The following is a 254,463-nucleotide window of genomic DNA, read 5'->3' on the forward strand; positions in this document are numbered from 1 at the left end:
ATGGAAGAGTGGCAAGAAGAAAGCAATTTCTTAAAGATATCCAAAAAGTGTTGTTTAAAGTTTGCCACAAGCCACCTGGGAGACACACCAAACATGTGGAAGAAGGTGCTCTGGTCAGATGAAACCAAAATGTAACGTTTTGGCAACAATGCAAAACGTTATGTTTGGCGTAAAAGCAACACAGCTGAACACACCATCCCCACTGTCAAACATGGTGGTGGCAGCATCATGGTTTGGGCCTGCTTTTCTTCAGAAGGGACAGGGAAGATGGTTAAAATTGATGGGAAGATGGATGGAACCAAATACAGGACCATTCTGGAAGAAAACCTGATTGAGTCTGCAAAAGACCTGAGACTGGGATGGAGATTTGTCTTCCAACAAGACAATGATCCAAAACATAAAGCAAAATCTACAATGGAATGGTTCAAAAATAAACATATCCAGGTGTTAGAATGACCAAGTCAAAGTCCAGACCTGAATCCAATCGAGAATCTGTGGAAAGAACTGAAAAGCTTTGGCCACAGATAAAGCTGTTCAAATGCTCTCCATCCAACCTCACTGAGCTCGAGCTGTTTTGCAAGGAGGAATGGGAAAAAATGTCAGTCTCTCGATGTGCAAAACTGATAGAGACATACCCCAAGCAACTTACAGCTGTAATCGCAGCAAAAGGTGGCGCTACAAAGTATTAACTTAAGGGGGCTGAATAATTTTGCACGCCCAATTTTTCAGTTTTTGATTTGTTAAAAAAGTTTGAAATATCCAATAAATGCCGTTCCACTTCATGATTGTGTCCCACTTGTTGTTGATTCTTCACAAAAAAATACAGTTTTATATCTTTATGTTTGAAGCCTGAAATGTGGCAAAAGGTCGCAAAGTTCAAGGGGGCCGAATACTTTCGCAAGGCACTGTATGTAAACTTCCCGACTTCAAATGTATATAATCCATTCAAAAGCAGCTGTTTCCAGCTACAATAATAATTTACAACATTAACAATGTCTACACTGTACTACACTGTATTTCTGATCAATTTTGTTATTTTAATGGACAAAAAAAAAGTGCTTTTCTTTCAAAAACAAGGACATTTCTAAGTGATCCCAAACTTTGACCGTAGTGTGTAATATATATTAAGTACCAGTCAGTTTGGACACAACTACTCATTCAAGGGTTTTTCTTTATTTTTACTATTTTCTACATCGTAGAATAATAGTGAAGACATCAAAACTATGAAATAACACATGGAATCATGTAGTAACCAAAAAAGTGTTACACAAATCAAACTATATTTTATTTTTGAGATTCTTGAAAGTGGCCACCCTTTGCCTTTGACATTCTCTCAACCAATGTGATTTGACATCATTTTATCTGTGGCCAAAGACCTTCAGCCTTCTTAGATGGGCACTTCTAATGTAAATCTATGACAGTACCCAAGGGTCTTTAATTTTCATTTTTCTCCCTGTAGATTTTGCAGTAACGTAGTGTCCCCATTAGTGACGGAACACTGGGCCAATCACAGCACAACTAGAGAATGTTACCAACCCCTACGCGCCGTATTTTCTGCTGGCTGCCCCACCACCACAGAAAGCACTGATCTAGATTCAAACACCTGCATTTTGGAACTGCCTTACTCAAGAAAGCAAGAAAGAGACTATGCGGCTTTATTAACAAAATTATTATTTATTTTTTTAAATTGCAAACTGATATGTGACACGTATTAATGTCAAAATAACATGCAAACATTTGTATTTAAAAAAAATATATGTAATACCACCAATAAAAAATATGTTTTGATACGGTGTGCCCTAATGAACAACACCCTGGATTCAAGCTCAAGGAAAGATCCTGAATAACTGACTTGAAAGAGGGTCAATGAGAGACTGAATGTGTCCCCTAACCTTTGACCCAGAGGTCCTCAGCAAGCTCCTGTGCAAAGGCGGCCGCCCCTTTGTCTCCCACCAGGGTGTTGCAGTTGAGAGTGACCCAGTGGGGGCCTCCCATGCCCTCAAATTCAGGCCTTCAGTACCTCTGAGACACGGCCTAGGCTGCAGTGCAGGGGAGAGGTCAGTCGACGGGAGCTCACACACAACCCCAAATACCACACAATAAGGATGCATGATTCTGCCCATGCAATTGTTGAATGTGTAATCACTTCAATACAGATCTTTGAGTATGTCATACTCACAATCACCATTAGAGGGAAACAGAGCTCTGGTAGATAGCTGAACATTAGAAAACACAAATTAGAGAAAACACAAACAGATAATGTAAACACATTGATGTAGCCTTAACACAATGAGCCAAGTAATATTTTCCATTGGCTAAACCCTGGTGAGTAACAACAAACGAGTGTTAGTGGGGGCACTGCGGAAACTTAGGTTGGTTCAGATGAATGTGCCTCTGCAACTTGCTACCTTGGTGATAGTGAGAAAGTCTATCTCTCTCAATGGAAGACCATGGAGTTGGAGGGTAATTGAGGTTTGGTTAAGCTGTCAGACACTCAGGGTGCCGTACAGTATTCTCCTTGAAGCGGATGGCTAGAATCTTCTTCCTATAGTCCAACCTGTACCTTTCTGAGATGGGTAGAGAGATGAAGGTAGTCATTCATTTTCCAGACAGAGATCGCACAAGGAATTAGGACAGGTTATGAGGCAAGGGGCTCCTAATTAAAGTTTCAAGTGGGTTAGCCTACTTGATGCTTACCTGGCTCTCCGACACCGAGTCTGTTTTGGTAGCTGCTGCTGACTGTGAAATGGTGTAGCTGTTAATTGACAGTCAGAGATTTGTCAGTTTGAGCCGATCCTCGTTGAAGTCAAGCATCCCTTGACTCAGGTTTGCCTTGACTGCTGGCAACGGGGCTGAGTCCTGCATAGCGCACACATCATCATAACAAGCCTTGAAGTCCTGGGCATCTCTGCACTGAATTTGGACAGTGTCTAACGTTTCCAATCTTGTGGCAGGAAAAACAGCATACATTTAAGTATGCAATATGGAGGACGTTGTATGCATCAAATTGTGGCTTAAATGTTTATTTATATGATATCATACAATTAATTCATATTAGCTATATCTCATTAAACTACATAAATCCTTCATTTTAGGCAAACATAATGCTTTTTCTCATGTAATGAGTGTAGGGAGCTCAGATGTGTAGCTTTCTGTCCAATATTTCTGTCCATTGGGGGACACCTTTTGGCTCCAGAGCGCCCAGAGACAAAAGTTTCTTATAGACTCTTTTAGCTGCTAGCTAGCTTCACTTCAAAAGTAGCTAACTAGTCTATGTTGAGTTCTGATTTGGTTAGGTCTGAACTGGCCTTGATTTCAACGTCCACAGACATTCGGTCCAGACTGGCCTATATTTGGCCCAAACATAGACGTATATGATTGGTTCAGATTTGATCCGAAACATAGATGTCTGTGATTGGTTCAAATTTGGTCCAGACCAGACCAAATCTGAACCAATCATAGACATCTATGTTTCACAAGTTTGGACAGTACTGCACAGTACAGTAGAAGCACAGTACAATATGGTAAAGTAAAGAAAAATATAGTTCAGTAGAGTACAGCACAGTATAGTGTACTGTCGCCTACTTTACTCTAATGTACTCTACTGAACTAAAGTGTGGTCTGTTGGTTTATTCTGTAGGTTGGGCTACTTAAAAAAGCATCGCTGCCAGTTTGAAAAAGCTAACATAAGTGCATGTGACAGATGGGAGCAACAATAATTATTCTATGTTGCAATCTTCAAAGGAATTAATATTGTAATATAATGATTACTTAATTGAGAATATACAGTAGGTGAGGTTGAAATTTGACCATAGAATCAATTACAAAAAAAGTACATTTCAAAGTCTGTAAATTAAGTATTTTAAACTTTCATTCAGAACATTTTTTTTTACTGATTTCAACATCCAACTTCAGTTCAGAACCGAAATAAACCTGAAAATTTCCTGAAAATACGTATTTAATGTCTAGAAAATATGTATTTTCAACATTCGTAAAATACGACTTTTCAACGCCCGGAAAATACATATTTTCAATATCCATATAAGATGTATTTATGACATCAAGAAAAAACATTTGACGTCCGGAAAATATGCATTTTCACCTTTCATTCAGCTCCAAAAATGGGAAAGACGTCTAAAATACTTTCAATGTCTAAAATATTTTCAAAGCCATTTTGCTTACTGGGTACAAACCAACTGAACAGCCTGGTCTCATAGACTAGACGTAACATAGTACATGTAAATCCGGGACACTCAAATTAGTATGATATGTTACATTTGATATTGTTAAATAAGACAGCTGATTACGTAAATCAAGGGTGGGCTTATAACACTAATGTCTATTAACCCAAGTTGCGAGTTCGAAACTCATCACAGAAAATGTTAGCTAATTAGCAACTTTTCAACTACTTACTACTTTTTTTGCTCATTTGTAACTACTTAGCATGTTAGCTAACCCATCCCCTAACCCTTTTAGCTAACCATTCCCCTGACCCTAAACTTAACCCTTTTAGCTAACCCTTCCCCTAATCCTATAACCTAATTCCTAAATTTAACCCTAACCCCTAGCCTAGCTAACGTTAGTCACCTAGCTGACATTAGCAACCACTAATTCGAATTCGTAACATATCATACAAATTGTAATTCATAACATATCATATGAAATGGATGATGGCCATCCACAAATTAATACATGCCATTCAAAATGTAATATATGATACTAAATGGTCCATTTTGAGTACAACACACCTAAATTGTTTTACTATCATTTACTGCAGGGCTGCTCAGCAACCCTTTTCCCGTGGGTTCAGTCTAACCCTAATTTAGCACACCTGTCTGGGTGTATTCACTTGGAACCAAACAGAAGCAAACAGTACAACCCACCTGAATCTTCCCAATAGAAACTCATATTTTTATTGCAAAACGTTTTCTATTTGCAACTGTTTGCTATACAGTTTGGACTAATGATTACACCCCAGATTGTATGTATAGGCCTAAACTGCTCACCAAGACCTAGCTGAATCAGGTGTGCTAACTTAATCCAACATTGGACAAAAAAACCTACAGGATGGTAGATCTCCAGGAAGAGGGTTAAGCTGCCCTGTAGGCCTACATTGGAACAGGACTTTACTGGAACCGATTCCTGTCACCTGGGTTTATTTTCAGTGTAACACACCCTTACTACCATAATTTACTGGAACACGGCGGGCTAAAGACCGTAGATACCAAAGTTTTCAGGAAATGAATTAACAATGCCAATCACAATTTATAGCTTAGTTCATAGCTACCATAAAAATTCCCCTTATCATTGCTCTATGTCACGTAACGTTCCTTGGTGAAAGCATAGGGGACGGGACAGTATATAAAGAGCGGAGCAACCTCTACTCCACTCATCACTCCATCACTGGCCAACCTGAGAAAAGACTACCTGTGACTTGCCTACGACTACAGTTAACCAGCAAAATCACCATGAAGGTCCTGAGCATCTCTGTATTACTCTGTGTGGCCTTAACTCTAAGGGAAGCAGCAGGGCAGCAGCAGGCTGTGGCAGTGGAACAACTAAGCATTGTTCCAGTTCTAGAGGAGGCTAAAGAGACTGGGCCACTGAAGCCACTGGGTGACGCTCCAATGGAGACCATAGTAGAACTGGTAGAAAACAAAGTAGAGCTTGCTCTACCTGAAGAAGGGGAAGCTGAGGCTGATGCTCTTGCGCTGGTCCAAGCACCAGCGATAAGGTTTTTGCACTGCCCTGATGGTTGGTACCTACATCAGTCGCGCTGTTTCCTCTTTGTGAACTCATACTTGCCGTGGCACAACGCAGAGGAACACTGCAACACACTGCATGCAAACCTGGCCTCCGTTCAGAACCCCCGACAGTATCGCTTCCTGCAGCAGTTAACGACAATGGCCAACCGGCACAGCGCGTGGATCGGTGGATTCTATCTCCAAGACAGGTGGCTGTGGATCGACCGTGTAGGATTCTACTACGAAAACTGGTACACACACCTTGATGTGGACCGCAACGCTTGCATCCATCTGCGTACCTCCGTGGGCTGGTCAAATGCTCACTGTGGCACAGGTCTCCCATTCATCTGTGTGAAAATGTCCTGTTAGTCAAGATTGTGCTTCCTGCCAGCAGCATGATTTCTGTACGAGAAAGAATTGTTAGTTGGTTGATGTCATTTCTAACTGCTTACAGCATTTTAGCGTAATGAATCCAGGCTGCATCACATCCGGTCGTGATTGGGAGTCCTATAGTGAGGCGCACAATTTGCCCTGTCGTCCGGGTTTGTCCGGGGTAGGCCGTCATTGTAAATTACAATTTGTTCTAAACTGGCTTGCCGAGTTAAAGGTTCAATAAAAATAAAAAAAAACATTGATTTTATTACTGACTTTATTCAGTCACACTGGATGTCTGCCAAAAGGCTAAATGTGACTTAGGCAAGATGCAGTCATAGGATTCCATTGGTCCAGGTTTATTCTACAAAAGCAATGACTCCCAAAACATTATTGCGACATGTGTAATGCAAACGTAATATATATGATACATTTAAGAAAGATCAACAACATTTTTATCTGTTCGACTGGGGTGGATTTTTATTTTATCGAACTTTGTTTATTGCAACAAATAATGGTGTTTTTCTAATTAATGATGATTCCAGAATAATTTTGAAGGTAAACTGGGCACGTGATGTCATCACGTAACTATAACGCTCCACTCCACATTTCATTCTGAATGCCTACTGCTAGCAAAATCAATTTTTTAAGGTATCAATGGAAACACACGGTAGCTACGGATGATAGAAACTGTGCTCTTCGAATAAATATATTTTTTAAGGTATGCTGGCACATTATGTTATCAACTATAAAACTCCACTCCACATGTAATTCTAATGCCTACTGCTCGCAACATCCATTTATTCAACAATAAAAAATAATGTTTCCTTGCGGGACCAGTTTTGTATTGACTTTCAAGAATGCCTGAGTTGCTTCACATTGCAATTTGAAGTTTCACTATCAAATTGTTTCAGATCATCTAGGCCTGCGTGACTGCAAGTTACACCATGGCACGGACAGTGGCGATAAGTTTGACATATGAGAATGATAAGAATATGGCATGTATTAGTCCATGTTTGTATTATATCCATCCTGGATTTTGCGGGCTACCTGAGACATGAAAGATAGGTGGGCTGGGCATACAGACTGTAGCCACTTTATTAATCCGCAATATGCCTAATATAATGATGGATACACATCAACCACATTTCTATTCGACATTTTGGGTTTTGTGACGTCATTACGTCCAGCTGTTTTATCGACACAACAGTTTATGGAAACGCACCGTGGTAGGCAATTGTCGCGTCTGTCTGTGAATTAAATGTCGAGAAAAAAAATCACTGGAAAAGTTAATGGAAACATAGCTATTGCAAGTTTTGAATACCTATGTAATTGCTTTCCTGTTATAAAGATGTGGATTTGTTTTCTTATTTCTTTCTTTCTTCCTAGTGTAGTAGTTAACATACCATAGCAGATTTGGCTAATGTTTACCTGTGAGGGTTGCCCTTCATTTCAGACACAGGTTGACTTTTTATTTTATTTAACCAGGCAAGTCAGTTAAGAACAAATTCTTATTTACAATGATGGCCTACCCCCGGCCAAACCCGGACGACGCTGGGCCATTTGTGCGCGGCCCTATGGGACTCCCAATCACGACCAGATGTGATGCAGCCTGGAATCGAACCAGATACTGCAGTGATGCCTCTTGAACTGAGAAGCACTTGGGAGCCTGAGTGACTGGTGTCCCCTGAAAGCAGATCTGGGACAAGGCACATTTCCCCAAACGCTTCTCACTCTTTTTTTATGACACCATTTCATGGCTCAAATGGGTTGCTTAAGTTACTAACACTCAATTCCTCAGTGAGATAAACTCCATTGTAACTGTTGGCAGTTTTGGATGCTCTGTTTGCTTACTAACAGAGCATCCAAAACTGCCAATGAGAGGAGCCACAGGGCTTAAATAAACATACGTCTATTTCCAGGGCTCATTAATAATACTTTACATAGTATAATACATTTTACATAAATAATGTTTTAAATAAAAAGTTGTACATATCATTATTTGGAGCAGACTTGTCATGGAAAAGGAACATCCTCCAACCCCGTAACAAACATGATGAAAAACAAAGGAAACATCAACCGGCTCATCAAGAACTAGTTCCATTAACTTTCAATCACTGTAGCTATATTCATTCCATGACCAAGGTAATGATCCATCATGCAGAAATCATTTGCCCATGTGTTTTTTCAGTGCTGGTACAGAAACCCAACCTGTACTATATTAAGGAATGGTTGCTAGACCTGAAGCATGTACCAGTGAGTAAGATGACCAATTAAATAGATGTAAAATGTCTTCGCTGCTCATTTAATTCAAATGTGCATTATAGAAGTACTCAAGGACATTTGAGAAGTGCAGTATCCTGTCCATTACCCCATAGACAGGAAGCACAGCAGTGCCCTATGATTTGAGTAAACACAGCGAGTTGAAGAAGCACAATATTGCCTTGTTCAAAAAGGTAGTTCAGGCACATTAGCCTATAGGCCGACAATAGATCTGCAATAGGTCTACTGGCCTTGAACAGGGTTGTGTTCCACTCACTCAGCAACATTTATTTTCCTTTCCTTGCAGTCATGTTTTTAAATCCTGTGAGTTGCAGTGCAGGGGTTCAGGGATTTTAAACCTCAGATTCTATGAGGCTGTGTGGGCTTCAAGTCATAAATTGCACTTCTTCCGTGGCCCAAGCTGTGACATGAAAATAAACAGCAACTCAGATACTTGTAGGGCCCTTTGTTGTTATTGTTGTTGATTAAAGGTCAAGTTGTGCAACACAGACCAATTCACTACTGATAACATATTTGGCAGATAGCATTTCTCGGGATAATGGTATGCTAGACGAGCCTATACCTTGTAGAGATACTGCTTTAGTCTGCTTACCTTGGGTTTTTCTTCTGCTATGCAATAATGCCAGTCTCTTTGCATTACTTTTTTTTTTACATGCAGCTACTACCATAATGCAAATGTAGAAGGTATTATTCTGTACATATTTTAGGTAGAGCAGGTAACATCAACTGCTTGTTATGGGACTAGGCCCACTTTCGAGTCGCTTTTCTTCTGAGGACACTCCCTACCACTGTCCGACGTCACCGACCAGGAGTGAATGGTCTCTGTAAAAATACATGGAATTGATGAAAGGGAAAGGCTCAGGGCTGTACGAAACATGATCGTTTTTTCTATTTGTATTATAGGCAAACGTGTAGCGGAATAATCGACATTTTCCTATTCATGAAGGCACACGGATGTCGAGTTTTTCCGTTTTGTAAAGTAAACATGCTATTGGTGTTGCGTGTTTTTTAGTGTTGTTGTTTTTTTTTTGCGAGTGAGAGATAACTGTATTCATGTCTAGCGGATTGGAATGAAAGTCCGCCATATTCTGCTTTACCACGCCCGAGAGTCAAGCTATTGGAAATAAAGCGGACACGTTGTTTCATGTATTTTTTAATCAAACGGATGATATGATAGGACTATATTGGACGTAGGATATGAAGACATGCATTTTAATAAAATACGTGAAAAGGATGACTGGGCAAGAATGAGAATGCTTATCACAAAGACTACGGACGGATCTGTTGATCATATTTAGAAGAGAATTCACACTACCCATTACCCAATTAGAATTGTACTGACATTTAGTTAACTCCCCGAGCCACTGTTTTCTGACTGACAGGCGATCAGAAAGGACACGAAACGGGGGGCAACACAAACATTTTATTTGAACCACATCTAGGCTATGTCCTATTTATATTAAACGCGTCCGTGTTTTTTCGCCAGCTGTTAGGGCGTGACATGATATTCGTTAACTGTTATAATTTATTGCAACTGGAATCTGCATAAAGAAGCAGGAAAAGTGATTTTAAAAGAATGACCCTTGACTCCATAATGGCGTGTTGCCTCAGCGAGGAGGCGAAAGAAGCCAGGCGGATCAACGACGAGATCGAAAGGCAGCTCCGCCGGGATAAGAGGGATGCTCGGCGGGAATTGAAGCTGTTGCTTCTCGGTAAGCTAGTGGTGATGATGAGATGCAAGTAAAGCCCAAAATTCCATTTGGGTAGTGATACGCGAGCTACGCCTGCGAATCAGCCTGTTTTTAACTTTGTAACCAGCCACACATGTCGAATTTAGTTCCAAAGCCATCTTATTTGAATATATACTGAATCAAAATATGAATGCAACAATTACAAAAATGTTACTGAGTTACAGTTCATGTAAGGAAATCAGTTAATTTAAATGAATACATTTGGCCCAAATCAATGGATTTCACATGACTGGGAATACAAATATGCATATGTTGGTCACAGATACCTTTAAAAAAAGTAGGGGTGTGGATCAGTGAACCAGTCAGTATCTGGTGTGACCACCATTTGCCTCATGCACCAAGACACATCTCCTTTGCATAGAGTTGATCGGGCTGTTGATTGTGGTCTGTGGAATGTTGTCCCATTCCTCTTCAATGGCTGTGTGTAGTTGCTGGATGTTGGCAGGAATTGGAACATGCTGTCGTACACGTCGATCCAGAGCATCCCAAACATGCTCAATGGGTGACATGTCTGGTGATTATGCAGGCCATGGAAGAACTGGGACACGACAATGGGCCTCAGGATCTCGTCACGGTATCTCCATGCATTCAAATTGCCATCTATAAACTGCAATTGTATTCGTTGTCCGTAGCTTATGCCTGCCCATACCATAACCCCACCTACACCATGGAGCACTCTGTTCACAACATTGACATCAGCAAACCACACAACGCCATACACGTGGTCTCCGGTTGTGAGGCCGCTTGGAAGTACTGCCAAATTCTCTAAAACGACTACGTTGTAGGCATCTTATGGTAGATAATTAACATTGAATTATCTGACAACAGCTCTGGTGGACATTCCTGCAGTCAGCATACCAGTTGCACACTCCCTCAAAACTTAAGATATCTGTGGCATTGTGTTGTGTGAAAACTGCACATTTTATTGTCCCCAGCACAAGGTGCACCTGTGTAATGATCAAGCTGTTTAATCAGCTTCTTGATATGCCACACCTGTCAGGTAGATGGATTATCTTGGCAAAGGATATATGTGCACAAAATTTGAGAAAAATCATCCTTTTGTGCATATGTAAAAAAAAAAAAGTGGGATATTTTATTTCAGCTCATGAAACATGGAACCAACACTTTACATGTTGCGTTTATATTTTTGTTCAGTGTATTTAGCTACCATTTTTTTAATCACTCGCACCTTCCAAAAATTGATTTCAGTGATAGTTGAGGATGATAGTTGTGATCCCTAAATCATTCCAAGTGGTTTCCGTCTGTTTACTGATGAGGCCAAAGTCTAGGCGTTTTATTGGTAGCAATTACAGGGTCTAGAACTCCTGAGCTAAAAGCATGTTTACAGTGGTGTTTACCTGTTGGCCTACACTATTAAGCATGTAGACATTCCTGCATGTTTCGAGTCCTAACGTTTGGCCCAACAATCTGTGCACGACATTCGCCCATATCTCTGAAATAGACAGCTGTTTTTGAAATGCTTCAAGTGATGGAAATCTGAACGCACTACCAGCGCTTTGAAAAGTTGTACTAGTTATACTTTCCTGTGGATATATTGTCTCACATTCCTACCTGCAAAAGGACCCACTGCACGGTCAACCAGTGAAGTAAGTTATAATATGATTTTATTCAGCATTCTGCTTGTGAGAGGAAATTTTTCCAAACAAATGTACAGCACAGTCTGATTATCAGGCAAGCCTACCCATTGACTCTTGAAGAAGATTCCTAATGTTAACACAACTGTCCTTTTCTATCATACCCACAAAAAATACGGTTTTATTAGTGTTTACAAACAAGAAGACCGCAAGCAAGAATAATAGCTTTAAAATATGTTTAGAGCTATCATGTGGATGTCATGGATTGTCAGTCCTTGCATCTAGAATGCTGGCTATATGCCTATACCTATACCAAAACAAGTGGCAGGGACCACGTTTAATTGTTTATCTATTCCCAGAATGTAGCTTTAATGGACTATCTATTACAAAAGTACTATTAATGACTAAATGTTGTCTATTTGATCAATGTTTCATATATGTTCTACTGTATGATGAATGTTACTTACGTAAAAAGGCTGGGGGTTTTAGGTCTTTGGCTTGTAAATTAACTGGGTTAAAAAGGGGCAGATGTAATCAAATCAACTCCTAGCTGCCTGAACTGAAAGCCTGCACTCATAGGCCTACGGACATGGGTCAGTAAGCTGGATTTTCCTCACATTTGTTCCACGGCTGCAGCGAATCAACAATTCCTTGAAATGCAGTATGGGTAATTCACAGAAAAACCACTCATGTGGGAGGTCATTACTAACACTCTAACATTGACCGTTCACTTTAGTTTTACGAGTGTATCAAGGAAGTCCAACCATTGTTAGGCAGCTCTGTCGGACGTGTGTCAGTTTGGGGACTCCAGATACATTTGACATTTTAGTCATTTCGAAGATACTCCTATGCAGAGCAACTCACAGGAGCAATTAGGGTTAAGTGCATTGCTCAAGGGCACATTGGCCGATTTTTTTTTTTTCACCTAGTCGGCTTGGTGATTCGAACCAGCGAACTTTCGACTACTGACCCAACACTCTTAACCGCTAGACTACCCGCCGCCCAGATACAGTGAACTTTAGCATCGTTGCCATTGTTTTAACACTGTACTGTAACTATACTAGATCATTGGCCTTGTGTCAACAGTTTCCTGACTCGAATGCAACCCCTCAAACACCACTCAGAACACCACTCAGAATACAGGCTCTCTAGAACCAGGCACACACTAAAGAATATAGAACCAGGCACACACTATAGATTTTTGACTGTCCCCTCTGAATGCAAACAAGTGGGGCCTCTTTCTACTCATTGGCTCTTTGTCATCACGCTGGAAGAAGTTTATTCCACAGCCTCCTTGTGTTCTATGAAAACTGAGGCCGAGTTCCAGCCTGACTACATTGTAGACGCCTGCCATATCTCACAACACCTGGATAGGTGTTTAACATTTCAGCTAACCGCATCATATGACAAAGCAATCTGATGCTCAACTGTGCAGTCAATGGCATGGCGCCCATCCATTGGTTGATGCAATGCAGAGACTGCAATGTAGTTGGCCTGGAAGGTAAGGAGGAAATGGTGGAAATGGTCCTTCCTCCCGACTCTCTTTACTTTGGAAGCGGAAGTGTCACGGGGATGATCTTACACATGCGTTATCCTAATGGGAACAAGATCTTCCCTAGAGCTGTCTGTTTGTGAATTCAGGTGGGATCATCGGTAACATGTATGTATAGTAGACCTCAGATACATAATATAAGAACATCCAACATTAGAATGAAAAGCACAAGCTATATAAATTAAATGTATTATGTGATCGGTCCAGAAAGGTTCCAATCTATAGCAGGGTGTGGTGTATACAGAGGAAGAATCTGCTTTTTATGATGCAAAAATCTAAAATGGTATATTTCATGTTCATATCATGGCACTCGGCAGGTTCAAGAAAAGGGAAATAAAAACCTAGCTCGGTTCAGAGCACTTCACTTATAAACCAAAGAGTATTTCAAAAATCAACAAATTAAACAATCTCTTTTGTGGCTAGGCTTGACTTTTGGCTACGGGATTTCACTCACGCACGTTCTTCGTCTTTTAATCCATTATTTTTCTTTGTCTCAATATCCTCTTCTTTCCTTTTCTTGTTTCTTTGCTCTATATTTCTCCTCGTTTCTTTGTCGATTCATTCCTCGCCTTCTCCATTGTTCTCTTTTGTCAGTGCGTAATTGGCCCTGTGCCTTCCCCTGCGCCGCTAATAAGGGGTGTGCTTGGGGAGTCTTGTGACATCGGCAAGGATTCCCTGCGTTCCCCCGCCCCTCTGACTCCCATTGACCGCCACACCTCTGGATGGCTCACACACCCCCGTCCTCAGAATCTACCCAGGAGGTCGAGTGCCCTCTCGCCGCGGCGGGACAGTAGTTTGCATTTCCGTGATGGACCCTGAATCTGTAGTTACCCTACTGTTATTCTCTTTGTTTCTCGCCATGCAGGTGAGTGGTGCGTGATCAGTCAATCGAGGGAATTTGCTTCCTAACAAATAATATCGCTAGCCCCTCTCTTTCAACCTTGGCATATTTCCTTTTTCTCTCTGAGAGTTTACAGCCGATGTAGGCTATGGGGTGCTTGTCCTCTCCCAACCCCTTGAAGAGCTGCTCCTATGCCGAAATCAGAGGCCTCTGGCTGCACAATGAAGTCCCTGTCCAAGTTTGGTGTGCTTTGTACTGGTTTCACGCACAGGGATTCTTTAAACTTTTGGAAAGCTATTTTGACTGCTTGAGTCCACTTCACCTGGGTGGGAAGGTCTTTCTTTGTCAGGTCGGACAGTGGAGCGACTATAGATGCATAGTTGGGTATAAAGCACTGGTTGTAACTTGTGATCCCTAGGAAGGATCACACATGCTTTTACGCACTGGCCTTGGCCACTCCCAGATAGCCTCCACTTTCTTTGTCTGGGGGCATATGAGACCACTCCCAATCGTGTACCCCAGATATTTAGCCTCATTACTTGCTGTCAATCTAGCTCCACCTAGGCTCCCCAGCACGGCCCGTAGACGTTTTAGGTGCGTCTTTCAGTCTTCTCTGTGGATCACCACATCGTCGATGTAAGCTGCAACGTAAGCTTGGTGGGGTCTAAGTAGCTAGTCCATTAACCGCTGGAACGTCACGCCAACTCCGTGAAGCCCGAAGGGTAATTTCACGTAATGTAAAAGGCTGTCTGGCGTAGAAAACACTTTCTTTCCCTTGTCTTCTGGGGCCAAAGGCACCTGCCAATAGCCTTTATAGTGAGATCTAGGTTAGTTATGTAGCTCGCTTCTCCCAACTGCTCTGTCAGCTCATCTACCCTCGGCATTGGGTATGCGTTCATTTGGAGATGTCATTCCTTCCTCAGAAGTCCTGAACAGAATCTCATCATTCCGTCTGGCTTCGGTATGAGAACTATCGGACTGGATCATGCGCTGTGGAACGACTCAATAACTTAAAATTAAATCAGATTTTATTGGTCGCATACACATTTTTAGCAGATGTTTTTGCGGGTGTAGCGAAGTGCTTGTGCTCCTAGCTCCAGCAGTGCAGTAGTATCTAACAATGCACACCGATCTAAAAGTAAAAGAATGGAATTAAGAAATATATAAATATTAGGACGAGCAATGTCAGAGTCCGGGAGTATAAATATATTTATAAACTGGGTGGTTTGAGCCCTGAATACTGATTGGCTGACAGCCGCGGTATATCAGACCGTATACCACAGGTATGACAAAAAAAATGCTCTAATTATGTTGGTAACTAGTTTATAATAGCAATAAGGCACCTCAGGGTTTGTGATATAGGGCCAATACTCCGTGATGCGCCATGTCTAAAAATAGCCCTTAGCCATGGTATATTGGCCATATACCACTCCCCCTCGTGCCTTATTGCTTAAATATGTGATGGGATGTATAGACATTATAGACATTATGGAAAGTATGAGGATAGAATATTTAGTATTTCTGTAGAATACGTAGGATAGAATAGTATACAGTGCCTTGCAAAAGTATTCGGCCCCCTTGAACTTTGCGACCTTTTGCCACATTTCAGGCTTCAAACATAAAGATATAAAACTGTATTTTTTTGTGAAGAATCAACAACAAGTGGGACACAATCATGAAGTGGAACGACATTTATTGGATATTTCAAACTTTTTTAATAAATAAAAAACTGAAAAATTGGGCGTGCAAAATTATTCAGCCCCCTTAAGTTAATACTTTGTAGCGCCACCTTTTGCTGCGATTACAGCTGTAAGTCGCTTGGGGTATGTCTCTATCAGTTTTGCACATCGAGAGACTGAAATTTTTTCCCATTCCTCCTTGCAAAACAGCTCGAGCTCAGTGAGGTTGGATGGAGAGCATTTGTGAACAGCAGTTTTCAGTTCTTTCCACAGATTCTCGATTGGATTCAGGTCTGGACTTTGACTTGGCCATTCTAACACCTGGATATGTTTATTTTTGAACCATTCCATTGTAGATTTTGCTTTATGTTTTGGATCATTGTCTTGTTGGAAGACAAATCTCCGTCCCAGTCTCAGGTCTTTTGCAGACTCCATCAGGTTTTCTTCCAGAATGGTCCTGTATTTGGTTCCATCCATCTTCCCATCAATTTTAACCATCTTCCCTGTCCCTTCTGAAGAAAAGCAGGCCCAAACCATGATGCTGCCACCACCATGTTTGACAGTGGGGATGGTGTGTTCAGCTGTGTTGCTTTTACGCCAAACATAACGTTTTGCATTGTTGCCAAAAAGTTCCATTTTGGTTTCATCTGACCAGAGCACCTTCTTCCACATGTTTGGTGTGTCTCCCAGGTGGCTTGTGGCAAACTTTAAACGACACTTTTTATGGATATCTTTAAGAAATGGCTTTCTTCTTGCCACTCTTCCATAAAGGCCAGATTTGTGCAATATACGACTGATTGTTGTCCTATGGACAGAGTCTCCCACCTCAGCTGTAGATCTCTGCAGTTCATCCAGAGTGATCATGGGCCTCTTGGCTGCATCTCTGATCAGTCTTCTCCTTGTATGAGCTGAAAGTTTAGAGGGACGGCCAGGTCTTGGTAGATTTTCAGTGGTCGGATACTCCTTCCATTTCAATATTATCGCTTGCACAGTGCTCCTTGGGATGTTTAAAGCTTGGGAAATCTTTTTGTATCCAAATCCGGCTTTAAACTTCTTCACAACAGTATCTCGGACCTGCCTGGTGTGTTCCTTGTTCTTCATGATGCTCTCTGCGCTTTTAACGGACCTCTGAGACTATCACAGTGCAGGTGCATTTATACGGAGACTTGATTACACACAGGTGGATTGTATTTATCATCATTAGTCATTTAGGTCAACATTGGATCATTCAGAGATCCTCACTGAACTTCTGGAGAGAGTTTGCTGCACTGAAAGTAAAGGGGCTGACTAATTTTGCACGCCCAATTTTTCAGTTTTTGATTTGTTAAAAAAGTTTGAAATATCCAATAAATGTCGTTCCACTTCATGATTGTGTCCCACTTGTTGTTGATTCTTCACAAAAAAATACAGTTTTATATCTTTATGTTTGAAGCCTGAAATGTGGCAAAAGGTCGCAAAGTTCAAGGGGGCCGAATACTTTCGCAAGGCACTGTATATGCAGCAATAGTTTAATAGGATGAAATATAAAATGAATTAAACAGTACGTACACTTTATTAAAGTGACCAGTGTTCCATTATAAAAGTGACCAGTTATTCCATGTCTATGTACATAGGACAGCAGCCTCTAAGGTGCAAGGTTGAGTAACCGGGTGGTAGCCGGCTAGTGACAGTGACTAAGTTCAGGGCAGGGTACTGGGTGGAAGCCGGCTAGTGATGGCTATTTAACAGTCTGATGGCCTTGAGATAGAAGCTGTTTTTCAGTCGCTCAGTCCGAGCTTGGATGCAGCTGTACTGACCTCCTGGATGATAGTGGGGTGAACATGCCGTTGCTCGGATGGTAGATGTCCTTGATGATATTTTGCCTTCATGTGACATCAAGTGCTGTAGGTGTTCTGGAGGGCAAGCAGTATGCCCCTGGTGATGCCTTGGGCAGACTGCACCAGCCTCTAGAAAGCCCTGCGGTTGTAGGCAGTGCAGTTTCCATACCAGGGGGAATACAGCCAGACAGGATGCCCTCAATGGTGCATCTGTAAATGAGGGTATTAGGGCCCATACCAAATGTATTCCGCCTCCTGAGGTTGAAGAGGGGCTGTTGCTCCTTCTTCACCACTCTGTCTGTGTGGATAGAGCATTTCAGATTGTCAGTGATGTGTACGCTGAGGAACTTGAAGCTTTTCATCTTCTTCACTGTTGCCCCATCGATGTGAATAGGGGCTAGCTCCCTCTGCTGTCTCCTGAAGTCCATGATCAGCTCCTTCGTTTTGTTTATGTTGAGGGCGAGGTTACTTTCCTGGCACCACTCCGCCAGGGCCCTCACCTCTTCTCCGTAGGCTGTCTCGTTGTTGTTGGTAATCAGGCCGACTACTGTTGTGTTGTCTGCGAACTTGAGTTGGATGATTGAGTTGGGGGGTGCGTGTCATGTAGTCATGGGTGAGCAGGGAATAAGGGAGGGGACTGAGCATTCACCCTTGTGGGGCCCCTGTTGGGGATCAATGTAGCGGAGGTATCGTTTCCTACCTTCACAACCTGGGAGCGGCCCGTCGGGAAGTCCAGGAACCAGTTGCACAGGGCGGGGTTCAGACCCAGGGCCCTGAGCCTAATGATGAGCTTGGATGGTACTATGGTGTTGAATGCTGAGCTGTAGTCAATGAACAGCATTCTTACATAGGTATTCCTCTTATCCAGATGGGATAGGGCAGTGAGCAGTGTGATGGCAATTGCATTGTCTAGGGATCTATTGAGGCGGTATGCAAATTGAGCTGTCAGGTAAGGTGGAGGTGATATGATCCTTAACTAGCCTCTCAAAGCACTTCATGATGACAGAAGTGAGTGCTATGGGGTGATAGTCATTTAGTTCCATTACCTTTGCTTTCTTGGGTACAGGAACAATGGTGAACATCCTGGAAGCAAGTGGGGACAGCAGACTGAGATAGGGAGAGATTGCATATTTCTGTAAACACTCCAGCCAGCTGGTTGGCACATGCTCTGAGGATGCGGCTAGGGATGCCGTCTGGGCCGGCAGCCTTGCGAGGGTTAACACTCTTAAATGTCTTACTCGAGTCGGCTACGGAGAACGAGAGCCCACAGAGCTTAGGAGCGGCCCGTGTCAGTGGCACTGTGTTTTCCTCAAAGCAGGCGAAGACAGTGTTTAGCTTGTCCGGGAGCAAGACATTTGTGCCCACGACGTGGCTGGTTTTCCCTTTGTAATCCTTGATTGTCTGGTGTCCCTGCCACATATGTCTCGTGTCTGTGCCGTTGAATTGTAACTCCACTTTCTCTGTACTGACGTTTTGCCTGTTTGATTGCCTTACGGACGGCATAACTGCACTGTTTGTATTCAACCATATTCCCAGTCACCTTGCCGTGGTTAAATGGGCTGGTTCACGCTTTCAGTTTTGCATGAATGCTGCCATCTATCCACGTTTTTTGGTTTGGGTATGTTTTAATAATCACAGTAGGAACAACATCCCTTATACACATCCTGATGAACTCAGTCACTGTTTCTGTATATACGTCAATGTTATTCTCAGAGGCTACCCGAATGGAGTCGTGAACCTTGTTGCCGTCCCAGAAGATAGAGAACAATGGTTGAGCATTTCGGTTGCTTTTTCCTCATATTTTCTTTATTAAAGTCCCCAGCAACAATAAAGGCTGCCCCAGGATATGTGGTTTCCAGTTTGCACAAAGTCCAGTGTAGTTCCTTGAGTGCCGTCGTGGTATCGGCTGTGGGGGAGGGGGAAAATACACGGCTGTGACTATAATCAAAGAGAATTCTCTTGGAAGGTAATACAATCGGCATATGATTGTGAGGTATTCTAGGTCCGGTGAATAAAGGACATGAGTCCCTGTACGTTATCACCATCACACCATGAGTAGTTAATCATGAAACATACACCACCACCTTTCTTCTTCCAGGAGAGTTCATTCTTCCTGTCTGTATGATGTACTGAGAACCCAGCTGGCTGTATGGACGGGGACAGTATATCCGGAGAGAGCCCTGATTCCTTGAAACAGAGTATGTTACAGTCTCTGCTGTCTCTCTGGAAGGAGATCCTCGCCCTGAGCTCGTCTACTTTATTGTCCAGGGACTGGACATTAGTGAGTAATATACTCCAAAGCGGTTGATGGTATGTATGCCTCCTGAGTCAGACTAGAAGTCCACTCCGAATACCTCTTCTCCGCCAGCAGCATCATGCAGCAGCCTCTGGGATAAGTTCAATTGCCTTGGGGGGTACGAACAAAGGATCCATTTAGGGAAAGTCGTATTTCTGGTTGGAATGCTGGTGAGTTAGTTATTTCCATCTGTATGTAGTAACACAAAAAAATGTATGGTCTAATATTGTAAAAAATAACTAAAATAAAATAAAAAATACTGCCAAGTTCCTTAGGAGCTAGAAGCAGAGCTTCCATGTCTGTCAGCGCCATCTCTCTCACTCCCTCCCTGATTATTTATTGTCACTCAGCAGGGATTCTGTAAGGCCTTAAGTTTACTCTCTTGCCTGGCTCTGTGTATAAATTATGCTGGATGAGGTATGTATTCCCTGGGAGGGAGGAAAATACCTCCCAGTGTCGGTCAACTAGTGCCCGTAGGTTCTGCTCTTGCTCGCACGTCAGCGACCCCAAACTTCGGGGCTGGGAAGTCCGGTTGTAGGCCCTTTGTTGCGCTTGCAGCGCACTCTCCATGTGTTCCTTCACTATTGGCCACACCGTGGACATCAGGTCTCATATTAGAGCGACATGTTCAATCAGTGTTCTGTGGGGACACGGCTGGGCTTCCCATGCCTCCTTGGCGAGGTCCTGGATCCCTCTGCACTGCCTCCCATATAACAGATAGAATGGAGAGAAGCCCGTTGACGACTGGGGTACCTTCCTAAGAGCAAACAAGAGGTATTAACATGTCTCAGTTCCTCCCGTCTCACTCAATCTCCTTCTTCAGCATAGACTTAACAGTTTTAATCAGGCGTTCACATAAATCATTGTTTTGGGGATGATATACACTTGTGAGTATTTGATTCATATTGTACAAGGTGTGCAAGTCTTTCATTATGCGGGACATACATGGACGGGGTCACATGGTCCGACAAAATAGAGGAGGGTAGGCCAACTCTGGAGAAAATCTGAAAAGCTCATTTGAAAACCCTTTAGTGGACATATTAAGCTGGGGAATGGCTTCGGGGTAGTGTGTTACGTAGTCGATTACCATCCGTATATATTCGTGCCCTCTGCTGATTTGGGTAATAGGACCCACCAGATCCATTGCTATCTGCTCAAAGGGTGTTTCAATGCTGGGATGAGCAGGTTTCTGTAATTGACTTCGGGGTCGTCTTTTGGCACTGGTCGCGTGACTTACAGTACTTTTCAACATCATTCGTTACATGGGGCCAGTAGAATCTACTTTGTTGACGGCCAAGTGGCCTCCCAGCACTTGCTAATGCTCCAGGTACAGTAGAGTACAGTGTCTCTATATGATCCAGGCACCATTAAGAGATCTAGAACCTCGTCCCTTCTCTTAACCACCCAGTACAGTAAGACCTTCTTTATGCAGTAATACGGTGATTTACCTCATTGATGCCCTACAAGCCCTTCCCATCCACTACTTTCACTTTGCCCCGTGCCAAAATCAGGTCTGTGTCCTGCAGCTGTGCAGTGCCAAACTGTACTATCAACTTATCAGATAAAGGAAAATCTTGGCTGTCTATTCTCAGTGGGGGGCCTTGGTCTCCTCCGCTCTCTGTTGGGAGACCTGGGCACGTGTCATCCTCTGTCGTTTCTTGAAACAACTGCCTGAGCCTCTGATCTAGAATTTTATTTTTCTTCCTCCCCAGCACTCGATCTGGGTGAAGAAGAGACGTCTCCCTGTAGTGCCAGTAGGGCCCGGCGAGTGCGCGCCTGTTGGGGATGTGTTTTCTCAGAGTGTGCCAGTGACTACTTCACATTGCTTATGTGTATCACGGAGGTTCTGTTTACTCTGCCATAGGCTCTTGAGCAGCTTACAGTATCTCCTAGCAGTACTGGTACAGGTAAATGGTTCACCACCCCCATTTTCATTGTGCACTTGCCTTTGGTAGTTACTAATGTAACCTGCGCCACTGGGTATCTGCGTGTCTCACTATGGATACAGGAGACTGACATCTGTTCCTGACACAAACCTCCCTCCTGTACTGTGACAGAACTAGGTTAATTATACTACCTGAGTCTAGGGCTGTGGCAGTCACAACATTTTGTCAGCCGGTTATTGTCATGCAAAAGTATGCCAGTCTCACGGTAATTGACTGTTAATTAACATAAACAGGTTTAGCATCTCTAGGCCTCCACGCATACAAGCCTCCACGCAAATTTTAAAAAGTTGAATAAATCAATTTAATATACATCATCACAATAAATCCATTATTTTCTTTAATCGGGTCTAAAGAAACATTATGATATGAAGAAAATGTATTTCAGAAGAACATAATATGTTGGCTTACTGTATGTTATCTGGCTATGATCTATGCAATAGGCTGTAGGCTTGCTAGATTTGCTTTTAAGTCAAGTGCCGTTATTTTATATTTATATAAAATCATATATATTTAAATATGATTTTATAGTAAGAAGAATATAATTGAACTTAGCTGTATAAAATAGAAAGGATATTTTTCCCATTCCGGAGCAAGTGCGCATATTAAGTGACTATGTTGAGTGTAAGAGTGATCATTTGAAACAGGTCCTATACACCTGATTTAGAGTTATTTGGCAACTTTAGTTGTGAATGATACAACCCTTAGAATGTCTTAGAAATCAAACATGTACAGACTGCATGATGCGATTTATGGGCTATTGATGATTTGAGAAAGTAAAAAAAAAAATAAGCTTGCGATCAGTTTCTTGCCTCGACTGCACACACTATTCTCTCATCAAGTGATCATATTTTCACCCATCAGACTATTCTCAACTTAATCTTGTCTTTACTAATATGTAAAATTGTTTTCAATTTAGAGTGTCCCATTATCAAATGGGCAGGAACAGGGGCAGGGGATAAAAATACCTGTCATCTGTATGCAGTCAAATAGCAAATGGAGTCCGCACGCTTTCCCATGGTCCGTTTTTCAATGATGCCAGGTAGGCTACTTCGGTTTTATAGCGCAGCATGTGCTTAATATGAGCAGCCAAGAAATAAATATAGGAACACTTATATTGCTCCACGCATCAACCACTGTTTGAGGAGCATACTCACGCTGCACAACAGGTGATATTCCGGCCTAAACTCTGTATGCAATGGGCTCTCCAACTCTGTTCCTGCAGCTACCCAGTGCTTAATCAGGGAAACTAAATGAAATCTGTTCGGGAGCATTGATAGTAACATGTTTTCACAACAAAACATATTCCAGTAAACTGTTGCCAGCCCCTCTGCACGCTCTAGAAAGGAATAAAGGATAGAGAGGAGGAGATGGAACGGATAGTGGTGAGATATTCTGTATCGCTAAAGGTAATGTGTCACCCAATTAATTATGAACATTTAAAAAAAATATATATATATTGCCAGGCTATTCAAAATCAAATACAAATTCAATATAATTGTAGGCTAACTCTCTGTAATCAATGAACCAACAGCATCTCCTGGGGATAAACTTTCTCTCCCAGACTCATGGATAGAAATGTTGGAGTGTAGCATAAAGCGAGATTGTAATCCACGTGAGACGAGCTAGTAGAATGATGGTGGAAGACTCCTGCCTTGATAAAGTCCATCCTTAGAACACATACTAATTAGTATCTATAGTTTCGGCGTGGTTTACCTGCTGCTCTGTTGGTGACAATCACATCCCTGTCATTTAACACACTGTCACCTTACCAAATACATAAATGTACTGCCTCAGTCACCAACTAGTCCAGTTGCTAAAGTTGAAACAACATACATACTCCCCATCCTCTCCCACTCCAAATCGCTAGTACACTACATGACCAAAAGTATGTGGACAACCCTTCAAATGAATGGATTCGGCTATTTCAGCCACGCCCGTTGCTGACAGGTGTATAAAATCGTGCACACAGCCATGCAATATCCATAGGCAAACATTGGCAGTAGAATGGCCCGCACTGAAGAGCTCAATGACTTTCAACATTGAACCGTCATAGGATGCCACCTTTCCAACAAGTCAGTTTGGGGAGTGGTGGGTACACCCATCATATGAGCCAGACCAAACCCTCTTGACTCCCTTGAGGCCTGTATTCCCTGATTGATGGGCATTGCATGTAGGAAATGCAGTGCGAACCACACTGATCTAGTATAGAACTCCCAAAGTTACCTTCATTTACCTTGGTGAAATACACCACATGATCAGAAGTATGTGGACACCTGCTCGTTGAAAATCTCATTACAAAATCATGGGCATTAATATGGAGCTGGTCCCCCTTTGCTGTAATAACAACCTCCACTCTTCTGTGAAGGCTTTCCACTAGATATTATAACATTGCTGCGGGGACTTGCTTCCATTCAGCCACAAGAGCATTAGTGAGGTCAGGAGCAGATGTTGAGCGATTAGGCATGGCTCGCAGTCGGCGTTCCAATTCATCCCAAAGGTGTTCGATGGGGATGAGGTCAGGGCTCTGTGCAGGCCAATCAAGTTCTTCCACACCGGTCTCGACGAACCAATTCTGTATGGACCTCGCTTTGTGCACAGGGGAATTGTCATGCTGAAACAGGAAACGGCCTGCCCCAAGCTGTTGCCACAAAGTTGGTAGCACAGAATCATCTACAATGTCATTGTATGCTGTAACGTTAAGATTTCCCACTGGAACTAAGAGGCCTAGCCCGAACCATGAAAAACAGCCCCAGACCATTATTCCTCTTCCACCAAACTTTACAGTTGGCACTATGCATTGGGGTAGGTAGCATTCTCCTGAAATCCGCCAAACCCAGATACGTCCGTCGGACTGCCAGCTGGCGATGGAAGCGTGATTCATCAGTCCACTGCTCCAGAGTCCAATGGCGGCGAGCTTTACACCACTCCAGCCGATGCTTGGCATTGCGCATGATGATCTTCGGTTTGTGTGCAGATGCTCTGCCATTGAAACGCATTTCATGAAGCTCCTGACGAACAGTTTGTGTGCTGATGTTGCTTCCAGAGGCAGTTTGGAACTCGGCAGTGAGTGTTGCAACTGAGTAGAGCCGATTTTTACTTGCTACACGCTTCAGCACTAGGCGGTCCCATTCTGTGAGCTTGTGTGGCTTACCACTTTACGGCTGAGCCGTTGTTGATCCTAGACGTTTCCACTTCACAATAACATCACTTACAGTTGACCCGGGCAGCTCTAGCAGGACAGAAATTTGACAAACAGACTTTTTGCAATGTGGCATCCTATGGCAGTGCCACGTTGAAAGTCACTGAGCTCTTCAGTAATGCCATTCTACTGCCAATGTTTGTCTATGGAGATTGCATTGTAGTATGCTCGATTTTATACACCTGTCAGCAACGAGTGTGACTGAAATAGCCAAATCCACTAATTTGAAGGGGTGTCCACATATGCAGAAATCGTTCCGCCATTTCCTGGTTGCTAAAATTTGAATTGGTCGCCTAATTTCTGTTTCTGTGACAAAACATGCAAGTATAGTGTAGAGAAACATTGTACCATCTAAACCACTGTGAAATATATTTTACATAACCAAAAATATTGTATTTTCAGCTGTTTGAAGCTGGTGTACAAAACTGAAAGTAAAAGATGCATAAACAAAAATTACGAACGGGATGCATAGAAATAGCGCTTGTAGAACAGATCTAATGCTTCTTATACTTGCTTTCAATAAGAATGATAGATCTATAACTGTTATATGTGCACTATTTCTTTACTTCCATTCTAAAGATTTGCTTTAGCATCTTTTACTTTCAGTTTTGTACACCAGCTTCAAACAGCTGGAAAAATATATATTTTGGGTTATTGAAAAGAGATTTCACAGTGGTTTAGATGGTACAATGATTCTCTACGCTTGTTTTGTCACACAAACTGACATTAGGCTAACTATTATAATTTTAGCAACCAGGAAATGACAGAGGGATTTATGCGTAGTGCACATTTAACACTATGATTTGACTGTTAGAAGTCTCGAAATAACTAGGGCTTTACAATGATGGTGAAAACTTGTGACATTTGGAAGTGTGGGTGCACAGAGGGAAATACATTGTATCACATAGAGCCTTTATTAAGATTCAAAATCAGATTGATTGAATTTTCCATGTGGTCTATATTAAAGAGCACTTCATTTAATATAAAAGGATTTCAGAATGTAATATTGGTGCACAATTTTTACTTCACATATCAAACGGATACAAAAGGTTATCATTTTGTGGAACGACCCGGTACACGTTAAATTCTGTCCATTGGACCTATGTTGCAATGCTCTCGTCAAGTTTGTTTGTTTATTTGTCAAATGCACATTAAAAACATGGAGACACTACTTGACTGATAATATATAATGTTTGTAGTCATTTTTGTAGTAATTTAAATGCATTTTAGTGCCTTTGGTACGTGTCAGGCACAATAAAAATGCATGTTGACAAAATATATAATTTGAACCATTTTTTTCCCCTGCCATACGTTTGAATTAAAATGTATATATTTTTTTACAAATAAATGTAAATGCATGTAGGAATATTTCACAAAACATTACCAAATACATTTTAAAATGAATTGACCTAATATTTTGATAAATACATATTTCAAAATGTATTTTGAAATACATTAAATAAATCTTACGATGCATTTAACATATATTGTGATATACAGTTTACATACATTTATAAATACATTTAAAATACATTCCGTAATATATGTTGGAATGTGTTTAAAATGCATTGATTGCATTTTTTTCTCTCTCACTCTCTCTCTCTCTCTCTATATATACAGTGCCTTGCGAAAGTATTCGGCCCCCTTGAACTTTGCGACCTTTTGCCACATTTCAGGCTTCAAACATAAAGATATAAAACTGTATTTTTTTTGTGAAGAATCAACAACAAGTGGGACACAATCATGAAGTGGAACGACATTTATTGGATATTTCAAACTTTTTTAACAAATCAAAAACTGAAAAATTGGGCGTGCAAAATTATTCAGCCCCCTTAAGTTAATACTTTGTAGCGCCACCTTTTGCTGCGATTACAGCTGTAAGTCGCTTGGGGTATGTCTCTCAGTTTTGCACATCGAGAGACTGACATTTTTTCCCATTCCTCCTTGCAAAACAGCTCGAGCTCAGTGAGGTTGGATGGAGAGCATTTGTGAACAGCAGTTTTCAGTTCTTTCCACAGATTCTCGATTGGATTCAGGTCTGGACTTTGACTTGGCCATTCTAACACCTGGATATGTTTATTTTTGAACCATTCCAATGTAGATTTTGCTTTATATTTTGGATCATTGTCTTGTTGGAAGACAAATCTCTGTCCCAGTCTCAGGTCTTTTGCAGACTCCATCAGGTTTTCTTCCAGAATGGTCCTGTATTTGGCTCCATCCATCTTCCCATCAATTTTAACCATCTTCCCTGTCCCTGCTGAAGAAAAGCAGGCCCAAACCATGATGCTGCCACCACCATGTTTGACAGTGGGGATGGTGTGTTCAGCTGTGTTGCTTTTACGCCAAACATAACGTTTTGCATTGTTGCCAAAAAGTTCAATTTTGGTTTCATCTGACCAGAGCACCTTCTTCCACATGTTTGGTGTGTCTCCCAGGTGGCTTGTGGCAAACTTTAAACGACACTTTTTATGGATATCTTTAAGAAATGGCTTTCTTCTTGCCACTCTTCCATAAAGGCCAGATTTGTGCAATATACGACTGATTGTTGTCCTATGGACAGAGTCTCCCACCTCAGCTGTAGATCTCTGCAGTTCATCCAGAGTGATCATGGGCCTCTTGGCTGCATCTCTGATCAGTCTTCTCCTTGTATGAGCTGAAAGTTTAGAGGGACAGCCAGGTCTTGGTAGATTTGCAGTGGTCTGATACTCCTTCCATTTCAATATTATCGCTTGCACAGTGCTCCTTGGGATGTTTAAAACTTGGGAAATCTTTTTGTATCCAAATCCGGCTTTAAACTTCTTCACAACAGTATCTCGGACCTGCCTGGTGTGTTCCTTGTTCTTCATGATGCTCTCTGCGCTTTTAACGGACCTCTGAGGCTATCACAGTGCAGGTGCATTTATACGGAGACTTGATTACACACAGGTGGATTGTATTTATCATCATTAGTCATTTAGGTCAACATTGGATCATTCAGAGATCCTCACTGAACTTCTGGAGAGAGTTTGCTGCACTGAAAGTAAAGGGGCTGAATAATTTTGCACGCCCAATTTTTCAGTTTTTGATTTGTTAAAAAAGTTTGAAATATCCAATAAATGTCGTTCCACTTCATGATTGTGTCCCACTTGTTGTTGATTCTTCACAAAAAAATACAGTTTTATATCTTTATGTTTGAAGCCTGAAATGTGGCAAAAGGTCGCAAAGTTCAAGGGGGCCGAATACTTTCGCAAGGCACTGTATATATATATATACATTATTTGGCCAATTTTAAATATTTCTCAAATATTTCAATACATGTACATTTTAAAAACCAGTATCGGTACATAATGCCTCACAATTCTTCAAAGACCCATGTATTACTTCCTTCCCCCTCCTCTCACCCATCTCTCCCTTTCCCAGGTACTGGAGAGAGTGGGAAGAGCACCTTCATTAAACAGATGAGAATCATCCATGGCACGGGCTACTCAGAGGAGGACAAGCGCGGCTTCACCAAGCTGGTGTACCAGAACATCTTTACTGCCATGCAGTCCATGATCCGCGCCATGGAGACCCTCATGATCCCTTACAAATATGAGCACAACAAGGTAAGGAGGGTGGGAGAGGGAAAGAAGGGAAGTTGTGGGAAAGAGTGGGAACGAAAGCTGTGTGTGTATGTGAGTGCGTGTGCGAGAGAGAGATGTGTTAGTGAGCATAAGAAGATGACTCTATCTTTCATAGTCATGGAACAGCCTTCCACATTCACATCCTGTCTGTTTTGGTACTTCCTGTGTCTTCCTGTCACTCTCAACCCATTCCATGTCATCCAGCCAAGGGTGTGTGTGTGTGAGAGAGAGAAAAATAGTTATCTGGTGTAGTTATCTGGTGTCATATTTCTCGGTTTCAGTTGTCTGCATAGACTGAAACTGCTCATATGAATTCCTCCTCTTTGATTAACACTGGTACCCTTTATCCTAAGCCGTAGTCTAATTCAGGCTATTATTTTGGTTACAGAGAAAAGAGAGGTATCAAAAATAATGTTTAGAACTGCAGGTAATTCCACATGAAACTGTCCAATTGAGGTACTGAGACCTATCAGTTGTTGACGGACCATGTCTTATATGAATCACTAGGCCTGGTGTGACATCATTATGTTACATTGTATATATGTTATTCTTTAGTGTTCTTATAGTCATCACAAGTTTTAAGTGGCCTGGATTGTATATGAAGCCTGTGGTATTTTCCTGGTGTGTTATGTTGGCTTGAGGATTGGATACATTCAACAGGGGGCAGTAGCATGTCATTCCCCGGTTGTCACCGGGCAAAAACAATCCATACCTTTTGGGGTTTTGGTGTACAAGGTACAGTAGAGATAAGTAATGAGGTGAGGTCAGATAATGAAGTGAAGCCAGTCATGTGACTCGGGGGATTTCAGAATCAATCATTTCACTTTTTCTAAATAAGAGTAGAACGAAACACTGCTGGAGTTGGGTTAGGTGGGCTATGTGGTGGCTTCATATTAGGCCCTTAGAGCCTCTGTGGAACGGCATATAGTGAAACAAATAGGCTGTGTTCTTTTTTTTCCAGTTGCACTCACTGTGCATCTCAGAATATTACTATATCATGTTAAATTGCTTCCTAATGTCACGGATCCCTCCGGAACTGTCATTACGCACACCTGGTCCCTATTCCCATTGATTAGTAATTGTATAAGTGTGCCCTTTGTTTACCGTTGTCCTGTCGATTATTGTTCCAATGTCCGTTGGTCGTGTGAGTACCTGTGCTGTGGCCTGTTACGGGTCTCATCTCGTGTGATAATCATTGTGCGATTGTGTATTTATTCAAGGTACTCCTTGCTCCTTTGTTTGGGTCTCAACCCTGTGTTTTGTATGCTTGTTTGTTTGGTCTTCGTCCCCTTGCCTTTGCACGGCACGCTGTAATTTGCGAAATAAAAACCCCTATTACGCATTCCTGCGCCTGTCTCCCGATCCCTTATACCAGCATGACACCTAACATGCTGACCACGTCGCGATCGCGAGCGTTGCAAAATAAATGTACACATACAGTGGGGAGAACAAGTATTTGATATACTGCCGATTTTGCAGGTTTTCCTACTTACAAAGCATGTAGAGGTCTGTAATTGTTATCATAGGTACACTTCAACTGTGAGAGATGGAATCTAAAACAAAAATCCAGAAAATCACATTGTATGATTTTTAAGTAATTAATTTGCCTTTTGTTTGCTTGACGAGGGTCTGCGTTGCCAAGTGCAAAAATAGAAGTCAGTTCTATTTGTGACGCTGAGCGCGGTGCAAGTCCTGCCTCTCCCATCTCCTCATTGGTTTATAGAAGCATATACCCATGTGCCATATCCTCATTGGTTATACCCACGTGGGTGATTGAAAGATGAACTGAAGTCGGTCGGTCGTGGTAATACACCTATGAAAGTTAGGATGCCAATCGCCATACAGATTGCAAAGACGAAAAAGCCTGGAAGGAGGAGAGATGACTAGAAACGATTCGATTGACTGTTTTATGTATGGAATAATTGTTGGAGTAGAGAACCTTGTGCATTTCAGGTAAAATAACAACTCAATGTTTATATCCCAGGACAAATTAGCTAGCAACAGCAAGCTAGCTAAATAGGACAAATTAGCTAGCAACTGCAAGCTAGCTAGCTAAATTGCCATAGATGTTTAATGCTTTTCGACTGGTCCCCAAATTAATATAATTGGTTCAGAGTTTGTTTTGATATTTCAACCTGCGTGCCGTGATCGCGTTTAGTGTCGGGGGACAAAATCAATTTGCGCACGATGGCGCACGTGCGTTTCCGGTCTGAGCATGGTGTTAGATGTTAATTAAACACCTATTCAAGTGTCGCGAGATCTGATTGTCTCCGCATTACAACTGCAAAATAGTCCACCCGGAACCCGGCCATACTCACCGACAGGATTGTTTGCCTGAGCCTGGGTTATGCTTTAGTACCAATTCAGACTCACAGAACCTTGAATTAATGCCATTTAATTTATATATTTGTTTCTGTCGACTAAAAGTCTGACCTGGACGAGTGTCTCAGTCTGTTTTTACTTCTCTCCCTCAGGGCAACGCTAACGTGGTCCAAGAGGTGGACGTGGAGAAAGTCTACACGTTTGAGAACCCCTACATAAACGCCATCAAGTGTTTATGGAATGACCCAGGCATCCAGGAGGCCTACGATCGGAGACGGGAGTACCAGCTGTCGGACTCTACCAAATAGTGAGTAAATGAGATCTCTAGCTCTACTACTTGATCACATTTCCTCTCCTGCTAGGCAGTGGGCACTCACAATACCCCCCCCACACCTTTTTTGTCTCCATAGTTACATGAATGCGTTGGACCGGATTGCAGAGACCTCTTACCTGCCCACCCAGCAGGATGTGCTGAGGGTTAGGGTCCCCACTACGGGCATCATTGAGTACCCCTTCGACCTCCAGAGTGTCATCTTCAGGTATGCCAACCCTCAATCTCACTGAGCTATTCAATTCTATTCTACTACACTCCATTATATTAATTTCTATTCTATATCTGACACGCTGAGATTGAGGTTTGTCTCTGTTCTCACACTAGGCACTGCTTATATGTAGCCTTCAACTTCCATACTAATGTAGTGGGGAGAACAGACCAGAGGGTGGAGCTCTATCAATTGATGTTATATTCTTAGGGTATCTAGAGTACAGACTTGCAAGTTTACTATTGCTCATTCTTAGATAAACATGTGTAACAATAGTTCCATTGAAACAGTAGCTCATGCCTTGCTTTACTGTGGGTTATACAACAACATTAGGGATGATATTTTATCAGCTGTACAGCGAAAATAGTAATTTTAACTAGAGTTCGACCGATTAGGGTTTTTCAATACCGATACCGATTATTTGGGGACCAAAAAAGCCGATACCGATTAATCGGCCGATTTAATTTAAAAAAAAATGTAATAATGACAATTACAACAATACTGAATTAACACTTATTTTTAATTAATATAAAACATCAATAAAATCAATTTAGCTTCAAATAAATAATGAAACATGTTCAATTTGGTTTAAATAATGCAAAAACAAAGTGTTGGAGAAGAAAGTAATATGTGCCATGTAAAAATGTGTGCCATGTAAAAAAGCTAACGTTTAAGTTCCTTGCTCAGAACATGAGAACATATGAAAGTTGGTGGTTCCTTTTAACATGAGACTTCAATATTCCAAGGTAAGAGGTTTTAGGTTGTAGTTAATATAGTATTTATAGGACCAGGTACACATCGACAACAGCCACACTCGAAGCATCGTTACCCATCACTCCACAAAAGCCGCGTCCCTTGCAGCGCAAGGGGAATAACTACTCCAAATCTAAAAGCGAGTGACGTTTGAAACAGTATTAGCGCACACCCAGCTAAATAGCTAGCCATTTCACATCGGTTACACAAGCCATTAGGCTGATAGGCTTGAAGTCATAAACAACGCTGTGCTTGCGAAGAGCTACTGGCAAAACGCACGAAAGTGCTGTTTGAATGAATGATTACGGGCCTGCTGCTGCTCAGTCAGACTGCTCTATCAAATCAGACTTAATTATAACATAATAACACACAGAAATACGAGCCTTTGGTCATTCATATGATCGAATCCGGAAACTATCATTTCGAAAACAAAATGTTTATTATTTCAGTGAAATACGGAACCGTTCAGTATTTTATCTAATGGGTGGCATCCCTAAGTCTAAATATTCTTGTTACATTGCACAACCTTCAATGTATGTCATAATTACGTAAAATTCTGGCAAATTAGTTCGCAATGAGCCAGGCAGCCCAAACTGTTGCATATACCCTGACTCTGCGTGCAATGAACGCAAGAGAAATGACACAATTTCACCTGGTTAATATTGCCTGTTAAACTGGATTAGTAGTTATAACTAGTGATTATGATTGATTGTTTTTTATAAGATAAGTTTAATGCTAGCTAGCAATTTACCTTGGCTTCTACTGCATTCGCGTAACAGGCCGGCTACTCGTGGAGTGCAATGGTTAGAGCGTTGGACTAGTTAACTGTGCGGTTGCAAGATTGAAACCCCTGAGCTGACAAGGTGAAAATCTGTCGTTCTGCCGCTGGACAAGGCAGTTAACCCACAGTTCCTAGGCAGTCATTGAAAATAAGAATGTGTTCTCAACTGACTTGCCTAGTTAAATAAAAGGTATAAAAAATAAATCAAAAATCGGAAATCGGCGCCCAAAAATACCGATTTCTGATTGTTATGAAAACTTGAAATCGGCCCTAATTAATCGGCCATTCCGATTAATCGGTCGACCTCTAATTTTAACGGTATAGATGAAAATAATAAATTGTGTGAAATTTATCAGGTAACAATCATGTAAATAATATGTATGGTATTTTGCTTTTTGATGACCCCTGTACCATGTTTGACTGTTTGTTTTTTACTATCTAAAAAAGCTATTTGAGTGGTCCACAATATGTTTTTTTTTAAATCGGTATTTTCAATTATTGTATCGTTGTGTAGTGACACTTAAATACACTTTTCGAAACACTTAAACTAAACTTCTACCACAGATTGGTCAAAACAAGCATTGTGATTATGCAGTTTTTTGTTTTTTTACGTGTTATTTCTTACATTGGTACCCCAGGTCATCTTAGGTTTCATTACATACAGTCGAGAAGAACTACTGAACATAAGAGCAGCGTCAACTCACCATCAGTACGACCAAGAATATGACTTTCGCGAAGCAGATCCTGTGTTCTGCCTTTCAACCAGGACAACGGAATGGATCCCAGCCGGCGACCCAAAAAAATGACTTCGTAAAAGGGGGAAACGGAGCGGTCTTCTGGTCAGACTCCGGAGACGGGCACATCGTGCACCACTCCCTAGCATTCTTCTCGCCAATGTCCAGTCTCTTGACAACAAGGTTGATGAAATCCGAGCAAGGGTAGCATTCCAGAGGGACATCAGAGACTGTAACGTTCTTTGCTTCACGGAAACATGGCTCACTGGAGAGACGCTATCGGATTCGGTGCAGCCAGCTGGTTTCTCCACGCATCGCGCAGACAGAAACAAACATCTTTCTGGTAAGAAGAGGGGCGGGGGCGTATGCTTCATGGTTAACGTGACGTGGTGTGATCATAACAACATACAGGTACTCAAGTCCTTCTGTTCACCTGATTTAGAATTCCTCACAATCAAATGTCGACCGCATTATCTACCAAGGGAATTCTCTTCGATTATAATCACAGCCGTATATATTTCCCCCCAAGCAGACACATCGATGGCTCTGAACGAACTTTATTTGACTCTTTGCAAACTGGAATCCATTTATCCGGAGGCTGCATTCATTGTAGCTGGGGATTTTAACAAGGCTAATCTGAAAACAAGACTCCCTAAATTTTATCAGCATATTGATTGCGCAACCAGGGCTGGAAAAACCTTGGATCACTGCTATTCTAACTTCCGCGACGCATATAAGGCCATGCCCCGCCCTCCTTTCGGAAAAGCTGACCACGACTCCATTTTGTTGATCCCTGCCTACAGACAGAAACTAAAACAAGAAGCTCCCGCGCTGAGGTCTGTTCAACGCTGGTCCGACCAATCTGATTCCACACTCAAAGACTGCTTCCATCACGTGGACTGGGATATGTTTCGTATTGCGTCAGACAACAACATTGATGAATACGCTGATTCGGTGAGCGAGTAGAACGTGCGTTGAAGATGTCGTTCCCATAGCAACGATTAAAACATTCCCAAACCAGAAACCGTGGATTGATGGCAGCATTTGCGTGAAACTGAAAGCCCGAACCACTGCTTTTAATCAGGGCAAGGTGACCGGAAACATGACCGAATACAAACAGTGTAACTATTCCCTCCGCAAGGCAATCAAACAAGCTAAGCGTCAGTATAGAGACAAAGTAGAATCTCAATTCAACGGCTCAGACACAAGAGGTATGTGGCAGGGTCTACAGTCAATCACGGATTACAAAAAGAAAACCAGCCCCGTCACGGACCAGGATGTCTTGCTCCCAGGCAGACTAAATAACTTTTTTGCCCGCTTTGAGGACAATACAGTGCCACTGACACGGCCCGCAACTAGAACATGCAGACTCTCCTTCACTGCAGCCGACGTGATAAAAACATTTAAACGTGTCAACCCTCGCAAGGCTGCAGGCCCAGACGGCATCCCCAGCCGCGCCCTCAGAGCATGCGCAGACCAGCTGGCTGATGTGTTTACGGACATATTCAATCAATCCCTATCCCAGTCTGTTGTTCCCACATGCTTCAAGAGGGCCACCATTGTTCCTGTTCCCAAGACAGCTAAGGTAACTGAGCTAAACGACTACCGCCCCGTAGCACTCACTTCCGTCATCATGAAGTGCTTTGAGAGACTAGTCAAGGACCATATCACCTCCACCCTACCTGACACCCTGACACAAGAGGAATACCTATGTGAGAATGCTGTTCATCGACTACAGCTCGGCATTTAACACCATAGTGCCCTCCAAGCTCGTCATCAAGCTCGAGACCCTGGGTCTCGACCCCGCCCTGTGCAACTGGGTACTGGACTTCCTGACGGGCCGCCCCTAGGTGGTGAGGGTAGGCAACAACATTTCCACCCCGCTGATCCTCAACACTGGGGCCCCACAAGGGTGCGTTCTGAGCCCTCTCCTGTACTCCCTGTTCACCCACGACTGCGTGGCCACGCACGCCTCCAACTCAATCATCAAGTTTGCGGACGACACAACAGTGGTAGGCTTGATTACCAACAACGACGAGACGGCCTACAGGGAGGAGGTGAGGGCCCTCGGAGTGTGGTGTCAGGAAAATAACCTCACACTCAACGTCAACAAAACTAAGGAGATGATTGTGGACTTCAGGAAACAGCAGAGGGAACACCCCCCTATCCACATCGATGGAACAGTAGTGGAGAGGGTAGTACGTTTTAAGTTCCTCGGCGTACACATCACAGACAAACTGAATTGGTCCACCCACACAGACAGCGTCGTGAAGAAGGCGCAGCAGCGCCTCTTCAACCTCAGGAGGCTGAAGAAATTTGGCTTGTCACCTAAAGCACTCACAAACTTCTACAGATGCACAATCGAGAGCATCCTGTCGGGCTGTATCACCGCCTGGTACGGCAACTGCTCCGCCCACAACCGTAAGGCTCTCCAGAGGGTAGTGAGGTCTGCACAACGCATCACCAGGGGCAAACTACCTGCCCTCCAGGACACCTACACCACCCGATGTCACAGGAAGGCCATAAAGATCATCAAGGACAACAACCACCCGAGCAACTGCCTGTTCACCCCGCTATCATCCAGAAGGCGAGGTCAGTACAGGTTCATCAAAGCGGGGACCGAGAGACTGAAAAACAGCTTCTATCTCAATGCCATCAGACTGTTAAACAGCCACCACTAACATTGAGTGGCTGCTGCCAACACACTGACTCAACTCCAGCCACTTTAATAATGGGAATTGATGGGAAATTATGTAAAATATATCACTAGCCACTTTAAACAATGCTACCTAATATAATGTTACATACCCTACATTATTCATCTCATATGTATATGTATATACTGTACTCTATATCATCTACTGCATCTTTATGTAATACATGTATCACTAGCCACTTTAAATATGCCACTTTGTTTACATACTCATCTCATATGTATATACTGCACTCAATACCATCTACTGTATCTTGCCTATGCCGCTCTGTACCATCACTCATTCATATATCTTTATGTACATATTCTTTATCCCCTTACACTAAGGTAGTAGTTTTGGAATTGTTAGCTAGATTACTTGTTGGTTATTACTGCATTGTCGGAACTAGAAGCACAAGCATTTCGCTACACTCGCATTAACATCTGCTAACCATGTGTATGTGACAAATAAAATTTGATCGTTCTAAGACGATCTAAAAAAATCCATTAACAACAGGTACATTGCAAAAAACACTTGTGTACTGTTCCATCTGAAATATCCCTGCTGTTCTTGATACCAGGGTATATGACAAGAGAAAAGCTATAAGGCTTTTATTTAATACATTATTGCCCCTTGTTCTAGCTTAACGTTTGGTTTGCAACAACGGGCGGGTTTCTACAAACATTGCTGTCTGCCTCTCCGACCTTTGCAACATTGTACTTTTTTTGTATTGCGATCTCCACCATCGTGTAGACTAGAGAATGAACATGTCTGTCAGGATGAGACAGACAGCTTTTCTGATACTGGAAAAAATTATACATCAACACAATTTTCATGGTTATATGCAAAGAAATGTCAATATAAAGAAACAAGTAAAACGAATCGAAATGCTGCTAGTTTGCCGTCTCCCCAGCTTCAGTTTGAAGTGATTGTGTGTAGCGGTGGAGTGTCAACTCCAAAAGAGTCGATATCTCGACTCCTTGACCACCGAGAGTTGGTCCAAAAATCCTGGAGTAGTCAAAATAAAGGTAACCTAGCCAGGCTGACGTAGGCTACTGATTAGCCTTAAATATTTGGTTGAGGAGAGATTGTCAGACGGCTCTATATGCATTGCTAATCAATCACCCAAATCAAATCAAATTTGATTTGTTACATGCGCAGAATACAACAGGTGTTGTGAAATGCTCACTTACAAGCCCTTAACGAACAATGTAGTTCAAGAAATAGAGTTAAGAAAAAGTTTACTAAATGAACTAAAGTTTTTAAAAATCAAAAAATTAACACAATAAAATAACAATAACAAGGCTATATACAGGGGGTACCGGTACCGAGTCAATGTGCGGGGGTATAGGTTAGGTCATTTGTACATGTATTTAGGGTTAAAGCAACCTAATGAACCCAGAGTGTGCAAAGCTGTCATCAAGGCAAAGGGTGACTATTTGAAGAATCTCAAATATTAAATATATTTTTGATTTGTTTAACACTTGTTTGGTTACTACATGATTCCTTATGTTACTTCATAGTTTTGATATCTTCACTATTATTCTACAATGTAGAAAATAGTAAAAAGAAAGAAAAGAAAAGAGGGAAAAAAAACCTTGAATAAGTAAGTAGGTGTTCTAAAACTTTTGACCGGTAGTGTACATTGTACAACACAGCAGCTTTTTTAGCATGGTTTTGTTTTTTGTTTTTATATAGAAGTTAGCTCTTTTTCAATCGGGAGTCAATGGGGAAGACAGATTGTTTTCCCCCAAAGTGGGCGTGGTCTAGGGGAATTCCTTCATATGACGTGAATATTGACTGGGACCATTGAACAAACGACCAGACGGCCCGGCTAGCAACCCTAGATTTGTGTCGGGACTATCCTTGTGGAAGGATGAAATAGTATGAATACATATATCAAACAAAAAGTTTTGAATGAAAATATGTCACACATTGTTTTAATGTTATGTTGATACTCAGCTCCCCCTCGTACCTACGACCGCAGCACAGCCGTGCTAAAAAAGTAGTTTAACACATCTTCTCGTGTACAGTTGCTTTAACATTAGTCTCAAGCATGTCTTTGCTGTAAAAATGCTAGCTGTTTTTTTTTTTTTTACATCAAAATGCTACCTTTAAATGAAACAATAATCATCTAGCAAACACGAATAGGACCTACATTATTTTCCCATACCAACTGTAGTTGTACTCTACTCATCTGTGCTTGATGTTGTTCCTCTCCTCCTATGACAGGATGGTGGACGTAGGAGGTCAGAGGTCAGAGAGGAGGAAGTGGATCCACTGCTTTGAGAACGTCACATCCATCATGTTTCTGGTGGCACTCAGCGAGTATGACCAGGTGCTCGTAGAATCTGATAACGAGGTGAGCTTTGTTATTAACAACTGTGCAGTATGCAGGGCTTGACTTGATACAAAAATAAAATGTGATAGAGAATCAGACAAAAATGTAGGCTATACTCTGCCTATTGGCTTCTTTGAATATTCAAGCAGTTGAGTTGAGACGGTAGCAGGTTCAAGCTGCAGTGCAGCGCACCTGGATGGAGAGCATGTTGTGGGGTTAAGGGCCTTGCTCAAGGGTCCAACGGTAGGGGGAATGTTTTTGAGGATGTGAAACCATCAGCCCTCCAGTTATCAGATACATTTTGTCCATTTTTTTCCCAACTGGCCACCTTTCGTCCACAGGTAAAACTCCTGCCACTGGTCCAACTCCTTAGCCACTGGGCTATCTACCATCAGTACAGTATGGGTTGTTGCCTGACTGAGGAGCAAAAACATGAGATAATCTTCAGAACTAAGCATGAGTTCATCTGACAAAATGAAGACAAAATGCAATGCAGACATAGAATTACTATGATGTAAAAGAACAACTTACATGCAGTTGTTGTCAGCAGCAGCCAAAAGAGAGATCCTCTGCCTCTGTTAGGTCTGGGTTACTGCCAAACTGAGCAAAACATAAACAGTGTGTTTAAAAGTCATGTAATGATTAACTAGGCTATTATATCACTGAGACGTATTATACATAATTTATTATAAATAATTTATACATACCTCCTCTCAGTCAGCAACAGTCTTCTAATGGCTTCATGACACATTGTCCCCTCAATTGACTCCACATTGAAATAAAGTAACAATTAGCAAATTGCCGATGTCAGGCTGGGTCTGTAGCTCTATTTGGCATATCCCATAATAGAAAAGTTTGTTTATTTGAAAGAGTTAGCTGGCTAACTTTTTAAGTGGCAAATGCAAGTAGCCTAGCTTTTTTTGTTCAGTTAGCTAAGTTAGCTAACGTAGCTAGCTATCTTACAAACACGCTCAAATTCTTTCAACTTTATTTATCTAGCGTATAGTTTATCATATGACTTTGATTTAACTTCATTATTATTGAATTAAATAATCAACTTTGTTTACCTTAATATATTGAAAAATAGTGTGCTTATTGGTAGGCGACATGCAAATTGGTTCAATCACCGTCCTCTTGCGTGGTTATACTGGAATGACAGTTGGTTTCTATATAGAACCCCTTTTTTAATCCAAGACTGTAAGCTTTCATTAAACAAATTATTTCCTCATGCTTCTAGATAGCATTTAGTGTGCAACAGCACTGGTTTGTATCAACCTTGCTGTTTGCCACTCAGAACTCTGCAACAATGTTTCAAAATATGAAATCGATCATCCTCCTGCCATCGAGGGCTACCGGTTTCAGACGTCAGCTAGCCATCTTTCTGACCATGCGGGGAAAAAAATATTTCACCTTTATTTAACCAGGTAGGCCAGTTGAGGACAAGTTCTCATTTACAACTGCAACCTGGCCAAGATAAAGCAAATCATGCAGCAGCCTCATTAATATGGCTATACATGTCAATGCAAAACAGCTGAAACAAATTAAAAGGGAATATTAGCTGGCATTTCAGAGTTTGATGTGACTGGGTTAGCTTTTGTTAGCATTTTCTTTCTAAAATCCCCATTATACTCAAAGTTCTTTGCCTTCACTGGGTTAATTTAGTTCAATGCCTTCAGAAAGTATTCACACCCCTTGACTTTTTCCACATTTTGTTGTTTTACAAAGTGGGATTAATAGGGATTAATTGTCTTTTTTTTTGTCAACGATCTACACAAAGTACTCTATAATGTCAAAATGGAAGGAACATTTTTAACATTTGTAAAACATTTCTGAAAAATAAAACACCAATATATCTTGATTAGATAATTATTCAAGCCCCTGAGTCAATACATAGAATCACTTTCTTTCTGGGTACGTCTCTACGAGCTCCACACACTTGGATTGTGCAACATTTGTCCATTATTCTTTTCAAAATACTTCAAACTCTGTCAAATTGTTTATTGATCATTGCTAGACAACCATTTTCAGGTCTTGCCATAGATTTTGAAGCAAATTTATGTCAAAACTGTAACTCTGCCACTCAGGAACATTCACTGTCTTCTTGGTAAGCAACTCCAGTGTATATTTGGCCTTGTTATTGTCCTGTTGAAAGGTGAATTAATCTCCCAGTGTCTGGTGGAAAGCAGTCTGAACCAGGTTTTCCTCTATGATTTTGACTAGGCTTAGCTCCATTCCGTTTCTTATTTTTCCTGAAAAACTACCCAGTCCTTAACGATTACAAGCATACCCATAACATGACGCAGCCACCACTTTGCTTAAAAATATGGAGAGTGGTACTCAGTAATGTGTTGTATTGGATTTGCCCCTAACATAACACTTTGTAGTCAGAACAAAAAGTGAATTGCTTTGCCATATTTTTTGCAGTATTACTTTGTTGCAAACGGGATGCATGTTTTGGAATATTTTTATTCTGTACAGGGTTCCTTCTTTTCACTCTGTCAATTAGGTTAGTATTGTGTAGTAACTACAATTTTGTTGATCCATCCTCAGTTTTCTCCTATTGAACTCTGTAACTGTTTTAAAGTCACCTTTGGCCTCATGGTGAAATCCCTGAGCCGTTTCCTTCCTCTCTGGCAACTGAGTTGGGAAGGTTGCCTCTATCTTTGTAGTGACTGAGTGTATTGATACACCATCCTAAGTGTAATTAATAACTTCACCTTGTACAAATGAGTATTCAATGTCTGTTTGTTTGTACCCATCTACTAATAGGTGCCCTTACCTTACAGATAATTGTATGTGTGGGGTATAGAGATGAGTAAGTCATTCAAAAGTCATGATAAACACTATTATTGTACAAAGAGTGAGTCCATGCAACGTATTGTGTGACTTGTTAAGCACATTTTTACTCCTCAACTTATTTAGGCTTGCCATAACAAAGTGCTTGAATACTTATTGACTCAAGACATTTCAACTCTTCATTTTTAATTAATTTGTAAAAATGTAGAGAACCCAAATTCCACATTATGGGGTATTGTGTGTAGGCTAGTGACCAAAAACATCTCAATGGAATACATTTTAAATTCAGGCTGTAACACAGAAAAATGTGTAAAAAGTCAAAGGGTACGAATGCTTTCTGGCCTTCTTTAGTAAAGGGTTCTTTAATCTTGTCCAAAGAACCAAAATGTTCTAAATATGACCACAAGTGTGCGTTACTGGTATGACTACGATTATGCCTTTGGCTGCTGGTCAATAAAATAATGTTGATTTGAAAACCAATAGAATATGAGAAAAATGCTGGTTTCAATGGCATATTAATTGTTTATAAAATAATTCGCTCAACATTTATATGGTTGTATTTTGGCTAGCCTAGGCTACTCTGAAAAAACGTCCAGGTTATAAACAATGAGGTTTATGGTTAAATCATTTCAAAATGCTGGCCTCCTCCGCTCAGGTGGGTGATGTGCTGCACTGTTCTTCACTCTCCGGCCTTGTGACCATTTGATCTGAACGGACAGTGCCATGAGTGGGCCTGTGTCGACAGAATCAAACCTTTAGACGCTAATGTTAATTATCTTTCATTATATTTGCCAAACATGACTGGCGCTTAGCCTATATTTACGTCATTTAAAGGGTCATTAAAGTTTGGTTACATTTTCTGGCGCCTCTCTCCTGTCAGCATCTGTTTGGCCAATGTGCATATCACCTAGACTTTGACATATATGCTTTTTTATTTATGGACTTGAAATTTTTATTTGAATATTTTTCAGTGTTGGCCTCACTGATCCAATTTTGATCGGAGTAATTGTTTGATATTGTGATTCTTCTTCTTGTCCGACAATTTTGTTTTCCATGTTCCCGGACAAGAAGACAAGCACTCATGTCGAGCCCTGCAGTTTGTTTAACTAACTCACACACTCAGAAAGTACACCTATTTTACTATTTAGATAACAGCACTTTGCATGAAATTACATAATTTGACAATAGGACCTCAAATAATCTCTAACAAAGTAAGTTAATTACAGGTCTCTGAACCATTATACAATTCAGTCTTTCTACTCGAATGACATTATTCCCATGGGCAAAATAATGTGAATATATCTGTGGCTATGGTCTTCTCTCTCTCAACTATGGTGTATATGGGTGTTTTAGAGGCACACCTCTCTGTGCGTCTGAAAGAGAAAGGCTTGTCCTTATTTAAAATAATGGAAATAAGACACTGCTTTTTCCTGGCTTTTTCCAGCTAGACCTCCCTTTCACTTGGAAAGCAGTTGTAAATTACTCCTACAGCTGTTTTGAATACAGCCTACGGGCGACAGAACTTCTTCAAGAGAATACACACCATCTGTGTGTTCCCAGCATTTCCCAGAATGCTCTTGACTTTTCCACTTTGTCAGTGGAAACCTGTGTCCATAGGATAAAACCAGAGAGAGACCATTTAAACATCTGTAATCAGGCAATTAATGTTTACAGTGACAATACAATACAATATAAATAACATAAGACCAGTTGGTTGAATGTAAAGCTATATTAAAAACATGAGCTGGCGCACACCCAGATAAAATTATTTTATGTAGAGGTGCTGACTAACGGCGAATAAACTAGACGCTATAAAAATAAAGAGAGTCGCACACTCTCTATATAAACTCCCAGTAATTTATTGGGTAAATCCAATCAAATGTTATTTGTCACATGCGCCAAATACAACAGGTGTAGGAAGACCTTACAGTGAAATGCTTACTTACTACAAGCCCTTAACCAACAATGCAGTTTTAGGAAAATACCTATAAAAAAAGAGATAAGAATAACAAATAATTCAAGAGCAGCAGTAAATAACAATAGCGGGGCTGTATGCTGGGAGTACCAGTGCAGAGCCAATGTGCGGGAGCACCGGTGTCGAGGTATTTGAGGTAATATGCACATGCAGGTAGAGTTATTAAAGTGACTATGCATAGATAATAACAGAGAGTAGCAGCAGGGTAGAAGGGGTGGGGGGCAATACAAATAGTCTGGGTAGCCCTTTGATTAGCTGTTCAGGAGTCTTATGGCTTGGGGGTAGAAGCTGTTTTAGAAGCCTCTTGAACCTAGACTTTGGCACTCCAGTACCGCTTGCCTTGCGGTAGCAAAGAGAGAACAGTCTATGACTAGGGTGGCTGGAGTCTTTGACAATTTTTGGGGCCTTCCTCTGACACCGCCTGGTATAGAGGTCCTGGATGGCAGGAAGCTTGGCCCCAGTGATGTACTGGGCCATACGCACTACCCTCTGTCGTTCCTTGCGGTCGGAGGATGAGCAGTTGCCATACCAGGCAGTGATGCAACCCATCAGAATGCTCTCGATTGTGCAGCTGTAAAGCCTTTTGAGGATCTGAGGACCCATGCCAAATCTTTTCAGTTTCCTGAGGGGGAATAGATTTTGTCGTGCCCTCTTCACAACTGTCTTGGTGTGCTTGGACCATGTTCGTTTTTTGGTGATGTGGACGCCAAGGAACTTGAAGCTCTCAACCTGCTCCACTGCAGCCCCGTCGATGAGAATGGGGGTGTGCTCGGCCCTCCTTTTCCTGTAGTCCACAATCATCTCCTTTGTCCTGATCACGTTGAGGGAGAGGTTGTTGTCCTTGCACCACACTGTCGGGTCTCTGACCTCCTCCCTATAGTCTGTCTCATCGTTGTCGGTGATGGGGTTGGAGTCATGCCTGGCCATGCAGTCATGAGTGAACAGAGATTACAGGAGGGGACTGAGCACGCACCCCTGAGATGTCCCCGTGTTGAGGATCAGCGTGGTGGATGTGTTGTTACCTACCCTTACCACCTGGGGGCGGCCTGTCAGGAAGTCCAGGATCCAGTTGCAGAGGGAGGTGTTTAATCCCAGGGTCCTTAGCTTAGTGATGAGCTTTGAGGGTACTATAGTGTTGAACGCTGAGCTGTAGTCAATGAATAGCATTCTCACATAGGTGTTCCTTTTGTCCAGGTGTGAAAGGGCATTGTGGAGTGCAATAGAGATTGCATAGTCTGTGGATCTGTTGGTGCTGTATGCGAATTGGAGTGGGTCTAGAGTTCCTGGGATAAAGTTGTTGATGTTAGCCATGACCAGTCTTTCAATGCATTTCATGGATACAGACGTGAGTGCTACGGGTCAGTAGTCATTTAGGCAGGTTACCTTAGTGTTTTTGGGCACAGGGACTATGGTGGTCTGCTTGAAACATGTTGGTATTACAGACTCAGACAGGGAGAGGTTGAAAACGTCAGTGAAGACACTTGCGAGTTAGTCAGCGCATGCTCGGGGTACACATCCTGGTAATCCGTCTGCTAATCACCAACGTTTCAGCTGCCGACTCTCTTTATTTTGATAGCTTTTGGATGTAAAGCTATGACATTTTACCGTTTTCCCCCTGTACTTCAAACCTGCAGTTTAAACCTTCATGCAAATCAGAGGTTTGGAAGACCTGAAAGGTTGTTTGTACTGCTTGCGAAGAACCACACACAAATGTTTCATTTTTTATTTGTTTTATTTGTCACATGGACAAGTACAGTGAAATGCTTCAATTGTAGCCGCTACCCAACAGTATTCAATATCAAAATAGTATAACTAATAAAAAAAACTAGAGAAACAAGAAAATGAGAGGAAGATATATTCAGGGTCCGTGCCATTACCAAATTTACATTGTGCAGGGATACTGGAGTATTTGAGGTAGATATGTACATGTAGGCAGGGATTAGGAGAAAGTAGCAGGATTAATAATAATAATAATAATAATAATAATAATAATAATAATAATAGTAATAATAGTAGTAAACAGTATGGCAGCAGCATAAGTGGTGGGTGGGAGTGTGTATGGTGGTAAGTGTGTGTATGTAAGTGTAAGCGTGTGGGGGAGTGCAAGAGTATCAGTGTTGGACTGATAGGCGGAAATGTAAACAGGGCTGAAAAGAGACTGGTAACAGGAATATATACCGGTAAATACTTATGATAACATGCTGATGGTAATATATACATGTAAAAAGGAGTAATATTGTCAAGTAGTAGTATAGATATTAATGGTAATTGCAATCAATATTCAATGAACAGCATTGTAGCGGTAGTAATGAATCTAATCAATAATCATTTTAGCAGAAGCGTAGGTTTAAGGGGAGCAGTAGTTGTTAGCTTCCCTGGCTTTTGGCTAAGATCAAGTGTAGTTGTTAGCCATTTTAACAGGGGATGGAAGCTGTTTAGGAGTCTGTTGGTCTGAGCCTTGATGCACCGGTACCGCCTGCCAGACGGGAGCCTGGAGAATAGTCCATGTCACTGGTGGCTGGAATCTTTTGCAGTTTTTCGGCCCTTTCTTAGACATCGCCCGGCATGTACGTCCTGGACGGCTGGGAGCTGACCCCCAGTGATGCGCTTGGACGTCCACACCATCCTATGTAGGGCCTTCCGGTCGAGGTTGGTGCAATTGCCATGCCAGACAGTGATACAACGGTCAGGATGCTCTTGATGGTACAGGTGCAAAAGTTCCTAAGGATCTGAGGGGCCACGCTAAATTGTTTCAAACCTCCCGAGCGAGAAGAGGCACTGCCGTGCTTTCTTCACGACTGTGCTGGTGTGAGAGGGCCATGTTAAGTCCTCCGTGGTGTGGACACAGAGGAAGTTGAAGCTCTTGACCCTCTCCACTGCGGTCCCGTCGATGTGGGTGTGCACCCTCCCCTGTTTCCTGTAGTCCACGATCAGCTCCTTGGTCTTGATGATGTTGAGGGAGAGGTTGTTGTTTTGGTACCACACTTCCAGGCCTCTGACCTCCTCCCGACAGAATCAAACCTTTAGATGTCAATGTTAATTATCCTTCAATAAATTCCTGTAGGTTGTCACATCGCTGTTGGTGATCAGGCCTACTACCGTTGTGTCGTCAGCAAACCTGATGATGGAGTTGGAGTCGTGCGTGGCCACACAGTTGTGGGTGAACAGGGAATACAGGAGGGGGCTAAGCACACACTCGTGGGGGGCCCCCTTGTTGAGGGTCAGCGTGGCAGAGGTGTTGTTACCTACTCTTACCACCTCAGCCCGTCAGGAAGTATAGGATCCAGTTACAGAGGGGGTGTTCAGTCCCAGGGTCCTAAGCTTAGTGATGAGCTTGGACGGGAACTATGGTGTTGAACACTGAGCTGTAGTCGATGAAGAGCATCCTCACATAGGTATTCCTCCTTTCTAAGTGCAACAGGGCAGCGTGGAGAGCAATTGAGATTGCGTAATCTATGGATATGTTGGGGCGGTATGCAAAATGGAGTGGGTCCAGGGTGTCTGGGTCTGGGATGATGGGAGTTGATATGTGCTATGACCAGCCTTTCAAAGCACTTCATTGTTACAGATGTGAGTGCTACAGGGTGGTAGTCATTGTGGCAGGTTGCCTTAGAATTTTTGGGTACATGAATGATGGTAGTCAGCTTGACATATGGGAGATGTGTGACAATACTCTTGTCTAAAAAAAATTGCCAGGTCGCAATTTTAAATGAGAACTTGTTCTCAACTTGCCTACCTGGTTTAAATAAAGGTGCAATAAAATAAAAAATAAATAAAAGATAAATGGTGATGACACCGTAGAACAGACTTTGAATGTGCTTTAGGTGGTGTCTGTGTGTGTGTGTGTGTGTGTTTAGCAGTGAGTGTAAATGTTAAAAGAAAATAAATAACAGCTCAGTGGTGAACTGAAGAAGCATCTGGAGGCCTCTCTCTCTCTTTCTCTCTCTTTCTCTCTCTTTCTCTCTCTCACGTGCTCTCGCGCTCTCTCTCTCTTTCTCTCTCTTTCTCTCTCTTTCTTTCTCTCTCTCTCTTGGGCTGTACAACGTTGATTAAAACCTGTACTTAACGGGATAGTATAGCTGAACTGAACTATCCCTTCAATGATAGCAGCTGGACTTGACAAACTGTTTTCGTCTCTCCTCGTTTCTCCCTCAGAACCGAATGGAGGAGAGCAAAGCCTTGTTTAGGACCATCATCACATATCCCTGGTTCCAGAACTCCTCTGTCATCCTCTTCCTCAACAAGAAGGATCTGCTGGAGGAGAAGATCAATTACTCCCACCTGGTTGACTACTTCCCGGAGTATGACGGTGAGTGGCCGCACCCGTTTGCTATTTGGAGTCAGGGGCCCGACCACAAATTAAATTCCCTCAGGAAAAATAAAGTTCCCTAAAACCTCTATGCTTTATGACTTGTTAAAAGCACAAATGAGCCATTATAAGCCTTTATAATGTGTTATAACAAGGCTTGTAATATGTGTATGTCTCAAACATAGGTCCCCAGAGAGACGCCCAGGCGGGCCGCGAGTTCATCCTGAAGATGTTTGTGGACCTGAACCCGGACAGCGACAAGATCATCTACTCCCACTTCACCTGCGCCACGGACACCGAGAACATCCGCTTTGTGTTCGCCGCCGTCAAAGACACCATCCTGCAGCTCAACCTGAAGGAGTATAACCTGGTGTGAAAGCCATAGAGTTAGAATCCTAGTAGGGACTTCTTCGGCATGAGCGGAGCATGACTGGGGCCGAGGCCCTTCTCCAACATTGACTGACTGAATGTCAAACTGACTGCCAAAACAAACATCTAATGGTTGCGTAAATGCTAATTTATTGCCATTGTTGACCCTTCCTTTCTTTTGTCTATTTAAAAGAAAAACATTATTGAGGGGGTTTTGGGGGGTTTAAATGTCGTTGTTGGATATGTACAGCACCGTTCCTCCAATTGTTTTAGGCTAAGCGTTGTGACGTTTTATTTTTAAGACACTCAAAGTGACAGCTGGGTTTTGTCCGCCTCTGATCTTGATTCCAAGGTGCTCCTGCCTTCTGTGTTTCTGATTTGACCCAGTCGGTCCATTCCACCGCCGGTCTGTGGCGTCCATTCTTCTGCCTCACACTTATTTTCCTCAGAAAGGGTGAAAAGGGTTGATACTGTGATTTAAAAAAAAAAAATTGTAACGATTGTTTTTCGTTATTGCATCAAATGATTTGGTAGCGTTTGACGTGGGAGTCGTTTGAGCCACACAGCAGGGCAGGAGGTTATCTGTGTAACTAGGTTGTGGAGTGAGCACCATGATACTCATTGTCCATCACAGGCCCCGGGGTCAGGAAAAGGTTATTGATGAGACAGTGTTGATGTCGCGCTGTGCCACGCGGACTTTTTTAAGGTCCTGTTTATTTCCGATGCCAAAAGGACGTACAGTAAGGTTAACTCGACGCTCCCCTTTGCACAGTCAACTAGAAAGTGTATTGGAAGCAGGACGGGACACCAGCCTTTTGAAGGCACCAAGAGTTGCCAATGCACACGTGACCATTTTAAAGAGTTTCCCGTTTTTGGTTACGCACTCCTCCCCCATCTCGTATTCATCGTTGAATGCCAAAACCACTCGTTTGAGTCAGTATGCCAAGCCTGACAAAACACACATTCACTGGAGTTCATAGAGTTGTTGTGTGGTTAATGCCAAATTGAGTGGCCAATCGTTTTGTGGTCATTGTATGGAAATTATAATACTATTGGCAGTAGAAGCTGAAGTCCTCTGGTGACCAGTTGTGACCAGTTGTGATTATGTGGTCGGTTGTATTCCATTGGCCCTTTTATTCAAGTCTTTGGTTTGGTTCACCTTGCACAGTATGAAATTATTTTCTTTTGACCAGACGGAGGCGGGGACCAGGGGGATGGAGGACCTTGCTCTATTAGTGATGGGTAACACAGATTCAGTTGTGAGAATCTGCTTTTGTCAAGGGCTCTTCTTTCGTAGAGGGGCCGCTAGTCTTCTCTCACTGCCTGGACTGAGCTGGACCACCGCAAAGGCAGCTGTGGCAGCCAATCACAGTGCCAGTGTTTCACATAGACTGAAAAATCACAATGCAGCTCTGTCCTTTTGATTGTCCAATCACAGCCCAGCTGTCCGACTGTTTTAGTTTGTTAGCAGTGGAGATGATTAGCTGTTTCCCACGTTAAAAGGGGCAGTGGCTCTGACTCCCAGTTATTTCTCTGAGTATGTACATTTTTTGTAACAATTCCCTAAACATAACCCTGTAATTGACATTTTATTGAGGTATAGTGCAATTATGAATGCTATAATCATTTTACATACATCTCTCTCTCATATATATCTATGGCAGCATGCATGTTGTCTTTGTAATCATTATTTTTTGGCAGATTGAATGTGTGGTATTGAAAAAATGTATCTATGTAATTGTATTGTATGTCTAATGTATGGCTAATTCGTTTGGGGGAAAAAATATTTACGTTTGTTTGTTTTTAAAAGGAGAATGTATATGTTTTTGCCAGTTCATTTCTCAACAACAAACGAAGTGCAGTTTCAGAACTGCTTAAGGAGCAATCAATATGATCTAACGAAACGATATGCCACAAACTGCAATCGCTTTTGCTAATTGACTTTCGTGTAAAAAAAAATGCAGACTCAAATTACAGGGCTAATTCCATTGGTTTAAATCTAAATACTGGCTTCAGGAAAAGAGCACTTGTCATGTAGGAATGACCACATCACGCATTATCCGACTCCTTTCTTTATTTGACTACATTTGTTAGCTATTTTATTTATTCAAACAGGGCCTTGGAGACAGCACTCTGCAGTTTCCCCATTTCCCCTTGTCATCCCCACACTGGGACTGCGCGTTCCGTTGGGGCTAATTGTTCACTGGCCATTTAACGTGATGCTGCAACCCCTGAGGTTTCTTATGTTAACATTTAAGACGGGGCTGTGACCAGGAGAACAATCCATACGCCTCTCAAAAACACCTTCCAGTGTCTTTTTGCTGTCGAGGGTCAACGAAAACCACCTCTACATTCGAAGCACCCCCTAGTCCCTACATGCTTGACTTGATTCTGGGTCGTGTTCATTATGTATGCAACAAAAACGTTTTTTTTTAACAACAGAACAAGAAAATTCTAGTTTTTCTTATTGGACAAAGCCAGGTTTCAGTTTGTGTTTTACGTTTGGTGCCTATTCAATGGAGTTAAGAACGTATTGTAAATTCATTCCTCGGCTAATGGAGCTAACCAACTGGTACCTTTTCGTATGGCTCAAATGGTTTGCGCGTTGTCAAGCGGGCGGTCACGTGTGTAGGCAAGGTAAAGGACCATGGTTCAAGAGCAGTCCGAGGCAAGTTCTGGGAGGCAGCGCTATATGCTAAGCTAGTACACTGAATCCGGTTACACATAATAAACACGACCTAGTGCGTTCAGATCTATAATACTGAAGGGGTAGGGGGCTATGGGATGGAACTTGTGGGCACTTGATTACCCGGGGTGGGTGATGGGTTAGAATGCAGGTCGCGGACCAAATGTGGCACTTGCCAAAAAAAGAATGTGCACCACTATCACAATATGCTAGGAACCCAAATTTGTTTGAATGGATATATTAATGGATGGTACATTAATAAAAGCTATTGATGGCCAATCATCAGAATGTACAGATTTGTTTATGAACTACATACAAGTGATAGAAAAAGTTAACTTGTACATGTTGTCTTATTGTGGGAGCTGGGCCTCCTGCTCTCATTGAATTAAGGAACACTTCATCATATGTTACCTCTCTCTGAATGAGACTCCTCTGTGAACATGTTTCAGTATTCACACAGGCCAGAAGGATAGGAAGCCAGCTAGAAAGTTTCCCAGGGAAGACAAATAAAGTGAGTACAGCAAATAAATTTGCAACACACACACACACACACACACACACACACACACACACACACACACACACACACACACACACACACACACACACACACACACACACACACACACACACACATATAGATAAAGAGACCATAAAGAACTCCTATCCTGGAGTCACTTGCCGGATATTTATCTTGTGAGGTGACTGGCTTAGTGCGACAGACAGGTAAACCCTGCAGAGGAGTTCAAGAGGACTCATATTTATGTTACATTTGATTGAAATGTTAGACTTAACATAATTAGCCCAAACAAAGAATTCAACTAATCTTATTTCTAAAGCAGGAAGACTGTAAATTGGGAGTATTGATGTAGTGTTCCTGTTATCCTTTTGTCATGTGGTCCTAGATATCCAATTGGACAGGTCAAATATTGTTCCATTACAGTGCTTCCTGCCAGGGCTGGTTCCAGGCATAAGTGACCCCTGAGGGGCCCCTGGGGCCCCTGAACAATAAAAAAAGATATGCAGTACCAGTCAAAAGTTTAAACACACCTACTCATTCAAGCGTTTTTCATTATTTGTACTATTTTCTACATTGTAGAATAATAGTGAAGACATCAAAACTATGAAATAACACATGGAATCATGTAGTAACCAAAAAGTTATATTTGAGATTCAATCGGGAAAATATCAAGAACTTTGAAAGTTTCTTCAAGTGCAGTCGCAAAAAACATCAAGCGCTATGATGAAACTGGCTCTCATGAGGATCGCCACAGAAATGGAAGACCCAGAGTTACTTCTGTTGCGGAGGATAAGCTCATTGGAGTTACCAGCCTCCGAAATTGGCGATTAACTGTACCTCAAATTGCAGCCCAAATAAATGCTTCACAGAGTTCAAGTAACAGACACATCTCAACTGTTCAGAGGAGACTATGTGAATCAGGCCTTCATGGTCGAATTGCTGCAAATAAACCACTACTAAAGGACAAAAATAATAAGAAAAGACTTGCTTGGCCAAGAAACACGAGAAATGGATTTTAGACCGGTGGAAATCTGTCCTTTTGTCTGATGAGTCCAAATTTGCGATTTTTGGTTCCAACCGCCAGGTCTTTGTCAGACATAGAGTAAGTGAACGGATGATCTCCGCATGTGTGGTTCCCACTGTGAAGCATGTAGGAGGAGGTGTGATTGTGTGGGGTGCTTTGCTGGTGACACTGTCTGTGATTTATTTAGAATTCAAGGCACACTTAACCAGCATGGCTACCACAGCATTCTGCAGCGATACGCCATCCCATCTGGTTTGCATCACATCTGGCTATCATTTAGTTTTCAACAGGACAATGACCCGAAGCACACTTCCAGGCTGTGTAAGGGCAATTTGACCAAGAAGGAGAGTGATGGAGTGCTGCATCAGATGACCTGGCTTCCACAATCACCCGACCTCAACCCAATTGAGATGGTTTGAGATGAGTCGGACCACAGAGTGAAGGAAAAGCAGCCAACAAGTGCTCAGCATATGTGGGAACTCCTTCAAGACTGTTGGAAAAGCATTCCAGGTGAAGCTGGTTGAGAGAATGCCAAAAGTATGCAAAGTTGTCATCAAGGCAAAGGGTGGTTACTTTGAAGAATCTCAAATATAAAATATATTTTGATTTGCTTAACACTTTTTTGGTTACTACATTATTCCATATGTGTTATTTCATAGTTTTGATGTCTTCGCTGTTATTCTACAATGTAGAAAATAGTAAAAATAAAGAAAACTCTTGAATCGGTAGGTGTTCTAAAACTTTTGACCGGTAGTGTATATATTTTAGGAACTGGAGTCGGGGTCTCAACTTACTATTGAGTGATAGAATAGTAGAATACACCAGGTGTCATTTCATCAGCAGTTTTTATTTTGTTATGTCAGTCACTTAATTAGCCATGTCATCTACCAATTTTTACATTGTTAGTTAATCTAGCCAGCTATCTAAATTTATAGTAATCCTGGCCGAATACCTACCAGCTCACAGGGCCTGACCTCCAGGGAGCCCCATTGATTTTGTTAGTCATTCTAACTCAGATACAATATCGACAAGGCATAAGTAATTCCAAAATGGCTAGAATTGCAGGAAATTTGCTGTAAAACTGCTAAATGTTTCCCTCTGACTCATGGCAAATTTGGTAGAAATGCAGAAAATGTGCTTTAAAACTGCCCCATTTTCTCTACGCCCCATGGCAAAATGTGTAGAATTGCAGGAAATGAACTTTCCTCTCCACCATCAACAGGGGAGCTGCTAAAATATTTTGTGCAAGGTGGGGGGCCCCCAACCAAACTTTGCTTAGGGCCCTCAAAGGCTAGAACCGGCCCTGCTTCCTGCAGGCTCCTTGTAAGTAACTATATCATAGTCGGGCATCTACTGTAGGCGCGCCCGTCCCCGCCCCGGTGGAGATGTGTCCTTCTACTGCCTTGGATAAAGTTCAGGATGTGACCAAGCGCCAGGAAACATATGCGCACTGCCAGTCTAACGTTCACCCACAGCTTGTAGCTGTTACCTGTAGAGCAGGAGGTTAGTATTCCTATACCGACAACTGGGAAGGAGACGATTCCGGGAACTTCAGACAGGAAGATCAAACGGGAAAACGAAAATAACAATTTATTTGCTATGCGCATTCCGACCGGGAGGAACTAATTGGACAGACAGGTTGGCCTTTCATTGGGACTCCCGTGTCTACTGCTCCATCTTCTCCAGTGCTGTAAGTGCAAACAGAGGGGACATTGGACAGTGACTGCGTCAATGATGGCTGGATGTTGTATGTCGGCGGAGGAGAAGGAGAATCAGAGAATCAATCAGGAGATTGACAGGCAGCTGCGGCGGGACAAGAAAGACTCGCGCAGGGAACTCAAACTGCTGCTATTAGGTGAGAGCCATCACATCTGTTAATCACACTGCTTAGTGCATAGCCACGGCTGTAGCCAGGGTCCATTACATTTGAAGAAAGTTGAAGCTCATTTACTTAATTTCTATACAATTTAAAAACGTTAAAATGCTATTTGGAGAAGAGCAAAAATGACCCCAGCCATTATCAATCATATTGGTTGCTGCAGCTTCATTCACCTCAGTCGATCTACAAACACATAGCCTATTAGCTATAGCTGCTACACATTAACTCACACTAACTGAGTACCTGGATTAAAAACTATAATTGAATATGTACAGAGGAGAAGGTATTTTATTAGCAAATGGTAAACAAATAAGTTTGCTTGACATAATGTTTTTATAATAATAATTATAATTATAATAATTATAATGTAATTAAGTGACTGTCAGTGAAGGAGATATAACAAGAGGAAAACTGCTGATGTACAACCAAGTTTCGAAATTGGCTACTAGGCAAAACGTGGACCAAACCTGGCCATAGGTGTCAAGTCAGGTGAGGAAAGGATCAGTAGGCTAGGCTATCACAGTGATGTTAGACTATAACACATTTAATATATTAAGTAATAGGCCTATAATGTGTCCATGCTGTGCAGACATGGGAGCACATTCCTTTTTTTTTATCTCCTTTTAATTTCATTTCCTTCACCCAGACTTCACCCTCCCTCACCGGATGTGGTTGTGGTGCGCTCTGGCACTGTTCACTGAGCTTGGCACAGTTGTTCCACATTGTTTTATAATGTCAGCACTGCACAACTTCTCAACATAGCCTAGGCACTCACACTTTTTTTCTAGGCTATTAAGCATAACTTTAAAAAAAAAATATTGCCAAGGCTTACTAAACAGTTGTGCTGCTCAGATAGAAGGCGCCTTTGCAACTAGCCCATTCATAGACAGCAATGTTAAACATATACCGTTGTATTTACGAACCTGTCTGCCATCCGGGGCAAATGCACCGACGCTGCCCAGAAGCTCTGTCTCAATGTCAATACGCCTCACTTGCAATACGGTTTTGGAGACATTTGGTACTGAACTTTCATATCATCGAGAAATCATTTTCAAAAAACAAAAGGTTAAATTACTACACACCTTTATAGAGTTAGAGTTAGGGTTCCTGCTCCTTAACCGTACATTATTGGGCTACTTTGCACCCAGTCGAGGTGAATGAAATTGTATTGGTGAAAAAAATGTGATGGTTTCACTTTCATTGTCAACAAATAGAATAGCTTACTTTGCTAACAACTAATAATAATTAACTGCAAAGCTTTCAATTACGAAATGTTGGTGCCTTGCCTTGGGGCGTTGGCCCACCGATGTGTTTGTAGTCGCAGGTAGCTGGTGTACCACGGTTATTTTCTCATGCAAAGTCATGCAAATACAGCTGAGAGTATCATTTCAGTTTTGCCTGATCAACGCTCCTGGAAAGTGTGCTCTAATCACACACCCGCAAGTCTAGAGTGAAAAAAAGAAGGGCTTGTAAACGCACATTGTCATATAAACAACTTTTATTTAAATGTCATAAACACTGGATATCTTGTGTTTCCGATAGATATTCACCTGTTAAACACCACCAAACCTTTATAAAAGCCATATCTTATGTTAAGAATTACATCAGAATGTATCACAGACATGTCTACAACTTGAATATCTTTGTTTGCCATAAAGCAGACCAACATAGGCCTAGTTGTGTTATAAGGAAACACCTTAGATGGTGCTCTTCTGTCCAGTGTGTGTTTGAGAAGCAGTGAAGTGTGTGAGCCACTACATGTCCCTGAAGGTGTCATTAGACCAGTGACTGCCCACAGTAAAACTCATGGGAGACATTCAGCGCATGATGAAAAGGTTGACACTGCAGGGTGTCTGGGCCAGACCTACATATGATCACCATGTGTATTGTGTAACACTTTGAACTATTGCTTGTTAGCATTGGTGAACAGAGGGCATCAGTCATCACCGCAGGCAAGGGAACTTACTTTTCACGTGAGTGTGGTTCAATGGATCCACCTCTGTTTTTACACCAGAATCTGCCTCCTCACACTTCAGTAAGAGACTATACAGATTCTGCAGCAGGGTTTTGTGTAGGCTACTGTCCTCACACCTTAGCTCCCACAAATGAGGAAGTGGAGGTTTGTGTGTCTGTTTCTGTGGTCAGGGGGGCAAGCTGGGTGGTTATGGTTATAGCTAATGCCAGTAATGCCCACAGCTGAATGCTCCTCTGAGCGGGGGAGGGGCCAGCTGGGCAGACAGATACACAGGGAAGCGGACTGACTGGTGGTGGTAACCACAGTGGTACTACTGGTATGGTAATAACCCTATTTCACTATTACATCACCGTGTAAACCAATGGTGCATAACATATGACCGTGCGCTCCAGATGAGGGCTGAAATCCAATTCAATCCGTCATGGTCGCCGTAGTAAGAAAATAATAAGCTGAATCTCTTTTAGAATGGTTTTGGTTTTGGTTCAAACAAACTACTAAAAGTTTAACTTAAACCAGATAGAAACTGTAGAAATGATCATTTACCTTTGTATATATTTTCAAAAGAATTCATAATTCTTTGAACTATAACCTGACATGTCAACTTCTAAACACGGGATGCTAAAGGGATAGTTAAAATGACATATTTGTTTCCTTACCCTATAAGCAGCCTATGGACAAGGTAGGCCAGAAATCCATGCTTTGGTTTAGTTTCCCTGGTGCGGGTTCCAAATGCTAATGTTTTAGCATTTGTGGCACAAATCCCATTCAAGTCATGGAACCGATATTAGCATGTTCAAATCATCTATAAGTGACTTTGTTGAGCTTCACAATCAAATGTAGATACTTTCGGATGATTTGAACTATCAGGCAAACACACAGGCAACTTTTAAAATTGCACTGTAAAGTTACAGAATAGATGTCCCAAATTCTATACATATCTGAGAGGATTGGACAGGTGTAAGCAATACAACATCATTTCTAGTAACCTATTAGAGGGCAAGTTGGAGCTACTGTCATATCGCTTAAACCTGTCACATCCTCTCAGATCGCGACAATTGTCTAGGGGGTAGGGACTAGGGGTTGTTTCTGGACAGGTACCCTTAAATCTCCTGCCTGCTTCTCCAAACATTGCTATGAAATCTTAACCTTTGACCCTTGTCTCTCTGTTGAGACTGCCTGGCCGACTGAATCAAATTCAGCACCATGCCTTCACATCCTATATTAGAGATTCAGTCAGAGAAAATGTTACAGTGATGTGCTCAAACATACAGTGCATTCGGAAAGTATTCAGACCCCTTGAATTTTTCAACATTTTGTTACGTTACAGCCTTATTCTAAAATGTATTAAATAGTTTGTTTTTCCCATCATAAATCTACACACAATAGCCCAAAATGACAAAGCAAAATCAGGTTTTCCGAAATGTTTGCGGAAAAAACAGAATTATCACGTTTACATAGGTATTCTGACCATTTACTCAGTACTTTGTTGAAGCACCTTTGGCAGCGATTACAGCCTCGAGTCTTCTTGGGTATGACGCTACAAGCTTGGCACACCTGAATTTGGGAAGTTTCTCCCATTCTTCTCTGCAGATCCTCTCAAGCTCTGTCAGGTTGGAAGGGGAATGTCGCTGCACAGCTATTTTCAGGCCTCTCCAGAGATGTTCGATCGGGTTCAAGTCCGGGCTCTGGCTGGGCCACTCAAGGACATTCAGAGACTTGTCCCCAAGCCACTCCTGCATTGTCTTGGCTGTGTGCTTAGGGTCGTTGTCCTGTTGGAAGGTGAACCTTCACCCCAGTCTGAGGTCCTGAGCACTCTGGAGCAGTTTTCATCAAAGATCTCTCTGTACTTTTCTTTCGTACCCTCAATCTCCCAGTCCCTGCCGTTGAAAAACATTCCCACAGCATGATGCTTCCACCTTTATTTAACCAGGTAGGCCAGTTGATAACAAGTTCTCATTTACAACTGTGACCTGGCCATGATAAAGCAAAGCAGTGCGACAAAAACAACAACACAGAGTTACACATAAACAAGCGTACAGTCAATAACACAATAGAAAAATCTATGTACAGTGTGTGCAAATGTAGACGAGTAGGGAGGTAAGGCAATAAATACAGTGGGGCAAAAAAGTATTTAGTCAGCCACCAATTGTGCAAGTTCTCCCACTTGAAAAGATGAGAGAGGCCTGTAATTTTCATCATAGGTACACTTCAACTATGACAGACAAAATGAGAAAAAAAATCCAGAGAATCACATTGTAGGATTTTTAATGAATTTATTTGCAAATTATGGTGGAAAAAAGTATTTGATCAATAACAAAAGTTTATTTCAATACTTTGTTATATACCCTTTGTTGGCAATGACAGAGGTCAAACATTTTCTGTAAGTCTTCACAAGGTTTTCACACACTGTTGCTGGTATTTTGGCCCATTCCTCCATGCAGATCTCCTCTAGAGCAGTGATGTTTTGGGGCAGTTGTTGGGCAACACGGACTTTCAACTCCCTCCAAAGATTTTCTATGGGGTTGAGATCTGGAGACTGGCTAGGCCACTCCAGGACCTTGAAATGCTTCTTACGAAGCCACTCCTTCGTTGCCCGGGCGGTGTGTTTGGGGTCATTGTCATGCTGAAAGACCCAGCCACGTTTCATCTTCAATGCACTTGCTGATGGAAGAAGGTTTTCACTCAAAATCTCACGATACATGGCCCCATTCATTCTTTCCTTTACACGGATCAGTCGTTCTGGTCCCTTTGCAGAAAAACAGCCCCAAAGCAGGATGTTTCCACCCCCATGCTTCACAGTAGGTATGGTGTTCTTTGGATGCAACTCAGCATTCTTTGTCCTCCAAACACGACGAGTTGAGTTTTTACCAAAAAGTTATATTTTGGTTTCATCTGACCATATGACATTCCCAATCCCAATCTTCTTCTGGATCATCCAAATGCTCTCTAGCAAACTTCAGACGGGCCTGGACATGTACTGGCGTAAGCAGGGGGACACGTCTGGCACTGCAGGATTTGAGTCCCTGGCGGCGTAGTGTGTTACTGATGGTAGGCTTTGTTACTTTGGTCCCAGCTCTCTGTAAGTCATTCACTAGGTTCCCCCGTGTGGTTCTGGGATTTTTGCTCACCGTTCTTGTGATCATTTTGACCCCACGGGGTGAGATCTTGCGTGGAGCCCCAGATCGAGGGAGATTATCAGTGGTCTTGTATGTCTTCCATTTCCTAATAATTGCTCCCACAGTTGATTTCTTCAAACCAAGCTGCTTACCTATTACAGATTCAGTCTTCCCAGCCTGGTGCAGGTCTACAATTTTGTTTCTGGTGTCCTTTGACAGCTCTTTGGTCTTGGCCATAGTGGAGTTTGGAGTGTGACTGTTTGAGGTTGTGGATAGGTGTCTTTTATACTGATAACAAGTTAAAACAGGTGCCATTAATACAGGTAATGAGTGGAGGACAGAGGAGCCTCTTAAAGAAGAAGTTACAGGTCTGTGAGAGCCAGAAATCTTGCTTGTTTGTAGGTGACCAAATACTTATTTTCCACGATAATTTGCAAATAAATTCATTAAAAGTCCTACAATGTGATTTTTCTGGACTTGTTTTTTCTCATTTTGTCTGTCATAGTTGAAGTGTACCTATGATCTCATCTTTTTAAGTGGGAGAACATGCACAGTTGGTGGCTGACTAAATACTTTTTTGCCCCACTGTACGCCATAGAGGAAACATAATTACAATTTAGCATTAACACTCTATCTGAGAAGTAGTTGGTGAACCAGGCGAGGCAGTCATTTAAGAAGCCTTGGCCAGGTCGTTGTTAACTTGGCTTTCGAAGATTTTAGAAAGGCAGGGCAGGATGGATATAGGTATATAACAGTTTGTGATTTTGCAGCTCTTTCAGAACATAAGCTGTCTGGATTTTGGTGAAGGAGATGGTGCCAGGTTTGGACACTGCTAACAAACCTCCATTATTGACCATAGGGATTGTGCCAGGTTTCCTCCAGACGTGATGCTTGGCATTCAGGCTAATGAGTTCAATCTTGGATTCATCAGATCAGAGAATCTTGTTTCTTATGGTCAGAGTCCTTTAGGTGCCTTTTGGCAAACTTAAAGTGGGCTGTCATGTGCCTTTTACTGAGGAGTGGCTTCCGTCTGGCCACTCTACCATAAGTGCTGCAGGGAGGGTTGTCCTTCTGGAAGGTTCTGCCATCTCCACAGAGGAACTCTGGAGATGACCAAAGCCCTTCTCCCCCGATTGCTCAGTTTTGCCGGGTGGCCAGCTCTAGGAAGAGTCTTGGTGGTTCCAAATGTCTTTAATTTAAGAATGATGGAGGCCACTGTGTTCTTGGGGACCTTCAATACTGCAGAAATGTTTTGGTCCCCTTCCCCAGATCTGTGCCTCAACACACTCCTGTCTCTGAGCTTTACAGACAATTCCTTGGACCTCATGGCTTGCTTTTGCTCTGACATGCACTGTCAACTATGGGACCTTATACAGACAGGTGTCTACCTTTCCAATTCCTGTCCAATTAAATGAATTTACCACAGGTGGACTCCAATAAAGTTGTAAAAACATCTCAAGGATGATCAATGAAAACGAGATGCACCTGAGCTCAATTTCAAGTCTCATAGCAAAGTCTGTAAATAAGGTTTTTCTGATTTCTTTTAAACCTGTTTTCACTTTGTCATTATGGAGTATGGTGTGTAGATTGTTGAGGAAAACAATGAATTGAATCCATTTTAGAATGAAGCTGTGACGAAACAAAATGTGGAAAAAGGGAAGGGGTCTGAATACTTTCTGAATGCACTGTACATTCATACAACATATTTGTTGAACCAGCTCAGGCTGGTAGTGTGTGAGGACGTGGTGTTCTTGCAGCAGGACTCGGAGAGGAATGCTAGCAGCGAGAGTGTGTGATGGGGTCTGCAGAGAGGAGCTGAGAGAGCCGATAAACATGTCCAAACAACCACAGACAGAACCTCTGACAGTCTACAGAGCATCACCCTCACACCACACACACACTTCTCTTTACCCAACAGATTGGCCATTACAGTAACACACATGCACGCAAGATTGTTCACACGCACAAATGTAGGTTCTTATGCAGCCCATTTTTTTGCCTGACGACTCATTCTGAATTTGATTCCTCTGCTCTAGCAATCACTCCATAAGAAAGGCTAGTGGGTGTGGCGTTTGTGGATGAGTAGTCAGGCTAGCCCTTTTTAACTGCAGGTCCAACATTGTTAGTTTACACACTTTGCCCTTTAGTGATGCTGGGTAGCCAAATAATTACCAACTTTATCTTCCTGGTGTTAATTTTTTTTGACTCAAGATCAGGAATCATTGAGAGTGAACAGTTAGTTACCAGTATAATTCATCATCAACAATCATCTACTATATATTTTTGAAGTCAATGGCCAATAGAAATGGTCAAATCAAGAGTTTTCTGCATGGATGGGATGCTGCATGTATACTGAACAAAAATATAAACGAAACATGCAACAATTTCTAAGATTTACAGTTCATATAAGGAAATCAGTCAATTTAAATAAATAAATTAGGCCCTAATCTAAGTATTTCACATGATTGGGAATACAACCATGCACCTGTTGGTCACAGATACCTTAAAAAAAAAAAAGTAGGTTGCGGATCAGAACACCAGTCAGTATCTGGTGTGACCACCATCTGCCTCATGCAGCTTGACACATCTCCTTTGCATAAAGGTAGATCAGGCTGTTGATTGTGGCCTGTGGAATGTTGTTGCTGGATATTGGCGGGAACTGGAACACACTGTCGTATACATCAATCCAGGGCATCCGAAACATGCTCATGTCTGGTGAGTATACAGGCCATGGAAGAACTGGGACATTTTTAAAACATGATGGTGGCGGATGAATGGCACGACAATGGACCTCAGGATCTCTGTGTCACGGTATCGCTGTCCATTCAAATTGCCATCGCTAAAATGCAATTGTGTTCGTTGTCCGTAGCTTATGCCTGACCTTACCATAACCGCATCGCCACCATGGGACAACCTGTTCACAACGTTGACATCAGCGAACCACTCGCCCACACGACACCATACACCCTGTCTGCCATCTGTCTGGTACAGTTGAAATTCATGAAGAACACACTTCTCCAGCGTCCCAGTGGCCATTGAAGGTGAGCATTTGGCAAGTAAAGTCGGTTATGATGCCAAACTGCAGTCAGGTCAAGACCCTGGTGAGGACGACGAGCACGCAGATGAGCTTCCCTGAGATGGTTTTTGACTTATGGTAGAGAAATTAACATTGAATTGTCTGGCAACAGCTCTGGTGAACATTCCTGCAGCCAGCATGCCAATTGCACACTCCCTCAACTTGAGACATCTGTGGAATTATGTTGTGAGACAAAAACTGTACATTTTTTGTGGTCTTTTATTGTCCCCAGCACAAGGTGCACCTCTGTAATGATCCTGCTGTTTAATCAGCTTCTTGATATGCCACACCTGTCAGGTGGATGGATTGTCTTTACAAAGAATAAATGCTCACTAAAAGGGATGTAAACAAATTTCTGTACAACATTTGACAGAAATATGTTTTTTGTGCAAGTGGAACATTTCTGGGATCTGTTATCTCAGCTCATGAAACATGGGACCAAGACTTTACATGTTGCGTTTATATTTTGCTTGGTATAAGTGTAACTGTCATGAGGGGAACTAGGGGAGTTTTGTGGTAAGGACAGGGAGAGCAATGTACACTAGAATAAAAACGTATTCAACTGGAAATCATAAAGTTCTTCAATGATGGGTGGTGGACTTTGTGTTATATTATATTTTTTAAAGTAGGGGTCTGAAAGAATGCATAATTACTGTAAGCATAAAATAGGTGTATAGGCCTATAGCTAACTCATGTTCTGTTCTCTGTGTGAAGGTCCTAATGGATGGAATTAAGTTGGTATATTAATATCTCATTGTATTGATTTGGAAAACTGACTTTCTAATCTCAATGGCAAAAGGATGGATCAACCCTCTCCAGTACAGTGTTTAAAATATAATTCAATGGAACATTGATATTGTATCTCTATGGTTTAATAGATCATGAGGGTAAGTGCAAATACCAGCTCCCCCTCTGACTGCTTTGGACAGTTGTACATGCTAACTCTCCCTTTTGATTGGTCAACTTAATATTCACAAGTGCCTGTGACCTCTTTGATTGGTCATGGTCAGGCACAAGTCCCTGCCCATTATGTCTGATTGATGGATGGATGGATCTGGCGGCTTATTGAGGACATGTTTTCATGTTGTTCTCATTAGAATATTGACTGGCTAACTTTTGAAAGTCAAATTCATTCAAATTTGTCAAAGCGTATGTACAGATGTCTGCAAATACAGTTTCCTTAGCAACAACTTACTTATTTGTTTTTAGTCTCTTGGAAACCCTCCATCTCAACTCTCACATGTACAAACACTGCAAGAAGCATTTTTGAAGACCACTTCCATTGTCCTCCAAGAGTAGCTTAATGTTTGGCTGGAAGGTGGGTGTGTGTTTGAGTGAGGTGCGTTGGATTCACAAGCGGCTAGAGACAGAGGAGACCCAGCAACAGAGGAACGTTTGTTCTGAATATGTTGGTGTCTGGTGTGTTGTTGGCAGCATTTATTCCTATGCTGACATGTTTAAATCCTGAGGGGCTCCGGGAACTGTGACTAAATGGTGGTCAGGAATGAGCCCGTCTTTGACTTCCTCTCAGAAACGACGCAAAACAGTTTACAGAACGAGAGAAGACTGTTAACCAGCTGGCCCCCTCTTTAAACAGCCCACTTCTCAATAACAAGCTTCTCTCCTCTCCCCATCCCCTTTTCTCGCCTCTCTTTCCTTTTTTTCGTCTCTTTTTCACCTCTGCCTATCCAGGTCAATTCCTCTTCAAGAGAAGCTAACAATCTGTTGGCAACAAGAGTTTAATACATGCTCCGTTACAGCTCTTCAATGTAAGCTCTTCCCTGTTTTGGGTCTATGAGTGTCTTCACATAATATATTTTCGATCAAGGTCACTATTCTATTCATCAATGAATCTGTCAATCATTTATGGCCTCGGAGCAGTTCACTTAATATGTGTTGCTGTTGCCCGACTCATTAGATAATGTGTGTGTGTGTGTATCAGTGCTGTGATTGGGGGATGAGGCTCAACCTAATCCTGCCATAGTGCTGATATAATGTGTCCAGATTAATATTTTCAGAGGCACAGAAACAAAAACACAGCTGGGAGTGAAGGCTGCCGTGCTGCTAGAGCACTGCTGCTGGGATACATACAAAGGACAGAGGCCCTGGCTCTAAGGTCTCCTTGTCAACTAGACACACACACTGCTCATTGTTCTTACAGTAGCAGGGTGGATGGATGGTTTTTTCAGTGTGTGTTTACATCCTGGTGTGGTTGTTTGTGATAGAGTTAACCGCGGGTGATTCATAGAGCAGCAGAGGTGGGGTTACACAGTCACAGGCTCTGCTGCTCTATCTGCTGGACACGCATTGCTCTCCTGGCCCTCTCCTCTTCCCTGGGCCCTGCTCTCCTGGCCCTCTCCTCTTCCCTGGGCCCTACTCTCCTGGCCCTCTCCTCTTCCCTGGGCCCTACTCTCCTGGCCCTCTCCTCTTCCCTGGGCCCTACTCTCCTGGCCCTCTCCTCTTCCCTGGGCCCTACTCATTCCCTCTGCATCAGTAGTAGCATTTACTGGCATCTCATTGAAGACCACGTTGAGTTTTTACCTGTGACTTCAGTGGACCTGGAATTCTTATATGTTTTGTAGACTTTATTGAGACAGTTATGATGAATGAATGAGAAAGGGAAACAGGCCATTGGGAAGGGGGGACAGGGAGATCAAACCCCTGTCTCCGGTGGGGAGAGGTATACACTGTATCTAGAGCCAGGAGCTTTACCACTAGACCACATGCTCTGCACTGCTCTAGTGCAGGTCCTGTTGGATAATGAGATGGAGTACTTTGGCTTTTGATATGTCGCTGTTGATGGACCAGGTGCTGAGTGTATCTTTTTGCTTCTGCATTGTTGATTGTTGCTGTAGCTTGCTTGTTTCAAGTCTATTTATGTCACTGACATATTTACACACAGGGTCTGCAGCCTTTTATGCAGCATCATTGATGAGGGCAAGGAGTAAGACTGGGCCAAATAGAGTGCCTTGGGGAACACCACATGTAAGGGGCTGTATTGTGGTCAACCGTGTCTCTTTCCTCCCTCCTTTCTGTCAGGTACTGGAGAGAGTGGGAAGAGCACCTTCATTAAACAGATGAGAATCATCCATGGGGCGGGCTACTCTGAGGAGGACAAGCGCGGCTTCACCAAGCTGGTGTACCAGAACATCTTCACTGCCATGCAGTCCATGATCCGCGCCATGGAGACCCTCAACATCCCCTACTCTGAGGCCCAGAATAAGGCAAGAATCCCAGCAACATTACACTTCAGCCCTACCTCAGTACTGCCTGATCACGGAGCCAAAGACTTTCGTTTTCCTTCGTGAAGTGTTTTAAAGCATTTTCCATTGCGTGCCCCAAGGAACACACCCCAACCATCTTGTTTGCTCCCTCCCTCCCAGGGCTATGCCAGCATGTTGAGTGAGGTGGAGGTGGACATGGTGAATGATCTGGAGAGAGGCCATGTGGACGCCATCAGGAGCCTGTGGATGGACAGTGGAGTGCAGGAGTGCTACGACCGTCGCAGGGAGTACCAGCTTTCTGACTCCGCCAAATAGTGAGTAGACTTAGGTCATAGGGCCAGGAGTTTTTCTTGAACTGGTCATGATCAGGAAAACCACAGGTCAGGTAACTTGGCCTTAGCCAAAGACAACATAACGTAAGACTGCGAAGCCGTAAAAAATGTTAAGCGGTTGCTTCCAGTCCTGTTGTGTTGAGGGATAATAGGCCTCCACTGAGTTTGTGGATTGGACAGGCTTCAAGGATGTAGTGCATGGTTTACTCCACCCCACAGGCACATAAGGGAGCTTTTATTCCTTATCGGTGGAGGTTTGGCGAGGCATGGGCCGTGGCCAGTCTTTAACCTATTGAGGGTGGACGACTCCTTCCTGGGGAGGTTGAGACCAGGGGGCTGTTGTGTGTGGGTCGTGTTGCGGTGCTTATTTGTCAGGTCCAGTGACTCCCACCCACTCTTGTGTCCAGGTGAAATTTGTGTTGAAGTCATCAGTGGGTGCGTCTTTACAAATTGGAGCGTCAGGTGTGGGTCATTGAAGACTATTTCAATCATTTTGTTGGTAGTTTCGAGTCTTGGATGTATGGGGGGTGACGTTTGTCAGGACAGGGAGTCAGGAAAGCGAGTAGATCGTAGTGTGTCAGTGATGATGCGCGTGGCGGCGTTTAGCTGGGTCAACTCTGTGTGCGTGTGACAACCTTGACCAGACAGGTGCACAGTACTCTGCCATTCAATGACCCTTAAAGATTAAATCTGTGCTGCTGCAATGTTTTCCCTGCATGCCCTAGAAGGAACTAAATCAATATTCATACTGGAATGTGAATATGCTGCCAACAAGCCCTGTTTAATTACATGAACAATATTTGGACTCTAGCTGGGTTTTCTTCAGCGTATACCAATGTAAATTGTGTGGATCATTGGTTGTGGCATCATTGTTCTTTTCTCTTGGCGAGCACACATCATTCCCTTAAACGTTTTCTTCATGTGTTGTTCAGTTATCTGAGTGACATGGACAGGATCGCAGAGCCCTCCTACCTGCCCACCCAGCAGGACATCCTGAGGGTCCGAGTACCTACAACAGGCATCATCGAGTACCCCTTCGACATGGAAAACGTCATCTTCAGGTGAGGGACACTTTGGTTCTCCAATCGCCACTGAGTGTCCTACATACGAGAAACACTACAGACCCATTTCCTGTCTGTGTCATGAAAAGTTGCGCGGGCAGTTCCAAATCAGAAAGGGGTGTGTTTACATGGGAGTGGATAGAGAATGTTTTCATGGTCATCACTCCAAGTTTAGCAAGATCCCGACTTCAGCGTTAGCTATCCTCCTACAGAGCTTTTTTGTTGAGGATGCGCGCGCTTCACTCGAACGAGAAGTTTGCTTGTAAACAACAAATATGTCTGTCTATTGGTATACAATAAGCAGCACTCCAAACATTGGCTTGTTGTGACAGGATGGTGGACGTGGGGGGTCAGAGGTCAGAGAGGAGAAAGTGGATCCACTGCTTTGAGAACGTCACATCCATCATCTTCTTGGTGGCGCTTAGTGAGTACGACCAGGTGCTGGCTGAGTGTGACAATGAGGTGAGCTCCCGTCAGTCAGAGCACGGTCACCGGGCCTTTGCCTGATACACTTGCAGGCCGCATTCGTTGAGCTAACACGCTGTCGTGTAAAATTGATGTGTAAAATAAGCTATTAAGTCAAATGTACCTCACATTAAAATGCATAAGTTAAATGTATCTCACAAATTCGATGAGTATGGGCCATCATATCCACTTACTGTACGTGCATCAACTTCCCCTAGAACCGTATGGAAGAGAGCAAAGCCCTCTTCAAGACCATCATCACATACCCCTGGTTCCAGCGCTCTTCTGTAATCCTTTTCCTCAACAAAACTGACATCCTAGAGGAGAAGATCACACACTCCCACCTTGTCAACTACTTCCCAGAATACACCGGTAAGCTCTAGTAGTGTTTGTGTTGTGTGTGACCACTATTCTTATGTGTATAGTAAGTAAACACATTACTTAACACACACTTGACCCACCTGGTATCAAACCCAGGCTGCCACATGACTCAAAAACACATTTTCAAGTCTCAGGCAAGGTTACGCATCACAAGTGTAGTTCATCTAACAACCTCCTCTAGGTACACACGACATAACTAAAGCTCTTGTTTCCAGGGCCACAGAATGACCCTAAAGCAGCCAGGGAGTTCATCCTGAAGATGTACCAGGAGCAGAACCCAGACCGAGAAAAGACTGTCTACTCTCACTTCACCTGTGCCACCGACACAGAGAACATCCGCTTTGTCTTTGTTGCTGTCAAAGACACCATCCTCAGACACAACCTCAAGGAGTTCAACCTGGTTTAGAGGAGAGCTAGGGCTCCTGCAAGGTTAGGAGACATCTAGACTGGTCCGAGATGATGTGCTTCAGCCAACTTCTCTATCGTTGACATGAGTTGGTTAAAGCACATACAGATCTGGGATCTGGCTAGGAGACCTGAGAGTAGATGTATATGGTTAGGTTGGAAGGTCAGATTGATGTGCTAGAAGAATATGCTCAGACTGCCAGATTTGTAGTGCTGTTTTTCTGTCCAGGGTGCCTTTTAGGTTGAGCATCTATACCAAGAGAAAAGCTCCTGTAGATAACTTTTCAAAAGGATGAAAATTCTACTCATATGTATAGTGACAGGGATGCCAACGTTACGTTTTAAGTAAAATAGATTTTTATTGTATGGTCGTTGTACCAAATGTTTTTTTTTCCTTGAAATGGACGACTTTAATTTATTTGTTGTGGAGTTAGCACAGAGGAAGGAGTTAAAGTATAGCACATTTTGATTGATATAAAAATGAACTGTGTTAAGCTGATGTATCTAGCAATTACGTACAACACTCTTCAGGATGTCTTTCCTTGAGCAGTAGTGTGATAGTGACGACAGTGAGAGTGCAAGTGAAATTGTGGATTCAGTCCTTGTCCAAGTCTTTTACTTGCTTAAATGTGAGCAACACTTGGCCGTAAAAATGCGATGTTTTCATACAGATACTGTATTTATGTATTCCGCCATATATCTAAACAGTGAAGACGTGCATATTTTAGCCAAGTAATCAGTCTAAAGTGCCTTGTTTGTGAGAGGAATAACAGAATAATTCCAGTGAAGTATAGAGACATTTACCAGAGACCTTAATTTAGGCGCAAATCCTTACTTCCACTTGATTCAAATTTTCAGTTGTAAAGATGAATAGGTATTCCTAACAACCGATTTTTGGTCATGAAAGAATTCTCCATTCATAGATTATGACCATTTACTTACTTTAATATGTGCATTAAGTCATTTCTACATTGTTACATTTCAATAAATTGTTAGTCAAATTTACAATTTTTATTGGTGCGTCTCAGATTAAAAAGTGTCAAGCAGAACTTGGAGAGAGAAATATGTGCTGATTGTATGTCTTTGTAGATCCCATAATGACAGGAAGACCAATACCAAACAAATTAAATAGACCCTTTATTTTTCAAAAAAAATGGCAGAACTTTACCTGCACCAGTGATTTTATACCGCCTCACAATGAGAGCACTTGCTGACAAAGGCAAAACATATTAAATAATTTAGTTGCATTAATTAGTGACCCCAAACCAAAACAAACCTTTAAAACATTTGAGTATGAATGTAGCAGCTGACAATTTATTTGAAATATGTCTCTCCATTGCATAACTCTTCGTCGTTAATGGCATTGCATACCTGCTGTATAAAAACATGAAAATCGCCAATGATGAGATTACAACCCCTCAATAGATTATCTTAAATCACAGGAGGCTGCTGAGGGGAGGACGGCTCATAACAATGGCTGGAATGGAGGGAATAGATTGGTATTAAACACATGGTTTCCATGTGTTTGATACCATTGAAATGTATTCCATTCCAGCCATTTACTATGAGCTCGTTCTCCCCAATTAAGGTGCCGTCTGTGTCTTAAATAGAGAGCGATATCTATATCTATACACACAACTTCCAAAATAACGGAAACACTTGAGTAATTATATTGAATTCAGGTGCTTCCAAAGGTGTGGTTCCTGAGTAAATTAACCATATAACATCCCATCATGCTTAGGGTCATAATATAAAAATGCCCAGTTGCCCATGAGGGGTCTCAAAGGAGCATAGAGGGTTTAAAGGAGCGGGTGTCTTTTGTTGTTGTTTTTATTTAACTAGGCAAGTCAGTTAAGAACAAATTCTTATTTTCAATGACGGCCTAGAAACAGTGGGTTAACTGCCTGTTCAGGGGCAGAACGACAGCTCGGGGATTTGAACTTGCAACCTTCCCGTTACTAGTCCAACGCTCTAACCACTAGGCTACCCTGCCACCCCAGGGTGACTCAGTCACCAGATCCCAAGCATTGTCCACCACCATCAACAAAACAAAAATATTACATTTATTGTGGAAGAATGGTTTCGCATCCCTCCAATAGAGTTCCAGACACTTGTATAATCTATTCCAAGGCGCATTGAAGCTGTTTGGGTGGCCCAATGCCCTATTAAAGACACTATGTTGGCGTTTCCTTTATTTTGGAAGTTACCTGTATGTACACACAGGACACTATTGAAATCATTTTACAGCAGATCGACGTGTACTGTATAAAAATAGCATGCTTTTTTCGATCACGTGCAAAGTCATAGCTTGCAGAAATGTATAGAAAAACATAAGTTAGTGATTTAGGAAGATGGGGAGTATTGGTACAGAATAACTATCACAACAAGCAGATGAACAGTTTAACGTTTGTATGTGTGTGTGTCCCATCCTATATAAACCAGTAAAATAACAATGTGTGTAACATATACATATCAAGGCAGTTAAACCCAGTGCTCCGAGTCCCACAATAATACTTCACATTTGGCCACAATCTCTTTTCAAGCACATCACTCAGTAACTGGCAAACGGATTGAAATGTGATGGATAGGGCTACTTCAACAGTGGCAGTTTGAAAAGTCATTCAGGTACCCTACTTTGTCAACGAAAACAACAAAAAAACATTTATTTGGGGAAAAGGAGAAATTTCTAGCACATAGTTGTGTACAATCGGAGCGGTGACAGTGTGTAGGGTTTTGTGTTCGCCGTTCACAACACAAACATCGTTTTACAGACAGACTGCAAGCTGATATAGAGAGGCTGACTCCACACATCAGAACTAAAGCTCATTTCCAGGGCTGCAGAATGACCCTAAAGCAGCCAGGGAGTTCATCCTGAAGATGTACCAGGAGCAGAACCCAGACCGAGAAAAGACTGTCGTCTACTACCACTTCACCTGTGACACCGACAGAACATCCGCGAGAGGTTTGCCGCCATCAAACACTCCCACTGCGGCCTCTTCGGGTACAACCTCATGCAGGCTTACGGTAGTGCAAGGAGTTAGCCGATATTCCTGCCATATTGCTGTGTACAACCGAAACAGTGATGGTGTTTGTGATAGTGGAGTCCATGTGTGTGTGTGTGAGAATGAAAGAGAAAGTCTAACCTGAGAGTTAGTAGTACACTGATGGAGGCACACCCTACTCTCCCTAGCATGCATACACACACACTATAACAGTCAACGTTGTACTTTTTTGTCATGTCTCAGTGCTGGTTGGTGGCCCTATTAGAGTGGCCAATCAGTATTTGTGTAGACTCTCCCTGGCGTCTTCAAGCTTGGTAAGAACCCACTGCAGATAAATAAAACCATACGCATTTAAAAACTACACCATCAAAAGTCACATTACAACTTGGAACCACATCCTAAATAAACTATTGTGTAAGTTTTGTGTTGATCACTGACAAATACTGTTTGCCATGTATAAAGACTGGCAGCAGTTTATATTCATGTTATGCTAACCCACCTTGGCTATTTCTGGACTTCTGAAGTTGATTATCTTCCCAAACTCTTTGGCATGAAACACAGACTTCACTCTCTCCTGAAACACACACAGGAAATTGTTTTTAGTTCAACACGAGTTCTGAGAAATAGGGGGATGTACGATGAGATACTGTCAGCACTAGAACCTCTAAAGCAGTCATTTTGAATGGTTATGAATGTATTGATTTTATTGCTCTGCCATTTTTAAGTCATGTCCACCTCTGTCCTTGACTTTTCCTAAATAAGTCTATAGAACACACTGCCCTTGTTAGAATCTTAACATCACAAACAGAACTGGAGTTTTAACCAGTTTTAGGAAGGCATGTCATTATTTGAATGGTCCCCCCCCCCCCCTCCCGACAGTAGGGCCTGCTCCAATCATTCTCCGACATTGGAATAGAGCTCCATCACGCCGCGCAAAAGAAGGCACACGCACAGCCGTTGTACTCCACAACGGTGCCGAAGAATGACAAGACAGCACTCGCACTTTACCAAAGCAAGTCGAGAAATAACATCCCTGTCATGAGCACCATGCAGCCGACAGTTGCCATCAACGGGGACACGATGAGAAAACCAGATCCTATGACGCGCTACAACCAAGCAAAGGCATGTCAATATTACATGATACGCATCGCCATATATATATATATATAAACTTATGCGACGGCATTATGCCCTTCTGTAGAACACGTGTTGTTTTTCCTATGGGAAAATAATGCTCATGTTTTACTGCTCTATGCTGTGCCATAGGATGGTGTGTATGTTTTGGCTTATAAAGCACGGCTGTACTCTGAAAGGAGGCACCCGCCGGCTGGCCTGTTGCCGTTTTCTATAACAAGCTGGACTTGGCTGCCATCAACGCACAAGTGTTGTTCAAGCAGTGCATCAACAACACCATGCCCAGGAGAGACTTCATCATGAGTCTGACATACGGGCTACGTGACAGAGACATGAGGGCCAAGGCAGCAGCAAAGATTCCACACGAGCCAAATTGCGCACAGCTCCCAGGGGAGGGGACAGCGCCATGTGGCCAGGCGCACAAAGATCGGAACCCAAGACAGCTGTTTGTGGGAAGTGTGTCATGCGAGTGAAAGTGGCGAAGATTCGTGTTGACTGTCAAGACGAGGGATAAGCGCTAAACGATATCCAATTGATGCCATTGCTGAAAATGCACACCATGTAAGCATGAGCTGACAATAATCGACTGCTGTCGTATCAACGCATTCATTATTAAATGCAATTATTGATTTTGTGCGGATTTTTACTAATTATCAAGCACACTTGGAGCTTTTAATGATGTTCAGGTTAATCTTTTAATCATTTGACCGAGCGCATTGCTGACCTGTCTTTGTGCTTGGGGTATTTTGTTAAATAAACAAAAAAAACACATGACTTCTGTTTCATAGTTGTAACAAAAGACCATGACTATAAAATTGATTGAACAGTTCACTTTGTGTTTTTACATATAGCCTACAGTAACAAACTAATGAAAATGCTATTTTATATTTAGAAAATGTTACTTAACGCCTTCATGAACACAACCAAATGATTATTTTACCAATAGCATATATGAAATGTATTAATTACACGGTTAGAAAGAATGACTGCTCATTAGCTGGAAGGGGTGTCCCTCGAGGCCCAGCAGTTCTAGTGTTAAAATAGAGGAACAAACAGTTTGGATGCAAATTAGTGAATGTGTATTTCCTAGGCAGGTGTGAGTATCATGATGGATGGAAACAGGAGTGGTTATTCAGATAGATATGATGAGCAGTTTGATAAAGGAGAGTTTCATGTGGTAGTTAGTCATGTGTGTGTGCCTGTGTATGGATGACAATAAGCAGATGAGGATACCTTGGCCTCGATCCGAAGCCGCCTCCCCTCCACGATCATGGGCTCCTTGGTGAACTCGTCGAACAGATACTGCCACTCGCAGGTCAGCTGCCCAAATGTACCTTTGGTCACGAAAAAGATTCCCCTGGTGAAAGGCAAGAGAGGTAGAGCCTCAGAACATTCACGGACAGACAAGACGGTGACACAGGAAGCGAAACAGCAGCACTCAAGTCACTGCAGTCCACTTTTAGAAACAAACCCCAGCCAGCCTCTTACCTTTTGGTGATCATCAGGAAATCGGACTCGTTCACTTTGGCGTGCGCAAAGTATCTGTACTTGGCGAACCTTCCGTTTTCAATTTTCTAAAAGAGAAATATTAACTTATCAGGTTTGTTCAAGCACATTTGAGAAGATATGCACACATTTATCAAATTGGGTATATAAACACACATATGCTACGCTAAGTCTACTGTTGATATGATACACAAACGAGTCGCTCGGTACCTTTATCCAAAGTTTGATTAAAATGGCTTCAGGATGTTGACCATTCACACAGGCTCTGGCAGATGATCTGATGGTATTGTTGCTGATCTACACCTACTTCACCTCCTGACCTGACAACAACTTGTATACTGGACACATCCTAGGCCCCCGTTTGATTACGTCTTCTTTGAAGAGATTCTGACATGGGTGGATCGAAGAAAGCTCTGCTACAACTGTTGCTTACGCATCAAATTGCATAAGATCAGTGATCACGTCAAGGGAACCAAGGTTGCTTTTAAAAAATATTCAAAAACAGGGCCATGGTCTTTGTATATATAGACTCCCCTTTTTTCTACTGTGTTATTGACTTGTTAATTGTTTACTCCATGTGTAACTCTGTGTTGTCTGTTCACACTGCTATGCCTTATCTTGGCCAGGTCGCAGTTGCAAATGAGAACTTGTTCTCAACTAGCCTACCTGGTTAAATAAAGGTGAAATAAAAAAATAAAAAAATAAATAAAAAACCCGGAGACATGTCATACGACATCTAAAATGTTCCACTGCGGTACACTGATACGTCATTGAGTCCAATGTATACCTGTTATGGACCGTTTATAAACTGCTCATAAAAGCATGTTAATGAGTGTTGATGAAGTGAAGGGAAAAGGTAGGGATGAGAAGACGATATAGAGGTTTCAAAATGCACTTTATTCAGAAGGGAAGTTGTGCTGGCTATGAGTATGTGACTGCGCGCAGAGCAAGGAGTCTTATGAAAGAGGGAGGTGCCAAAATGCCAAGAGGGAGGACTGCTGACTGACTATTGCATGAATCCAGTCCAGACCAATACAACAGATTTCATATTAACTTAAGGATGGAATCTGCATTAGGGGAAACAGCACCACTGTCCACCCCAGCACCTTTGGTATCGTTTCTGTTTTGTGGACAGAGGTGAGCATGTTAGCAGATACCCATAGACTTCCAGTCATTGTGCTAACGCTAGTTAGCATTGGCTTGCAAAACTAGTTCATCTGACTCTGGGGAAGTCTATACAACAATCCAGAAGTGTCCCTTTAAGGATTCCAGATAAAGTGAATAATATAAACTTGCTCTAAAATAGAATATTACGAATTATTCTCAGATCAAAGAGTATGATTGACGAGTCTCTTGGCTTTCTGACTCCTCCCCCTTACATGATAGGGTAGAAGGTTGGATGACAGAAGACGGTTAAATTAAGTAGAATTATGCTTTTACATGACAAGAGGGGTCCTGCAGCAGCAGAATCCTGAGAATACATGGGTGTTTCATAAAAACTATTGAAATACAGTGTACGTCTAGAGTAACCAAAACATACAAACAGCCGAGAATGACAAATTGGCTGGCAGTTGGTTAGTCGTGTTATTCGGGATGCATTGAATGTTAAAATATCCTGCTGGAGCAGGCTACTCCACATTGACTGACAACACATTAAAAGCTATGGAAGACCAAAGCATCAACTAGGACTTAGCAATTCCATTCTAGCTGTCATCATCATCATCATCATCATCATTGCCAGTCCTACTCCATTCAGTGAAGGCCAACCTTTTCTGTGGACATGACAAGAGAGAAGACAAAGCCAATGTCAGAACAGACAGGACAGACACGGCCGTCTCTAATCATCTCTAGCGCTACAAAAACAACATATCACCACTCAAAAACGCCAGTACAGTGCAGCTTCAAGATAAACTAGGAAAGACCAAAGCATTAACTAGTGCTTATCAATTCCATTCTACTTGTTATCATCCACATCAACAATAGTAACAATAACACATTTGATATGTATAGCGCTTGTTCATCATCATCATCATCATCACTGACAGTTCTACTCCCTTCAGTGAAGGCCACCGTTTTCTGTGGACATGACAAGAGAGAAGACAAAGCCAATGTCAGGACAGACAGACAAGCACATAGACAGAGACTGACGCTACTATTAATCTCCAGCGCTACGGATATCTTTTTTTTTTTTTGTTAATGGAATAAAAGGACGACATCACTTCAGCATTCTCAGTGAAACATCAATACAGAAGTACAGTACAGATTCTGGTAGTGCTCAAGCTACAGCTAGAAACCACAAGTATAGTGACCCCACAACTACACAAAACTAAATTACAGCCAACACCTCAATGCCTTGGCTCACTACAGCTTCTGCTCAATACGGTCCCATTCCACTACAGCCCTACAGGCCACTGACAAGGGTTGGGTCCATTCCATTAAAACTCAAGAGTCAAATTGAATTGACTGAATTGAAATTGAATCGGCCCCAACTCCGGTCATGTTCCTGCTCGACTACATGGCAGACGCGTGCCCGATTTTACAACGCCTGGATGGGTTAGTTAACATATCAGCTAACTACGTCATATGATATAGCAATCTGATGCCTGACTGCACAGTCCATGACGTGGAATGCAACCATTGGTTTATGCAACGCATGCGTATCTAGTCGGGCAGGAACTCGACCTCTGCCATTTCCATCACTAAGTGGGACTCACACACAGAGCTACAGCAGCCATGCGGCCATGGGAGAACTTTTGAGCAGGTGGGTGAAAGCACATAATCACAGGATGAGATAATGAAAACCTAATCGGGACTGAGAAGCAATAAGGGGTTGAGAAGTGGAGCGAGAGATGGAGTGAGGGGGTGTTTCTATGTGAGGCCACACTCATTAACATGAACCCTGACCTCAGGGTCGTGTTCATTAGGACACGAGAGGGAAAACCTTTTGAAAAGTTTTGCAACAGAAAAGCGTTTCTTATTGGACAGGTTCATGTAGTTTCCTTTTTTTCTCCATTTGGTGCCTAATGAACACCACCCAAGTCAGGGGAGCCATCTGTTTAGAGGAAATAAGAGTTTGTTTTGTTTTCCCGAGAATTCCTGTTACCTGTAGCATCTGGCTGCCGATGCCCTCTCTTTCCTTGTATGGTCGGATGACCCCGTCCTCATGGATGAAGCGAGGCGGACGCAGACTCTCCACATCCTGGGATGTCTCAGCTGCCCTCTTGATGCCCTGGAAGGTGCTGCTGGCCATGTCGATGATGCCTCCAGTGGGTCTGGCCACAGCACCCACTAGCCCCTTGCCCACACCCTTAAAGAAGCCCGCCGCGCCCTCCTTCTGAGCACCTTTAATGGGCTTGGTGACAATCCCTGTGATCCCACTGACAAAGCCCTGAGACGGAGAAAAGGCGAGTGTTACAGACAGAGTAGCATATTTGAGAGAGAACCGGCCTGAGAGACTGTTTCTACTGCTCAGCTATACTGGTTGTGTTCAATTGACAACAATGCTCATCTTCAATTTTGCTACGTTGGGTCCTACTGAACAGGTCCCCGGTTATGCTGGTGTTGCTGGGTCAGTTAGGCTGTACTGGTGTTAGCATACTATAGTAGGTCAGACTCACAGACACCAGTCCTTTGCCTCCGCGGGTCAGGCCCTCTCTCAGGCCGCTAGGCTGCTTGTTCATAGCCTCCCGTCTCTTCTGCTGGTACTCCTCGTCCATTGTCATGGCAGCCACACCCTTCGCCATGGCGCCTGTGATCCTGGAGGCAGCGCCCGCAATGCCACCTGGGAGAGGGGACAGCGTAAACACAGTGGAGAAGAAGAGAGAGGGGCCAAGTAGATAGGAGAGGGAAGAGATATATATATCAGGGGACACACACAGTTAAGTCGGGAAGTGGAGGGATGGCAATGAAGGAACTAAAGAGAATCAAGGTTAGCAGAAAAGAGATGAGCGAGAGCATAACTTACCTACTGCTCCTCCAACCAGCGCTTTCACCCCCAGCGCCATACCCTCCACAAACTCCTCTGGCCCCTGGATAGCTCCCTGGAGAAGCCCAAAACAGTTACTAAGATACATGCCATCTAAATGGATAACTACCGCACTGTGTCAAGTAGTACACATCCATGCTGGTAGTGTTCGGTGCTACAAGGGATTTAGCGCCTACCTGGTGTGGTTCATATTGGTTGTACTGTGGTCTCACCTGATAGGGCTCGTAGAAGAAAGCCTCCACTCCCTCCGACAGACCTCGGATCAGTCCAAAGGGGTTTCCCAGCACGTCCAAGCCCAACACCAGCACATACATCTGCTTTATCGCCTGGGACACAGATGAGAACACGGCTCAGTCGTGTATCATAATAACGCAATGAGTTGTTAGGATTCCCCTTTCTAACATGAGGAACCTGGATTGAACTAACATTCTTCACATTAATTAATTGAAGTGGGAACATTTGCGTTGGACGTGCACATTTTCAGTTTGGGTTTGGCCATTGGAGCCCATTTGGAGTGGAATGTGTGTGAGACGTTACCTGTTTCGAGTAGTGTCTGATGACCTCCCATTGTAGTTGCTGGCGAGTGCGAAACTGGAAGGTCAGCTCGAAGAAGGCCAATCTAGGGAAGTTACAGAAAATGACTTTGGGTCAGACTCTAGCGTAAATGTATACAAAAAAAAGGACATGGTTGAATAAAGCCTTGCCATAAGCAAATAATTAGCATTAAGTGGTTTTGTAGAGTCTCTGTATGGTGTGAGTGAGTGAGTGAGTGAGTGAGTGAGTGAGTGAGTGAGTGAACCATTGCACATGATGCATTCTACTCTGGTTAAGCCACTATTTTCTATATTCTCAGAGTTGACCTTGAGTTGGCTCTAGAAAATGTCTCCTCCATATTTATTCCCCTGGCAGATGAACACACCCCATTAAACAATTCAGAGTCAAAAGATAGAAAACCAAGGGTTAGCTCTTCGGGGTCATCTGAGCTCATTCAGATGAATCAGGTCTGGGCCAAAAGGAAACCTGCCTTTAGTGCACTGGAAATCTTTCAGACAATTTAGAAAACAGACTTAAGAAAGCCAAATCAAACCCCATCTCTGACTTCTGGTGATTTTTCAAAATTGTGGAAAACAAATGCACAGAAGCCTACAAATTCTTATTTTTCCCTGCCATGCAAGTTGTCTGACTGGCATCACAACTGAGAAGAATGGGATAAGTGATGCTTTTATTCATTATTTTATCATCATCAACAGGCTTTTTGAGAGAAACGGTGGTTTAATTGACCCTATTCGGTCAATCAACTGCTCTTCCCTCTGCCAGCCCTTAACTTCTTGGTGACAGGGGGGCAGTATTGAGTAGCTTGGATAAATAAGGTGCAGAGTAAACTGCCTGCTACTCTGTCCCAGATGCTAATATATGCACATTATTAGTAGCATAGAAAACACTGAAGTTTCTAAAACTGTTTGAATGATGTCTGAGTATAACAGAACTCATATGGCAGGCAAAAACCTGATAAAAATCCAACCAGGAAGTGGGAAATCTGAGGTTAGTAGTTTTTCAACTCTTTTCCATTCCAATACACATTGTAAATGGGGTCATATTACACTTCCTAAGGCTTCCACTAGATGTCAACAGTCTTTAGAACTTTGTTTGAGGCTTCTACTGTGAAGTGGGGGGTGAATGAGAGCTGATTAAGCCAGGTGTCTGGCAGAGTGAGAGAGTTAGCTCTCGTTCCATTGCTTTTCTACAGACATAGGAATTCTCCGGTTGGGAACTGTTACGCATTTTATCTAACGGGCGGCAACCCTAAGTCTAAATATTGCTGTTACATTGCACAACCTTCAATGTTACGTCATAATTATTTAAAATTCTGGCAAATTAGTTCGCAACGAGCCAGGCGGCCCAAACTGTTGCATACACCCTGACTCTGCGTGCAATGAACGCAAGAGAAGTGACACAATTTCCCTAGTTAATATTGCCTGCTAACATGAATTTCTTTTAACAAAATATGCAGGTTTAAAAAAAATACTTCTGTGTATTGATTTTAAGAAAGGCATTGATGTTTATGGTTAGGTACATTCGTGCAACGATTATGCTTTTTTCGCAAATGTTATTTTGTTAAATTATCACCCGTTTGGCGAAGTAGGCTGTGATTTGATGATAAATTAGCAGGCACCGCATTGATTATATTCAACGCAGGACAAGCTAGTTAACCTAGTAATATCATCAACCATGTGTAGTTAACTAGTGATTATGTGAAGATTGATTGTTTTTTATAAGTAAAGTTTAATGCTAGATAGCAACTTACCTTGGCTCCCCTTGCTGCACTCGCGTAACAGGTGGTCAGCCTGCCACGCAGTTTCCTTGTGGAATGCAATGTAATCGGCGTCCAAAAATGGCAATTACCGATTGTTACGAAAACTTGAAATCGGCCCTAATTAAATCAGCCATGCCGATTAATCGGTCGACCTCTAGCTTTTCTATAATCCTAAATTAATTAATAATAATCGCTTTGTTTAAATAACGATATTTTGGAGATGATTTAGTTTTCAAATAACCTAAAGTGAGTGAGAAAAAGGACTTTCTTGAACACGGGGTGAGACATTTACTAATTTGTAAATAAAGCCAGTTTGTTATTTAGAATTATTTATGTTTTTAGAGGGGGAGAAACCAAAAGCCCACCGTCGCCTCACGGGTCTCCCGGTCGCGGCCGGCATGGGTACAAGCATCTGTAGCAACGTAGTTTGCACTGCGATGCAGTGCGCCACTCTGTTTGGAAAATATGGCGCTGTACAATGTGACTGTTTCCACACCCTAATCCCAGTCAGAAGACAGTTGATGAAACTTGAGTGGACTTACAGAAAGGCTCTGTAAGACATATCAGGGTTCGTCAATTAGGTTTGGCCCAATTTTTCTGAGCCAATAGCCGGCAGGCCAGAACATAGTAAGTATATAATATTAGCACAATTAAATTGGACTACACTACAAATTTAACATGTTTAACACATATGCTTAGTACATAATAAATTCAGTGACAATCAGATAATTTTGATCTGATTACTCTCTATTCCTGTTTGTTGATTGGTGGGGAAAAACACGTTTACAGTACGTAGGCTACACTACTTTTTTTGACGTCAACATTTGATCAGAATAATTTGCTTGATGGCAAGATAAAATGTTGCTCTCAAAAAGTATCAAGAAGGGTGATAATGAAAATCAAAGTTTCAGAAGAATGTACAGAGATATGCGTTTATCTTTCCCAATGCCAAGCCAGTGTCTTATTTGCAATGAAAATATTGCTGTTTGCAAATAATTAAATCTCAGACGTAACTATGAATCTAAGCAGAGAACTAACTGTCTGTTGTATTCCCGCCCCATATAGAGGCCCGAAGCAGAAACATTGATTCGTTAACTGCAAGCTGCACACACAGAATTTTCTGTGGACATATTCTGTAACTTAAATGGGTTAAATCTGCAGTTACAAGGAAGAGGGAAACAGTCAAGGACATGGTGGAGAAATTTGAGGCCTTTACTAGGAAGCTTGAGTTGTTTGATTTGGACCAGGCCGCAGCATTGTCACAGAGGTGATGGAAGATTTCATCAAGCAGCTGAGGGACAACTTATTTTTCTGTAGTTTCAACCCGATGATTCGTCTGACAAACAAAGAACTTCGCATCCTGCAGGCCCGGATCAAAGCTAGCGAGACATTCAAAGACATCTTCACAGACAAATCAACCGTGGACCTTGAGCAATTTGCTACAGAAATAAAGGAAGAAGATTATTAAGCAAGCTGAGTCCCAAGCATGTGCTCAAACGCCATGTGAGGGTGGCAATTTCTCGTCAGGGACGAGGCCCATATCGGATTTTTGATGGTAAATTCACCTATTTACAAAGCAAAAGGTACATGCACCTCACGGACTGCTATGTGTTCCACGATAATTCAATGTTGCCTCCTTTTTCAGGTATCATGGCTCGAGATTTCTTTGAGGAAGAAATCATCAAGAGATATGCTGGACCTTATGTCAGAGAGGTGTTTCTGGGACCACATCGTTTCTTTCAAGGTAGGATTATAGCAATATTTTGCTATGTTTATGCCTATTTACATGTATATATCTAGTATTGTACCTAATGTTGGCTTTTAGGCTAAATGTATTTTTTTATTCTCCAAATGCAGACAATGACCCAAAACACACTGCCGCCCGGGTTTGGAAATGAGGGTATAAAATGAGGGTTTGGAAATGAGGGTATAAACTGGGTCAAATACATTGATCATCTCAGCAAGGTTTAACCCGTGGTTATGGAGCTGGGTGGAAGTGCAACTAAAATGTAGTTTAAATAAACATTTGCAATTTGAATGGCTTTTTTTGTTATTTTATTAACGAAAGCATAAAGATGTTGATGAAGAAATACTGTACTGCTGTTTTGAGTGATAAAAAGGCAATAAAGAGTATTGTCCTACTAATAGGGCTACACCTGCTACAGTACACTTGTGAAAAACAAGTGTTTGAAAACCTGTTCTCAAAATGTCTCCAGCTGTCCATCACTACTGTAAATAAACACAGCATCTTGTTTACATTCTTTATTGTAACCATAATGTCACAAATCATTTGTATCTACCTTTCCAATTACTTTTAGAGTTTGGGATTTACAAATGTGCGTTTTTTTCATGTCATTTTTCGTTAAATCCAGTTTGGATTTACGTATAACTTTAGACTGATGCCTTTAGTGAGAGGTCTAATGCTTTAATATTTAATCATTTCTGCCCTCTGAATTCATATCTAAGGGACATTTTTCGAACCATTTTTAGTTACATTGTTTTAGTTTGAACGTGCAGACAGGCACCAAGCGGGAACGTTTCCCTAGTCAGCGCCATTAGTGCAATGCCCCTGTGCTACCCAGTGGGGTGGGGGTCCACCCCCCTTCCGTGAGCTAGGTCTGTCTTCTGTGCGCTGCGGTCCATCCCGTGCCCCCTGCTTTCAACTTCGTGCGCCCACCGCTATCTCAGTGGATAAAACTTGAGAACGTCAAGACAATCCCATTGTGCACCACTCGGGAGCCATAACCAATATATATTGTCCTGCTAATAGCCCAGCCTAGAAACTTTGTTTGCAGAATTGACAGCCTGCTACGCTTATGAATAACAGGGTTACTAATAGATGTGAGAATATTTAAAAGGGGCTTTTATATAATTAATTAATAATTAATTATAAATTAATTAATAACAACTTTGTTTAAAAAAATAGATATATTTTGGAGATTTCGTTTTCAAAGTCTTAGACCGCTGCGCCACTCGGGTGCTGTACAATGTGACTGGTTGGGATTAGGCTACAGTACTACAGTAAGAGCAAAATAATCCTAACATTTCCACACCCTAATTATAGTCCAAGTTTCTCTAAGAATACAAACCTTAGCGTAACAGCAGTTTTAGTAAGTAATACTGAAGTCGTGCAGAATTATTAGTTCCTATTTGGTTTATGTCGCCCATTCATTGTCAGTTAGAGACATAGTAGCGCCTTGGGATTCAAAAGCATAATCAGTGCTCTAACTCCCCCATGCGCTGGTCTGGAGCAATGAAGCAGTGACGCAAGGTACCGTACTAAACCACAAATTACCTCTAAATCCAGCGGCATAATCTCAAAACCTTTAGTGGAGCAACCACTGTAAGTACTTTGGATGATGTCTACAATATTCATGTCCCTTATTACAAATATCTGAGCATCTGGATAGATGAAAAGCGGTCTTTTAAAAATAAAATTGATGAGTTAGTTAAGAAGCTGAGAATAAAAATGGGCTTCTATAGAAATAAACCCTGCCTCTCGCTAAATATTAAAGAGCAGATTATTCAGTCAACGTTCCTATCGGTCCTAGATTATGGCGACATCATCTATATGAACGCACTTCATTAAAGCAGTTAGATGCAGTTTATCATAGCGCACTGCGCTTTATTACGGGCGCCAATTCTGGCTCTCTTATCGTTTTGACGTGACGTACAGTGGGTTGATACATTCCCATGTTATCATTTATAAAGCCCTCTTACAAAAAGTCCCACTGTACCTAACATCTTTACTACTAAACGGGAGTTACCACACCCGGTGTCAGGGACGATTAACTCTGGAAACTCCTTTGGTCTCTACTGAGTTAGGTACATCAGGTACATCATCATTCTTGCTCCTTATCTGTGAAACAATCTTCAAAATGTTCTTAAATGTGATGTTCTGGTGCCTCTAGTGTAATTCAGAAAGCTGATTGAGGACCTTGTTACTGACAAATATGTTTGTTTTTTAAGACCGTGTTGTTCTTTCTGCTTGCGTTTCGTATTTATATTGATGTGTGTATTTCCTGTAATTCAGGGCTCATCTGCTTGGTCTCAGTATGACTCCCTGATAAATTAAAAGGTTAAATAAAATTGTATTTGTACATACTTGAAGACGACATCCTGCACGTCAGTGAGGGTTGCTCCGATGCTTTTCAGCAGCAGATTGAGGGACTGGACAGGGATGATCTCGGTCTCCCTCTTCTCCTTGTTACCATCCTCTCCTCCAGAACTCAGAGAGAAACTGAGGTGCAGCTGCCAAACAAACATGCCTCATAGATAGATCATCCCTAGGGCAGTTTTCTTGACCTGATGATGTGACCAGGAAAAAGTCCAAGCCCATACGTTTCTACTGGTCAGAAGCCCTTACTATGGTACATACCTGGTCAATAACACTTCGTTACAATCACTAGGCCCTTTAGTCATGGTCTGGCCATGGTGTCCTAACGCTGATTGGCTGACAGACGTGGTATATCAGACCGTATACCACGGGTATGACAAAACATTGGTAACCAGTTTTTAATAGCAATAAGGCATCTTGGGGGTTTGCAATATATGGCCAATATACCAGGCACTCCGCGATACGATGTGCATAAAAACAGCCCTTAGCCGTGGTATATTGGCCATCTACCACACCTCCTCGTGCCTTATTGCTTAAATAAAATACACAGTGAACGCACTGTGGTGACACCGAAGCTTACCTTGATAGGAGAGATGTGGAAGTACTCATAGAGACTGATAGGGGATGTGTCAGTGGCCGAGACGTCGTTGAGCTCCGTCTTCAGATACTCTATGTCCTTCTCAAACAACTCCACCTGAACACCACACACAGAGACAGAGGAGAGAGAGAGAGATACAATGGAGTCTTAACCCTGATAGGCTCTTTGCACATGCTAGTTCAATTTAGCCTGGTTCATTACAAACTGCTGCCTTATTTATAGACTTTTCCAAGGCCTTAGACACTGCTGACCATCAACTGTTGACCATCAACTGTTGACCATCAACTGGGCCTGGATCAGGCTTCTTGGAAGTGGTTTGAGAATCATCTGTCAGACAGAACACAATGTGTGATTTCTGATGGTGTTCAGTCTAGTTTCCTGGGTATTGTGAAAGGTGTACCGCAGGGATCAGTATTGGGACCTGTTCTCTTTACAATTTCTATAAATAATATCAGTCTGTAAATATTAAGCTGTGTGCAGACAATACTGATATGTATGCCATCGCCCCAACTGTAGAACAGGTGTTGTTCGAGCTGCAATCTGACTTTGTTGCCTTACAAAAAGTCCTGGTTGGTTTAAAACGTGTACTTAATGTGGGTAAGACTAAATATATATATATTGTTCTCTAATTCTCACAAAAATGTTTCAGATGGACTACATATTTATTAATTGAACAGTTCTCCCATTGATCGGGTTCCCGCCAATAATTATCTGGGCATTTGGATTGACAAGGATTTAACAAAAAAAGCTAAGATTTAATGTGGGCTTCTTTTTTAGAAATAGATCTAGATAATCCCTAAACAGCAAAAAGCAGATAGGAAAGTCGACTTTCCTGACAGTTGTTGACTACGGTGACACCATTTTCCAGAATGCAGCAGCCACCCTTAAACCTTCATATAGCATCTACCATAGTGCCATTACTTTCATCACAGGTAGGGCTGACCCCAATTAGTCGACTGATCGATTGTTTGGTTGTTAGGCTGTTGGTCGACCGAGATTGTTTTAGTCGAGCAGTAACAAATATATTTGCGCCCATCTCAGTGAACTAATCCATTGCAGAGGCCGAGACTAAAAGCCAATTATTGCTTGATTCGAAAATGTGGCCAGAAGCTCCATATGGAGGGTTTGACGCAACTGCAGAGCCTCCAGAGGCCAAATTGAGCTCCGTATCGCATCACCATGCACCTCCCAAATTCTGTAACAATGCGGAGGGCTCTGTGTAGCTCCGCATTGACAGGATTGGTTGACGGTAGGTGGGGGCGGTACGTCCAGTATCAACACAAACTCACTTGACAACAGTTCTGCACTGCTTCGCGAAACACAAGTAGTATGAATGTCCTGATGAAGCCATTCTTGCCCTGACTTCTGCTGAGGCCATATCACCGTAAATGCTGCATGGTCAATGCAGACGTTGGATTGACCATGCGCCCAGTACAATGTACTTCTCGCTCTCTCCAGAATGCATTCTTCCCCCCAATTTGCACAAATTCATTGTTTCATAACTTCATTGTGCAAATTGTTTGCGTCTCTCTTTTTGTACTTTTTACCCCTTCTTCCTCCCCAATTTCGTGATATATCCAATAGGTAGTTACAGTCTTGTCCCATCAAAGCAACTCCCATACGGACTCAAGAGAGGCAAAGGTTGAGAGCCATGCATCCTCCGAAACATGTCAAGAAGCCACACTGCTTCTTGACACACTGCTTGCTTAACCCGGAAGCCAGCCTCAACAATGAACAACTGGCAACCGAGCGCGAGGAGTCGCTAGAGCGCGATGGGACAATGACATCCCGGTCACTGTGCCACTCAGGAGGCCTATTAATTCCTCATTAGATATATAGAGCATTCAGAAAGTATTCAGACCCCTTAACCTTTTTCTACGTTACAGCCTTATTCTAATATGGATGATATTTATTTACATTTTTACACTCATCAATCTACAAACAAGACCCCATAATGTCAAAGCAAAATCAGGTTTAGATAATTATGCAAATGTATATATATTTCTTACTGAAATATCACATTTTACATAAGTACTCAGACCCTTTACTCAGTACTTTGTTGAAGCACATTTTGCAGCGATTACAGCCTCGAGTCTTCTTGGGTATGATGCTACAAGCTTGGCACACCTGTATTTCTCAAATTCTTCTCTGCAAATCCTCTCAAGTGCTGTCAGGTTGGATGGGGAGTGTCGCTGTACAGCTATTTTCAGGGTTCTTCAGAGATGTTTGATCGGGTTCAAGTCTGGGCTCTGGCTAGGCCACTCAAGGACATGTCCCGAGACTTGTCCCGAAGCCACTCCTGCGTTGTCTTGGCTGCGTGCTTAGGGTAGTTGTCCTGTTGGAAGCTAAACCTTCGTCCCAGTCTGAGGTCCGGAGCAGGTTTTCCTCAAGGATCTCTCTGTGCTTTACTCTATCAATCCTAGTCTTCCAGTCCCTGCCTTTGAAAAACACCCCCACAGCATGATGCAGCCACCACATTGATTCACAGTAGGGATGGTGCCAGGTTTCCCCCAGACATGACGCTTGGCATTCAGCCCAAATAGTTCAATCTTGGTTTCATCAGACCAGAGAATCTTTTGTCTCAACTGACTGGCTTTCTTGATGGCTATAGTATTCTCTTGGGTATGCATTCTGGTTTCTGCTCAAGTTATGGATGTGTCACTGCAACCTTAAAGGTCCTCAATGATGTCACCATTGCCCTTGATTCTAAGCAATATTGTGCTGCTATTATATTTACTGGGACAAAGATTTTGATACAGTAGACCATTCCATTCCTGTGGGCCGGCTAAGGAGTATTGATGTCTCTGAGGTGTCTTTGGCCTGGTTTGCTAACTACCTCAAAAAGTGCAGTGTATAAAGTCAGAAAATCTGCTGTCTCAGCCACTGCCTGTCACCAAGGGAGTAACCCAAGGCTCAATCCTAGGCCCCATGCTCTTCTCAATTTACATCAACAATAGCTCAGGTAGTAGGAAGCTCTCTCATCCATTTATATGCAGATAGTCTTATACTCAGCTGGTCCCTCCCCAGATTTTGTGTTAAATGCTCTACAACAAAGTTGTACAACAACAAGCTTTCTTTACCCTTAACCTTGTTTTGAACACCTCCAAAACAAAGGTCATGTGGTTTGGTAAGAAGAATGCCTCCCCCCCACAGGTGTGATTACTACCTCTGAGGGTTAAGAGCTTGAGGTAGACACCTCATACAAGTACTTGGGAGTATGGCTAGATGGTACACTGTCCTTCTCTCAGCACTTGGTTTCCTCTATCGTAATCGCTCATCTTTCACCCCAGCTGCCACCAATGCTCCTTATAGGACACATCACTGCATTCTATACTCCTCTGTAAACTGGTAATCTCTGTATACCCGTTGCAAGACCCACTGGTTCGCTCGTCTTTTCAGTTTGCTGCACCTAGCGACTGGAACGATCTGCAACAAACACTCAAACTGCACAGTTTTATCTCAATCTCTTCGTTCAAAGACTCAATCATGGACACTTACTGACAGTTGTGGCTGCTTTGTGTGATGTATTGTTGTCTCTACCTTCTTGACCTTTGTGCTGTTGACTGTGCCCAATAACGTTTGTACCATGTTTTGTGCTGCTACCATGTTGTGTTGCTACCATGTTGTGCTGCTACCATGCTGTGTTGTCGCTACCATGCTGTATTGTCGCCTTGCTATGCGGTCTTAGGGCTCTCTTTATGTAGTGTTGAGTTCTCTCTTGTTGTGATGTGTGTTTTGTCCTATATTTATATTTTCTTTCTTTATTTTAATCGTCCCCGTCCCCACGGGGGGTCTTTTGCCTTTTGGTAGGCCGTCATTGTAAATAAGAATTTGTTCTTAACTGACTTGCCTAGTTAAATAAAGGTTAAATAAATAAAAAACAACATTTTAAAAAAAGGTCTGAGTCGTTTAGCTGCTTTTTTGGCAAACTTCAAGCGGACTGTCGTGCCTTTTACTGAGGAGTGGCTTCTGTCTGGCCATTCTACCACAAAGGCCTGATTGATGGAGTGCTGCAGAGATGGTTGACCTTCTGGAAGGTTCTCCCATCTTCTCAGAGGAACTCTGGAGCTCTATCAAAGTGACCATCTGGTACTTGGTAATTTCCCTGACCAAGGCCCTTCTCCCCTGATTGCTCAGTTTGGCCGGGCGGTCAGCTCAAGGAAGAGTCTTGGTGGTTCCAATCTTCTTCCATTTAAGAATGATGGAGGCCACTGTGTTCTTGGGGACCTTCAATGCTGCAGAAATGTTTTAGTACTCTTCCCCAGATCTGTGCCTATACACAATCCTGTCTCGTAGCTCTACGGACAATTCCTTTGACCTCATGGCTTGGTCTTTGCTCTGACATGCACTGTCATCTGTGGGACCTTTTATAGACAGGTGTGTGCCTTTCCAAATCATGTCAAAATCAATAGAATAGAAGAGGTGGCCTCAAAGTTATGGAAACATCTAAAGGATGATCAATGTAAAGAGGGATATACCTGAGCTCAATTTTGAGTCTCATAGCAAAAAGGGTCTGAATACTTTAGGATTTTTTAAAATGTGTTTTATAAATTAGCAAACATTTCTAAAAAAAAACAGTTTTTGCTTTGTCATCATGGGGTCTTGTGAGTAGATTGATGATAATGTTTTTTTTTAAAAATCAATTTTAGAATAAGGCAATAACATAACAAAATGTGTAAAAAGTCAAGGGGTCTGAATAGTTTCCGAATGCACTGTATCACCAGTAGTACATTCACCATTTATTCATATAATTTCTAATCTATAATATTTGGTTACGATCCTTTCTTTTAATGCATTCAATGCTATTATTCCAGTCTTCATTGTCAGAGTGGACACATTGTTTGCAGAGAGCACAATCTATGCTACACTTGTGAGAAACAAGTTTAGGATTATTTAATTCCATTTATGAGTTCCGTCAATATAGTCATTGTCTTTTGTTTGGAGCTCTCCTGACAATGTTGAGTAAGGATGAGCACACACAGAAGTGGGCCTATAGGCTACCTGGCCTGCTCGCAAGTATAATCATTTAAAATGTGCCCATTTGGGGATCTGATAGTATTTCTGATTAGCTTAACACACCACCACTAATGACCTGTGGAGCTTCTCAAAGTAATGTTTTCACCTCAAACAGCAGAAAAACGAAGTCTCTTTTTACATGCATTGAGAATTACAATAGTTCCTCAATGCATTTGAAAAATATTTCCAGCGCTCTCCCTTTCGCTAACCACTCAGCGTGAAAGGGAAAAATGTCATGCTCTGACCCCGCATTAACGTCATAAAATAGGCTTCTTAACAGTGTTTGACTTGGACTGAAATAGGTTCCGGTACTCATCTTGGGTGTGGTACTGTTGATATTTAGGTTCAAGAGCTCAACAATACTGTTGAGCTAATATTCTATAAGAGGAACAGGAGCTCAAGCAGTAGAACATTTGAGGTGCCGGTACTCAGCTCAGGTGAGCTCCTGCCCAAGTCAAGCACTGCTTCTTACCCCTTGCACAAATAGCCTACAGCTGTGTCTGTCCCGAGCTCACAGGCACAGGAAACTCTGAGGGCCCAAAATATTTTTATACAATGTTGTAAGTTCCCTAGCACAAGCTTCAGGCTAGACCCAAGTTAATATAATGTTTCAAGTTTGTTGCAGACAGGCCATGTGTAGCCAATGTGATTTATTGGATATTTCTTTTTAAAAACGAGGATATTTTCTACCTGCAGGCTGCAATGTTTTTATTGGTTGGCTTTATGTAGGATATTTTTACATAGTTGGCAATAGAAGTTACTTTTTAGGTTCATATGATTTTCATTTAGACTTGGATAGAATTTGATTAACCACATGACAATGAGATATGAAGATCGGTAGAAGTGGTCAGATAAATTGGCACTCCAGATGAGAAAAGGTTGCCGACGACTCATGCGGCCTATTATCGGGAACTTCAGGGGAGTAATGGCAGAATCTGCGAAAGCCAGCTGGAACGGGAGGAGAATATCTAGTTGGGTCAGGTTAAGGTTTTCCTTCTTCTGGTTATCTAGATCTGGCACCCTCTTCCAGCAAAAAAAAGTAAGCTTAAAGCATCAGACAAGCTCAATGCATATAGTTGATTTTATTAAAACACATTGGTGTCTTTAAATGGAAAAGTTTAAACATTTTACAAGTTTAAACATTTTGAGCAATCGATTAGTAGAAAGAACAGACGACTTTTGATCGACCAAGATTTTTTGGGGTCGGGACAGCCCTAATCACAGATTAGTTATTTACAAAGCTCTACTAAACAAGCTTCCGACTTCCCTAACTTTGCTGTTGAAGTAAAAAAACACGAGTTACCAAACCCGTTCACAGGGTTGGTTAACTCTCAAAGGTTCCTCGGGTCTCCACCAAATTAGGTAATTCCACTTTTAGTTAATGCACCTCACTACTGGAACAATTTACAAAACTGCTCGAGCAATATAAATAATATAAAAAATCTTAATTGAGGACTTAGTAGCTGAGAAATGTAACCATTTTTCTTAAATTGTGTTGTGCTGTTTTATTTGACATTGTATTGGATTGTTGCATTACTGTGATCAGGGCACCCTTGAGAATGAGACCTTTCGCTCAATGGGTTTTTCCTGCATAAATAAAGAATATTACACATAAAAACCTGCTGCTCTGACGTCATCACGCTGGCGTTCTCCGGAGTGAACAGATCCAAGATGGCATAAAGGAAGCCCAAGTCCAACTTCAGATCCATCTCCTGGATTAGCACCTTGAAATACCTAGTCAACATGCCAAGAAAGGGATGTTGGTATGTGTGGTTGAGAGAGAGAGAGAGATAGATATGGAAAGAACATGAACTATAGCGATGGACTCACTTGATGCGTGAGATATCAGAGTGCCCTGCTGCCCTGGTAACAATGCTGATGTCGGTCAGAGGTTTGGGCTCTGCAGGAGAGAGAGGAGCAGAAAAAAGCCATCACGATGTGTTTATCCATAGAACTCCAGTCTAACAATGCCTATGGAGGCGTCCCCAATCGCTCCTTTTGCCTATTTAGCTAGTTACAGTGGGGTCCAAAATTAGACACCCTTAATACAGATGAGCAAAAATGACTAAAATAACTGAAAATGAGCATGTATTGTATGCTCCAACATTTGAACAATTATATTATTTTATGTTAATACAATTGCTCAGAGAAAGAGGTTTTGTTTAACAAATAATACAAAACAAGAAAAACAAAAAAGATAGGGGTCAAAATGATTGACAGCCTGTTTTCAAAACCTCACCTTGCGAGGGTAATAGAACTCGAGCCTTTTTCTAAAATGATTTATGAGATTGGAGAACACATTGGGAGGGATCTTATCTTTATCAAGGGTGTCAATTTTAAAGTGTAAATCCACAACACAGAGAGACTTGGACAGAGCTTGGGACTGACCTGAGTCCATGGTGACAGACTTAGGTAGTTTTATAGGGTAGAAGACATATGGGAAGATTGCTCCAGGTAGCTGATTCTGGATCTGTGGAAAAACAAAAGCACTAAAAAAAATGTTTCCCTCCAACCATGTCTCCAATGGGTCAGCATGAAATCATTTTAATTGAACGGTTGGTAAGATGAACAAACAGTCAATGTAAAAACTCTATCGTATGGTTGGTGGTCGGGTGGGGACCTACTGTAGAGTTGGATAGAATGCACACTCTCCAACTTTCTGGGGACCCACCTGTATGCGGTTGATCTGGACACGGTAGGCACTCTGGCGGGCCGATACGCTGTACTCCACCTTCACCCCTGGCAGGAAGCTCCTCCTGATTGGAGCGTCATATGGCTGCATCATCCTCATGTCTTGCCCATTATGGGTCAAAGACACCTGATAACACAGTTAGTTAGACTTAGGACACACACACAACAGTTCTACTGGAGCTGTGCAAAACTAGGAACAACGTCTACCTCTAGAATTTCTAAAGCTTTCAAGGGGTTGGTTATCAAGGGGGTGGTATGGTATACATGGTACTAGACAGAGGCATAGCCAGTTGCTGCCTGACCTGGAAGTTGTTCTCCAGGTCTAAGATGGCGTTGTCCACTGGTCCACTCTCTGTGTACTCTTTGAAGTGGGTCTCCAGCAGCTCGGCATCTTTTCCACTCAGGGGTTTCCAGCGAGACTTCTTCTTTGGCTTGGACTCCCACACCACGTCTGAACTACACACACACACACACACACAGGAGAAAAGCACACTGAACATGCTGCACTGAATTTGAAAAAGCATGTTCCCACTCAAAGTAGTCAACTGTAGCACAACCATACCATTGAGTGTATATACGGTGTTTGTATGTATGTGTGTGCACACACCTGGTAATACCGATGAAGGACACCTCCTGGCGGCTGCTGTTGTTGACCAGGGAGACGCCCACGTCTTGCAGGGAGAGGATGATCTCTTGTTCGGCCAGCTCGGCCTTCTCACTCTCACACAGCAGCTTGTATATGCGTCTGTCCTCTGTGAACAGCGCCACCCGCTGGAGGCCCTCGTAGAACGAGATGAGGTACAGCTTACCCTCCTCGTTCACGTCCAACCGCAGGTCCTACACACGGATCAAGTGCCCATCAGACGGGAAGTAATGCGCGTTTCACTTTTAAGTTGCTCTTTTGCTTTGTAGCCACAGCCATAACTCACACAACACCAAAATGATATACCATATCAGCTTTTAATTGAGATTTCAGGAAACTAATGAGTCCAGGCAACAACAGTTGCTATCATGACAGTTGATTTGATTTAAACAATATATATACACATCTCTGGTTATACTACGGTTTGCATTTTGTCTAACCACTGTGGCTGACATGCCAAAGCACCCAATCTTCTAATATTTTAACTGGGTATCACCATATGTTGCTTCCCTTGTAAAACTGCTCAGGTCATCAAGCCAGTATAAAAAGGGGGAAGAAAATTCAGTAACACTTAACTTTCTGTCAGACTTCGCTAATCCCTACACTAATCCTATTGAGGATTGGAGCCTTAATGAAAAAAAGTCTGATTAAAGCTTTGTGTGTGTATAATGATGGGCTAAGCCATATTAAGCAGCTGTTAAAAAAAACACTAAGCAGAAGATCCTAATCTGTGGTTAAGTCTGACACCTGTGTGTCATATCGGTCTAAAGTACTTGATACAAGTGTGTGTCAAACTAATAAGAAACACTGGTATAAAAATCAGACTTAAACGTAGTATCAATCTAAATGTTGGAGAATGTAACATTCCACCACCGTTAAGAGCAAAAGGGGAGTAAATAGAACGCTGTGGTACGGTACCTCTTCGCTCCTCAGCTCGCCGCTGTAGCTGCCACACTGCCAGGCCAGAGAGCGCGATCCAGTGGGCTCAGCCCAGGTGTAGTACATTGCCTTCCCGGGGCTTAGCTTGTCCTTCTCCTTCTGACTACTACACACACACACACACACACACACACAGAGAGTTAGAAAGCACACACACAAGACCACGAGAACCCCACCAAGAGGAAGATAGATGGTCAGAAAAAAAAGCTGCGGTCATGAGAACGTAGCCACGTTACACAGCCCAGGCACCATGGAAAGAAACCCAAGAGCCTATTTGCAAATCAACACAATGGAGAGAAGAAATCCCATTAGTGGAGATGTCGAGGCTACTATCCAATTTGATCATGTTGTCGTTCTTCCTCCAGCAAACGAAAACAACCCCCCCCCCTTCCGATCAAAGAGAAAGAATGATTCAAATCATCATTATTGCAGAAGACACAGGGAAAGAGGAGGATGAAGAATGATTGGCAGGACTGTTGGGGTGGGGGGAATGGGGAGGGGGGTGATGAAAATGGGGGCTTGAGGGAAAATGGAAGGCATATGGAAGCAGAGGTCAGATCCCATTGGCAGAGACCCATCCAAACAGCAGCAGCCAAAACTAAGTCCCACTATAAAAGCAAAGACCTGGAATTAAGGGGGAGGTCAAAGAGCAAACGGTCATGACACTGAAGCCGGAGCTCCTCCTTGATCACTCCACTTCCTGTACTTTGGTCACTATCAAATCAGATGACTTGGTCTGTTGAACCATACAGTGATATTAATGTAACGCTATATTTTTCAGCTTTTATAAAATGCACATTATCCATTTCCTTGTGGAGTGGCATGTAAGGAGTAGATCCGGCTCAAACACCAAAATGGAGAAAAAAAAAGCTCTTCCCCTACACCTTCGGTTACCTGGGGGTCCAGCTCTGTCCACACCCTGACCACAGCTCAACTATGAAACGGGAACACAGAGACCACATCCCCCACTGAATGTGTGCATGTTCAAATAGAGATCTACGGACCATGCCTTTTGCATTAGTCATTGTATGTTAGGGAAGGCATTTGAAGTTCCCCAATATGTCCACCCTTTCTGTGTCAGGGTCAGAGTGGGTGAGAGCAAGAACCCTCGTGGGGCTGGGTCCTGCTACCTGGGCTGGGTCTCCTCTACTGAGAAGGAGAGGCCGAGCAGCTCGTCTGCCACCCATTCTGATGAATCTCTCCGAAATCTGCCCGGCCAAGAGGTGTGGGGAGGGGGGAAAAAAATCAGACTTAAACAAAAACAAAACCATCAACACAAAGTCAGACAAAGAAAGTCAGTAACAAAAAAACATGGATTGAAAAACAAATGGAACAAAATCAGTGTCCGTCACAACAAGTCACAAACCAAAGGAAATGGATCCATGCAAACAGACAAACCTACATCAACACAAAAGCCAAGAACACAAATACCTTGTATCAAAACAAATACATGCAGCACATCCTGGGAAGTTTGCTAAATATATTTAACATGCAGGTCTCATTCAGAAACAACATTTGGAATAGTACAGTGAGTAACACTAATTTTGTATTGTTTACTTCTATCCCCATAAATAATTGAAACCATCTCATGGACATTTCTAAAAGGAAAGATTTAAGACACCCCACATTTAAGATGCGACAAATACAGGTTTTATTTTAGGGCATTGCACCCGTTTTGAGAACAGTAAAACCTATATAATGAAACACATTTCTGCTTACTGCCCCATTACCGTTCTCCCTCCCCATCCTTCCCCTCCTTTACCTCTGGTAGAACTCCACCGTCTGCTCCTCGGTGTGGTTGATGATGAGGAAGGGGGCGGCCCCGTCGTGGTAGTCAGAGAAACGGATGATAATCGAGTGGTCCGATAGGTTCACATCCATAATGACCCCGCCCAGCTGGAATAGTAAAGCCAAATGAAAAACAGAAGTATTAGTACTTTATTGAACCCAACGTGGGAAGCGGATTTAAATCGTCACAAAGCATCAACTTATACAGTAGTTACAAACACACCAGTGTGTGTGTGTGTATAAACTACTCACAGTGTTGTCCAGATGCAGCAGCAGGCAGTTTTCCGGTTTGGTGAAGTCCATGGTTTGAGGAGTTGACCGACTGCCTTCTACTTTGACTTTGAGCTTCTTGGAGTCCCTCTCAGGCCAAAATGGGATGGCTGCCTGAGAAGCACAGAAAAAAAGTGAGAGAAAAGCGAGAGAGGAGAGGGAGGGAGAGAGGGAGGGAGAGACGGACAAAGAGGTGTCCATGTAGTGAGGATGTGCTACTGTATGTAGGGTAGGGGTCCATTATTCCCATTTCAAAATTCAGGAGATTAACCGATACTGGCGTTTGTAAGTAGCTCTAGTTGTGGTACCTGTTGTGGTCTGGCCTCGGTCCAGTCGTCCTGGCCCTCCTCTCCCACCCAGATCACATGTTTGGTCCTGTTCACTAACAGGTAGTATGGCACAAAGCTTACGATACGGGTCAGGCTGAAACTGCTGGCGTCGATCTTCACTCCGATCTTCAATCAAACCATAGAAAGCCACAATCAACATGAATCAATCCACCCATCTATCTATCAACGGTTCAGCAAATTACACTCAATGACCAATCTGAAAGGTGAAGCATCAACTGACACTGTTCTTCTGCTGGAGTGTCGTTTCAAATCAAATCTTAGTATGCTTGATCCACCACTCACTCACCACGTAATCTTTCAGCCTCCCTTTGCACTTCACTTCACCATAACTACCCACGGTATCCAGGGAGAAATCATCCGACAGGTCGCTGTCCGAGATCATCAGCCGCACCTGACCCGGAGAGAGAATAGGGTCAGATGTCAGGGAGACAAACAGCAGGGGTTAGGAGTTTTCACTTAAAAGCCCACTCCTTGTTTAACCCCCCCCCCAAAAAAACACAATAGCAGCCCAGCTACTTGGCTTGAGCTTGGACCAAAGCTGATCCCCACTACCTTGTTGTTCTGAAGAAAGTTGTGTGGCTTGAAGGAGAAGAGCAGAGGCATATCGTAGTCCATGGCGTGTTTGCGGTGGATGTCATCGGCCTTGTATTGCAGCAGGCGGCCTGTTTTGTTCACCATCCAGTAGGGAGAATGGATAGCCACCTCAGTCTGGCCTGCGTCGTACTTCACATGCACCGCAATATCGAGCTCCGCCCTCTTCCCTTCTCCCCTCTCTCCTAACCTGACCACCTCCTCTTCATCGCGCAGAGAGCTGAACACAATGAAGGTGATCTCATCCAGGTCGCCACAGAGACCGTAGTGGGCCTGCCAATCCTGACCCAGGTAGTCGAGGAGGCGGAGTTCCAGACTGGACTGGTCCATGATGGCGGTGTGCAGCTGGGCCGAGTGGCCGTCCATCAGGGTGATGGGGGTGGGCTCTTCACTGTCCTGTCAGCCAATCAACACACAATACCAATCAATAATAGGCATGTCATGTGAAGGGGAAGCTCTGAGGAAATATGATAGATGAGCTGTAGGTCAATTTCTCTGCTGGTGAGTAGGGATGGGGTAATGTGTGTGTACCTGTAGGCGATAGGTGATGGGGTAAGGCAGAAGGTTCCGGAGCAGGACGGAGGGCCACAGGTGCAGGATGTAGGGCTCGTCAAAGTGCTCCCCGGCCATTCCTGTGTGTTGTGATGTCACCGTGTCTTTCAGAGGGACGATGTTGACCATGAGGACGCCAGCGCTGTCACCATGGCGATGACAGGTCTGCTGCACACGTGCACCGGGCTGCTGGCTCACCAACTCGTAGCTGAAACCCTCAGAGCAGTCGTACTGATCGTCTCCCTCGGTTACCGGCTGCAGTCTTAGCTCTGACCTACGGGGGGGGGTTCAGCACAGTCAGTGTGTGTGTGTGTGTGTGTATGTATGTATGTATGTATGTATGTATGTATGTATGTATGTATGTATGTATGTATGTATGTATGTATGTATGTGCATGCGCATGTCACCTGTAGGAGTCCAGAGGCACACAGAACTCCTCTGTAGGCAGTGATATCCCCAGACTGGTAGAGCCCTCCATCACTCTGAATGGGATGGAGAAGTGGTTTATGATCTGTAGGGGAGACATGAGAAAGAGACATTCTTCAGGCAGAAAATACATTCTCTGGTCAGATAGTTGAACACATTCTGGGCTCAAGTTAAGTACAGACTAGAGAAAGTAAAGGGAGAGAGAGAGAGAATGGAGAGGGCTAGGGAAGCAAGCAGGGTGGATTGAGATGAATGGTGGGAGAAAATGAGCATTTGGGTGAAATCTGCATTAGTCAGTCTGAGAACAGTGAGCATTCATTGGTGTGAGTTGGAGTTTGAGGTGGGGGGCAGGGGGGACTAACTTGCCTGGAAGGGAGAGCGGATCTTGATGTACTTGCTTCCCTCCACAGAGTAGATTTGACAGACCAGGAAACGGGTGACCCCAGAGTCTTTGTGCATGACACTGTACATGCCACGCCCCACTTTGATCAACGGGATCATGCCTGTTGAAGTGTGGCCCACCGGAGCTGAGGACATGAACATAAAAAAACTACGTGATCAATGACTAGTGACCCGAGCCACGAGTACTGACTTTTGTTAACCAGGGATACAAACTGGTGAGTAGCCCAAAAAGGTGACACTTTTTTTTCTGCACTGAAACATGCCAAAAAAAATCCCTGCTAGGTGGAAATGCAGGTTAACTAATTAAACAACAAAGAATATGATCTACATGATCCGTCTCTGTGTGTAAAATAAAAAGTGTTTCAGTTCAAAATGTCAGTTGTCAAACAATGCATTCAACTGAAATGTGTCTTCCACATTTGACCCAACCCATCTGAATCAGAGGTGCGGGGGGGGCTGCCTTAAATCGACATCCATGTCTTCGGCGCCCGGGGAACAGTGGGTTAACTGCCTTGCTCACTGCAAATGACACTCAAGCCTTGAGAAAAAAACTAATATTGCTGTTAGCCATGACAGCCTTTACAATAGAATGCTTGTGACCACACACATCTAAATACTGCACTTAGGGGGAAAAAAACATCTTAAAGTAGAAATAGAATGAAACAAACAGGCATTCTATTTTTGCTCTATTATAGTGGCCACTATAGTAGACATCGTTCAAGTGCACAAGCCTACATGCGTGTAAAAATAACGTTCACTAAGTAAAAAATGTAATAATCCCCCCCTCACTCACAAAGTGGTACTGTCCAGTTCAACACAACAAAAGCATTATCTTTGGGCTACACTGCACATTATACACTTCCTGCCTGTGGACATCTGTTCTACAATGTGCCAGCAGAGCATGACACCCTTTGTTGGCATAATTGATCTCTTTCAGGCAGAGTACACCTGGCATTCCCCTTTATATCCACTGTATTGAAAAGGTGAGAAAAAGGTGTGTTGTGTGTTGTGTTCCTTTCACCATACTGTCGTCCAGCATAAGCCAGGCCCAGCTCCAGCTACACTTGATCCCTGAATCCACTTGTATAACAAGCAATGCCTCATTTTTCACCTAATTATCTCATTCTGAAAATTAACCACATACTGTAGAGGGAAAACATTACTGTTAGTTCAGTTTGTTAGCTAGTTAACGTTTCACACAGATTGCAAGGGTCCAGTAAGCAACTATAGTATTTGCGTTATAACTTGAGGCACGGCAAGGAGTCGTATACCAGTTAATACTATAGAGAATTGGTTAGGTTACTAATGTTGGCTCATCTGATGTTGTGTGGTCTGACTTTATTAGCCAGCTAATTTTCATACCATGAACTCAATTATCTGATTAGTAAAGTTGGCTAATGTTGCTCAACATTTCTCTGGCTAGCTGTCTTTCCAGAGTGCGTGCTGATGCGGTAACTTCTCGCTTCAGTCGCGTGCTGCATTCTGTTGTTATGTGAATGAGTGGCTGAGCCTTGGATAGAGCCAGTATTGCTCCAAACACGCATCCCTCATTCGCTTACAGCCAGTAGTCATCCAAATCCCCCCCCCACCCAAACCTTTCTCATCGGATCTACACGAATCACGAAGGTCACCTACAGTGCCTTGCGAAAGTATTCGGCCCCCTTTAACTTTGCGACCTTTTGCCACATTTCAGGCTTCAAACATAAAGATATAAAACTGTATTTTTTTGTGAAGAATCAACAACAAGTGGGACACAATCATGAAGTGGAACGACATTTATTGGATATTTCAAACTTTTTTAACAAATCAAAAACTGAAAAATTGGGCGTGCAAAATTATTCAGCCCCTTTACTTTCAGTGCAGCAAACTCTCTCCAGAAGTTCAGTAAGGATCTCTGAATGATCCAATGTTGACCTAAATGACTAATGATGATAAATACAATCCACCTGTGTGTAATCAAGTCTCCGTATAAATGCACCTGAACTGTGATAGTCTCAGAGGTCCGTTAAAAGCGCAGAGAGCATCATGAAGAGCAAGGAACACACCAGGCAGGTCCGAGATACTGTTGTGAAGAAGTTTAAAGCCGGATTTGGATACAAAAAGATTTCCCAAGCTTTAAACATCCCAAGGAGCACTGTGCAAGCGATAATATTGAAATGGAAGGAGTATCAGACCACTGCAAATCTACCAAGACCTGGCTGTCCCTCTAAACTTTCAGCTCATACAAGGAGAAGACTGATCAGAGATGCAGCCAAGAGGCCCATGATCACTCTGGATGAACTGCAGAGATCTACAGCTGAGGTGGGAGACTCTGTCCATAGGACAACAATCAGTCGTATATTGCACAAATCTGGCCTTTATGGAAGAGTGGCAAGAAGAAAGCCATTTCTTAAAGATATCCATAAAAAGTGTCGTTTAAAGTTTGCCACAAGCCACCTGGGAGACACACCAAACATGTGGAAGAAGGTGCTCTGGTCAGATGAAACCAAAATTGAACTTTTTGGCAACAATGCAAAACGTTATGTTTGGCGTAAAAGTAACACAGCTCATCACCCTGAACACACCAACCCCACTGTCAAACATGGTGGTGGCAGCATCATGGTTTGGGCCTGCTTTTCTTCAGCAGGGACAGGGAAGATGGTTAAAATTGATGGGAAGATGGATGGAGCCAAATACAGGACCATTCTGGAAGAAAACCTGATGGAGTCTGCAAAAGACCTGAGACTGGGACGTCTTCCAACAAGACAATGATCCAAAACATAAAGCAAAATCTCCAATGGAATGGTTCAAAAATAAACATATCCAGGTGTTAGAATGGCCAAGTCAAAGTCCAGACCTGAATCCAATCGAGAATCTGTGGAAAGAACTGAAAACTGCTGTTCACAAATGCTCTCCATCCAACCTCACTGAGCTCGAGCTGTTTTGCAAGGAGGAATGGGGAAGAATTTCAGTCTCTCGATGTGCAAAACTGATAGAGACATACCCCAAGTGACTTACAGCTGTAATCGCAGCAAAAGGTGGCGCTACAAAGTATTAACTTAAGGGGGCTGAATAATTTTGCACGCCCAATTTTTCAGTTTTTGATTTGTTAAAAAAGTTTGAAATATCCAATAAATGTCGTTCCACTTCATGATTGTGTCCCACTTGTTGTTGATTCTTCACAAAAAAATACAGTTTTATATCTTTATGTTTGAAGCCTGAAATGTGGCAAAAGGTCGCAAAGTTAAAGGGGGCCGAATACTTTCGCAAGGCACTGTATTTTGGATTCAAAACGGCGAATTTCGCCGAAAAGGTGACTAGTTTGCATCCCAAGGTTAACACCCCCCCCCAAACTAATACCTGGGCATTAGGTCAGAACCCTAACAGGGTTTTGGACCTAGGGTTTGATATCTGATGTATGTATGAAACTCTCCGAGCAGGAGTGCTGATCGAGGATCAGGTTCCTTCTGTCCATTAGGATATTAAAAGCAAAAACTAGACCTGCAGTACAATGAATACAGACGCTGGTCTGCACTTCTGTAGGGTTTGTAACTGTGTTGCTTACTGGGCTGTATGTAGTAGTCCTTGGCCACCAACGAAGTCATGGCAGAGAACTGGTCTGAGTGGGTGGTGGTGCGACGGTAGTCCATGTTGAGGCTCTCTCCGTCCTGCAGCTCTACCCGGCGCGCCGTGGCCTCGCGACCCAGGGGGCTGAACAGCTCACTGTGCACCACCGACACAGTCAGACCTAGACGGTTCTTCACGACGAACGGAGCCTCGTCCTTCTGGAAACTATCCGATGCCTGCTTGGCCGCCTCCGCAAAGGCCTGCCACACACACAAACACACCCAGGCATGCACATGCAAACACGCGCCCCCCCCCCCCAAAAAAAAGGCATTTTATAGAGCGCAATTTAACACAACAAGGCAAGCTATTCCATCACGACTCAAAAACAACCCACTTATAAGCTAGACAATATAGACAAACATATACAGTGCATTCGGAAAGTATCCAGACCTTTTTCTCCACATTTTGTTACGTTACAGCTTCATTCAAAAATGTATTAAATAAAAAAAAAATCCTCATCAATCTACACACAATACCCCATAATGGCAAAGCGAACAGGTTTTTTAGAAATGTTTGCAAATGTAAAAAACAGAAATAGCTTATTTACATACAGTACCAGTCAAAAGTTAAGTTTGGACAGACCTACTCATTCAAGGGTTTTTCTTTATTCTCACTATTTTCTACATTGTAGAATAGTGAAGACATCAAAACTATGAAATAATGTAGTAACCCAAAAAAAAGTTAAATTAATATATATTTTATATTTGAGATTATTCAAAGTTGCCACCCTTTGCCTTGACAGCTCTGCACACATGGCATTCTCTCAACCAGCTTCATGAGGTAGTCACCTGGAAAGCATTTCAAATAACAGGTGTGCCTTGTTAAAAAGTTAATTTGTGGAATTTCTTTCTTAATGCATTTGAACAAATCACTTGTGACAAGGTAGGGGTGGTATACAGAAGATATCCCTATTTGGTAAAAGACCAAGTCCATATAATGGCAAGAACTGCTCAAATAAGCAAAGAGAAATGACAGTCCATCATTACTTTAAGACATGTTTCACAGAGTTCAAGTAACAGACACATCTCAACATCAACTGTTCAGAGAATACTATGTGAATCAGGCCTTCATGGTTGAATTGCTGAAAAGAACCTACTTCTAAAGGACACCAATAAGAAGAGACTTGCTTGGCCAAGGAAACACGAGCAATGGAAATCAGACTGGTGGAAATCTGTCCTATGGTCTGATGAGTGCAAATTTGCGATTTTTGGTTCCAACCGCCGTGCCTTTATGAGACGCAGAGTTGGTGAACGGATGATGTCTGCATGTGTGATTTCCACCGTGAAGCATGGAGGTGGTGGTGTGATGGTGCTTTGCTGGTTACACTGTTAGTGATATATTTAGAATTCAAGGTACACTTGAACTAGCATGGCTACCACAGCATTATTCAGCGATACGCCATCCCATCTGATAAGCACACAGCTAAGACAACGTAGTAGTTTCTTCAGGACAAGTCTCCGAATGTCCTTGAGTGGCCCAGCCAGAGCCTGGACTTGAACCTAATCGAACATCTCTGGAGACCTGAAAATTGCTGTGCAGCGACACACCCCATCCAACCTGACAGAGCTTGAGATGATCTGCAGAGAAGAATGGGAGAAACTCCCCAAATACAGGCATGCCAAGCTTTTGCATCATACCCAAGACTCGAGGCTGTAATCGCTGCCAAAGCTGCTTCAACAAAGTACTGAGTAAAGGGTCTGAAAGATTTCCGTTTTTTTCAAAAAATTTGCAAAAATGTAGAAAAACCTGTTTCTGCTTTGTTATTATGGGGCATTGTGTGTAGATTTAGAATAAGCCTGTAACGTAACAAACTGTGGAAAAAGTCAAAGGATCTGAATACTTTCCGAATGCACTGTACAAGAGTGCTGGTGTGTGACGTCATTGACTTACCGTGCCCAGGTTACTGAGCATGCCCAGTCCACACTTAGAGAGGGTGATGTTAAGTTGGTCCTTGCTGCTGATGCTGATGACAGTCTTGTAGTCAGGGATGCTGTAGTCCACTTCTTCTGAAATACCTGTGTACTTCACTGGCTTCTTCTTCATCTACAGTTCAGGGGGATGCATAGCCGCTATGTGTGTGTGGTGGATATTTCCACTATCCGTATGAAGGATGTGTGTGGAACATGGGACAGTGTGAGTGAGTGAGTGAGTTACTGTATGTATGTATGTATGTATGTATGTATGTATGCATGCATGCAAGGGTCACCTTTAATCCCAGGGTCCAGGGTCTGAATCCATCTCGGGTCTCGTCTTCTAGGGGCTCTAGCAGTGGCTCCCACACCCCCATCACCTCGTTGAAGTAGTGAACCTAAACACACCACACAATGTTACTGTACACTAAATGCAGTCTGACTAAACCCATGTTTTAGTTGAACGGAGGTTGTGTAAAGGTCATGTAGATGTGTAAAGGGTCGTGTAGAGGTGTGTGTAAAGGGATGTGTAAAGGTCATGTAGATGTTGTGTAAAGGGTTGTGTAGAGCTGTGCAGTGTCTGACCTCCAGGTTGAGCTGGCTGTGCAGGTTGATGAGGGTGCTCCAGTTCTTGACGTCACCGTGGAAGGAGGACTTGGCCAGGAGCATGGGGACGGTGCGGTGGCCCACCCCTGCCTCCAGTGTCAGGCAGATGGAGTTGATGGCCAACTGCAGGGACTCGCCCTGGGGAATCAGCGGGACCAGGGACTGGGCATCCTCGTCTTTACCCTCCTCCTCCAGGAACCACAGCTTGAGGTCCCTCCAGGACCGGCGCTCCCACAGGTCTGGGGGCACGGGGCTCTCTAGCTCAGACTGGGGTGTCTCGGCACCGGCCGGGCTCAGCACCGACTGAATGGTAATCACTGTGTTGATAATGATGGGCGACACCTGGGTGGGGCACAGAGGAGAATGGAACGTGAGGCACATCACTCTGGTTTGGCTAGCTGGGCCAGAAATAAAAACACAGGAAAAAGGTGACTAAGGTCTAATGACCAAAATGATATGCTCCTAACAGGTACTAAGACGCTGGTTCCTGTCTTAAAGGGATGGTTTTGTTTTTGGCCGTGGCCTACCTTGAGTGTGAGTGCGTTGATGCAGACCTCCATGGCCTGCGGGGAGGTGGAGGACTGTGTGCTCTTGAAGAACACTTGGCAGGGCTGCAGCACAGTGGTCTCCTTGTTTCTCTTCTCCTTCAGGAAGGGGCAGGCCACCACCTTCAGGTCCTTGACCACCGCAGTCATCAGCTGACCGTCCAGGTCGCTCTTCATCACCAGCTCACACTCCGTGGTCATGACCAGGGCCGGGGCGTCGGCACGTGTCAGGTCGGCCACAAACACAATCTCGGGGTTCTTCACCAGAACATTAATCTCTGACTTTGCCACCACCCCCACTGGACCTGTGTTACGGAACCAGAGAGTAAAGCAGGGGCGTGTACATTGGGCATCCAATCCAAAACTTCACATTGTGCAAACATGACATTTGTGGTGAATAATGTGAAGTGTGAAATTTGAATGTGTCATACCAGATTCCTTGGAGGCTGCGGCTGCAGTGGGTTTAGTGCTACTGCTGTTCTTGGGGGTGGCGGAGGAGAAGCCCTGCTGGCTGGCTTTGAGGAAGATGTCGGCCACAGTGAGCAGGAACTCCATGCTGGCACAGAGGTACACGTCCTGCACCACCGTGTCCAAAGAGGTGCCGTCGCGGCCCTGCTTGTAGTTCACCTCCACCATCACGTTCCTCTCAGCGCCCGGACGCATCGCCATCATCCTGACAGACAGAGGCCAAAGGGACATGATGAACCCTACAGCAAGGGAGCTATCAACAAACCCTACAGCAAGGGAACTATCAACAAACCCTACAGCAAGGGAACTATCAACAAACCCTACAGCAAGGGAACTATCAACAAACCCTACAGCAAGGGAACTATCAACAAACCCTATAGCAGGGGCACTAACAACAAACCCTATAGCAGGGGCACTAACAACAAACCCTATAGCAGGGGCACTAACAACAAACCCTATAGCAGGGGCACTAACAACAAACCCTATAGCAGGGGCACTAACAACAAACCCTATAGCAGGGGCACTAACAACAAACCCTATAGCAGGGGCACTAACAACAAACCCTATAGCAGGGGCACTAACAACAAACCCTATAGCAGGGGCACTCCTGGTCAGGGATCCAAGGCACAAGAAAGGAGAGCGGGGGCTGTGCCGTTTTTAAATGACACTTCACGCCAATTGTAAATATTATGAAGCAGAGAACGCTCTCCTGCTCTTCAGTACCAACCCAAAGGAATGCCTTTGACCTCCAGGAGACATTTGCCGCCAAAGCTATAAATGACCAAGAAAGTAAATACCGGAACAATATTTCTTAGGTAGGTAGGGTAGGAATATTAAGAATAGTCCGTGGGGATATAAATAATAATCATGTCATATCGCTTTTCATTTTGTGACGTTATTAAAAACTGTATGAACCAAATACTGTAACTTAGGAAGGAAACCCCCTTTGGCTGTTAAGTTTCCATACAATATGAAGAATGCTGAAACTCTTTTTGTTAAGATATGAATGTGATTTTAGTTCTCATGTCCCTTGCACATTAACTAAACCACGCCCCGGATGAGGTCAGAAGAACTTGTCAGTGTGATGGAACTGCCCTTTTCGACCAGAGTGCTTAAAAGGACTCCCTAAGAATTAAAATGCAGACCAAAAGATCTGAGACCGTGGTCCACAGGTTGAAATGGCTGCAAACTCAACACAAGGTGAATAAAAACCCACTAGACCAAAACATTGACAGTCTGCAGCTGTGTATTTAAAATGGATTTAGAACTTTGACTAAAGACATGAGGTGGAAGGAAGAAAATCCCATCTCAGAGTCTCTTATGTTTCACTATATTGGATCACTCCAAAATATCGGTATCACTCCACGGCGGAGGGATTAATCCGAGGTGAGGATTTACAGATTCACTCCCGTGTACACCTGTGTCACGGCTGGGGTCCGCCTCTATATATAGACCCCATGGCCGAGACACACGTTCTCTTTCATTTTCTCAGTGGACATCCGTGTGGTTTGAGTTACAAACGTTCTGAAGTTCACTTGTTAAGTCACTGGTAAGTGTAATATCTTGCGTGGAAGTATACTCACTGGCTGTTTGCAACTGGCCACATGGTCAGCCCCTCGAGTGCTCCACTGCCTGTTTTTCTCCCACAGGGGTCTTCCTCTGTGTTTGCAGAGGTACTGGGTAATTTATCCCTCACCGGGTTCCTATACCTCCAAGCGGGTCACGACATAGCTCTCTCAGGGCATTGGACCCCTTCTCTGTAGCCTTGTTGGCTTGGCTGAGCTTATGGCTTTCCCTTTGTGACAGGTGTGATGGTGGCATCCCCCTGGGGATCTTCATACCTCGTGTATGCACTACCTGGGTTTTAACCACGCGGAGAGGGCGGTGGAGCACCCTACTGGATGCCTGTTTTGTGTGGTGTTCTCAGAACGCCTGCTCCTGATGTGATTGGCAGGCATGCGCGAGTGGGTCGGTCAGGCCCGGGCTCAGGCTGGGGACGAGCTCCCTCCCTCAGGAGTGGTGCAGCAGCAAACTGTTAGTCCCTCTATTGGGCCCAGTACCCCTCCCTGGAAACATGGCCGGAGCCACCGCAGGCAGAACCCATCTGCTGCCAGTCCTGGACTGGGGCATGAGTAAGACTGCTGGGACCACCTTGAACAGAGGGCGCATGCCCTGCGTCAGGAGGTTGATAGCTTCGATGGTGACGACAGCTGTTCCCTGTTGGACAGTGATAAGCTGTTTCTGGGGGACAATGCCGGCACTGTATCAGAAGCCGCCAGTGGCTCGAGAGGCTATGAGGAGCCTACTCACTTGGATAGCCACTGCACTGGAACAGACAACACCACAGTGGTGGCTTACATCAACCATCAGGGTGGACTGAGGTCCCACTGCCTCAATCTTATAGCACGGGAGCTCCTTCTCTAGGCTGAGGGACATCTGGTGTCTACGTGCAACGCACGTACCTTGACATCCTGAACGTGGCAGCGGATATGCTCTCGATAGAGTGCCCGCCACCTTGGGACTGGAATCCCAAGTGGTGCAGCACCTGTGGGACAAGTTCAGGAGGGCACAGATGGACCTGTTTGCCTCCCTGAGCAATGCACACTGCCCCATGTGGTACTCCATGTCAGAGCCACCAGGGCATCTGAGCCTGGATACTCTGGCTCATGATTGGCCAGGGCTGGAGCTTTACACATTTCCCCCCCTTTCCCTGATTCAGGCTGTGCTGGACAGGACCAGGATGGAGGAGCATTGTCTGCTGCTGGTGGCCTCATACTAGCCAAGACGACCCTGGTTCAGCCTTCTCCTGTCCCTGTTGTCTGGGACACCTTGACAACTGCCCCTGAGACCCGACCTACTGTTTCAGGCCGGGGGAAACACTGTGGCATTCAAGACGCACCGCCTTAGACTGTGGGCTTGGTCGCTGAACGGCACCAATGGTTCATGTTAGGACTACAGGAGGGAGTAAGGAACACCATGCAGAGAGCAAGGTGACCGGCTACAACCGCGGCATATCAGTTGAGCTGGTGGTTGTTCTGCTCTTGGTGCACTAGTATTGAGGTTGTGCCCGAGTCATGCATGGTGCAGTACGTCCTCCAATACCTGCAGTCTTGCATGGATGAGGGCTTGGCAGCCTCTACACTGAGGGTATTTGGCTGCTATATCTGCCTGCCATGTGGGGTGGATGGACAGGCCAGTGGGGCGTCTCCAAGTTTATGAAGGGGGTTTGTCGCCTGCGTCCAGCTAGGAACCGCTCAATGGCGAGCTGGGATTTGGATGTGGTATTGGCAGCTTTGCCAAAGCCACCTTTCGAACCGCTGGAGTCTGCCTCCCTGAAACACCTCTCTATGAAGGTGCTTTTCTTAGTAACGATTACTTCCATGAAGAGGGTGGGTGGGCTCCATGCTTTTTCAGTAAGTTCTGAATGCTACCAGATGGACCCTGGTGGGAGGAGTATATCTCTCCACCCCAACCCTTCATTCCTCCCGAAGGTTCTGTCAGACAGGCATGTGAACATCCCTTTTATCCTGTCCACTTACGACCCCGCGGCAGTGGCGGGGGAGTCTGGGCCTCCCTCCGGGCACTGGCTGCCTATGTGGAGCGGACACGGTCAGCTTTTTGTCTGCTATGGTGAAAGAGTCCTGGTTGCTGGGCTATCAAGCAGAGGCTCTCTCACTGGATCGAAGACACAACTATGACAGCATACTGCCTGGCTGGCAGGCCAGTACTGCGATCTGTGGTGGCACATTTAACACAAGGTGTGGCTGTGTCCTGGGCTCTACTGAGAGTAGTGCCCTTCGCTGATAACTGTACTACGGCCAGCTAGGCTTCCTCTTGTACCTTTTGCTAGGTACTAATCGGGTAACTTGGCACCTCCCTCTACGGTTTGTTCAGCAGTCCTGGGCATCGCCTCCCGTTCCCGGGGACTGTGCCGGTACCCCGCCCTTTCTACATTGACGGCCCCTGCGTCTCGATCCCGCGCTGGGACTTCGCCACTGGCTGGACAGGTCCCTCTAGCACCGACTAAATCTGGTACGGGTACACTAATATATTGGAGCGATCCAATTTAGTGAAACATAATGAAGGTTACGTATGTAACCACGGTTATGTGAGCTATATGGATCACTCCAATCCTCTACGGTGCTAGAAGCACCTCAGAAATTATGTAGAGAACGTGTCGCGGCCATGGGGTCTATATATAGGGGCGGACCCCAGCCGTGACACAGGTATACACGGGAGTAAATCTGTAAATCCACACATTTGATGTATGCCTCTGTCGCAGAGTGATACCAATATATTGGAGTGATCCATATAGCTCACATAACTGTGGTTATACACATAACCTTCGTTCTATTTGAACACTCCACTACGAGACCAAAACAGGACAGTGTGACCTCTGGTGGACAGCCAGAGGCTTACACCCATCGAGCTATTCCCCTGACAGATAGACATCTACACGTAAATACATTGCATTTCTTAACAAAACGGGCGGCGGCTCGTGTGCAAGGTATATGGTTACTGTGAGAGTAGTTGTCAAATGTACGATAATTGTCCCTGCCCCCTATCGCTCTATTTTCCACACCCCCTTTTCCATATTTGTGTAATAAGCCATCTTATCTGGTCAGTCCACTAGGGACTTTTGTCTCATGTAAGTATGTATGTGTATTCTGTGTTATTATTTAGGTCGACTAATAATAAAATTAAATCAAATGTGTAGAACTGAATAAATCAGAAAAGGCTGGTGTTCTTGTGGATTCAAGAAGTCTGCGACATTCAGAATGAGACTGATACGAGGTAATGATTATTAAGTGACTTATTGCTATATAATATATATTTCGGGAGATGGTAACTAAACAAATTCTCCCTTGGTGCCCCAAACTCCTAATGAATTAATTGTTTCATGATTCATTTAATAGAGTAACAATTAAACATAGTTGATAAGATAAATAACAGTCCAATAACAGTCATCACATTAAATCAAAGTCACGACAGCACTAATAACAAACCCTACCATAAGTGCACTAAATACCTTGTAATCCGTTAGTCCAATTATGTTACATTGAGGAGTGAGACTAACTTTCTGTTCGACAGATACAAAGATACCATTCTCTCAACACAATTGACAGACTTTATCCTTACTCGTGGGTTTTGATGGACTGGGAGTGAGAGATTACCTTAGTTGCTTTGACTATGATGGGGCTGCTAACCAAAGCCATTCATCTTAGCTGTGTGACAGTCCTATGTGAGTAGACAGATGGTGAAGCTGTGATGAACATGATGCCACGCTGAAGAACACACACTGAGCCTCATACATCAACGCCAGCACCAAGTCACACAATCATATGTTCACAGTACACACACACACATCACTCTGTGGCATCTCTCCCAGGTTTTGTGAATGTATAAGTAGGCTCAGTACCAAATCAAATGTATTGGTCACATACACGTGTTTAGCAGATGGTTTCGCTATACCCGCAGTAACAAGGTAACCGTGGGTGTGTCCTCTACCTGGCAGTGATCTTCTTGACCCTGCATCTTTTGTCGTCTAGCAGGCAGTCTGTGAGTTTGACGGAGGCCTTCATAGATCCGTCTGAGAACATGTGGACAGATGTAGAGATAGTCCCCAGGGTAAACTCAGCCAGCTTCAGCTGCTCATCCCTCGAGTCCAACACCTGCACCTTGGAGAGACACACCAAAACGTCTCTGTCTGTGGGCGTAAGAATATCCAAGTGGATGGAGTTTTACATGATCAATGGCAGTGTTTATGAAGGCGTGTAGTGGTGCAGTAGTCACCTCAGTCCCATTGGGGCTGTACAGGACCAGGGTCATGGAGTCAAACTTGAAGTCCAGTTTGAGTGTGCTCTTCAGCTTGGTGCTCTTCTGGGTCTCCACCACTGCAGCAGTTACCACCGTGTTGCCTACAGACAGGGTTCAACACAATTATAATAACAGCACAATCCCAGCAACACACATCCAAATTCAACCCAGACTGACACACTGCTGTCCTCACCGCTGGTGGGGTTAGTACCAGTACCTCCTGACGCCTGTGAGCCTTTGGTAGAGGCCGTGTCGGAGCGGTCCACAGTACGCGGAGGAGGAGGGGGGGAAGCAGAGTCTGACGTCTCTGACAGATTCCCACTCAGAGTCCTCAACACCACCGTCATATCATCCTGACCCAGGATCAGCTAGTAAGACACACACACACACACCGTAACACTGATGCATCAACATTTCATACTAACATTTCATTTCACACACTAACATTTGTTCATTGAGAGTTGGCTTTAACGAACACACACGCATACACTCCGGCACACACACTCACGTTCATTGGTTTGAGGTGAGCAGTGATCTCTATGTCGGGGATGCTGTGGTACCAGGAGGCTGACAGGTTCCTCTGGATGGACAGGTCCAGGTTGACCGGCTTCAGAAGCTGGATTTCCCCCTGAAACCTCCCCTCCTCAAAGGTGGTTCTGGACAATCAAACAAACAAACACACACAGCGTTACAGGTTCTGATTTGCTGCACATCTGGTGATGGACCAAATATGCAAAAGTACGTGAAATAACACATAGACGTGTCAATAGTTAATCAACACTTCACATCCCAGTGCAAAAATGAAGTAGTCCTTTCATTGTAAAACAACTACGCATCTATGACGTTTAACTCCCATCCCTTGTACATCTACAGAATGACTTGACTACCAGTGTGTGTCTCTCTCACCTGTACATCTTGAGGTCGCTGAGGCCCACGGTCATGGTGTCCATGACGGGAGGGATCTTGACGTGCATTTGGGAGGGGACCATGGCGAAGCGGTTCTTGACCGTGACCATCCCGAGGTCGGCCACGATGACGTTGGCGGAGGACGACGACTGCGGCAGGAAGACGACGGGAGCGTTGAAGTCCACGTCCAGGGAGATGCGGGTGCTGCGCTCAGCCAGCTCCATCACCCCTGTGGCCGCCTTCTCCGCTGCCTGCACCGTCACCTCAGCCAGGGCCTCCTTGGCCACCTGGAAGTTGTTGATGAAGGCCTGGGGGAGGAGGAAGAGGAGTCAGGTCATGTGACAAAGTGCTCGTGGATCATCATAGCACTCAGGACAATAGGTTCTGGGGCATTTTTGTACCGGTATTAGTAAAGGTACCGGTTCTCAAAGAACAGGAATCGGTTAGAAGATAGAAAGGTGGAATGAAGAAAGATGGAGGCGGGTCTCTTACCAGGATGGAGGAGACAAACTTGTTGAGGAAGATGACCTGGATGCAGCCCACCGTCAGGGTGACGCTGGTGTCCACTTTACCCATGTCTAGATAGGCGTCGCCCTCCGTGGCTTCAGTGTGGTTCACCATGCGGAAAGCAAACACCTCCTCATCGGCTATGGACACACACTAGGACACAGAATTCGTACCGAAATACTCATTAGAATCACACCAGCAAAAAGCTAAAAATGATTTTTGTTTTGTCTTAAATCGCAACTTCTCGGGAATGTTCCCCCTCGACTGGGAAAATAACATGTTAACAAGCGCCCTGTATCCGAGGCTACCTGCTTGTACAACGCCTCCTTATCACAGTCCAGGATGACTATGTTCTTCAGGTTGGCCAGAACCTCTACCGCTTTTTTCCTCATCAGCACCTCCGACACCAGGCCTGGAACATAGAACAGAGGTAGAGAGAACAGGTAGAACAGAAGGAGGAGGGGTAGGACAATTCTAGAACATAGACAGGTGTTTCAGTACAAGAGCCAATAAGACACGATCATCAGTGGTTTATATATGTCTACCACAAGGTGGCACTAGTATCATTATAATCTGTGTGTGTGTGTGTGTGCGCACGTCCTTCAACACATCACACAAACACACATGTTTTTGATATTTGATGCAGAGGCCATCATAAGTCATGCATGTAGCTGCTGACTTTATGTTGTGGACATGTGTTGTAGGCGGGGACTTGTCTTGTGTCAGGTGGCCTTTACCCTCGATGCGGATCTCCGCTATCCTGTGGCTCTGGCCTCGGATGAAAACCTTCAGACAGTTGAGATCGGCTCTGATGTGCAAATTCACCACATCCTCAAACTTTGACTTCTTAGAAGCTAAGGAGAAAGGGGGCAGAGAGACCTTTATGTCGTCAAAACTTCAAAGGACCATCGATGTGAAGATGACTGTTGGTGCATCAGAATACATCTAATGTCAAGTGGTGCATGAAGATGGTATAGTAATGTACATTTGGTTTAGCTAGCTAATCTACGTATTAGGAGAATACGCATCTACTCAATATCTCCACATGCAAACATATTGGAAGTATATGACCTAACCGATGTCTCTTCCACTTTCGACTACATTGAATCATGAATTTGTAAATCAATATCACAACGCGGAGAAGTCTAAGTTCCAGTAAGCAGAACCTGTTCCATGAAACGGATAGTTACAGGTTTTTTTTGCCACAGCCGATCCCTCTTTCTTCTCGCCTTCCTCCCCCTCTCCCTCATCCTCCTCGGGGATGGTGGGCAGCTCCTCCTGGCTGGGCGCCACCTCCTTGGTCGGTGGGAGGAGACTGATCAGGAAGTTCATGGCATTGAGCAGAGCCTCCGTGTGCAGGTGTATGTCCAGAGACGAGAAGTTCACCTGAGACGTCACACACAGACATACCACCTTCACTATGAACCCACACTTATACAACTAGGCAGAGAAGTGAGATGTTGAAATTCCAACTGCGGGTTAACACAGTTGTACTGTATTGCAAGACATTACCTTAACTGATTGTTCAGTGTTCTTGTACTCAGACTTGAATTCTGGCCCATTCTTATCAGCCTGAAAGAGACACTGATGCTATTAGACCTGCTCTACTGTTAAATCTACATTGGATGAAGAATGCAAGACGACAGTGTTGACTGTTGGAAGTGTTCACCGTGTGTGTCTGTGTGTGTGTGTACCTTAGTGTACTCCAATGTGAGGAGGTCATCCTCTGTGTTGTCTAGAGTGGTGATCAGGTGCACTTTCTTCTCCTCTGAATCTGGAACAGTTTACAAAACCAGGGAAAGCATATCACACATACGCACGTCTGCAGACATGCCACGCACATACAACTACCAACAACATATAACAATGTTTAATCGTGTGATAGGTATATATACACAAAATGTCTTCACAGTCCAAGTGCAGCAAGGTACACAAGGCGGTCCTGCTAGTGTTTAAAAAAAAAAAAGCAATCTCAGGAAAAACACAGTTCTGAGAGCACCAGGTGCCAGAGATGAAAATCTATGTAAAAAGCATAGAAAGAGGGGTGATCTAAAGACGCAACTAGAATGGCTTGCGAACAAACGTTACTAGAACAGCGCCTTTGAATGCTGTGGACAGCGAAATGAAGTTCATTTGAAAACCAATAGAATAGAGCTGGTTTCAAATGGCATTTCAAGAACATCTCCAGAAAACAGACACATTCAAGTTTGAACTACCTTTCGCTCACTTCGACATTTACATATTTACTTCAATGTGTCCAAAATTAGATCACAAATATTTTCCCCCGATTGTGAACTTCTGCCTCAGTTGACAGCTCTACCAGCCAATCCCTCACTGACCCATGTACTCGGGGCACTCCAGGCAGATCTCTCGTAGGAACGTGTAGGATGTCATGTCGAAGGTACGTAGCTTCAGCTCGGTGCCCAGCCCCTCGATGTCCAGGTGCAACACTGTGACCTCCTCGCCTCCAGAGAGACGACACAGCTGAACGGACAGCTAGACAGCAGAAGAAGAAGGGAGAGGAGGTTGAAATTCATGCACGCACACACAGGCGCTCCTATACTAGCAATCAGAGAACGCAACTAAATGAAGTGTTTAGGTACTCTCTGTCTCACACACACACAGATGTAGATGAGTTTTAACCATACTTTGCTGATCTCAAATGTCATGAGGAACTCGGTCATGTTCTTCTTGGGGTCTTTCTTGACCAGACCTCTCCTCTTGACTGAGTCGGAGCGCTGCAAGGGGCTGGGCATGTTGTCAGGGAAGAACGGACGGTCTCCTATAGGAGAGCTGGGAGCATCGTAGAACAGGTCCTCCTCTGAGCCTGCACACACACACACACGCGTAATTGCCACACTGTGTGTATGCGTATTAAAGTACATAATCCATTTGTAATGTGTACACAGGGCTGTGTGTGTGTGTGTGTGTGTGTGTGTGTGTGCACGTGTCTCTCACCTGATTCCCATATTAGGGAGTTGCGCAGTTCAGCCATGGTTGGTTTCCTGGGGGTTAGCTGAGGGGTGTACGACTGCTTTAAAGCCTGCGTCATGAACACAAGCAGAGATTACACGCCGCACATAGATTTCTATCGGCTTGTCTATCTACACACAAACACAACACACAGAGTCGACCTACAGACAGAGTCGACCTACAGACAGAGTCGACCTACAGACAGAGTCGACCTACAGACAGGCAGAGATAGAGAGGCCCAGTAGAGTTAGCACCTTGGATGTTGAGTGAGCGTTGGTGCTGCGCGGGGCCGGCCTGCTCTCTGGCAGCGGGATGCTGTCGATCAGCTCCAGCACGCCCCGTACCTTATCATCAGAGATCCTCAGAGACAGGAGGGGCAGCTCCCCGGAGATTTTAAACCTGACACACACACACACTTTATTCATATCATTCATCTGACCAGCTATTTGACAAACACCATTACACAGTGGCTGACTGTCCATCACACCAACCCGCACCCCCACCTTTCCCTCTTACTTGGGCATGCGGGAATCTGTGACCACCATGGCTCTGCTGAACACCACCTTGACGTCGACAGGCTCCAGGATGTGGAGGGCCGACTGCCTCAGCTTACGGGCTTTCTTCCAGTCCCCATCTAAAACACACAACAACCACTGGCGCCGTTAAGCCTCATTTATAGTCTACCTAATCACCCAACGCAAGGACACAATAAGCTACACAAAAGGTATTCCCTGCGTAGTTGCGTCACATTACAATTTGGGCAGCAAACTTTCCGATAATTGTGTGTGTCTCCATACGCGAGTTTGCGTGTGTGTGCCTGCGTCCGTCGGCGTGCGTACCTGGTTTGCTGTAGAGGAACTGAAGGCTGCTGAGCTGGACGTCGAAGCTGTCGTAGGCCCGGGACATAATGTCCTCTATAGTACTTCTCCCTACAGAGAGCTGTGGCAGCCCCTCTCTGCTCAGACTAGACACCTGATAACACAAGACAATGCCATAACACCTGGGTGAAGAGTCCTGTTCATAAGGCAGGGATTGACATTAACGGTTGCCTGGGGCAAGTCAATTAAAACAGTCAGGCAAGTGGATCCTTCTCTGTGGTCAAATTGTGTTGAAGACAACTGTTAGTGTGTTACCTCTACTGTCCCATTTTCCAGGTGAATTTAGTGACTCACAAGAAGAAGAAAAAAGACAAAGTGTGTTGGATCATAATTCTCAACTTCTCAATACATCGTCTCTCAAATCACTCAAGTCCGAACCAACCACTCGCACTGAGCACGTTGAAGTGACTTACTTTGAAGTGGCCCAGGTCCAATAGCATGAGGTTCTGGGTGGAGTCGTGGAAGCCGGTTTGGGGAACGATTACGTAGGAGGCCATGAGGTTGACGTTCAGATCCAGAACCTTCTGGGTCTCAATCACGTACATCAGTCCTGCAGACAACGACATAGAACGGAGGGCATACTTCAACATGTTCTTACATATGGATACGAAACGGGAGGGAGGCGTGCCAGGAGGAAGTATGGGGTGGAGGTTGAGGTCAAAGGCTTGTATCCTGTCTGATGATTCAGAGTAAAATGTCCATAGAAAGTCAAATTAGAATAGATCTCTGTTTGGGTCTGCGGCACACGTCAAAAAAATCTATCAGTGCCGTGGTTTCTTGTGACAGGCCAGGAGTGCGAGTGTGGCCTGTCAGTCAGAGCTAGAGGCGGGGCTCTGACCTGTGGAGGTGCGGTCTCGGAACTGCTCCAGCTTCATGAGAGTGGCGTTGGTCAGATCGTCCAGCTGGAGGTCATCAGGCGGCGAGAAGAACGCAGACATGCTGTTTACCGTCACCTGCCCGGAGAGGGAGACAGGTATCCATGTTGTTACACACTCACACAAAAACAGGTGGTGCAGACTTTTGTTCTAACATGCCTGATTGAACCGAGGAACGACAGGAATACAATTATGTGCACAGGACACACACACAAAAACGCACAAACAAACACACTCACAGCATCATAGATGATCTCCAGAGGCTGGGACTCGACGCGGAGCCGCTGATCAGCGCTCTCATCCAGAGGGTTGGTCTCAAACAGGATGTCCAACAAGGGCGTCCCCGTTACCGTGGCAGCCTTCCTTGACGACAGCAATGTGGGTGCCGGCCGGTTACTGGCTAGTCCTGTCACCTCAAACAGACTGAGCTGGGCCGACAGCCTGAGAGGAAAAACCGCATCAGAACCAAGGGCAGAAAGAAGTGGGGAGAGAGTTGAGACCGAGGAAGAGCGAGAGAGGGGGGAAGAAAGAAACGCAGAGAGAAAATATAGACAAACTGAGAATCGCAAAATGGTGGCACAAAAAAAATAAAAAATAAAATGCCAACTATAGTGCATCCCATTGATAAAGGCACTAAAACAGAGCAGAGAAGGAAGGGGAAAAGCATTTAAATACAGGGTTTGTTCAGAAGCGTTAAACGTTACCGGTATGTCAAGTAGAATTGGGCATCATGTCAGGTCTATTAATATCTATCTGCAACGTTCTGAATGTTTCAACTTAGGGAACACACCCCAGAGGGCATACTGTACTTACTTAATGGCTTGTGCTCCGGGCCTCTGGGTCAGCATGGATTTCAGATCTTCAACTGTGAGTTTGAGGATTTCATTCTGGTCCTTGTTGTCTTTCATTGAGACAGACATCCTCTCCATGTGGAAATTAATCTTCATATCCTCAAACTGCACAAACAAGACCAGAGAGAAAAGGGAGACTGAATAGTGTCCTGGATTATCTCCCTCTCTTTTGGAGGACGGCAGGGATTGTGATACAGCCCTACAGTGTGTGGGAATATACAGGTCGCAACTCACGTTCTTTGGCAGGTTATGATTGACAGCTATCTCACTGTAGCCGATGGCGGTGTAGAGTTTGGCCTTCTCAGCAGAAGTCATAAGCTCGTCGAAAGCTGAGGGAAAAAAATAATAATTCATTCTCCATGCGATGTGGAAATGTGTCTTATGATTTACAATAGCAGCATTAAAAACATCAGGAGGACCTTATCCAGAATACTTCAAATCAACTTCACAAAAAGGTAGAGTGCAAAATGCGGTTCCAAGTGCACGGTTAAATCAAAGTCAACCACATTCCCATCCACATTTTATATGCGAGTGAAGTCATATCGTACGGAGAAGGAAAAAAAGTATAATCACGACACCTGTGATAGAAACAGGAAGTTCAGAAAATGCCGACAGATCATTTGTTCGCGCTCTCCTTTTGTGTCTGTAAAATAAATGATGCGAGAAATGCCGGTGGAAACGCTACAGACATACATGAACATCTTTGGTCATAAACCATCATCTTGAGAACCTTGTCATCAACGTGATTCAATACTTCATAAGGGTGGCACAGGACAGGTTAAATGTCCAATTGGAATTATTTTTGTCCAGTGTTCTTTCATCCTGGTTCTGGAGACTCACAGGGTCTGCAGGTTTTTACCTCCAGCCCAACATCAACACCATTGACTCAACTAATCCACTAGATTCCGTTTAACGGTTATCTTATTTTCATGACCGTCTTCGTCGATAACGGTCGGTTACACGGTAATCGTGTCAGCCCTAGTTACACACCCAATGGTTCCCCAGGACCAGGGTTGAAGAACACTGTTCATCAAAAATAGTAACTGCAGCGCATTGGCATGCTCATGACACACTGATGACCAGCTGACTGATTGGCCTGGTGGTCTTTGCATTATCATAGGGGGCGGATTCGGAATGTATTTCCGACCCCTTGATTTATTCCAATTTGTTTTGTTACAGCCTGAATTCAAAATGGATTAAATTGATTTGTTTTGTTACAGCCTGAATTCAAGATGGATTAAATGGATTTTTCTTCTCTCACTCATCTACACACAATATCCCATAATGACAAAGTGAAAACATATTTTTATTTTATGAAAATGAAAAACAAAAATATCTAAATTTACATAAGTACTGTGTTCACACCCCTGAGTCAATACTTTGTAGAAGCACCTTTAGCGGTGAATACAGCTGTGAGTCTTTCTGGGTAAGTCTAAGAGCTTTCCACACCTGGATTGTGCAACATTTGCCCGTTATCCTTTTCAGAATTCTTCAAGCTCTGTCCAATTGGTTGTTGATCATAGCTAGTCAACCATTTTCAGGTCTTGCCATAGATTTAAGTAAAAACTAATGCGGCCAATCAGGAACATTCACTGTCTTCTTGGTGAGCAACTCCAGTGTAGATTTGGCCTTGTGTTTAGGTTATTGTCCTGCTGAAAGGTGAATTAATCTCCCAGTGTCTGGTGGAAAGCAGACAACGACATTTTACGTTTCTTTTTTATCCTGAAAAACTCCCATCCTTAATGATTACAAGCATACCTATAACATGATGCAGCCACCACCATGCTTGAAAACATGGGGGAGTGGTACTCAGTAATATGTTGTATTGGATTTGCCCCAAACATAACAATTTGTATTCAGGACAAAAAGCTAATTGTTTGCCACATTATTTGCAGTATTATTTTGGTGCCTTGTTGCAAACAGGATGCATGTTGTGGAATATTTGTATTCTGTAAAGGCTTCCTTATTTTCACTCTGTCAATTAGGGTAGTATTAGGAGTAACAGCAATGTTTTTGATCCATCCTCAGTTTTCTCCTTTCACATCCATTAAACTCTAACTGTTTTAAAGTTACCATTGGCCTCATGATGAAATCCCTGACCGGTTTCCTTGCTCTCTGGCAACTAGGTTAGGAAAGACGCCTGTATCTTTGTAGTGACTGGGTGCATTGATACACCATACAAAGCGTAATTAATAACTTCATCATGCTCAAAGGGATATTCAATGTCTGCTTTTATTTATTTATTTTTTCATCTACCAATAGGTGTGAGGTATTGGAAAACCTCCCTGGTCTTTACGGTAGAATGTGTGTTTGAAATTCACTGCTCGACTGAGGGACCTTACAGATAATTGTATGTGTGGGGTACAGAGATGTGCGGGGTACAGAAATCATGTTCAACACTATTACTGCACACAGAGTGACTACATGCAACTTGTTACGCACATTTTTACTGCTGAACGGCTTGACATAACAACAGGGTTGAATACTTACTGACTCAAGATCTTCCAGCTTTTCATTTTGTAATAATAAAAAAAAAAAACATAATTCCACTCTGACATTATGAGGTATTGTGTGTAGGAAAAAAATAAATATAAAATGTATCAATTTTTAATTCAGGCTGTAAATAATTGTGGAAAAAGTCATGGGGTGTTAATACTTTCTCAAGGCACTGTATGTACAAAATGGAGCATGGCGATTGGCTACGGGGGCGATCTCACCTCCGGTCTTGACCTCCTTGGCCTCGTCGCCACAGTCTCCTGACCAGCCGGACCACATCCAGCCCAACCAGCCCTGAGATTCCTCCTCCTCCACCTTCACCCCCGGACGGAAGATACGCAGCCCCGCTTTGCTTGCCTGGAAAGACCGACCAGCGCCAGTCACAGTTTATACATAACACTTCAGCCTCAACCACTAGCTAGAACCACTTAGTTCCACTGTGACCACGTGTTGCACTGGTGGTTACGCTACAGCAGTGTGACTGAGCAGGGTCATTTCAGTCACGCTTTTCTGCCATTTTGAACAAATTAGTTAGTAGACAGACAAAACTGAGTACAGTACATACAGAGAAGACGGATAGTTCATTAGGGATAATTCAACAGATTGCTCAATCCGTACCTCCATCTCAGCTTGCTGCCTGGCCAGAGTGATGTTAAAAATATCCAGAGTCCGCTCAGGCTCCTGGGCACACGGCAAGAAAGACGGATCGTCTAGTCCATTAAAACAGTTCCCTGACCATTATGGGAATCCATCAATTACTTAAAAAAGTAGACTCAGCAAAATGACGTTGCCACGAGCAGCACCGCAGATACTGAGATGAGCAAGATGCAAGACTTCGCTCTGTGCACACAGTATCTGTGTGCACAGGTTCGCTTCACACTGTTACAGCTTGGTAGCTAGGGGACCAAAACAGTGGAGAAGAGCGTTAGTTGTTGAGGAAATTGACCACTATGCGGTGTACTTTCTGCATCTACGTCATGTCGCTGAGCATACCTTTAATGTCCATCATCAATCAATGCAGCAGAGTAGACTGGGAATGCAACTCAGAGCATGAGGACTAGGCCCTTCTCAATCTCCACCACACCTGGGTTCAAATAGCATTTTGTTTCCTTTCAAATAGTTTGAACACTTGATTGAGCCTGGCTGGTGTGCCAGATGGGCAGGGTTTGCACTTTGAGGACTATGCCATTGGTCCTTTTACAGACAGGCAGGCTCAATCAAGCACTGCTCAAGTTTTTAATAGAAAACAAATACTATTTGAACTCAGGTCTGGGTTGCACTCATTAGGGAACGCAACAGAAAACTTTTCAGGACTGAAAATGTTAATGAGTGTTTCTTAATGCCCAGGTAGTCTCTCCCTGTTTCAGTTCATTGTCTTCCATTTGGTACCTAATGAACATCGCCCTGATCTCTACACACCTCCAGCTCCCTGAGCTGCTTCTCAGTGGGCTTCTTGCTGGTGATCTTGGCCTTGTAGAGCTCTCTGTACTGCTTGACTGTCTGCCGGTGGCAGCGGATGTGCTGCCACGACCACATGTGCAGCCGCGGCTTCACGTCCACCTCCATGATGCCTGTGATCACATACTGCCACCTAGATGACATACACAAGCAGTGACAGTCACAACAGAACCAGCACGTGTACATCACGATAGCTCAAATCGATTGAAGGAAATGTATCTTATACTGGATGGCATGAAACAATCAATCAAATGCATTCACTCATTCACCGTCTAAACAGCAACAATAACCAACATTTTTGTCGGTGTGACAATTTTTTAGTAGAGGAAAGAATTGTAAGAAAAAGTGTGAGAGCTGACCATAGATAGGCGTTGGTGTGCACGTGGACTTGCGGCCGGTATTTCCTGTAGGGCAGGTTGCGTGACATCATATCCACTGATCCCAGGAGCTCCAGAATGCTGATGTACTGGAGAGAAGGAAGGGGTGAGAGTTCAGGGGTCATCGAGAAGCACAGAGGCGGAAAACAAACTGACAGTGACTTTAAAAATGTGTCGAAATTCTAACTCTGGGCAACGCTCATCATGCAAGAGCGCACAGATCTTTGGGAAAAAACAACTAACATTTCAAATAGACGGGATGGTATATAATCCAACGCGAGTTCTGATTGTGTGAATGGCATGCATCAGTTTACTTTACTGTGGTTAAATAATAGTCATCCTCCTTACTATGCACATTGTTGAAGAAATGTTCCAAATTAAATCTGGCTGCAGACTTAAATGATTTTTATGGTACTTTCCTGTTCTCTTTTGCTCGATTAAAATGTTTAATCTTTCTCATATCTCCCTCCATCACCTGTGGTCTGTTGAGCTCCACGGCCACCTCTCTTAGGTTGACCACCAGGTCCACCTTGGGAGAGGAGAAGTCCACATCTGACCGGGGGTTCATGCGCAACTTCGCATCGGCCGTTATCGGACGAAAAACTGCCAGCAATGAACAGGGAAATAAGGTTATTAATATGGTACAGAATTAGTCAACAATTCCACCGTGGGCCATTGTAATGAGAAGATTCAATTACGATAAAAACTCCAATGACTATATTGACTGAGATTTTATTCTCTGTATCAGGTGATGTGACAACATGACTATCAAGACTCTGATCCAGACGTGAATGATGTCACACCCTTATATTGACTGGGTGACACTCACTGAAATCGTGGTTCATGGGAGTGGAACCCCCCGGGATGCTGTCCTGGAGGCATCTCTGTGGAAATGTGACAGACAGGAAGAGATGCCTCGTTAGACGTCATTGATAGACATAATCACTCTCACTTAAGGGACCCGCCGCTCCGCGACGGCACTGAATGATGGCACTGTGACTCACCAGGGCCTCATCTGGCATGTGATTGGAGTACAGCATCGAGTTCACATTCCAGTAAGCAAAGAGATTGTCCAACTGGACAAGCTGAGGAGAGGAAAAAGCAGAACAGAAAACAGCTTAGAATGCTGTAGACAGTAGAACAGTGTCATAATTGAACAGTGTCATAAAACTTGTACAGTATATCAATTGCTGTGGACTGACTACCTTGAAAAACAGCTTGGCTTTCTCATCCAGGAGACAAGGCATCCAATTCTCATCTGCTGTCTGTGGGGGTCACAGTTATGGGGTTGAGACGTGACGTGGTATGGATTCAGGGTCAGACCAGAAACAGATCATAAACCTGACCACAACAAAGATATCATATCCCACATCCAGACCTTAACTAAATTGAACCACTGCAATATCATCTCCAATCTCCAATGAATGACCGATTTCACGAGGTAGGGGCCTCACGCATTACCTGAAGGCTGAGGTTCTGCAGTGACACTCCAAATGAAAAGGGGCAATTGGGGTTGGTGACCTGAGAGAGTGAGAGAAGCGTAGAGTAATGAAATAATACACTCATTTAAAAATATGTAATACAACTGTAGCACACTGGGTCAAATACACACATCATCCTCATAGCGGACGTGGATGTTGGAGATCTTCACTTGAAGGTTCTTGATCACCTGCGTCACAAGTTTCTCCACAAAGGTGTCCTGCTTCTCAAGTGCGGGGTTTTCTGTGGCACCAAATAACACATAACATTGTACATGCATTCAGGTCACAGTCCTGAGTCTGTTTTAGCCCGATGCCAGCCCTGCAACTCAATGACATTATACCATCTATTTAAGAGCGGTTTGAAGATGTAATGAAAGCATGACTCGAAGACAGACACATGAACTCTGACCTTGCTCTGCTGCTTTCTGTTTGGTCTCTTCGATCCTCTGCAGCTCCCTCTGACGAGCCTCCTGGAGCTGTTTCTCCTCCTTCTCTGCATCATACTTTATACCTGAAACACTCAAACATTAAGAAAAATAACACACACACACACACACACACACACACACACTACAGCTAGGTTTCTTACTGGCTGTGGGCACGATGAGTAGGTAGACTCCATCCAGTGTGGCTTCCACTGACTGGGTGTACAGATTCTTCCATGGAATCTTCAACTCCAAGCGTCCTGACAGATCCACACACACACACACACACACACACAGTTAATAGGAAAAAGGTTGAAGAGTGAGAAAGAAAGAGAGGAATTATAATAGTGAATGTATGGTAATGGTAGGTGTTGAGTTGAGAGTCAGACCAATCTTACCTATATGCCCTGCTCTTACTTTAAAAGGAATGTCAAGTTGACTCTGAAACAAGAACAAAAATATGCAGCACAATACAATGTGAATCTACCTACATAATTAGCATTTAACCACTGATACGTTTAGTAGTAGGCCTAGCCATTCATGTCAAACATACCAAGGCATTTTCCTTTATTTCAAGATTTCTGAGCACTGCATCACCTAGAAAAAAAGAAAAAAAATATTTGTTTAAAGGGCGACTGCACTTCCTGATTTGGCCTCGTTTTGAAGATTACTCGCTAATGCTAGCGGCTATGACTGAAGCCTAACGAGAGTTGTCTAATTCTTGGGGGGGTGTGGTTTGATGTAGGTGTGTTATGTTTGCATATCATACCCTGGCAGGTACTGTTGTTTGCCCCTCCTGAGTCACCGTAGCAACAACAGCCACTTCCTCAAAAAATTTGCTTCCTTAAAATTGTCAAGATAAATCGAGAAACATGTCATTCACCAACGTTTTTGCCGAGGAGGTCGTAGTCGCGCAATTTTACATCTAGCTAAGTTACTTGGGACAGTATTTCTCAAGTTAAAACATTTCCATGAAAAACTGCATACAGTCTATTGAGTCGGGAAAGTCTGGCTGTGCGCTCAGGACTGAATTCTTAGAATAATAACATATCTACAACTTAATTATCTGCAAGCTGTCAATCTATCGTAAATAAAGCACAAGCTACACGATTATCAGTGCCCCAAACCACTTGCTAGCTAGGTAAATTCCAACTCTGTGTTTGTCAATGGAGCTAGCAGGTAGTAGCTAGCAGGCACATTGAGCAGTCAGGCCACAGCTTATCAAGTCACTGGCCATGTGTGTACTTCAGTGTTGTTTTGTACAACTTTCTCACTATTACCAGAGTGCGTATCTGTCTGGCAGTGTTTCATAGGGAATCATGTTACAAAACAGGTCGCGAATGTGTTTTGGAAAATTAAAAAGTTGCAGTTGGGACAACTTGTCAATGATCGTCTCAATTCAAAAAAAGTGGCAGACTCAAGTGATTGACACTATCAAACACATAAGTAGCCACTCAAAGGGCTAAGGCCAAGGGTTATTTTAACATAGGCGACTTGTTGTCTTATGTAAACAAGTCTGAGGCGCTGCATAATGGTCATTTCGCCACACTCGCATTAACATCTGCTAACCATGTGTATGTGACAAATAAAATTTGATTTGAGATCTGTCTCACTGTCTGGAGGTTCTGACTTATGATTGGCTAGAGCTCACACAGCTGATAAGCAGCTGTGCTGATTGCACTCTCTCTTTTGTTAGTGTGCGCCATCGTAATCCATACCCAAACCTCCAGTAACTCAGTTTTGGAAGTGACTGACTGACCAAAATGATCCTATTTACACTTTGCAGTCAAAGTTGACACTATAATGAATGTTTGACTTATACTAATGCCACATTGGCTGCTTAAAACCAGATAAGTTTATTCTAAGAGGCAGTTGACCTTCAAAATGACTCAATAAGCACTGATACATGAATATACACAGTGTACAAAACATTATGAACACCTGCTCTTTCCATGACAGGTAAAAGCTATGATCCCTTATTGATGTCACTTGTTAAATCCACTTCAAATCAGTGTACATGAATGGGAGGAGACCGGTTATAGAAGGATTGTTAAGCCTTAAGACAATTGAGACATGGATTGTGCATGTGTGTCATTCAGAGGGCGAACGGGAAAGAAAATATTTAAGTGCCGCTGAACATGATATGGTAGTAGGTGCCAGGCACACCGGTTTGTGTGAAGAAGCGCTACGCTGTTTAAAAATAAATAAAAAATGTAAATGCTCAACAGTTTCATGTGTGTATCAAGAATGGTCCACTACCCAATGAACATCCTGCCAACTTGACACAACTGTGGGAAGCATTGGAATCAACATGGGCCAGCATCCCTGTGGAACGCTTTCGACACCTTGTCGAGTCCATGCTCCGTGCAACTCAATATTAGGAAGGTGTTTAATGTTTTGTACACTCAGCGTACTTCACTAATAAAATGCATAGTAACCTGATGTTGGAAACATATGGCCTAGCCTAAGCTGACAAATAACTTAGCCTAATTCCACTGTACATTTTCCATTAAAAGCAAATATTAGCCAGCTGTGCAGTATGTTATCATGTGCCCAGATCGTCTTCACAGAGGCCGCATCTCAGTAGACAATTTTGTGCTTCGTCTGTTGGCAAGATGTCAGACCTTGGACCTTCAATACATTTTCTCCAAGTATCATATCTTTCTAAAATGAAATATGCCTAGATACTGCTATGGCCAATGGTCACCAACCGGTCATCGTGATTTATTATTGCCACTTTAATAAAATGTTTACATATCTTTCATTACTCATCTCATATGTATATACTGTATTTTATACTATCAGGCCTATGCCGCTCATCCATATATTCTTATTCCATCCCTTATATTTGTGTGTATTAGGTAGGTGTTGTGGAATTGTTAGATTACTTGTTAGATATTACTGCGGTCAGGACTTGAAGCACAAGAATTTCGCTACCCTCGCATTAACATCTGCTAACCATGTGTATGTGACAAATAACATTTGATTGTTGCTCCGAGACATTTACCCTTCACAATTACAGCACTTACAGTTGACTGGGGCAGCTCTAGCAGGGCAAAAATTTGACCAACTGACTTGTTGGTAAGGTGGTATCCTATGACGGTTCCACGTTGAAAGTCACTGAGCTCTTCAGTAAGGCCATTCTACTGCCAACGTATATGTCTATGTAGATTGCATAGTTGTGTGCTCGATTTTATACACCTGTCAAAGGGTGTGGCTAAAATAGCCGAATCCACTCATTTTAAGGGGTGTCCACATACTTTTGTGTAAACAGTGTAGCTATCTAACTAACTTAGGTTAGCTGGCAGATTCCAGCTAACGTTAGCCAATTTAGCTAGCTAGCTGGCGTAACAGCTAGCTAGCAAACTAATATACTGTAGCTAGCCAGTTGACTACAAAACCTTGCTAACAAATAAGTAAGTACTGTAGTAGCTAGTAAACCTGCCATCAGCAAACAAGCACAGCAGCATTGTCTATTGCTAACATCTAAGACAACAATCATGACAGTGACAGCTGCAGGTTTCTGAACTGACGTTTAGCTAACTAGCTAGGGTGGCTAGCAAGGAAGCTAACCGTAACACATAATCGTTACCTCCCCAAATCCCGAGCTTGAGTTGTGAGCTGTCAAGGTTTACAACGTAATCCCCTAAAAACCTGTTTAGGACATCTACCACCACGCTTTCGAAGACCATGTTGCTGTTTCGTTCACCTCTCGGTCACCATGTTTACATTCAGTTTTAACGCTTAACTCGCTCGCCTGTCGCTAATAATGACAGCTGGCTGGTCCTGTTTCTTGAAATATCCAACGACGCTCGGTCACATGGACGGTCTTGACGCCATGTGTTTGCGTCAATAGATTATTCTCTTTGGAGTATCCACAGCAAGGTCCATCTTCCTCTTGCCAAAGAAGATTATCGTTACAGTCCGTGACAGAATAGGAACCATAATTATGGTCCATGATTCACAGGGGGCCCTAATTAGTGGTGAACAGGTAGAAATTTACGATCATGGCTAGAAAGGTTGCAGCTTTCGTAAAATTAACGTCACGCCTAGGTCACACCTACAGTATTTTGTGCAAAATGGTTCTCAGGCGGCATCATTTGGACATGTGTGCATCAACATTTCAACATACACTTTCTGCTACAATTTCTGTCAAGCTGTAGCAGAAGTTGAATGTTGAATTTGTGTTGCACACATCCAGACGATGCTGCATACCTAGCGAGTGTTGTAGGTGGATCGATGAGTCAGAGTTGTCGGTTCGTAGCAGTTTATGAGAATTAACATATCAGGTTAAGATAAGTAAAAATTAAATTAGGGAAAGGTTTAGATCAAATAAAAAACATTTCAACTTTTGAGTTAATTTGACAAAATCTGGATCCATTCTAGCCATGGCCCAAATATGGGTAATTTAAATAGATAGATAGAGGACTCATCCTTACGTCTGTGCCATTATAAGTCTGTGACAGCGTTGTGTGTGATTGATTAAGACTAAAGCCGTGGACTTCAGAGATCAGGTTGCTTTAATGTATCAGAGTTCACTCTCCTGCATCCAAAAGAATAGACAAAACATTTGTAGAGCACAAATGTTCTGCCAAACTTTGCCTCTCTCCAAGTGCATCGATTATTTTAAAATACAAAAGTGAGAACAGCCTCTCCTTATAATGGATCAACACAACGCTCATTTTACATACAGTGAGGGAAAAAATTATTTGATCCTAATCTCAGCTCGTTACCTGTATAAAAGACACTTGGGAGCCAGAAATGTTTCTGATTGAGAAGGGATCAAATACTTATTTCCCTCATTAAAATGCAAATCAATTTATAACATTTTTGACACTAGTTTTTCTGGATTTTTTTGTTATTCTGTCACACCTCACTGTTCAAATAAACCTACCATTAAAACTATAGACGGATCATTTCTTTGTCAGTGGGCAAACATACAAAATCTGCAGGGGATCAAATACTTTTTCCCCTCACTGTAGATAAAACCACATATCTGCATCCAAAAGAAAAGGCAAAACATTTGTAGAGAACAAATATGTTCTGCCAATCGTCGCTTCTCTCTACAACATAGACACACAATACACAATAGCTACAATAACACATACAGTATCTTAGCTAGCTAGTAACCACATGTTGAATTCAGAATGTTAATATCATCCTAACAAGTACAATTACAATAGCATCTTTACAATACCATCCACTTATGAGTAAACTCTAAATATACAACATTATTCATGACTCTGTACTTAAAGGAATCTAACTTTCCTGAACATGACAGAAAAAGTGTGCCTAACTCTCCAAGTTCATTAAAATGATTTGAGCACAAGCACACAGGGCAAAAGGTAAGTATGCGCTCCCCTATTTCCCAGGATGCAGGTGTGGCCGATGTGAAATGGCTAGCTAGTTAGCGGTGGTGCGCGCTAATAGTGTTTCAGTCGGTGACGTCACCTGCTCTGAGACCTCGAAGTAGTTGTTCCCCTTGCTCTGCAAGGGCCGCAGCTTTTGTGGCACGATGGGTAACGATGCTTCGTGAGTGACTGTGGTTGATGTGTGCAGAGGGTCCCTGGTTCGAGCCCAGGTTGGGGCGAGGAGAGGGACGGAAGCTATACTGTTACACAGGCATGCATAATAACAAATCAACATGCTATATTAATATATGAACCTGTTGAAATTCACAAAGTATTTTAACAACTGTTACATATGCACCACACAGAACGCACTGCAACTTCCTCTGCAACTCAATGCTGCAAGGCAAACGCAGCGTTCCATTGGAAATGAATGTACTTCTGGTGAACCACAATGCAATAACGCTGTCGATGTGATCATCGACATTTGAGGTGCTGAGACCAAGCACTCTCCAATACATTCTCCACCGGGCTGCCAGAATCCCAAAGGTACATTCAACAACTAACCTTGCCCTGGACAATCGTTTCTTAAAGATCCTTACAGGCTTTGGCAATGGCAGCTGGCGTCCAGCGTAGGGCCTCATGAGGTTGGGTCTTAAAGGGAAGCCCTCGTCTCCGACGAAGACGTGGGGAACAGGTCCCAGGTCTTCAGCTCCAGGGAGTGATGCAGGTGGTGGAATCTCCAGGGTGCCATCCTGAAGTGCCTGGCCAAAGGCAGAGTCCCGGAGGGTCCCGCTATCACTTCCCTTCCCGTAAGCACCAACATCGACAAAGTGGAAACAGTAGATGGCATCTACTACAGCCAAGAGTACAACTGAATATGTACTCTTGTAGTTGTAGAATTGCGAACCTGAGCACGGTGGAGCCTGGATTACTACATGTTTCCCGTCAATGGAGCCAAGACAGTTGGGGAAATTCCACCTCTCCAGGAACTCGGCAGCGATGGCCCTCCAGTCTTCCTCCTTGGGGACAGGCATGTATTCACCAACCAGACAGTCCCAAATGGCTTGTGCCACAGAGGGGACAATGCCTGCCACCGTGGACCGTCCAACTCGGAAGATGAATCCTATGGTCCTGTAGGAGTCCCCTGTCGCCAAGAATCTAAAATATAATTCAAAAGAATTATCAATATTGTGTGTAACTTGAATTCCACCCACATATTCTATCTACTCATACTCTACCTCATTACTGTTTATTATGCTCTACTAATTAGATTGTAATACTCATCAACCATCATTAACAATGCCTTGAAACAGTACAATTCAGTCTACGACTATATCAATAAACTGTAGCCCAGGCCAACTCTACTCTTAGAAAGAATGGTACTATCTACTTAAAAGGGTTCTCCGGTTGTCCCCATAGGAGATCCCTTTTTGGTTCCAGGTAGTACCCCTTTTGGTTCCAAGTAGAACCCTATTGGGTTCCATGTATAACATTTTCCCCAAAGGGTTATACCTGGAACCAAAAATGGTTATCCTATGGGGAAAGCAGAAGGACACTTTTGGAACCTTTTTCTCTAAGAGTATATGTGAGTCCAATAAGAATGTAATGAATGACTGTAACTGTCTTGAACAACAATGCGTTCTGGAGAAGACTAGCCTACCTTCATCAGGGCAGAAGGCACCTCAACTTTCTTTTCATTTGGTGACATTGTATAATTAAAAAAGGATTATAAACCAACTTTGGGAAAGTTATAATCCTAATGAACATTCTGTAAAAGTACATCTGATATCAAATAGGAACTATTAACTAGAGAGCCCTTTAGCTAGCTAGGTTGCACATAGAAACAATGTATCAATCAATTATGGTATCAAAAGCTTTAAAAATGTACTAGAATGTAGTTTACCGGAGACAAATCGCCAAGAGTTCAACTGGGCTGATGGACTCCGGGTAGTTGGTATCCATCCGGGCGATGCTGGCTCCAATCATCTGGAGCAGGTGATCGAACTGGCTTCGGTCCAGACGAAAGTAACTTCGGAATTCCTCTCCAAACATTCGTAGCTCTTGAATGAGACGGTGGAACTCCCCTGCCTGCTTTCGGGACTTGAATCGTCTCTGGAACCACACAGACCTGCGCTTTCGGCGGGGCTGGTCACGGCTCAACAGCGCGATCAAGACAACTTTCTACAACGTTGGTCTCATTGTTGAAAGAGCCTACTCTGCTATCTTGACTATGTATTATTGCATTTCGCTCCAAAACTGCATTTGAGGGAAATTATATTATAGTCTCTCACAATTAATTTGTGGATGTCATCGAATAAATATCCTTGGCAAATAAATGAATAAAAAAATGTAAAGAAATTCTCCAGTCAAACTGTTTTTATTATGTAATCACCATTTTTTTTTTTTTTACTGGATATGTGTGCAACAAAAATTCAACATTCACATTTTGCTACTTTCTGTCAAGTCTACACATACAATTTGATGCATACGTTCGACCACACAGAACGCACTGCAACTTCCTCTGCAACGCAATGCTGTAAGGCAAACGCAGCGTTCCATTGGAAATGAATGTACTTCTGGAAAATCGAAACACAATATCACAGTCGGTGTGTTCGAAGCGTAGGGGCATGAGGCTACAACCAAGGGCCCAGTGTTCCGGCCCAGAAGCATGGTTTCGACTTCTCCTACAGGTTTGCTTCGGTACTGCAGTTTAACTGATGCCCGGCCCAGAAAGACAATTTCCTTAGACGGCCACATAGAGAAATCAGACTAGAAAATTCATCGTAAGACTTTTTAGTAATCACCATTGTGCACAAAACATCTATTGAATTACTCAAATAATTGTCGCCGAGGACAATTTTGTTTTTCATCACTCACAACGAAGATATAAAATGTTTATATTCATCTAATGTCTACCATGTTTTTGGATGACCTGATGATGTCGCTGATGCTCCCGGTGCACATTGAGTGCTACTGCGCATGTAATGTTGGTTCATATAAATCGGATGCAACTCGGACATTGACGGTCCACGAATCGGCATATGCAAATGTGAGTAGATAAGCTTGAAAACAACTGTTGGACATCTTGGATGCAGTCTCCGGTTATTATACCTCAGTGGCTACAACCCATAGGAATCCCGACCCAGTTGAAAACTTTGACCACTTTAAAATGGTGGAAACATGGTGGCCACTAGAGGTCTCCACCATTCTCTACTATGGGGTAACTGTATATGTGGAGTGTCTGAAAGTGGGCGTTGCGAAACAAGTGGGTGGAGGGTGTGTCAAGTCGAAACCTAACAGCCAATTGGGGAGATCTTGTTGCAACTCAAGACCGTTTTGCGTGGCTACTTCCTGCTTCCTTGTAGCATTTTAGCTGAACCAGTTAGGCAGGTTAAGATAATTAACATGGCAGGTTAGGAGAATAAACGTAGCAGGTTAGTATAATTATCATGATAGGTTAGGATAACTCATTTAGCAGGTCAGGATGATTAACGTGGCAGGTCAGGATAACTAACATAGCAGGTTAGGAGAATTAATGTGGCAGGTTAGGAGAATTAACGTGGTGTCATGCCCTGACCTTAGTTATCGTTGTTTTCTTTATTATTTTGGTTAGGTCAGGGTGTGACGAGGGTGGTATGTGTGTTTTTATCTTGTCTTGGGTTTTTTGTACATCTATGGGGTTTTGGTTTGTCTAGGTATATATAGGTCTATGGTGGCCTGGGTTTTTTGTACATCTATGGGGTTTTGGTTTGTCTAGGTATATATAGGTCTATGGTGGCCTGAATTGGTTCCCAATCTGAGGTAGCTGTTTGTCTTTGTCTCTGATTGGGGATCCTATTTAGGTTGCCATTTTCCATGTTGGTTTTGTTGGTTATTGTCTATGTGTAGTTGCATGTTCGCAGTCGTTGGTATGTAGCGTCACGTTTGTTTAGTGGTTTTTCCCTTCATCAAAAGAAGCATGTATGCTTATCACGCTGAGCCTTGGTCTCATCAATATGACTAACGTGGCAGGTTAAGAGAATTCATGTGGGCTGAAACTGACAGATTTTTATGGCGATTCTCTTATTATGTTACGGGTGCGTTAATATACCCTTAAGGATTTTTAACTGCCCAACACATATATGCACGCATGTGCTCACACCCACAGAAATCATTTGTGGAAAATATCCTTTCTATTTGTATTTATTATGGATCCCCATAATGCATAAGCAGCAGCTATTTTTCCTGGGGTCAGGCAAAATTAAGGCAGTTTATACAATTTTAAAACATTACAATACATTCACAGATCTCACAACACACTGTGGGCCTTCAGGCCCCTACTCCACCACTACCACATATCTACAGTACTAAATCCATGTGTATGTATACTGCGTGTGTTATTGTGTGTGAATGCATGTGTCTGTGTCAATATTTGTATTGCTTCACAGTCCCTGCTGTTCCATAAGGTGTTTTTTTAATCGTTTTTTTTAAATCAAATTTTACTGCTTACGTCAGTTACTTGATGTGGAATAGAGTTCCATGTAGGCATGGCTCTATGTAGTGTTGTGTGTCTCCCATAGTCTGTTCTGGACTTGGGAACTGAAGAGACCTCTTGTGGCATGTCTTGTGGGGTATGCATGGGTGTCCGAGCTGTGTGCCAGTAGTTTAGACAGACAGCTCCGTGCATTCAACATGTCAATACCTCTCATAAATAAAAGTAGGGATGAAGTCGGTCTCTCCTCCACTTTCAGCCAGGAGAGATTGGCATGCATATTATTAATTTTAGCTCTCTGTGTACATCCAAGGGCCTGCCATGCCAGCCGTGAGCCAATTGCAAAGTCCTTTTTTGTGGAACCTGACCACACAACTGTACAGTAGTCAAGGTGCGACAAAACTAGGGCCTGTAGGACCTGCCTTGTTGTTAGTGTTGTTAAGAAGGCAGAGCATCGCTTTATTATAGACAGACTTCTCCCCATCTTAGCAATTACTGCATCAATATGTTTTGACCATGACAGTTTACAATCTAGTGTTACTCCAAGCAGTTTAGTCATCTCAACTTGATCAATTTCCATATTATTTATTACAAGATTTAGTTGAGGTTTATGGTTTAGTGAGTGTTTTGTTCCGAATACAATGCTTTTAGTTTTAGAAATATGTTGGCCTAACTTATTCCTTGTCACACACTCTGAAACTAAATGCATCTCTTTGTTGAGTGTTGCAGTCATTTCAGTTGTGTTGAGTCATCCGCATACATAGAAACTCTGGCTTTACTCAAAGTCAGTGGCATGTCGTTTGTAAAAATTGAAAAAAGCAAGGGGCCTAAACAGCTACCCTGGGGAGTTCCTGATTCTAACTGGATTATATTTGATAGGCTTCCATTAAAGAACACCCTCTGTGTTCTGTTAGACAAGTACGTTTTTTTTAATCCACATTATAGCAGAGGGTGTAAAGCCATAACACATACGTTTTTCCAGCAGCAGACTATGATCAATAATGTCATAAGCTGCACTGAAGTCTAACAAGACAGCCCCCACAATAATTTTTATCGTAAATTTGTTTTTACTATAAAATAATAATAATAAATATTGCCAAGGGAATTATAAGCAAATATTGCCTGCTAAATGAAGTAATGTAACCCACAGCCATATGGCATAGCCAAATCAGGGCCTAAAATAAAGACAACTCAGAATATGCTATTCTGGTCTTCCGAAATAGGCTACATTTTCTTCATAATGTTCCTTTAGACCTAATTAATGGATGTATTGGTGTAAGATGTATTAAATTTATTTATTTTACTTTTTAAAATGTAGATGTAGCACAAGTGTCAGAATCCAAAGGTGAATCAAGTACCATGTTGCTTATACCTTTCCAGTATGTTAAAATATAGTGGGAGCCAACAGTCTACTTAGGAGGGTTTGAGCGCACAGAGTAAACCTCAGAATAAAAATATGGAGAAAATATACATTTAATTTACAGTGCAGCCCAATGATAACAGTGCAAAAGTGATAGTCCAACATGGACACAGGGCAACATACCTAGATAGCCTAAAACATACAAGAGAGACAACACACGTTGTTTCACAACCAGTTATCCGCAACAATTGAGGAAGCCATAAAGGCTACCTGAACTGGACACTCCCAAAACGGGCTAAACCATTCACGATTAATCAAACGGGTAGGTTTTTACATGGCCTGTCAAAATGTGCATATCACACAAAACCCTATAAGACGTTAATGAGAACTGCAGTCACTGACTGTATCAGACATAAAAATACCCAAAATGAAATAAACCAATGCAAGAGAGTACCAGAGAATGAGTCATAATGCCCATAAATGGAAATGGTTCCAATAGTTTTTCCACTATTCCTTTTTTCCATAGTGGGTTTTAGAGCACTTAAAATAAGGGCAAGAAATACAATTTAAAATAAGGACAAATGACTTATCAATACATTCGCCTTGTATTTACCCCCAACAAATTAAATGCTAACTAGCTGCTAAGGAAGATAAATTATTTTAAAGATGCTATTGGAACAACAGATCTGTCTAATTAATCTATATTGGCCAAATAATGATGATCCACACTTTTTTTTCTATATATATAATAATCTATTGAGCTCACAAGCAACAAAAGAATCTATTATTATGGTGGGAGATTATAATACGGCTTTAAGTACCTCAATGGATCGTAAAGGAAATCACTCTACAAACTATCACCCTCAAGCACTTAAGGAGACCACAAAGATCATGGATACATTATAACTAGTGGGTATATGGAAGTTGAAAAACCCTGACCTAGTGAGATATACATGGAGGAGGCTAAATCAAGCTAGCCATCTTGATGACTTCCTAGTCTTGTTCTTGCTGGCATCAAAAGGTTAAAATAAGTATTAACAGGAGACCGAATGTGATCGGACCACCATCTAATTGGCCTCCATGTAACTCTCCCAGAATGTTCACGTGGACAGGGATATTGGACATTTAATCAAAGCATATTGGATGACAAGTTGTTCTTACCTAAGATAAAATAATTCATAATTGACTCTTTTTATTTTTTACAACATAGGTACAGCAGATCCCCTTATTGTATGGGACTCCTCAAAATGTACTTTTAGAGGCTATTCAATACAATACTCATCATTAAAACCAAAGCAGTTTAGGACAAGAGATTAGACAAATAAAGCAAATAGAGGAAGTAACAGTGCAGGAAGATGGTAATGGAAACTGTACTATAGAGGCACAAAATAGATTTCAAATAATTGGAGGTACTTATTTAAGAACTATCAAGTGTAATGTATTGCAAAAAAATAAAGGCGAATTGGATGCAAAATTGTGAAAAATGCACCACATTTTTCGTGAATCTTCAACATAGAAATTCTACCAAAAATAATTTATAGAAACTCATTACAAATGATGGAGTTATCCATGATTCATAATATTATATTTTGAATGAGGAAGCTAAATATTTTAAGCATATGTTTTCTTTTCAGTCTCCTCCATTTCCACTGAATGATGTTAACTGTAAGGATTTCATTCCTAATAATAATATTGTAAAAGTAACACATTTACAGAAATACCTGTGTGAAGGCCAACTTAAAGAGGAGGAACTTTTTTATGCAACAAAATCTTTTCAGTCTGGAATTTTTTTTTTTTATTTCACCTTTATTTAACCAGGTAGGCTAGTTGAGAACAAGTTCTCATTTACAACTGCGACCTGGCCAAGAATAAGGCAAAGCAGTTCGACACACACAACAACACAGAGTTACACATGGAATAAACTGTCAGAGTCTATCTAGAAGATAGCGAAGGAGTCAGGCGTAGGACACAGGTAAGAGTAAAAAACACTGTATTTACTCAATCCAAGAACGTAACAAAAAATCCCGTTACAAAACAAGGACAAAACAGGACTCGAACTCCAACACACGAAAGACAATCACTCACAAAACAGAAAGGGAATCCAGAGGGCTAAATAAGGAACATAATTATGAGATGGGAACCAGGTGTGTAAAACAGACAAAACAAAAGGAAAAATGAAACATGGATCGGTGGCAGCTAGAAAGCCGGTGACGTCGACCGCCGAACGCCGCCCGAACAAGGAGAGGGAACAACTTCGGCAGAAGTCGTGACATACACAAACATACAGTCAATAATACAGTAGAAAAAGTCTATATACAGTGTGTGCAAATGAGGTAAGATAACCCCCTTAACCCCCAAGGCAATAAATAGGCCATGGTGGCGAAGTAATTACAATATACCAATTAAACACTGGAGTGATTGATGTGCAGAAGATGAATGTGTAAGTAGAGATATCAAATCAAAGTTTACTTGCCACATGCTCTGAATACAACCTTACAGTGAAATGCTTACTTACAGGCTTTAACCAAGAGTGCAAAAAAGGTATTAAGTGAACAATAGGTAGGTAAATAAATAAAACAACAATAAAAAGACAGGCTATATACAATAGCGAGGCTATAAAAGTAGCGAGGCTACATACAGACACCGGTTAGTCAGGCTGATTGAGGTAGTATGTACATGTAGATATGGTTAAAGTGACTATGCATATACGATAAACAGAGAGTAGCAGCAGCGTAAAAAGAGGGGTTGGGGGTGGGGCACACAATGCAAATAGTCTGGGTAGCCATTTGATTACCTGTTCAGGAGTCTTATGGCTTGGGGGTAAAAACTGTTGAGAAGCCTTTATGTCCTAGACTTGGCACTCCGGTACCGCTTGCCATGTTGTAGTAGAGAGAACAGTCTATGACTGGGGTGGCTGGGGTCTTTGACAATTTTTAGGGCCTTCCTCTGACACCGCCTGGTGTAGAGGTCCTGGATGGCAGGCAGCTTAGCCCCAGTGATGTACTGGGCCATACGCACTACCCTCTGTAGTGCCTTGCGGTCAGAGGCCGAGCAGTTGCCGTACCAGGCAGTGATGCAACCAGTTAGGATGCTCTTGATGTTGCAGCTGTAGAACCTTTTGAGGATCTCAGGACCCATGCCAAATCTTTTTAGTTTCCTGAGGGGGAATAGGCTTTGTCGTGCCCTCTTCACGTCTGTCTTGGTGTGTTTGGACCATTCTAGTTTGTTGTTGATGTGGACACCAAGGAACTTGAAGCTCTCAACCTGCTCCACTACAGCCCCATCGATGAGAATGGGGGCGTGCTCTCTCCTCCTTTTCCTGTAGTCCACAATAATCTCCTTAGTCTTGGTTATGTTGAGGGATAGGTTGTTATTCTGGCACCACCCGGCCAGGTCTGTGACTTCCTCCCTATAGGCTGTCTCGTCATTGTCGGTGATCAGGCCTACCACTGTTGTGTCGTCTGCAAACTTAATGATGGTGTTGGAGTCGTGCTTGGCCATGCAGTCGTGGGTGAACAGGGAGTATAGGAGGGGACTGAGTGCGCACCCCTGGGGAGCTCCAGTGTTGAGGATCAGCGTGGCAGATGTGTTGCTACCTACCCTCACCACCTGGGGCCGGCCTGTCAGGAAGTCCAGGATCCAGTTTAGTGATGAGCTTTGAGGGTACTATGGTGTTGAACACTGAGCTGTAGTCAATGAATAGCATTCTCACGTAAGTGTTCCTTTTGTCCAGGTGGGAAAGGGCAGTGTGGAGTGCAATAGAGATTGCATCATCTGTGGATATGGTTGGGTGGTATGCAAATTGGAGTGGGTCTAGGGTTTCTGGGATAATGGTGTTGATGTGAACCATTACCAACCTTTCAAAGCACTTCATGGCTACAGCCATGAGTGCTACGAGTCTGTAGTCATTTAGGAAGGTTGCTTTTGTGTTCTTGGGCAAAGGGACTATGGTGGTCTGCTCGAAACATGTTGGTATTACAGACTTAATCAGGGACATGTTGAAAATGTCAGTGAAGACACCTGCCAGTTGGTCAGCACATGCCCAGAGCACACGTCATTGGTAATCCGTCTGGCCCCGCAGGGGTGCAATACAGTATGAGAATGAGAAAGTTGTATGGGATATTTACAGATGGAAAATGTGCAGTGATCTGTGAGCTGCTCTGACAGCTGGTGCTTAAAGCTGGTGAGGGAGATATGAGTCTCCAGCTTCAGTGATTTTTGCAGTTCGTTCCAGTTATTGGCAGCAGAGAACTGGAAGGAAAGGAGGCCAAAGTAGGAATTGGCTTTGTGGGTAACTAGTGAGATATACCTGCTGGAGCGCGTGCTATGGGTGGGTGCTGCTATGGTGACCAGTGAGCTGAGATAAGCTATGTTGACACTGCCATCCATGTTGATCTGAACCTTGCTGTTGGAAAACCAATTCAGTGTACGACTTTCAGCTGTGGCAGATGCACCTCCCCAGACTTTATTCGCTGACTCTGTCTACCGTCGGTTTCGTTAAGCTTCCAGCTCGAACACACTCATTCACTGTCAATGGAAGGAAAGCGAGAGAAGCAGAGTGGGCGGGGGGACCGTTTAGCGACTCGAGCATGGGCGAGGGAGCTGAACGGGACAGGAGAGTGACCAATCAAAGCTCACCATAGCTTCCAACCCTTACTGGACTGGCTGACAATGGCTGTTAATACCATAGAAATAGATAGAGGACTCATCTTTATATCTCTGCCATTACAGCGTCTGTGACATCATGGGCAGCTCCATTGAGGCTAAAACCCATAGGAATCCCCACCCAGTTAACTATTTTGACTACTTAAAATGGCGGAAGCGTGGTGGAAGCCCTCAATGTCGCTGACCATGCTTAATAGGCCTTTTGACCACTAGAGGCCTTTTTCATTCTCTATGGTTGACATGTTGCACTACCTGGCTTGCTTGCTAGCTTGTTAACACCCACACGAGGGCGAGGTTAGCGTGGCTATGCAACTGCTGCTTTTATAGTGTGAACGCTCTGTGACGTTGCATTTCCACAAAACACGATGGGTGTGATGAAATAACGGAGCCCAATTCATTTTCAACGGAGGGGGGCGTCAACAGAGAGGGACCAAAGTTAGGTAAAGCTGAACTTTATGCAAGCGCTATTGACCAATCGAAGCTCACTATAGTTTCCAGCCCGTACTGGATTGGCTGTTGATACCTAGCACTACCTAGCCTACTTGCTAGCTTGCTAGGACTGACATGAGGGCGTAGCTAGAGTGGCTATTCAAATTATCGTGTTATGTGGAAATCCCTTCCGAGCAGGGGAACAAGACCGAACTGTTCTGTGCGTGCACCCTTTATACAGTGCGGCACAACTGGAGATGGCAAACACAGACACTGGTTGTAAATGAATCGTTGCGATGTAATTTGTAGCACAAACTGTGTGCACTCAAAAGCAAGCCCTACAAAGTTCCAGACTGTCAGAATTCTATTTCTGTTTGGCGCAGTAAGGAAGTAGGGATGGATGGTGTGGCAGACTTCCCACCGCCACACAGATCTCTTCAAGTGTATAGGGTGTAGGTAGGGTTTAGAAGTTGATTTGGGATCAGACCCAATGTTTCATTTGAGGTTTTGTCCATGAACACATGAGTCCTAATGGCCACTAGAGGGTGCAAGCAGACTGAATTGAACCTTTCAGACTGAATTTAACCTGCGTGATTTTGCTATTGATGTTTTCATGGACAAAAATCTTGATTTATTCATATAGGACAGATCTTTGGGGTTTTGAACATTTTGCCATAAACTTTTCTTTTTTTCAATGGATAGATATCAAAGCAAAAAATTCACAGTATCTCAAGTGTCTTTCAGTGGATGGTTTTTGATTATTTCCATGGGTCCAGTTAAGCACAACAACAATTTGTTTATTATAAAAATGAAACATTGTGTAAAATTAAAAGTCAGACAATGAATAACAAAGTGACACAAACTTGTGTGAGAGAGAACATGCCTTGACACACACGCATGCTCAAACACACACACACACACACACAAACACACAAACACACACACACTACGCGCCGTGGTCTTTGTCTGTGCGATTAATCCAGTTCCCCTTGTTTGCCTAATTAAAGATAACAGTAATTAAGTGATTGGGAGGAACAACATGCCCGTGTTCCCTCACGCTCCGAGTGAGATGATGAATATGCAGAGGGAGTCAGGGGCCCCACCGCGCTCAGGGGTCAGGTGAGTTAAGATAGACTTTATTGCACCAATAAAAACCCAAGTGCTTCCTCTAATGGAGAGATAAATGATCCGAGAGTCAGTGGAAGACCTTTCCTTTAACCGCTGCCACAGCTGCAATTAACACTAACGAGAGACTAGAACAGTGGGTCGTAGCTAGACCCCGCCGTTCCTGCGTAGCTACCATACCGGTAGCCTCTGCTGCAAGGTCTGGGTCAGTTTACATAAACCATCTCCGAGTAGGAGGGCTGATCTAGGATCAGGTCCCCCCTGTCGATGATTATAGTCTAAAATAAAAAACTTATCCTAGATCAGCAGCACTTCTACTCTGAGAAACTTTATGATTACGGGCCCTGTGGCATAGGAAGTGTGTCTACAGTATATTGTGAAAGCAAGCACCCTAATGTAAACTTCAAAGTCAAACTGCAGAAGACAGATTGTCACGCGTGATGAAGAAACCTACACCTACCTGTAATGTGAGATCATATCGCTCTTGAGTACTTATATCCTCCCCTCACTTTTTCTCTGTCTCTGCTCTTAGACACATTCACTCATACATTACATACGAGCACACACACACAAACACACACACCCTCAGGGCTCATGTGATTGATGTGAGCTTCGGAATTAAACCTGCTCAAGCTTTGCCATAATTATCCATTCCTTTGTCTGTGTGCTTTATCTAAGAGTTCATGCCCAGGTCTAATGGCCCTCTACTGCCATACCATACAAACACACTCATATTCTCCTCTCTCTTTCCCTTTGTGTGTTTCTCTCCTAAACCCATAACTACACAGACATGCACATACTCACGCACTCATATTGCACAGACGCACATAATACGAACATGTAAAACCGACATCATGGAAATACACATACTGGTCCATCTCTCTGTTTCTCTCTTTCCTCCTTCCCTGCATGTTCGGGAACTCCATATCTGTGGCCTTGGGCATGGAGTGTCCTATTGTCTCTACTCTCTTACTGGACAAAGAGGCTGCGGTGCAGTCAGATGGTCAGACATCCACCTATAGATCCTTAACGTCCCCTGAGGTGGGTAAATTTGTATATTTAACTAGGCAAGTCAGTTAAGAACAAATTCTTATTGACAATGACATCCTACCCCGGTCAAACCCTAACCCGGACGATGCCGGGCCAATTGTGCGCTGCCCTATGGGACTCCCAATCACGGCAGGTTGTGATACAGCCTGGAATCAAACCAGGGTCTGTAGTAACGCCTCTAGTACTGAGTTGCAGTGCCTTTGACCGCTGCACCACTCGGGAGCCCCCGACAGGGATGGGAAGGGAAATGGCTGGAATGGGTCTGAGTGTAGAGCCTATTCATTAGGACACACCGTAGCAACATGTTTTACAATGGAAATTGGCTGGACAAGTTCAGGTTATCTTTCCCGGCTTGAATCTGTTTTTTTCCCCCGTTTTTGTCTAATGTATACAAACTGTGTGTGAAAGTCTAGTAGGCTGCAGTAGATTTATTTCTAACTGTTCAAAACTGGAATTGTTCATACTCCGGGTTTCTGAGAAAAGCCAAACGTTTAACTTTCTCTTTTCAGCCCTTTTTGAGTACTTTACCCTCCATTTCTATTGTTGAGGCCATGAAAAAGAACATGAACACTTATCCTTACCCTCCTCAAAAGTTTGGAATGTTTTTGGGAGGTTAAATGAACCTCTTCTCCAAGTAGACTGTGTCCCCATGTAAGAAAGTGAGAGATGAAAGTGAGAGATGAAAGGATTGAAAAAGGAGAAAGCATGGGACGGAGGCCAACAAGAATGCCCCCTGACCCCTTTTTGTAATCCATAATGAAGTGTAATAATCTCTAATCAGGTAGAATAATGTGAACCATTAACACCGACAGCAGAATGGAGATTGGATGAGTTGCGTCAGAGGACCTTGTTCAAAGGACAACCAGAGGGCATCTAGACCCTCACCTCTGAGCACTGAATCACCCTGAATCACAGAGAGAGAGAGAGAGAGAGAGAGAGAGAGAGAGAGAGAGAGAGAGAGAGAGAGAGAGAGAGAGAGAGGAGAGAGAGAGAGAGAGAGAGAGAGAGAGAGAGAGAGAGAGAGAGAGAGAGAGAGAGAGAGAGAGGGGAATCGAGAGAAGAAAGGGGGGGGGGGTCTAAGGGAGAGAGAGAAAGAAAGGGTTGGAGAAAGACAAAGCAAGATAAGAGGCCGTGCAAAAAGTGAACGACAATGAAAAGAGAGAGTTATTGTAATCTGCGGTCCTCTCTGGGTGACCTGCCGTTTAGAGTGCCAGCGCTGACAGCTTCTCTCTGTTGCTGGGGCCGATGGTTAATGCTAGGTGAGTTTTTCATTAGCCGGGCTTTACTGTCTCGACGGGCAGCAGACACGTCATGTGCCAACTATCCCCACCATCAATGGGCTGGCGTGGTACAGACGGTGAGGCAGCTATTACCGAGTGGCAGCAGCTGTGGTCCGTACTCCCAGCGCCCGCTAGCAGTGAATCATACACGTTAGCATGTTAGCATGATGAGGGTAACTCATCCAGGCAATCTGCAGGGCTGGCTTTAAAGGCAGCTGTGTACAGATGTAGGCAATTGGAGTGCAATACTGCCTTATCAACAAAATAGTAGTCTCCTTGTGTGTGGGTGTACTTTAATGGCCTCTGCCAAGAGATGAGTGGACCTTTATGGCACAGGAGGTAGAGTGCTAGCCCTCCAATCGAATTCTTGCAGGAGTTTGTCAGGAGTGAAAACGTCAACATAGGTGACACACAGTAACTATGTTAGCAGGTGACATATACTATAATTACAATGGTTTGAAAGAAGCATTTTAATATATTTTAGTGTTGCAGATCGAGTGTGTAAAGTTTCTCAGTTGCACAGTGGAGTTGCTCTCTCAAGGTCCTGAGTATCCTCTGAGGTCACACTTTCCCTGGCACTGGAAATTCAAGTTGATAAAGAAACCTCTTAAGAATATTATAATTTCATTAGTGCTGCTCTATGGTGAAAGCCCTTGTGCCCTTGTGGGGGTCTTGTTCTCTACTGTCTGCTGTCTTGTAAAGCCACGAGTTTGTGCAGAGACGGAGAAGAATGCATGGTTGAGATCGACTACATTGCAGTTGGCAACTGCAGACTGACTGATGATCTACACTACCGGTCAAATTTTCTAGAACACCTACTCATTCAAGGTTTTTTTATTTGTACTATTTTCTACATTGTAGAATAATAGGGAAGACAGGAAAACTATGAAATAACACATATGGAGTCATGTAGTAACCCAAAAAGTGTTAAACAAATCAAAATATATTTTAGATTCTTCAAATAGCCACCCTTTGCCTTGATGACAGCTTTGGCACTCTTGGCATTCTCTCAACCAGCTTCACCTGGAATGCTTTTCCAACAGTCTTGAAAGAATTCCTACATATGCTGAGCACTTGTTGGCTGCTTTTCCTTCACTCTGTGGTCCGACACATCCCAAACCATCTCAATTAGGTTGAGGACAGGGGATTGTGGGGGCCAGGTCATCTGATGCAGCACTCCATCACTCTCCTTCTTGGTAAAATAGCCCTTACACAGCCTGGAGGTATGTTGGTTCATTGTCCTGTTGACAACAAATGATAGTCCCACTAAGCCCAAACCAGATGGGATGGCGTATCCCTGCAGAATGCTGTGGTAGCCATGCTGGTTAAGTGTGCCTTGAATTCTAAATAAATCACAGACAGTGTCACCAGCAAAGGACCCCCACACCATCACATCTCCTCATCCATGCTTCACAGTGGGATATACACATGTGGAGATCATCCGTTCACCCACAACGCGTGTCACAAAGACACAGCAGTTGGAACCAAAAACCTCCAATTTGGGCTCCAGACCAAAGGACAAATTTCCACCGGTCTGATGTCCATTGCTTGTATTTCTTGGCCCACGCAAGTCTCTTATTTTTATTGGTGTCCTTTAGTGTGCAAAGCTGTCACCAAGGCAAAGGGTGGCTATTTGAAGAATCTCAAATATAAAACATATTTTGATTTGTTTAACACTTATTGGTTATTACATGCTTCCATGTGTGTTATTTCAAAGTTGTGATGTCTTCACTATTATTCAACGATGTAGAACATAGTGCAAATAAAGAAAAACCCTTGAATGAGTAAGTGGTCTAAAACTTTTGTCCAGTAGTGTACAAATCACATCACATCCTAAATGACAGCTCGTTATTATGTGTAGAACAGCTAGTCTGCAGACGCCAACTGTAGTCGATCCCAAACACACACCTTTTCTCTATACCCTGTGCGGATGGATAGACCTTAGTTTACATGCACACTGATGGTTTAACTCAAGTAGATAACTGCAGCGATGTAATTGTAATTGCTCCCCCTAAATGCTGCTGGATTAAACGACGAATCTATCAATGCAATTGATATGTTTTTATCTATTACCACAATTTCTCTCATACAATGGTATCCATATAATAAAATGTACTATCCGTTTCAGAGAATGTTATGTCTCTGCTCTGCTTAATGTGTGTGTGTGTGTGTGTGTGTGTGTGTGTGTGTGTGTGTGTGTGTGTGTGTGTGTGTGTGTGTGCGTGTGTGTGTGTGTGTGTGTGTGTGTGTGGATGAATGAGAGCATTAATGAATTAAGCTGCTCATTATAATGGTCTGCTCTTGTTGGTCATTAAAAAAACTCATGTAGAATTTGTCACCCTGGCCCCGATGGAGTCTGGGTAATTATGGTTAATGTCTCATCTCCTATTCAAGGCTGGAGCGTTATGCTTAGGAGGGTCGTGCAGCAACAACCCCCTGACCTCATATTTTATTCATCTTAACAGTCATATTATTCGTGATTAACAGCTTTTCACAGAACAAAAGTTTGATTCATATTCATGTCATACAGTTTAGTTAATCAGTTTTTCTAAGATATAATGACGTGTTTGCCTTGCGCAAACGAAATATTGTCATCTCACTTTCAGCCCCATTCAAATTCATTTCATCTCTTTGTCTGTGGTCTCTTGATCAGGTACAACTTGATATGATAGGTTTATTACTATGCTATTGTACAGAGTAGCTATATCATGGGACTCACACACACACACACGCACAGGAACCCACTAAGAATAGCCAGGAAAAGTGAATGGGCAAACATAAACATGTCAGATGATCATGTGATATTCTGATTCCAGAAGCTGTGATATTCTGAAGCCAGAGGATCAGCGAGGATAATTGAGACATTATTACGCCTCTTATTAGCTGGTAATTAAGAGGTGTTTAATTATACAGTAACACTGTGAGAATCATTAGAGAGACAACACAGATTAGGGTATTATCTCCTCATAACAATATCCCTCGGTATAACTAATATACTGTAAGTTAACCTAGAGAGCAAAAGAGAGAGAGAGAGAGAGAGAGAGAGAGAGAGAGAGTGGCCTCAAGATGCTTTTTCAGTTCACCACTGGGCTGTTATTTAGAGAAAGTCATGGGGAATTATACAAAAAGAGAAGGATTTGAGAGACGGTGCGTGTGTTTGTGTATGCCTGTGCGTATGTGACAGATACCTCAGTAATTAATTCATTAATGACACAGACTCATTTTAATCCTAACTCCCACGTCTTTCCTCCACTTGTGCGTCTCAATTATTTGTTCAGAGGCCAGTGTGACAATGGAATGGGTTATGGTTGCCTTTGGAATGCTAAACAGGAAGCCTGAAAGTAAGTCACTGTCAGTGGGCAGTACCAAGCCCTTTGTGTTCTGGATGGGGACCTGCTCCCTGGACTTCAAAGGTGAGATTATGTTGGAAAGAGAGAAGCAAAAGAAAACTTCATCTCATGCCCGCTTTTGAAGTTATGGAGGTATATAATACACCCCCCTCAATCCATCTTTTGTGGCACACTCATAGCAGCCAGGTCTTCTAGACAAACACACACACACACACACACATACACACAATCTCAGTAATCTAAGGTGCAGTGCTACATCTGGAGTCCTTGCAAAAACGGAAGTTAATTGACCAATATTTAATGACCTTTTAGCTTCATGTTACAATACTATTGGAAATTGTATATTTGATGTTATTATAGCATAGCCTAACAGTTTAATACCAGATATATCAATATAGTTCAATGTGTGGGACGCTTGTTTTCTGCTTGATTGTATACAAATACTGTGAAATCCCTGGTTAATAAACTGTCTCAATTGGATAACGCGCAACAGGTGCCCCGCGCGTCAGGCCGTTTTTCTCCCAGAGTTTGGCGCTTTACTGCGCTCGTTTTTGTGCGTGATTATGTTAATGTGATTCAAACATAATAATCATAAAGGCATAAACTCATCTGCTCTTTAGCTTGGTGACGAGCTCTGTGAATATCATGATACCCCTTAAAGCAAACATTGGCCTACATTAGGTAATGAGACCATATTTGTATTACAAGATGTTCAAGTGCGTGACTGATTCTCTAATCTTCAATTTGACCACATAAATTGACACCTGAAATATCGTGTATAATAAGTGCAATATAGTGTGACTTCCTCTCATGCCTTTCACACGAGGTGTCACACAATTGAGGAAAACCAGCGAACAAACAACATCAGAAAAAAACGTCTCGATAATTCAAACAAAACAATCCACACACACAAAAAAAATACAAAATAACTCAGACAGATGATGAATTTCGTTTAAAGTTCTTTATAAATCTCTTAAGATAAATCATGTTATTTTACAGTCATAACATTTATCTTACATGTTATATTCATTTAGCGTGCTAATAAGAACAGTCCATAATAAACACATGTGTTATTATTAGACAACACGTTTCATTTTTCAATTAAATCTAATGAACAAAAACTTTGAAATAATTTATATTATCCGCTCATACATTTAAAAACTGAGGCAGCAAGTTTTGATCTTCTTTATTTTGATTGACTAAATTATTATTATTAAATTAAAACTCTCTTTGGGTCAATTCCTCATTGTATTTTAGTGCCACATGTAATGTCATAAATAGCTTCACACAAAAGGTGCTAATAATGGATTCAAGAAAAAATTATGCTGAAATACGTGGTAGCCTACAACTCATCACTATAAAGATACAGTCTGAATTCCTTTACAGCTCTCCATACCTGCTCAACATCTAGGCAACTATACATGATTCACATTTTAGATACTGCTCTCGTTCCCTCGTAGATACAGAATCGAGTTGTTGATGTTTTACCCGGTTAAGACAGCAGAAGAGCCGGGTGTATCGCGTTGCCCTTGCCCTCCAAAGGGTCGGAACCATTCTTCTCCAGCATGGATGAAGAGGAGCAGAGCTGCGCTGGGCCGGACGGAAGGCCCGAAAGACCGGGCATCGGACCCATAGACGGGGTGGGTTTGATGGGCACAGGAACAGCGGGTAGCGTCTGTCCACTGGCGTGATGGTAGAGACCCTTCATGGACACGCCAAAGGGCGCATACTCTGAGGAGACGGGTATGGCGCTCATGGAATCTGACAGCATGCCCACGTGCGGCCACATTGAGTTGACCACACTGCTGAGCTGCGCGGGCACAGGGTAGCCCAGGTGGTGCATTACCGAAGTGATGGGCAGCCCGCTCGTCATCACGCCCTTGTAGTCCCGACCTATGATGTTCTCAATGGCGAACGGGTGCTTGAAGCCGCCGGACTGTCCGCAGTTGATGCTGCCGTAGCTCTGAAAGTGGGGGAGCCTGCCCACTGCGGCCGCGGGGCCTGGATGCTCATGATGCCCTCCACTCAGCTTGCCCTGGTGGTGGAAGTAGTGCATCATCGGGGAGCTCTTGCAGGCCATGTGCTCAGCGCGCAGCAGTTTAAAGCGCTTCCGCCTGCGTAGAAAGCTGCCGTTTTCGAACATGTCCCCACAGTCTGGGTGCAGGGCCCAAAAGCTGCCCTTCCCCGGCTGATCGGGCCGCCGGGGGATTTTGATGAAGCAATCATTGAAGGACAGGTTGTGTCGCAGAGAGTTCTGCCACCGCTGTGTGTTCTCTCGGTAGTAAGGAAAGCGGTCCATAATGAACTTATAGATGTCGCTCAGTGGGAGCATCTTCTCCGTTGAGTTCTGGATGGCCATGGCTGTCAGAGAGATATAGGAGTAAGGCGGCTTCTGGTCACTGTACGAGTTCTTCCCCGGACGAGGCATGATTTTGGTTACTAAGCCTATTTATGATTTAGCTCTGCTGTCTATTTTCTGATGAGGGCGCCTGAATATTGTTGCAAGGCTTTGGTCAGTAGCAGTGACTTTGCGCAAGATTTTCCAAAGTTTGGAGACTCCAAAATCATTTATTTCCTGGCATCGTGTGTTCGTATTTTAGTGGTCTAAAATAATGTGTGAGTCAGACAGGCAAACACAGACACACATTTCGGTCATGCTTTCTCCAGATGAATTCCTCAAAGATGTGGCTCACAAAAAGCCCCAAAAGGTTTCTCATTCCTCCACCGGCGCACACAAATTCAGAAGTTCATCTCGTGCGTAAAATAACACATCAAAGAGCCCGTCTCTTGCTGTTTCTTTTCCCGCTACACAGGAGATACGATACCAGTCTCTGCGACAGCACAGGCGAGGGTTTGGTGATGCTCCTCGTGTGGGGCCGAGCGCTCCTAGTGCGCTCTTCTGGCCACCCCGCGCCGTTTTTGTAAGGCTGGCATCCAAGCACTCAAGGACACGTTGGGGGAAAGGGGAGGGATGGATGGTGAGGAATAAAGAGGAGGGGAAGGCAAAATCTGAACTCATCCGCGTGCCCTTAGCCCGTGCCAATCAGGACCCTCGCGCGCTCCAAGAGGATAAAGGGTGGACATAACAGTAAATATTAGTGATGGGGCATATAAAACCCCATAATAGTAGCCTAGTCTAATAATACTAATGTTTAGGGAAGAATATGATAACTAGAAACGGATCATTTAAACAGAACAAAATGTTCTTAAAGTTTTTTCACCTTTATTCGAATATGTTTGAATGTAATTTATCTTTCACCAATTTTGTTAATTTAAGTCAGATTTTCTTCTCGTAAATCGTCCATGAATATTTGTCACTTGTCTGTGTTTCATGTTAATAAGTTCAAGTTGAAACACTGGAGCATTTTAATGCCTTCTTGGGTAGAGCTGAAGATCTCTGAATTCTTCACGTTGCTTTTCATTTCTTAAATTCTTCAATAGCTTTTTGTGTGATAGCATTGTAAAAAGCCATTTCCTTGGAAACATTTCAAATTCGTTATGGCTACGTTTATCTTCGTTTTCTTAGTGTATTCTTTGTTTATGTGACGAAATATGACCGATTCCAACCTAGTCTAAGCTATTAACCAGTCATTTTGATGCTTGAAAATACAACATTATGCAATTTAACTTTATGCACACTGTTCAGAAGGATATCACATATGGCAATGGTAAGCCTATGAGTGTAAATCGAGAAAGATCTATTTTCATTCCATTCTTTTTCAAATTGTTGAAACTGCAGTTTAAGATAACAATCAATCATGTAGGCTATGAACACACACACACACACACACACACACACGTTGATTAATTGCGGAGAGGGGACTCATTGCAACCAACCAACCTGCCAACACACACACACACACACGCACGCGCGCACACACACTCGCACACACACACACTCATGTTGTTGGAGATTAATTGCGGTGAGGGGACTCCTTGCAGCCAACCTGCTGTCTGTCTGTTTAAACACCCTCCCGCGTATACTACAAGGATGTAAACAAACTTGCTCCCTCCTCTGAGTTCCGATAAACGAAATAACAAAAGCTGCTCCTGATTTTGCACGGCCAGGTGTCACGGCTCGGCCCTCAACGGCGCCCGTCTTCTCGTGCGCCCCAGCGGGACCCGAATACATTACAATAATTAAGCCTTCCGTGATTTACCTTCCTTGGAGAGAGGTCCAACAATGTAATTAAGCGTGAGCTTGCTATTTTATATATGAATATTCAAAACGGCAGGGCCAGCTCTAGCCTTTTGGGGGCCCTGGGCAAGATTTGGTTTAAAGTCAAGTTCCTGCAATTCTAGACATTTTTTCATGGGGATAGAGAAAATGTAGCAGTTTTAAAGCAATATTTCTGCAATTCGACAAATTTTGCCATGGGGCGGAGAGAATTGTTTCAAAATCAATAACTCATTTCATAAAATTCTACTTGTTTTGGTATGGGGCTGAGAGAAAAATGTGAAGTTTTACAGCCTTGTGTCATGTTAACATAGAGTGTATGTCCAATTCCTGGCATAACTCTAATTAGCATAATACAAAATCCCCATCGAAAACTGTCTGTTTAAGATAGAGATATGTTGTTGGGCTGCGTTTCAATCCACCAATGGAGGTCTTCCTCATCTGAGGTGGAAGGAGACCGAGCTACAGCGGTGTTTGTCAGACTGTGAGACGTCCCGAAAATCGGACTTCTCAAGAAAACGTCTCTAGTATCCGAACGGTTTGGCCTACAAACTAATGACCACAAAGATGAGACTCTCGCGATGGTGCTCTCCGTTTTGCTCTGTAACCCCCTCAAGAGTCACGGGACTAGTCTGAAGTCGGCACCGCCGATCTGCCAACTTCTGTTTGTAGTGTCCAAACAGTTTGGGCTATAGATACTAATATGGAAAGGTGAACCTCTCAAGAACACTTAGATATTGTTTTTTTGTTGTTGCTTTAGGACGCCCACCAGCCTCACATGACTCGTCTGAAGGTAGACAGTACCAGTTAAAAACATTTATGGAAGTATATATGGAAGTAGTTTAGTGTTGATTTTTTTGTTGTTAAATGTGGGTAAAACAATATATACAAATCATTTCCTGATCTTTCTTATATTGCTGACACTTTAAAACAAGCTTCCTTTTGATACATTTTTTAACTATCTGTTTTCCATGTATGAATCTGTTGTTTTTCAATGCATTTTAATGGGCTAATAGCAGTAAAGCCAAATTCAACGTTTCATCCCCCAAAAATGTGGATATGCAGTACCAGTCAACACTTGGCATGCTCTCAACCAGCTTCATGAGGAATGCTTTTCCAACATTCTTGAAGGAGTTCCCACATATGCTATGTATTTGTTGGCTGCTTTTCCTTCACTCTGCGGTCCAATTCATCCTAAACCATCTCAATTGGGTTAAGGTCGGGTGATTGTGGAGGCCATGTCATCTGATGCAGCCTCTCCTTCTTGGTCAAATAGCCCTTACACAGCCTGGAGGTCTGTTGGGTCATTGTCCTGTTGAAAAACAAATGATAGTGCTGCAAAATGCTGTGGTAGCCATGCTGGTTAAGAGTGCCTTGAATTGTAAATAAATCACAGACAGTGTCACCAGCAAAGCACCATCACACCTTCACACCTCCTCCTCCATGCTTCACGTGGGAATCACACTTGCGAAGATCATCTGTTCACCTACTCTGCGTCTCACAAAGACACTGCGGTTGGAACCAAATATCTCAAATTTGGACTCCTTAGACCAAAGGACAGATTTCCACCGGTCTAATGTCCATTGCTCGTGTTTGTTGGACCAAGCAAGTGTCTTCTTATTGGTGTCCTTTAGTAGTGGTTTCTTTGCAGCTATTCGACCATGAAGACCAGTGTCCTCTGAACAGTTGATGTCTGTTACTTGAACTCTGTGAAGCATTTATTTGGGCTGCAATTTCTGAGGTGCAGTTAATTCTAATGAACTTATCCTCTGCAGCAGAGGTAACTCTGGGTCTTCCTTTCCTGTGATGGTTCTCATGAGAGCCAGTTTCATCATAGCACTTGATGGTTTTTGTGACTGCACTTGAAGAAACTTTCAAAGTTCTTGAATTGTTCCATATTTTAAAGTAATGATGGACTGTCATTTATTTTTGCTTATTTGAGCTGTTCTTGTCATAATATGGACTTAGCCCTATTTGGTAAAAGACCATCTTACCTTGTCACAACACAACTGATTGACTCAAATGCATTAAGAAGAAAACAAATTCCACAAATGTACTTTTAACAAGGCACACCTGTTAATTGAAATGCATTCCAGGGGACTACCTCATGAAGTTGGTTAATATAATGCCAAGAGTGTGCAAAGCTGTCATCAAGGCAAAGGGTGGCTACTTTGAAGAATCTGGTTCCATATGTGTTATTTAATAGTTTTCATGTCTTCACTATTATTCTACAATGTAGAAAATAGTAAAAATAAAGAAAAACCCTTGAATGAGTAGGTGTGTCCAAGCTTTTGACTGGTACTGTATTTTTAGGGTATCTCAAGGGGTCCTAATATTCAAAATCAAATCTCTAAATGATCCTTGGTATGACCATCTCAAAACAATTCCATATGTTACTTTCACGGGAGGTTGGTGGCACCTTAAGTGGACAGGACGGCTCGTGGTAAGAATCAGTGGAATGGTGCCAATCCGTTTGCTCCGTTCCAGCCATTACTATGAGCCGTCCTCCCCTCAGCAGCCTCCACTAGCTTAGTAGAACTCCCCCTCCTAGACTAATTTACCAATCTAAAAAATGTTACTGAATGCACAACCAAATTTCGAAATGGCACTTTGTGTATTCTAGCATTCAACAGTAGGTTAAGACCCCGACTGAGTAAACCATTTAAAAATGTTAAATAAAAAGGGCCAGTGGCCCGAGGCAAATGCCTATGTAGCTTATGCCCAGGGCTGGCCCTGCAAAACATGTCAATTAATTAGCCAACATATCTCTTCCATTACGTCTGCCACCTTCGAGCACTACAGAGTCACCAGCGCCATATAAGAGCATATTTTATACATAGCCTATGAGTCCTCATATAAGCACCTTTAAAATAAAGCCATTTTTTAAAAGTAATTTAGGCCTATAGGCTTCATGAAAAAAAAACATTGTTTTTCAGCGCCTAAAAATTAGTTGGTGCCCTTCGAGGCCCACAGAGGCTAATGCGGGTGGATACATCCTCTTTAAACGCGCGGGAAAGATAAATATTAAGTCTGTTTTCACATAGGGGCCCGTTAAGTGGGCCTAGACATCGCGCTGATATGCATAACAAAATTAATTAGGTGGTGTTCGCAGCATCCAACTCCTGGACAAATAACTACTTGTAAAGCACACCTTCTGGGCATACTGAACATATGCTGGAATTATCCTTAATTGACTAATTACATAAATTACTCATTAATTTTTACAGCACATCAATTATAAAATATATATCAATTAATTTTGCATAAATTAAGGCGGCACACCGCTGAAGAAGGAGGTAGGGGGATAAAGGCGCAGGGAGGGGGCCCACACAGGGGGTGCGGGGAAAGGGGTCGTCTGTTTGTTTCGAGAATCTAATAATTATTTGTTCAGCTTAGGGCAGGATGTTATTCCTCTGTCTCCCATTTGAAAAGAGATGTGGATAATGGAAATGATGATAATAATCTTTAAAGACCCCTCGTGAAGTCATCAGGGCGCATAGCGGCAGAGATAAACATTTAAATCAATTAACCCTATTGTTCAACGGGAAAATGAGCCGGTTTGGGAGTGGTAAGGTTTAGGCCCAACCGTTGGAGTAATGGGAAATTATTTAGTGGTGACGCATAATGCTCCATGATTGCTCTATTTCCCCATAAAACCGGGGGTGGGGTGGTGGTGATGGCGTCTCCTTGTTCTCGTTAAAAGTTATTGGAAACTCAGTCAAGTTCTGGTGAACCTATATAATATGCCTCATGACAGAAAAGTGGCTTTTTGGTTGGTGCCATCACGACATAAATCTGGTCCTCATTTAGTAATTTAAGTAGGCTAGTTATTAAGGCCGGCCTATATTTTTTTCACTAATTGGTCTTTTGACCAATCAGATCAGCTCTGACATTAAATGATCTGACGTGATCGGCCAAAAGACCAATTATTGGAAAAATACAAAAATTGGTCAGTCAGTTGTGAACAGTGAGTGAATTACACATTCACCTCGGAGACAGTTTTTCAGAGAAATTACAAGAGGAAGATTTGGTACGGGGGATAGTTGTAGCTGGTGAGCTGGCAAGACCGTTGATGCTCTATCGGGCAATGGACACTGGGCGGCAGTGGTCAGCTCTCTCCATCATTTCACTTTCTCTATCTCCCCTCCCCGACTCTCAGCTATAATGTTCTGCACGTGCCCACACCATGGGTTATACACCTGCCCTGGCCATGCAAGACCAGTTTATTTGCAAGAATTTTCGAGTTGTGGAGTTGACTAGCCTGGTTAGAGTCCGAATCACTGAAGAAGTCTATTTCACTTATGTGTTCCCTATTATGTACACTTGTAAAAGTTGAACGTTTGAAATATGGCTGAACAACCACACTGGGAGCTTTCCCTTTCGGGATTATTGTGCAGCCCTCTTCAATTAAATTCTGTTTTCCTTAGAGGCCAGTGAGATTTAGGCTACTGATAGTCCCGCCTACCTAACGGCCGCTGTCCACTGTCAGTGTGGTGCTGAAGGTCAGTTCTCTGGAGTCGGGACGAGACCAATGTTTCGCCGCTGTCCATACTGAAATCTCATATCTCTGGTAAGCTATTTGCTGCTCATACATCGGATGTCCCTCCACAACTTCTGTGTGGTTTCAACAAAGTAGACTTCAGAAAAATGTTAATTTTGGTTTCAAACAAGGAACAACAATGTTGACTATATTAAGGCCGGAGGGGTATGGTGTATGGCCAATAAACCACGGCTAACGGCTGATCTTAAGCATGAAGCAATGCAGAGTGCCTGGACACAGCCCTTAGACATGGTGTATTGGCCATATATGTGCCTTACTGCCATTATAAACTGGTTACCAACGTAATCAGAGCTGTAAAAATGAACGTTTTGTCATACCTGTGGTATATGTCTGATATACCACAGCTGTCAGCCAATCAGCATTCTGGGCTCGAACCACCCAGTTTCTAATAACAATTATAGAATTGCATTTTGTTGAGGAACAAAAATGAATTATTACCAAGTGATAGCCAGTCAGTTACAGTCATGACCTCCCGTTTATAGAGGACAGGAGTGAGCTTGAGGAGGGGTGAGAGGCACCACTTTTAAATAAGACCTACTGGTATTATGAAATGGTTGGGTAGGCCTATGTGACTCGGGGACTACAGTGTGTAACGCCAAACGCCCTTTGAATGCGGTCAATCACAAATTGCAAGTCTGTGAGTAAGAGAGAGAGAGATCTTCCCGAATGTGTGTTTTTTATGTTATCCTATAACATTTTCTCATTGCGTTTTAATTCAATAGGGGTTGATTACTGTTCAATCACAGTTAAAAATAATAATAATAAAATGTATGCCAAGGCAATTGTATGAGCGTTCAACATTTTATTGACGGTTCTTAAAAACAACCTCTGGGTTTTTATTTGTCATGCTGTGCATATTATCAATTTGTGCGCCAACGGGACGCGCACGCGACCACACGCACGAAACACTCACGCGCATAAACACACACACACAGTCCTTGGCCTCCGTGGTCGGACAGTATCATCAGTAGGCTACTACAAACACGTCAAACCGTATCCTCGGCGCTGCAGCATTCTGCATTTCTGAAGCGGCTGGGCGCTCTATCCATGTTTGCTTTCCTGTCTGTTATAAACGGATTTAATCTACCCGGATACATTTTTGCCATTGGCGGTGGTTCCCAAACGTTGGGTGCACGTTGAATTCAGCGAGCGCGCCCCCGCTGGATAGCTTCCCGTCACACCCACTCCATATCTGGCCAGCCTGGAGAGGGAGGACCGCTAGTTGAGCCAATGCTGCAGTGAGCGCAGCGGGGGATTCGGCGGCACAACAGCGCAAAGACAACCAGGGTTGTAAACTTGTATATGGAGACTGCAGCGTCCCCGCAACGACAAAGTCCAACATGGAAGATTATTTACGGCGGGCCAAGACCATGCTGGTGAGTTTTAGCCTAAACAGCCCGGGGTTAATAAGGGTTTTACTGATTGGGATGATGACGACATGCTACAGGCTGTATTCCTGTTGCTGAACTGTACATTCTCTCGTTTCTTTGCCCCACAAGCAGCACCTTTAGTAGGCTACGGCGCCAGGCCTGAATGATGAATAGAAACGAGTGGTCCAAACCATAAGCTTCTCCTCCCACACATTTTTAAAAAATTTAATTTTGATCAGGGAATGCATGGAAACAGCAAGTTCATCAGAGGCACGCACCAGCCCGTACGCACCAGCCCGTACGCACCTATGCTGCAGATAACGCCTAATCTGTCATCAAGCGCACTATTTGCATTTTATTTACGCCTAATATGTCATCAAGCAAACTATTTGCATTTAAGGCCTGCTGTCTCGGCAGAGCTCAGGGAAGTAGTTTCCAGTAAAAAGTTGTTGTAAACACCTCATGATGTCTACTCACTTACTTGACAGGTAGGCGAAAGGATACTAACTGTTTGTTTTAGGTAGGCTTAGGCTACATCACAACAGTATAAATGAGTGTAGGCCTGTAGCTACAATAAACATGCGGGTGAGGTCTAAAGTTGCTTGATTTTGTTTGGTCATTCTCCATAGAGGCATGTTGTCTAAAGCCCCCCGAATAGACAAACCCCAGTGAAGGCTGTTGTTTTCTGTATATGTCCAGAGCCATGCATTACAGCCTAATAGTGTCAGTATGCCTATTGTTGTAGGTAGTTGTGTGTGTTGTAGGTAGAGTGTGCAATGTTGTTGTTTTTTTGATGGTCCATCGATTGAATACACAGTTCCCTTTTGTGTGATGAGATCATGGGATCCTACTAGGATGACATAGAAGGATAAGACAGAGATGATGTCATAACAGAAAGCAGGAAATACACATGGGAGCATGGGATCCACCATGGAGATTGGGATAAATTGGGCCAACTGAAAGAGAAAGAGTAATTGGACGATAAGGCCCAACTCAGTGGCCGCCTTGTGGTTAGTGTCCGCCCTGAGATTGGAAGGTTGGGAATTCAATCGTCGGCCCGAGTCATACCAAAGAAGACTGTAAAAATGGGACCCAATGCGTTTCTGCTTGGCACGCCGCATTAAGGAGACAGATTGAGGTTAAGGCCCTGCAATGGACTATAGTGTCCAGTCCAGCGGGTGTACTTGTACATCAAGCTGTCTCGCGCTACAGAAACAGGCGGCTCGCACAAGCCAAGGCTCGTGCTCGTGCAATTGGACTATAAGGATGCTAGTTGTGTCCTGGTTGGAGATGCCGTGTTGTACAATACATGTTTATCGACATGAGTACTGCTCCCCCCTCTGTCGCTCTCTCATTCTCGCCATCTTTTTTTCACCTTCCCTTTAGCACTGCAGTGTGTGAATGGCCTCTCTTCCTCCTTTTTCATCTTCTCCTGCATGGCAACCATCCAGAACATCCATACCTCTAATTGGCTTTCCTGTATAAGTGCTTACTGGGTCTATCTTCCTTAATCGCTCGCTTTCTCTTTCTGTCTGTGGCTCTTTCTCTTTCACTCTCTCGCTTTCTTGCTCGCTCTCGGGCATGGCACTAAGGCAATGTGCTTAGTGGACACACACACACATCCACATACGCACGCATGCATACACAGTGCACACATGTTTTTGAGGAACACATTGATCTAGGCTTTGGCAAGGGGATTTGGAAAGTGGATCACCTTGACCTTCACCCCATGGCAGAACCCTGCCCAGTGTCTGCACACTTTGTGGAGATTGGAGACATATACAGAGATGTACATATATATACAGAGATGTATTGCCATAGTAGACCTAAAACATTTAGACCTGGACACTCTTTGACTTGGACAGTGAATGTGGTGGACAGAAGCACACAGACTGTTGTTTCTTACACACATGGGGAATGCGCATGTGTGTCTGTGTTTTGATATGTACGTGTGTGTGTGTGTGTGTGTGTATACATTTTTCTAAAAAGCTTTCCTTTTATTCGTGACGACACACTGTAAATCACTGATGCCCAGGCAGCAGTCAGCTGTTAGTCATTTTAGCCTTTAGTACGGAAGGCTTTATGGGCAGGCAGCCCTGCTAAATTAGCCACGTCACTGGAGAAGGAGGCACAATATTACCGCTGAGCTATAGAAGGGAGGAGTAGGAGGGGTTCATAAACAGAATACAGTGGTGGTGAAAGAGAGGAGATGATGGAAGGACAGAGATAATGGAGGGTAAGAGAGAGGGAAAGCATTAAGAGCTAAGCAAGGCAGAGAAAAGCAGCAGCACTGCGTCTGTCCACCCCGAGCCTCCTTGAGATGAATGGGGTGAATTTTAGATGAGGAGCACACAGCGAAATGGAGATGAGAGAGCGGTACCGGCTGTGTGTTTTGTTGTCTGTGTGCTGCTGCTGCTGCTGCTGCTGCAGTGGAACAGACCGTGAGTGGCTTTCCTTTCTCCACTAATGCGTCTCTTCCTCCCGTAGCCATCAGAGTATCGACCAACCCAACCACCCCCCTTTATCCCACCTCCCCCATCCATCCACTTTAAGAAACATGAGACCAGATATTAACATCTCAAACAGATATCCCTGCCCGGTGCACATCCCTCCCTGCTCCCCTCCTCATCCACTCTAATCATGGACATGCACGGTAATATGAGACTGAGATATGGATGGGTATTCATTGCTAATTTCCCTATTGGACCTGTGGTTGCATCCAGGAGAGATTTCAGCAGGCCAGTGTGGCACGGTATACTGCAGTTGGCGTGTATACCCAATACTGCCTTAATATGCTGACTAGCTCAATGTAACAACCACCCCAGATACTTTCTATCCCATCCTATCACAACTGTGTATGACGTAGTACTCTTCATTCTCACTGGTGTAGTACTGGTAGTAGTGACTAGGATACACACATGCAAGTACACACAAACCACTGATCACGCACACCACACATCATATTTTGCATTATGCATGTTTGTCTAAGTACTACATTCCAGCAGTGTTGGGTGGTCCTTTGCATGGGGTGATGTAAGTTTCCTTCAACAATCAGTCTTCCAGATGGATGACACAGGAACCTTGGTATAAAACTCTTTAGTAATAAAATGCAATTGCAGACAGAGATTCACATACAGAATACCTCAGTAGTCTACAGTAAAGATCTGTGTTGCGAAACAGGAGACAACTGTCTTTATGGTAGTTGGTGTGGACAACCTACCGTCAATCATACCTTAACATTGTTGCATTGGATTAGAGACAAAGTATCTAAGATAAGAAAAACATGTCTAGACTGTGGTTTCTCACTCTACTATAAGCCATCGACCACACCTGTGTAGTCTCAGGCCCTTTGCTACTTTCGGAACATCTCGGCCTTGAGGCTGCGTGACTATCAGCAGGTGCAGGCAGTTCTCAGCCTGAGAACTAAAGCAGTACATCTCCATTATCCAGTACTTTTCCATCATTGCAAATTTCAAGCATACAAAGGTTATCACATACAGTAATCATGGCATTGGTGTACCCCCACACCCGACTCCCAGGGTAACCCCCAACAACAGTCATACCTGCTTTAGGGATTAGATGATATCAGCTATTTCTGCTCTGCCTAAAACACTTCTCACAGCTTATCTTTCTTTCATGTCACAGGCTGCAGTGGCATAAGAAGTTAAAGCTTCACTATGTAACTTCTTGGGCCACCTGACCTAATTCACATAGAAATATAAATTATAGGCTAAAAAGTGTAGATATGTTCTATGTGCGCTATTTCTATGCTTCCCGTTCTTCAGTTTAGTTTTTGCGTCTTTTACTGAGAAGGGTGCAACTGCAGTCCGCAATTCGGGGCGTTCCTGCATGTGGGCATTCCTGCATCTGCAGGAACCCCTATTTGTACTTCTATTGGTCCATTTTTAAGCTATGACTCCAGTACATAGGCGGGAGGCCGGGGTGCTCCAGTACATTAGATTGCGGTAATGCGTCATAACATTGGATGCCAACCGCTGATAAATCCCACAGAGAATACATTTTATTTATTTATTTATTTTATTAATATATTTATTTGCACCAAAGAAAGTGATAGACATCAATACAGATAAAAATGTAATAAAATAAAAACGGTGTGGTTGGAAGCCCAAGGCCTTATATGAAAACCACACCACAAAAAAACAACACACAATACAATATACAAGTACACAAATAAAAAAAAGGTTTGTTAAAACAGATAATAAAACCTGCTAATTACAAATGTATAAATGAATTGATCAGTAATCACGAAAAAAACATATATATTTATTTTTTATGTGAGTGTGGGAGAGTTATGCTATATGGAGGAGATAACTGAGTAGTTTGGTTCATAAGGCTGACCCCCAGTCTTCACTTAAAGTTATTGAGGGGTGATGATGTTTTGGCAATGTGAAGATAGGAATTCCAGAGTATAGTACCTTCTATATCTAATAGAGAATTGACGATGTGAGGTGCGGCTGTGGGGAGGGTGAAGGTTATCGCAGTGTCTTGTGTTATATAGATGGATATCTGAATTCATCTGGAAGAATCAATTGAAGGATTTAGGTAAACTGTCTGGCAGGTATGAGTATTTGTAGATGAAAGTGGCATAATTGGCGTACATTATTGTCGTAAATAGGTATTTAAAGGAGGTGGCTAGTCTTACAATTTGTTTATTTTTATGATGAGTAATTTGTGTAGGTAGGAGGCATATGATCTTGTCCAGACAATATCACAGTAAATGAGATATGGATAAATGAAGCTATAGTATAGCTGGAGACAAATGTAATATGATCTTTCCAGGACAACTTTTCATCACTTAGAACTCAGAGGAATCTAGTGGATGTGACCAGTTCCATTTCATTCCCACCAATTGAGATTCTCGCTCTTTTTTAAAATGTATTATTATTATAACAATATGTCTTATTACTAGCGAATACAATACAGTTGGATTGTTTAACATTTAAAGATTAGCAAATGATCTGGAACCATTCAGAAAATGTGGCCATACCTGAATTGTCTTCATTAATTAGTGAATCAGCATTTCTGTGTGATAAAATCAAATTGTTATCATCAACAAAGAGAATGGGAAGTATGGTAGAAGACACAGCAGGAAGGTCACGGATGTAGATTGTGAATAACAAAGGTCCAACTGCAGCCACAGGATATCTTGTCCCTAGTAGATGCACGGCCATTTGCATAAACACTTTGAGCTCTACCACAATCATAACTATAAAGGCAATTATATGTATAATCATGAAAACTGTAATAATGCAATTTAGAAAGTCATATTTTATGATCAACCGTGTCAAACGCCTTGGACAAATCTAAAAAGATGACAAGAGCGGATTCATTGTTGCTAAAGAACCATATCTGTGGAGTAGTTTTTACGGTGCTCACATAGAATACAGTGTTGATTTAAATGTTTCAACATTCTCTATAGAGGAGGATAACATTGGCCATTTTAAACTCTTTAGTAACAATGATTTGGTGAAGATATACGTTAGAGGCTCAGTAATGAGGAAGACACTGATTTCACCAAAGATGCACCGATTTCATCATGGCCTGCTGCTGATATCTTTAAGTTACCAATTACCTCAAACTGAAGCAGAGAAGGGATGTAATCCAAGGGATTTCTGTCAGTTTTCTCTATTTTCTTTGACAAGAGAGGAACCCACATTCACAATGAAATAACATCAGGATCACAGATTTGTGACTTTTTTAATCCCCAATGACAATCTTGTCTCATCACTGCAACTCCCCAACGGACTCGGAAGAGGCAAAGGTCGAGTCATTCGTCCTCCGAAAATTGACCCGCCAAACCACGCTTCTTAACACCTGCCCGCTGCACCAATGTGTTGGAGGAAAGACCATTCCAGCTCGATGAACCAAGTATACCCCCCCCCCCCCCGGCCAAACCCTTCCCTGACCCGGATGGGCCAATTGTGTGCCGCCCTATTGGACTCCCGGTCGGTTGTGACACAGCTTTGGATCGAACCCTTGTCTGTAGTGATGCCTCAAGCACTGCAGTGCCTTAAACCGCTGCGCCACTTGGGAGGCCACAACTAAACCAAGGTTTCCAGAACCCATCTGCTGCTCTCCTGTGTGATTTAACTAAGGGAAAGCAGTGGCGAAATACAGAATTGAAAGATGTGAGAAAAGTCTGGTAAGCAGACTCCACATCGGCCTGATTATTAAAACATTTCATCAATCAACAAGCGCCAACAATTACTTTTTGTTCAATATTCTACCTTTAATGGTACTAATCATTCCCATCTGTTCATTTCCAGCTGCCAAAGAGAAGTGTAGCTAGCTATAGCTAGTACACAGCGGTAGTGTGTCCTTTGCCCCCCCGCCTGTCAGGCATTGTTTTCCCGCAGTTCTGTTAATGACAACGAGGGCAGGTGTTCGGCAAGTGGGAGCGAAGGACACTGTGTGCTACCTTAGCCAGCTAGTCCTAAGGAAGACTCCGGTACACAGCAGGCGGGAGGCAGGAGCAACACTGTGTACTAGCTAGCTAACTAGCAAGCTAGTACACCGTGTCACTAGCTAAACTCAGCAAAAAAAGAAACGTCCTCTCAGTCAACTGCGTTTATTTTCAGCAAACTTAACATGTGTAAATATTTGTATGAACATAAGATTCAACAACTGAGACATAAACTGAATCAGTTCCACAGACACGTGACTAACATAAATGGAATAATGTGTCCCTGAACAAAGGGGGGTCAAAATATGGTATGCCAGGAGCATACCACCCTGCATACCACTGCTGGCTTTCTTCTGAAGCTAAGCAGGGTTGGTCCTGGTCAGTCCCTGGGCGGGAGACGAGATGCTCCTGGAAGTGGTGTTGGAGGGCCAGTAGGAGGCACTCTTTCCTCTGGTCTAAAAAATATCCCAATTCCCCAGGGTAGTGATTGTGTAGGGTGCCGTCTTTCGGATGGGACGTCAAACGGGTGTCCCGACTCTCTGAGGTCATTAAAGATCCCATGGCACTTATCGTAAGAGTAGGGGTGTTAACCCCGGTGTCCTGGCTAAATTCCCAATCTGGCACTCAAACCAGCATGGCTACCAAATCATCCCCAGCTTACAATTGTCTCATTCATCCCCCTCCTCTCCCCTGTAACTATTCCCCAGGTCATTGCTGTAAATGAGAATGTGTTCTCAGTCAACTTACCTGGTAAAATAATGGATTAAAAAAATATATATATACATATATACAGTATATAAAGTAAAAAGTAACAGTCAGTATCTGGTGTGGCCACCAGCTGCTGCATTAAGTACTGCAGTGCATCTCCTCCTCATGGAATGCACCAGATTTGCCAGTTCTTGCTGTGAGATGTTACTCCACTCTTCCACCAAGGCACCTGCAAGTTACTGGACATTTCTGGAGGGAATGGCCCTAGCCCTCACCCTTCGATTCAACACGTCCCAGACGTGCTCAATGGGATTGAGATCCGGGCTCTTCGCTGGTAATGGCAGAACTCTGCATTCCTGTCTTGCAGGAAATCACAGGTTTGAGATTGCCTGCAATGACAACAAGCTCAGTCCGATGGTGCTGTGACACACCGCCCCACCTGCAAATCGATTACGCTCCAGAGTACAGGCCTCGGTGTAATGCTCATTCCTTTGACGATAAACGTGAATCCGACCATTACCCCTGGTGAGACAAAACTGTGACTCGTCAGTGAAGAGCACTTTTTGCCAGTCCTGTCTGGTCCAGCGACGGTGGGTTTGTGCCCATAGGCGACGTTGTTGCCGGTGATGTCTGGTGAGGACCTGCCTTACAACAGGCCTACAAGCCCTCAGTCCAGCCTCTCTCAGCCTATTGCGAACAGTCTGAGCACTGATGGAGGGATTGTGCAGTCCTGGTGTAACTCAGGCTGTTGTTGTTGCCATCCTGTACCTGTCCCGCAGGTGTGATGTTCGGATGTACCGATCCTGTGCAGGTGTTACACATGGTCTGCCACTGCGAGGATGATCAGCTGTCCGTCCTGTTTCCCTGTAGAGCTGTCTTAGGTGTCTCATAGTACGGACATTGCAATTTATTGCCCTGGCCACATCTACAGTCCTCATGCCTCCTTGCAGCATGCCTAAGGCATGTTTGCCCAGGGTCCCTGCATGAGCAGGGACCCTGGGCATCTTTCTTTTGGTGTTTTTCAGAGTCAGTAGAAAGGCCTCTTTAGTGTCCTAAGTTTTCATAACTGTTACCTTAATTGCCTGCCGTCTGTAAGCTGTTAGTGTCTTAACGACCGTTCCACAGGTGCATGTTGATTAATTGTTTATGGTTCATTGAACAAGCACGGAAAGGGTGTTTAAACCCTTTACAATGAGGATCTGTGTAGTTATTTAGATTTTTACAAATTATCTTTGAAAGACAGGGTCCTGAGAAAGGGACGTTCATTTTTGTATTGATTTTAGTTAGCACATGGTGTCGCCCCAACCTCCCGCCTGCTTTACTAGCGGACGTGGGGAGACTGGGAGACGGTGTGCTTCGTCCCCACCTGTTGGACACAGTTTTCTCCAGTACATAGCAGGCAGGAGGTGGGGGAGACAGTGTGTGCTTGCTAGCTAAACAGCAAGCGAGCACACGGTGTCGCTAAAGATTAAGCTAGCTAGTGAGCGCACGGTGTCGCCCCAGCCTCCTTCCTGCTGTGCTAGCAGGAGGTGACCGGTAGACAGTGTCCTGGGCCCCAGCCTGTCGGGAAATATTTTCCCACGGTTCCATTAACGACAGTGAGGGCAGGTGTTTGGCAGGCGTGAGAAAAAAACTCAGATATTGTTTTTATTTCCCTTTAGACCCACATTCAAAAGTGTCACAGCAGCATGAATATTGATTTGAGGGGGGGGGGGGGGGTGTTCCTGCAGATGCAGAAATGCCCACATTCAGGAATGCTCCGAATTCCACACTATCACTTTTACTTTACTGCTTCAAACAAGCTGAAAATACAATATTTTTGGTTATTGAAAAGTTATTTCACAGTGGTTTAGATGGTACAATGATTCTCTACACTACACATTGCTTGTTTTCTCACAGAAAGTGAAATTACACGACTTGGATCCCATTATGCCTGGCAAAAACCAAACACTGCATTCCACAGTACGAACCTTATAGCAAAGGTCAAGCACAGTGGTGGTAGTGTGATGGTTTGGGGATGCTTTGCTGCCTCAGGACCTGGACGACTTGCCTTAACAGAAGAAACCATGAATTCTGCTCTGTATCAGAGAATTCTACAGGAGAATGTCAGGCCATCTGTCTGTGAGCTGATGGTGAAGCGCAGATGGGTCATGCAGCAAGACAATGATCCAAAACACACAATCAAATTTACATGAAAATGTATAAAAAGCAACATATGTGAAGTTTTTGAATGGCCCAGTCAATGTCCAGACCTAATCCCAATTGAGATGTTGTGGCAGGACTTGAAACGAGCAGTTCATGCTTGAAAACTGTGGTGGCCTTTTTCTGCTTTACCAAATGAGGAGAGTTACAAACTACACACCAGTCAGAGTTACACTTAAACTACATATTTTTATTAAGAGCTTCGCAATAGCCCTTTTTGACTTTCAATGATGCGCTATCTCTAATGAACCATTGAAAAGTGAATACAGAAAAGTACAAAGATCTTTTATAGCCAAGATACACCCCTCTCAACTTACATGACAAATCACAGATCTTAGGAACTGTTCACAAAGAAATACTTACTTGAGAGAGAGAGAAGTATCCCATAGCCAAATAGCATTCGCTATAAATTATCGTTCAGTTTGTTCCCTAAGACAGGTTCTAATCTCGTTCCTGGTACTTCATAGTACAAAAACACCAACTCATCCAATGGCATATATCAATTGTCAACTCTAGATACTCCCATCTCAAGTAAACCCCCTCTTCACCCCACTCCTGGACAAGCTCACTGAGGGGAGTGAGCCTCTAGGTCATACACTATCCCAGGATAAGCGCACAGGCATTGTGGAGACAAGTAATTGGTTCCCCATTAATCACTCCATGCCTTCACATGGTTTAAGAATAGGTAAAGACACATTCACATATGAAGACAATGTTCCATTCTGTCCTCTTCCCTTTCTGATATTCTGCATAGCACCAGGGACATGTGAAAGACAAGCCTGACCTCTCCCCTCTCTGGGCCCCAGGTGACTGAGCCCCACCTGAGGGAAAAGTGCAGCTGCCAACCCTATAGTCCAAAAGGACAAGTATCTCACATAAGCATATTATGCAAAATAAACATCTTAATAATCTATGTTACCCAACTAATTCTGAACAATTATGTAATTGTTGTGTTATTTGTTCACTCAGGTTCCCTTTATTTAATATTTGGATTTGGTTGAAGACATTCAGTATCAAAAACATTCAGTATCAAAAATATGCAGAAGTAGAACAAATTTGAATGGGGGCAAATACTTCACACTGTATGCAAACATAATTTGGAAATATGTACTGGTGGCCAGGGAGGCATTTCTTTGTTTGAATGATGGCCCCTATCAACTCTGGTTGACTTCTTTACAATTCAATACAATATACTGTCCTTTGTCCATTAGTTACAGTGAACAACAAAAATGTGTCTTTTGCTCAGTTCTCAACACCCCCAAACATACAGTTGAGACGGTCACAGGTTCAAACTGCATGCAGCAACCCTGGATGGTGAGCACATTGTGGGGTTAAGAGCCTTGTTCAAGGACCCAACTGTAGGGGAATTGTTTGCAGGTGTGAACCCAGCAGCCCTACTGTTGTCAGATCACTTCTACCCATTTTTGTTTTTCAAGCGGCCACCTGGGATTTGAACCGGCCACCCTTCGGCCGCAGGTCCAACTCCCGCCACACGTCCAGCTCCTGCCACACGTCCCTCCTTAGCCGTTGGGCTACGTGTTTGACTGGTTCCAGAGAATGAGAAGGAGCAAAAACATGAGTTAATCTTCAGAAATAAGCATGAGTTAATCTTCAGAAATAAGCATGAGTTAATCTTCAGAAATAAGCATGAGTTAATCTGCCACAATGAAGACAAAATGTGATGCAGACATAGAATTACTATGATGTAGAAGAACAACTGACATGCAGTTGTTGTCAGCAGCAACCGCTAGAGAGATCCTCTGCCTCTGTTAGTTCTGGGTTACTGCCAAACTGAGCAAAACATAGTTTGTTAATGCTTATTATATTTCATTTATAATAAGTAATTTATATATTCCCCCTCTGTCAGCCACAGTCTTCTATGGCTTCATGAAACAGGCTTGTCCCCTAAATTGACTCCACACTGAAATACTGACATAAAACCAACAATTGGCTTATAATGCCAATGTCAGGCTGCGTCTGTAGCTCTATTTGGAATATCCCATAATAAAAAAAGAATGTTTATTTAAAAGAGTTAGCTGGCTTATAAAGTGGTGAATTAAAGTAATCTAACTTTTTATATTTAGCTAGCTGAGTTATCTAGGTAGCTAGCTAACAAATGTGCTCAATTTCTAATAATGTTTCATCGTTATTTATCTAGCCTATAGTTTATATCATATGACTTTGGCTTTATATATTTCAATTAAATAATCAACTTTGCTTACTTTAATACATTGAAAATAACGTGCTTATTGGTAGGCTACTTGTCATGCTGGAATTAATTGGCAGTTGTTTTTTGAGTCAGAATGGCAGTTACATTTTGAATTGACCAAAAAAGTCAATATAGAACCCTTTATCTAAGAGAGTATGCTTTTATTAAACATTATTTTCTCTTGCTTCTTGATAGTATTTAGTTTGCAACAGCACAAGTTTGTTTGAACCTTGTAGTTTGCCATTCAGACCTCGGCACAATGTTTCAAAATATAAATTCGATCTTCCCCTTGCCGTAGTGAGCTAACGGTGTTGGATGTCAGCTAGCCATTTTTGTGTAAAATCATGCCCCTGAATTTAAAATGGATTACATTTATATTTTGTGTCACTGGCCTACACACAATACCCCACAATGTCAAAGTAGAACTATGTTTTTAGAAATGTTTAGACATTTTATTAAAAATTAAAAGCTGAAATGTAATTTGTCATTAAATATTCAACCCCTTTGTTATGGCAATATTAAATAAGTTCAGGAGTAGAAATGTGCTTAACAAGTCACATAATAAGTTGAATGGACTTACTCTGTGTGCAATAATAGTGTTCAACATAATTTTTTAATGACTACCTCATCTCTGTGCCCCACACATACAGTGGGGAGAACAAGTATTTGATACACTGACGATTTTGCATGTTTTCACACTTACAAAGCATGTAGAGGTCTGTAATTTTTTTATCGTAGGTACATTTCAACTGTGAGAGACGGAATCTAAAACAAAAATCCAGAAAATCACATTGTATGATTTTTAAGTAATTAATTAGCATTTTATTGCATGACATAAGTATTTGATCACCTACCAACCAGTAAGAATTCCGGCTCTCACAGACCTGTTAGTTTTTCTTTAAGAATCCCTCCTGTTCTCCACTCATTACCTGTATTAACTATTACATTCGTTACCTGTATAAAAGACACCTGCCCACACACTCAATCAAACAGACTCCAACCTTTCCACAATGGCCAAGACCAGAATGCTGTGTTAGGACATCAGGGATAAAATTGTAGACCTGCACAAGGCTGGGATGGGCTACAGGACAGTAGGCAAGCAGCTTGGTGAGAAGGCAACAACTGTTGGCTCAATTATTAGAAAATGGAAGAAGTTCAAGATGACGGTCAATCACCCTCGTTCTGGGACTCCATGCAAGATCTCACCTCGTGGGGCATCAATGATCATGAGGAAGGTGAGGGATCAGGCCAGAACTACACGGCAGGACCTGGTCAATGACCTGAAGAGAGCTGGGACCACAGTCTCAAAGAAAACCATTAGTAACACACTACGCCGTCATGGATTAAAATCCTGCAGCGCACGCAAGGTCCCCCTGCTCAAGCCAGCGCATGTCCAGGCCCGTCTTACTGGTTGGTAGGTGATCAAATACTTATTTCATGCAATAAAACGCAAATTAATTACTTAAAAATCATACAATGTGATTTTCTGGATTTTTGTTTTAGATTCCGTCTCTCACAGTTGAAATGTACCTATGATAAAAAATTACAGACCTCTACATGCTTTGTAAGTGTGAAAACATGCAAAATCGGCAGTGTATCAAATACTTGTTCTCCCCACTGTAGGTAAGTAACATAACTGTAAGGTCCCTCAGTCGAGCAGTGAATTTCAAACACAGATTTCACCACAATGACCAGAGAGGTTTTCCAGTGCTTCGCAAATAATTGGTAGATGGGTAAACACTTTTTTTTTATAGACATTTAATATAATTTTGAGCATGTTGAAGTTATTAATTACACTTTGGGTGGTGTATCAATACACCCAGTCACTAAAAGACATACAGGCCTCCCCCTAACTCAGTTAACGGAGAGGAAGGAAACTGCTTAGAGATTTCACCATGACGCCAATGGTGACTTTAAAACAGTTACAGAGTTGAATGCCTGTGACATGAGAAAACTGAGGATGGATCAACAACATTGTAGTTACTCCACAACACTAACATAAATGACAGAATGAAAAGAAGGAAGCCTGTACAGAATACAAATATTCCAAAACATGCATCTTGTTTGCAATAAGGCACTAAATTAACATTTGGCAATGAAATAAACATTATGTTCTGAACACAAAGCGTTATATTTGGGGCATATCCAAGACAACACATCACGAAGTCTTCATATTTTCAAGCATGGTGGTGGCTGCATCATGTTATGGGGATGCTTGTCATCGGCAAGGACTCACTTCGTTTTTTGGGGGGGGATAAAAAAAAATAGAATAGAGCTAAGCACAGGCAAAATCCTAGAGGAAAACCTGGTTCAGTCTGCTTTCACCAGACAAATTGGGAGACAAATTCACCTTTCAGCAGGACAATAACCTAAAACACAAGGCCAAATATACACGAGTTGCTTACCAAGACGACAATCCTGAGTGGCCTAGTTACAGTTTTGACTTAAATTGGCTTAAAAATCTATGGCAAGACTTGACAATGGCTGTTATGCAATGATCAACAACCAACTTGACAAATGTTGAAGAATAAAAAAATAAATAATGTGCAAATATTGTACAATCCAGGTGTGCAAAGCTCTTAGAGACTTACCCAGAAAGACTCACAGCTGTAATCGCTGCCAAAGGGGATTATACATGTTTTGGCTCAGGGGTGTGAATACTTATGTAAATTAGATATTTCTGTATTTAATTTTCAATACATTTGCAAAAATGTCCTAAACATGTTTTCACTTTGTCATTATGTGGTATTGTGTGTAGTTGGGTGATTTAAAAAAAATCTATCTAATTAATTTTTTTAATTCAGTCTAACACAACAAAATGTGGAATAAGTCAAGGGGTATGAATACTTTCTGAAAGCACTGTGTATATATACAACTTTTTGGGGTAAAGGGTTATTTAATCTCATCCAAAGAACCAAACGTTTCTATATAGAACCCCAAAGAACCAAACGTTTCTATATAGAACCCCAAAGAACCAAACGTTTCTATATAGAACCACAAAGAACCATTTTTTTCTAGGAGTGTTTATGCCAAAACCATTCCAACTCAGAAATGCTTATTTGTAACATACTTAATTACCACTTTTTGGAAGGAAAACGATTTCACTCATACTGTAATTAATTATAGGTCATATTTCAGGTCATGCTACAGCTACTTTAAAATGCTTGCTAATCCACAGAACAGAAAAACAAACCGAAGTGTAAACGTTGTCAATGCAATAACTCTGATGCTGCGTGATCTTGTCAACCTCTTCTGTATGTGTGCTTGTCTTTTTGTTTGTTCCAGGCATCAGGACCTGACTTTCCTAAAGTCCATGCTGTCCTAGGAGGGGTGGACCCAGATGTAGATTCTGTGGCTTCAACACTTTGTTACGCCTATTTCCTCAACCAGGTAATGTGTGGGGACATGTTCACGTGTGCATGGTATTTATGTATGTGAATTGTGTGTGTGTGTGTGTGTGTGTGTGTTTGCATGTGTCTGTATTGTAGCCTTTGTGTACTTGTTTATGTGTTGGAAGTTGAGTTTACGTTTATTTTTGTGTCTTGTATTTGTACTTTCTGTGTATGTGTGTGTGTCTCTCTCTCAGGAGGAGCGATCAGATTGTGTGTATGTCCCGGTCCTGTGTGGTCAGAAATGTGACGTGGGGTTGCCAGGGGAGACAGTGCGGTACCTTAAGAGGGTTAGGGTGTGTGAGTCTGCTCTGCTGTGGAGAGACGACATCAAACTACTGCAGCTCCACCACAGAGGAAAACTCTCCCTCACTTTGATGAGGGACGATGTGCTCGACAGGTACATGCACACACCCACATATGCGCACACACACAGAATTGATGGGATAAATCATGTGGGTGATATTTTGCGTGTGTTTGTACATTTGGGTGTCTGTATTGTCTGATGTGTGTGTTAGATGGTATATTATGAAAATGTGTGTTTATTGTTTCAGACAGGCCCTGAGGGCTTTGTGCAGATGTAGTGTAATGATCCCCTCCCCCTGTCTGATCCAGCTCCGACTATGAAGCTCTGGAGTCCAGCATCCTCCGAGTGGTCCATCACCACAAGCAACGGGCAGGAGAGGAGGGGGTGTTGTCCATGGCGATGGTGGTCGCCAGGGAGATTCTTCAAGAGGCAGTGGAGCCGATCTGTGCACCGCTGGGGGAGCTCTTAGGAGGTGAGGGCCGATGGCGCCCCCCTGGGGGTAATGGGCCGACGCAGGACACACACAAAGAACCCCGATATGACTCGGTTAACACCCACCAGGAGAGAGGGTATGTGCATGGCCGAGGGAGGGGAATAAAGAGTAACAAGTCATGACATCTAGACAGAAAGAGAATAGAAGAAAGAGTGTCAGAATGTGTACATGTGCGTCTGCCTGTGTGTGTTTCTTTCAACCCCTCTGGGTTGCTGGGTTTGTTGTATTTGACACTTTAAACACACCGTTATGATTCACTACCTCTGACATGGCAGGTGTGTGCGTGTGTGCATGCATGAGTGCATGGTGTGTGTGTGTGTGTGTTCTTCCCCTGCCAATAAATCAGTAAAACAAGCAACCAAGCAAGCAATCTTGTTGTTCTCCATTGCGTATCCCTATGTCTTAGCTGTGATTTACCGGATTATGTGTGTGTGTGTGTGTGTGTGTGTGTATGTGTTCTGTGGAGGAGAGAACAACTGCCCCCTCTCATTGAAGCCATGAATTTCAAGGCAGACCGGGGTACTGCAGGCTGTTGTTTTCAGAAAGCAGGATATCCCAATTATGGTGAAAGGTAAAATGCCAATCTTCTAGGGCAATATTTGTGTAAATAAATAAAACATTAGGAGACAATCATGGTACCAATAATTGCTTCGATTACACCAAATGTATGTCCTTGAACCATTTATTTTGAAATTGCACACAGAAAAAGGTCATTAGGATAATTTCGCTGCTACTGGCAGCCTGCAGTATCCCGGTCAGCCTTCAAGAAGAGGCAGCACTGAGCTAATCTGCAACGTCACTTCCCCCGAGTGGCTCAAACTACGCATGTAATGTCTTGAGGTATCCCCCGCATTTGACGCCATCTTAGCAAGCTGAAACCGACTTCCCGAGCTTCAACTGTGCCGTTGAGTCGTCACATAGGAATGAACGGCGTGTGGTCACCGACGGCTTTGTCCATTCACATACAGTCAAGGGGCCCAACAGCTCCTGAGTGGGATGAGTTGAACTGATGTCACTGACACCACTTTGTGAGAGTACCTCTGTATGATATGATGGTCTTGATGCAGTGTCCCTGAGATATTTGCGGCCTGTACATTTCTCCCCCGGGTGGTTTCAGTGCCATTTACAAACATAATAGGACGACATGGTCTAATATAACGCCAATGACTGACTATCGGTTTGTTTTTGATGCAGCCTGTGTGTGTTTTCTCAGAGGCCCTGCGGCTACAGTCAGAGGTGATGTGGATCCAAGTTGGCCACTGCTCGGTGGACCTGGAGGAGCTGCTGAGGGCATTGGAAGAGAGAAGCAGCATCTCCCCCTATGATGTCACAACCGGTCCTAACGCTGGCGAGGCCCAGTTTCAAGGTGTGTGTTTGCAGCTGGCTGGATTGTGTCTGTCTGCCTGCCTGCCTGCCTGCAGCGATGTAACTCATGAAGTGGACAATTTAATTAGGGCAATGAAATTGGACTTGAATTGGAGTTAAGCTGTTTGGGAAATTGTAAAAGATATAGTTGGAATTCAGAATTGAATAAACTTGAATTCAATGACATGTACTTTGTATACACTGAGTGTACAAAAACCTGCTCTTTCCATGACAGACTGACCAGGTGAATCCAGGTGAAAGCTATGATCCCTTATTGATGTCACTTGTTAAATCCACTTCAATCTGTGTAGATGAAGGGGAGGAGACAGGTTAAAGGATTTTTAAGCCTTGAGTCAACTGTCATGGATTGTGTATGTGTACCGTTCAGAGGGTGAATGGGCAAGACAAAAGATTTAAGTACCTTTGAACGGGGTATGGTAGTAGATGCTAGGCACACCGGTTTGAGTGTGTCAAGAACTGCAATGCTGCTGGGTTTTTCACGCTCAACAGTTTCTCTTGGGTATCAAGAATGGTCCACCACCCAAAGGACATCCAGCCAACTTGACACAACTGTGGGAAGCATTGGAGTCAACATGGGCCAGTATCCCTGTGGAACGCTTTCAACACCTTGTAGAGTCCATGCCCTGGCAAAATTGAGGGCAAAAGGGGGTGCTATTCAATGTTAGGATGTTTTATACACTCAGGTTTTAAAAAATAATTTAACATTTGTATCGATATATTTGTATCTACAGTATAACTGGACTGCCTGTGCTTTAACAGTGACATTACACGTACAGTCTATTTCTAATTAATATTAGGCGGCTTCAATTACTATTTACCTCTTCCAAACGTGTACTCCCATTGGTGAAAAGTGTGTGTCCTCGTTGCAGGAGAATATCGGTAATTGAATTGAATTAGTGGTATTACAGGGAGAAGACATTTGTTGGAATTTGTGGAATTGACCCCAAACCTTGCAATCTATACATTGTGTGTGCGTGCGTGCGTGTGTGTGACAGGTTTGGACATAGAGCAGATGTTTCTGAAGGAGCTGAAGGAGTTCTCTGATGGGGAGCTGACCATGTCTTTCACCACGGTGCCAGTAGATCTGGAGGTAAGATCAAAGGTCATTAGCAAAAAAAAAAACACACTTTACCATTTGGTTAGCCTGATATAGTTATTGTGTGTTTACAGTAAAATTGTGTAATAAAATGTAATGCAAACAATGCTCTAATCCAACTTGACTGGCAAGTCGAAGGAGTCCGAAGCAAAAAGTTGTAGCTATAGTGCTTTTAAAATAGAAGTGATGACACAACAAAGAAGACTAAACTTTCATTTGGTGTCAGGTAGAGCATTTCAGTATTTCTTTCCCCATTTGACTTAATCCTAAACTTTTTATGGCAACTTTTAATGACACAGACTTTTGCGTTTTTATGGGACCCTCTGTGTTCTTTTGCATTGAGATGTTATGGAAATAGGAGCCTAAATACGTGTGTCACAGCCAGGTGCACCACACTGGGCTCTGCATTTTAAACCCCTACCTGTCTAAACCACTTGCACTTCTTACTGTGGAAACTAAAAGCCACAAGAGAGCTTGGCTTGAGACCTTCTCTATCTCTCTCTCTCCCTCCCTCCCTCCCTCCCTCCCTCCCTCCCTCCCTCCCTCCCTCCCTCCCTCCCTCCCTCCCTCCCTCCCTCCCTCCCTCCCTCCCTCCCTCTCTCTCTCTCACTCGATCTCTCTGTTGCTCTGTTTCTCTGTCGATCTCTCTGTCTGTCTCTCTCTCTCTCTCTCTCTCTCTCTCTCTCTCTCTCTGTCTCTCTCTCCCTCCCCCCTCTCTCTCTGTGTCTCTCTCTCCCTCCCCCTCTCTCTCTCTCTCTCTGTCTCTCTCTCTGTCTCTCTCTCTGTCTCTCTCTCTGTCTCTCTCTCTCTCTGTCTCTCTCTCTGTCTCTCTCTCTGTCTCTCTCTCTGTCTCTCTCTCTGTCTCTCTCTCTGTCTCTGTCTCTCTCTCTCTCTCTCTCTCTCTCTCTCTCTCTCACATAGAGGGTGCTTCCAGACACCCGCGTGTTTGTGCTTTTGTATCCCTCCCTGCTCTCTCTCCACTGCAACTTCTAATGTGTCTCTCCAATTCATTTATTATTTCTTTATATCTTTTTCTTTTCCAAAGCCATTTTTCTCCCCTGCTGCCTGGCGTGCGATATTAGGGTATGTGTAAAATAAATGATGTCTATAGCTGTAGGGGTAGCTCTGCCTCCCCCGGAACTACCTACGTCTAAGGAACATTAAACATCATATCCTCGTTTAGCGAATAAATAACCGTTCATTTGAATGGCTTTGTGCGCTGGACTTCTGTGCATATTTTACCAGCCCAAGGAGAGGGCCCATTAGGGACTTAATATAGAATAAATGGCCAGGGGCGGCGGTGGAGCCAGCGGACGCGCGACTCAGCAGCGTCATGGTGGGTTACTAATGACCTGCGAGGGCTCCAAATGAATCCGTTATATGCATGTCATTTGCAGTATGTATATATTTATATATTATTTTTTAATTGTGTTTGAGAAGAACAAAACGCTAAGCACATCATTTAGGTTTGCCTTAAATGCGTTTCAAAAACTAAATAAATTAGATTCAATTAGCCCATAATGGAGTGTGTGTGTGTGTGTGTGTGCCTGTTCTTTAGTGTGTGTGTTTATCTTTGTGCATGTGTGTGGGTGGGTGGGTGGGTAAAGAGAGAGGGATTGGGGATTTTTACCAGTGCTGTGGAAGCGATTTGTAGCGCTGATTGTCTTGTTAGCACAAGAGTAAGCCCCAGAGTGTGTTGGGTATAAGTACTTATGTGGATAGATACATGGACAAATATACATCAGTCTGCCTGTATGTCGTGCGACAGTGTTGAATAGAAGAGAGTGAGGAAGTAGGGCTTAGCGAGACGGATATCAATCCATAAGGAAGACCGTTCCAATCCACTGTCTCTGCCTCTGGTGGGTCTACATCAGCAATACATTATTATCATTCAGACATCTGTACACCTGTCTCTGTGTCTGTGTCCCTGTCTGTAGCACTGCACCAATGGATCCGTGTAGGTCACACTTTATTTGGATAGTCCCCTATAGATGATCTACAGATGCTCAAACTATCAACCAACTATCAACCAACTATCAATGAGGGCGACTCTGTTGACGTGCAGCAGCTGTCTAGGGTTAGGTTAGGAGTTACAGGGGTTAGAGTTAAGGTTGCGGTTAAGGTTGGGGTTAAGGTTGGGGTTAAGGTTGGGGTTAAGGTTAAGTTAGGGTAGAGTTAGGGTAGAGTTAGGGCTAGTGGATAGTTCATTAAGATGTTGTTCAGTTAGTTGACCATCTACTGAACATTTACAAACCATCTATTTGGGACTATCCAAGGAAAGTGGTACCGACTGTGTCTGTGTTTCTAGGTATTGCCGTGACTGTATGTTCGTCTCTGTGAATGTAGTCTCTGTGAATGTAGTCTCTGTGCTTCTCTGACTCAGTGTAAGCAGAGCGAGGCAATCAGCCCTAAGTGCCTCTAACTTTCACAAAAAAACATTTACCAAAATGGGAGCATTTATTTATTATTTAGCAAATTGACTTGTTGCTAATCTTCTTTGGTGGAAAAACAAATAGCGATTTCTCCCACTCTTCAGGGTGATTGAGCCATCTGGATCACTCTCTCTCTCTCTTTTCCACTTTCTCTTCTGTAGTAATGAAGTTACTTGTATAAGTTACATTTCGGTAACTTATACTCGTTTAATCCAGTTCCAAGTTTTGTACAGTAGAATGTTCCGAAACATTCTTTCCTTACGCAAATATCAAAACAAAACCAGCTTCCATTATCCTACAAGTAATACTTAAAGCAGGGGTCTTCAACCTTTTCTTGACCAGAGACTCCTCCCAGGCCAACCCGGCAACCCAGGGACCGCCATCATACATATCAGGTAAATGATAATGGCAAGGAGAAGTAATCAAACATTTTTAAAAATAATAGATTTGGTAGATAGTTTTTCATAATTGTTTACCTCCCCACATTATACTTATAACAACATAGCCTATTAACTATAAAGGTAACTCCAAACACATTTTCGATAAGAGCAGCTGTTTAACTATTTTTAACAGGGGTTAGCCAAGAAATATAAAAAAACGTGTTTAGTTATTATTATTATAATTTTATTTACAATATTTTCACGGACCCCTGGTTTTATACCCCTGACTTAAAGGCACATTTTATGACATTTGAAACCAATCTTAACGTTTTTCTTACTTTGAGAGAAGTTATATAAAAGAAACCAAATATAGAGCTATATTGTATGTAGAGAAATACAATTGATCAGAGAAAGAGATTTCGTTTAACAAGTCATCTTTTTTCTCATAAAGATAGGACGGAGTCAAAAGATTCTTGTAAATAAAGTAAAAGAATCTGCAGTAATATTCTACTTTTTAATCTCAGTTTAAGGAACTGCATAGTGGCCTTCCATGGCTTCCTGTTTCACTGGGGTATAAAAAGGAGGTAACACACCTGTAAAATCCCTTTGTCATCCATCTCCATGGGAAAAGCCAAAGAGCTTGCAAACGAAAATAGACATGGTTGTTGACCTTGATAAGACAATGGGTTAAAAAAAAAGAAGAAGAATATATACCACTTACCACTATTAGGGCAACACCTAAGACGTTTAAAACCGCTAGAACAGTGGTAAACTTGCCTGGTATTGGATGCAAGTGTATCTTGTCCCCATGCACAGTGAGGAAGATAGTTCGGGAGGCAAAGAAAAAGCCAAAGGCCAAAGTTGGAGAATTACAGAACTTGGTTGTATCTTAGGTTCACCAAGTCTCCAGATCTACAAGACATATCCCCATGCACACATCAACATCCACAAAGAAATAGTTAATTGACCACAAAATCAACATTTTGCATTCGCCATCTACACCTGTGGTTTGAATTGAAGAAGGCAAGTCGATAAGCTTAGACCAAAATATGTCTACAATCTGGAAAGAGGCTCAGTGACGGTATCCTCGCAAGGTGAGGGTGCCAGAGGATTGAAAACAGGTTTCATAATTATTGTCACCCCATCTTAAAAAATAAATCATATTATTTATCAACACAATCTCTCTCTCTGAGCAATTTATATTAGTATAAAATAATATAAATTCCCATTTTTTGAGCATACAGTATAGCTCAGTATTTGAATGATTTATTTCATAGTCTTTTTATATCATTTTTATCAAGGGTGGCAATAATTTTGGACCTGACTGTATGTAATCTGCCTTAGAATTTTAATATAAGCTAATACATGCCACATAGTTTTTCATTGTCAACGTGTTTATTTTTCATTGGTTAACATTCTAAAAGAATATGCCTAAACAGAACAAATGGAAGGCTGACAAATATTAGGAGATGCAGGGTCTTGGTGTTTTCTGCTAAGCTAACGGCAAGCCCGGTAATTAGCCGCGGCAGATGAAGCGTTGGTTGGCGTCGGCGTGCTGGGGAGTTGATGAACTGTAGGAGAGATAGAAGCCTGCAGCCACGTGCATAGAGACGTTACCATATTCATGAGAGAGAGAGTGTGTGTGTTTGTGTAGACATGCCAGTTTGTTTGAATGTGAGTTAGACATTTCTTTTGTCGTGGTTTTACCTGCCATTTCAGCTGGGTGCAAAGATTGTGTGCTATGTTTGTAGTTGGGTATTTTATGTCAGTGTTTTGTGTTTGTGTTCCTGTGTATCATCATTGTGTTTGACTGGGTTAGAGGGTATGTTAATGTTGTTTGTCATCCGTCTCCGAACCCTCCTGTTTGTTTATGCCAGGCCAGTTTTACCCAGCACCCCTTGCAAATAATTATCCGTGCTAATTATGGGCCTGCAGTCACGGAGCTCTAAATGCCTTTCTGATGAGATGGGATGAGGGATAGCAGGTGCAGGGCGGCCCTCCCAGGGACTAAGATTGAAGAGTAGGCCTCTCTCTCTTCCTCCCTCTCCTTCTCTCTCCTTCCTTCCTTCTCCCTCTCTCTCTTCTCCCTCCTTCCTCTTCTCTCCTTTAGGTCAAGCAGGTGATGGCGTCAGTTTGGGACCCAGACATCTCTACCCCCCCCCCCCCCCCCCCCCCCAAACAGACAGAGCCTCCAGGGCCCGTTTCCATAAAGCGTCTCAGATTAGGAGTGCTGATCTATGATAAATTGTCTTTTAGATTGTAATGAATGTGACTACATGGACAGGGGGGGGGGGGGGGGGGGGGGGACCGGATCCTAGATCTGCACTACTACTATGAGATGCTTTGTGAAATAGGGCCCAAGTTTCAAGTTTTAATGTCACATGCACAAGTAAAGTACAGCCTTTCTTGCAAACTCAAAGCCCAACAATGCAATGATCAATAACAATGTAATACTAGAAAAACAAACACGAGAAATAAGAAGGAATATGAAGAACACAATAAGTTTGGAAGCGTACTTTATACAGGGTCAGTTAAAATACCATCTTTACAATGTCCAGGGGGTACTGAAGTGATGGAGGTAGATATGTACAGGGGGTAAGGTGACTAGGAATCAGGATGTAAGATAAACAGAGTAGCAGCAGCTTGAATGTGAGTGGGTGTGTGTGTGTAGAGTCAGTATAAATGTATGTGCATATGTGTGAGTGAGCAGATGATGGAGTGAGTGTGAATGTGTAGGGCCCTGTGAGTGTGCATAGAGACAATAAATACACACCACCTGATATAGAAGCCCTGGATGGCAGGGAGCATGGCCCCAGTGATGTACTGGGCTGTCCGCACCACCCTCTGTAGCGCCATGCGATCGAGGTCGGTGCTATTGCCATGCCAGGCAGTGACACAGCCAGCCAAAATGCTTTCAACGGTACAGCTGTAGAACTTGAGGGCCCATGCCAAACTTTTTCAAACCCCTGAGGGGGAAGAATTGTTGTTGCGTCTTCTTCACGACTGTGCATGTTTGTTCGGAACATTTTAAGTCTTTGGTGATTTGGACACCAAGGAACTTGATGTGGATGGGGCGTGCTCGCGATACTTCCACCACACTGGAGTTAGCACACCAGGGCACACCGAGGGAAACCCCTCCCCCCCTCGTTTTTCCCGACTCCACTGTCCTGTCTGCCCAGTGAATGGAGAATCCATTGAGTTGGATAGCCATGGGGGGTATCTTGTTCAAGAGCCATGTTTCAGAAAAGCAAAGAATATTGCAATTTCGAGAGTCCGATTGGGTAGCAAATTTGCGATCAGACGTCATCCATCTTGTTATCGAGTGACTGTACATGAGCCAGTAGAATGGAGGGAAGAGGTGGCCGGTTCTTTGCTTAATCTCACTAGGATCCCCCTCTTGCCTCTGGCGTTTCCTCTTGGCTAGCCCGAGAATTAGAGAGAGAGCCCAGGGCAGATGAGTCGAAGTTGAGTCCGCAATTGAGGTAAGTAACTGCTGATCCGATGTTCAAAAGTGTTTGTCGGTTGTAAGAAAAAAATAACGGATACATTTCGTGAAAATAAAGTAAAAATAAACAACAAACTAATCACAAAATAGCAAAGTTGGGTCGGAACTTGCAAAACGGCAGACATCCAGTACGGTGGCCTGTAAGGTCTGTGGATGATGAATCGGGAAGGAGTGCCATGTCAGATCAGGCCTAATGTCAGAAACCGCAACCAAATCTCGTGCTAGCTAGCTACTGTGTCACGAGAGATTAGATGAAGCCTGACCAGGACACCAGTCACATCGGTCTTTGAAAAGACAAGGAGTGCAGCGTATTTCATAAGCACCCTATGCTTGCTTTAGAGATATGATATGGCCAATGACTATACTTTTAATTTTAGTGTATGCTTCCGTGTTTTAATGTTTGTAAGTATGTGGTCACGGCTTGCTCACTAGACTCATTGTGCCATTGTTTGAGACATAGCCCTCCCTTTGAGTTGCTTTGGATAAAAAGGCCAATGGTGGACGAGTAAACCAAAAAAATGCATCTGTAGATTACAGCCCCAAACTTTTCCCTTGTTGGGTTAATCAAGGACACGGAGCAGAATATGCGGTAGACATTCATGCGTATGTCGTGTGTCAAACTTTTACCCCCCCCCACCTCTACCCCCATCCAGGCTGTCTCCCAAAGTTCCACAGAGTTGTGTGTGTGGAGCGGATGGTGTCAGCTCGCTCCTTGCCACTCCATTTGCTGTAGCTGTACTGCTGTGATCACAGACAGACGTATAAATCAAACCTAGCTTGATGGATTCATCAGGGCAACGAAACGATCGCCTCAGAAGAGTGCCGGAGCTCTCTGAGCATCGTGTTTCTGACAGAAAGGGTATGCAAAGAGCCTAAATGGATGAACGGTTGATTAATTCTTTGCCAGAGATGTTGTCGACAGCAGGAAATGTGTTTTGCTTTGACTGTGTTTGTATGGGAATTTACGCGCGTAGGGCGTGAGTTATGGAGCACAAGTTTATACCTAAGGCTATTCTGCATAATGATGGCAGGTTGGAGAACTTGGAGGAGCCACTAAAGACTTGCTACCTGTGGAGCAAACACAACTAGAGAGTAAGAGGAGGGAGGGAGAGAGGGAGAGAAAGAGGGAGGGAGGGAGGGAGAGAAAGAGGGAGGGAGGGAGAGAAAGAGGAGGGAGGGAGGGAGGGAGAGAAAGAGGAGGGAGGGAGGGAGGGAGAGAAAGAGGGAGGGAGGGAGAGAAAGAGGAGGGAGGGAGAGAAAGAGGAGGGAGGGAGGGAGGGAGGGAGGGAGAGAAAGAGGAGGGAGGGAGAGAGAGAGAGGAGGGAGGGAGGGAGAGAAAGAGAAGGGAGGGAGGGAGGAGGGAGGGAGAGAGGGAGAGAAAGAGGAGGGAGGGAGAGAGAGAAAGAGGAGGGAGGGAGAGAGAGAAAGAGGAGGGAGGGAGAGCGAGAAAGAGGAGGGAGGGAGAGAGAGAGAGAAAGAGGAGGGAGGGAGAGAGAGAGAGAAAGAGGAGGGAGGGAGAGAGAGAAAGAGGAGGGAGGGAGGGAGAGAAAGAGGAGGGAGGGAGGGAGAGAAAGAGGAGGGAGGGAGGGAGGGAGGGAGGAGGGAGGGAGAGAGAGAGAGAGAGAAAGAGGAGGGAGAGAGAGAAAGAGGAGGGAGGGAGGGAGAGAGAAAGAGGAGGGAGGGAGGGAGGGAAAGAGAGAAAGAGGAGGGAGAGAGAGAGAAAGAGGTGGGAGGGAGGGGGAGAGAAAGAGGTGGGAGGGAGGGGGAGAGAATAGACTAGAGAATAAAGGGAAGCTAAGAGGCAGAGAATCTGAGATGAAGAGAGGAAGGGAGTGAGTTGAACACAGAGAGAAGGAACAAATTATCAAGAGAAAGAAGGAAAGGCATTAGCTATGTATGGCTAGACCTCCCATGTTCAACTTGTTAATCTAGTTACATTGACCAAAATATTCATTATTTGTAATGAAATATGAGTAGTATTGAAGTGTTTTTATTGAGACATCTTTGATCCTCTACATTAGTAGGGTGGGAGGAGGGGAGGGGAGGAAAGCAAGAGGCTCATACAGTGGTTTGAATAGGTGGAATGACTGGGGAAGGTGGGGGTGAATCTTCATGGGGAGGGAAGAGCTCTTTAGAAGTAACTCAGACGTAGATGGAAAGTTTAGAAGATGTGGTCTGTGCTTTTAGGCAATGCTATCCTGAGGTTAGTAGGGTCTTTCCACGAATAGAAAATATTTTGGGCAGTGTAACTTGTTCAAAAAAAAAGAAGACAAGATTCATTTCACCTAATTTTAACATTTTGTCATAAAAAAACGTGTTTTCCCATCTCAAGACAGTACCATAGTAAGTGTCAATAAAGTCCCATTACAGTAACAGGGTTGACTGTAACAGGGTTGATTTTAAATCAGCCATAAATCCCTTTTTTGACAGGGGGAATGGAAGTGTGTTATGTGCAACAGGGAGGGGCAATTGAATGCAAGCTTCACAAAAAAAGACTTTATTGTTACCATTTTTAGCCTGTCTGTCTATTGGTAACAAGAGTTGATGTTTTATGCTCAACCTGCTCTGTTTTCCGCCACAAAACACCAGAAAATGGACCAGAAGAGTAGAACCAGCTCACCTGCGTTCACACTGATTTGACGATTATGTGTTCAATGTTTTGAGAGTTCAGTTCACATAACAGGGTTGACCTTAACATGAGGGACAGATGGAAATTGATCACTTATCACATGACATAAATCATCATCTTCAGAAATGACTGTCAAAGCAACAACATAACTAGGGCTTTACAATGATGGTGAAAAGGTTGAGACATTTTGGGGTTAAAAGTGGGTTAACATTCTCCCAGGTCGGAAAAAACATGACGAAGGACATCAAAATTCAGATGTTTTTATTCATATAAGGCTTTTTATTGATAAAACAAATAATTATGTGTTCAGAACACTTTATGTAATATAACAGACTTTAAAATGTCAGTAGTATTGGTGCACAATTTCAACTTAAAATATCAAAGGGACGCAAAATGTACTCTATTCGTGACCCAGTAAGTGAAATTGTAGCTGATTTGGGAATGTTGGGGGGGATGTGGGGGATGTTGGGGCATGGGGGGGATGTTGACTCATGTTACAAACAAATGGTAGACAGACTGTGGCTCTGCGTGTTATCTGGAAGATTTGTGCTTCACTTTCTCTCTATTTTTCATGTGTGTGTGTGTGTGTGTGTGTGCGTGCGTGCGTGCGTGCGTGCGTGTGTGTGTGTGTGCACATATCGGTATCACTGTTTGCGTAATTGTATTCATGAGTAGAGTGTGGACATGTAATATACAGTGTGCGTGCCACTCATTCGCACGTGTGTGTTCATATAAAGTATGTGTTCGCACATTTGTGTGTGTGTGTGTGTGTGTGTTTTTGCCTGTGTGAGTGAGTGAATATGTGTGTTTTTAACAAAGCTGGGGAGGCCTCATTGCACTCATCAGGATATCGCTGGTGAAAAATGACTGTGTCGCTGGGGTGGCAGTTGTGTGTGAGCAGATTGATGGGGCTCTCCCTGACAGCAGCCATATTGTGCAGGGGGAGAGCAAAGAGAGAATCCGTGTGGCCCTCATCCATGCAGGTTAATATTGACTCAGCCTGGGCAACACCATGCCTACAGCAGCCATCCATCACTACTACTGGGCCTTCGCACCCCACACAGGCACAGGCACAGACCACACAACTCATGACACACGTTCGCGTACACACACACTAGCTCAGGTGCGCGCACACACACTTGCACAAACACACACATAGAAAGTACCAGTCAAAAGTTTGGACACACCTACTCATTCAAGGCCTTTTCTTTATTTTGACAATTTTCTACATTGTAGAATAATTGTGAAGACATCAAATCTATGAAATTACATATATGGAATCATGTCATAATGAAAAAAGTGTTGAACAAATCAAAATATATTTTACATTCTTCAAAGTAGCCACGCGTTGCCTTGATGACAGCTTTGCACACTCTTGGCATTCGCTCAACCAGCTTCACCTGGAATGCTTTTCCAACAGGAAGGAGTTCCGACATATGCTGAGCACTTGTTGGCTGCTTTTCCTTCACTCTGCGGTCCAACTCATCCCAAACCATCTCAATTGGGTTGAGGTCGGGTGATTGTGGAGGCCAGGTCATCTGATGCAGCACTCCATCACTCTCCTTCTTGGTCAAATAGCCTTTACACAGCCTGGAGGTGTGTTTGGGTCATTGTCCTGTTGAAAATCAAATGATAGTCCCACTAAGCGCAAACCAGATGGGATGGCATATCGTGGCAGAATACTGTGGTAATCATGCTGGTTAAGTGTGCCTTGAATTCTAAATAAATCACCAACAGTGTCTCAAGCAAAGCACCCCCACACTATCACACCTCCTCCTCCAGGCTTCACAGTGGGAACCACACTCTGCGTCTTTCAAAGACACAGCGGTTGGAAGCAAAAATCTCATATTTGGACTCATCAAACCAAAGGAAAAGATTTCCACTGGTCTAATGTCCATTTGCTTGTGTTTCTTGGCACCAAGCAAGTTGCTTCTTATTATTGGTGTCCTTTAGTAGTGGTTTCTTTGCAGCAATTTGACCATGAAGGCTTGATTCACGCAGTCTCCTCTGAACAGTTGAAGTTGAGATGTGTCTGTTACTTGAACTTTGAAGCATTTATTTGGGCTGCAATTTCTGAGGTGCAGTTAACTCAAATGAACTTATCCTCTACAGCAGAGGTAACTCTGGGTCTTCCTTTCCTGTGGCGGTCCTCACGAGAAAAAGTTTCATCATAGCTCTTGCTGGTTTAAAGTAATGATGAACTGTCATTTCTCTTTGCTTATTTGAGCTGTTCTTGCCATAATATGGACTTTTTTAAAAACCAAATAGGGCTATCTTCTGTGTACCCCCCTTACCTTGTCACAACACAACTGATTGGCTCAAACACATCAAGAAGGAAAGAAATTCCACAAATGAACTTTTTAACAAGGCACACCTGTTAATTGAAATGCATTCAAGGGGACTACCTCATGAAACTCGTTGAGAGAATGCCAAGACTGTGCACATGTGCATTAGCTTGTCACTTCCTATACTGTGTTACAATAGTTACATTTTATAAACTGCTTCCTGTGTCTCAGGACACATTATAACAGTTTCTCTCCAGTCTAAATTGCTATGCCAGACTGAGTTTCTATACACATATCTTTCATGCAATGACAATACTTATTTAAACAATATTTGGTCATTTTCAAAAATCTATTTAAATTCATGTAATCTTTTTATCTTTATATTTGATTTAAAGTAGTGTTTTTTTTAATTGGTTGACAATTCCCCTGTATTATTCAAAGTTATATTGACATATAGTCATTTTTTTTTTTCGCAGGGGTGTTATCTAAAATAATACAAGTGTGTTAACTTGTACGCCATTGTAAAAACAAACAACCATCATACAACAAATGAAGTGATTAATCTCGCTGTTTGTTTTAAACTGTAACACTTTTTTACACTTTTTTTTTTTTTTAATAAACATTGTCTTAGAAATTAGGGATGCCATAGCGTTGTTGTTAATCATTGAAGAGAAAAAAAAACATAGATGGAAAAAAAAACAAGCTCTCTTGACAAACAAAACCATGAATTAATGCAACTTTCTCTCCATCAATCACCGGGGCTGTCAGAGAATTACCATAAGCTGGGAATGTTGGATGTGTTAAGAGCAAACAGTTAATTTTCAAACAATAAATCATCAAATGTCTCTTTACCCCTCTCTGTGCTCTGACTGCTTCGTCTCTCATAAAAACAGACAAAGGCATTATTAAAAGCACTTTTGACTCGATGCACAAAATGAGACTGAACCAAAAAGTTTTTTGTGTCAGTTTAAGTGGAGGTCAGTTTTTTTTAAGTGCTACAAAATGGTGACAAAAGTCAATATCTCAAATAAATGTTATGACAAAGTCAATACCTCGAGTAGACCATAACTATACAACTCTGAATATACTGTATGTGTAAATATATATGAAAATAAGAGTATCAAAATATAGCAGATACGAAACCTAACACATATCTTTGGTATTTTCATATGACAACCTAGGACTGGAATGCTCGCCATGGCCTGGTTGGGGAGTTGAAGTCCTTCTGTCATCACCATGGTTATGAGAGTCTTGTCATAGTCTCATCTCGCCAGAGTGACCCTCGCCATCCACGCCAGCAGGTGGCAGTGTACTCCGAAAACTCTGACATTCTCAACCAGGTACGTGTTCTTTTTACATCAGGCTGCGCGAGATAGATAAAACAGGAGGTTGGTGGCACCTAAATTGGGCAGAACGGGCTCGTGGTAATGGCTGGAGCGGAATTAATGGAACGGTATCAAATACATTCCAGACATTATTACGAGTCATCTAGTACACACATATACACACATCCCATAATAGAGACATACAGTGCCTTCAGAAAGCACTCAAGGGGTATGACTTATTCCACACGTTGTTGTGTTACTGCCTGAATTCAAAATGGATGGAGCAGATCTTTTTTCTCACCCATCTACACACAGTACCCCATAATGACATAGTGAAAACATGTTTTTAGAAATTTTAGCAAATGTATTCAAAATGAAATACAGAAATATCTAATTTACATAATTATTCACGCCCCTTGGCTATGACACTCCAAAATGAGCTCAGGTGCATCCAATTTCTTTTGCTCATCCTTGAGATGTCACTACAACTTGATTGTAGTCCACCTGTGGCCAATTCAATTGTTTGGGCATGATTTAGAAATAAACACACCTGTCTATAGAAAAGGTCCAACAGTTGACAGTGCATGCCAGAGCAGAAACTATACCATGAAATCCAAGGAACTGTCTGTAAATCTCTGAGAGAGAATTGTGATGAGGCATATATCTGGGGAATATATAAAACAATTTCTAAAGTGTTGAAAGTTTCAAAGAGCACAGTGGCCTCCATCATTGGGAAATTGAAAACATATGAGGCTACCCAGACTCCGCCTAGAGCTGGCTGTCCGACCAAACTGAACAACCAGGCAAGAAGGACCTTGGTCAGGGAGGTGGCCAAGAACCTAATGGCTGAGATGGGAGAATTGGCCAGACGGAATCCACTCCTGAGAAAAAGGCATGACAAAACACCTGGAGTTTGCAAAAAAATACTTGAAAGACTCTGAGATCATAAGGCAAAATATTCTGTGGTCTGATGAGAGGGCAATGGCCTGAATGCAAAGCGCTATGTCTGGGGAAAAAACACCTGTCTAACACCATCCCTACCATGAAGCATGGTGATGGCAGCTATGGGGATTCATGCTATGGGTATTCTTTTCAGAGGGAACAATGAATGACGCCAAATACAGGTAAATCCTTGATGAGAACCTGCTTCAGAGTGCAAACAACCTTAGACTGGGATGAGGATTTACGTTCCAACAGGACAATGACCCCAAGCATACAGCCAAAGCAACGTTGTAATGGTTTCTAAACAACAATGTGAATGTCCTTGAGTGGCCCAGCCAAAGCCCAGACTTGAATCCCATTGAAAATCTGTAGATAGACTTGAAGATTGCTGTTCACCGCCGCTCCTCATCTAACTTAACAGAACTTGAGAAAATCTGCAAGGAAGAACGGGAGAGAATCCCCAAATCCAGATGTGCAAAGCTGATAGACATACCCAAGACGGCTCAAAACTGTAATCACCGCCAAAGGTGCTTCCACAAAGTATTGACTCAGACTTATGGAAAGACTTATGTAATTGAGATATATCTGTATTTCATTTTCTAAAATAACAAAACAATGTTTTCACTTTGTCATTTCAGGGTATTGTGTGTAGATGGGTGAGAATGACTTTTTGAATCTGTCTTGAATTCAAGCTGTAACACAACCAAATGTGGAATAAGTCAAGGGGCATGAATACTTTCTGATGGCACTGTACACACACATTACCTACCAGAGAGATTAACGCAAACATAACTTAATAGAGAGAAATGCACACATATCACCTACTATACAGATACACTGCCAATGTGTTTGTGTATATGTTGGAAATAATATAAAACGTTGACATTTGAAAGGGAAAAAGTGAATCACTTGTATTGAAAATTTTTGTTGAAATAACATCAAAATGGAACATATTTAATGTTGTCCTTGGCCCTGCCAAAGCATTTTTTTATACCATGCTGTCATTCCACTTGTTCCGGTTCTGTTCCAGATCTGCTGTGAGCTGGAGGAGTCAGTGAGCTCCTCTCTTAGGCTGGAGCCTGTGGACTGTCCCCAGGGCTCCCAAGGGTCCCTGCAGCTCTACCACCACAAGACCCTGGCAGACTCACCTCGAGGTCTGGGACCCCTGGTCATGGAGCTCCTCAAGGAGTTCATGGAGCGCCGGTGCTGCTTGTTAGCCTGCGCCCCCACTAGCAGGACCTCCTCCACGGAGGGCGTGGCGGGCAGCGCCCCACTGTCCCAGGGCTCCTCAGGTTTCACCGACATGTACGGCTCTGACGTGGAGAGGCCCGAGGGCCCCATTGCCGTGGCGATGCCTGGTGATGTGGGTGCTGACCTGGTGAGCCCGGACAGCGGCCTGGCAACCATCCGCAGCAGCCGCTCCTCCAAGGAGAGCTCCGTGTTCCTAAGTGATGACAGCCCGGTAGCCGAGGCGATGGCTGGGGGTTTCCTCCTCAACCCGGCACTCGGGTTCCCCTCTCTGTCCCCCATCCCGCATGAGAGGAGACACTCAAGCAGGAACAGGAGCGGCGAAAACCTTGAGCTGTTCAGCTTTGACCCACTGCACTGCAGTAACTCGTCTCCACCTGCAGAAGATGCAGTGCTGCACTCCTCTCGAGGTACAGGAGGCCATGGCAGCTCCAGCCTGTCTGAGTTTGATGAGCTGAGCATGGTGGATTTCTACACCCCTGATTCGTCAGCTGGGCATGGAGGATTGGTAGGAAGCGACTTGATTGGGGGAGGAGCTCTGATGGACCAGAGCATGAATAGGGTCCCTCCCACTCCTGTCAACAGCCTTGTGGGTAGCAGCACTCACAGTGGCACAGAGGTCCGCTTCTTTCCAGAGGACGTCGCTGAGAGAATCAACGGGCTGCAGCACAAAGAGAGCGTATCCTCGTCAGAGGCCTGGGATGACTTTGCCTTGGATACGAAAGGCTCCACCTCAGATGACGCCAACACGTGGAGCCTGACAGAGGCTGGGTATGTCTGCACAGATTGTCCTAACCCTGACATTGATCTGGAGGGACTGAGAGAGGACGAGGGCAGCGGAGGAGGAAGAGGAGAAGGAGATGTGAGAAACACTAAGCTGCGAGAAGAGAAGGATGTCTGTTCCAAACCAGTGGAGAGACAGCTCACTCTTGTGAATGAGTACATAGAACCCTACGACACCTGGAACCCTGACTCAGGTTTCACAGAACCATGGCAGCCGGTGACACTGGACGATCTGCAGCTCACTCCTCCGGACGAAGAGAACGGAGAAGGGAAGCTCCTCAAAGTCACATCACGTGCACGCTCTGCTGTGGTAGGAAAAAAGCGATCATCTCTGGCCCCTCTCACGCCAGAGACCTCGAAGGAAGAAGAGGATGGTCTAGTCAGGAAGGCCACAGAGCTGGACTTCTGGACCTACTCAGCCCAGAAGGGATTTCTCAAATCGGACAGTGCGACCAGCGCCACCAGTGTCACGACCCCGTCCTACCCAGAGTCTCTGGACCTATGGAACATGACAATCCACGAAGACAGCCAATCCACACTCACTACCCCAGACATGGCCGATCTATCTGAGCGGTCGGACTCCTGCGGGCTCCCTGCGCTGGGAACATCCTTGGAGAGTCCACTGGGTGTGTCTAGTGAGGGGATGGACATGTGGAACACCACCATACAGGAAGACAGTGCTTCCATGGCAACCAGTCCGGAGGTCGCTGGGACTGGGAGGGAGGAGCTTGCTGGCATGGAGCCCTGGGAGGCAGAGCCTGGGACAGACCTAAGGCAACATGAGGGGGAGGGAAGATATTCTGAAGAAGCCTCACAACTGCAAGAGAATGTAAGGAGGCAGGCCCAGAGAGTTCAGATAGTCATCAATGGAGATGAGGGAAAAATATGTCCCCAATCAGGGCATGATGATCACATGATGACAGAGAATCAAATTACACAGGATCAAATGTCGGGGGACATGCTCATCCCCATCCCAAACATGGTGATGTCTACCTCTGAGTATGATAACGTAGGAGGAGGAGGCATTTGGAGTCAGCCCTCCTCCCCTGATCTCCAGGCCAGCCCTAGAGCAGACACTACTGAGCTGATCCAAGGTCAGTCCAGCCCTTTTATAGCAGTGCTCAAGCCAGAATCAAGTGGCAGCACCACTGAACATCAGGCGTCCATCGTGAAAGGCAACAGTGATTGTAGCGGGTCAACAACGACAGGCATTGAACAGTTGACTTCCACTGGCAGACAGGTGTTCCTGTTCGACGGAACCTCTGGACTGGGCCACGGGACCAGAAATGGGAAGCTTCCAGTTCCAGGGGGGCCCTCTGTGAAGAGCGAGTATGACAACAGAGGGCAGGGATCTGAGGCATCTGACGGCCCCGATTGGACAGAGGACCTGAGTAGCCATTCCCCATTTGTGCTGGTGGATGATGGCTCCTCCCCCACAGAGGATGACACCTTACCTCTGAGTCACGGGGAGGAGCCAGTCACTGAGTTAAACTTTGACCAGACATGGAAAGACCCAGCCACAACCCAGACTCAGCCCTCTGCATCCCCAAAGCTTGACAGTTGGGACCACCTATCAACCCCTGTTTTAAAAGCCGGTGATTCTGAATCACCACCAAATGGCGCATCATCCCTCCAATGGACTACTAAGGTGATCTATCCGGATGGGGGACCTCATCATATGGAAGATAGCATCCATAGTGTTCCTATGTCACTGAGCTCCAGCTCAGGGGAAAAAGACAGGCTCAAGCCCAGCCCAGATAGCTTTCCTCCCGGGAGCAGCGAGGATGTCAGGTCCAACTCAGATGGCGAATCCTCATCAGGCCTGGAGATGGACTACATCATCGTGTCAGGGACTGTCAGAGAGAGTGATAGAGAGAGCAAGGATGATTATAGAGAGAGGAATGTAACCAGAGACACTGATATTGGCAGCAGGAAGGGGTCTAGATCCTTAGAGACATATAGCATGCTCTCTTATGCGGCTACTTTACTCCAATCCGGGACAGCCACTCACAGACATCACCAAGACAAAAATGAGCTAAATAGGCGTGATCGAACAAACATAGATATCCACAGCCCATTCTGCTCAGACGCAGGTGACAATCCTATTTCGCCTATTCCCACAGATGAAGACCACTCTACCCAAGCCAACGCAAATGGGATTGGCTTCTGTCAAAGCTCGCACACAACCAACCAAAGGTACTCCGAAACCGCCGCCTCTTATCTTGTTAGCCCTCAAATCCAAGTAACCACAGAGATAAGCGGCTGCGGCCAATCAGATACCAATCGGCCAAGCCTCCACCAGTCAGAGATGAGAGTAGCGGGCCTCGGTAGTTCGGACTTGGATGACGACAGCTATGATGGCCAGACGAATGCCAGAGTCGTAAAAAGCACCAGCGCCTCCCTGAGATACCCAGCAGAACAACACTTCCTCAAAGCCAGGGAGGAGGTCTACGTCCACTCTCAGATCTCTCTAGAGGACTCGGACGAGGGCGGGCTCTCCCCCTCCGTCCCCCCATCTCCCTCTCAACGGAGCCAGGGCTGGGGCTCTCTGCCGAGGGAACAAGGCGACCAGCAGCGGCATCACGCCATCCCCCAGTCTCCTCTCCCCCTCACAGACAGCTCACAATCCCCATTGGGGGACAGCTCATTGATGGGCACTCCCGAGAACCTATCAGGTGGTCCCTCTCCTGTCCAAGAGGTGGGGCTTCCGTTCTCAGGCGACCTCATGGACAAGGAGGAGGAGTTTGGCATGGACCCTCCCAGTTGGGACACAGGTGAGGAGATGGAGAAAGGAGTATGTGAGGTGATACACAGCCACGCCCATGCACCAAACCCTGGGCCTACCGCTGAGCAACTGGAGAATAGTGAGCACCTGAGTGGAGGTCATTTCTCAGAAGATGGTGATAGACTGACAGCACAGTCAATGGTGGAAAGGTTCTCGCAGAATCAGGTTGACCTTGCAGCTGGGAAACCAATGAGAAATCAACCCCAAAGACCTTCACAGGGCCTTGAAGACCTGTTAGTCGATCATAAAATTGGAGGTGGTGGAGATGATTTTGAAGAAACGGACTCATCCTACCTGGGGTAAGTAATATCTATAAAGTAGCACACCGTACAATTCTTTACATAAATGAGAGTTATGTTTCTTTGTGTATATTATGCTTCCTTGTGTTTGCCCTTAGGCTATCCTGCCTTTTCTATGGGTTTCGGAGTGTGTACGGGTCTCTAAACAGCTGCTGGGTATTTGTAAAGTAGCACAGACCGTGCAAGCAGAGTTAAAAGCTCTCAGGAGAGTGAGACGGTGTGTACTATGTGAGAGAAGAATGGGGTGGGTGGAGGGGGAAAGAGAGTGGATACTGCACCCGTGTTGCCTCACACCCTTCTCCGACATGATCAGAGCTTTTGAAGATGAAACAAGGGATCAGTGTGTGTGTGTGTGTGTGTGTGTGTGTGTGGTGTTGCGCCAGACTTTGATCTCAGCCCTGGGTGTGTTTAGAAATCTGTTTACGCCTCATTAAATATGCATTACCTGCCTCATTACAGCTGTATCCCCACCACAGCCAATGGAGCCAGCTCCCCTCTGTCTCACACAAGGTGTGTGTGAGAATCTGTGATTTCTAACCAGTATTTTTCACTCTTTAGTGGACATGAGAATGACTGATAGTCAGTGATTATTACATGTTTGATATGTTTTTGTCATCTGTTTTGTACCCCCCCCCCCCTTCAGACTTGAAGATTTTGCATCCCAGTCTTGGAACCAGCGAGCCAGCGAGGGGGATCCTCACCAGTGGACAGCGAGCCAGGACCAATCCAACAACAGTTCCACCCAGTATGGATACGGACACACTGACCACCACACTGAACAGACTGAAGACCATGCCTCCTACCAAACCCGTGACTGTGCTGAAGAGGCGAGAGATGATCTCCTCAGCCAACACTATGAGGCTAAAGGACATACTACTAATTCCTACTACTACCATACTGAAGGCAATGGCCAAGGCCGGTCTGATGACTGTAGCCATTGTGACAGTGAAGGCCAGGCCCAGTGGGAGGCTGAAGGTCAAGACCACTCCAGAACTCCTGAAGAGCCATATGACCCCACGGGCAACGCTAAGTATCTTCTTGAAGACCATGCCTGTTATGAGACTGAAGAGCAGACCCATTATGTTCCTGATGACTATTCCCACGTTCTACTCTCCAGGTAAGTTATTTACTAGCCTCCTCCTAGATCTGTTTGTTCCGTCTTGGTTGGCATGAAAATGACCATAGGAGTACGACCATAGGAGTACAAACATATCTAGGACCAGGTTCTTACAATTCCAAAATTTGAACAGATCTGAGTTCAAATATTATGTTGTCTTTTGAGAATCTCTCAAGTATTCAGTATCTAATTCATCATTTTATTGACTAAGATTATTGACTAGATTAGAATAGACTGGAGACATTGAGCTGCGGTATTGTGTATTACCACAGGAGTGCAGTACAGGTCCATAGCGAACTTATAGGACAACAGTGTGATATTGTGTGGTGGGGGTCCTGAGTCAAGGTGTATGTTTGGGACTGTGTTGGCAGTGATGGGGTAAAAAAAATGTATTTGCACACATTTACATATCGGGATATCATTTTTTACGATATATCGCATTGTTTTGAAAATATACCAATATTATTTTTGCGCTAGTTCGCTGTACCTGCACCAATACCAATACAATAGTATTTTTCCTTCAGAGCTTGTTCTCCATTTTCTTTTTAAAAAGGGAGCCAATTTGTTTTCAGTACTTTTATTTCCATGACTGATTTAAAACTGTCTCTCTTGTCCCTTTGCAGCAGACATATGGTGAGCAATATGTTTGGAACATCGAATCGCAATAAAATCACGGTATCAAATTGCAACTCATATAGAATCGTGACAATCACAGTACGTATCGTATCGGCACCTAAGTATCGCGAGGTCCCTGGCAATTCCCCCTACTGTGTTTACATGTATGTGTTTTTGAGACTGTGTCAGCGCCCCAAATTGACATGTTGGTGTTTTATTGGTTTTCCATGATGCAGGATCAGTAATAGATCAGTTTAATCTATTTGATTCCCATTGCATAGTGTGTGTGTGTGTTGTGAGTGATAGAAGCAGCTCACTGTTTAGTGTAGCCCAGGGCATCATATTTGAATATCCAGGCTGGTTATTCCAGAATTATTACTCAAAAAGTATTACTTACTCACAACCTCACAATTGAAATGTAGAATTTCCATTGCTTTTTAGTATAGAATGTGGCTTAATCTGTGTCCAGGAAACCAGCCCTATGTGTGTTTATTCAGATCCGTTTGTCTTGATCCACACATGCTTTTAATTGAATTATATTGCATAAGGACCTCCAAGCATTTCTATTTCCTTAAAACATTTTGGGGGGGTTATTTGCATCTCAAGGTTTCACTGTGGAACCAGCTTGCCAAAGTATTCAACTGCATGTGTGTGTACTTCACTCAAACACTCTCTCTCATTCACTCACTCACACACAAATTCCTCTGTGGGATGGGCCACTTATTAGGAAGTCCTGAACTCTGTTGCTTGGCAACTGTCCCATTAATGTGGATGCGCTCCCAAGCAATGGAGTTGGCTCCATTCCAATCTATGCTCCAGAATGGGCTACATGTCATTTCATACTACAGCGTATTTATTATGTCTACACACTTTGCATCTACACATGCAAATTCCAATATGCTATGTGTAACATGTAGCCTACATTCTATGTTCAGATGTACACTCCCTTGAATAGGCAGTGTTTCCAATGGAGAGCAGTTTCAGTGAGAGGAAATTTAGGTTGCTCTTTATGAAGTGTTTACTCCGTTTTTTGGTGTGTGTGTGTTTTTTTTTTCTCTGCCCCAGTTGCATTCCCACTGGGCACAGATGTAAATTTAACGTGTATTCAACGTTGATTCAACCGGTGTGTGCCCAGTGGGTTGTGGATGTTTGTCTTGCCTTGTCACCCCTCTTTGTAATTGTAATGACTCCTCCCCTCTTTGGTTACCGGGGGATAAATATGACCCCTCCCCCTATTTGTGTGTGAGTTGAATAATTGTGGTTGAGTTCTGTTTGCTGTACTGTTTATGAGAAAGGGGGGAAACTAACTTCTAAATACATCCAATGTATTTTTGACAATTAAGTTTTCGTAGTGACAATCTTGTTTTTTAACTGGGTTTTTTTGGAGGCTGACATGGAGTCTAATTTTAGAACGAGTAGTGGACAAATGTAACTAAACATAGCTTAATATATTTTATACTTAATTTGTGTTGATTTTGACATGCTCTACACTCTGCGATAGCTGATCAGCTCTCATTAAGATTCAGAGGGAGGTCACATGACTCCAATATGGCGAATGAGGGACCGAGCCCCTTATGCTGAAAGAGAAAGAAAATAATCAGAACAGCCAGAAAGAGAAGCAAAGTGTGAAAGATAAAAAAACAAAAACAACAAGAGTTGGGGAAGAGAGAGAAAAGTGTGTGGCATCCCAGTTGACAGGAGAGCAGCACAGAGATCACCTGGTTGTCTGGGAAGAGGTGAGTTTGTAGAGCATCTTTGTTGGAGAGAATGGCACCAACAACAACAACTCTCTTTAGATTAGAAGCAATTGGTTAGTTGTTAGTATATTTTCGTCCCATTGTTGGGAAAGCTGGGTGTGTTGGAAAGTGTGTGCATGCGTGAGTGCGTGTGAGTCTTTGTCTAACTCCCCATTGTTAATGGGAGTTATGCTAATCAGGGTCTGGGGGTGCGGCTTGGAGGCAAATAAAAAAAGGTTGTATTGTCCCTGGTCCACGTGCATTTAGTGATGCTTCGTGGTCAAGTATTCACAAACAAATTATTAGAAGTGTATGTTTCATCTATTGAATTGTGTCAAACTCATTTTCGTGAATGTTTTTTTATTTTTTTTTATTCCTCAATTGAGTAGAGTCCATGGTTGTTTCAGTCATGACTGGATGCTTGTGTGTGTTTGGGGTAGGCCTGCTTCAGACGATCCTGGGATGATGGCCTCAAATAAAGACCACACGGATGGGTTGGAAAACAGACCAGGTGATGCACACGCACGCACGCACACCCTTTTTCGACACACACAAGAAAAAAAAGTGCATCTGTGCAGAGTCATCTGTGGGTCGAAATACTTTCTCTTGACCAATGGAGCGAGTGGGACATGGGTTATCTATGCTACAACCAACGCCACTAGTATCCTGCTACCAATTTGTGGTAGATAGATTTACACTCAAATAAGAAGTCGTATCTCATCTCCTAGTCATTCTAGTGTATCACTGTCTCTAAAGATATTGCTATCTCTTCTCTCCACTAATGCTATTTATTTTAATGATGTCAGTTGGGCTTGTATCACCGTTTACTGATCATGAAGTCAAGAACTTATGAGGAAATATTCATTCACATACAGAGAATCATATCCCTAACACATCGTGAACATTTTCCTTAGATCCCCCTTCCTCTCTGGAGCTGAATGGGGCCAGTATCCCACCCAGGAAGAAGCTGGTGGCCCCGCCCATGAACGTGTCTCTGGACCGCAGCGAGGGATCCCTCCTCTCTGACGACGCCTTGGATACGGGCGACGATCTGGACATCAACGTGGACGAGCTGGACACACCTGACGAGGCCGACTCCCTGGAGTTCAACGGAATAGGTGAGACACACACACACACACACACACACATGCGTATATACACACGCACAAGCTCATTGTACACACACATGATACAGACAGAGAGACTTAAACAACCACGGGCTCTACTCAAAGGAGGAATCAAAACTTGTTCAAGAAAATGTGTTGGACACAATTCAATATATGAAAAGACACTTTCAGTCATTTGTTTGTAAATATGAACAAACAATCGAGAAAAACTCGCATACACTCACCCATACATGTCAAGCAAGGTGTGTTTGCATTTTGTTTTTATGAAGACACTAGCTGTATTCTTATGCTTCATCATGATGTGTGCGAATTAGGCCATTAGCTATAGAATGATTTCACCAACAGGTGACCCCCAGGGGTCCAATCAGGAAGCAGACAGGGAGCCTAGCGAGGCTATCCCAGAATACAGTGCAGAGGAGGAGCGACAGGACGCCAAACTGTGGAGGACAGTCGTCATCGGGGAGCAGGAGCACCGCATCGACATGAAGTGTATTGAGTCTTACCAAAGAGTCATCTCTCATGGAGGTACACACACACACACACTCACTCCAAGTCGTATTGAAGTCAGCCAATTGAGGAAATAAACAGAAATGCCATTGAAAATTGCATCCATGGCCTCCCGATTGGCGCAATGGTCTAAGGCACTGCATCGTAGTGCTAGCTGTGCCACTAGAGATCCTGGGTTGGAGTCCAGGCTCTGTCACAGTCGGCCGCGACCGGGAGACCCACAATTGGCCCAGCGTCGTCCGGGCTAGGGGAGGGTATGGCCGGCAGGGATGTCCTTGTCCCATCACGCACTAGCGACTCCTGTGGCGGGCCGGGTGCAGTGCACGCTGACACGGTAGCCAGGTATACGGTGTTTCCTCCGACACATTGGTGCAGCTGCCTACCGGGTTAAATGGGCATTGTGTCAAGAAGCAGTGCGGCTTGGTTGGGTTGTGATTGGGAGGATGCACGGCTCTCGACCTTCGCCTCTCCCGAGTCTGTACGGGAGTTGCAGCAATGAGACAAGACTGTAAAAGGGGTAAAAAAAAATTGACAAAAATGGCATCCATTTTCAATGATTTCCCAATCATTTGAAAATGAGAAGCTATTAAGTTTTTGAATGTTTGCATTTTTTTTATTCAAATCACTTCCTGAATTGAGTGACTTCAATTTGAATTGACCCCAACCCTGACACACAGACACACTTTTGCATTGAATCCCCTGTGATTATTCAGTAGACACCTACTCTTGATGAGCCCCCCCGTCTCCTCCTCCTCCTCAGGTTACTATGGTGACCTGAATGCCATCATCGTGTTTGCAGCGTGCTTCCTACCGGACAGTAACTGTGATGATTATCATTACGTCATGGAGAACCTCTTCCTGTAAGTGCTACTGCTATTGATTGTGATCAAGTCAGTAGATCCATAAGCATAGCATGTATCATGCATGTATTGTATCATCATGTATCAAAACACGCTCAACAGTATTGTGCTCGTGTGTGTGTGTGTTCAGGTATGTGATCAGCACTCTGGAGCTCATGGTTGCTGAAGACTACATGATTGTGTATCTGAATGGAGCAACACCCCGCAGGAGGATGCCTGGAATAGGTTGGATGAAGAAGTGCTACCATATGATTGACAGGAGGTAACAAGTCACACACACACACACACACACACTATCCTTCTTGGGACAAAAATCCTATTTTCCCTAATCCTAACCTTAAAGAAGTTGACCTAAAATCCAGAAACTCCCAAGTAATTCCATACATTGAAACTACTGCTGCGTTAGCCCTCTCCCACTTCCTGTCCCTTGCAGTGCTGTTCTGAAACAGCTGCAAAAACGGGTCGCGTGACTTGTGACGTTGCTGGATGCAGGCCTCACTATGCTCCGTTCCCAGTGAATTCATGATTCAGAAATCTGGGAAGTTTGGACAAATTCATTGTTTTTATTGAAAGTTTACGGCCGAATCAGTTTGGAGTTAGGAAATGTGTACTTTTCCACCTAAAACATTTGCGATTATTTGATATAAATATTTTATGTAGCCAACTGCCACAGCAGTGGAGATGGGTAGCAACTGTGCGTGTGCGCTCTCGGGGGAATCCCTGCTATGTAAAACTGCACGTTATGCCCTTACTCACAGATGCACGTTTTATTCGGAGGAGAAGTGAAGACAGCATTACACATTAGTTATACAAAGTAAGCAACAACTTACAAATACTGTATGTCTGACGATGAAATACTTGCGATGAAGAAAACTACTGGGGTGCCGATGTCGTCGAACCGTATTTATTTGAGAATTCAGAAGAAGAATTTTGACAAATTAAGCTTCAGATGGTCGCCGCCATCTAGCCACCAAAGCCGCAGCAGTTGTTTCATTGTATGGAATCACTAAGGAGTTTCTGGATTTTGGGTAAATCCCCGAAACCTAACCCGAATCCAGAATTCTAACCTTAAACTTAAACCTAACACCTAAAATAGCCTTTTTTCCTTGTGGGGACCTTCAAAATGTATCCATGTTTTACTATCCTTGTGAGAACTTCTGGTCCCCACAAGGATAGTAAAACCAAAAATACACACACACACATGCATACAGTACATACAGACTCATGCTTCAATTCTCACTAACTCTTGTTTTCTTTTGTTTTCATGTCTCATGTCAGGCTCAGGAAGAATCTGAAATCCTTTATCATTGTCCATCCGTCTTGGTTTATCCGAACAGTGTTGGGAATCATCAGACCCTTCATAAGGTGGAGATACCCAGGCTTTCTCACACATTTATTTGTCTTTTATTTAACCAGGGAGTCATACTAAGACCAATGTCTCTTTTACAGAAGAGCCCTGAATTTATGGAAATTTAGCAAAATACAAAACATTGAATATGAAATGCAAACAGAAACAAAACACATTCATCAGTAATAAGGTCCTCAATTAGGAATCTGAATTGCCATAGAGGCACAGACATCTAATTTAAGAGCATTTTGAAGATTGTTCCACAAATACAGTGCAAAAAAACTAAAAGCTGATTTACATAACTCTGTAGAGACCGAAGGAATTCCCAGAGTTAACCATCCCTGAGACCGGGTGTGGTAACTTATACAGTGGGGAGAACAAGTATTTGATACACTGCCGATTTTGCAGGTTTTCCTACTTACAAAGCATGTAGAGGTCTGTAATTTTTATCATAATTGTAATTTTATAAAAATCCAGAAAATCACATTGTATGATTTGTAAGTAATTAATTTGCATTTTATTGCATGACATAAGTATTTGATCACCTAAGGATCTCTCTGTACTTTGCTCCGTTAATCTTTCCCTCGATCCTGACTAGTCTCCCAGTCCCTGCCTCTGAAAAACATCCCCACAGCATGATGCTGCCACCACCATGCTTCACTATAGGGATGGTGCCAGGTTTTCTCCAGACGTTATGCATGGCATTCAGGCCAAAGAGTTCTATCTTGGTTTCATCAGACCAGAGAATCTTGTTTCTCATAGTCCGAGAGTCCTTTATGTGCCTTTTGGCAAACTCCAAGCAGGCTGTCATGTGCCTTTTACTGAGGAGTGGCTTATATTAGATGTCTTATATTAGAGAGGAAAGCAGACGTTTTACGTGTCCCCAAACTATTGTGATTTCTTTGTTCGTTTATTTGCGATGTTTGTAAGTTGCTGTTTTACTTATTTTGTACATAATGTTGCCTCTACCGTCTCTTACGACCAAAAATAACTTCTAGACATAAGGACTGCGATTACTCACCACAGACTGGCAGTATCCTTTTTTTCCTTTAACGAGTCTGACAAGCCCATCCCGAACGATATACTACTTTCTCGGGAACAGGCCCAGATCCCTTCAATTTGCGTGAAGAGGAGGCGGAGAAAAAGGGGCCAAAGGGTGGGTTGCCTTCTGAGAATTTGTAGGCGATCAAATAAACCCCCACTTCCCTCCATTCTGCTAGCAAACGTGCAATCTTTGGAGAATAAAATCAACGAGCTATGCGGAAGATTAAACTACCAACGGGACATTAAAAACAGTAACATCTTATGTAACATCGTTGACGTCGTCCCCACAGTGACTGTATGTACATACCCCAACCAGAAGCCATGGATTACAGGCAGCATATGCACTGAGCTAAAGGCTTGAGCTGCCGCTTTCAAGGAGCGAGACTCTAACCTGGAAGCTTATAAAAAATCCCGTTATGCCCTGTGATGAATCATCAAACAGGCAAAGCATCAATACTGGACTAAGATCGAATCATACTACACCGGCTCTGACGCTCGTCAGATGTGGCAGAACTTGCAAACCATTACAGACTACAAAGGGAAGCACAGCTGAGAGCTGCCTAGTGATACAAGCCTACCAGACAGGCTAAACTGCTTCTATGCTCGCTTAGAGGCTAATAGCACTGAAACATGCATGAGAGCACCAGCTGTTCCGGACGACTGTGTGATCACGCTCTCCGCAGCCGATGTGAGTAAGACCTTTAATTAAACAGGTCAACATTCACAAGGCCGCAGGGACATACGGATTACCAGAACAGGTACTGCGAGCATGCGCTGACCAACTGGCAAGTGTCTTCACTGACATTTTCAACCTCTCCCTGTCCGAGTCTATAATACCAACATGTTTTAAGCAGACCACCATAGTGCCTGTGCCCAAGAACACTAAAGTAACCTGCCTAAATGACTACCAACTCGTAGCACTCACATCTGTAAACATGAAGTGCTTGGAAAGGCTGGTCATGGCTCAAATCAACACCATTATCCCAGAAACCCTAGACCAGCTCTAATTTGCATACCGCCCCAACAGATCCACAGATGATGCAATCTCTATTGCACTCCACTCTACCCTTTCCCACCTGGATAAAAGGAACACCTATGTGAGAATGTTATTCATTGTCTACAGCTCAGCGTTAAACACCATAGTGCCCTCAATGCTCATCAAAAAGCTAAGGACTCTGGGACTAAACACCTCCTTCTGCAACTGGATCCTGGACTTCCTGACGGGCTGCCCTCAGGTGGTAAGGGTAGGTAACACGCCACGCTGATCCTCAACACAGGGGCCCCTCAGTGGTGCATGGTCAGTCCCGACCTGTACTCCCTGTTCACTCATGACTGCACGGCCAGGCATGACTCCAACACCATCATTAAATTTGTCGATGACACAACAGTGGTAGGCCTGATCACCAACAACAACGTGACAGCCTATAGGGAGGAGGTCAGAGACCTGGCCATGTGGTGCCAGGACAACAACCTCTCCCTCAATGTGATCAAGACAAAGGAGATGTTTGTGGACTACATGAAAAAGAGTATTGAGCACGCCCACATTCTCATTGACGGGGCTGCAGTGGAGCAAGTTGAGAGCTTCAAGTTCCTTGGTGTCCACATCACCAACAAACTAACATGGTCCAAGCACACCAAGACAGTCGTGAAGAGAGCATGACAAAACCTATTCCCCCTCAGAAAACTGAAAATATTTGGCAAGGGTCCTCAGATCCTCAAAAGGTTCTACAGCTGCACCATCGAGAGTGGTTGCATCACTGCTTGGTATGGGAACTGCTCGGCCTACGACCGCAAGGCACTACAGAGGGTAGTGCGAACAGCCCAGTATATCACTGGGGCCAAGCTTCCTGCCATCCAGGACCTCTATACCAGGCGGTGTCAGAGGAAGGCCCTAAAAATTGTCAAAGACTCCAGCCACCATAGTTATAGACTGTTCTCTCTGCTACCGCACTGCAAGCGGTACCGGATCACCAAGTCTAGGTCCAAGAGGCTTCTAAACAGCTTCTACCCCCGAGCCATGAGACTCCTGAACATCTAATCAAATGGCTACCCAGACTATTTTCATTGCCCCCCCCCCCCCCCTTTTTACACCGCTGCTACTCTCTGTTGTTATCATCTATGCATAGTCACTTCAATAATTCTACCTACATGTACATACTACCTCAACTAACTGGTGCCCCCGCACATTGACTCTGTACCCGTTCCCCCCTGTATGTAGTCTTTCTATTGTTGTTTTACTGCTGCTCTTTTAATTACTTGTTACTTTTATCTCTTATGCTTGTCCGTATTTTTTTAAACTGCATTGTTGGCGGGGGTTCATAAGTAAGCATTTCACTGTAAGGTATTGTTGTAAGGTACCTATTGTATTTGGCGCATGTAACTAATAAGATTTGATTTGTCTGGCCACTTTTCCATAAAGGCCTGATTGGTGGAGTGCTGCAGAGATGTTTGTCCTTATGGAAGGTTCTCCCATCTTCTCAGAGGAACTCTGGAGCTCTTTCAGAGTGACCATTGGGTTCTTGGTCACCTCCCTGACCAAGGCCCTTCTGCCCCAATTGCTTAGTTTGGCCTGGCGGCCAGCTCTAGGAAGAGTCTTGATGGTTCCAAACGTCTTCCATTTAAGAATGATGGACGCCACTGTGTTCTTGATGACCTTTAATGATGCAGAAATGTTTTGGTACCCTTCCCCAGATCTCCAATCAAGTTGTAGAAACCTCTCAAGGGTGGTCATTTGGAAACAGGATGCACCTGAGCTCAATTTCCGAGTCCCATAGCAAAGGGTCTGAATTCTTGTAAATAAAGTAATTCTGTTTTTCGTCTAAAAAACTGTTTTCGCTTTGTCATTATGTGTAGATTGACGAGAAAAAAAAACATTTAATCAATTTTAGAATAAGGCTGTAACGTAACAACATGTGGAAGTCAAGGGGTCTAAATACTTTCCAAATGCACTGTATAACAAGTAATAATGCATTTGATCAACCTGTCAGCTTTAAGTTAAGTGTTCTGTCATGCCTTTGTTGTTGCCCCCCCACCCCCCCCCCCCCACCCCCCACACCACCCCCATTCTCTGCCACCTCTCCACCTTTCTCACAACTTCTCTCCATCTCTGTCTCTCTCTGTCTCTGTGCAGTTCTAAGTTCAGCAGTAAGATAAAGTATGTGAACAGCCTGGCGGAGCTACGACAGCTAATTCCAATGGAGTATGTGCACATCCCTGAGAGCATTATCAAGTGAGTGAGTGTGAAGATATTGTGAGCATGAAGATAAAGTAACAACTGACACACACACACACATGGAACGAGAGTGGAATGGAGTTCCACCACTTTAGTTTTGGAAACGGTGTGATCAGGCGACTAGATTTCTGTAAAAAGTATCTTACAAAGTAGCCAATTTTGGGGTTAAACTTTACAGCACTTGACACATTGCATGTGCATAAGATCACACTGACATTCTGTAATACAACATTTAAAAAAGTGACAATGTTTAGATCCACACAGGTACAAAACATTGTCGCTGTTAAAAGGTGGTATGAGGAGCATAATAGTGTGGTGTGGGCCTTTTTGGGGGGAACCATAAAATGACTGTAAAATGTTGCACTACTGGCTGTTATTGAGGGGGATAGACTGAGGGGACATTCATTCCAGATCATGGATAGCCAACTCCGGCCCATGCCAGGGGACAGATGCTGATTTGAAAGGAAAATAACTAAATCCAGCATGACATCGTCTTCCAATTTGCTTATCCCTGTTTTAGATCAACTTGCCATGTTGTCATTGTAACTAAGAATTTGTCCTTAAAGGAATATTTCAGTATTTTGGCAATGAAGCACTTTATCTAATTTCCCAGAGTCATATGGACTGGTGGATACCATTTTTATACTTCTGTGCCCAGTTTGAAGGAAGTTGCTAACTAGTATATACCATAGACCTCCAGTCATTGCGCTAACGCTAGTTAGCACTGGCTCACAAAGCTACCTCTAACTTCCTTCAATGAGAGCAACAAGAGAGCAACAAGAATGCATGTATAGACTACAAAGGTCTTTGGATGATTTCTCATTGACGTGTAGAGAGTCAAAGGAGACCTGCTGTATCCTCTGTAACCTGGACACTGTCATTGGAGACATGTGAAAGACAGAATAGAGCTGAGACATAATAACCCTGTGGATGTTCCTGTGCTGAGTTGAGGGAAACCGAGCCATAGTGATTGGTTGGGAGGGAGGATGAATCCTCTGTGTTGTGTCCACTCACTAACTGTACCCCTCCTGCCTTTCTCTACTCCCGTCTAAGGTACGAAGAGGAGAGGGGTATACAGACATTTGCATGTATGAGGTAAACTCAAAAGGTCTGCCTGTGTTGGTTGAGTTCCCTTACCCCCCGTGTATTTTCAGACTGGCCATACCTCCTGGCACTAACACCCCTCCCCCCCAGGCTGATTTAATCTGATGACCTCACCCACGGTCTGTGTGATATGTAAGAATGTGTCCTGTCTGTCCTGTCCTGTGATTGGTTGTTTCTGATCTCTGCATGAGGTATTTTTTTTTCTCTATTTGATGATCAACTTGTTTGACCTCTTCGGGACTCCTTCACCCATAATCCACCCCAACTGACCGTAGACCCCTGCCTACAGTTCGGTGCGTTGAAAAGTTAGGTAGCAGCAGTGTGTTGTCTCAAAGCGTGGGTAACTGCACCGGTGGTGTTTTCTAAGTGTGGGAACATGTTATGTTTTAATATCCCAATGTGAATTCAATAAATACTCAACAATGTTTTAAGATGAATTCATTTAATGCAACTTTTATCAAACTTACTCGACAAACATGCAATTGTACTTGCCGCCACAAGGAACTCGCCTTCATCCCGGCACAGGTGCCCAAAAACTTTTCAGCGGGCACAACTGTATCTTTTTAGCATTCTCTGTTCCCTTCCTAACCCTCTTAACCCCTTGTAGCCCAGGATGAGCTGAACTAGCTGCATGCGTACTGACAGTGCGCTTTACCCCTTGGTGTGTTTCTCATCCTTTACTAACCCTTAACCCTTAACCTTTGACACTGATCAAGACAGGACAAAGAATGTCTGTTGTATGTATCATACATTTACAGTAAATGTATTTAGGTCTATGCCTTTTTCCATCTAAGGTTAGAGCACTAATATAGTATCCCCTCAGCCAGCTCATGAGACTTGAGCCCTAATGTCAATGTTATCTAACACTAAAGGCTCAACTGGAACAAGGAACAAGCTACAAGCTAAATCATTTGCGTGTGAGGAATTACTTGAAGGCATAGTCTCTGACTCTCTCACGCGGATCCCCTTGAAGCTCCCTCTTATAACCAATGATGACATATCCCGCTTGACATTTCTAAATCTTTCTTCATAGAGTAACATTCTCACACTTTCACAAAACACTATGCCCATACTATAGTCATTTACCAGACACTCTTATCCAGAGCGACTTACAGGAGCAATTATGGTAAAGTGCCTTGCTCAAGGGCCCATCGGCAGATGTTTAACCTTAGTCGGCTCGGGTAACCTCTCTGTAACAACTTGGTTACTGGCACACTACAGTTAACCGCTAGGCTACCTGCCGCCTAGTCTAATGAAGATACTCTCTCTTCTCCCCCCCCCCCCCCTCTCTCTTTCTCACAGAGTGGATAAGAGAGTGAATTCCGGTGTTTGATTATTCCTTGGTGCCTGCTATCCGTTTGGCCCTTGATGTATGACCCTGCGGTTTAGAGTAGACCACATTGTCCTGCCTTCACACACCGGTGGTGAAGAGAAGGGGCTATTCTACCATGTATGATTCATTATTAGTCTGTCCCCACAAGAAAGAGGCACAGAAGCAAGAACCCAGAAGGTCCCCAAGTTATGATTTCTTCGCAGGCAGTGTTCAACACAACATATAACGCATAAACTGTAACTTTTGGCAGCGAGTAAGCATGAGTATTTAAAGGGGAACTGACATATATTTTGGGAAGTAATGGGGATTGAGAGTTTTTGAAAGAAATTGGATTTAATTTAAAGAAACATGCTTTCGAAATGTAATAAATTGTTTAAAACCTGTCAATCTGTCAATCACTAACTTATTTCTAATGACATACAGTTGGGGGCAAAAAAATACATTTTATTTTTCAAAATGATTTTGCTGCAGCAACGATACAACGTTAATTTGACAAACTCTCTCAGGGTGACGCCAAGCAGCACGTTTATTAACTATCATCTGTCAATGAAATATATTTAAGAAAACAATCAATACCAACACCCTATTTACAAATCACATTGTGGTTTTACTTTCATTATTAAATAAACAATCAGAATATGAAGGTAAGACAGGAAATCACCAGGAAATGTAAAAGTTTGATAGAACGTCCTGGGTTATTTATCCAAAAGAAAACATATCTAGGATGACATTAAGAAGGATAAGACAGAGATGGCGCCATAAAAGTTTTGATTTGGTTCCCAATGCAGATGTACTTCCTGATGACTTGAGATTCATGACATCACTGTCGTATCCTTCTTTATCGCATTCTAACTTTGTATCACATTTCAGAGGATACAAATTATTTTATTTTGTGTATTTCTGCCAGTCTAAGATACTCCTCCAGACATCTGATAGCAATGGGGTCTGTGTCTTTGTCCTGCTCTGTTCCTTGAATTTTGCCATCAACAACCTGCCGCAACATCTTCCAGCAGACCTTCTTACCCCTAGCCATGGACTCTGACTGCATGATGTTTCCCCTAGCCAGCGCCTGCAGGCTGCGCACAATCTCCTGGTTGGTCTTGATGGGGAAGTCCTGGCCACAGAGGTTAATTAAATACTTCCAGTGCGGGCTATCCCTGTACAGATCACCAGTACAATGGATGTCAGCGTGGACTCAACTCCAGTTTGGGTACACCACACTTTAACGGATGGCTGGCCAAAGAAACTGTGTCAAAGCAGGACGTGATAGCGCTGACAAAGGCAAGAACGGACGCTTTGGCCTTCTTGTCCACGTGGACGCAGTACATGTTTTGGGGGTCGAGCAGTCTCTCGAAGTTCACCTTGTGGTGGACAACCAGCGAGAAGGCCAAAGGTAAGTGCTCCTCCTCAAGATTTACGGGGATCTCCAGGTACCCCTGGTCAGCTCCAGGTACAGTGGTGTTTGTCCGGGAACTGCGTGCTGTTGAGGAAGCTGCGTGTAATTGACAGGACCTTGGCATGTTCGATGTCCATCATGTCTCCTTGCAGGGTGGCGCTGCAGTCACTGTCCTGCGGAATGTGGTTCTGCATCTGAGTACTGCAACCAGCTCTAGCCATTGTTGTACAGGTTCACCTGAACAGAACCGAGCTGGGTAAGCATCCAGATCCCAATGGATACCAGCATCACACTGAGCAGCAACTTTGAGAGTCTCCTCCATCTCCTTAATGCCATCTAAGAAGGGGCAATGCAATGACGATTTTTACCGGGTGGTTTTTAATATCACTATTGCAGGCTATCTAGTGAAGTTACCTTAATTAACATGTCTTTATTCAGTGTGAGTGTCAAACGACATCAGTTCTCCAAGTTGATATTCCGGGATGTCATTGTGGTTTAAACTGAAAATGTGGCATGCCACTATTCTGCCTGAGTTTATAATCCCAGTCCCGCTGAGTGCCAAAGAACTATGGAAAAATAGAGAAAGAACACTTGAGCACTTCCTAATTTACATTTGTAGTCATGAAGATGTACACAAATTAGTTATAGGCAGGCCAATCATCATAACCCTTTAACTGTCTCTTCTTGAAAAATATGTTTAATCTTAAATTCCTATTACTAACAACTCAAGAATTTACAATATTTTGGAAATTACAGAGCTCTACCAGGCAGTTGAAAAGTCAAGAGGAGGGCCTCCCGGGTGGCACAGTGGTTCAGGGAGCTGTACTGCATCGCCAGCTGTGCCACCAAATCCTTGTCTCATTGCGCACCAGCGACTCCTGTGGCGGGCCGGGCGCAGTGCGCTCCAACCAAGGTTGCCAGGTGCACGGTGTTTCCCCCGACATATTGGTGCGGCTGGCTTCCGGGTTGGATGGCGCTGTGTTAAGAAGCAGTGCGGCTTGGTTGGGTTGTGTATCGGAGGACGCATGACTTTCAACCTTCGTCTCTCCCGAGCCCGTACAGGAGTTGTAGCGATGAGACAAGATACTAAACAATTGGATACCACGAAATTGGGGAGAAAAAGGGGTAAAATTCATAAAAATATATATTTTTTTAAAGAAAAGTCAAGAGGGTCATACCAGCAATGGCATGTTATAATGACAATTTGCATAGCATTTTTACTCATTTCAACAATAGTGCATGAATTAGTTTAGGTCTGCTTCAATGGCTTTTGTAACTCTGACACCCCATCCCCATTTAGCAAGAGTTGAACAAATTATGGTAATTGTTTGTCCAAACATGAATATTTAAATACATTGAAATGAATGTTTCCAGGCGGTGTGTAGTACAACATAACACAAAATAGTTTTCTAAAATTCCGACTACCTTTTGACACAACATATGACAAAATAAAAAAAATAATAACCATTATAGGCATTATTTTATTGACGATCTTTTGTCTGAATACCAATTAATTGATCCCAAGAGGCATTTATGATGCATTGTTGTGTGCTGTCAACAATGCAATCACATTTGTCACCAAAATAAGGATTGTTTATAAAAAAAGAATACTTATATTAACATTAACAATAACTGCCTGGTTGAAGACATTTTTACAAAATGATTGCTTTTTAGCCTTTAAACATTTTACTTTACTACCACTCCCACCTACTCTTCAAGGTCTCTGCTAACAGGAATTGTGCAATATTTATCCATGACCAAGTGAATTCCTGCCTTTTTATCCCATATCTCCTTTGGTGACTGGTTTTGAGTTTTCTTACCACTCTCTGAATGGGCATAAGAGAGCCATAACACTGAACTGCAGCAACCCAAAAGGATACAAATTATGTAAATTGATGCAGGAGGACTGGGGAAGATGAACCAATCAAGTTTAAGTGTATTTCTTTTGTTCATATTCATTTCTAAATTCACTGTCAAAACTTGTTTAAAGGGATAATCTTTATTTTGTTCTGCCGTGAACTAAACACATACAGTACCTAACTACGTCTAAAGGTCTGGTTGCAAGTTCTGTTGTTAACTAGTTGTGCACATAAAGTATTTCACAACATATTCAACAATGAAGCAATTTGTCAAATATAATATACTTTATTTTTTACAATTACACAAATTAGAAATTACAGTTGCGGTCAAATAGATTGGCACCCCTGTATGATTCAGTATTTCTTCTAAAATAACTTGGTGTTCACATACAGAAAACTGTTGAGCGTGAAAAACCCAGAAGCATTAGAGTTCTTGACACAAACCGGTGCGCCTGGCACCTACTACCATACCCCGTTCGAAGGCACTTAAATATTTTGTGTTGTTGCCCATTCACCCTCTGAACGGTACACATACACAAGCCATGACAGTTGACTCAAGGCTTAAAAATCCTTCTTTAACCGGTCTCCTCCCCTTCATCTACACAGATTGAAGTGGATTTAACAAGTGACATCAATAAGGGATCATAGCTTTCACCTGAGCCCTGTTTCAGAAAGCAGGTTTAACAAACTCTGAGTTGAAACCTTAACTCTGGGATGACTAACTCTGAGCTGTCAAACTCAAGAGTTTTCGGGTTTCAGAACAGGTGATAACAATTAGTTCAATCAACTCTGAGTTAAATTAACCCTGAGTAAAGCGTGTGCATGAGATAAAACACCCTCATCAATGGAATGCAGATAGCATGGTTCTTCATGGCAACAGGATAAAAAAAGGGCTCAAACCTCTTACTGCGCCCCAGTGGCGTTAGAAATATTTATGAAAGAGTATGCAGAATATGAGTATATATTTAAGAAAAAAGCAATACAGTACTAGCAGCAAAAGAATGTGAGCTGGAATTGCAGGAAATTCCTGACCTAGTCCATGTGTGAGTATTAACTGAAAATACGTTTTCTGAAGTGTTATACACACATTTTGAGTGTGTGTTTATTTACGCAGGTGCAACCCAACAGGCACAAAATGTATTTGGCAGCAAATGAAGATTAAAATATACTTCAACAGAAGGTATAATTTAATTACAAGCAATTGTGATGTTTAGCCTAGCTTACCTAATTAAACAGCATTCAGTGGCTACATTCAACATGTGATATATATTTAAGTAGTTAGTGAAATTTTCTAAACCAAGAAGTTACTTTTTCAACCATTCCAACGCTGCCAGTATTTAATATTGTCTATTTGAAAGTAACACCTAAATGCCTTTATACATACAAGTATCCAAATTTGTGTTTACTGGACATGTTCAAATTTGACCTCCATGATAGCCAATAGAAAAAAGGCAGAGAGCTGAAAAACAGGTGAGTATATCCACTGAGTGGTATATCCACCACTCAGAGGCTGAAGAGATGGCCCCCAGTGGGCGACCTATTACTGAAGGCATCTCGGGAGGAAGCTCATCTGACCCAATCACCCCCCCAAGACAGAAGGGCTTACATAGCAGTTCAGTTATTCAAATTAATGACGTGTACGTTCTTCCTTTTGCCAGTGTTACCTCGGGTGGGTGGGCATCACTATCTTAGACGACTTGGCACACTGATTTTCTTGTAGTGGTACAATTCTTTATAATTGAATGTTACTTTTTCAGATTATTAGTTGTCCTTCAGACATCACAATCTATTTTAAGGTGACTCAGTCATATATTTGAAGAATTGTGACGTGGCCTGCACACTGTTGTAAAAACAAAATTCTAATTAGGTGGGGCACTTTTCTGGGTAAAGTTCTAATTTAACTGTCTAATCTTCATCAGTTACTGATGGTGTAATCTGTCTGGAGCCTTCTGTCATAACAGACCTCCATGCAGTTGTAAGTACTCTTAATAGTCCACAGATTTTTCATAATGGGTTAGAGTAGAACACAAATTGTTATTTTTCATTATAGGAGGATGATGAAGACAGCTTGTCAGCGGCCACAGAGAGGGAAGATACAGAGGCCTATTGAGGTTCACACCTTAAATAACATCTAACAGTTGATAATAGTGTTGTACCATAATAAAACTTGCACCTTTTTCTCTAACAGAGCAATGCCTGGAAATTACAGTGAGGAAGAGGGTCCATCCACCGACAGCACAACTTACCTAAGATGTTCAGCATTGGCCCATGACTTACAATGATACTAAGTAGACCTGGCACTGTGAAATTCAATGTCATTTGTTTTCCTATATCTCTCTGTGAAAAAGGTGTACTTAAAGAAACAAATTGAAAAATGTAATTTAGAAATTGACCACAAAGCTGCAGATGCTAAAAATACAACTGCTGGGACATCAGTTAAAGGTGGGTGAGGTGCCCACAGGTGGATGACTTTACTTGTTTGAACAACATAAAAAAAATATTAACTACTGCATTTGTACTTGCAGGAAAAAAAGAATATTTCATAATAAGAAAGGCATATTGTCTTTGACACTGCGGAGGTGATGGTTCAATCAGAAATGGTAGCATGTTGTCTCTTCCATCTCGTGCATCAGCAGGGTGGTCAGGCTCATTCACTGGTTGAGTATGACATTGTTCTGCTCCAATTGTGGCAATGTTGTGGAGAATCACACATTCCACGATAATGTCAAATGCTCATTCTGGGGTGGCCCTGAGCCTATGAAGGCACTGGAACCGGGCCTTGAGCATCCCAATGGTCATCTCTACCCTGGCTCGTGTCCTGCAGTGAGCCAAGTTATAAAGTTGTTGTGGGCCGGGCTCAGGGTAAGAGGTCAGCAAATAGGGCTGGCAGGGGTACTCAAAGCTTTATACTAAATTAAGTGTTGCTTTGACTGATATCTGCAATTATGTGGAATTCTTTGAGTCTTGTGGGTCTGTGACTTGGACTCCACAAAAGTGTACAGTGAACGTTTCAGCGCAAGAGACATTTCTGACAGCACGACAGACTGTTGCCTTGGAAATATGCTCAGCGTCACCGACGTTATATAGAAAACTCACGTTGGCAAATAAAAACAAAGTGCAACACAAAGAATTTGTTCCGAACTGGGAGCATGTCCACGACGTTTCATGTGAATGATATGAGGGCTGAGAATATTGTTCAGACGAATGATCGATTGTGCAGAAACAGAATCAGAGAATGATAACACATCCAAGCGGGGTCTGATCATCCTCTCCTGAAAGAGATTTCTGTGAAGTATTTGTGCTTCTATGTCAACTGGCTCTTCAAGAAAAGGACATGCCATGCCTGACACCTCCTTCAGGCTTCAACTAAAGAGGAGAAACTCAGGGTTAGTTGAAAACCTGCTCCCTGGCAGGTTAACTTCATGGAGTATGTTGCCATAGTAACTGACTCCGAGTTAAGCTGAACTGGCTTTGTGAAACCAAAAACCCTGAGTTTCCTTCAACTCTGAGTCAACTGACTTGAGTTTTCACCAAACCCACTTTCTGAAACAGGGCCCTGGTCAGTCTGTCATGGAAAGAGCAGGTGTTCATAATGTTTTGTACACTCAGTGAATAGATGCTCTATATAAATAGAAATAGGCCTATGCCAGTGATAGGAAACCCTGTTCCTGGAGAGCCACAGGGAATGCAGGATTTTGCTTTAATGGACCAAGACCAGGTGTGTTGAGTTTAGTCAATCATTGAACTGACCACCTGAGCTAATTGATCAGTTCAGTGACTAAATTCAACACACCTGGTCTTCCAGGTCGGTTGAAGCAAAATCAGGCATACCCTGCAGCTCTCCGGGAACTGGGTTGCCTACCCCTGGTCTACACAATTTCATTCAGAGGATTAGGTGCATTCATTCGTTTTACAGCGTCATCTAGTGGCATATATGTAGGACCTTGTAGTTTATTACTCTGTGAATAATTGATGTAGAAAATGGACGTAAGATTGCTAATCCTATTGTCCTGAATACGTTTTTTTTTTTTTTTTTTTGTAAACTGAAGGTAACAGAGTCCTCTCCAAGTAGGAGAACTCCTGGACATAAAATAATTTCAACTTAAATTCTGATGTATTATACGCCTTCGTCATTCTGTGCCTCAATAACATTGTCGACCTTTGAGACCAAGCACTTGTGGAGTTGCATAGAGGTAAAGAGGCGGAGGCTACGTAATGGATGAGAGCAGTCATTGGATGAGAGCCTTGGGGTGGGTACGAGGTCAGTTAGCTACTAAGTACAGGTCGTCACTAGTTACCCCAGCCATAAAGTCGTAAATCCCGCCTATATCTACAATTGATCTTCTTAAATTGTGATTTTAAACCTAACCACACTGCTAACCTTAAAGTAAGACCAAAACGCTACCTTTGACTGTGGTAACACGCAGCTCTCCAGCGCAAATGCTAATGGATAGCCTAAATAAATAGCCTGGTCTCATAGACCAGACGTAACATAGTAAATATAATTCCGGACCTCTACATTAGTTTAATATGTTATGTTTGGTATGGTTACATAGCCAGATGGTTACTTAACTCTAACCTTAACCCATAGCCAAAGTTAGCCAACTAACTAATGTTAGTGACTTAGCTATAATTTGTAACATGCTATACGTTTCGCAAATTCATAGCATATTGTATGTTTGGCAAATTAGTAGCATATTGTACATTTTGCGATTTGTAATGTATATTAATTAAGAACTGTAACAAACGAAGTTAGTGGTGGCCATTAATACATACCATATGAAACATAACATAAATGGAGTGTCTCAGATTTACATACAGTAGAATTGACATACTAAGGGCAGACATTTATTTAAGTACAGAGGGGAGGATGGCAGGAAGGGATAGAAGAGAGTAGGCTATTTTACAAGATTAAGGGTGAGACAAAGCCGCTTGAATAAGACTTTAAATGTGATAGGAAAGCATGATTATTGCCAGGAAACAGAGACCATGGAGCATGTATTGCTACAGTGTGGGTAGTATCACAGTGTACGAGAGACTGAAATCTAGTATGAGGGAGAAGGGGCTACAGGAAATGATTTTAACGAATATATTGAGTAGATATTAACACTTTTTTAAATAAAGGTATTTTGTTATGGCAACAGGGCTGGCAGGTAGGTTTTAGTTTCTCCCTGTCTCTGACTCACACTCCAGTACAGTAGGTGGCGGTAATGCACCAACACGTTGGACGCCCATTGCTGATAAATTCCAACGAACAAGAAGTACGTACAGAATAATACTAGATGCTCTGAGACCAGATTGCAGCAAACCACTGAGCATCGTCGACTTCATTCACATAGGTTAATTTAGAAAAACACTGAGCAGCGTCGACCTCAATTACAAATTGAAATAGGCCCACTTAGCTAGGTACTTGACCAAAGCATCTCAAACTAACGTTACCTAGCTAGTTTAGATAAATGAATTGTTCTGTAATTTTCGCCGGTCAATAAGCAATAAAATACGAACTGTGGTCCTTGTGGGAATAATCTCTTCCTGCGGTTGTCAGTGGTTCGCTAGCTAGTTGTCTTTCGTTTCGAGGTCATCCTCACCAGTGTGTGTCGAGTTAGCTAACGTTACAGCACGCTTTTTAGAGACTAGGCTTGATTAGGTAACTAACTACACAGCTCGTTAACAATTTAGCTAACGTTTGTTGAAAGTCGTCTCCAGTTGGAAAAGAGCAGACATGAAAAATCTTCCGTATTTCTGCCGGGGGGAAGTCGTTCGAGGATTCGGACGAGGAAGCAAAGAACTAGGAATTCTCACAGGTAATGTTAAACGTAGCTAACGGTATCATCTAGATATGTTTGTGTTAACGGTATGCTTCACCGGCATGTGGTTTGATAATTATGATTTGACTTCACTGCTTAGATAGCTAACGTTACTGCTGTTGGCAGCTAGTTAGAGATTATATAGGCCTTGTATCGCGCTAACACTTTAGCTAGCTAGTTAATTTAGTATTTTAGCTGGCTATCTTTGTTATGACTGAAAATAATTTAAAGGAAACAGTAAAACAAATCCATGCGCGAAACATAACTACAGCTATACAACGGGTGGATCTAATGCTGATTGGTTAAAAGCGCGTTCCAGCCGGTGTCTGTTCCACAAATGACCACTGGCTAAATCTATGACGTTAAAATGCCTATTTACTCTGTTCCATCTGACTGCGCAATCCACTGTCCTTTTATTTTTTAAATATTTATTTAATATAACATTTTAACTAGGTAAGTGTTTTAAGAACTACTACTTATTAACAATGACGCCTTCACCAGCCAAACCCAGACGACGCTGGGCAAATTGTGCGCCGCCCTGTGGACTCCCAATCACGGCCAGTTGTGATACAGCCTGGATTATCGACCCATGCAGGGAAGTTATAAACTTGGTCTCCACTATAGAAAGCACATCTAGACATTATCACATTTCTTTTAGACTAGCATTTAGTTTTCAACAGCGGCGATTTGTATCAACCTTACTGTCTGTCTGACATTTGCAACATTGTTTCAATATTCAAATTCGGTCTCCAACTGTCCCATTGTAATGAATGTGAATGGGGTCGGGACGAGCGAGTCAGGCTGCGTTTCAGTCAGTCGAAATCACGAATCAGTTCATTTTTATGGATCTATATACAAAATGTCCATTTTTTTTAAACAAAGTGCAGCTAGTTTGTATGATTTCCAGCTTCAGTTAGACGTTTATTGTGTTAGCCATGTTAGTTTAAGGTGGACAGATTTCTGAATTGAAAACCCGCGACATTTCCGGTTTGGTAGTCAATATATAATTAAAATATCCAATGTTATTATCTATGACATAAAAAAGGGGTCAAATTACGGTTTTATGTATTTAGTCTAACAGGCACACTGTGACAGACAGGGAGGACAACTATATTACAGAAACACTACAGACAAGACAGAACTGTCTGATCTGGACAGCCATTCAGTGGTCCTGCTAGAATAAGAGCAGAATAGAACATGAGCAAAATTGAAAAAACACACGAGTATGTGAAATACTTAATAAAGAAATAAGATGCTGATGAGATTGGTAACTACATAATATACTTATACCAACCTGATCTCTATTTCTCAGAAGAATGTATTTTCTTCAGGATTGCTCTGTCTTTGGCCAGCTTCTCCATGAACTCCTGGCAGGGGAGGTTGAAGTTTGTCTTCACAATAAGCATGGCCTTGATGGTAGGAACAGTGAACCTATTTCTTGCTGCTGTCCATATCATTCATTTGGGAGAACTCTCTCGACTGGTGCATTACTTCCAGGTAAGCACATGACAACAGACGCTAATCTAGCTAGGTTAGTGTGTGGGATGTCACTCGCTTTGAAGTGGGTAACCACCGTACTCCCTCTGACTAAGCGGTGTCTCGGATGTTTTCCATTCTTCAAGCGATTCCCCCCTTTAGGAACTCTTGTAGACCAGTAACCTCGTCACACAATGCATCCTCATTGATGGTCACATTGGGATATTTTTCCTGCAGTGTACCTTCTGGATCTCTTAACGCAGAGGTTGACTTTTTAAAAGGAGACAATGTAAATCTTTTAGATTATTTGTGTGCTTTCCCCATGCTTGCAAGTAGTTCACAGCCATAGTGAAGAATGATTGGGATGTTTTGAGAAAGCTCTCTTTAGACATGGCTCCATTTTCCTCTAGCTCTCTCAGAAGTCCTCTGACCAAAACTGTAATGAAGTTGTCGTCACGTCTTGCAGTCAACTTTGCCTCAAAGTTTCTCAGAATTGCAGCGGACTCCACAGCACAGCGGCCCTGGCCTTTAAGCATCTTGATCGTGTCACTGAATACGGTCAGGTTTCCATTGACAAAGGCCAGCCAAAGTTCAGTCAGTGGATCTTCGAACATTGTTCGCAGGACAACAGGGCATTTGTATTCAGAAATAAAAAACGATTTCAATGGCACATACATTTTCAGCACTCTTTCTAGAACAGGGAGTATGGACAGCCAGCGAACATTGCTGTGTCCTAAAATGTCATGGTACTCCTGGCCAAAAAAACTCACAAAAGTCCTTCAGTCTTTCTACTCTGATGATGAAAATATGAACATATCCAAATATCATTGAACAGGTACTCAACATAATATCCAAAGCTGTTCTGACTGTGATATGAATGTGGGCAGGACAACCTAAGCCACCTCCCACTGCAGAGCATTTTTAACTTTGGTATGGACATTGACCCTCCCCAGCCTATTCAGTCCTCCAAAGTTGGTATTTGTTGTCGGCAGAGAATGCCACGACTGTTTTCCGGGTTAAATTTTTGGATGACAGCCAGGACCTCAGCTGCAATCTCCTCTGCTGTTTCTCCTTTCAATTCAACAAAATCAAGCAGTTTTGTTTCCACAGTTGTGCTGCCATCATATCTTACAATATCTGACTACTATAGGCAGCAGCTTAACATGTCCATGATTGGCGCATCAATGGACAGGGACACAAATTCAACCTGGTCTAGGTCCTGTGTCACTGGTGTCACATTTTGTCCTAGCACATGTAAACTTTGGCTCATAAAGCTTTTGTGTCAGTTGTGTTGTGCAGTCCATAGATCTGTAAGTATGATTGTGTCGCATAGTGTGGTATGCAAAGACACCCTACTGCACAGCTAAACCATATTCTTATTGGGAAGGCTCTATCTTCTTGAAGAATGTGGTGACAGAGGGCATACTAGAAGAAAAAGAAACGCACACCTATTAAGACGAGGTGCTGGCTAGCGGAGTAGAAAACTTGAAAATAAAAGAGAGCCGAACACTCTAGGAGCTCAGATACAAAAATTTAATTACCAACGTTTCGACAGCCAAGCTGTCTTCATCAGGGTATAATCACAAACACTGCGGGATGACTCGTTTATATAGTGTCAAAAGACAAAGGTGTCTGTAATCATGGCCAAGAGTGGCCTAATATCATTGGTTAATAATCAAATATTAAAATGTCATACAAAGAACAGCATACAAACAACAAATGGATAGCATACGATCATAGATTAATTTGACTACACAAGTTTACAAACAATTACAATGGCAAAGTCACAATAATCACAAGAATGGCTTCAGATCAAAGTCTACGTTGAGACCGAAGGGCGCAAGGGTCTTTAAATTAAAGATCCAGGCAGCCTCTCGTTTTAACAATAAATTATCAAGGTCACCCCGTCTCCTAGGGAGGGTGACATGTTCGATGCCGATATAACGCAGAGACGAAATCGAGTGGCCTGCCTCCAAGAAGTGGGCCGCAACTGGATAAGTAAAGTTTTTACACTTAATGGCGCTACGATGCTCTGAGATACGTTCTTTTAATTTGCGCTTTGTTTTACCTACATAATTTTTACCACAAGGACAAGTTATAAGATAAATAACTGCCTTAGTGGAGCACGTAATAACACCTTTTATTGGGATCGATTTCCCTGTTTGTGGGTGTTTGAAGGATCTACATGTATAAGTGCCATTGCATTGAGCACAGCCATTACAGTTGTAATTTCCATCCAGTAGGGGCGCAAATAGACGTTGTTCAGGAATATCTTGGGGTGGTAAATCAGAGTTTACCAATTGGTCTCTGAGATTTCTGCCCGGCGAGAATACGACCAAGGGAAGGTCCGAAAACACATTACCGAGACTATCATCGGATTTTAGGATGTGCCAATGTTTGAACAATTCCCTTAATTTGTTCAGAGCACTTTGAATAGCGGGTAGTTAGAACTCAAGAATGTGTCTTTTTGCGAGACTGACCTTGAAAAAGGTAATGTTTTGTTTTGAATTTTCTCAATGGCAATATTAATCTGATCATTCTTGTAGCCCCTCTCCTTGAACTTTCTTTGCGTCTCAGCCAGAGGGAATACTAACACAGGCCCTCAGAGCCTTTATGCTTTTTCGTCTGCTGATGTTCTACCACTGCCGTTCTTCTCCGGCTGCCAATTGAAAGAGAGGAATTACAAAGGGTGCAGTGAACCATTCGATTGTCTTGACCTGAGTTTATAGATGGAAATTCTCTGTTTTTCATAAGAAAGAGTGCATTTCCGTTTCTTGGAAAGAGTCATTGTATCTCCTCTGTCTGCTCTTCACTCTCCTTTTGTCACTCTTCTTACTCAACTTTTTATTCTCCTCTTTTCTTCACTCGTCTACCTTCCTTTCCTTCTCTTCACCTTTCCACCTCACTCTTCTACACTCTCCTTGCTTCACTCTTTTTACTCCATTAATTTTTCCTTCTCCTTCCTCTCTAATCTGTATTAATAAATAGCATACTATTAGATAAAATACTTTGGTTAACAGATTCCCATTGCTTGCCTCATTTTTGTATTTTATCTGAAAAACATTGTTTGGAATGATAAATTGGCAGGCTCTGTAATCATACCTTTCCTCCTGTCTCCTTCACTCTTCTTCGTATATTTTCACATAATGCCAAACCATTAAAATTGTAATCTACAAAAATATTATCATAATTGTGCATTCATTTAATATAATCATATTTTAAAAATAGCCCGTCCACTGCATGTTTACATGTGAACGTTTTTTAACCTAGCTACCATAACAGTAGCTAGCTAACCAACTTAGTCTACATAGCTAACGTTAGCTAGCATAACCTTATAGAGCAGATCATCTATCTAGATAATAAATTGTGACATAACATCACTAGCTAGTATCTCAAACGATTGTAACGTACCTGGCTTGAAAAGACGTTGGTGGTGATGTTGTGGATTCACTTGATACTTGCTAGCTTCTGGCTGAGTTTTCCACAGCAGTTTTCTCTAAAACTATCGCGAGCAAGTAGTTAGTAGAAGAAGAGTGAATGAAGTTGCTATAGCGAGCAGCCCCCTCTGTTGGCCTAAACAAGCACAACGCGATTGAGACATCAACCCGTAGGCTCTGCTGCCCGGTCTTTCTTGCCAAGTAAAATATTTCACTTTGCGGTCTGTTTTTAACGCACAGTTAAAAACGGGGACATTTCCGGGGACAGGCCACCAAAAACGGGGACGTCTGGTCACCCTGTAGTTTGCTAGCTCTTCTAAACAACAGCGTCCTAACGAGAGAGCATTTTTTTTCTATGCCTGGCGAAATCGTGCCTCGTTGGTAAATGTCACTAGAAAACCGTTTTAACAAATGCAGCTACTACTGTAGTGTATAGCTAGCAAGCAAGTGATAAGAACGTTTCCAGACAATATGGCAATGGAAAAACAGACTGGACGACTGGGTCGCGTCTCTCAACCGACAGAACGAACGACCAGCCGGCTTGGGAAGCAACCCTAGATTTGTGTCGGCTATATATTGTGGAAGGATGACATTGTATGAATAAAATAACCAAAATGTAGCTTTTGATTACAATACGTCAATCATATTTGAATATGTTGCTAACCCGTATTATAAAAGGGATAATTCCCGAGAAGCCATCATGGCAAACGTGCCAATATATCCTCAACACCGGCTTCTGGGGCATTCACACTTAATGAACGAACTAGATAAGTTACCTTGCCTAGCCATGTTGTACTATTTTACTAGCTAGCTAGTGGATATGCCTGAAACATTTGACATGATGTTAAAGGTTCACTACATGACCAAGAGGATGAGGACACCTTCAAATTAGGGGATTCTGCTATTTCAGCTGCACCTGTTGTTGACAGGTGTATAAAATCTTGCACACCGCTGTGCAATCTCCATAGACAGACATTGGCAGTAGAATGGTCGTACTGAAGAGCTAAGTGACTTTGAACATGGCATCCTATTGAACGTTGCACCGTCATAGGATGCCACCTTTGCAACAAGTCAGTCAAATTTCTGCTCTGCTAGAGCTGCCTCAGTCAAAGTGCTGACGTAAGTGCTGTTAATGTGAAGTGGAAACGTCTAGGTGAAACAACGGCTAAGCTGCGAAGTGATAGCCACACAAGCTCACAGAACGGGACCGAAAATAATTTCACATCCCTCCTATGTACTTCACCATTTTGGCTCATGGTGTTACTGACTTTGTCTGAAGGACAAGTGGCTGAAAAAATTAATGTCAAGCCCTGTAATGTCATTTGAATGTCTCTTCTGATCAGCCAACTTCACAGACTCTGTGGTGGAGCTCCTGCCTGGCGACATCAGCACAGGAATCTACTATGGCTGGGCGTGCGTGGACAACGGAGACATCCACAAGATGGTGATGAGCATCGGCTGTAACCCTTACTACAACAACGCCAAGAAATCCATGGCAAGTCCAGCTCGCCCACCCATATAGGTTATAAAGGTATATAGGCCAATATAGTTGTGGCAAAATATATTGGCACCCCTGCACTTCTCAAATAATTCCCTATTTCTTCCAAAATAAGTCTGAAAAATGAATAAAAAAATAAATGTTGGTCTCCACACCTTTTTGGACTCTCAAAATTGCAGAACAAATTGTATTTTTTGAACTTAAGTTTAGAATATATATATATATTTGTATTTACAGTACCAGTCATGTTTGGACACAGGTACTCATGCAAGGGGTTTTATTTTACTATTTTCTACATTGTAGAGTAATAGTGAAGACACAAACTATGAAATAACACATATTGAATCATGTAGTAAGCGAACAAGTTTTAAGCAAATCAAAATATATTTGAGATTCTTCAAAGTAGCCACCCTTTACCTTGATAACAGCTTTGCAATCTCTTGGCATTCTCTGCCAACTTCACGAGAAAAGCTTTTCCAACAGTCTTGAAGGAGTTCCCACATGCTGATCACTTGTTAGCTGCTTTTCCTTCACTCTGCGGTCCAACTCATTCCTAACCATCTCATTTGGGTTGAGGTTGGGTGATTGTGGAGGCCAGGTCATCTGATGCAGTACTTTACCGCTCTCCTCCTTTGTCAAAAAGCCCTTACACAGCCTGGAAGTGTGTTTTGGTTCATTGTCCTATTGAAAAACAAATGATAGTCCCACTAAGCACAAACCAGATGGGATGGCGAATGGCTGCAGAATGCTGTGGTAGCCACGTAGGTTTATTGTGCCTTGAATTCGAAGTAAATCAGTATCACCATCAAAGCACCCCCATACCATCACATCCCCTCTTCCAGATAGCGACTCTAGCAATTCTAGAGTTTCCTCTGGGTCCTGTATGAAGATGCGACGCTACTAGCTAATATTGGCTTCTAACTAGTTAACCCAAGCCAGATAACCTTATACTAGCAAGTCAACTCCGTAAGCGGCAGAGACATTTGTATTGTGAGTACCGTGTGTCGAAGTAGTTTGGGGTGAGCTCTAAGTCTATTGGTTGACTTAGTGCCATACTGATAGGATTATGTTTGTCTATTGCTGTGTTCATTTTGTTGTAGTGTGTCTGATAATGGCTGAGGTTATTCTAAAGGTATTTGAATTGGGAATGAGTACACACCTACAGATCTTCATTATAAAGGGTTTAAACACTGTTTCCCAAGCTTGTTCAATGAACCATGAACAATTAATGAACAAGACACTAAATACTTACAGACGGACGGCAGGCAATTAACGTCAGTTATGAAAACTTAGGACACTAAAGAGGCCTTTCTACTGACTGGAAAAACACCAACAGAAAGATGACCAGGGTCCCTGCTCATCTGTGTGGCTGTATGGAGGCATGAGGACTGCAGATGTGGCCAGGGCAATACATTGCAATGTCCATACTATGAGACGCCTAAGACCGCGCTACAGGGAGACAGGACAGACAGCTGATCGTACTCGCAGTGGCAGACCACGTGTAACAACACCTGCACAGGATCGTACATCCGAACATCACACCTGCGAGACAGGTACAGGATGGCAACAACAACTGCCCGAGTTACACCAGGAACGCACAATCCCTCCATCAGTGATCAGACTGTCCACAATAGGCTGAGAGAGGCTGGACTGGGGGCTTGTAGGCCTGTTGTAAGGCAGGTCCTCACCAGACATCACCGGCAACAACGTCGCCTATAGGCACAAACCCACCGTCGCTGGACCAGACAGGACTGGCAAAATGGGCTTTTCACTGATGAATCACGGTTTTGTCTCACCAGGGGTGATGGTTGGATTCGCACTTCGTCAAAGGAATGAGCATTACACCGAGGCCTGTACTCTGGAGCGGGATCGATTTGTAGGTAGACGGTCCGTCAAGGTCTGGGGCGGATGAAAGTTCCCATCACCGTTGGCAGTGATGTGTAGACAGATATTTTTCAGTAGAGTGGCTGAGACTTGGGATCCTCCAGAGAGCATCCCTTCACTATATGCATGTCCCACGACCCTCGCGTGAGGATCTCCAATCCTATGGGGAAAATATCTAAATACTTCTGTTCTCTCCAGCCACTGACTCTCACCCCAGTTCCTCTGAGAAGTTGGAACTCAAGGATGGTCTAGTCTACTAAGTGACACACACCCCAGTCAGAGGTCCACCAACTGGTGCTCCCTCAGAAGTAACACTCCCAGGTCCTGCACCAGCGCCATGATGAGATGGTCGCATGGGTGTAGACAGAACCAATAGGCTGATAAAGGACAGGTTCTATGCATGTCCCGTAATGTAGAGCCCTGTGTCTGAAACTGTGGGAGATCAGTTGCCGAAATGGGTCGATGTCTAGCAACGTTCCATGGGATCTGATCTGAATAGACTTCTGTTCCCTGGCCCCTGACCAACAAGGTATAGGTAACCTGTTAGAGGTGACACTGACCACGTCACCCAGTATGGTCAGGTTTTCTCAAGAACTCTTCATAGACCACTGGTTTTCTGTCCAGGGTGCATTTTGACCAAGGAAGAGACTTTTGAAAGTAAACTCATTAGAGTTGTTGGGAATCAAGACGTCTCGAACCACACCCTATCACCCCTAAGAAGACCCTCAACCTGAGAGGTTCAACCGAACTCCTGAACGTGTTGGACTCTTGAGCGAGACAGACGGTTGGAGTTAGCATATCAAGTCTTTGGTGCACGCCTACAATTGTACAGGAAATGAAGCAAAGCTGCTCATTGACCTCTGCTTCGGTGTCTGCCACCAAGAGAAACCCAGCTGTGGGGTGGGAATAGCTGTTTTCTGTAATGCAAATGTCTTTAGTGTGTAGCATATTAATTGTATACATTTGTTGAGACCAGAGAGCGACTCTAGATACCGGCAATTCTAGTTCTCTAGGTCCTGTCTGAAGATTCAACACTACTAGCTAGCTAACCTTATACTAGCAAGTCGCCTCCGTAAGCGGCAGGTACATTGTGCCAAAGTAGTTTAGAGGGCGACCTTGGATAACTACCCAAAATACAGTGCATTCGGGAAGTATTTAGCCCCCTAGCCTTTTTCCACATTTTGTTACGTTACAGCCTTATTCTAAAGTAGATTTAAATACAATTCCTCATCTACACACAATACCCCATAATGACAGAGAAAAAACAGGTTTTTAGAAACTTTTGCACATTTAAAAATAAAAAAATATATATCTTACTCAGACCCTTTGCTATGAGACTTGAAATTGAGCTCCGGTGCATCCTGTTTCCATTGATCATCCTTGATGTTTCGACAACTTGGTTGGAGTCCACCTGTGGTAAATTCAATTGATTTGACATGATTTGGAAAGGCACACCTGTCTATATAACGGTCCCACAGTTCAGTGCATATCAGAATAAACCAAGCAATGAAGTCAAAGGAAATTTCTGTAGCGCTCTGAGACAGGATTGTGTCAAGGCACAGATCTGGAGATGGGAACCAAAAAATGTCTGCAGCGCCGATGGTCACTCTGACAGCGCTCCAGAGTTCCTCTGTTGAGATTGCAGAACCTTCCAGGAGGACAACCACCTCTGCAACACTCCACCATTCAGGCCTTTATGGTAGAGTAGCCAGGCGGAAGCAAGTCCTCAGTAAAAGGCACAGGACAGCTCGGTTGGAGTTTGCCAAAAGGCACCTAAAAAGGCACTGTCCTTGCGTGGCCCAGCCAGAGCCTTGACTTGAACCCGATCGAACATCGCTGGAGGAACCAGATTCACTGTGCAAAAACGCTACCCATCCAACCTGATAGCTTGAGAGGATCTGCAGAGAAGAATGGGAGAAACTCCTCAAATACAGATGTGCCAAGCTTGTCATACCCAAGAAGACTTGATGCTGTACTTGCTGGCGATGGTGATTCAACAAAGTACTGAGGAAAGAGTCGAAATACTTATGTAAATGTGATATTATTGTATTTTTAAATCAATTGTCATTATGGGGTATAATATTTACTACATTTTAAAATAAGACTAACATAACAAAATGTGGAAAAAGTCAAGGGGTTTGAATACTTTCTGAAGTCACTGTATAAGAAAATTCTAGGGTTTCCTCGGAGTCTCTTGTGAAGAAACGTCATCTGGCAAAGTTTGCTTTCCGTTGCCCACCACTGCACTAAATACCGACCACTCTAGCATTGGAACTCCCTCTCCAAAAGCGCACGCACTCAAGGCAAGCGCAAGGATTGTGCTTGTTCATCTAGTTCCGTTGAGGTAAGAAGCATAGGCCCTGCAATGTAGTAAGACTTAACTACCAGAGGTCTGAACTGTTAAAAAAAAAAAAAAAAAGGGTGTACCCTGTTTTAAAGGTTGCGACTGATTTGTTATTGACTGTGTGGTGAATGACGTCGGTTTTTAATTATATTTGATTGTCTTGGTGCCATACTGATTTTATGTTTAACTGCTATTGAATGTCTATTTATTGAGGTGTTGCTTGTCCATAGAATTGAGAAATTCTCAAATGAGAAATTTTGCTATGTGCATTTTGTTGTAGTGTGTCTAACAGATCATGTTATACTAACAGTATTTGAATACAGCTGCACCATTGAGAGCATCCTGACTGGTTGCATCACTGCCTGGTATGGCAACTGCGTACGGCCCAGTACATCACTGGGGCCAAGCTTCCTGCCATGCAGGAACTCCTTACAAGGCGGTGTCAGAGGAAGGCCCTAAAAATTGTCAAAGACTCCAGCCACCGTAGTCATAGACTGTTCTCTCTGCTACTGCACGGCAAGCGGTACCGGATCGCCAAGTCTAGGTCCAAGAGGCTTCTATCCCCAAGCCGTAAGACTCCTGAACATCTAATCAAATGGCTACCCAGACTATTTGCATTGCCCCCCCTCCCCTCTTTTACACTACTGCTACTCTGTTTATTAAAGTGACTATGCATAGTCACTTTAATAACTCTACCTACATGTACATATAATCTCAACTAACCGGTGTCCCCACACATTGACTCTGTACCGGTACCCCCCCTGTCTATAGTCTCGCTATTGTTTATTTTACTGCTGTTCTTTAATTACTTACTATTTCTTTTTTTTTTAAACAACATTGTTGGTTTACAGGCTTGTAAGTAAGCATTTCACCTATTGTAGTCGGCGCATGTGACTAATCCACTTTGATTTGAAATTTGGGATATTTCATTTTAGACCCTCGACCACTATCAACCAGACTTCACCCTGGTTTGGATAAGGTGTTACCTATGTTTGTGTCTTGTGGTTGATTGTTGACATTTTATTGATTGACGTGTATTACAGGAGACTCATGTGATCCACACGTTTAAAGAAGATTTCTATGGCCAGATCCTCAGTGTAGTCCTGGTGGGATACATCCGTCCAGAGAGGAGCTATGACTCACTTGGTAAGAGTGAGTACTGGTGTACACACACACACACATGCACGCTCCTCCATCCTTGTACACACACAGCCATCCTCAGACTTAAGGCCACACATTCTCACCCCTTCTCTGTGTTTGCAGATGCCCTTATAGCAGCGATCAACCATGACATTGAGGAGGCCAAAAGAAAGCTGGACCTCCCTGAACACCTCAAACTCAAAAAGGACAACTTCTTCATAGCCTCTGCCAGTTCGTCCATGACGTCGTCCAACAAGATCACGAAGGGCCACTGACCTCTAATCACACAACACATTCACTCTCGCATTGCTCATCACTCGGTAAAGTCGCTGTCGCAAGTATCCATCCAAATGTAATTTTTCACTAGGACTAGTGACCTGGCCGGCAGAGGCCTTGCTTGTATTTTAGTGTGGAGCAAACATGAACCACTGACGTTAAGGAGTGCCACGATTACTTCATCAAAAAGAGCCAAGTGATTTTTCCAAACACTGCTTTGGGTGTTTTCCATTGCAGTTTGAATGACTGGGTGGCTCTCCTGTCTGATATATAAAATATACTGCCAATATGTTACTTGACCAATTCTAGAGGTTTGAAAAAGTTTGGTGCCAAATGACATGATCCTGGTAATGTGCAACTCCAGGAATTGAATGTCTGTTGAGAGGAGCCCAGTACCACCAAATCCACTGCTAAAGGTGGCAGGTTGCCTAGTGGTTAGAGCGTTGGTCAAGTAACAAAGGTTGCTGGTTCAAATAACTGAGCACATGAGGTGAAAAATCTCTCGGTGCCCTTAAGCAAGGCACTTAACTCCCACTTGCTCCAGGGACGCAGTACTAATATGGCTGCCCCTGGTCAACACTGTTCCCTGCACCTATCCAGCATATGTGACAAAAAGTCCTTTTGAAATGAATGGTAATTTTGTATTGTTTAGAATTGTGGTTCAGTCTCATGGCTTTGCACTTAGTTTTTCCTCCTTTTAATTTCCAGGTGTATTCAAAATGTCTGCCTTGAAGCAGAGAAGTCCTCTATCTGGCATTTGGCTGAATAGTTGCATTATACACAGCACTGAATTCATCCGCATTATTTTATTTGAGAAACTGATGTTCTTATTTGACACAAACTGCATGGTTGGCTAAAAACATGCTTGAATGCAGCTTCCAGTTCTCTGATTTCCTTAATTTGTATAGTTCCTCATTGGTCAAATCCAGCATTCTCCCACCCCAGCAATGAGGGCCATTTTTATTTAACACTAAAGATTTGTCTGACATTTTTTAAATGGGTCCACATAACTGTATGTTGAAGTTTCCAGAATTTCGTTTTTACTAACTTAACCTTGTTTGGACCCTCATCCCACTGAGATAAGAGAAGAATGAAGCCTTGTTCACACTGCAGGCCTTAGTGCTCAAATCCGTTTTGGGAGTACGGACTGTCCAAACAGCAAGTTACAAGTGACCAATCAGATTTGTGTGTTCAGACCGCAGTCATTTGCTGACATGGCTACGCAAGTTGTTACTATGACAACGGGTGCGTGAGCAGTGGGGTAGGCTGATTTTGTTGGTGGTGCTCCTGCTTCCTGTCACTCAGAAGTTGTGTAGCAAGCTAAGGTGACACCCATGCCTGCCATGAACATTTCCCAGTCGCTTTGAATGTTCAAAATCAGTGCATGAACACTTTTTTTAAAAGCTCAAAGGATAAGATGACCCAACTTTCAAAACGAGTCCTTTTTGGCTAGCCCCAGCAGTCAACTAGCTAGCTCTTTAGCGTTCTAGCACATTTTACTAATTTGTTTGTAAACCAATAAGCTAGTTAGCTACATGTTCTTGTCAAAGTTGGCAAGCAACAAGACATACCAAATAAGTGTTAAAAATAATAATAATAAAAACGAGGGCAAGTACATCAGATTTGACCATTCAGACAAGTCGCATGGCCCGGAATCAGATTGGTAGTTGATTTCAAACCACCTATGAAGGTGGTTTGAAATGTGGCTTCAAATATCTGATTCCCTGTGCTTTTGGGCTGTTCAAACTTTAGAAAAAAAACTTTTCAAATATCTGATTCCCTGTGCTTTTGGGCTGTTCAAACTTTTAGAAAAAAAACTTTTCAAATATCTGATTCCCTGTGCTTTTGGGCTGTTCAAACTTTAGAAAAAAAAACTTTTCAAATCAGATATGCAAAAAACAAAATGGATTTGAGTCACTTCAAACTGCCATTATGAACAAGGCTCAAGTCCAAGGCTCTGATTCTCTGCAGATGGATGTGGTGGGCATGTGTGCGTTTTTCTTTGTCATTTCGTCAGAGGACAAAGTGGACAGTGTTGAGCATGCGTACGTAACGCTTTATAATAAGTTGTTCAAAATGAGTTGAGCTAATGTGATTTGAGATTTTAATGTACTTGAGAGACTGTTCCTCTGCCATACTCTTGGCAGAGGAAACAATATGGCTGGTGTTAATATATTCCCCCCATGTTCCTCTTCAGATTTTGAGCTTTGTTCCTTTAAAAAATACGTCATGACCTTTTTTATTATTGCAGGATACCTTAAATTCCCCTCCACCCATACCCAGAAAATGTACTGGGGTAAGCAATTGATATGCATAAGTAAATGGTATCCAACAATGGCGTATTGAAAGCTATGCAATGTGGGATGGGGATCGGTCTCTACCATTTTAAAAGGCCAGAGGGAAAGTTTTATCTTGGTTAATTTATGGTTGCTGTTTGGTTAGAGCACGGACTTGGCACCAGTTGTCGAGGGATTTCTGTGTTCCCCAGACCTATATGCCTGAGTGGTTAGCAGTACTATACCTTAGTACCACAGAAGGACACAGACCAACATATACATACGGTTTCTCAAACTTATACACAGCAGAATCTGTGTTAATGTAAACCCAGTGTGCTCACTGTCGGTCTTATCTGACTTCCCCTGTCATTAGCCTGTGCAGGGTTTCCCAAACTCGGTCCTGGGCCCCCCCCCTGGTACACTTATCATGCAATGCTAGTTATCTCCTCAGTAGTGTAGTCATGGGTGTCTCCTGGGAGGGGTAAGAAATGTGCTGAAGCCCACTCGAGAGCCTAGCATCCCCAAGAAATATTGTATTATTACAGGCAGCACTACACAATGACCGTGAAAAATTGTTGGTGCCACCACTGACTAGTTAAACCGACAATATACAGTAAGAGAACATGACTCGACAAGGGCCATTCTAATATTTCTCTGTTTACCCTAGCTCCAGTGTTCTGTTTTTTTAATGGTATTACTCTGAAGGCCAGGGTTGTGTTCATCAGGTCAGTAGCTGGTTTATTAATGTTTATCATCTGGTCAGACCCCTATTGAAATGTTTCCCCGTGATTTCAAGTTTTGTTAGGACTACAGCTGTCTGGGTGTGTTTGTCCTCTGTACCTAACTGTCAGATGTTCTATAAATCAGTGCAGCTAGAAGTGCTCATTAAACTGTCAAAACAACATGGCTTATATTTGATCAAGTACTAGGCACTAGTGTTGGATTAGGCAACTGTACTCCGAGGCATCTGTTCGTAATACTAGTAGGCTTGCTCTCCAGTTTGGCACCAAACCACAACCCTGAGCCAACATGTTTCCTTTGTTTAATATGAGATCATCTAGCTCAGTCGAGACCGTGCTCAGTAGAATCAGACCAATGCCATTAACCAGGGTCATCTGCTTCTTCTTTCACTTGTATTCTGCCTTTATAAAGAAACAAAGTGTAGAATGGCAGAATGGCCTGTTCCCAAAATGTGCTTTAGCTGGATAAGCCACATCCTTGTAAATAATTGATATGCTTTCCAAGAGTTTACCCAACCTCCAATACAATGTTATTTTCTAGTCCTTACAGCTGTGATTGCATACGTTTGACTGTTGTAAGAAATCATGGAGTTCTGTAGTTATTGAAGCATCATGTCATAGCTTTGGATTTTTGTTTTCTTTTCCCAGTTAACCATGGGTCTGTGTTCAGGGACCAGTAGTCGTACGTGTTGGGCTCGTTCACAATCCTTCTGTCCTGCTGCTGTATGGTCCTGCCTGACGTTGTACTCTTATTAAACATGTTCGAAGATGCATCTCTCGTAGGCTGCAGTGTAACTGTCAAAGATGATTCAACAATCATTTATTTACTGCTAGTACTCCTTTGCACAGGTGACGCTTTCAGTGGTGTAAAGTACTTACAGTGCCTTGCGAAAGTATTCGGCCCCCTTGAACTTTGCAACCTTTTGCCACATTTCAGGCTTCAAACAAAGATATAAAACTGTATTTTTTTGTGAAGAATCAACAACAAGTAAGACACAATCATGAAGTGGAACGACATTTATTGGATATTTCTAACTTTTTTAACAAATCAAAAACTGAAAAATTGGGCGTGCAAAATTATTCAGCCCCCTTAAGTTAATACTTTGTAGCGCCACCTTTTGCTGCGATTACAGCTGTAAGTCGCTTGGGGTATGTCTATCAGTTTTGCACATCGAGAGACTGACATTTTTTCCCATTCCTCCTTGCAAAACAGCTCGAGCTCAGTGAAGTTGGATGGAGAGCATTTGTGAACAGCAGTTTTCAGTTCTTTCCACAGATTCTCGATTGGATTCAGGTCTGGACTTTGACTTGGCCATTCTAACACCTGGATATGTTTATTTTTGAACCATTCCATTGTAGATGTTGCTTTATGTTTTGGATCATTGTCTTGTTGGAAGACAAATCTCCGTCCCAGTCTCAGGTCTGTTGCAGACTCCATCAGGTTTTCTTCCAGAATGGTCCTGTATTTGGCTCCATCCATCTTCCCATCAATTTTAACCATCTTCCCTGTCCCTGCTGAAGAAAAGCAGGCCCAAACCATGATGCTGCCACCACCATGTTTGACTCTGGGGATGGTGTGTTCAGCTGTGTTGCTTTTACGCCAAACATAACGTTTTGCATTGTTGCCAAAAAGTTCAATTTTGGTTTCATCTGACCAGAGCACCTTCTTCCACATGTTTGGTGTGTCTCCCAGGTGGCTTGTGGCAAACTTTAAACAACACTTTTTATGGATATCTTTAAGAAATGGCTTTCTTCTTGCCACTCTTCCATAAAGGCCAGATTTGTGCAATATACGACTGATTGTTGTCCTATGGACAGAGTCTCCCACCTCAGCTGTAGATCTCTGCAGTTCATCCAGAGTGATCATGGGCCTCTTGGCTGCATCTCTGATCAGTCTTCTCCTTGTATGAGCTGAAAGTTTAGAGGGACGGCCAGGTCTTGGTAGATTTGCAGTGGTCTGATACTCCTTCCATTTCATTATTATCGCTTGCACAGTGCTCCTTGGGATGTTTAAAGCTTGGGAAATCTTTTTGTATCCAAATCCGGCTTTAAACTTCTTCACAACAGTATCTCGGACCTGCCTGGTGTGTTCCTTGTTCTTCATGATGCTCTCTGCGCTTTTAACAGACCTCTGAGACTATCACAGTGCAGGTGCATTTATACGGAGACTTGATTACACACAGGTGGATTGTATTTATCATCATTAGTCATTTAGGTCAACATTGGATCATTCAGAGATCCTCACTGAACTTCTGGAGAGAGTTTGCTGCACTGAAAGTAAAGGGGATGAATCATTTTGCACGCCCAATTTTTCAGTTTTTGATTTGTTAAAAAAGTTAGAAATATCCAATAAATGCCGTTCCACTTCATGATTGTGTCCCACTTGTTGTTGATTCTTCACAAAAAAATACAGTTTTATATCTTTATGTTTGAAGCCTCAAATGTGGCAAAAGGTCGCGAAGTTCAAGGGGGCCGAATACTTTCGCAAGGCACTGTAAGTAAAAATAAAGTACTACTTTTGTTTTTTGGGAAATCTGTGCTTTACTTTATTTTTTTTTTTGACAACTTTTACTTCACTACATTCCTAAAGAAAATTATGTACTTTTACTCCATGCATTTTGCCTGACACCCAAAAGTACTAGTTACATTTTATATGCTTAGCAGGACAGAAAAGTCCAATTCACACATTTATCAAGAGAACATCCCTGGTCATCCCTACTGCCTCACATCTGGTGAACTCACTAAACATAAATGCTTTCTTTGTAAATGATGTGTTGGAGTTGCCCCTAGCTGTCAAAAAAAAGTAATAAAGGAAAATGTGCCATCTGGTTTGCTGAATATAAGGAATTTTATGTATAGCATTTACTTTAACTTTGTACTTTTACTCAAGTATGAAAATGTATTACTTTTTCCACCACTGTACTTGAGTACATTTAACATCGGATACTTTGTACTTTTACTCAAGTATGAAAATGTATTACTTTTTCCACCACTGTACTTGAGTACATTTAACATCGGATACTTTGACTTTTACTCAAGTAGTATTTTACTGGGTTACTTTCACTTTTACTTGAGTCGTTTTTATAATAAGGTATCTTTACTTTTACTCAGGTATGAAATTTGAGGACTTTTTTTCCACCTCTGGACACCTTGCTTGGGGTGTCCATCATTAATCTAAAAGTCACTTTCATTGTTCATCTCGGCAGTTACTGGGTGCATCACAATTCTGCCACGTGGCTTCCTCTAACAGTCTCCTCTTCATCGTCTGCACTGATCCGAAAACACTACGCTAGGTGAAGGCAATATGGTGGATAAGATATTCACTGTGAATTCCCTAAATTGCTCCATCACATCAGTGAATGTGGAGAGGAAGCCACCTTACACTGTTGAGATGCACCCAAGAGCTCTCATTTTGAAGCACTCCCTTTTCATGCCAGCAGGCGGCAGCATAGCATCACACAAAACCAGGCAGTCGCCTCTCCTACACTATCTTCCCACTGTGGGGGATGAATATGATCTATTTGAACATACCAATGCAGCCTAATCCAAACTATCCTCTCCACATGCGAAGTTCAACAAATTCAAACTAATCACAACCAGCTCAGCCCACAGATATCACAAAAACAGAGACCACTGGGTGAGTTCATCTGTCTCAGGACTCTTGCAATTAAAAAGTGTGAATAGGTGTTGCTTACAAGAAGAGGGTGTACATTCATATTTGCTAACCCTAACCCAGACTTTTAATTATAACCTTGAGCATGACTTACAGTAACCAGGCCTGTAAATAACAGTAAGCCGCTAACCAAAACGCTCCGGCCTAATTCCCCTCCCAACCATCAGAGAGTTGCCTGGGATACGCCTTACACTATTCCTGTCATCACGTCAGCTCTCGGCAGCCAAAACATGCCGGGAGGAACAACAGGAGCAACAAAAGCTCATTCTTCAGCCGTGCCCAATAGGGCATTCCTGGGAGACGGGGCTGCTTTCCCCCAACGCAGCACTACACAGCTAAGCGGCTAGCCCTCCCAGCACCCAAAAGCCAACACGGCATTAGACGACACTGCAGGGGGGGAACAAGCCTCTACCTGGGGAACAAGGGAGATGAAGGTTACAAGAGACCCGTCATTAAGTGACTCCTGGTTCAGGTGCTATCACTCGCTACAGAGCGAGCTGGGGATCAGAACACAACTACAGTACTGTGTGCGCTATGCTCTACGAGGTATATGGAGAGTTTATGAAGACATGAAGACAACTGGAGAGAGAGAAATAGAGAGCGAGACATCACATTCAATAGAAATATCTTGTTCATCAAATTACAGGCTCTTTCACTCCCCCTCATCTTACTCATATTTAATTGAACCTTTATTTAACTAGGCAAGTCAGTTAAGAACAAATTCTTATTTACAATGACGGCCTACTCCGGCCAAATCCGGACGATGCTGGGCCAATTGTGCACCGCCCTGTGGGACTCCCAATCACTGATGTGATACAGCCTTCTTAGCATCCTTACAGTTTGGAGAAGTTTCAGTTTAGATACGCACGTAATCAAAAACCTGCATGTGGCAGAGAGGGAGGGGGGCTATAGACACGGGGGTCTGCTATCTCTATGAAAGGGGTCCACACGCACTTGGGTTTTTATCAACACACTGATTGCTCACTTCATCTCTTGACATTTCAGCCGGTGGAATCAAGTCGCCGGAACAATAATCTCTAAGTCTTCATCTGTGGCTTGTCTTTTATTTCAGAGGTTTATAATTACCAAAAGTGGGGAGGAGGGTGAGTGAATAACACCCACTATGAATAACATCTTGCATGTGCCTTTCTTAATTCTGAATGAATAAAACAGAATAATGGCTTTCTAGTATGGTGACGGGCTTCGCCCGAAATGGCAGAAGACGCAGGCCTGGTATTCAGCTAGGGTGCAGGAAACGGAAATGGATCCCACAGGAAGGTTTAGGGGGTCTGAAAGGGGGAGGTTGAGGCAGTCTATTGTGATCTATAGTAGTCTGAAGCGGGGGCCTAAAGTAGAGTTCTGTAGACTCGCAAAGGTGTACTTACCTGTAGGATATTTACATCCAAAAAATATGGATCTATCAACACTGGCACCACCGGAGCCACTCAAATGTCCAATACATTGCTTTATACTAAGTAGTATGCTGGCGTAGATATTGGAGTCATACATACTCATTGAACTATCAGGCGCACAGTAATATACTAAGGCTATCTATGACCAACGCTGAGACTGAGGTGAGATAGGGGTGGCTTTACAGCAAAGCAGAGTGGGAAAGGTGTTAAGTGCAAGTGATGGGGCGTGAGCTGTGGCAGGTTTCAGGGCCCATGCAGGGGATCAGTTTGGACATGTCTGCCACATATGATAAGAATGAGCCGCTTTCCTTGCAGATTTCTCTACCTCTTTCTGCTTTCTCCCTATCTCTCTGTGCTCTCTCTCTCCCTCACGTTCTACCCCTCTGTGCTCTCTCTCTCCCTCACGTTCTACCCCTCTGTGCTCTCTCTCTCCCTCACGTTCTACCCCTCTGTGCTCTCTCTCTCCCTCTCTCTGTGTGTTCTCTCCTTCACGTTCTACCCCTCTGTTCTTTCTGTCTCTCTGTTCTCTCTCTCTCTCTCTCTCTCATTGACTTGTTATAGCTGTTTCTCTGTGGTTTTCAATATGTCTCCCTCTCAAACATTCTCTCTGTCTCAGTCTCACAGAGAGTCAATCTCTCCTGGGAGTAATAAGGCCAACAGACAAATATAAACAGAGTAGAAGATAGAGTGGAGTACAACAGTGGAGTAAAGTTGCTGTGACGTAATCCCCCAAAAATGTAAATACCGAGTCGTAGAACAGAGAAGACGAAAGTAGATTAAAAGTGATAAGGGGAGCGAGAGAGAGACATAAGAGAAGAAATGGTGTGTGCTTGGTGGGGTGTTTCACCTTCGCCACACTCCAGCGGAATACACAGTCCGTCTCTGAGGTAGTGGGGCTACGGAGCAAGCGTCACACTGCCTCCGCCAGGAGTGAAAGATGCCCTCTGGACACGCGTCACAACACTCCCCTCCGTAAAGACACCCGTCTGTCTGGAACTTATCTAAGGCCAGCCCGAAGAGACGCACAGGCAGTTTCATTAACACAAACACACTGACAGACAGTGAGTCAAAGGGTCAGAGAGATAGACAGACTGACAGACAGTTACCTACTAAGGTTGTAATGTTGGTGCATGAACGCTGTCCATTCCATATTCTTCCAATGTTTCAGACAGGAAAAATACAGCGTCATGGCCAATTATCCCATTTGAGGTTATTACAATAGTCATTTGAAGTGTAAAATCCTGTTGTGTGGTCTTATCCAGTGACTGTTCCAATCAACAGTACCAGCAGGAGGTTGAAAACGAAAGATCTTTCTCAGTTACTTTTTTCTGTTTCTCTTTAAGGTTTATCCCCCTTCCTGTTTACACTCTTTCAACACCCTATTCCCCTCTTCTCTCCCCACAGTTTTTTGTTCCATCTCTGGATTAAAAACATTCACATTCAAAAACATTCTTTTTTCCATCAGGAGTGAGTTAGCTGCGTGAGATCTAGCAGTATTCTGAGGTTCTATGAATATGAGAGAACAGCTTTGGAAAGCACATGAAATAGAGGGCATGGTGTTATTGTCTTTCCTCCTCATATTCCAGATAGACAAATGTTAAACAGAACCACATTTCATGTTCCGGGTCGCCTCAGAGAATAATATTGACGTATACACTAATTCTGTGAGTGAGTTTATAAGGAAGTATATAGGAGATGTTGTATCCACTGTGACTTTTAAATCCTACCCTAACCAGAAACTGTGGATAGATGGCAGCATTCGAGCAAAACTGAAAGCGCGTACCACCGCATTTAACCATGGCAAGGCGACTGGGAATATGGCAGAATACAAATACAGTAGTCATTCCCTCCGCAAGGCAATCAAAGAAGCAAAATATCAGTATAGAGACAAAGTGGAGTCACAATTTAACGGCTCAGACACGAGACGTATGTGGCAGGGACTATCAAAGGAAAATAAGCCACGTCACGAACACCTGTGTCTTGCTTCCAAACAAACTAAACACCTTCTTTGCCCGCTTTGAGGATAATACGATGCCACCCTACCAAGGACTGTGGGCTCTCCTTCTCCGTGGCCGACGTGAGTAAGACATTTAAAAGTGTTAACCCTCGCAAGCCTGCCTGCCCAGACAGCATCCCTAGCCTAGCTCCAGAGCATGCGCAGACCAGCTGTCTGGTGTGTTTACTGACATATTCAGTCTCTCCCTATCCCAGTCTGCTGTCCGCACATGCTTCAATAAGGCTACCATTGTTTCTGTACCCTAGAATGCAAAGGTAACTGAACTAAATTACTATCGCCCCGTAGCACTCACTTCTGTCATCCTGAAGTGCTTTGAGAGACTAGTCAAGGATCATATCACCTCCACCTTACCGGTCACCCTAGACCCACTTAAATTTGCTTACTGCCCCAATAGGTCCACAGACGATGCAATCACCATCACACTGCACACTGCCCTGTCCCATCTGGACAAGAAGAATACCTATGTAAGAATGCTGTTCATTGACTACAGCTCAGCCTTCAACACCATAGTACCCTACAAGCTCATCATTAAGCTTGAGGCCCTGGGTCTCAACCCCGCCCGGTGTAATTGGGCCCTGGACGTCCTGATGGGCCGCCCCCACAGGTGGTGAAGGTAGGAAACAACATCTCCACTTCGCTGATCTTAAACACCGGGGCCCCACAAGGTTGCGTGCTCCTGCACTCCCTGTTCACCCATGACTGCGTGGCCATGCACGCATCCAACTCAATCATCAAGTTTGCAGATGACATAGCAGTGGTAGACTTGATTACCAACAATGACGAGACAGCCTACCGAGAGGAGGTGAGGGCCCTCGGAGTGTGGTGTCAGGAAAATAACCTCTCACTCAACATCAACAAAACAAAGGAGATTATCGTGGACTTCAGGAAACAGCAGAGGGAGCACCCCCCTATCCACATCGATGGGATAACAGTGGAAAAGGTGGAACGTTTTAAGTTCCTCGGTGTACATATCACTGACAAACTGAAATGGTCCACCCACACAGACAGTGTGGTGAAGAAAGTGCAACAGCGCCTCTTCAACCTCAGGAGGCTGAAGAAATTTGGCTTGTCACCTAAAACCCTCACAAACTTTTACAGATGAATCCTGTCGGGCTGTATCACCGCCTGGTACGGCAACTGCACTTCCCACAACCGCAGGGCTCTCCAGAGGGTGATGCGGTCTGTACAACGCATCACCCGATGTCACTGGAAGGCCAAAAAGATCATCAAGGAAAACAACCACCCAAGCCACTGCCTGTTCACTCCGCTACCATCCAGAAGGCGAGGTCAGTACAGGTGCATCAAAGCTGGGACCGAGAGACTGAAAAACAGCTTCTTTCTCAAGGCCATCAGACTGATAAACAGTCATCACTAGCACAGAGAGGCTGCTGCCTACATACAAACTAAAAATCATTGGCCACTTTAATAAATGGAACACCAGTCACTTTAATAATGCCACTTTAATAATGTTTACATATCTTGCATTACTCATATCTTGCATTATTGTTAGATATTACTTGTTAGATATTGCTGCACTGTCGGGAACTAGAAGCACAAGCATTTCGCTACACTCGCAATAACATCTGCTAACCATGTGTATGTGACTAATAAAATTTGATTACATTGGATTTGAAAAATTATGAAGCTAGCTTGCTAAAAATATATGTATACATTGATTTTAGCATTGGCAAATTGGCTTAGGCTCACAGCGTATAAAACATTGCTAGATTCACAAACATATCTTTTGCAATTCTGAAATGTATTGGAATTAGCTAGCCAGCTATGGGTAACTGTAGCTAGCTACCGGACAGGAGTGCTAGCTAGATACGTTAGCTTACTAGGTACATTAATAGCTTTAGGTTGGTTGTTTTTAAGCTCAACCTCAAGATTTCCACCAAGGGCGTTGCCTCTACGATCATCACTCTCCCTCGATTGGGCAAGAGACATTTAAGGTACACTCGAATGTGACGGTGTAAAACACCATTCAAGGGCTAAGGGTTTAGAGCAGAGGGCTGTCTACTTTGAGTTTGAAACGCAGCCCATGTCTCAATTGTCTCAAGGCTTCAAAATCCTTCTTTAACCTGTCTCCTCCCATTCATCCACACTGATTGAAGTGTATTTAACAGGTGAAATCAATAAGGGATCCTAGCTTTCACCTGGTCAGTCTATGTCATGGAAAGAGTAGTTTGTACACTCAGTGTATGTGTGTACGTCTGTGTGGTGTGTGCATGAGTAAGTGCAAGTGCGCTAAGGTGTGGAGAATCAGAACAGGGGGTCAGTCCATTTCAAGTGTTCAGCAGTCTGATGGCTTGTAGACAGAAACGGTCTCTGAGCCTGTTGTTATCAAAAAACATGCTCTGATACCATCTGCCCACAGTAAGGGAAAGAACAGCTCATGGCTGGGGTGTGTGGGGTCTTTGATGATGCTGTGTGCCTTCCTCAGGCACCGTTTCGAGTAGATGTCCTAAATGGGTGGGAGATGTACTGGGCCGTCTTCACCACCAGCTGGAGGGCCTTGCGGTCGTGGATAGAACAATTCCCGTACCAGGCCGTGATACAACCGGTCAGAACGCTCTCGATGGTGCAGCAGTAGTGTTTGGAGAGGACCCGGGGTGCCTTCTTCAGCCGCCTTAAGAGGGCACAACAGCGTTCACTTCCTAACAAGAGTGGTGGTGTTGTTGGTCCATGACAAGTCCTCGGTGATGTGGACACCGAGGAACTTAAAACGCGTGGCTCTCTCTACTGCAGTTAGTCGGGCTTGATAAGGCGATTGCATAAAGTCAACACGGGCTTTACATTAAAGTCCAGTTAGCTCTCTAACATCTGCGATCCAATCTGTTCCAACAGTCATAATAAACTTTAATAATACATTTTAATAATGCTCCATGTAGCTTTATACAATGGGTGGATCTAATCCTGGATGCAGATTGGTTAAAACCACGATCCAGCCAGTGTCTATTTAAGCAATAAGTCATGTTGTTGAGTTTGCGTCCCTATTATCTTCCCTTCTCTGTGCACTTTTCTACTTTTTTTGCATGGATTTAGCCACGCAAACTCCCTCCTTCTAATGCTTACACCAATCCTATGCTTTTAAATTCATAACAAGGAGTTTGCAAGCGCTCACTTAGGGCTCAGACACATCAATAGCGTTTGCTGGCCGAGAGTACTTAGCACCTCTGAACGTAATGTGCGAACCGATTGCGCACCGATTTTACATGTCGAATCATGTCAGACATCTACAGCGGGTAGTCCCTTAAACCACAGTGCGCTGAACAATCGCGGACAAACGCTAGGGCCACGTTTTGTGCGATGTGTGCGAGAAGGGTGGAGAATTGGGCATAGCCCTCATGTGCTCTCGCAGCCACCTCTACGCCCTGTACTGCAGGCTACAGCGATATTTCAACGTAAGGGTTACACTACGGCATTGGTTGAAATTGAATTATATTCCTATTGTAGCCCCATCATACCCCATTGAGCTTTTGTTTACATTCCAGTGAATATTGTAAATTGTCCAACAGTGGGGACAATAACCGATACTATGAATGGGGCTGATATATGGTTTGGACTGGAATGTGTGATTCAGTCTCATTTTCCTGTTGTGATTTGAAGGCTACAAAATATTTTTGGGGAAGAGAAGCCTTTCTATATAAGTTAATTTGCTCAAGACCACACAGTGTGCCTTTCAACTAATCTATTTTGTGGTTGTGTGAGTGCTTACTTTGACTTAAAGGTGCTGCATGGTCAGTCCGACGGCTGCATTGGCCGTGCAGCATTTAGTCAGGCCAAGCAGCGCAGATCTGTTGTGAAGGAAGTTGTCAAGGAAGTGAGTTTGTGTTCATACAGGACCTCTCGTCCCCACCTACGGTCAACCAATTATGTCAATGAGGAGCCAAATGGAGCCCTCTGCACTGTTACAACATTTGAGAGGCACAAGGTTATGCGTTCAATTTGGCCTCTGCTTGCCCCTGGAGGCCCCGAAATTGCGTAACACCATCAATGCAGCGCCTCCAACCACATTTTCAGATCAAGCATAAATTGTCTCTTAAGGGTAAAGGGTAAATTTGTGTCCTGATTGTCAACCCTTCTTCCAAAGTGTGCACTGTCATGGATTTTTACAACAATGGAAACTTTATAGTCAATGACTATACCAATCCAGTGTTTGTAACTCTATGGTGGGGAATAATCCGTATATTCGGCTAATAAAACTTGAAACTCATTCACCCTTCATTTGCCCGGAATAGCTGTGGCAATAGTATTTAGTCTAGTTCAGTGTTATTCTTGGTCCTAATGGGCAACAGTGTATTAATTGTCATACCTACCTGCACTATAACTACTCAAGACCATACTTGGGTAAATTTAGTGAATTAATGGTTGGAGCATACAGTTATCGTGAACAATAAAAACGTAGGGCATTTGAATTCTGACTAGTGCAATTGCCATGAATTGTACATTGATGATCTGTTTTAAGTTTCCACACATGCTAACCGTTGCATAATTTGTACTCCTTTTTCACAGGTGGTTCTGGCTGATGACCCGTCTCCAAAGCTGAGAGAAAATGAGGAATATTACTTTGTTTACAATACTACCACTAATGTTTTGAACTGTATTGCTGAGGAAGATGAGTCCGGACTTATTGCTATACTGTGTTCAGTCAAATTTACAGTGCCACTTTGTTACCAGAAACTAGTCACATGTTCAAAAAGGTATTGTGCAAATAAACTCAGGAAATGAAAAGAAACGTCCTCTCGCTGTCAACTGCGTTTATTTTCAGCAGACTTAACACGTGTAAATATTTGTGTGAACATAACAAGATTCAACAACTGAGACATAAACGGAACAAGTTCCACAGACATGTGACTAACAGAAATGGAATAATGTGTCACTGAACAAAGGGGGGTCAAAATCAAAAGTAACAGTCAGTGTCTGGTGTGGCCACCAGCTGCATTAAGTACTGCAGTGCATCTCCTCCACGTGGACTGCACCAGATATACCAGTTCTTGCTGTGAGATGTTACCCCACTCTTCCACCAAGGCACCTGCAAGTTCCCGGACATTTCTGGGGGGGAATGGCCTAGCCCTCACCCTCCGATCCAACAGGTCCGGGCTCTTCCCTGGCCATGGCAGAACACTGACATTACCGTCTTGCAGGAAATCACGCACAGAACGAGCAGTATGGCTGGTGGCATTGTCATGCTGGAGGGTCATGTCAGGATGAGCCTGCAGGAAGGGTACCACATGAGGGAGGAGAATGTATTCCTTGTAACGCACAGCATTGAGATTTCCTGCAATGACAACAAGCTCAGTCCGATGATGCTGTGACACACCGCCCCAGACCATGACGGACCCTCCACCTCCAAATCGATCCTGCACCAGAGTACAGGCCTCGGTGTAATGCTTATTCCTTCAACGATAAACGAAATCCGACCATGACCCCTGGTGAGACAAAACCATGACTCGTCAGTGAAGAGCACTTTTTGTCAGTCCTGTCTGGTCCAGCAACGGTGGGTTTGTGCCCATAGGCAACGTTGTTGCCGGTGATGTCTGGTGAGGACCTGCCTTACAACAGGCCTACAAGCTCTCAATCCAGACTCTCTCAGCCTATTGCGAACAGTCTGAGCACTGATGGAGGGATTGTGTGTTTCTGGTGTAACTCAGGCAGTTGTTGTTGCCATCCTGTACCTGTCCCGCAGGTGTGATGTTCAGATGTACCGATCCTGTGCAGGTGTTGTTACACGTGGTCTGCCACTGCGAGCACGATCAGCTGTCCGTCCTGTCTCTCTGTAGCGCTGTCTTAGGTGTCTCGCAGTACAGACATTGCAATGTATTGCCCTGGCCACATGTGCAGTCCTCATGCCTCCTTGCAGCATGCCTAAGGCACGTTCACACAGATGAGCAGGGACCCTGGGCATCTTTCTTTTGGTGTTTTTCAGAGTCAGTAGAAAGGCCTCTTTAGTGTCCTAAGTTTCCATAACTGTGACCTTAATTGCCTGCCGTCTGTAAGCTGTTAGTGTCTTAACGACCGTTCCACAGGTGCATGTTCATTAATTGTTTATGTTTCATTGAACAAGCATGGGAAACAGTGTTTAAACCCTTTACAATGAAGATCTGTGAAGTTATTTGGATTTTTACGAATTATCTTTGAAAGACGGGGTCCTGAAAAAGGGACGTTTCTTTTTTTTGCTGAGTTTAGGATTACAAAACAGAAATGTTAATGCTCTTCAGTGAAGTTTTGCCCATCATATGTTAGATACCATTATCAAGGAAACCTAGTTAAACACTTTCCGAACTGCAGTCAGGTCAAGACCCCGGTGAGGACGACAAGCACGCAGATGAGCTTCCCTGAGACGGTTTCTGACAGTTTGTGCAGAAATTCTTCAGTTGTGCAAACCCACAGTTTCACCAGCTGTCCAGGTAGCTTGTCTCAGACGATCCCGCAGGTTTAGAAGCCGGATGTGGAGGTCCTGGGCTGGCGTGGTTACACGTGGTCTGCGTTTGTGATTCCATTTGGATGTACTGCCAAATTCTCTAAAAATGAAGTTGGAGGCGGCTTATGGTAGAGATATTAACATTAAATTATCTGGCAACAGCTCTGTGGACAGTCCTGCAGTCAGCATGACAGTTGTACGCTCCCTCAACACTTGAGACATCTGTGTCATTGTGTTGTGTGACAAAACTTCACATTTTAGAGTGGCCTTTTACTGTCCCCAGCACCTGTGTAATGATCATGATGCTTGATATGCCACACCTGTCAGGTGGATGGATTATCTTGGCAAACGAGAAATGCTCACTAACAGGGTTGTAAACAAATTTGTTCTCAAAAGTTGAGTTTATGGAACATTTATTGGATATTTTATTTCTGCTCATGAAACATTGGATCAACACTTTACATGTTGTGCTTATATTTTTGATCAGTGTATATGAACAAGGTGAAATATATTTCAGTCATGGTGTCAGAATTCACTGCTGTATTAAAGCAATTCAGAATGAATTGAATGTCTGATGTATTGTTGTCTCTACCTTCTTGCCCTTTGTGTTGTTGTCTGTGCATAATAATGTTTTGTTCTGCTACCATGTTGTGGTGCTGCCATGTTGTGTTGCTGCCATGTTGTTGTCATGATGTGTTGCTACCATGCTGTATTGTCATGTGTTGCTGCCATGCTGTGTTGTTGTCTTAGGTCTCTCTTGTCGTGATGTGAGTTTTGTCCTATATTTTTAGGAGGCATTTTGTCTTTTGGTAGGCCGTCATTGTAAATAAGAATTTGTTCTTTAACTGACTTGCCTAGTTAAATAAAGGTTAAATAAAAATAAATAAATGAATAACCAGGCCAGCTCTGTGCTGCTCGTTAAAATAAACATGTTCTGTTGCAGATTCAAAGCCAGATGAACTCATTGCTGAATGTATCCATAATCATGAATGAGTAAGCATATTTATTTGACAAGAATCCACCTGGTCACCCATCAAACACCTTAACTCCAACAATTACATTGTTTTAAAGAAATCAAAATAGTAAACAAATTATACTTATGCCTTTTATACATAACATATAAAATACCTGAATTTGAGTCAACATTAAATTATTTATTCACCAATGCCACAAACCTGGGACATCGAAGAGCCCCCTTATGAATGATTATTACTATCCAAGAGTGCACAGATTCTTCTGCTTTTCCATTTTAGGAATTAGACCAGCACTAATAACACAAAATGTAAACCAGCACATTGAGATTTTGGTGGGTGAGTTACAAATGGAAGAACTGGATGCGTAAGGTAGGTTTTATATAAAATACTAGGTCAACTCCAGCAGAATGAGAAACACTTAACAGACTCACAACAAGGATGCCCAGACTAAGTGCAGCTACATCAACAGCCGTCTTGTCAATTTAGGTCCATATTGCTGATGTCAATTGTGAGCACTGCATTTTCAGTCTGTACCGTAAAATATGACAGCATTATACAGGTGAAAAAAAGTTTTAAAAAAACAGTACACCACAACACATTTAAACGTGTTACTGGGTCTAGATGTCATCCAATCTGGAGAAGAACAAGTGAAAGGAAGCAGCGGAGGGGAAATGGGTGAAGGTGGGGTGGGTTTATAGAGATAAGATGGAGAGTTCCAAAATGTCTGAAGTTGAGGGACCATGGGCCAAAAAAGGCATAGTGTGGAATTAGTGGTAGCTAGAGAGATGGTTTGCCATGGAACAAACATAACATTGGTGTTCTTCTGCAACCCTTTTAGGTCATTATCACAAATATCCAAACCCTGGCCAGTCATAGTCGAGGTCTACAGTTGCAGCATTCAACACGGGGTCATAGTGTGTATGTGAATCCCAATATTAAAGGTGCACTGTGCAGAAAACACTCCGCCATTTTCTGGTTGCTAAAATAGTTAGTTTGCCTAATTTCAGTTTATGTGACAAAACAAGCAGGTATAATGTAGAGAATCATTGTACCATCTAAACCGCTGTGAAATATATTTTACATAACCAAAAATATAGTATTTTCAGCTGTTTGAAGCTGGTGTACAAAACCGAAATGAAATGAGCAGAAATGAAACTCAAGAACAGGGAGCATAGAAACAACACGCATAAAACAGATCTACCCGCTTCTTAGACTTGCTTTCAATGATAATGAAATATCTATAACTAACGTTTCTATGTGAATTTGGTTGGGTCGCCCAAAAAGTTACAGATTGGAGCTTTAAAGAGGATGAGTGATCACAGCATTTCCACAAATTGAGCCATAGACAAGATGACGTCAGCATTGAGGACAGAACGTTGTTGACAACCTGGTGTTTTAGACTATGTCTACTGTGTGTGAATGATGGAAGAATCTTAACCCCAGCTGTAGGTCCATTTGAGTGTGTAGGGTCACTTAGGCCTGCACATCAACCAGTACTGGGACCATTGGAGATTCGGGATGCATGCTCAAAGCACTGCTTGAATGTCTTCAGGTCTGCCTCTATAAAAGGTCAAGTACAAAATGGAGGAAGTTCATCTGTGGCTTAGATTGAATTCAAAGTTGACAAATGATAAACTAAGCAATACGATGCAGAAAACTACTGCACGTATGAAAGACTGTACCACACAAGCCAGTACAATAGCCTACACATAGAGAGAAACCTAAAAGGCACATTCAGTATCAACCAATACTACTCACTCCACAGACAGGGCAGGTGTGGACCAGTCCTGTCCCGTCTGCAGGCTTCTGGTTCGCAGCTGCTTCCGTCTTCTTAGCATCCGCCTCCATGGCAACAAGTTCAACTTCAACTTGAGAGTGGAGAATGCGTTATATCAATACTCCCCCCAGTTGTATCCAAAGTACAGAATAATGACTTATATGGGAGGCAGCTCCAGATCTGAATGACAGGAGTGTGTATAAGCTTCTGTTACAGGCCATACCAAATTTCAAATCATAGCCTATCTCCGTGATTCGGTATGTTGATTATTTAAGTCTGGTGTGAGAGCTGCGCTGGGACAAAACGCTTCACACACTCCTGCTCTTCAGGACTTCCTGCAATGACTGAAAAAGACCAAAGCAGGAGAATAGTGTTCCAGGTTGAAACAGCTGACCTAGTTGAGAGATGATAAAACTCAGGCACACCCATTGGTTCTGGAATAGAGAAGGTGCAAATAAGGTTTTCCTTTTGGCATCAATAACATGACAGTAATTCTACCTTAAAAACAAAATGTGTGAATACCAATTAAATTCATGGTTCAACTTTTTTTCTGCCCATTTCTGAAAGCATTTGGAGATTGGCGTTTAGGTTTAGCCTACGCACTAATGACAGATAATGAGATAAAACAAAAAAAAACTCAGTGTAAGCTATAGATATAAATTGCACAAGAATGACACATGTATGGAGGTATTTTAAGGTATTGTTTTCTCTTTATTCAACCCGCCCCGTCACCCACCAGCCTTCCATTCACACAGTATTTCATGACCCTAAACCCGCCCACCCCGCAAATATAACCACGGGGACTTCTGGTTAAAAAGTCAAACCGTGCATCACTAGGATTCTGCCTCTCAGATCTTTGCAACATTTGTTTCAATTTTCAAATGCGATCTCCACTGGCCCACTACAGTATAATCTCGCGGAGGGATGAAATAGTAGCATATGAATACATTTTTCAAAATAACGTTTTCATTCAATTGGTAACTCTGTTGTAGAGAAGCAATTGTGCCACGCCCTCTCATATCAAATTGCTTTAATGTATGCTTCATAATACACAGTTAACGTGAAATCGTTACCTGATATAGAATTCCAATAATAATATCAACATGAAAAGTATGTTTGGTTTTGTGTCTACCAGACATGATCGTCATTCATCAAAACATTCGTTGTTGTTAAGGCTGAACTTCCAAAGTGATGTTTAACGAAATAACATGATGCTCAGTCATCTCACAGACATCCGGTGTATCAAAAGGTGCTCCAAGGTCTAAACTTGTCCAATACAAGACCCTTGTTTTCAGTTTCAGTTGCAATTTTGTGACGTGTGCACCAATGACTTTGACCCATTCTCTAATCCACTGCAGTGTGTCCATCTCACCTGCTGGATGGCCCCCTTCTCAGGACCTGTGCACTTATAGCAGGTGGCATTTCCAATACCTGCTCAGTTACTCACCTGAAAACAGAGAGGGAGAATATACTTACACAACCCTGACACCTACTCCACATCTGTGGTATGACAAATACCCTTTTTATACTACTGAGCTCAACAGTGTCATGGCCTGGTTATTTATTTATTTTTATTTAACCTTTATTTAACTTGGCAAGTCAGTTAAGAACAAATTCTTACTTGCAATGACGGCCTACTAAAATGCAAAAGGCCCCCTGCGGGGACAAGGGCTGGGATAAAAATATAATAGATAGAAATATAGGACAAAACACACATCACGACAAGAGAGACAACACTACATAAAGAGAGACCTAAGACAACAACATAGCAAGGCAGCAACACATGACAACACAGCATGGTAGCAACACAACATGGTAGCAGCACAAAACATGGTCCAAACATTATTGGGCCCAGACAACAGCACAAAGGGCAAGAAGGTAGAGACAACAATACATCACGCAAAGCATCCACAACTGTCAGTAAGAGTGTCCATGATGGAGCATTTCAATGAAGAGATTGAGAAAAACTGTCCAGTTTGAGTGTTTGTTGCAGCTCGTTCCAGTCGTTAGCTGCAGCGAAGTGAAAAGAGGAGCGACCCAGGAATGTGTGCTTCCTGGGTCGAAAATAGCCTTTTCTGGGTGTTTGGAGTCATACCTTGTGGGATTGGTGATAATCTGAGAAAGATTTAGGGAGTCCCATTGCTTTAGGACTTGGTCAGGTGGTTTAAACATGTCCCAGTTTAGGTCATCTAGAAGGACAAATTCAGACTTAGTGTAAGGGGCTAGGAGAGAGCTTAGGGCAGGTAGGGTACAGACCTATAGCAGGCTGATGGAGGATGATAGCACGCAGCAACAGTCAACTAAGACCTATTTAAGGTTAATGCTCAAAACCAGCAAATCAAATTGTTTGGGGACAGACTTGGGGGAGACAACTGAGCACTGAAGGTGATCCTTGATAAAGTTTACCACTCCCCAACCTTTGAAAGATCTGTCTTGTCGAAAAAGGTTATAACCAGAAAGGTTAACATCCATATTCAAAACACTCTTCCTTAACTACGTCTCAGTAATGACCAACACATCTGGATTGGAGCTGTGAACCCACAATTTCAATTGATCCATTTTAGGTAATAAGCGACTAGTGTTAATGTGCAGAAAACCCAGGATTTTACGAGAGCAGAAATCAGTGAAGCAGATATCAGATTTGGGGATAGCAACAGTAGATGGGCTAGGGTGGACATGCACATATCCAGATACCATCAGCAGTAATACAATCAAGGCACGGCAGAGGACAGGGAGAGCTCTGCAGTGCTGATTTATGACATCTGAATGTGCATCAGATGGCAACAAGATCATATTGTACAGCAATTGTATCAGGTAACATGAATACAAAGCCAGCGAGAGGTGGTTAGAATAGGATGGGAGGCCAAAAGTCAATGTAACCAATATAGAGTCAGAGCCCCGAGTGTGGGAACAAACAGTCTGTCCCACAGTTGGGTAAAGAAAGATTATAGTCAACAAAGCATGCAGGAGGCAAAGAGAAAAATGCACAAGAACAAAATATAATATATAATGACTTGGGGCTAGCCATTGCATCCATCATAGCTGAAGCCAGTTGAAGACAATTATTCTACGCACCATGAGAACATAAGTCAAATGATAACGTTTTATTGGTCAGGTCACTACTACTACTACTTCATTTAGGCTTTTAACAGAAAGTCAGGGCCCACAGTCAGCAACCTCACACTGCTACCCTCGGATGTTCCCTCTAAGCTGCGGGCCTGCGTTGGCAGAAGAAATATCAGCCCTGAAATATCAGAGAAAAGCTTGAGACCGACTCTTTCTAGAGTTTTCCCCTTTAGTTAACACTATCAACATTTCCCTTTTGGGAATTGTGATCAAATCCACGCACTATTAGCCACTTTCAATGAAACATACTGAAACAATGCAAAACGAAATATTCAAGAGTAGGATTCTATTGCATTGACAGGCATGACTAAGGCCCGTATTCTACACAGACCGGTGGACCATAACTAATCAGAGCTGCAGTAGGCATATATGTAAATAGACCATTGCCATATATGGATCTGTGCCATTCACTTTGAACAGGACAATTTTTACAGCATGAGCTGTCATGAGTAGATGCGCTTGTTTTGAGATCAAAGCGAGAGCTGCATGTCGCAGCATGTGCACATTTGTACATATCCTTTGCTAGTTAATGAGTTATTAGCCCAGTTCATTTGTAGTCAGCAATAGGGGAGTGATAGAAGAGCACAAAATGAGTGCACTTCCAGACATAATTCGAAGTCAGGTAAATATATATTTTTTGTCTTAAAGGGGCAGTGCTATATTTTGAGACTGGCTTGAATAAGCTAAGTACCCAATAGACAGAGAGTAGCATAATTTGTCTGATTCTCTGTAATAATGTTATGGGAATAATGATGCATTTTATTTTGTAAATCAAATCAAATTTATTTATATAGCCCTTCGTACATCAGCTGATATCTCAAAGTGCTGTACAGAAACCCAGCCTAAAACCCCAAACAGCAAGCAATGCAGGTGTAGAAGCACGGTGGCTAAGAAAAACTCCCTAGAAAGGCCAAAACCTATGAAGAAACCTAGAGAGGAACCAGGCTATGTGGGGTGGCCAGTCCTCTTTTGGCTGTGCCGGGTGGAGATAACAGAACATGGCCAAGATGTTCAAATGTTCATAAATGACCAGCATGGCAGAACAGTTGAAACTGGAGCAGCAGCACGGCCAGGTGGACTGGGGACAGCAAGGAGTCATCATGTCAGGTAGTCCTGAGGCATGGTCCTAGGGCTCAGGTCCTCCGAGAGAGAGAAAGAAAGAGACAAAGAGAGAATTAGAGAGAGCATACTTAAATTCATACAGGACACCGGATAGGACAGGAGAAGAACTCCAGATCTAACAAACTGACCCTAGCCCCCCAACACAAACTACTGCAGCATAAATACTGGAGGCTGAGACAGGAGGGGTCAGTTGACACTGTGGCCCCATCCGATGACACCCCCGGACAGGGCCAAACAGGATATAACCCCACCCACTTTGCCAAAGCACAGCCCCCACACCACTAGAGGGATATCTTAAACCACCAACTTACCATCCTGAGACAAGGCCGAGTATAGCCCACAAAGATCTCCGCCACGGCACAACCCAAGGGGGGTCACCAACCCAGACAGGAAGATCACATCAGTGACGCACCCCTCCTAGGGACGGTATGAAAGAGCCCTAGTAAGCCAGTGACTCAGCCCCTGTAATAGGGTTAGAGGCAGAGAATCCCAGTGGAACGAGGGGAACCGGCCAGGCAGAGACAGCAAGGGCGGTTCGTTGCTCCAGTCTTTCCGTTCACCTTCACACTCCTGGGCCAGACTACACTCAATCATATGACCCACTGAAGAGATGAGTCTTCATTCAGTAAAGACTTAAAGGTTGAGACCGTCTCTCACATGGGTAGGCAGACCGTTCCATAAAAATGGAGCTCTATAGGAGAAAGCCCTGCCTCCAGCTGTTTGCTTAGAAATTCTAGGGACAATTAGGAAGCCTGCGTCTTGTGACCGTAGCGTACGTGCAGGTCTGTACGGCAGGACCAAATCAGAGAGATAGGTAGGAGCAGGCC

General features: G+C 43.2%; 8 protein-coding genes and 1 long non-coding RNA gene across 19 annotated transcripts; 6 read left to right on the top strand and 3 right to left on the bottom strand.

Annotated features, from left to right (window-relative positions):
• Window positions 1-5,052: 5,052 nt before the first annotated feature.
• LOC110535780 (ladderlectin-like) lies at window positions 5,053-6,943 on the top strand. Its single transcript, XM_021621033.2, has one exon. It carries the CDS (start codon window positions 5,469-5,471, stop codon window positions 6,111-6,113), a length of 645 nt encoding a protein of 214 aa, XP_021476708.2. The 5' UTR covers window positions 5,053-5,468; the 3' UTR covers window positions 6,114-6,943.
• A 2,069-nt stretch (window positions 6,944-9,012) lies between these two features.
• Window positions 9,013-51,263, top strand: LOC110535781 (guanine nucleotide-binding protein G(q) subunit alpha). Its single transcript, XM_021621034.2, has 7 exons — window positions 9,013-10,111; window positions 28,475-28,659; window positions 31,152-31,306; window positions 31,410-31,538; window positions 38,735-38,864; window positions 47,770-47,923; window positions 48,109-51,263. Exons 1-7 carry the CDS (start codon window positions 9,976-9,978, stop codon window positions 48,297-48,299), a joined length of 1,080 nt encoding a protein of 359 aa, XP_021476709.1. The 5' UTR covers window positions 9,013-9,975; the 3' UTR covers window positions 48,300-51,263.
• Window positions 51,264-53,868: 2,605 nt separating this feature from the next.
• LOC110535784 (guanine nucleotide-binding protein subunit alpha-14) lies at window positions 53,869-69,441 on the top strand. The gene is made up of 7 exons (XM_021621042.2): window positions 53,869-54,377; window positions 65,608-65,792; window positions 65,952-66,106; window positions 67,057-67,185; window positions 67,518-67,647; window positions 67,869-68,022; window positions 68,247-69,441. Exons 1-7 carry the CDS (start codon window positions 54,254-54,256, stop codon window positions 68,435-68,437), a joined length of 1,068 nt encoding a protein of 355 aa, XP_021476717.1. The 5' UTR covers window positions 53,869-54,253; the 3' UTR covers window positions 68,438-69,441.
• Window positions 69,442-69,560: 119 nt separating this feature from the next.
• On the bottom strand, window positions 69,561-128,906 carry LOC110535782 (vacuolar protein sorting-associated protein 13A). 7 transcript variants are annotated; one of them, XM_036935592.1, is made up of 70 exons: window positions 128,532-128,906; window positions 125,493-125,536; window positions 125,338-125,380; window positions 125,104-125,199; window positions 124,924-125,025; window positions 124,646-124,755; window positions 124,495-124,554; window positions 124,239-124,298; window positions 124,038-124,118; window positions 123,863-123,917; window positions 123,509-123,636; window positions 123,016-123,122; window positions 122,618-122,789; window positions 121,817-121,879; window positions 121,420-121,555; window positions 118,937-119,031; window positions 118,665-118,807; window positions 118,091-118,292; window positions 117,815-117,929; window positions 117,390-117,526; window positions 116,938-117,070; window positions 116,615-116,732; window positions 116,353-116,497; window positions 116,084-116,168; window positions 115,774-115,952; window positions 115,465-115,621; window positions 114,820-114,899; window positions 114,638-114,697; window positions 114,316-114,511; window positions 113,863-113,979; window positions 113,434-113,537; window positions 113,111-113,278; window positions 112,619-112,926; window positions 112,221-112,368; window positions 111,930-112,080; window positions 111,689-111,813; window positions 111,404-111,573; window positions 105,859-106,100; window positions 105,410-105,732; window positions 104,862-105,224; window positions 104,573-104,674; window positions 104,257-104,409; window positions 102,305-102,566; window positions 98,725-98,885; window positions 98,340-98,443; window positions 97,912-98,206; window positions 97,342-97,776; window positions 97,076-97,180; window positions 96,748-96,894; window positions 96,422-96,553; window positions 96,144-96,277; window positions 95,512-95,589; window positions 94,361-94,487; window positions 93,407-93,636; window positions 93,102-93,255; window positions 92,780-92,926; window positions 92,497-92,578; window positions 91,939-92,008; window positions 91,728-91,842; window positions 85,075-85,188; window positions 84,483-84,628; window positions 78,601-78,682; window positions 78,276-78,389; window positions 78,043-78,118; window positions 77,696-77,859; window positions 77,182-77,466; window positions 74,061-74,146; window positions 73,806-73,929; window positions 71,938-72,012; window positions 69,561-71,763 (listed from the first exon to the last, which is right to left on the bottom strand). In XM_036935592.1, the coding sequence occupies exons 1-70, from the start codon at window positions 128,629-128,631 to the stop codon at window positions 71,713-71,715; spliced, it is 9,771 nt and encodes a 3,256-aa protein (XP_036791487.1). In that variant the 5' UTR covers window positions 128,632-128,906; the 3' UTR covers window positions 69,561-71,712. The 7 variants fall into 7 exon arrangements, with proteins under 7 accessions (XP_036791487.1, XP_036791486.1, XP_036791485.1 ...); XM_036935591.1 differs by having other exon boundaries at window positions 111,404-111,567; window positions 111,906-112,080; XM_036935590.1 differs by having other exon boundaries at window positions 111,906-112,080.
• A 1,579-nt stretch (window positions 128,907-130,485) lies between these two features.
• On the bottom strand, window positions 130,486-132,495 carry LOC118937448 (protein ALP1-like). Its single transcript, XM_036936619.1, has 2 exons — window positions 132,194-132,495; window positions 130,486-131,448 (listed from the first exon to the last, which is right to left on the bottom strand). Exons 1-2 carry the CDS (start codon window positions 132,340-132,342, stop codon window positions 130,587-130,589), a joined length of 1,011 nt encoding a protein of 336 aa, XP_036792514.1. The 5' UTR covers window positions 132,343-132,495; the 3' UTR covers window positions 130,486-130,586.
• A 786-nt stretch (window positions 132,496-133,281) lies between these two features.
• On the top strand, window positions 133,282-209,365 carry LOC110535786 (protein prune homolog 2). 5 transcript variants are annotated; one of them, XM_036935599.1, is made up of 19 exons: window positions 133,282-133,339; window positions 172,957-173,061; window positions 173,258-173,460; window positions 173,676-173,839; window positions 175,074-175,226; window positions 176,242-176,336; window positions 188,755-188,913; window positions 190,871-194,955; window positions 195,415-195,465; window positions 195,599-196,072; window positions 198,864-198,934; window positions 199,338-199,541; window positions 199,896-200,075; window positions 200,818-200,917; window positions 201,048-201,179; window positions 202,196-202,282; window positions 206,440-206,538; window positions 207,595-207,636; window positions 208,948-209,357. In XM_036935599.1, the coding sequence occupies exons 3-19, from the start codon at window positions 173,438-173,440 to the stop codon at window positions 208,976-208,978; spliced, it is 6,150 nt and encodes a 2,049-aa protein (XP_036791494.1). In that variant the 5' UTR covers window positions 133,282-133,339; window positions 172,957-173,061; window positions 173,258-173,437; the 3' UTR covers window positions 208,979-209,357. The 5 variants fall into 5 exon arrangements, with proteins under 5 accessions (XP_036791494.1, XP_021476721.2, XP_021476722.2 ...); XM_021621046.2 differs by lacking the exon at window positions 133,282-133,339 and adding an exon at window positions 157,717-158,134 and having other exon boundaries at window positions 208,948-209,365; XM_021621047.2 differs by lacking the exons at window positions 133,282-133,339; window positions 207,595-207,636 and adding an exon at window positions 157,717-158,134 and having other exon boundaries at window positions 208,948-209,365.
• LOC110535785 (forkhead box protein B2) lies at window positions 148,977-150,929 on the bottom strand. Its single transcript, XM_021621045.2, has one exon. It carries the CDS (start codon window positions 150,446-150,448, stop codon window positions 149,513-149,515), a length of 936 nt encoding a protein of 311 aa, XP_021476720.1. The 5' UTR covers window positions 150,449-150,929; the 3' UTR covers window positions 148,977-149,512.
• A 3,397-nt stretch (window positions 209,366-212,762) lies between the features above and the next one.
• Window positions 212,763-216,334, top strand: LOC118937360. The gene is made up of 4 exons (XR_005034647.1): window positions 212,763-213,276; window positions 214,153-214,208; window positions 214,284-214,344; window positions 214,422-216,334. It is a non-coding gene; the product is annotated as an uncharacterized LOC118937360 (long non-coding RNA).
• Window positions 216,335-217,517: 1,183 nt separating this feature from the next.
• On the top strand, window positions 217,518-233,882 carry LOC110535787 (riboflavin kinase). The gene is made up of 4 exons (XM_021621050.2): window positions 217,518-218,037; window positions 224,297-224,448; window positions 229,723-229,825; window positions 229,943-233,882. The coding sequence occupies exons 1-4, from the start codon at window positions 217,956-217,958 to the stop codon at window positions 230,092-230,094; spliced, it is 489 nt and encodes a 162-aa protein (XP_021476725.1). The 5' UTR covers window positions 217,518-217,955; the 3' UTR covers window positions 230,095-233,882.
• The last annotated feature ends 20,581 nt before the right edge of the window (window positions 233,883-254,463 follow it).

Source organism: Oncorhynchus mykiss, chromosome 11 (assembly GCF_013265735.2).
Source record: "Oncorhynchus mykiss isolate Arlee chromosome 11, USDA_OmykA_1.1, whole genome shotgun sequence".
In the NCBI taxonomy this organism is placed as follows: domain Eukaryota; kingdom Metazoa; phylum Chordata; class Actinopteri; order Salmoniformes; family Salmonidae; genus Oncorhynchus; species Oncorhynchus mykiss.

What these genes read in the sequence shown, in the direction of transcription:
- LOC110535787 (XM_021621050.2), top strand. Translation starts at nt 217,956, where the DNA reads ATGAAAAATCTTCCGTATTTCTGCCGGGGGGAAGTCGTTCGAGGATTC. An exon ending in AGAACTAGGAATTCTCACAG is followed by an intron (nt 218,038 to 224,296) that starts GTAATGTTAAAC and finishes TCTTCTGATCAG; the next exon opens with CCAACTTCACAGACTCTGTG. An exon ending in ACAACGCCAAGAAATCCATG is followed by an intron (nt 224,449 to 229,722) that starts GCAAGTCCAGCT and finishes CGTGTATTACAG; the next exon opens with GAGACTCATGTGATCCACAC.
- LOC110535785 (XM_021621045.2), bottom strand. Translation starts at nt 150,448, where the DNA reads ATGCCTCGTCCGGGGAAGAACTCGTACAGTGACCAGAAGCCGCCTTAC.
- LOC110535781 (XM_021621034.2), top strand. Translation starts at nt 9,976, where the DNA reads ATGACCCTTGACTCCATAATGGCGTGTTGCCTCAGCGAGGAGGCGAAA. An exon ending in ATTGAAGCTGTTGCTTCTCG is followed by an intron (nt 10,112 to 28,474) that starts GTAAGCTAGTGG and finishes TCCCTTTCCCAG; the next exon opens with GTACTGGAGAGAGTGGGAAG. An exon ending in ACAAATATGAGCACAACAAG is followed by an intron (nt 28,660 to 31,151) that starts GTAAGGAGGGTG and finishes TCTCTCCCTCAG; the next exon opens with GGCAACGCTAACGTGGTCCA.
- LOC110535786 (XM_021621046.2), top strand. Translation starts at nt 158,099, where the DNA reads ATGGAAGATTATTTACGGCGGGCCAAGACCATGCTG. An exon ending in AGGGACGATGTGCTCGACAG is followed by an intron (nt 173,461 to 173,675) that starts GTACATGCACAC and finishes TGTCTGATCCAG; the next exon opens with CTCCGACTATGAAGCTCTGG. An exon ending in TACCATATGATTGACAGGAG is followed by an intron (nt 201,180 to 202,195) that starts GTAACAAGTCAC and finishes GTCTCATGTCAG; the next exon opens with GCTCAGGAAGAATCTGAAAT.
- LOC110535784 (XM_021621042.2), top strand. Translation starts at nt 54,254, where the DNA reads ATGATGGCTGGATGTTGTATGTCGGCGGAGGAGAAGGAGAATCAGAGA. An exon ending in ACTCTGAGGCCCAGAATAAG is followed by an intron (nt 65,793 to 65,951) that starts GCAAGAATCCCA and finishes CCTCCCTCCCAG; the next exon opens with GGCTATGCCAGCATGTTGAG. An exon ending in ATGGAAAACGTCATCTTCAG is followed by an intron (nt 67,186 to 67,517) that starts GTGAGGGACACT and finishes TTGTTGTGACAG; the next exon opens with GATGGTGGACGTGGGGGGTC.
- LOC118937448 (XM_036936619.1), bottom strand. Translation starts at nt 132,342, where the DNA reads ATGTTTGGAGAGGAATTCCGAAGTTACTTTCGTCTGGACCGAAGCCAG. An exon ending in CTCTTGGCGATTTGTCTCCG is followed by an intron (nt 131,449 to 132,193) that starts GTAAACTACATT and finishes ATTATATTTTAG; the next exon opens with ATTCTTGGCGACAGGGGACT.
- LOC110535782 (XM_036935590.1), bottom strand. Translation starts at nt 128,631, where the DNA reads ATGGTCTTCGAAAGCGTGGTGGTAGATGTCCTAAACAGGTTTTTAGGG. An exon ending in TCACATTGGAGTACACTAAG is followed by an intron (nt 114,698 to 114,819) that starts GTACACACACAC and finishes TGTCTCTTTCAG; the next exon opens with GCTGATAAGAATGGGCCAGA. An exon ending in GTAGAGGAGACCCAGCCCAG is followed by an intron (nt 94,488 to 95,511) that starts GTAGCAGGACCC and finishes GTGTGTGTGTAG; the next exon opens with TAGTCAGAAGGAGAAGGACA.
- LOC110535780 (XM_021621033.2), top strand. Translation starts at nt 5,469, where the DNA reads ATGAAGGTCCTGAGCATCTCTGTATTACTCTGTGTGGCCTTAACTCTA.